Source organism: Homalodisca vitripennis, chromosome 4, assembly GCF_021130785.1.
Source record: "Homalodisca vitripennis isolate AUS2020 chromosome 4, UT_GWSS_2.1, whole genome shotgun sequence".
Lineage (NCBI taxonomy): Eukaryota > Metazoa > Arthropoda > Insecta > Hemiptera > Cicadellidae > Homalodisca > Homalodisca vitripennis.
Genome location: NC_060210.1, coordinates 195,671,514 through 195,917,058, shown reverse-complemented (window position 1 = coordinate 195,917,058; position 245,545 = coordinate 195,671,514). Strand labels below are relative to the sequence as shown.

The 245,545-nt window shown below is 36.1% G+C and overlaps 4 protein-coding genes across 4 annotated transcripts; all 4 read right to left on the bottom strand.

Moving 5' to 3' along the window:
• Positions 1-21,589: 21,589 nt before the first annotated feature.
• Positions 21,590-39,371, bottom strand: LOC124360851 (CD9 antigen). The gene is made up of 5 exons (XM_046814801.1): positions 38,961-39,371; positions 30,066-30,260; positions 28,768-28,941; positions 24,357-24,566; positions 21,590-22,059 (listed from the first exon to the last, which is right to left on the bottom strand). Exons 1-5 carry the CDS (start codon positions 39,024-39,026, stop codon positions 21,880-21,882), a joined length of 825 nt encoding a protein of 274 aa, XP_046670757.1. The 5' UTR covers positions 39,027-39,371; the 3' UTR covers positions 21,590-21,879.
• A 4,676-nt stretch (positions 39,372-44,047) lies between these two features.
• Positions 44,048-79,310, bottom strand: LOC124361352 (polycystic kidney disease protein 1-like 2). The gene is made up of 14 exons (XM_046815402.1): positions 79,198-79,310; positions 77,048-77,260; positions 73,670-73,779; positions 70,226-70,337; positions 65,905-66,068; positions 63,007-63,136; positions 61,028-61,211; positions 58,270-58,413; positions 56,368-56,576; positions 52,703-52,794; positions 50,348-50,437; positions 47,818-48,003; positions 45,675-45,904; positions 44,048-44,939 (listed from the first exon to the last, which is right to left on the bottom strand). The coding sequence occupies exons 1-14, from the start codon at positions 79,308-79,310 to the stop codon at positions 44,145-44,147; spliced, it is 2,772 nt and encodes a 923-aa protein (XP_046671358.1). The 3' UTR covers positions 44,048-44,144.
• Positions 79,311-79,652: 342 nt separating this feature from the next.
• Positions 79,653-115,100, bottom strand: LOC124361351 (polycystic kidney disease protein 1-like 2). Its single transcript, XM_046815401.1, has 6 exons — positions 114,855-115,100; positions 113,111-113,260; positions 111,730-111,822; positions 109,353-109,583; positions 100,288-100,428; positions 79,653-79,796 (listed from the first exon to the last, which is right to left on the bottom strand). The coding sequence occupies exons 1-6, from the start codon at positions 115,098-115,100 to the stop codon at positions 79,653-79,655; spliced, it is 1,005 nt and encodes a 334-aa protein (XP_046671357.1).
• Positions 115,031-240,776, bottom strand: LOC124360850. Its single transcript, XM_046814799.1, has 17 exons — positions 240,187-240,776; positions 220,865-221,077; positions 212,353-212,623; positions 202,651-202,814; positions 191,171-191,343; positions 184,573-184,759; positions 181,527-181,917; positions 166,134-166,375; positions 152,797-153,003; positions 142,836-142,957; positions 142,347-142,434; positions 133,680-133,771; positions 127,610-127,827; positions 121,965-122,061; positions 120,813-120,944; positions 119,931-120,039; positions 115,031-115,166 (listed from the first exon to the last, which is right to left on the bottom strand). Exons 1-16 carry the CDS (start codon positions 240,719-240,721, stop codon positions 120,001-120,003), a joined length of 3,171 nt encoding a protein of 1,056 aa, XP_046670755.1. The 5' UTR covers positions 240,722-240,776; the 3' UTR covers positions 115,031-115,166; positions 119,931-120,000.
• Between the last annotated feature and the right edge of the window lie 4,769 nt (positions 240,777-245,545).

Genomic DNA, 245,545 nt, shown 5'->3' with positions numbered 1-245,545 from the left:
CCAAGTTGAATTGTCTCCTGTACTTGGAAATCTCTTGCTCGGAAATGTTTGGATTTCTGAAAGCTGTGTTTATAATTAAAGTTTATCGTTTGTTTTAGTCAAAGAATACTCAGTGAATAATGCTCTTCCATTTAAATTGTATTGTGGAAAGATGTATAGGAGGAAATTTAATGCGAATTAGATTGTTTTAAGATTTACCTCCATTCAAAAATCTATACTGTCCTTTTTTAATTTGTCTTTGGTGATTTGAAAAAATATCACCTTCAGAGCTCAGGGACGTGATTTATTTTATTGACAATCAGCTGATTTTAGTTCAAGGTGATGCTTTCTTTTATAAGACGCACATAATATGGTGTGGGAAATCAGAAAGAATGTTTTACAAAGATGCAGTTTCCTTCAAATGACCACAACTTACCTCAATTATGTTAAGGGACAATTAAGTTTTTGTTTGGTTTTGAGATGACGTCCCATGTGGATTTGTCTGGAATATAATTATGTCATGAAACATCAGGATATATAAATATATCCGTGAGGATATATGGATATATCTCTTAGGGTGCAGGGATTGGGATTTCTCCAAATAACCTCGTACTTATTCATAACCTCAGAGATGGAAGGGGAAGTTTTGGTTCTTATGTCAATGTTACGGGTTACAGCCCACTGGAAACTTTTTAAAACATGACTGGAGCAACAAGGTGAAGTGGCTGGAGAAGGAATAAGGTGCAGAGATTGCCAATTTGGGTGCCGGGAACTAAAAAATTACAATTATTTAAAAAAAGTGATAAAAAACTAACAAAAGTCAAGGTCATGTGAAGAAATAAATGAAAAGAGGTCTCAATAATGTAATTAAAAAAAATCCAAATTCTGAAAATTGCTGTGAGTGCATGTTAAAATCAGTTATGGAGAACCTAGATAGAATATTATGTAGAGATGAAATTTTCTTACAGTCATTTTAACTTAAGTTTCACAGTGATACTAGAATCAATTTTAATTTTCTTAAAATTATTACAAGCCATTTTGAATTATGTCTTTGTTACGCAACATAAATTTGCTTACAACATATTAACCCTCCCAGTGGCAACTATTTTTTCTCTAAGTGGCGGGACTTTTTCTCCTATTTTGTATTGTATCAATATATACATATTTTTTAGGTCAAACAATTATACAAATATGACATATTATATATCAAATTAAACTGCACAAAACACACAATGTAACAATGTTAAAATAATTTACTTACCTTGGTTTAGTTGAAAAGTAGATGAGTTGAAAAACCAAAATATTTTTTTGAAAATTTTAATTTTTATGTTTGGCTTCAATTATGAAATTAAAAAATAGCTAAAATCAACTATTCTTGATAGCAGTTTTGTTCTAAATTTAATTTTAATTTGAAAAACACACAGTTTAAATTAACTAAAAAAAAAATACACTAACACTAATTACATAAAAACTATTATGTAAACCTCATCGCTTCCGGATGAGAAGTCCTCTAGGCTAACGTCGTAGGGGAAATTATCAGCTTCTAAATCACTAACACTTACATCACTTAATTCTTCATCTGCTACAAGTTCCCTAATATCACTAGAACGTAAAGCACTATCCATTTTAATTGTTAGAAACAACAGAACGCGAACAGAACCAAACAAACAACGCTGTTGGCGGACTACGGCCACTGTCAACAAGCCGCGAGTGTTCTATCAACACGACTCGCCAAAGGCGTTTAAAATCGACATACAGTAAACAAAACGTATAGCCAGTACAATATAATACTATATGAAATTAAAGTTTGGAATCTGTTCTTTCTATCCATACCACTTCAGTGTGGATACGTCACGGAATGTTTTTATAAACCGCTTAACAAAAAAGGCTTACATAAATAGACGCTGCAGCGTCTTTCACCACTCGGAGGGTTAATGAAATAAAACTGAATTTTAATACCAATGCATTCTGTGGTACAATAAATATTGACATAAATCTTACTCAGGAATTTATATTACATTTTAATTAAATACAATAAACTGTAAGACGTTACCGGCAACGAAGTTAGTTATAGTTTTGCATGATTATAACCAAACCCAGCACAGAGATGTTTAACCAAATGCACAAACCTGACACTTGATGGGGTAAATACAATTAATTAGACCTGCACAAGTTTCTTACTGATGCTGATTTTATTGTTTCTAGTATGTTTTCCAGGGAATTAGTTGAGGGACGGTTTAAACAAGCTTTCCAAAATCACTCATCTGTTTCAAAAATTGGAAAGTTTAAATCACAGACTATTCCCACACTTGTATAAATTAGCAAGCATTATAAGGACCCATTTATTTAGAATGATTATATTTATTGTAATGATTATATTTTATTTTTAATAAATACACCTAGTCTATAGGGCAAAAATAAAGTGAACCTCTTCCCCCTTAAATTAAGAGGAGTGAGAGAATCTTACTTTATTTATAATCTGTATATATTAGTACACTGTGCCAAATAATATGTAAATATATTTTTTCATTTATCTTAGTTTTAATATTTCAAAATAAAATTTCTTATAAAAATACCTGTTTAATTTTCTAATAAAAATATTAATATTCAAAGAAATTTCTTAATAAAATTGTCTAAATTTTAAAATTCAAATGTATACATTGTCTAGGAGTTATTATTATTCACAACAAGTAGTGAATTAATAAAAGAATTATTTTTAAGTTTTCGTTTAACACAGTATGTTTTTATTTCTTTGTTACACTACTCAAGTATGTTTTACCAAAAGGAACCCTTTCTTAACTGGTAACAATATAATATTTAAATTTAAGTAGTATTTTTTATATTTGTAAATAATATAAATATAACAGTATATGATACAATTGCAAAGTGAATGAATTTAGTTTCTAGTAAACAATTGATGAAAGTCCTATTTCCAAAAGTTCCCAAAACTAATCATGAGGTAATTAATATTTGAATATACAGTAAACTTCTGTTAATTCATCACAGTTTGGACTTAGGGAATGCCGAATTATCAAATACGCTGGATTATTAGATATATATCGGAGAAATAATAAATAAACAAGCAGTCACAGTGAAATAGGTCTTATTATTCAAATATAACCTCCAGATAGTCTTCGTTATATGTAGATCTATAAGAACTAATTTACAGTGCGTAGTCTACAACAATTGGGCGTAACACGGTCAAGGTCAAAGGCACGTTCATGTCGGTTCATTACAGCCCCGTTACCGTACTGCCACTGCCAGACACTCGTCTATCTTAGAAGGCAGGGGTGGGAAGTCAGTAGTTTAGTCATATTCTAGTTATCAGGCTTACATAACCAGTTTCATAACTAATATCTTGTTTCTAGTTAACACTGAGTCCAAAATGTTGTTTACACAATTACATTTTTGATATTTCTTTCGCCCTCCTTGTTGTTCAATCAACAAATTTTAAGCCAAAACTGCCAATAGTACGCATCTGTCTGACACGTCCGAACTTTGCCGTGATTGGTTGCAGACTGACCAACCAATGACCAATATGACCAACAGTGGTGATCAATACAGTTTTTTGTCATGGGCTGCCAGTTTTTGATAATTTGATGCTGTCCTCTTTGTTGCCTCTCTCTTCATTGATTTCTTCTTTAATATTTTCAGTGCAGCCAGTGTTTTTAAAGTACATATAAATGAACTCTCTGAAAAAAACTTCTGCTTTGAAGCTAAAATTGTAGAGGGAACATTTTTTCTACACGTAAGATAGCTATGGTGGGAAGGGTTGATTCAACGGGAATATTGAGTTTAGTTCTCCCTATATCACCCTCCGCTTAGTGCAGCAGTCGAAATCTGATACTGGCACAGATTGAATCCTGGAATCTGCAGTCCAAATCTGTCTGGATAAAAGGTTGGTGATTATGGAGAGAAGGTTGGTGATTATGATGTTCAAAACTAACTCCTTTAAATCATTTTGCAATGAGAGACACCTAGGCTACTAAGGAGCTATGTTTGGTTACCCAGCAGCTATCCAATGTAATCTAGTTGAAGAGGTTTCTCATGGTCTCAATTGTGCACCTGATCAAATAAGTTTTGAGGTACTTCGCTACCGACTTTTTTTTGGATCCCTTCAGACGGACATGACTCCAGATTTCAGGAGCCGAAGTCTGTGACAGCGTTAAATTTTAGATGCTGCACTAAGAGGATGTGAACTGGAACTAAACTCAACATTCACATTGAATCAGCCTTTCCCACCGTAGTTTCGTTATGTGCAAATTACATAATAAAGAATTTATTAGGTATTGTCCTCCGTTTCAAGGCAACAATATTGTTTTATTATGATGCATACTGCTCGTTGGAATAAATACAAATAAATATTGCTTATTTAAATATGTTTAATAAAAAAATCTAATTCCTCAATTTATTACAAATTTAAAAGTTGTCCTGAACAGACGACAAATTATTACTTTTTTCGTCGCTAGGTAAACTGATTTACATTGTATAGCAGTAACTGTTTATATATCAAGAAGGTGTTTATGTCTTTTTAGAAGGTTTACAATTTCGTTGTTTGTTTGCGTTAGGTGCTGGAAACAAATATTTTACCTTTTCCTTTTAACTGCATAACTGTTACTCTGACCAGTTTTAATGTCATTACAAACAAAATAAGGATGTACTAAAGGAAACAGGATTTTTCCGGACATTTGCCATTGTTTAGTGATACACAAAATCAGTAACACTATGTTTCGAGATCTGCAATCTCATCTCTTCTTCAGGTAAATAACTAACCCAACATATAATTACAAACTAGGTTTACAAAGGTTAAGCTAGTTTGTAATTATGTGTTAGGTGAGTTATTTACCTGAAGAAGAGATCAGATTGTAGATCTCGAAATGTAGTGTTACTGATCTTGTATAACTCTCAATAATGGCAAATGTTCGGAAAATCCTGTTTCCTTTACATTCCTTCCATTGTCAAAAACAAACTTCAAACAAAGAAAGGATGTAATGCTGGATGGCATGATATGGCACTGAACATGTCTGTAGTATATTCTTACATTTGTCTTCATTTTGTTATGCGTAATCTTGGAACGCAGTCAGTTGTACAAATTAAACATATTTTTTTTGGAAAAATTTAATCTGAAATAATCTACATCTGATAAGATTTCTGACTTATGCCATATTTTTCATACGTTCAGCTATTACAATAAATTTTATGTCGGTTCCATAAATTTTAGATAAAGTAATTTGATAAGTTTCGTTCTGGGACCTTTTGGACTTGCAGTTTGTATATTGAGAAAGTTATGATTGTTCGATTTTTAATATAACCTGCCAATGTTATTTGTTGTGTATATGTTAAAGTTGTTTATTATTTAAAATATACAGAAACGAAAATAGGGTATTAAGGCATTATTTTATTGTTATGATTAGTTAAATGTTAATTATTTAATATGTATTAGTATAGTAATTTTTATTTTGTTATTTCACCTCAGTTTTTAATCATCTCTTTATAGAACCGGCAATATGTTACTTGGTTTTGCCTTATTACAGTCAACTCACACAAACTTCAGCAGCAGTTAATCCTAATTACAGAGTTGTCACAGATAACCAATTCAAACTGAAAAACTATTGTTACTTAGTGTTACCTCATTACAGTCAACTCACACGAAACTTCAGCAGCAGTTAATCCTAATTACAGAGTTGTCACAGATAACCAAATCAAACTGAAAAACTATTGTTACTTAGTGTTACCTCATTACAGTCAACTCACACAAACCTTCAGCAGCAGTTAATCCTAATTACAGAGTTGTCACAGATAACCAATTCAAACTGAAAAAACGATTGTTACTTAGTGTTACCTCATTACAGTCAACTCACACAAACTTCAGCAGCAGTTAATCCTAATTACAGAGTTGTCACAGATAACCAAATCAAACTGAAAAACGATTGTTACTTAGTGTTACCTCATTACAGTCAACTCACACAAACTTCAGCAGCAGTTAATCCTAATTACAGAGTTGTCACAGATAACCAATTCAAACTGAAAAACTATTGTTACTTAGTGTTACCTCATTACAGTCAACTCACACAAACTTCAGCAGCAGTTAATCCTAATTACAGAGTTGTCACAGATAACCAAATCAAACTGAAAAACTATTGTTACTTAGTGTTACCTCATTACAGTCAACTCACACAAACTTCAGCAGCAGTTAATCCTAATTACAGAGTTGTCACAGATAACCAAATCAAACTGAAACACGATTGTTACTTAGTGTTACCTCATTACAGTCAACTCACACAAACTTCAGCAGCAGTTAATCCTAATTACAGAGTTGTCACAGATAACCAATTCAAACTGAAAAACGATTGTTACTTAGTGTTACCTCATTACAGTCAACTCACACAAACTTCAGCAGCAGTTAATCCTAATTACAGAGTTGTCACAGATAACCAATTCAAACTGAAACACGATTGTTACTTAGTGTTACCTCATTACAGTCAACTCACACAAACTTCAGCAGCAGTTAATCCTAATTACAGAGTTGTCACAGATAACCAATTCAAACTGAAACACGATTGTTACTTAGTGTTACCTCATTACAGTCAACTCACACAAACTTCAGCAGCAGTTAATCCTAATTACAGAGTTGTCACAGATAACCAATTCAAACTGAAACACGATTGTTACTTAGTGTTACCTCATTACAGTCAACTCACACAAACTTCAGCAGCAGTTAATCCTAATTACAGAGTTGTCACAGATAACCAATTCAAACTGAAAAACGATTGTTACTTAGTGTTACCTCATTACAGTCAACTCACACAAACTTCAGCAGCAGTTAATCCTAATTACAGAGTTGTCACAGATAACCAAATCAAACTGAAACACGATTGTTACTTAGTGTTACCTCATTACAGTCAACTCACACAAACTTCAGCAGCAGTTAATCCTAATTACAGAGTTGTCACAGATAACCAAATCAAACTGAAACACGATTGTTACTTAGTGTTACCTCATTACAGTCAACTCACACAAACTTCAGCAGCAGTTAATCCTAATTACAGAGTTGTCACAGATAACCAATTCAAACTGAAACACGATTGTTACTTAGTGTTACCTCATTACAGTCAACTCACACAAACTTCAGCAGCAGTTAATCCTAATTACAGAGTTGTCACAGATAACCAAATCAAACTGAAAAACGATTGTTACTTAGTGTTACCTCATTACAGTCAACTCACACAAACTTCAGCAGCAGTTAATCCTAATTACAGAGTTGTCACAGATAACCAAATCAAACTGAAACACGATTGTTACTTAGTGTTACCTCATTACAGTCAACTCACACAAACTTCAGCAGCAGTTAATCCTAATTACAGAGTTGTCACAGATAACCAAATCAAACTGAAAAACGATTGTTACTTAGTGTTACCTCATTACAGTCAACTCACACAAACTTCAGCAGCAGTTAATCCTAATTACAGAGTTGTCACAGATAACCAAATCAAACTGAAACACGATTGTTACTTAGTGTTACCTCATTACAGTCAACTCACACAAACTTCAGCAGCAGTTAATCCTAATTACAGAGTTGTCACAGATAACCAATTCAAACTGAAAAACGATTGTTACTTAGTGTTACCTCATTACAGTCAACTCACACAAACTTCAGCAGCAGTTAATCCTAATTACAGAGTTGTCACAGATAACCAAATCAAACTGAAACACGATTGTTACTTAGTGTTACCTCATTACAGTCAACTCACACAAACTTCAGCAGCAGTTAATCCTAATTACAGAGTTGTCACAGATAACCAAATCAAACTGAAACACGATTGTTACTTAGTGTTACCTCATTACAGTCAACTCACACAAACTTCAGCAGCAGTTAATCCTAATTACAGAGTTGTCACAGATAACCAATTCAAACTGAAACACGATTGTTACTTAGTGTTACCTCATTACAGTCAACTCACACAAACTTCAGCAGCAGTTAATCCTAATTACAGAGTTGTCACAGATAACCAAATCAAACTGAAACACGATTGTTACTTAGTGTTACCTCATTACAGTCAACTCACACAAACTTCAGCAGCAGTTAATCCTAATTACAGAGTTGTCACAGATAACCAAATCAAACTGAAACACGATTGTTACTTAGTGTTACCTCATTACAGTCAACTCACACAAACTTCAGCAGCAGTTAATCCTAATTACAGAGTTGTCACAGATAACCAATTCAAACTGAAACACGATTGTTACTTAGTGTTACCTCATTACAGTCAACTCACACAAACTTCAGCAGCAGTTAATCCTAATTACAGAGTTGTCACAGATAACCAAATTCAAACTGAAACACGATTGTTACTTAGTGTTACCTCATTACAGTCAACTCACACAAACTTCAGCAGCAGTTAATCCTAATTACAGAGTTGTCACAGATAACCAATTCAAACTGAAACACGATTGTTACTTAGTGTTACCTCATTACAGTCAACTCACACAAACTTCAGCAGCAGTTAATCCTAATTACAGAGTTGTCACAGATAACCAATTCAAACTGAAACACGATTGTTACTTAGTGTTACCTCATTACAGTCAACTCACACAAACTTCAGCAGCAGTTTAATCCTAATTACAGAGTTGTCACAGATAACCAATTCAAACTGAAACACGATTGTTACTTAGTGTTACCTCATTACAGTCAACTCACACAAACTTCAGCAGCAGTTAATCCTAATTACAGAGTTGTCACAGATAACCAAATCAAACTGAAACACGATTGTTACTTAGTGTTACCTCATTACAGTCAACTCACACAAACTTCAGCAGCAGTTAATCCTAATTACAGAGTTGTCACAGATAACCAATTCAAACTGAAACACGATTGTTACTTAGTGTTACCTCATTACAGTCAACTCACACAAACTTCAGCAGCAGTTAATCCTAATTACAGAGTTGTCACAGATAACCAAATCAAACTGAAACACGATTGTTACTTAGTGTTACCTCATTACAGTCAACTCACACAAACTTCAGCAGCAGTTAATCCTAATTACAGAGTTGTCACAGATAACCAAATCAAACTGAAACACGATTGTTACTTAGTGTTACCTCATTACAGTCAACTCACACAAACTTCAGCAGCAGTTAATCCTAATTACAGAGTTGTCACAGATAACCAATTCAAACTGAAACACGATTGTTACTTAGTGTTACCTCATTACAGTCAACTCACACAAACTTCAGCAGCAGTTAATCCTAATTACAGAGTTGTCACAGATAACCAAATCAAACTGAAACACGATTGTTACTTAGTGTTACCTCATTACAGTCAACTCACACAAACTTCAGCAGCAGTTAATCCTAATTACAGAGTTGTCACAGATAACCAATTCAAACTGAAACACGATTGTTACTTAGTGTTACCTCATTACAGTCAACTCACACAAACTTCAGCAGCAGTTAATCCTAATTACAGAGTTGTCACAGATAACCAATTCAAACTGAAACACGATTGTTACTTAGTGTTACCTCATTACAGTCAACTCACACAAACTTCAGCAGCAGTACATAATTACAGAGTTGTCACAGATAACCAATTCAAACTGAAACACGATTGTTACTTAGTGTTACCTCATTACAGTCAACTCACACAAACTTCAGCAGCAGTTAATCCTAATTACAGAGTTGTCACAGATAACCAATTCAAACTGAAACACGATTGTTACTTAGTGTTACCTCATTACAGTCAACTCACACAAACTTCAGCAGCAGTTAATCCTAATTACAGAGTTGTCACAGATAACCAATTCAAACTGAAACACGATTGTTACTTAGTGTTACCTCATTACAGTCAACTCACACAAACTTCAGCAGCAGTTAATCCTAATTACAGAGTTGTCACAGATAACCAAATTCAAACTGAAACACGATTGTTACTTAGTGTTACCTCATTACAGTCAACTCACACAAACTACTTACACTATGAACATTACATAAAACAAACTCTACAGCAAAGTAAGGTACTACAAGAATAACGGTTAATTTATTGTCTTGTTTTAACAGTTAATTTTTTACGACTAGATAATTTCTCACTCATTAAGAACACTCTTAAGTGTTTCAATTAAGGTTTGCACTGAATTCCGTCACTAGCTTTTAATTCAATTTCAGTTATTGATTTTCTTAATTATTTTTCTTCTTTGCAACCACTTTATCAGAATTTCAGAGTAAAATCTTATATATATAAAAATCTTGAGTCACGATGTATGTTGCCAATAAACTCCAAAACGACTGAACCAATTTCAATCAAATTTCACATGTATCCGTAATTTAGTCTAACTTAGAAGATAGGATAGTTATTATCTGAATTATTCGCTTATGTCGTGAATATAAACGAATAAAATGAAGAAAAGTTTTCAAAGCGCCTGCACATTATAACCTGCAATTACGAGATAGATACGTATATTAAACAGTGAAACACTATTTGAAGGCGCTAAGTTATGATGTATAATTGTCTAAACTTAATTTTTGGTTGAACTTAAAGGTTGAGTGGTAGACCACTTTGTAATAAAATACATTATGCATGTACAATACATTTTTGACATATTTTCTTGATCGTGACATCAAGGTAAAATCTACATCGGGGTTGGAAATATAATATAGTTTTTGATACGTATTAAAAACTAGAACGTATTACTTATAGATTGTGAAGTGTTCTGTGAGTCACGAATATGCCAAGTTGTCCATGTCATATAAGGAATATAGTTGAAGATGCCCTTAATATCAATAATCTTGTATCAAAGCCTGACTTTGTTGTTACATTCAGTGCCTACTTGTAATTGGGTGCCCTGTTTTTCATTCATTTGTGCAAATATATAAATAGAATTTCTACAGTTGTTTCTTTGAACATTTTCATAAACATTCGTGGCACTAGAACTGATGTTTTTTTTAATTGATTTTTTACGTCGTTTATTATCATTTTAAAGTTTTTTTCACTTATTGCATTTTTTGTTTAGATTATGACAGTAGGAATGATACTATAGTACCAAACAGATTATGTTCTATTAAGTTCACTTTAATTGATTTTTAGTACAACAATGAGCGTAACCATTCTTATTTCATTAAAACAATAATTACAAGAGTATTGAAACCATCATTAAGCTAGTTTAATGAAGCTAAGTCTCACACCTGTTCTGTCGTTAAGTTTACTTTATGTAATTTAAAATTCGTTGGTTTGTCGTTTTGAATGTTTTAACTTAAACTTTCTAATGTATGAAGATCGTTCTTGTATTAAAGCTTGTTTTAAGCAACACCCTAATGTTTGAATATTAAAATGTTATATTTACATTTGTTCTCAAATATTTGCTGTGATCATTGAATGACAAAAGAAGTAAGTCATGGGCAATGCAGTGTGTAAGTACTTTGATACTGTGTCGTAGCACTACACTGACCTCTTTCCGTTAGAAATTAAGCTTCATCCACTCATCATCGAACTGTAATTATCATCTGCGGGGGGGGGGGGGGGGAGGAAAGGGTCCTCACAAACTGCACGGGATGTTTTGAGGGAAATTTGAAATTGGAATACCTGTTTTAAGATATTTGAAGTTGTTGAGCTGTAAAAAAAAAACAGTTCATATAGTTGTAATTTATAAGTTATTATAGATTTTCAAGTATGTAAACTAAAATATTTATTTTTGACTACCCAAAACCTCCCGGCAAAAAAACTAAAATTGAAATTAGTTCATCTTGCAAATTCTGTCTATTCAGACCCATATGGTATAGTTTTAACCAAGTTTTTTTAGTACAAGTCATTCAGTTTGTATTTTAATATGTTTTGTACATAGTTTTAAAGATATTGTTCAACTTGTTAGTTTTATTCTTTAAAAAAACATTGAACTTTTTTATATATTTGTGATTAATTGTATTATGCCTTATTTCCAGTCTCGTGTAAATACAGAGCATAAATGACAAACCTGTGTTCTGTTCAAATTGTGCGGAACTGTACATTGTTATAAACTGTATGGTACGTAAGCTATCGTCTTGTGTTTTTATTTGTATTCACTGTCCATTTTAATGTAATTCTTTTTATGAATTGTATTATTTTATTATTATAAAATGTGCTTAATTAATCAACAACTTATGCATTAGCCTTGCCACTTAGGACAGACTATAATCTGTCATAATTAGCTAAAACATGAAACATGAACATATTGTGAAAATGTAATGTCCGTTAATCTTTCTGAATTCTGATAATTCCTTATAGTTTTTCATTAGTTCTTTTAAATACAATGGAAGGAAAGTAGAAGTAAATCAGAGATTTAGAAAAACTTGTAGCTCTTGACACATTTGTACATTTGACCCGTCTAATTTTCAAGTTAATACAGTGTTATGTAAGGTAATTTTTAACATATTTTTACTTGGATCAATAAAACAATCATTACTTGATTTTGACAAATTCTATATAAATATAATTGTGAACAACATAATGTAATAAGTACTGTAATGCCATTAGTAATGTAGTTTCAGAGCATTACATTACTTAAATCAAAATCAATAAAATGTATAAATTTAGGGAAACACGAATTGAAAATTATTCAAACACATCACTTAAATAAATTACATTTTATTCAAATCCAGTCAATATATGCTGGTGACCTTTAGTTAAATTGATAGATTGCGTTCCAAGCCACTGGCAGTGTATGGCAAACCTATTAATTAATTTTGTTGAGAAAATAAGTTTATGTTAAGTAATAAATTATGGTTAGGTAAATATGCCATGTTCGTGGGCGTAGTGAGGAAGGATGTAATGGTATACAAGGGGATATTGTACACTTCCACCTCTAGCCCTGGAAAAATGGTAATAAAATCTGGGAAAATGGTAAAAAACTAAAGTTTGTTTAATTAAAACTTGTTGTTTAATGAACATTACGAATATGGTTTATTTAGTACACAAACTGCAGTCTCCTCTGTGGCTGTTGTCCAAATTTTTCTATTGCTATATGGATAAAAGTCTGAATTTTCCTTTACCCTCTTCCTAGGAATGGTAAGCGTACAAAGTCCTCTGAGTAGTAAGGAAATACTACGGGGGCTATCCATAAAATAGATTCCGTTTTGATTTAAACAAAAAAAAGTACAAGAAAAAATTTGTACTATAAATTTGAAAGCGACACTAAAATGCTATTTTTCAACTTAGCTACCATACAAATGTACACACTTATCATAGCGGTGAACTAGTTTTGAAATTCCAGTGTTATAAAATTCTGCCGCCGGAGACTTCGACCAGGTAGTCACACCCTCCTGCAGTTCCACGTCATCATCAAAGCGCTGCGTCGTAAGCCAGGTCTTCATTGCTGAAAACAAGTGGTACTTGCTGGGTACAAGGCCCTTACTGTAAGGCGGATGTGGAAACACCTCCCACTTAAAAGAACTTCTTGAGTCCGATTTGCCGTGTGTGTTCGGGTGTTGTCGTGCAAAAAAAAAATTTGTGGTAACATAACTTCTGCGTGACAATTTTGTGTGAAAAACTCCTTGAAATTTAAGGAAAACTAAGTGAGAGTTCTGTTATTGCCAATCGGCTGTCTTTTTTAATCATCGGAAAGAAACGGTTTTCTCCGCACTTAGACCTGAAAGGACCTTTGCACCTCCCTTTCTTTTTGCCCTCAGAATCTGAGACTTTTACAAAGGCCAAATTTGAGGGCTTCTGTTCTCTTATGTGTTCAGGGCTGAGAATATATGCCCCTAGGAATCTTTTCCTAATTGTAGATATGGCAGGACAACTTAGCTATATGTTTTCTACTGATTCTTCTGCTTCTGCGCAAAGACTTCATTCATCAGTCTGACTAAGGTGTTTTCTTAGGAGGCCATGTCCTGTCAACATACCTACTATCATTCTTGTATCCTACTTACTTTGATCTAGGAGAGATAACCATCCTTTAGCATACGGAGAGATACGAGTAAACCATATTTAATTGACTTAATCCTCAGGCCCTACTCCAGTTAAATAATCTAATCCTATTTTCCCAATCTTTTACAAGAGCTTTGCTGTAGGAGAAAGCTACTCCACAGCCTACCTAGGGCTCTGGCCCTACCAAAAGGGACTCTGTTCCTATTTTGGCGAAGATATCTGCTTTTTCATTACCATGAATTGCAATAGCCCGGTATTCAACCGAGCCTTACTCTGTTTTTCATCACCAGTTCTACCAGAGCATTCTTGCATTCCTAAACTGTTTTTGAGTCAAACGAACGGGTATCTAGTGCCTTTAGTGCAGCCTGGCTGTCGGAGAGTATTAGGTATTCAGCTCCTTTAGGCCTCATTTGTATTGAGTTTTGGTGCACGATTCTATTGCCATGACTTCCGCTTGGAAAACCGTAGCACCCAGCGGCACAGCTAGGTTAACTCCCGATCCATATATTCCGAATCTTGCCCTATAGTTAGGGTGTAAACCGTCTGTGTAGAACTTCTGGACTCCTTTAGTAGGGTAGGCCTCTTTTTTTACTTCATTTTCCCCCCATCTTTATAAAGACTATGATATTTTAAAGGAGTATTTCTTAATCATTCCTTCTGATACTTTGTTTAACATTTCACCTCAGGAAATTCCTAGGTTATTTTCATATGGCCTTCTGAGGAGGTAGACAATCACCTTTGTGCCCAGAAGTTTCATAGTGCTTAAAGTACCTGTCTTCCATCACCAGTTCTACCAGAGCATGTTCTGTTCCAGGAAAAAAGTCACATTTAAAATGCTGTTGTAAAACAACAAGAAGCGACAGTAACCTCTCACTAGCAAGGCTATATAGCCACTGAACAGAGAAATGCCGTGACACCAAAATGGCCACGATAGTCCTGCCCCTAGCTGCTACAGAGCGAAACGTAAACTACTTTCTGGATAGCCGTCATACATTTTAAGCACTAGAATATCATTTTCTGATGTTCTTTTCCAACATCTTACACGGGCATGCCTCTTCTAACAAACACCCCCATTTTCCTGGAGGTGCAAAATTTCTATTTGCCCCCCTCCCCCGTAAATCTTCTGGTGGTATCCATTTATATATCCAGTGTAACTGTAAAAGACCTAATTCAGGAAAAGAAATTTTATTCGTCCGAAAATGAAAATGAATAAATGGTACATGTTACTTATTACATATTTATATATACAAGATAACACTTTTGAAACGGGCCACCATTGTCATCTTGGATACATTAAATCTGATAGTACATTTCAGATGGGGAACCTTTCCTTATTTTTAAAGATATTTAAAAATATATATTTCAAACTTTTAACAATTGTTGCCTTTTTCCAATATAGCAGTCTTTGTTTGTTTTTATGAAACACTGCATTCTGTAATTATTTTGGATAGAGAAAGTAATTTTAAGACTAAAAAAATAGATTTACTTCCATAAAAGTATTGACCATCTCGATAACTAAGCGACTTCTATTAGCAACATGTTTTGTTACATTTCCCCCCGAGGCACTCCTGTGTTACCGTTATTGTAATTTGTGCTGTAGTTATTGACAATTATCCTGCCTGCCTTTGTAAAAATGAATGTTATAACAAACAATGCATACCATTTGTAGCGTCTAAAGACCTTGTATAGTTTTGTGGTAGTTTATATTTTTGTATTGCTCAAGGCCTATTCTAATTGCCCATACCAGACAATACTAGTGTAGTCACCACTGTAAGGTAGTAGTTATTGTTTTGGTGGAAGTTCTTTGTAATGCGAGAGATTATTAAAGGCTGTGAGTAAAGCTGTGTATTATTATTTTCCACGTGTTTCCAACTCATCGTACCAATTAGTTGTTCATTTATTGTGCGTTAATTGTTTACCCAATTTAATGTTTATTTTATTGAAGCCTATTGTATAACTGTTTCCGACACATAAATTGTACTTTTCTTTCTATGTTTGAATGAATATTAAAATGACAGACTTTTATTATAGTCGATGGAATAATTATAGTTCATATTTTTAAATTTTATCTAAAAAATAGTATTAGAAGATTATTAACTGGAGTATTAACATCTGTTAAAGCTGAATCTGATTCACGAGTACTTTATTCATGAGAGAGGCTTATTATTTTCTTATCAGTGATAAGACTGATATAAATGCTCCATCCTTGTCTTACTTTATTCCTTTTAACACCGATATCCTACTGAACAGACTTCACAATTTTTGCCAAAACCGCCGTAGTTCTTAAAGTGTACACACGCATTTCTTTACTTCACTGATTGCACATTGTAACAAAAGTATAAAAATTTAGGAGTTTAGCTAAATCAAAATAAGGACTCTGGTTTATCGTTGTTCAACAGTTTGTGGTCAAGTTGAATGACAAGAGACAGTCAATGTTTGTTCATTCTTTGGTGGTGTGCATATAAACATTGTATTTTTACATGTTATATTTATTCCTTCTAATGAATGTTTAGTTTTGCGATGATACCTTACTAAACATCAGATTTCAAGTAGTATTCACATCAATGATGACGATCTCGGTGACAAATTATGTCTTGCAAATTGTTTTCTGTATTTTTAACTCTAATGGCTAGCTAATAATTAAAAACAATAAGATATTACATAAAACATTTGGAATTTCAAATTTCTTCTATATATTTATGAAACAATAGTATTATTAAAAGTCAGGGCTATTTTTTCATCCATATATCTTACAATAATTTGGGAGATTAAGATTAGAAAATAACATCATTATAATGACAAGCTGCACACCCAGTGGATATGTACTTCACTATTTAAGAATGTAAATATAAAGGAATCTCCTACAGACTACATCATTGTTTACAATCTACCTGAAAGTTAAAGCAAAGTAATCCCTAACAGGATCATGGTCAACAACTTTATTTGTCTTTGATTTGACATATACACATGTTGACAAAGAAACCACTTAAAAAGTTTGAAATTGGTAACCAGGCTCCTAATGTAAATAGACCTCTCAAAAACGTTTTTGTCTGACTATTTTAAGAGACTTGCTAAAAACTTTTAATACGTAAAATGTTGATGATTCCTTAGCCTCTATTAGTCTCTCCCATGACAGAACTTTACATGAAAGGAAGACTATAAATAAAATAAGAGAAATATTTGCTGGAAGATTCGGATTTCCAGAGTCTAGAATATATTACTGCAGAAAACAACTATAGGATTCTCTAATACTCAAAAGAATTCGTGAGATTGAGAATATTGTCCAGATCTCATCAATCTAATCACCTAACTCGTTCCTGTTGCTTTGTGCAGTCTTGATCTCTTCCATCATCAGTCTTCAACCAAACAAGCCTACCATGGTGTAATCTCTCTTCATCATACGGATGACCTTGAAATTTTAACTGAAGTTTCATTTCTATTTAGGCTACACTGATTTCGATGACGGTGTGTACCATTCCATGGGATTTGGGTGAACGTTGGAAAAATATCTTTACATTTGTCTTATGGCAACGAAGAAATAGCAGATTAAATTTGTACACAAACAGTAGAATCACAAGATTTTAGCATGTGACTTAACTATTCCAACACAGTAACATCTTTTAATGACTGGGTGTGTTGAATTTTATTCTCTAAACTCTGCTATGAAACTCAACCAAATGAAGAAGAACGTGATTGTATTGTTTTCCAACATGTTTCATAAATTTATTTTCGTCTGTCTGCATAATATCTCAAAAACGAACTGACAATCAAAAAATAAAATTTACATTATCATTACTGTCTTATTATTCGTATTACTGTACTCACTTATTTAGTGAAAAATTTATTTATTTTATTATTTATTACATTTATTTTTATGGAAATTTAAAACTATTTTCTTCATAATATTTTGAATGTAATATAAAAAGATATTGTTTAAAAATAAATATCTAGTTAAACTATACCAAAACGCTTCGAAAGCAAAATACTTAAGGTATCTTTCATACAACTTTTTGTCATGCCTACCATAAAAATGCACTTACATTTTTTGTAAATATGAAACTTTTATTGTAGTCTCCAAAGAATACATATAAAGTGGCTAGAGAAAATTCAAGCAGGAGCTTTAATCCACACAAAACACAAACTGGCTAGTATATTTTATTATTTTTTCAATACAAACAATGTAAATGAAGAACACTTAAAACTTAATTGTTTATTATTTGGCTTGAACTTATACCAAAAAGTATACTTAAATAATACAATGCAATTAAATTATGTAGACTTAAAAATAAAGCTAAAGATCATTTAAGTTAAAATTTCTATACAAACAGTGAAAATCAAACCTACTACAAAACACATTTTTTTAAACCGATGTACACAAAATTACTTCACAGAACACATCTGCACGAATGACGGATGACATAAATAATTGATAATGTTTCAACCATGAAATGACATATAATATAACAATTATGGACCAAAAATAAAAATCATTTAGTTTGCAAAATATTTGATTTTCTTGTTTGTATTTCATAATACAAGTACATTATTATACATAATAATTCGTTTTAATTACAAAACTTGGTCTTTACAGTGTTGCAGTATAGTAAAAAATTGTATAAGAAATTCAACGAGGATAAAATTATGTAATACAATATATATTGTACAGGTTGATTATCTACTGCAATGTTACAAGAGTTTTGGAGAATATATTAATTTTTTTTAAATACTTATCCTGACACAGTTTACAAAGGTGAACGAGGGAATAAGCTCCTGGAAGTTTGAAGGGCAGATGTAAGTGCCTTGAAGTTGGACATCAATTGCCACTCAACTCTAACCTATGTTTAGTCCATTGCTTTGATAAACAAACTTCATCGAACATTTCCAGTAAAAGTCCCATTTTAATAAAATCCCAACAACTGCTTGGGTACAAGGAACATAACTTATATACTTAACTCACGAAAATTCAGTCAGTCCAGAGATAGAAAAGACGAGTCCGAAGTACAAAGTCCATTCACAAAAATTACACTAAGTTAATTACCCTTCGGTTTAGAGTTCCCGTTTTTCTTGTGCTGTTCGGTCTTTTGAAGTTTGTCTGCAATTTTTTTCATGTGTCTTGCCAATAAAAATAGCCAAGTGATTATTGAAACAGAGCAGGCTTGGCATATCGGGCAATTTGCCTATAAATTTAGATTCTCCAAAACTCATTCAGAAAGTGACTTTTATTTTGGTCCTTAGTTTACGGGGTAAAATACATTCATGAAAATAGTAACATTTTTACAGAAAATCAGATCCAAACTTTAGAGCATTTGAATTCATGTCGCTAAGTGTGCGTTATACTATAAAAATCTATGTAATATTACACAACAATATAACTTACTTTGATTCGTCAAATCAGTCTATAAAGTAGAAAATGAACACATTTTTGTGACAAAACATAACGTCCAATATGTTTGTGGCAATTCACACAGTAAAACTCATTGGCTGATTGATTAAACCTTATAAAAAGAGGATAGTTGAAAAACACGTGTGCATTTATAATAAAATCTGTCTTATCCTGTTTCAGGTAAAGCCTTGAACCCATTACTAAATAATGTATAAGGATACCCACAATATAAAAATTGTACAGAGTCCATCCTGTACGGTGGTTTCTTGATTATGGCATTATCATTATGTACACAGAAATGCTGAAAGAGATTCTACCACATATACCTTGATTTGGTTAAGTACAAAACTGAGAAAATATCTTAAAAATTACAGAGTAAATTGACATGGAAATCGTCGATTCGGCATCTCACCAATATCAACACAACGATATATACAATTAAGCTTTTGTCATGATGTTAAAGTCCTCAATACATTGTACAAAAACTAAACAGGCTTTTCCCTCTGAGGATCTCCTGTGGCTGAGGGTCTTAAATCGATTACATTCATTGTTAAAATCAATTACATTCTTTGCTAAAATTCATTATTTTCTGGTAAAGTTGTAGACCTTAAAATACTAAACTCTAATACACATTTGAATTAATAGAGCGGATTTCCCTCATTGACTCCAAGTGTTGGTCATTGTAAAAGTGCTCAACGAATAATTAGTTTACTAATAAATAGTAAAATCAATAACTAAATAATTTTGAATACTGCAATGGTAGTTCTGACCAACTTCCAACATTCGAATATACATAAGAAATCATTACATGACATAACGTATGAAACTTTAACATATTTTGTGCTGTATACAACGTACAGTAAACTTTTATATAGTTTCTTAAATTAAGGCTATGTTGAGAATATTTCACCCTGGCTTTTTTATGTAAGAATATTAAATAGGGATCTAGTATTGGTGACTAGTAACTAGTACAGGTTAGAGCTCAAACAAATAGCCATACAAAAATAATGTCTAGACTGAAAAGTCTGGATATTATGACTTTAGTATCGTATTACTAAACAATAATAAAAAATAAAATTATGTAAGCAAGAACTATCATTGCAGTTACATTAATAATTTTAAATTAAATACAAATAGCAAAAAGGTTTAAAATAGTAGTGGTTTTAAACTTTTCTCAATCAGTGTGTTCGTTAAATTAGTTAATAAATACTCTCTACTAATTTAATAAGTCTAAATCCTTACATTTAGTGTATTTGGAATAAATTTAAAAATTTGTCATGTGAAAATCAATTAAATTTTAGGCAGTAAACATTCTTACGATTACATTAAGTCTAAATGAGTTTTGGTTTTTTGTATTGTGCCGATCTCTGAGTGAATTTATTTTATCTGCACGAATACAATTTTAAATATTCTATTACTTAAAAATTTAACTTATGATCCGCCAAGAGAAAGTATCACTTTCACCATGATTTGAATTTTAAAAATATTTACACACAGAGTTCCGAGACACTCGAGATAAATAGTACAGCTAATTTTATCTGAGTATTATTAAGTATGTTCTACAAAGTAAAACACACTGTGACGATTTAATGAAACTTAAAATAGTTTCAATTCAGTTTTAAATATTTTTAAAAAACAGCGCTTATGAATAAAAAAGAACACTCCATGAGTTTTTATAACTTAAGGATGATATATAAGAAAGATTGAGATTCAATGGCTTAAGAAATTTTTAACGCTTGTGAGATTATCAAATTAAAAAAAACGTGAACAAAGTAAGATGGAAGATGTAGCCTATAGTATTACTATTATACACAAACAGTTGATTGAAATTATAAGAATAATACGATAAATAATTAAAGCAAATTTTATACATATTTAAAGCAACATCATAAAAGCTTTACTCATTTATCTTTCTGTGTAAATATTATTTTGGATGGCAATACAAGAACACAAACTTATTTGTACTTATAAAACTAAGTAGTGATATTGTGAATTAACAGGTTAGCTTTTTGAAACAAATACTAACATTAATAGTAACAAATTAAATGTGTATTAAGTCAACTGCCACAATAGTGGACCAAAATAAGCGTTGGTTAACAAATTAGAAAATTAATTCCTTACGGACGATTGGATTAGTAGGGGTGATGCGCCTGTTCTATGCTTTGTATCTGTCCCTCTGTTGGATGGCACAGCACAGGACTAGAGAGAAGGACAACCCCAGACACTGAGCAATGGCCACAGCCACACCGATACCTACAACTGTGCTCATGTAGTCCCGCAAGGTGTTCTGTAGCTTATCTGTGCAACCCTGTAACAATACATACAGCTGAGTATCTGTCCCTCTGTTGGATGGCACAGCACAGGACTAGAGAGAAGGACAACCCCAGACACTGAGCAATGGCCACAGCCACACCGATACCTACAACTGTGCTCATGTAGTCCCGCAAGGTGTTCTGTAGCTTATCTGTGCAACCCTGTAACAATACATACAGCTGAGTATCTGTCCCTCTGTTGGATGGCACAGCACAGGACTAGAGAGAAGGACAACCCCAGACACTGAGCAATGGCCACAGCCACACCGATACCTACAACTGTGCTCATGTAGTCCCGCAAGGTGTTCTGTAGCTTATCTGTGCAACCCTGTAACAATACATACAGCTGAGTATCTGTCCCTCTGTTGGATGGCACAGCACAGGACTAGAGAGAAGGACAACCCCAGACACTGAGCAATGGCCACAGCCACACCGATACCTACAACTGTGCTCATGTAGTCCCGCAAGGTGTTCTGTAGCTTATCTGTGCAACCCTGTAACAATACATACAGCTGAGTATCTGTCCCTCTGTTGGATGGCACAGCACAGGACTAGAGAGAAGGACAACCTCTAGCATAGGTCTAGTGCTATGCCTAGGATTTGGACTGTCTGGTAACTAGCATTGGAACTAGGTCTAGCACTATGGCTAGGAAGGGCACTGTCCTGCACTAGCATTATGACTAGGTCTAGTACTATGGCTAGGAATAGCACTGTCCTGCACTAGCATTATGACTAGGTCTAGTACTATGCCTAGGATTTGGACTGTCTGGTAACTAGCATTATGACTAGGTCTAGCACTATGGCTAGAAATAGCACTGTCCTGCACTAGCATTATGACTAGGTCTAGTACTATGCCTAGGATTTGGACTGTCTGGTAACTAGCATTATGACTAGGTCTAGCACTATGGCTAGAAATAGCACTGTCCTGCACTAGCATTATGACTAGGTCTAGTACTATGGCTAGGAATAGCACTGTCCTGCACTAGCATTATGACTAGGTCTAGTACTATGCCTAGGATTTGGACTGTCTGGTAACTAGCATTATGACTAGGTCTAGCACTATGGCTAGAAATAGCACTGTCCTGCACTAGCATTATGACTAGGTCTAGCACTATGGCTAGAAATAGCACTGTCCTGCACTAGCATTATGACTAGGTCTAGTACTATGCCTAGGATTTGGACTGTCTGGTAACTAGCATTATGACTAGGTCTAGCACTATGGCTAGAAATAGCACTGTCCTGCACTAGCATTATGACTAGGTCTAGTACTATGCCTAGGATTTGGACTGTCTGGTAACTAGCATTATGACTAGGTCTAGCACTATGGCTAGAAATAGCACTGTCCTGCACTAGCATTATGACTAGGTCTAGTACTATGCCTAGGATTTGGACTGTCTGGTAACTAGCATTATGACTAGGTCTAGCACTATGGCTAGAAATAGCACTGTCCTGCACTAGCATTATGACTAGGTCTAGTACTATGCCTAGGATTTGGACTGTCTGGTAACTAGCATTATGACTAGGTCTAGCACTATGGCTAGAAATAGCACTGTCCTGCACTAGCATTATGACTAGGTCTAGTACTATGCCTAGGATTTGGACTGTCTGGTAACTAGCATTATGACTAGGTCTAGCACTATGGCTAGAAATAGCACTGTCCTGCACTAGCATTATGACTAGGTCTAGTACTATGCCTAGGATTTGGACTGTCTGGTAACTAGCATTATGACTAGGTCTAGCACTATGGCTAGAAATAGCACTGTCCTGCACTAGCATTATGACTAGGTCTAGCACTATGCCTAGGATTTGGACTGTCTGGTAACTAGCATTATGACTAGGTCTAGCACTATGGCTAGAAATAGCACTGTCCTGCACTAGCATTATGACTAGGTCTAGTACTATGCCTAGGATTTGGACTGTCTGGTAACTAGCATTATGACTAGGTCTAGCACTATGGCTAGAAATAGCACTGTCCTGCACTAGCATTATGACTAGGTCTAGTACTATGCCTAGGATTTGGACTGTCTGGTAACTAGCATTATGACTAGGTCTAGCACTATGGCTAGAAATAGCACTGTCCTGCACTAGCATTATGACTAGGTCTAGTACTATGCCTAGGATTTGGACTGTCTGGTAACTAGCATTATGACTAGGTCTAGCACTATGGCTAGAAATAGCACTGTCCTGCACTAGCATTATGACTAGGTCTAGCACTATGGCTAGAAATAGCACTGTCCTGCACTAGCATTATGACTAGGTCTAGTACTTTGCCTAGGAATAGGACTGTCTGGCACTAGCATTGTGACTAGGTCTAGCACTATGGCTAGAAATAGCACTGTCCTGCACTAGCATTATGACTAGGTCTAGTACTTTGCCTAGGAATAGGACTGTCTGGCACTAGCATTGTGACTAGGTCTAGCACTATGGCTAGAAATAGCACTGTCCTGCACTAGCATTATGACTAGGTCTAGTACTATGACTAGAAATAGGACTGTGGCTAGGTTAACACTGTGACTAGGACTTAACTAGATTTAGCACTAATACTAGGACTTATGATTTATTAGCACCATATAACATTATAATGTTTTAAAGCTTATAAAGACATAAGAACAGGAAGTACCACAGTTTAATTAAAAACTACTAAAACACTAGTGAATTAGCTAAAAACTAGTGCTCTGACGCTATCAATAGCATTATTAAATGCTCTACCACTAGCTTTAAGACTAGGAATAGGGCTAAACCTGTACATGGGTAGTGTTATGAGACTTAAGGAATTGACTACAACACTTACCTCTGAGTATATGTCCTTGCTCTCTGGCATGCCAATACCCGTCTTGAGATTCTGACACTCCTCACTGCCCTCAGGCAGAGTGCAGCAGCTGGCAGGCAATTTGTGCAGGATTAGCGGAGAGGTCACTGCCAGGTTGATACCTTGCTGATCGGCGTTGTTGAACTTGCTAGTGGCCCAGTCAGAGGGACCGTTGGCTCCACAACAGCCGAGCTGAAGCGAGCGTAACCACACATCAGGCCTACATATTCTATACACTTGGCTAGTACTTTTAAGTTACAGATACATATTCATTCACAATTTAATCTATGAGGGTAGCTTTTTAAAAACTATACACAACTTGTATTGGTAGTTCAACTTTTTCTATCACTGTTTAATTTTAAAAGCTTAAAAACTTGTATTGGTCTCCCTGGGAAATTTAACTATGATCTGTTGTTAGAGAACATCAGCCTTAACCCCCTCTTAAAGTTTAATGAAGGTTTATAATTGATTTTGTAATTATAAATGCATAAAACTGTTTTAGCCTGTCTTCACATTCAATCAGGGATCTAAGGGGTCAACTCAACTCAATTCATTCATTGTCAAAAAACATAAAATGTATGGTCAATCATCAAAATACATGTATATACGATGTGGTATATAAAAGTAATAAATCAATACAGAGTTACTCATGAAACCTAAGATAAGGTAAACTAATTATGGAGGTCTACATTTTTCTCTTTTCTAGGTATTCTTGAACTGTAGTATTCTTTTAAAATAAGGAACTTTTTAAGTTTATTCAGGAATTCCCTGTCATCAGCAACACTTTTCAAGTAAAGAGGCAAAGAGTTAAAAATACAAATGCAGGCATAAAAGCTCTGTTTTTCAAATAATTTTGTTTTGTGGCGAGGTAAGATAATTATCTCTAATCCTTAAATGGTAATTATCATTAACATTGTTGGGACAGAAAAATTTTTGTGGATACTTTTTATAAAAGAAAAGTTGACATTGAAAAATGTACATAGGCTGGAAGTTCAGAATATTGTTTTGGCGAAAGACGTTTTTACAGGACTGCGCACGACTTAATTTGAAAATGATCCTTATAGCTCTTTTTTGTTGGCGGAAGTTGTATTACATTTTTCTACTCTCAGTTCCTCATATAGGCAATCCAAAGTTAAGATAAGGATAAAAACGTCCACAATAGGTGAGTAAAAGAATTTTTTCACTAGCAAAACAAGACAGTCTGTTCATTAAAAACAAGCAGCTGCTTTTTTTTTTAACTTTGTCAATATGATCAAAAAAGTTTAACCCTTTTAGGACGAGCGGACTATTAATAGTCCGCACTAGTTTTGCCGAAGAAGACTATGCGGGCTTTCAATAGTCCGCACTAGTTTTACCGAAGGAGACGAGTGGACTTTTATGTGCCCGCCGGTTTACGTTTGCATAATACTCACGTAATATCGAAAATACGATGAACAAAATTAGTTTTCCTTGTAGAGGCACATCCTATGACAAGAAATGGAGTATTTCGGAACTTATCTTGGCCAAACAATACAACATATGTCTATTTTTAGAACAGCCGCACGTGAGCACCTATTGTAGTGCTAGTCAGCGGAGAGCGCCAAAAATGTAAGTTTTTTTGTTGTAAAACAATTATTTCTCAACCAATGTTAATAAAATTATATTTAAACTGAAAACTATGTAAGAAACATAGTAATATTAGTTCACACAGTAAAAATATTTTTTTATCATAGTAAACTTATGCCAAACTAAAAAAATAAAAATTTTAAAATTTTATTTAATTTTTAATTTTTCTGGTTATAGTAAATAGTAATAAATGCTACCATATTGTAGATAATTTAAGGTACTTTGGGATTATACCGACCACACCAGTATGAAGAACACAAAAATAGAAATTTATAGAAACAAACATGATAGAACGAAAAAACAACTCTTTAATTACAAAATTACAAACTTACAAGCATTTCCAGGTATTGTGATCGGTACTGATGTCGCTGTTATCTTATCTTTCTCGAGAATCCTGATTACGGCAGGCCGCGCGGCATCACATGATTTGCACGGTACATAATTGCCTTTCCATTACAATTCAATTTATATTTCTGATCAGCCCCTCTAGAATTTGATATTTTACTGATAGGTACTATCTTGAGGGATGTTTTTCTTCCGTTGACATCAGCGCGGGGCAGCACCGAAGGCCGGAGGCACTCGCATTTTGGGTGGTGGAGTGTAATCAAGAATAAAAACAAGTTTTGAGTGTTTTTTTCAATAAACAGTTTAGTTTTAGTTTGGAAATGTTTGTTTTTGTTGAATTTTTGTGTTTGGAAAAATGTAGAGGTAAAACACGGAAGTACAACAAAGCGACGCACAGCTGAACGGGCGTCGAGACTCTGCAATCACGTTATCTACTAGACCGCTCGACTTTGACCTCTGTCTGAGGATGGGGAGGGGTTTGCGATAAGACAATTCCTGTTTTATATTGACGAAATATTCTTCTACGCTAATCTAGTAATCAGTAGAAGCAAAATGTCAAATAACGATTCATGTCTGGGTGTGGTCGGTATAATCCCAAAGTACCTAATTTAATTATGTACATGTAGATAAAAAATGGTCTAAGCACAATTTATAATAATAGACTTATTATATATTTATCAAACTACTACATTTTGCCCAATTTCACCGTCGTCTTCTTCGGTATGTCCACTATGAAATATGGTTGGTCACTTCAAAAAATGCGTACCTAAAAAATACCCAAAATTTTTGTCGTCCTAAAAGGGTTAATTTAGGATCAAGTAAAATTCCCAGATAATTCATGTTTTGGAAAGGAAGGATTTCAGCATCACCTACAACAATATTTGAACTTATAACAGAGTTCCTTAAACCAAAATCCAGAAGATTTGTTTTAGTACTATTTGCAGACAAAAAATTCTCACTTAGCCACTGCAACAAAGAGCTACCTTTGATAAAAGTCTGGACCTCGAGCTGGGCTCGATTGCTATTAGATATGACGAGGGAAGTATAATACGCAAACAAAAATAAGTTGGAGTTTTAAATGAAGGAGGGTCTGCTCCTCAGATCAAGTTCTCTTTGACTTTATTTTAACTCATGTATCAACTTGTATTATTTAAGAGTTAGCTTATTAATTTATTTGTATAAATCATTCACAGGAAAATAAGTCTTTGATGCAAACTTATAAAATTAAAAAAAATCTATTCTGCTGCTTTATATTCTATTTTAAATAGGGCCTACAATATAATTTCGCTTATCCGAATCTCATATGTAAAGTTATCTCTTGGTAATCTGAATTTAGGAAGAATAAACTATTTTTGTTGAATTTCACATTAAGGATAGTGCGTAGAATATAATAACATATTAGCAATGTTATTATAATTGCTACGAGAGCTTTATAATTGTAAATTTGTAAGGTGAAAACAACAGTATTGATGTGATGACCAATATAGAAATTGTATCATTATTAGATACTTTGGGATTATACCGACCACACCAGTATGAAGAACACAAAAATATAAATTTATAAAAACAAACATGATGGAACGAAAAAAACAACTCTTTAATTACAAACTTACAAGCATTTCCAGGTATTGTGATCGGTATTGTTGTCGCTGTTATCTTATCTATCTCGAGAATCCCAATTACGGCAGGCCGCGCGGCATCACATGATTATTTAAGTTTTTTGCACGGTACATAATTGCCTTTCCATTACAATTCAATTTATATTTCTGATCAGCCCCTCTAGAATTTGATATTTTACTGATAGGTACTATCTCGAGGGATGTTTTTCTTTCGTTGACATCAGCGCGGCGCTGCCGAAGCCCGCGCTGATGGCCGGAGGCACTCGCATTTTGGGTGGCAGAGTGTGATCAAGAATAAAAACAAGTTTTGAGTGTTTTTTCAATAAAGAGTTTAGTTTTTGTTTGGTAATGATTGTTTTTGTTGAATTTTTGTGTTTGGAGAAATGTAGGGGTAAAACACGGAAGTACAACAAAGCGACGCACCAGCTGAACGGGCGGCGAGACTCTGCAATCACGTTATCTACTAGACCGCTCGACTTTGACCTCTGTCTGAGGATGGGGAGGGGTTTACGATAAGACAATTCCTGTATTATATTGACGAAATATTGTTCTACGCTAATCTAGTAATCAGTAAAAGCTAAATGTCAAATTACGATTCATGTCTGGGTGTGGTCGGTATACTCCCAAAGTACCCATTATTATGTATTTCATATTATATATAATTAATCTCTGTAAAAAATTTGCTTTTTTACTGTTATATTTATAACAAATTAATTCCTTATTATCTGTAATCTTTTGTCTTATTACTGAGTAAAAAGCTTAAGTAGAAATTAAATTGTAATTCAGTTTTCTAGAACATTGAGTTACATTTAAGGTGGACTTACTCCCTGTTGTATCGCATCGAATGTCTGAGTCCTACTGTCAACAACACTGTACTCTTTCTGAACTGTATTCTTGACACTCTCCTGTACCAGCTGTTCCAGCTGTTCACTGTTACTGTAGGCCCAGGCTCCAGCTGATATTTCAGCCACCAAAATTATCAGCAGCAGGCAGAAAAACTATAACAAAGATTTGTAAAAATTACTGACAATAGAAATAAATGTGAATTAAAGCCAAATTGAATTGAAACTAAATTAACACTTAGAGTGCTAATCCCGTAATTTTACGGAACAGCGAAACTTCCGAAGAATGCTAATCCCGTAGTTTTACGTGGTTGTCATTTCAATTGGTATTATATTACATTGTCCGTATTTAAACGGGTTTTGCCTACTCTACAATGTTATTTGGGTTTTTAGTAACACAATTCACCGCTAGAAAGCGTAAGATGACAAAGCAACTTCGGTCGCTTTGTTTACGTGCCGCTGACGTAAAGTTCGTTGCAGCCGGCAGTCGATGGCGCAATCATGGCTTCTCGCAGCTTGAACGACGTTGCGATCAGTGATGTATAGTTTTATTGTTGTTGATAGTATTTTTTACGATTCTGACATTGATCTTGATTTCATGGAAGAAGATGAGACACATATTTCAGGTAAGAATAAGTCTATTTATCACATAAACATCAGTCTAAAAGTTTGGTTATGTTATTGTTTTTGTGAATCAAACTATAATTCGTATTATAATAAATTAACTTTACTCAACTAATATTCTATTCATATGAATAAAATGAAAATATATTCATATTTTACACAGTATATTATTATGTTACAGATGCTGAAAACGGTACTGACGGCGAAAGTAATGCAGACGCATCAATATGTTGGCATAGTTTTTTTTGTCAAAAAAACTACAAAATATAAAAACATGATTTGTATTATTCAAAGGATAGTTTATATTTGTAAATGGTCATTGTAAATAATTGTATATATGCTTAGTTTAGTTTGTTAGATAAAAAAACTGTCTCAAAAAATATATGTTTTTCAAAAACATTTTTTATTTGTAGTTTTTTAAAATAACACCAACAATCTCACGTTAAAAGAAAGACGAAAGTAAGCTGAATTAAGGCATGTAAGTATTTTTCTTATACCTTAAATACTTTTTTTTAATAAATTTTTGAAAACCACCAAAAACGCCCAGCATTCTACAGAGTTACATGTTATTTAGGGCCAGCACTCAAAGTGTTAATATAATGCGTTTTCATTGTCACTCTAGTGAACTATGTGCAAATAAAACAGTGATAACTCACTAGAACCAGCATGCACTGAGACTCCTTGATGGCGCCGCAACAGCCCAAGAATCCCACAATGAACATGAGTGTACCAACAACCAGGAAGAGATAGACGCCAGTGTAGTAGCTCGACTCATCCTGTGCCATGCTCATATAAAAAGTTGGATCCGTCAACATCCATATTGAAAGAACTATTATTGTCAGACCAGTTATCTGTAACAAAAACAAAACGTAACTAATTATAATTTAGATTTGTTTTCAATACCAAAGTTCAACAATAAGTATGTTGATGAAAAAATGTGCAAGAAGTGTCAAAATCTACAAAGACACTTGCAAAATGAACTATTGTTAAAAAACACATTTGAGCAAATGTATTTAATCATATTAGTGGTAAAAATGAAATGAAATACAAGTCACACACTGTAGCCAGTTTTAAAGGTAAGAATATTTACTGATATCCACAAGTACATTTGTTATTTTGTGTCACAAGCTGTCCGACACGTTTATCCTTCAAAGTAGTAAAAACTACTTATATTTCATACTGTTTTGTTTGTTACATATTTTATAAATACACATAGCCTAGATATTGTTTTATTCACCATTACATTTTAACTATACTCTAATTTGAAATACCCATAACGTAATTTGGTTTGACATTCTTGTTTTGACAGTTTATAGATATCTTGAATACAATGATTTGATCATGTAGGTAGTCGCTTGTTATACTGTAGCCTAGAACATTTCTCCTCTACCCCTTACTTGTAATCTGCTAGTTTCAGTTGACCTTGAACGTTTGGAATCAACATACAGACATTCAATTGTTTCCCGTCTATGTTTGTCAGTGTTTTTTTGTAGTTTTTGGCTGTTCTAACAGCTCGGATAAGAAGAAACAAGTCAGTGGTGTTACTTTTCATAAGTATGTTTTATTTTCCTATTCGTTATAAACAATGGTTCCATACATATCCAGAATGGTATATCCAGAATGTAAAGTGCGGAGGGAGGTGGGGAGGGGTGTATATCACTGTATACTAGTTTAATCACAGTTGTCATGTTTTTAGTTTATATAGTCGGTTTTCTATTATTACCAAGCTCAGTTATATTTAACTAACGTTTACTAATTAACTAAAAATAATACATAGAGAAGCATATGTATTATTTGACAAATTAAAACTCTTGCTATGAAACTATCTCATAATCTAATTAAATTTCAAAAACAGTTGATAATATATTATGTAGAATCTTGGAGCATTGGAAAAACGGTTTATTGTAGTATCACTAATATAAAGGAATACAACATTTTCCTATATAATTTTTTATTTTGTGCAAGGCCTTTCTGAATCAAAAATTCCATCATCAGGCACTTCACAAATAGGATACTTCTTTGTGGCAGGCCTAAACGGAGAACAGCTGCATGACTTAGTTAAGTAATGTATACATGTATCAGTAAGGTCAACAGATAAGGAGCCAACTGATAAGGAGCTCAAGCGTACCTTATCTGATACCCGTATCGGCAATGAGATCTCGCCCCAGGTTACTGCGGCAATAGAGCTGGCAGTAAACAAAGCCATCTCATCCCAGCGACTTGTTGCTGACATCTCGGCTAGAGTTTCCGAGATCGTCATCGCTAACCTGACAACTGCGCTGACCGCTGCTAACAATCGCATCGACCAACTGATATCCGAGGTGAGCAGATTGAAGATTGAAGCGCTACAGAGGCAGCGAGCGTTAGATGATCTTGCTCAGTACCAGCGGCGTAACAGCCTCCGGCTCTTCGGTGTACTTGAGTCTCCGGGGGAAGATACGGACGCTTTGGCTCTGGATGTCTTCAGTGAGAAGCTGGGGGTCAAAATTGAACTTCAGAACATTTGCCGTTCCCATAGGGTTGGCCGTGTACAACACTTAGGCGCCGAAGCAGAAAAGAAACTGCGTCCCATCTTAGTAAAATCCACCAACTACAGACAGCGGAGGGAGGTGTACTCGAACAAGAAAAAACTCAAAGGAACAAGAATAACAATACGGGAGGACCTCACTGCTGCCAGGATGGAGACGCTCAAGAGGGCCACTGAAAAATTTGGGCCTAGGAGTGTCTGGACTCTTGATGGCAGGGTTTTCTGGGTTGACAGGGATGGACAAAAGAGAGTTGCCACGTCTGTGGACGATATTCCTTCAGCTTAGAAGCTCCATACAAAAAACTAACATATATTTTATATTTGATTTAAATTTTATTGTTTGTTTCATTTATTTTTTTATTTCTTTTAAGATTGATGAGTTTCAATTATATACTATCTTGTTTCGGATGTATAAATTATTAATTACTGACGTATAAACTTGAGTTGCTATTTATATGAGTAGATTTAAATTTTTAACAATGCGTTTATAATTTAATGTAATATTTTTGTCATCCGACACAGATAAACCAATTTCAACAAACATGAACTCAGGCATGTGGTATTGATGAAAATTTTAATTTTTCTTATTATTTTTTATTTATTTTATTTCTTTAAATTATATAACAAGTCATAGCTAGTACTAATTTTACCGTTTATTTATACTTACATTATATTTCTAAATTTATTTTTACTACTTACTTGTATCGCATTGATTTAAATTGCAATTACTTACTGATCTAATTGATCTAATTTATATAATGTTCTGAACCCCTGGAAATTTTAAATATAATTTTCTTTCTTCTACACTAAAGAGCTTAGAGCTTAAAGTGCTATAGATCATCATTGTTATGATTGTTAGTTATAAAAAATTGTTTGTTTTTTCTTATGTATATATCTATTTCTAGAATCTGTTTTTTATTATATGTTGTATGAATGTAAGTGTGAGTGTGTGCATGTACAGGAGCTCCTGCCGGTTCAGCTTGTGTGCGGTTGCCTGGTCGGCCGTGTCCCGCCGATGCTATCTGCGGATCCATTTTAGCAGGTTCGTGCAGTGACGATCGCGGTCCTGGGCCACTCTCTTCCCTTCCTTTAAACGTGATCTCCACTGCTCAACTCCTGTCCTCAACATTGTCTCCTTATCACAAACTCTTTAAAGCTGCTCATATTAACGCTCAATCTCTGCCTGGACATATAGACGAAATCAGAGAAATTTTTCGGCCTCAAACATTTGACATTATTGGCGTATCAGAATCATGGTTTAAGCGGAGTGTTTTGTCAAGTGAGGTGGCTCTCTCTGGCTATGTGCTGCTAAGAAATGACAGAATTCTAAAGATTGGTGGCGGTGTTGCGGTTTATGTCAGAGAGGGTCTGAGGTGTAGGCTTTTGTCCGCATCTCCCTCTGAATACTCGGCCAGGCCTGAGTTCATGTTTGTTGAAATTGGTTTATCTGTATCGGATGTCCTATTGATCGGTGTGTGCTATCGGCCTCCCAGAATAGGTCATCTGATAGACTTTGAAAATGCTCTCTTACACCACCTGCCTGGCTACAGTCGAGTCTTGATCATGGGCGACTTTAACACAAACTTACTAAAAAAGACAGATTATAATACTAGGCAACTGATAACAATGTTCGACTCTACTGCCACTAGCCCCGACACATCACACTGCCGAGTCAGACACCCTTCTGGACCTTCTAGTTGTTACTGACCCCTCTGACGTGACGCATCTAGGGCAGCTTCCAATTCCAGCAGTTTCATGTCACGATCTTGTGTACTGTGTTATCAAGGTCAAAGTTCCAAAGCCAAAAGTAAAATTTATTAAATACAGAGATTTTAAAAGTATGGACGAAGCCTCTTTTATGTATGATGTTTATTCGTCCCCATGGCAGAATCTACAGATATTGCAATCTGTCGATGACATGGTTGAAGCTTTTAACACCACCATTCTGGGGCTATACAATAAACATGCACCAGTTGTTACCAAATGCATAACAAAGCGGCGCACAGTGCCTTGGATCACGTGTGAAATTCTTAGCTTGATGGCTCAACGTGATTCCCTGTATAAGAGAGCTCGTCGAGCTAGTGACCCCGTTTTAATAGTTCAATATCGACAAATTAGAAATAGAGTTAAACAACTTCTACGAAATTCCAGATTGAGATACACGCGTAAACTGTTTGAAAAGAAACAGTCATCTAGCGATTTGTGGCGCAATGTTAGGAAACTTGGTTTGGGCAAAGACCGCGCTTCTCCTCCGATCCAATTACCCTTAAATGATCTTAATGACTATTTTGTTTCATGTTGTCAGACTGTCAATACAAACCAAGTTACGGATTATGCTAAAGAACTTCTAAATATGCCTATCAATCGGCACGAATATGACAAATTTACTTTCAAACCTGTAATACAATCAGATGTTTTGAAAGCCATTCGCCGTATTGGCAGTAATGCTAAAGGGTCTGACGGCATAAAAATTCAATTAATAAAAAACATTCTTTTTGCAACCCTCCCAGTAATCACATACATTTTCAACATGTCACTGAGACAGGGTATTTTCCCTTCACTTTGGAAGTCTGCTATTGTCCGCCCATTGAACAAGACCTCAGTTCCAACATCTTGCCAAGAATTCAGACCAATTAGTATTCTGCCTGCTCTATCCAAGGGCCTTGAAAAAATTGTGCACTGCCAGATTACTGATTATTTAACACGAAATAACGTTCTAAATCATTTACAATCCGGATTTCGAACAGGACATAGTACTGAAACTGCTTTACTGAAAGTCACTGACGATATACGATTCGTAATGGACCAAAAACTAAGCACAATACTGACACTCTTTGATTTTTCAAAGGCTTTTGATTGTGTAAACTACAGACTACTATTGGCTAAATTGAGAATAATTGGTTTTTCAGAAAATGTCCTGCAATGGCTGAGGTCTTATCTGTCTGGCAGAAGGCAGTGTGTACAAGTAGGTGACATAACATCCGACTGGCTGAGTGTTGAGTGTGGTGTTCCTCAGGGTTCCATACTTGGTCCTCTCTTGTTTGTGTTATACGTTAATGACTTGAGCACGGTACTGGTACACTGCAAGTCCCACATGTATGCCGATGACCTCCAGATATATCTCCATGTTAACATACACCAAATCGATGATGGCATTACCATGATCAACTCTGACATAAAAAATGTACTGGACTGGACTAGTAAACACGGACTTAAACTAAACCACGACAAAACTAAACCAATTGTGATATCTCATTACCGCTCTCGATCTTTGATCGATTTTACATCTATACGTAACGTTACTGTGAATGGAACTGTACTACCTTATTACGATAAAGTTAGGAACTTAGGGCTGACAATAAACTGTACTCTTAGCTGGACTGATGCAGTGACAGAGACCTGTAAGAAAGTTTTTGCATCAATGCATTCACTGAAAAAACTGCAGAGGTTTTTGCCACTTCACATAAAACTGTTGTTGGTTAAAGTACTCATACTGCCTCACTTTTCGTACTGTAACAGTGTGATGAACGACATGACTGTGGCTTTGGGTGAAAAACTCCAGAGAACCCAAAATTATTGTATGAGATATGCATTTGATCTCAGGAGAGATGAGCATATAACACCCTATTATATTAATTCAAAGATTTTGAAGTTGAATGACCTCAGATCAATAAAAATCTTAACATTGGTCCATTCAATTTTAAATTCTGGCTTTCCAAATTATTTCTTAAACGATTTCCAATTTGTCTCTCAAAGTGGTGTGGATAGAACTCGCTCTGGTTCGTCTGTGCTTCGCATGCCGTTGCACAGAACTGCTGTATATGACAAGTCTTTTGTAGTAACGGCATGTCGTCTGTGGAATTCCCTTCCTCGTAGTATAACATCCTTGGAGAGTCGTCCTCGGTTCGTGGCGTCGCTGAGAGAGCACTATCTGGGGCGGATGGTTGGGGCGGGGTCGGCATAGGTCTCTTCGCTGCGGTTGCACTGGCATGAGTAGAGTGTGAGATGTGTGAGTGGTTTGAGTTGTGTTTCTTATATTCATTATATACAAGTACATGTTATTATCTTGCGTGTGAGTATGTGATTATAAATATGTTTATATACCTTTTTATCGTTATACATTTTTTATTCTTAAATAAAGTTGTACTTTTTGTTCATATTTAAAATGTTTACAATACAATATTTAGTTTTATTATTATTTAGAAATAAAAATATTTTGTTCTAGTTTGTATATGAGGTTAAATGTAAGAAAGGGCCATGAGGCCCTAATTTCGCCTCAAATAAAGAAATATTTCATTTCATCTTTTACATGAATCTGGCATAACTGTGGACCGTTTAACTTGCGATGGTACATCAACAAACACTGTTGCAGCTAACAAATTAGGATGCAAAATTATACCAGAAAACATGATGTCTGCTTAGTACACAGTACCTGTGGTGGCAAATTGTATGAACCAATGTTTCTTGAGAGAAAATCATTAAAAATCAACTGCTGCTTCTGGAGGGTGTACTGTCACCCAAGTACTTCTAAAATCAAGTTTAAGTGGAATTTCAGCAGGTTAGGAATTGTCAGGCTGTACTGTGCAATGGACAGGCTATACCAGAGGTTCAGTAGGCTGCACCCCACAAGTTGATTAGGTTGAGCTGGTTGCAACATGAGTTGATCTGGCGATGACAGGGGTTGATCAGGTAGGCTTATTGGTTGATGAAGCAAAAGGGAAGCAGCCGTAAAATCCTCATAAAAACAAGGATCTTGAACACCAGAGGTTGGTGAAATAACACAACAACTAGCACATGTGTAGGCACTGGTAGGCACACACGTGTTAGTGGTCTGGGATTGTATTTATCCTTTCCACCTTTGTCTGGTTTTTTTCCTTCCTAAATGCTAAAGAAAAATAACCTGAATTATCATCAGAAGAAGTAGAATTCGGTTAATAGTCATCTCCACTGTCGGAGGAGAAAATCATACGTTTTCAATATCAGAATGAATATTACTCTTTTCAGATATATGTCTGCACAACACTTGGTTCAGGTCTATTTTCCAAGTGAGTAGGATCAGGCATGATTCATTCATTAGGCAATAAGTCAGATAAAACTTCATACATATCTACCAAACTACAGTAACATTGTCGGGTAGGGTACGATAAGCGGACCCGGTATTTTTATATCGAAGAATGTAATCATCGATACCTAATATTCGCATCTCAAATCCTAGACTATCAATCGATATAAAAGTATAGTCCTCAATAACAATCATATGGGTTAAATTTAAATATGAATGTAACAACTTTAACTGTGAAAGGAGCAAATATGGTCGTCTTCAGTTTTCATAATTTTGGTTGTAATAATTTGTTTGATCACTGTAAATATACAGTGATCAAACAAATTATTACAACCAAAATTATGAAAACTGAAGACGACCATATTTGCTCCTTTCACAGTTAAAGTTGTTTTTTTCCCACAAATTTCACATAATGGGTTTTTCAGTAAGAGTCCAAAATGTTGAAGCTACTAAAACATGTCTTATCATCTTTCAAAGCAATGTCGTGTAGTTTCCTAAAATTGACTGCCATTTTTAATAATAAATGTTACTTATATGTAAAATTGAAATGCTACCGTATGTGTATTATTTAAAGTGTTTACAGTTGTTGATATAGGTTTTATACGTTAATTGTTCAAAATAATTAATCAGTATCGATTGATTATATTGATGGTTGTGATTAAGTTAAGTAATATCGTTTGCCAATTTCGATATAAAAAACCGGGTCTGCTTATCGTACCCTACCCACATTGTCTTCTGATTGCATTACTCAGTACATTCTTAATGTCACTACTGTTCAAATTAATACTCATTGTGAAATGTATAATAACTCAACAATAAAAATATTTAGCCTATGTGAATGTGGACTTACCTACCAGGTTCACAAAAATCCCATCAATTCATTAAAACGTAACATACATAAACTTCTATGTTTTATTTTGCTACTTAATTTAAACACTACTCAAACGTTTATCTATAAAAAGTAAATAATAAAGTCTAAGATATTGAAATAAATACCAAACAATACACTGGTATTGACAAAGCCGTAATAACAACCAAAAAATTAACATGGCAAGCAGACAATGCATTGTTCTTCTCTACTAGAGATGGCAATTGTACCAATAGAACAAAATAAAATACTAGTTCATTGTCTTCAGCGACGATAGGGCCTACTGTTCCTTAGAGCATTTCTTCAAGTTCCTTGTTTTGATATGATTTTCACTACTTACAGATGATAACATAAAAAAAATAGGCTAATAAGATTTTATTAAGCTATTTATGATGCATCAAGCATTTTTGGATTAAACTAAAACAACCATTTTAAACAACTCATTGTACAAACATTTACTTGTTTAATAGCTTATGAAATAATGTTTCTGAAAGCCAAAAATACACTCTTTTCAATAACGATACTCATGATCACGTAGAACGCAAACTCTCAGCAGTATATTTTGACAAACATACAGTAATTTTTGTGTGTTCGAATTTTGAGGATAAACCGTAATCAGAAATGTGAGCGTTGTTTTAATGTTTTCTAATGATAAATATAACGTAACTATAAAATGTTTTACAGTATATTATAAAACCTTAGATCTTTATCTTTAAATTTACGTATGGTTTCGTCCAAACAAAATAAAAATAGACGTGTTGTGAGAGATCATAGGTATTAACTTACACTGTAGTTAATGCGTCAAAAATAGCTTAGTGCCATTTGAAAATGTAGTTACTACTACATTAATAATTGCTTAAAGCCATTTGCAGGGTTAAAAGTGCTTTCCATTCGAAAAATCCACAAAACATGCAAGAGCATTTACATATACTAAACTTTATATTCAAAACATTCTACAGTAGCCTATAATCAGAGAATTAACTGTCAGGTGTAAAGAACAGAGGAAGAAATATAGTATATAGATACTATGCTAAAGTTATGCAGTAAAATTTAATAGAGAATGCCTAGTCCACTAAAAACTACAATAAACTCACCCAAAACACTAAATTGACGAAGAATACAAGGTATTTAAGTATTCCATAGCAACCTGTAAGCCCCATGTCTAGTTTGATTTGTGAATTATACAGTAAATAATTTCAAAATTTATGTCCTATAATTTACTTCTGACAGAACACAAAGTTGTTTATGCCTCAAAATCTATTAAATAAAAAACAAAAGGTTTATCTAGGCTATACTTATTATGAATACAAATTTCAAACTTTCACTACACAAACATTTTAAAAGTTACCAACAAATGTAAGTTTTATCAGAACCCACAACAACAGACAAAAAATTTATGACTAATCGTACGAAAAATAGACGAGATGAGTTAATGGTCTATAATCACAACTTCAACTTAACCAATCCAGTCTAATACAAATTTTTATCATCGCCTTATAAGGTAATACAACATGAATGTTTTTTTTTCTGTCTCAAAGCTAGATTTGTGAATCACTATTTAGGTTCTGGCAGCCTTGTAGGCGTTAAGCTTTCAACGAGGAGGTTCCTGATTTAAATTCTACAAAATCGTCCTAACATTTATAATTATGAAAAAATAAACCTACGAAAACTATGCACACATTTTTGGTCGCTAGTATATTCGTCATTACAAGAGATATTTACTAATAAGTTTAGGAGTTTAACAGACTTTACATCTTTTTTCCTGGTGTATATTATATACGGTAGGGAAAATATTGTAATGGTTCAAAATAGATCAAATTTAGTTTCAGAGGAAGTATACTTTTATGAACTTCAAATAGGGAAAATATTGTAATAATTCAAAATAGACCAAATTTAGTTTCAGAGGAAGTATACTTTTATGAACTTCAAATTTACTTGTTTTTACAAAAAAAGTCCTTTTGATGATCGCACGATCGCTTTTAAGCATTGATCTTGACCATAAAGTAAAAATAGTTGAAACTCTATGCTAAAAGTAAGTGCCGCGCCTTATTTCGTTGTGGTACCTAACAAGAAATTGGTGGTCCCAGCTGTTTTCGTCATATATTACATTACGTAATTAACAGGTTTACTGCCATGAGTATCATATTGGTATTCACTCCAACTTGTTGCGGTGCCATGAGAACAAATTGGTACTTAATTAGTTGGAAATTACAGCTGATTATTGACTGATGTGTTTAATGAATACTGTAAACTATAACCTTGAAATAACGTTTATGCTATTAAGAAAGGGTAATTTCCACTGATAAGTATCTTAGCAAGGGGGATTTGGTATTGAAACGTAATAAAGTTGGCAACTGTTAAAGAGAATCAGCACAAAAGTCAGCAATTTGTCCTCCTCCGTAGACTAATGGATATAGTCACGGCTCCTAACTGAGAGATCACGGGTTCAAGTCCCAGGGAGACACGATCAGGCATAGACACGATTGATGGTGTACTTTGCGAATAAATACCAGTGCAATAATATAAGTATCAGTGTACATCGAAGCCAGCAGAGCTTAAAGCTGAGGCTTACAAGAGAAGTAAAAAAGTCAACAAACTTGATGTGTGCTGGCATTTGTACTCTTCATTTGCAATAGTTTTTTTTTCTAGTAAATATGGAAGACGAAAATGATGAATATACACTTATGTTATTAGATGAAAGATTTAGAAGTTGTAAACTGATGAATTAGGTGATAGCAGTGACAATTTGGTTGAGATGTTTGATGATAATTCGGATTCTGACCCAGATTTTTTTGTGAGTGAATGAACATGACAGTGCTAGTGATGGCGATATTGAAAGCAGGCACCCCGGTCCAAGCACTCTAGAAAAAGCGTAAGATATTTTCAAGTACACACAAAAAAAAACATTTATCTCATACGAAATTTATACGTTCATAACTAACAAGAAACAAGACAAAACACTTAATATATGATTTTCAAAATACATCAGATAATCAATCATGGAAGCCTGTGGACTCAACTTTTAATGTTTATCCCTACAATCCAAAAAATGAGGTTGTAGAAATCAATCCAGATATTATTTATTCTATGTATAACTGTTCATCTATTGATTTTTCAACTATTTTTGGACGAGAAAGTGTTGTCTTCACTAGTAACAGAAACAAATCGATATGCCCGACAATGTTTGAAAATAGCTTTTAGTCCTCATTCCAGATTGGCAAAGTGGACAGATACTACAGTGGAGGGAATGAAAAACTGTATACGCATCTTGATAATAATGGGTATGTAACAATTACCTAGCGTAGCCTATTACTGGCGACTGTTTACGATGATTCGGTAAATAAACACCTTGGAGTAATCCTCAAACAAGAACTTCGTTGGGATACTCACATCGGTTACCTCTGCCAATGACTCAGCTCCTCCTCGATGGAGTTCGCCTTAAGAAGAACAGTGTTGCAACAGTCGATACGACACAGTCAACATACCATGAACTCGTTGAATCCTATCTCAGGTACAGGATAATCTTCTATAGAAACTATTCAAGGGAAAACACTCAGCGAGTTTTTGTTCTTCAAAAACGTGCTGTAAAATTTCTTGGGGGCCTTCAACAGCAAAATAGTTGTGGAGCCGTTTTCAAATTCTCCATCTTCCCATTAGTTGCCATTTTTATCTGTGAGGTCGTTGCTTTTTTTTAACTCACGTAAACTAGCCAAAATTTCAAACATACATCAACACAACACCAGAAACCGTGCTAATTTCAATTTCCCTGTACACAGAACCTCCAGATTTTCTAAGAAGTCATCGTATGCTGAAGCCAGACTTTTAATCTTCTTCCAGTGGACATCAAATGCGCCAACCCGAGGACACTCAAGAGAAGGCTTCAGAAGTGGCTGCTTGAAGATCTTGTGTACAGCATCGAGGATATCGAAGCCTGCTATGAAAGAGGGTCAACGCTTAGAAGACATTACACCTAAAACTTGACATTTTTCATTATAACAGTTTTACACTTTGACACCATTTCTAAGCTTAATGCTTATGTAATAAAGCTTAATTCCTCTCTCTTCTGTATCAATGCTCAGTCATAAACAAGGAAAGATCGAAATTCCATAAGTTGTGTTATTGTCCATTTATATCATATTGGGGATGTTTCTCTCTATTTTTTTTAACAAGTTTATAGATAGTGGAGGTTTTTTTGTATAGTCAGAGTAGTAAATGTTGACAAAATAATTTGAGGCAACTAATACTACTGTAGGCTAGGTGTTTTTGTTCAGTGAATATGTTTTATATGAGTCTATCTGTTAACAGCTGTCGTCTTAGACATAACGGCATGACAGCAGATTCAGTTTGTAATGCATATATCGGCGTGGATGTGAAGGCACCTGATGAAATCCTCATTGCCCGATTTGGTATAAAGTTAAATTTTTGGAGTTCACTGGAAGCTAGGTTTCTATATTTAAAACTGCAGTAGTCTAATTTTACCTTAGCAGCTTTTTATATATTAGTAAAGAAAAGTCTGGGTGTGCGGCATATCTTCCACATGTAAAAGATTTGATCAAGCTCAAATCTTTTGCGCACTGTTTATATGTATTATTTGTGTGAGGTTTAAAGTAGAATTTATAAACAAATAATACCCAGTTCCCGCAAGTTGTCCACAATGAGAACGGGTATGTTGTTACTATGTAAGAGTGTAATCCAATTGTTATTATTCCTTTTTTCTGAATATTATTGAGATGTTGCTTTTGTTGGCATTAAACTGTAGGCCGATTCTCATAAAATTGTTTGCTAGTTAGTCAGGGTGTCTCGAATGATATCATAGAGTATGTAATTATTCTTATTTTATAAGTAGATTACAATGTCATCTGCATACTGTAAGCATTTCACGTTAAGTAATTGTATATTTTTAGACAATTAATATATTAATATAATTATATCATTAGTAATTTTTTTCAGAGAACAAACGATTTTGAATTGATTTGATTTGAAAATTTGGTTCTTAATTAGTGTGTATGTCTGCCAAATATATACATACATAAAACAGTAAAAGGCTCAGTACGCACCCTTGTGGTAGGCCTCTATATGTTTGTCTTGTAAAGTTTGCTTTTGGAGTGAACAATTTTAATTGCCTATCACCGTGCCATATCTGATAATATATCACAAATTTTACAGGGATACCAGCTCTGATAATTTCTTCCAACAGCGTTAGAATATAAATTTTATCGTAATCATGATGTCGTAAGCGTATCCAATGATGTTAGTACAACATTTTCTTTGAATAACTTTTAATTTTTCCCCCACAGATTATAACTTTCTTCGGAAGGAGTGATTAGACGTCTTTCAGTGAAATTGAGATCAAAGTGAGGCATGCCTGTTGGAGAACATGAGCTAATGTGCTTCATCCAGTAGGACTGAACTCTGGGGTGAATACATTCTAAAGAGCATCTCTGATCTCAGGGATGATTACAATATTGTCTAAAAGAATTCCATACGGAACACTAATCACTCTGTGGTTAAAGCTCATAAAGCTGGAAGTCACTGTTTTCTACACGACTTGAAACATAATGTACCTTCTCACTTATTTTTGTGAAGCTACAGTGAGTTATTGTACGTTTAATAAAAAAGCAATAATATCAGTTATTCTATGCAGTAGCTTACAAGCTTGTGTTTCTTTTAGGTATAATTATTATGAATAGAAATATTTTTGAAAGTTTTCAATGTGTATCGGCAAGTGTATTTATAAATGTTTCTATTGCAAGTTTGTTTGGACCAAGGATTAACAAGTAATGGTGTATTTCGTACTGAAATGCCAACCACTACACTTGCTTGTGGCATAAGAACGATTATTGTTACCCCAGCAATGAGACCTTCATCCAATACGGTATCGATTGATGACATAGACTGTATTCGCTATTACTTCTAAATGTATTATTTCTTGCTATAAAAACATACTGGCAAGTTTTATTTCTTGCCAATCTCCGCGCACATACCTTCTACCTCATATTGAACATTGCAATAAACATATTCACTACCGCGTCTGTTCAGTAATTAAAATGACATATTATAATAAAACGTATTTTCACCTCGTAGAGGATTTGAACATTACTTAATTAACATAACGTAGAGATTATATTGATTAGATAGTATATGTGCTAACTCATTATTCAGTAAGAAACCCCCGATATAGTGAATTAGGTTTTCATTTATTACATGAAGTAAACAAACATTTTTTTTATAATAAGAAAAACACAAAAAAACAATACGAATGTAGCAAAAAGTGTAACTCAAACGGTTATGGGTTTATTCATAGCACGCCGTGTAGATTTTTCGTTGCGCCTCTTCTTTCTTCTGCACATGCGTTTGAATTCCTCAAAGAGAAACGTGATGTAATTAAAGTAGTCCATCGGGTCCAGCCTGTGATTCTTGGCAAGTTTGTAGTAGTAAACGAAAAGTACAAAGCAAAAAACTTCTAAACCGAGAACCAGAACAAAAAGTATCCAGAGAAATATTTCAGCCCTTGTCGAAGAGAATGGTTTGTGGATGGCGCTGTAGCTTTGAGGATGAATTATCAGAGATTTATAGTCTGAAAAAATAGTTGTACTTATGGTGTACCCAATCATTCTCCAAAAGACGAAAAACATACACAGGAACACAAGAATCAAAATAGTAATCCAGCGTTTGGAGAGAATGGCTGTAAAGTAAAAGGAAACAAACATACGGCCGAAGTGCCAATTTACAAAAAGACGAAAAATTAGCAAACAAAATAAGACACATAGAAGGTTTTTTGTCAAAAAGAAATAACCGATAACCTCTTTGAAGTGAAAAAATGTGTCGGTTCCTTTTCGCTGGAATTCTTCCACGTAATATGACGATTCCTTTAAGTGGATAATGTAAGCAGTAATGCTTAGTATGCCTACAATAATGACAACTGTCTCGTAAATGTTCAGAAAGGAAGAAAAGAAATTCAGAAGCCCGTTCCGGTTGATTTTGTATAAAATTCGTATCAATAACATTATATTGAAGATAATGTAGGCGGTGTTCCACAAACTGATTTCCTCCCTGATGTGAACTGAGTCCGCCTGAAAAAAAGAACACACAATATGTAACTTTAAGGTACAACAAATGTAGCTGTACGCACTAATCTTAATTCCCTTATATAGTCTAGAAATTTAGACTTCTTATTCCTATCAATTCTATGATATTATACCTGTACACAGAGTTTACCCTGATAAGAAATATAGAGGCCATACTTGAAAGATACTTTAAAATTCAGATCAAATCAATTTATTGTTTGGTTACTTATGTATTTTAAATAGTAATAGTAAAAATACTATAACAACTTTTACCACATATGGCCGACGAATATTAAATGCAACGAGAATATAATTTGAATACTGCTATAAGGTTAACCTTAACCTGTAACAGATCAGTTTGGTAATATGGACACAATAGTATTCACAAATACTCACACCTAAAGTGTCGTACTCTATATAATCTGAATTAAAGGGTGTAATCTCTGTACCTGGCTATAATACATTTCTAATACCTCAACTTAATTTTCAAAACGCATTAATTGATTTTTGACTCATCAAACGGATCGTAGTATAGTATCGTACTATAGTCTTACATTATAGTATATTTAATTTTGCTTTGTTCGAAACAAATGGCTATTGATGGATAAACATTTTATTTTAATATATGAATCACTGTAAAGATATATTATGTTTTTACATGGGAGTTATGGAAGTTTCATTTTCAAATTTCGATCACAATTCTTTTATTTTTACCCAATGGAGGAGATTATGTACACTTACATTTTGAACATACAGGAAAACCCCATTCGGCAAGTGCTCTACTATAAGCGTAATTTGAGTAAACAAGTGATTGTTGACATTGTATAAAGTGAATTCCACAAAAGCAACCCTGGTGTGTGGATCCAGCCAATTCCAGGTGTTTAAATCTTGCAGGATTCTCTCAGTATTCTCTCTGTTTGTACCGAGATCGGCGATATAACCACTGGCAGAGTAAACGTTGCCCGTCTTCCCTGAAACGTACGTTACCATTACAATATGAGTACGGTAGTTATTCATACACCGTGTTTAACATAATGTACTGCATCATGTGTTGCACTAATGCACTGTACTTAAAATACAATAGTTACTAATACAACAGAAATTTGTATTAAGTTGTTTAGAATAGAATTAATTTATTCACCAAACATACATGCATTTCACCCCGCTAAGTTAGAACTTGTCAGCGGGGTCTAATAATACTAGTTTTTTATATGCTAGTGGAAAAATAAATGAAATTATTACTACACAACATAAGTGGTAGAAAAGTACAATCTATGCAGTCTACAAGTGGCTCAAGTGGGCAAATCCATGACAAAGATCAAAAAGTGGCCACTTATGTGTACATCTTAACTGCTGTCACCATTAAAACTATTCTAACACAACCTGCAAACCATAGCGGTGCTACATTGCAGTTCTAAATAATTGTTATAGCTTACATTAATTATAATTATAATGATTTGATATAAGAACCATGTGAGGGTATACCGTACGCAGTGTGCACGGAAGGGGATGGGTTCCTAACGTCCTCACCCTCTCCTGTCTCTCTCACACATGTAAAATCTTCCTGTAAGGACTTACACGAATTTCAGACAGCTGTTATAAAGTTGATTGCCACGTTTTTAGTTTGAACATAACACCAACGTGTATCCTTTCTACTATGTATTACTTGTACAACCCAAATTTAGAGGATCTCTACTTCTGAGAATTAAACCGATTATTTTGATTTCTGTCCGGTGCATCTGTGCGAATGCCTAAGAAATCTACGCCTCAAGCCCCCTAACTGGATGAGGAGTTAAATAGCACCCAGTATATAAATATTTATGCTAAGTGATGACACTTTCTCGTCAACAAATGCACCTTAGTCTAAAACATACAGTGGCACGATCGAATGGCGGACTGACTGAAGGAAGGCGAGGAACATAAATTCTATTCCAACATTAAATGTTTGATCACGTTGATTTACATTAACAGTCGTCATTCGTGAGGTCTGAACCAAACTCTTTAAAATACAAGTTCAAATGTTTTTAACAAGGAGGAATTTGTTATTCGAAATTAAATTCTTGATTGAGCTCAACTCATGATGAGCAAAACTCGATGTTTGTTGGAGCAACTAGTGGACATGTTCCCGTTTCATTTGTGAGTCGCTAAATTTATGAACTCCGAACAATAACAAATATTGTATTTTTTTATGTAAAACCGCCAAAAGAAGATTAAGCCAGGTCTGTTTTAACGATATTATAGTATTTTACTAAATATTTATTTATACTTTGAAAGCATTTTGTATGTATGCGTATCTCTGATGGCAAGAAAAATAAAACGTAGCCTTCAAGTTAATGTGGTACAGTTTAGGGTCCGGTTAAAAAATCTGAATCGCATTCATTAGCTGGCTGCTCAAAATTTCAATGTAGAGGTGGAAAGGCAAGACACACTTACACACTTTGTTCTCTACACAAATTCCGGAAATATCACTTTAATTAGGATATGCGTTATGAAACGTTTGCGATTCTAAACACTAGACCTTAGTATAATTTTTGGATATCTGGTATGTCCCCAGATGAAATACCAGTGTCCTAACTGGTCCTATTTCATGAGCCTAAAAGTGACAAAGTTGCAGAACCATCTCCACGTTTTCAGAGCAGTAAATGAAAAAGTCAATTAAGTGACTGATTAGGAGATTTTCTGCCCACTTGATTCAATCGCGACTGTAGAAGCAGAGTACACCCTCAGTTTTAGGTTTTAAACCCTGCAGATTGTGGTGAGTTGTTAAGAGCCTGTTAGCCATCATCGTATGGTTCTCCTCACCGCGACGGCATGTAAAGAACTCTTGAAACCAAGGGCCTAGTTATTCGGAAGTGTTTGGAAACATGTAAATAACTATACTTACCAGGCAATGAGAACACAGACGAGTTCGAGTCAGATGTGTACCTCCAGTAGGTGAAGTAGCGCTGAAGGTCTTGGAAGGTCGCTTGGCGCCAACGAATACCGTAGTCATCATTGTCTGAGTTCAATATGCTCCAAGGAAGTGTACAATACGGCACCATTGGTTTCATCAATTCATTTACCTCACACTCTGGAATATGGTAGGATAGTTAGAACAGACTGTCTCAAGGTGTATAATAAGATGCTTCTTGGCTGAGCGCCAGCGAAGCCTGTCACTTGTGGGGCTGGAAGCTCTGTCTGCCTGTCTCTATATCTGTCTGTCCAAAACTAATTTGACTTACAGACTTGGAATTTTGCATGACACTTCATTTGTATATTAGCAACACTGTGTCCACGTCATTCCCACGGGATCTGGCTGGTCGTAATCCAATATTTGTAATTAGTAATTTCTTTCGGACTATGCATCCATAGAGCTACTTCAAAATTCAATATAAATACTTTCTTTACAAAAGGTAATGTAAGTCTAACATTAGGTCTAAATAGGAATGAGTCGGTGAGAGACGAGTTTCCTCGCTTGGGAATAACGTCTGTAAAGCTTTTATACTAAAATTGTTCCAATGTGTGTTTTAAAAAACCTTTATTGCTGATGCAATCATCATTATTTTGATTAAATTATTGTAACTGCACTCTAGAAAGATTTTCTGAATAGTTGCCCATCTTTGTCGATTACGATCACAATCACACACATCAACGAGTTCACAGAAAATCAATCAAAATATTTTGAATACTTATGTAAAAAGTAAGTGAAAAGTTTCTCATAAAATTTGTCCTAAGACACTTAGTTTTATTTTCACAATATGTGTGTATGTGTATCACAGGACGTTTAAGAACGAGCTTTGCATCCTACCAAACCCTGAGTGTACACTAAAGGAATACAACTCCTGCAGAAGAACTCAAGCTTCTCTTGTATTATAAAGTGATAGTAGTGATTCGACCTACACATTAGGATTAGGAACAACACAAAACATACTAGGGCTCGAATAACTAAAAACTAAGCTTTCGAATAACAAAAATGATCTCGTTTGTCTTCAGTTTATAAGAAGTCTGTATTTCCGCAATATACGAGTATGTGTAACTTTTCTAGTATTTATGATTACTAAAATATAATTAAAAGTAGCATTGACATTTTTCACTTCTTCTTACTGATGAGAAACCAACCCTTACCATTTCAAAAATACATATAAAAATGATTTATAAAAATTTGCAATGTTTGTATTAGTTATTTCTATGATTTATTTTAAAGGTGATGTATTATTTACATCACTGTCAGTAGTCGGGTTCATGCACACTAAAATTATTTAAGAAATATATTAAGTAATTCTTGTGTGAACACACTTAAAAATGTATAAAAACTATTTATAAAGTGAAACATTCATATTTTCATTCCATATCTTGCCCTTCTTCATCTGTTTTGCTCTGTCAAACATTTGCGAGTGTTATCTTGCCTTCTTCTATCTATATATATAAAAAAAATGAATGTTTGTATGTTTGTCCTTTATGGAATCGTGAACTATTGGACCGATCATGATGAAAATTTGTACGTATATGTATTTTTCCACGGAGAAGGTTTATAAGCTATGCCCATCCCTTTCCCGATTCAGGATTCCGCCCCACTGGTTACAGAAATACCCATAAGAAATGCATTGCAGCAAACATATGTTAACGTCTTTTCAAATTTTTAATCAGCTGTTCTTTGTAAACATATATTACACTTATAGTTTTAAAGCATAGAGTAAGCTTAAGAGAAACGACAAATTTTGTTTAAACTGTTTTTGCAATCACTGTTAAACATAGACTTTACTATCCAGATAATACAATTCAAATTTGACGTAAAAATTCACCTTTAACTGCAATATTTATTTAATATAAACCATGCTCATGCTTGATCAGAAGAGTAATGCAGATATCATAATTACTATCTTACGTTGGCTACAAATATAAAGAATGTTATAAAATCAACCTTAGTTGTTTTTTTTGACAGAAGTATGGTTCTCAAAACTCCGTGTGTACATATTCTCTCGATCGAGACAACAAAGCAAGCTCAATCGTGGCATCGGAGATATAACTAATTTAATCTAAAATTTATTATAGTAAAAAAAAAAAATTTACTAAGTAATATAAGGACTTCGGTTCTTAAGATTTGCGTGCGAAGCCGTGGGTAACAGCTAGATAGAGGCAGGAATATGGTACATACCTTCATAATACGCCCAAGAGGCTCACGATGGAACGACTATCAATTATCTCAGCAATGTTTAGAATGTGATAGAAAAAGAATAAGTGAATATAGTGTACTGTTTTCAACGGGAAATTGCGTGCGAAGCCGCGGGCAACTTTTGCAAAAAATTATTGAAATGCGCAGCAAAGCGCGCCGGGCCCGCTAGTTACTTTATAAAATAAAGATACTTTTTTATTATTATTACATTTTATCGTTTTCTTCTCACAAATAGTAAACTAAAAATAATTATAATAATTACCTGGCTTAACGCGTAATTGACGTATACGAGGGATTCCTATCAACCTCGATATAAAGTCGCTGCTCCAGTCTTTCCTTGCATACATTTTATCTAAAAGAGTTAAATATTTAAAAAATAATAACAATAAATTTTTATTAAGCATAAAATTACACATATTTGATACTAACATTATTGGTATATATCAACCAATAAACATCAGAAAGGTCATAGCAGATGTTAACTTTATACATGTCACCTTATGGGCGCTACTTAATTTTGAACTATACGTATTAAAATTAACTTATTAATGACAAACCTAACTGCATTATTATATTCTAAAGGCAACATGGCGTACTTTTACATAAGCGGTATACTCTTTTTAGTAGAAATAAAAGAAGAATTAAATAATCTTGCCTTTGAACGTATGCTTGAAGTTAATTTCTATTTCTTCTAACTATAAGCTAGGGGTTAGTAAAAGGACACCTAAAATAAGTAGGCCTATTGGAAATTTTATGACCCAGCATCCTATGTTAATATCTTGATATTTTGTAAACTGTTTATGATTAACATTTTAATGCTATATTGTCTGACGGGTTATGCCAGATGGGAGTACTATCTCAAAAGTTTAAAAAGGGCCGAACAAATATAATTAATAACAAATTTGATGTTATCTAATAACAAAATATTTCAGATTTTTATATCTTAATTCTCACAATACTTATGAGTAATCACTGTTTTATATAGGGGAAAAGAAAAGAAATGTTTTTGTCACTTCTATAGTTTGGGGGATACACCCGGAAGTATAAAATATAAATTAACACATTAGTAAAACAGAATTAAAAATAAACAAGAACCAATAAACCCCAAATATTAACGTTATTTGTTTTTTTTATTTTGCCAGGGCAAACCAAATATATAAAAATGGTTACAATACTGAAAGAGAATCAGAATCAGAATCAGAATCAGAAATAATTTATTTCGTTAATAACAAAAAGTTGCACGAAATAAGTCATAGATAAAATAGTAGATAAATATAATAATAATAATAATAAAATAAAATCAACAATCAAATAGTCAACATAGGTTATTTCACATTTTTGTGCAATCTGACAGGAATTCTTGAACAGAATACGGACATTTTTCAAGCAAAATAGTTTTAACGTTTTTTAGAAAACTTTGTGAGCTGGTTATGTTTTTCAGGTGCCGAGGCAGCGCGTTATAGAGCCGTAGAGCTGAATAGTGCATGCCCCTTTCAAAAATTGTTAATCTATGGATCGGGTAGACCATATTACCCCTGTACTGATGATTAAAAGTGTTCCCTGCAGAGAGAATGTGCTATACGAATTATACAACAAATAATTGTCCAAATCTTTATTGGTCGACGTTTTGCTGTATAAGACAAGATATAGGTCTAAGTTTATTCGTGAACATTGATGTGTTGTTTGTTCTCTTGGAACAAGAAGCTTAGAAAATTGCACCTAGTCGTGTAAGGACCTTTGCGCTGCTTATGGAGTGACAGGATATTCTGGATGGTTAAGGTTAGAGTAGGAGCCACCTTCTGTCGAGATTCATGAGGAAGAATTTAGGACACTAATCTCAAGTCATGTCCCCTCGGAAGAAGGGAAAGCTAGCTCTGAACCAGCCTCTCCAGTCGAAGCAGGCAGGGGGTGGCACACCCTTACGTTTAGGCCAGCAAAAACCTTTGACTCTTAGGGAACGAACCCTACCAACTCCAACAGTCTCCCGCAGTAGACTAGACCTATCGAATTGCCCATGAGCCTCGGAATCTCGACATTTGCGGTTAGTGATGTTCCGCTCCTGGACATCCATAAGGATTTAAGTGACACATCGGTTTCGGCAGTGGCAGGTTCAACTGGAAGGTATAAACCAGCCAGAAGCGAACTCTCTGGGGAACAGTGATGGGTTAGAAGTTTGGGTTGTTAGGTAAGGACTACCATTTGCAAAATGCTGAGTACTTCCATTACAAAATAAACAATTGAAAACCCAAAGTAGTCCAATGAACATGTAGCTTTTGATTTTATCAGTAACAAAAATAGGGAAGAATATTTTTATAGAGCATGTGTGCATTTTGTATTGTAAATAGTAATAGCAAATGATTTTAATACGAATACATGTTATTTTGGCTAAGAGGGTACATCAACCCAAGCAATTCATTTTGGGATAACCTTGAACATGAAGCGGTTTCACATGATTGCTGTCCGATTTTTATAGTACTATTTTAGGTTTTATTTTTGATGCAAAGTACGTAGAGTATTCTTATATGTAGTTTTAGTTCTTACATCACCTATGCTATTAAAGTAATTTATTGAATTAAACTGAACCGTTAGTTGACAAGCAAATATTGGGTGGACTTACCTTTAAATGTTAGAATAGGCATTTCGATTAAGTTATACCATCTGAAGGTGTAGAGCGAAGCTATAAATGTTGTTTCCATAAACGCATTGAAGCTGGAAAAGGTTCAAAATGTTACATTTTCCTACATAACGATTTACAAATCTGTTACTAACGTTTCCAGTTAAATAACTGTATACCATGTTTAGCATTTTGGAAACAGTACGATATGCATAATGTTATGGATAGCAGTGATGTAGACTAGTGGTACAACATACACAAATAATAATCGGAGTACAGCAGAAATCAATTTAAGTACTAATTGTTTGAAAGTTAATCACACCCTAACAAATAAAGCAACAATAACTAGAGTATTATATCCCAATTAAAATTAAACCTGTCTATGTCTGCCTTTTAGACATAACAGGCACATTATTTACTAACAATAACTTCCAGTTTTATGTCGACAACAAGGAAAAGATTAGGCTACAGGTTTTTGAAACTTTTCAACCACACTGAAACTTCCGAAACTCGTAGCTCGGAAACTTATGTTCCGAAGTTCAAATGTTTATACAAGATACTTTTTTGTAATAAAAAATGTAGAATTATATGAAAATAAGTTGATATTAAATCATCATATAAATTTTTGACGTGACAACGTCTTAAAATTAGGTTGCGGCTCGGAGTCACTCATGAAAAAGTGTAACGCCCGGTAACGTTACGATGCCCGTCCAGTGGGGTCCGCCGCACGGGATCCGCACGGGATAAAGCAGATAACTGTGGGTCCGCCGCACGGGATAAAGCAGATAACTATGTTTATTCGTGAAAATGTGGAGTGCTTAGATTCGTCATTTACAACAACTACAACAATAAAGGTAAATAATTGTACACTGATATTTCATTATCGTAAACTATGATTGATTGATTAATTGTTAGATTGACACAAAAGTTGAGAAACTGAGTTTATAGGTTATGTCATACTATTGACAAATGTTGATAGTGTTAAGTAAATTATTAGTTTAAATCACTCTGCAATCAATCGTAATTCAGTCGATTGAGAAGAAACAGCGCGTACTGCTAGTCAAACATTTAAAATAACAAATTATAACCTCTAACCTGTCATAACAGTGCGACCAAACAAACGAACTAAACCGACCAATCACCACGCGCGGAGTTAGAATTTAACTGTGTTTAGCAAGAATTTCAAATTCCAATTTTAGTAAATGTTTTATTCAACTTTACCATTTACAATAACAAATTTTAATTAATTTCAAATTATGTACAATGTTTTAGTAAACAAAATATATTTCTATAGTTAAAATTTGTGCAATTCTTATTTTCATTCAATTCCTTGTTCCTATTGTGCAATTTAATAATATTCATATCAATAAATATTCTACCGAGAAAAAGACGTTGTCACGTAAAATCTTCGCCCGTAAAACCGACTTTACAGGCAACCATAATTTTTTTATTCTTGACGTGTAATTTTGTAAATCAATATTTTAATCGTACAATTTTTAATACTGATTTCATTGACCAGATTTTTTTAACACGTTCGGCGACTGCTTGTCTGAAGTCGCAAACAACCACTGCTGGGACAAAACTGCCCTTAAGCCAAAGATAAGGGAGTCTTCCTGTTACAAACTCGAGATGTAAGATTCTAAATAACTGTCACTTTAGTACCCTGTTAGAACATTGTACAGCGATATCATCTTTGATTTCTGACTGGTTCTGCACCAATAACCCGTTCGTAAACTTTTCTGAAACGAACAATGTGGAATTTTATTCCCAAACCTTCCAAAATATTCCTAATATTTATACATTTGGTGGCAATCCAATAAGTAGCAATTGTTCTGTAAGTTTCTTAGGGGTCCATCTTGATTTTGACATGAAATGGATACCCATATAAACACATTATCGAAGTAGCTAAATTCAGCTACCTTAACCCTGGTGTGCCTTTCTATATTTGCCTCCGAACAAGTTCTTAAACCGGGTTACTTAGGCTTGTTTGAGTAAAAGTTGAGGTACGGAATAATATTTTGAGGAAGAGTTCACTCTTCAAAAGAGAGCGTTGAGGGTCGTCTGGGGAATGAGACCAGATGAGAGGTGTGGAGAGCGTTTCTGATCCAGCGAGATCCTAACCATGCCCCCTCTCATTTTTCATTCGACAGTTTGTTTTTCAAAATAAAAATATTTTTCCACATTTAAATCATGATCATAACACACAGTACAGAAATTAAACAATTTCTGACCGTTTCAGACTCAACATTTTCAAAAACTCAATTTTTTATTCAATTCAATTCTTTAATCACACATTTGATTTGTACAATTTTACAAAAAAATATACAAATATTGTGTTTTGTCAAGTAATATAATGGAGTAATGTATAATCAATGAAAGACAAGCAAGAACGTTATACCTTAACTTTCTAAGCAAAAATTGAAAGGAAGTCAAAAATTAAACTCGAGGAACTCCTTAAGAGAATAAAACACTGAACTCTTTAGGAGGTTTCTCAGCGATCTCATAAACCCGGAAAGGGAATATGAGATGTTAGTTTTGAGTTTCTGCTCTTATTTGTTCCGGTAACTTATTGAATAGCCGAATACCAAAGTAAATCGGACTCTTCTCGAACTTGGCCGTTCTGTGCTGTGGAAAGCATAGTTTAGTTTTATTTCTTGTATTGAAATCATGGAAGTCTTTTGTTTTAGGAATTTCATCAAAATTGTTATAAGTAAGAATGAGAACTTCGTATATATATATATATACATATATATATATATATATATATATATATATATATATATATATATATATATATTTTCGGTCCTAAACTCTACAGTTTACTTCCAAATGTAATCAAAATTCAAACAAATGTAAACCGGGCTTACTTGACCGGGAAGGCTTTCTACAGTCTCCACGAGGCTCTTGTAATACCCATGTCTTGATTAGACCGATTGTTTTTGTAGTAGGAATAATTTTTAAATTGTTACAAGAATTTATTGTGTTTTACCTTTAGATTGTATGCTCTATAGTATAAACAGTTATGTTTTATCACTTTTTTATAATTACTTTTGATACTGATGTTTTGCTTTGCACAGAAAATCTTTGTGATCTATTGTGTGATTAAATTATTCTTATTCTTATTCTCAATACAGTGAGACAGTTTTCCTTTACAAAAACTCCAACTACCTTATTGCAAAGCTTAATACATATTAGCTGTGATTGTACGAGTTACACAAGAGATAACTCATCCAATGTTAAAAGTTGAGACAAGGCCGAATGAGCGCCTGGACTGCCATCTGTGGAGTGAGGGGCTCAAGCAGCTCAGGTTACGTGGCGCAGCCCTAGCGTCGACTCTAGGAACTAACTGAAATATCTCCCGGACATCAGCACACCTCTTCCGTATGACTTACAAAAATACTTCAGTTAAAACATTTTGAACGAAATGACATCTGTCAACCAATGCTCTTGTAGAATCTGATTGGAATATGCAATATAATTGAGTTGAAAGTTGGTTTTTAGCAATTGGTGCGGCAAATTCATACTTACGTTTCTCACCTATGCGCTGACAGTACGTTTAAAACCAAACCCAAAATAGCTTTAACGTTACCAACGTATATATTTCATTAAGCTTACAATATTAAGTATATGAGAAAGTTGAAATAAGAACAATCCTAAAGTATACTTACTCCGTCCGATTAACAACTTTGGTTAACATGAAGTTTTCAGGATCCAAATGAGATTGAAGGACATTGATGGCGTGGTTATTCGGGACAAAATGAGACCCACTCCACATGTTGCTCATGACTAAGCACAGCACCAGGATAAACAACAGCACCACGATCAAGTCAATGAGAGATTTCCATTTCGACCGTCTGATTTGTTTTTCTCTCCACACCTAGATGGAAAAACACCGGGGTCAACATGGAACCAGAAATTTATTTTAAAATGAAAGATAATTTAGCTAATAAAAATGTTGTACTATGTTAATGCAAATTATTGAGTGTAGGAATATGTCAATATGTTAAGAAATTAGTTTGTTTCTTGCATTAATTCAACATTATTCACATAGACCTAGTCAACGAATCATTCCAGCAGGAAAGTCAATAAGCGGGAAACCAACTGAAGGAGGCTCATCATGGTACTCGCTATAATATATTAGGATTACCCGACCATGGAGATTGCGGAAGAGGTGATTTAAAGCTCCACGTTTTGGGGTTTTGTCTATATCTCGGCAGGGGTTGGTCCTACATAAAATACACGTATATAACATTAAAGTTGGTAAAATATTCTACATATTTTGTTCTTGCCGTTAGAGTCCGGGTATCATACCGTTAAAGACAAGCTATCTTAAATTTGTAATTTTAGAAAATTTCGATAAAATCCTTATGACAACACATTTTATCCAGATTCTGTCTCAGGTGCCTCACGTGTTAATTCTGCAGAAAATTTATCAAAAGTGGTGTTTAGTGAATTATATTTACTTCAACTTCTCCAGTATCGAAATAGGGTGGTTGTAGAGGAAGGTAGAAAAGACACAACAACCAGTTGGAATGCCCAGGAAATTCAGAACAAGGTTCCTCTTGCCTAAAATGTCTACGACGATAAACGAACGCAGCATTGTTACCTCTTCAAATGACGGCAAATTTACTGCAGATCTGATTGAGGGAGAAGAAATCATGGACTTACAAAAGTGGTGGCCAACATTATTAAAAAAGATCACTGCTTCAGAGGAGACTCGATCCCAAAAAAGAGGTCAAAGGAACTATTTCACTGTATCTAAATACCATGGGTTCATTTTTAAGTAGGGGAAAATTTATTGTTTCTGAGTTTATTTGAGGGCCCGAAAATAAAAGCTTCTGCTTACTTAATGAACTAAACTTAAACAAAAGTTTTCCAACCTTACCAGCCTATACTGATTCAAAAAGAGCAACAAATTATGCAAAACTAAGAGGCTTAAAGAAGGTCAATGAATAACATGAACTTTTTCATAATGAATTTCTGCAATAGCCTCTAACACAGTTATTGCTGATTGGAGTCAATTCTACAGATATAACGGAAATTATTTTTTTATTGTCCAAAAGTTTAGAATTAATGACAAGAGCCATTTAGTAATAAGCGATTAATATATCAAAGTATTTCGAAATAAACACTCATAAATAACTCCAATACCATAAACAAAGACAGATGTCTGAGGTGTATTGACAACAGTTAAAGGGGTTATAAACAAACTAGTTCCAAAACTAACCACCAGAGAGAAGCACTAAACACAACTGGTTTCTAGTGTACACCCTAGTGTCCAATTGTTGGTTTCTTGAAAAATAAATACTGCTATAACTATGGATAAAATTTGGATTTTTCATATACAGTATAATGAAGTAATGCTTCAAAATATTTTGATAATGAGGTCTGTTGAGGTGTTTTAAACGAACAAAAGAATTCAGTTCCACTGTCGAAATTGTCATACGCTTAGAAAGGAAATGAAAGTCCTCTTAGCTAAACGGCGCCAAAGAATAAATGTAGGGAAACCTGACCTACAACTTTGGAACGTATAATTAACTTATAATTTACATTCTTAAGATTAATATTACCAATTTCTCCTGGTCTGACATTGGATAATACATTTTATGTGTTCTTCTTGCAACCAATTCATTTAAATATTCTCGGTTCCCATATAGCTCTAATCTCATTGCATCTTTGACCTTAAGTTGAAAGTAACCGGCATCAAATATTCTCTGAAAATAAAAACTTTTATTTAGTATTGCTACAGAACACTGACATAAAAAGATTGTGTGTATATTATTAAAAGTGGTTATTAAACTTACTTTAAAAAGATGTATTTACAACCTCCGACACACTCAATACTGCAACCATTTCTATTCTGTATTCAACATGAATTTCGTGGTTGGTGAGTTAGGAGGGGAATGGGCAACCTATACTCTATTCAGATATTCGTTGTTCCTGAGACCCATCGAAAAATCAAACGCTCTTGTACTCGCTTTCATATCCCTTAATCGCTGCCTTTTCAGTTATACATTATTTTATGAACACTTACTTAATTCAGTTAATTTTATTTCATTTATAAATTTAATTACAAGACAAAAAGAAACTAGATGAATTAAAATGTTAGTATTGCAAATAATTATTTTTAAATACATTTCTATACCTTTATGATATAAAACTAGATACAAAAAACCAATAACAATAGTTATTCACACATACCACTATAATCTTTAATTTGTACGCGATTTAGAATCTTTGAGGTTTTCCAAAGAATATAGTATTCCGCAACCCCTTATCCAATAACTATAATTTTTTCCCAGAAACAATTTTATGTTAGAATGGTGAGTTTTATCTAAATAATCTCTCACTAGCACTCCTGGATAGCCACTGAACAGAGAAACGCCTTCCCTGACACCAAAATGACCGCGATAGCGGCTACAGAGCAAACAAGCGTGACAATACGTCTCGTGACGCGAAACGAGTTTTTTCCCCCTTGTAAAACATAAATACATAGCCCACCAAAAGAAAGTAGTCACTACAATAAACCAAATATTTTGTGCCTATAAAATAGTAAAGTTAACGTTTAAACTTATATGGTTATATTAAAACAAGAATCGAACACGTTAACCTGCTGGTGCATTTATGCCAGGTTTAAATTATTTTTCTCTTTATTTTGTTATAGAGACGACAATACATTAACAAACGAGAAAATATATTGTATACGCCATACTCCTAGTTGATGACATAAAACAGCCAGAAAGTTAATTTTGAAGGCCTGCAGTATCAATATGTGTGTAGTTTTAAGGACCCATTTATGGGAACTGCTCGAGACCCCCCAAGTTCGTGCCAGATGCCAATGAAATTTCGGATGACGAGATTATCGTGCCCATAAAACATATTGAGAGGAAATAAACCCTGGGACCAGCAAATAAAAAGAAAAGATAATGATGTAGTGGCAGTAGGATCGTCAAAAGTAGGAAAAATAACTGGTGCTAGGAATCGAGACTTGCCTGTTATTTCTACAGAGCAAAAAAAAACTGATACTACCAAAATTTTCAAGCCAGATACAGACACGCTTTTTGGAAAGGATGAGTTTCTGTGGCATTGTAGATATGAAGATATGGTTAGGAAAACACCATGTATCACACATGCACGCATTACACACACGCACACACGCATCCTCACCTTAAGCAAGCACATAGGCAAGAAAAATAAACCTATACATAACCTAAAATTACAAAAATAAACACGCTACGTAAAATTTAAGTATAGGTAGTAACAAAGGTATATCAAAACACGGAGGTGTTCTAGGATTAACACTTACTTTCTCTATCAGAAGAAACACTTTAAAGTTTTTATTAATAGTTTTAAATAAAAGAGAACATAAGTTTGAGTACCTATAGTTCAGAATTAGAAATTGTTTTCCTTAATGTACTAATAGGAAGATGTAAGAAGCTAGGGAATTTAAGGAGAATTCGTTTGTTTTATATGAAATATATATCATAACAAAACTCGTATATGGCTAATTAAACGCTTAAATTAATTAAATATAAACTTATTTCATTTGTTATATTTTATGTTCCTACACGTTTTGGAGAGATTTCCTCTCCAAACCTCAAATGAAAACTTAGTTTCCGAGGGAGAGGGAGAAACTAATGTTTTGGTTCAATTGGAATTTGCCATTTATAAATTATACAAATAAGTCCAGTTCTTTAGATAATTTAAATAATTATTAAGTCGAGTGGGCCTGATTTCTTTACATTAAAATAGAACAAGCAATTAATTAAGAATGTGCATACAGCCTTTCAGACATATTTATAGCTTATTAGTGTTCTTAAGATTGCTGAAGTTATTGCAAATCAATTGTAAGGGGACAACAAATTATTAACAAAAGAAGTAAGTGTAGTAATAAAATGTACAACAAACTTAATGTTGGAACTAACTAAAAAGTGGAAATGTTAACTACTGTAGTTTAAAACTAATTACTAATTAAAACGCAATTGAATTTGATTTGGCCAATTGATATATCTCTTCAACATCAAAAGGAATACCCAACCTAACTTGAAACATTTTGTGTTCATTCGTTTAACATTAATTATTAAAATTTATTGGATTTAAGTTCGTCCTGATAATATTAACTGTTATGCTTTATTAACATAAGGTCTGGTCTACTTGACAGTTGGATCCGATCATGCCAGTACCTGCTTGATTGAAGGGTTATTTTTAAACAATTTTATTGAATTACCTCCTGGACTGACAGCTGAGGTTACCTGAATCCTACCAGTAAGTCTGCTACTTATTTAATACAAACAACGTAAAACGTTATCTTCTCATTTCAACACTCACTTCAAAGGCCATGGACAGAATAACCGCTAGGATTATGATTTTAATAGGCGTAAATACGAATATGTCTTGGCCCATAGTCATGGTTAGGCTACTTAGCCATTTTAGACTCTGTACTTCTCCATACTTCAGGCTGTACAGCATCACTAAGTAAGCACTGACAACGATAATGATTGTGGATACTACCCTGGAACAGAAGACACACGGGCAGTCACAAATTTTGAAACTAGATATGATAGTTAAGCAGTGACCACCACATAAATTACCAAAACATTAAATATCTATATTGTATTAATCATCTTGAAACCATAATATGATAATTAAAAGTGACCACCACATAAATGACCAAAACATTAAATATCTGTATTATATTAATCGGATTGAAACCATATATGATACTTTGTTTTAAGGTTATTTTTGACGATGGAAGGATTGTGAAGGAAGCAGGATTTTTCCGGACATTTGCCATCGTTCAGTGAAACATTTGCCATTGTTTCACTGAACGATAGCAAATGTCCGGAAAAATCCTGTTTCCTTCATATATGATAGTTAAAAGTGACCACCACATAAATGACTAAAACATTGAATATCTGTATTGTATTAATCACATTGAAACCATATATGATAGTTAAAAGTGACCACCACATAAATTACCAAAACATTAAATATCTGTATTGTATTAATCACATTGAAACCATATATGATAGTTAAAAGTGACCACCACATAAATGACTAAAACATTAAATATCTGTATTGTATTAATCACATTGAAACCAGATATGATAGTTAAAAATGACCACCTTATAAAAATATAACACATTAAATATTTTGATATATTAATCATCTCGAAATCAGATACGTCAGTGAAAAGTGACCACCTCATAAAAATGCAATACATTTATTGTCTGTATTATATTAATCATCTTGAAACTAGATAAGATAGTTAAGAAGTGACCCCCTCATATAAATAGAACACATTAAAATAATATATTAGTATATGGTATTGTATAATAAATTAAAATGTTCATTGACATGAACGTGTATGTGAATTATATAAAGGCCATGAAAAAGTTCCCGTAATGATAATAATTTAAAAGATGATAAATAAACTGTTGACGTTGAGACTATTTAAATATAAGCCACCTCAAAGTGTGTGAGTAATATTTGGGGATGAAAAGCTAGGTCGAAAAAACAAACAATGAGAAATGTTCATGGATTTACTTAACGAGTTAGTATGTTTGGAATATCATTGAATCTTTAGAAATCAGATGTACGATTTCGTTATTTGCTACCACTATTAGCTAGTTGTAGACTGCATAAATAGCGTTATTTTTACTTTGAAAAATGTAAATCGCGGTCTTTTTAAATCGTACTAATAGGTCGAAAGCAACTTTTATTATTGCACTTTTAGTTAGCTCCAGTTCACCCTCCTTTCATTGCAGCGTCTGGTATCTGACACTGTCTCAGACCTGACTCCTGGAATCTGGAGTCATGTTCGTGTAAAGAGATCCAAAGAAAGTTGACGACGAAGAAGCACAAAACGAAACATTTACATCGTCTCGACATCACTATAAATAGGTGAAGTGATAGTCTCATCGGGTACACAATTCAGTGTACTTTGACGTTGAAACTATGTTTCATTTTGTGCTTCTTCGTCGTCAACTTTCTTTGGATCTTTTCCGACGAACACGACTCCAGATTCCAGGAGGCAAGTCTAAGCCAGTGTCAGATACCAGACGCTGCAATGAAAGGAAGGTAAACCGGAGCTAAACTCAAAGTTCAACTGAATCAACCCAACCTACCCTAGCAACTTTTATATATCGAAATAGAACTCGAAAGTTTTTAGAAATAGTTTACATTTTTTAGCGATGTATGGTTATTAAATAAAAAACAACAGGGTTGCTACGCTTTAAGATTATTTGCACCATTCCGCAATTAAATATGATGCATCATTAAATCATAGTTGAATATGATGAACAAACCAGGCGATGATCATCCATGTCCTCTTGACGTGATACTGCAAAGAACTGGATAGTAGTTGCACCGGCCTCAGCCTCTTTGGAGCCGCCATCTTCTTTAAGACGAAGATAAAGAAATCGTAGCTGGACATGTCTGCAAACACACAAGCCATATGAGTAGTACCTTGCTCGTGTCTAGACAACTTCAATGTCCTGAGAATTCACCACTACTAGCAATGACTACTGCAGTACGAGAAGCGCAGGTCGGGCCTTATGCCGCGGTAGACTCTTCTAGTTCCCTTTGCAACCGCAGAGCAGCGCTGTGAGTACGAAATTGCTCCGTGACAGTGAGAGTGACCAAGCGTAATGGGAGGGAGTGAGATAGAAACAGTAAGAACGTAGCCAGGAAAAAAATTTGGGGGGGATCCAGACAACGAATAAGGACCCATTTTGTTCCTTAGAAAATTCTTGACCTGTTTATTTGTTGGGAAAGGTCTCTCGGCAGTATATGTCAGTAATAATTAATTATTTAAATAATAATAATCGTTAATGTATAGGGGGGTGGGGTCCGGACCCCTTAGACACCCTCGCTGGCTACGACCTTGAGATACAGCAGGGTAGAGGTGATTGGGTTTGGGGGGAGGTGTAGGCATAGTGTAGCATTCATTGCTACTAGTATCAGTAACTATAACTACAATAGTAGTCAACTCAACTCCACTATACCACGTATTAGTTATTATTGACCAATCGGGTGACAAGGGCAACGACTATATTGCATGAAGTGCCGGGTTTGTAACATTGAGTTTTTTTCCCATAAGAACAACGTTACACGTCATGGAGTTTTATGCCCTTGCTTTTAGGCGTAGAACAGAGGGTGATGTCTCATTTCAAAGATGTAATTAATGCACATCTAGATTGTTTCGAGTTTTTCTATATTTTTACGAGTTATTCAGATTTAAATATTCAAAAGGCATATACTAAAAAATACCCACTAAAAAGCGTTTGGATGCGTATTATTAATTAATAATCTTTAAAATATGAGAAATCCCACAACACTACGATACAAAATAAGGGAATAAATACGAGGTTTAACACAAGAAAGTAGGCAGGAAAAGATGTTTGGGGGTTCAGACAACTGATATTTTCCCGTAGTGTACATAGAGTAAAGCCTCATTTTGTTTCTTAAAAAGCTCTTGACTCGTTTCTTTGTTGAGAACGATCTTTCAGCAGTACACGTCAGTAATAATGAATGATTTAAAGAATAATAATTGTTTACTAAAAAAGTAATTGAAAAAAATTTAAAATTAGTTTATCATTATTATTATGGGGGGGGAAAACTCACGGTTACTTTACTACAGCTGTCTCTTAAGGCGTCAAGTCTCTTATGGCTATTTTTTCATCAAGATATAGGTCTATTACTTGATTCCTAATAGTAAAAGACCATATTGCAAAATTCATAAATATAAAATTCATAAAGAACATATTTTAAAAAGAGAAATAATTTTCTCGGCTGAAATTTAATTTTTACTGGTAGTAAAATTTGCAACTACTGCAACGTTTCCAAAAATGCATTTACTCTTTAAATAGAGAAATTTAAATATTAGTACTGCACAGAAAGGTGTACACATCACACTAAAGCCTTTTAAACTGGTGGAATCCCCTAATAAAGGGGAGTCTTGCTATTGTAAATATTCTATAATGAAAAGTATGTTAAACCAGTATTGACCTCAAAATGAAATATTTTCTATTATTGCATATTTAAGTATATTTCTTTTACTGTATTGGATACTTCAGGCTGTATACCGTCAAAATGTAAGTATAACAAAAAAAACAACTGTATACGCCAACTTGACACAGAAGAAGATTAGGCATTTAGGCTACAATCTTGAAGCCAGATACAGTATTAAAAAATACCACCATATTAAAACATGAAATATTTGTAACATATAATCATTTTGCAGTTGGCACGAAGTAGATGTCCACAAAGTATTTAAACAATTTTCTGAAGACAATTAACTTATGAGAAACATATATGTTTTGTCGCATGAGAAATTAAACATTAAAATTATCATAAAAATTAAAAAATATATAGAATAGATATTTTCATGATCAGTACAAGAACCTTGTGAACCTGAGCATTATCACATTACCAATCGTAATCATCAACTGATCATTTCAATAGGTAATTATTTCAGCAAAATTCCCCACTAAACACACAAATTCTGACGTGTATAAAAGCGAATGATCTGATAATTTGTTTGCAACTTACAACATTATTTTTGTTTGTTTAAAGTTTGCTGTTGACGATTGAAGGTTGGACGGGATAAAAGGATTTTGGACATTTGCCATCATTATGATTACAGAACGTAGGTCTATAACACAACGTTTTGAGGATTGGAATCTATCCTCTTCATCAGGTGGGGAAGTCATTAGTACAGAAAGAAATGGAGAACAAAAAGAAGGGAAAGGAAAGGGTTCAAACATACCCAAAAGCTGCTTGGAGTCCAGTCCGGGCGTTGTCACTGCACAGGATGTAAGTCCCGAGCACGAGAAACACAATCACACATCACACCGGCATTAATAAAAGTGGGATACTGGCTAGTCTGGGTAATTATTCCATTGGCTTCAAGCCGTGAAACACTTTATAAAATAATTTATACCAAAACGTTTACGGAAACCTTTACGTTTGCAGCAAAAACAATTCGCTAAGTCTGGCATACGCGTTTCCGGAAAAAAATATATGTAAGCAATTTGATTAATATGGTTGGTGCCAATTCTGCATTAATATTTAGTCAAGGATACTCAAGTTTTATTCAGACATCATTCCGGAGAAAATATCAAGACATCCGGAAGTTATTTAATCCTGTGTCACCCAGCTGTTGCCGGACCCACTACTGAAAAGAACTTTTCGAAAAAACTGACCTTTTCGACGCCTCATAGGTTTTTCACAATACGATTGCATATTCGTCAAGTCGACATGTGTCAACAGGCTGGATTGCCAATACTCAGCAGGGTCACTTATCGATCTTCTGGTAGGAGTCTGAAGAGTTGTCTTGGACTTTGGGATTTCCTGCCTGTAACTCAATCTGAAACAACAGTAAATATTAAGGTGTATTTAAACTTTGGATTTGTTGCCGCTACAGGTTGTTTGGGCGGTGCTACTATGACTATCACAAGTAATTACATTGTATTAAAAAAAACTCAAATAGAAATAGCCACGTAACTGAACAATAGTTTTATCTTTTCTGTTCTGGAAAGTGCGATCGTCTGTCCCATCAAGGACAATGGGTAAACTAGGAGTTACTAATAGTTATACTGTGCAACATAAAACACATAGATGTTTTCAACTGTAGTGCTCCGCCATGTCTTTAATTTTTAATTTTTAGTTTAGTTCAATAACTCCTTGTCATTAATTGTAACTTCGTTTCCTTCTAAATATAGAGATAATTTATGAGTTTTTCTCGTATGTTGTTATTGATTGCTAATGTGGTTCATACTGTATGGTTGGTGTCATTTCTTATTCTATTTTTATTGGTTGTTTCCATTGTATTGTACCATTATACAGGTTGTTTCCATTGCATTGTACCATTATACACGTTGTTTCCATTGCATTGTACCATTATAAAGGTTGTTTCCATTGTATTGTACCATTATACAGGTTGTTTCCATTGCATTGTACCATTATACAGGTTGTTTCCATTGCATTGTACCATTATTTTTATTTATTTATTTTCAATTTTACATGACAGCTACAGGACATGATATAGCACAAACAAAGTACAAAACCTTCAATTATTCCCAAAACAGCTATCCTAACTAAAATTAATGTACTCTTAATATGAACTTTACATAACAAACTAAACTAAACTAAACTGCTGGCAGTTACACAAATTAGTATTAAAATTTCTTTACACAACATAAATAAATGAACTCTATACAATTTAAAAAAATAACAACTTGCTTCATTGTACACACACTTCTACAATGAACAATAAATTAAATCAAAATAAAAGGTTGCTGCATATCTTTAAAATATTTTCCAAATTATCATTAAAAATATCTATGTTTCATTGGTTTAAATTAAGAAACCGTAGAGTCTTGTACAAAGGAAAGTTATAATGAGAAACTGTTCAACATGTATAACAACTGTTATACAGGTTGTTTCCATTGCATTGTACCATTATACAGGTTGTTTCCATTGCATTGTACCATTATACAGGTTGTTTCCATTGCATTGTACCATTATACAGGTTGTTTCCATTGCATTGTACCATTATACAGGTTGTTTCCATTGCATTGTACCATTATACAGGTTGTTTCCATTGTATTGTACCATTATACAGGTTGTTTCCATTGCATTGTACCATTATACAGATTGTTTCCATTGTATTGTACCATTATACAGCTTGTTTCCATTGCATTGTACCATTATACAGGTTGTTTCCATTGCATTGTACCATTATACAGGTTGTTTCCATTGCATTGTACCATTATACAGGTTGTTTCCATTGCATTGTACCATTATACAGGTTGTTTACATTGCATTGTACCATTATACAGGTTGTTTACATTGCATTGTACCATTATACAGGTTGTTTCCATTGCATTGTACCATTATACAGGTTGTTTCCATTGCATTGTACCATTATACAGGTTGTTTCCATTGTATTGTACCATTATACAGGTTGTTTACATTGCATTGTGTACCATTATACACATTGTTTCCATTGCATTGTACCATTATACAGGTTGTTTCCATTGCATTGTACCATTATACAGGTTGTTTCCATTGCATTGTACCATTATACAGGTTGTTTCCATTGCATTGTACCATTATACAGGTTGTTTCCATTGTATTGTACCATTATACAGGTTGTTTACATTGCATTGTACCATTATACAGATTGTTTCCATTGTATTGTACCATTATACAGCTTGTTTCCATTTGCATTGTACCATTATATAGCTTTTTTCCATTGCATTGTACCATTATATAGGTTGTTTGTTTCCATTGCATTGTACCATTATATAGGTTTTTTCCATTGCATTGTACCATTATATAGGGTGTTTGTTTCCATTGCATTGTACCATTATACAGGTTGTTTCCATTGCATTGTACCATTATATAGGTTGTTTGTTTCCATTGCATTGTACCATTATATAGGGTGTTTGTTTCCATTGCATTGTACCATTATACAGGTTTTTTCCATTGCATTGTACCATTATATAGGTTGTTTGTTTCCATTGCATTGTACCATTATACAGGTTGTTTCCATTGTATTGTACCATTATAAAGGTTGTTTCCTTTGCATTGTGCCATTATACTTGTTGTTTCTAAAGCATTGATTTATTTATTTCAAATCGCAACCAATTCCGTAGTTATTATTTATTTATTAAGGTTGATTTGTTACTGTTTAAACGTCACTTTGATACAGGATCTGTTTATAGTATTGTTATACTGCTTTGTACGCATTATTATTTGTTATTGTTTAATGTTTCATAGAGATTTATTTGTTATCATCTGTATTGAGTTTAAAATTTGTATTTGTTTGATTTTATTGCCTACTGTACACATTGATGGTAATATTTGTTATGCAATTTGTTCTATAAAATAGTTTCTTTACATGGTCTTTATTGTTCAAGTAGTGATTGTTATAAGATTAGTTATTGTTAGTAATCTTATAAATCTTGAGCCAAACAAAAATTTAATTATATTAAACTGTTTCTCTGTAAATAAAGAATAAAGAACGTATATTTAACATATTTCTAAAGATTTGCCGCTATTTCTGTTGGGTATGGGTTTATAATTGATACTTGCTGATTATTACTCCTACCGTGATGTACAGTATATTCATCTTAGAATCTCTAGGCATATTTTTCTGATATAAAGTTGGCCAACATGAATTTTCCTATTCAGGCACACTATTCATTTCCAGTGGTTCGAAATAACTGTTAGTAATAATTGGGGGAGTAGACTACCTGTCCAAATAGAGGGAAAGTCTGCGGAGCTTTTTACATTCGGGGCTACGTTAGATGTGTTTTGCTTAAATTTATCTTTCTGCTTAGAGGTAACACTGGACTGCAACGATATAGTTTTCATTTTCCTCGGACATTCTAGTGCGAACTAAGCACTTTATTAAATATTTTCGAGATTTTGAGAAAATATCATTATTATTAACACATTTTGGGGTGTCTGAACATTCACAATGAGCTTTTCCACCAACGTTTCCACTAAGTTTTGTTGATGTTAACAAGATGATTAGTGTAGGATAAACAGTGGTAGGATAAACTTTTAGGATGTAACGTTAAGCTGACAACAATACAAGGATTGTACATTGTTGCCAACAAAAACAATTTTCTTAAAGTCAGTGGAAGTAGGACTTGAGCTATCTTTTAAAAGCTTCGTAATACAACAGACTTCCAATGGCTCTTGGCGTGTTTTACAGAATCAAAAGGTTCGATATGTTTAGCACATACAACGCCTGGAAATTGTAATACATTTGGGGGTACGAAGGTAGCATAGCCTGCTAGGTAGTTGGCGTTTACTATACCTCATTTGCTGTGCCATTGTTCTTGGAAAAATTGATATGTTTCTACTTTTGTCAATAATATGCCCGATTGAGCTTTCATGTTCAAAGTAATTTTACCACTGCTGGAAAGATTTATTTTTGACCTAGCACTGCCGTTACTAACAATCATCTCAAAGGAACCAGGAAGGTGTTCTCAGTGGATGATGTGTCAACTTAAGATCAGGAGAAAAATTATATTCACCCTATTGTTCTATATCTTATGGATGGTCGAAAAATAATTGTCTCTGTTTCAACGAACTGATATATTTTTACTTCTGAGCTACCCATTGTACTGGAACGGGCTTACTTACAATGTTAGAAAAAGTCCTAATTATATAAATATCTATGTTTACCATTAAACATAAAAATCTGTCTACACGAAAATTATACAAAGATATTCAGAAAAAATTGAAAGGTACGCGAACAGTTTTCTTATGACTATACGCCGTAGCAGACAAACTCAATTAACTAAGATATTTCTTTACAAAAACAAATTAATCGTGAACAAAGCTCAGTAAAATGCTAAAACGCGATTACAAGCAATAATCTTAAAAGTATTAAAAATTATAGGTAGGTATAATCAAACTAACATATTAATCATTATCATACGTCATCATACGTGTAACAGTTATAAACTAGTTGATATGTGTTATTTGGCAAACATAATCACTTACTTGAATAAAATGAGGACCAAAGCTGCAAAAATAGCAGAGATTATAAAACTCTCCAAGCTAATAAATACTTCTCTCATTCCAATATCAAACGACGGATCATCAACCCCCTCTGCTGTAAAAACAAAAAAAAATCGCCGATCAAAAATAATAAAAACTTATTTTGCAAGTTCGTAGTATTCATTGTATTCTTCACATTCCAGACGCTGGCAGTCACAATTCATGCTCTCGTATCTTATGATACACTTGGGAAGATATAATATATGATGATGAATGTATAAATAGGAACAACAGTGGTCCCACAACTGAACCCTGAGGTATGCCCTTGCTAGTTTTTTCGACACTCTGAACACGGTTTGTCAGATAGAATTCAATTTTATAATTGAATTCGGACAATTGAATGAAATTATAAATAGTTATTATCAAACTAATATATTAATTTTATCATTCATAATACATATAAAAAGTAATACTAATTTTTATGTTTAGTTTCACAAACGTAATCAATAACTTGAATAAAATGAGGAATATAGCGGCAAATATAGCTGAGATTATAAAACTCTTCAGGATAATAAATAATTCTCTCATTCCGAGATTAAACGTCGGCCATAACCCCTACTACTGTTGTATCATAATTTTGTTTTAGTGATAAATTGTTTCTGTCATTTCCTAAGTCGCGAGGTTCGTGATAAACACTGGAAACATTTTTAAAACTGTAACATCTAGTCTTTAGAAATAATTGTTTAGCTACACATAATCATATCGGTTAAAAAATACTTCTTTGTGAGATAGAATTGTTAAAACCTAAAATCACTAAAAACTAAAGTGTTTTGAAATTTTAAAATGATTTCGGTGAAATCAAATAATTGGCGTATAGAGACATTATAAGAGATATGACAATTTTTAAACTTATCAGATTTTTCAAACGTTTTTTATTTGCACAAAATAATCATTGTACAAGATTTTGGGTTTGCGGGCTCTAAAGGACAAAACAAGCTCACCAGGAGTTTTGCACGAAAATAATACTGTCGCCTTCATTGACTTTGTTCCATAGTATAAGAATATTTTAAATAATATTGCAAGAAAAAACGTAATAAAATAAAATAAACCAACTATAAAATACGAGTCTCTTTAGATAATTTGAGTCCATATCTTCTTTTAAACACAACAAATGAACACAAAAATATTCGGCAACAACCATGCTTTTGCCATGGTTTACATAGTTACATGGACACATATGAGGCGCGAGACTATTAACAGGTACTTATGAACACTCTTTCCTATGCTATGCTCTTTCTTTTCCTATGGGGAGTTCTTCGTGGCACAGTCGATTGTTCTGACCTACTCTGTCGCATTGATCTACGTGCTTCAAGACTGACCCGCTCATGCAACCTGATTTTTGGTCGGTCGCACCCCACCAACTACATCATGCACGGTCCTCTTCCACGTTTACATCGACTGGGCAACCAGCTGTGTCGCCAGTTCGACTTCTTTGAGGACAGCCAATCTGCGATCAGAGGATTCTTCCAGAGTCAGGTTCCCCGGTGAATGTTTGTTTTCTGTTATTGTTTTATTATTGTTATTGTTCTTTTATTATATACTAGCAAAATTTTGTATTCATATCAGTGTTAATTGTTGCTAATTTGTTATTTATCGTTATTGTATTCACATAAGCATTTATTCTTGTTAATTATTTGTTATATCGTTGTTGTTTTTGATATTATTATTGTTGTTTTCATTAATATTATTATTATTATTATTGTTGTTTTTTTTCAATATTGCTATTATATTGTTGTTGAATTCTCATTAGCATTTATTCTTGTTAATTGTTTGCTATATCGTTGTTGTTTTTGATATTATTGTTGTTTTCTTTAATATTATTATTATTGTTGTTTTTTTTCAATATTACTATTACTATTATATTGTTATTGATATTGTCTTGTCGATGCGTGGACTCTCTGTTTTTGATCATGTACTGAGATGGTGTATTGTGGCAGATCTGAATGTGGCAAGGACTGGTATTCAGGTCAACATAGTTTTGTGTTCTGCTGCCATAATATTGTAGTAGTTTCAAACGTGATGTTGTCTTAGATTATGATAACTTTTTTTGTGTCAGCCTTAGTTTTGTACTTCTCTGTAAAATGGAGTTTTCCGTATATAAATAAATAAATAAACACTTAATACACTTACCAGGATCGTTTGTTCAACAAATAACATTATGTTTGCTAGCACAGCTGTCATAGTGCAAACAATTTAGTATGGTTTACCTGATTGAATGCACATACATTGATCATATGAATACTTAATACACTTACCAGGATCGTTTGTACAACAAATAACATTATGTTTGCTAGCACAGCTGTCATAGTGCAAACAATTTAGTATGGTTTACATGATTGAATGCACATACATTGATCATATGAATACTTAATACACTTACCAGGATCGTTTGTTCAACAAATAACATTATGTTTGCTAGCACAGCTGTCATAGTGCAAACAATTTAGTATGGTTTACCTGATTGAATGCACATACATTGATCATATGAATACTTAATACACTTACCAGGATCGTTTGTTCAACAAATAACATTATGTTTGCTAGCACAGCTGTCATAGTGCAAACAATTTAGTATGGTTTACCTGATTGAATGCACATACATTGATCATATGAATACTTAATACACTTACCAGGATCGTTTGTACAACAAATAACATTATGTTTGCTAGCACAGCTGTCATAGTGCAAACAATTTAGTATGGTTTACATGATTGAATGCACATACATTGATCATATGAATACTTAATACACTTACCAGGATCGTTTGTACAACAAATAACATTATGTTTGCTAGCACAGCTGTCATAGTGCAAACAATTTAGTATGGTTTACCTGATTGAATGCACATACATTGATCGTATGAATACTTAATACACTTACCAGGATCGTCGGTACAACAAATAATATTATGTTTGCTAGCACAGCTGTCATAGTGCAAACAATTTAGTATGGTTTACCTGATTGAATGCACATACATTGATCATATGAATACTTAATACACTTACCAGGATCGTCGGTACAACAAATAATATTATGTTTGCTTGCATAGCTGTCATAGTGCAAACACTTTAGTATGGTTTACCTGATTGAATGCACATACATTGATCATATGAATACTTAATACACTTACCAGGATCGTCGGTACAACAAATAATATTATGTTTGCTTGCATAGCTGTCATAGTGCAAACACTTTAGTATGGTTTACCTGATTGAATGCACATACATATATTGACCATATGAATGCTTAATACACTTACCAGGATCGTTGGTACAACAAATAATATTATGTTTGCTAGCACAGCTGTCATAGTGCAAACACTTTTGCTTTGGTTTACCTGATTGCATGTACATATTATATTGAGCATAGGTATTCTTAAACACTTACCATGAGTGGTGGAAAACTCGAAGAACATTATGTTTGCTAGCATAGCTGTCATTATGCAAACCATCAACACGGTTACGCGTTCTTTTCTGGTTACAAGACTACGAGGGTGTCTGAAAAATTAATATATACATTTTATAATAATGGAAGTTAAAAATATACCACAATTAAAGACTGTAAAAAACCATTAATACGTAGAATAGAGTTTACTTTATTACTCTATTTAACATGAAAATAATGTAACAAATGGATCTTTTGTTATCAGGGCACTTTGCTGCAGTGGGGAGAATATACTTTTGTAATATATATTTGTATGTACATTTCAAATATAGTACATACAACACACACACACACACACACACACACACACACACACACACACACACACACACACACACACACACACACACACACACACACACACACATATATATATAAATATATATATATATATATAGTATATATTGCATTTTAATTAAACTATCATATTTTTAGTCGGGGTTTTGTAACATATTTAACAATCCGCAGTTGAACTATATAACATTTGAAGCGTCAAAGTCGTAAATGGCGCTATAATCAAATCATTGTAACTTTACCCGCTGAAATTGATTCTGTACCCATTGATCCAGCTAACATTTGAAACCTCGGAGTTGCTTACAGTAATAAATGAAATAGCTTTACACGGTTTTGATTTTCATTTATTAGTGACAGTGAAATCCCAGTTTTGATATCGAAAACGATGTCTCAGTCAAGTCTCTTATTGCCGTTGATAATAATACAATTATTCTTTTTTTGAAGGTTATTTTTGACGATGGAAGAAGGGTTGTGAAAAAAGACAAAAAGACCATTAAACGTAAGGATCAAAGAACACAAAGAAAACACGAGAAAAGGTCTCACAGAAAAGTCAAAAATTGCACACCATTGTTGGTCCGAAGACCATCATATGAATTGGGATGAAGCCAACATAATACATCGGGAACCACATTTCTTCAAAAGGAAATTAATTGAGGCAACATACATTAAATTGGCAGACCAACCAATCAGTCAACCATGAGTTGAGGTTAGGCCGCTTTGGTTGCCAATTCTAAAAAATGAACTAAAGAGAAAACCAAAAGTATCAAACGGACCAGATATTTGTAATAAACCAATGTGGAGTCACAATATGGTTTTAAGAAGTTCATCTCGCATGAACCAATAATAACGAAAGGGCCCATTCCTGCCCCCCTTCCTTTTTATTTCCGCCATCTTGTTTTGGTCTGCCGTGACGATTACCATTGGCTAGCGCCCTCTGGTCAGTCGTAGGTGGTCAGTAGACGAATGAAGACGTATTTTGACCTGCATTCCGTAGTTCAGTTTTAATGATTAGTGTTTTGTATAGTTTTTTATTAAGTGCACGGTTATAGAGTTAGTGAAGTTGAGAAACAACATGGTGGTTGTGATTCCTGACCTAGGCGTGCCACAACGCTTTGGTGAGATTTGTTTATTTTAACCTAGTTTGTAATTATGTATTACGTTAGTTCTTTACCTGAAGAAGAGATCAGATTGCAGATCTCGAAACGTAGTGTTACTGATTTCTTGTTTCACTGAACGATAGCAAATGTCCGGAAAAATCCTGTTTCCTTCAATACAATTATGTGGCAAAAGTCATATAAATCTTATATTCGTTCACAATACCACATTCGGAAATACAATCGTTACATTCACCCATACCACTGACTCGCCAATTCTCTCCACCACCAACGCCAGTTATAATAATGTCTAAATGTCTAAAACCTTATTGATGACGTGATTAGTACTACAGTATAGATATATTTATAGTAGGCCTTAGTATTGACGCATACCAGGCAATTGTGATTGTTTATGGAATAAAAGGATATTATTACTAGAGCAAATGTAACTTTGGTGGGGGGCGTGTGACTTGTTTTACAATAAATTCTTAGCCCTACAATCCATATATTATTATTTTGACTATATTTTAAAATTCAGCTCATAAAAAATTAATTAATACGTTTTCAATATCTATTAAACTTTTAGTTTTACTTATAATAAAGTAAAACCAGTTATATCAGTATACAAACAAGTTAAAAAAGACCACACAACGCTTTTGAAGTATTTTTTCATCTATGGAATCGTCGAAAAAGATACTAGTTTTGTACATAAAAATCAGAGAGATTTTTTACTCATTTCACTCATTGCAGAGTTATTACATAAAAGTTGAAATCAAAATGTATTAGATACAAATCAAGTAATGTTAAGTCATATACATATAAAGTCAATTAATTCACCACAGATTACTACAGAAACAATGATCTGTATACAGTTTAAGGAGATCATAGCTCGTGAATATGCACTATATAAACCCCAATTCATACAAAACACTCAACATAGACTAAAACACGAATAAGTCAAATAGTATTGAAACAAATCCAGTGTGGCACCAAACAATTCCAGTGTGGCACAAAACAATTCCAGTGTGGCACAAAACAATTCCAGTGTGGCACCAAACAATTCCAGTGTGGCACCAAACAATACCAGTGTGGCACCAAACAATTCCAGTGTGGCACCAAACAATTCCAGTGTGGCACCAAACAATTCCAGTGTGGCACAAAACAATTCCAGTGTGGCACCAAACAATTCCAGTGTGGCACCAAACAATTCCAGTGTGGCACCAAAACAATTCCAGTGTGGCACCAAAACAATTCCAGTGTGGCACCAAACAATTCCAGTGTGGCACCAAACAATTCCAGTGTGGCCCAAAACAATTCCAGTGTGGCACAAAACAATTCCAGTGTGGCACAAAACAATTCCAGTGTGGCACCAAACAATTCAAGTGTGGCACCAAACAATTCCAGTGTGACACCAAATTCCAGTGTGGCACCAAACAATTCCAGTGTGGCACCAAACAATTCCATATAATTCAAGCTAGAGTTAGAGCTAGCGCAGGTATACATTCTGTGTGTGACTGTATCACTTTTTAAGAGTACCATCGACTATCGACTGTATCGACTATCACCTTTTTTATTGGATAAGACCTTCACACAAGCCCGCGATAACGGGCAGAATAAGGCTTAAAAAGGGTCAGCTTCCTCCTTATAAAAAATAAAAAACAGAATAGAACGAGTGTACTCTTCAGTGTACGGTGAGGATGGAACTGAACTCGCGGGTTCAAGTGAAGTGGATATGCCGATGAAGGTCCAGAATCAGGTTTGGATCCAACTGATAACGGACAGTACTCTAGTACAATCAAGGATGTTTCATCAAAACCTCCCCAAATTCCCCCAATACATGGAGTAGTCTAAAGTTAATACCGACGGAACTCCACTTTGGATAACTATAAGTATGAGAATGTATAGGTTATACTGCTTACAAACATCCATTTACCTTGAGACGACGCTCATCCACAGATGGTTCTCTCGAAAACTGGACATAGAATTGTCTAAAAATAACCTTTTGACACTCAGTATTTCATCGACTGTCGCTGGGCGCATAACTGCTTCTGGGAACTCGTCTGCTTCCAGAGCGAGCCACTGCTCCACCAGGAATATGTACTGCATATTATCGAATAAATCATAGATTATCACCTTGGAGCAAAACCTGAAACAATTGGATAATTTAAGACTTAATAAAACAATTATATTTTTTATTTTATATGTGTAGTTGAGCACACACCTTGCATAAGTTATCACAGATCGCCTAATTATATAAGTTAATATTTTTGTCTTGAACAATTTAATGTTGAAATGGAAATGATAAAGAGTCATCAAACCCGAGCCATCCTGAAATCCTATCTATCAGGAAGCAAAGGCAAAGGTCTTTTAGGGCAAAGTGTAATAAATAGTTTCCTCGGCTTCTTGTTATAGGTGAAAAACAATCTGAAATATTCTCTCTCTCTCTCCATACAAAAACAGAAAAAAGAAATTATTTTGGTATTGAATAAACATATAAAGCAAATAGTAAAATATATAACTGAACTGTACGTAGGGTATATTTAAGTGATAAGATTATATATATATATATATATATATATATATATATATATATATATATATAATGATAGATTATAATCTATATATAGATATATATATATATATATATATTATATATATAATATATATATATATATATATAGGATATATGATTTTGTTTTATTACACATAATAAAATAGAATAAGGTAATAGATATAAAAACATGTAATTTGTTAAATTAGGCTACTGCTTAAATATTTTATAACATATGAATATTTGTTACCTGTCATGGTGGTGGAGTGGACCATTGGTCTAAACCATGGCAATATAAATAAAGAAAGTATCAAAGTCTCTCTCTCTCTCTCTCTCTCTCTCTCTCTCTCTCTCTCTCTCTCTCTCTCTCTCTCTTGCTGGCAGGAGTGACACCGATTGACGTGCAAATAAAACGAAGAGGAGGTGAAGAGGTGGGAGGATAAGGAAGAAGGAAGGGGCGCTTCCTACATGCCGGACATCAGAAGGAGACTGCAACAGAAGTGGGAGATGGACCATTACCTGACACAGTTCGTCACTGGTCACGGGAATTTCAAGGCGAACCTCAAGAGATTTAACCTGGTGGAGGAGGAGAGGTGTGAGTGCGGAGAGCTGGAGACCGCAAACCATGTGCTCATGGAGTGTGAACGGTTTGAGGAGGAAAGAAGAGACCTCAGGCAGGTGATGACATCGAAGCATCTACAATGGAGAAGAGCCAACTTTGACTTCGATTAAGAGACTATTAAAGAGCTCAGAACTGCAACAAGAAGGATTGGAATAAAAAAAGAGGGAAACGAGTTTAAAAGCTTAAGCAGAGTTTTAAAGTATCCCGATGATTCTCATCGCACAGGGGCGGTGAGATGAGGGGAGACGTGCTGTTAGGTAGGCTAGACACAAGCAAGAGTGTCGAGAAGAGGATTAACTGGCCGAAGCCCGAAGAGAAGAAAGAAGAGGAGAAGGCAAGAGGCCTGGCAAATAAGTCAAAGACTTGTGTCAGGGGTAGAAGTGGGAGCGAGGGGCTTCGGCCCTAGCACGCCTTTCTCTCTCTCTCTCTCTCTAATAAACAGAGCAGCTTACCAGTCAGCGCTTCTTCCAGTATTGTCGTGCCAAAGTTGAATGGATCTGATACTTCCCTAGGATACAAGATAGCAGATCAAGAACCAGTCGTCATTATCTCTCCCTCCCTCCCTCCCCCACTCCCCTCTATCTCTAATGAACAGAACAGCTTACCAGTCAGCGCTTCTTCCAGTATTGTCGTGCCGAAGTTGAATGGATCTGATACTTCCCAGGGATACAAGCTAGCAGATCAAGAACCAGTCGTCGTTATATCTCCCTCCCTCCATCCCCCACTCCCCTCTATCTCTAATAAACAGAACAGCTTACCAGTCAGCGCTTCTTCCAGTATTGTCGTGCGAAAGTTGAATGGATCTGATAGTTCCCAGAGATACAGGATACAGATAAAGAACCAGTCGTCGTTATCTCTCTCTCCCTCCCTCACCCACTCCCCTCTATCTCTAATAAACAGAACAGCTTACCAGTCAGCGCTTCTTCCAGTATTGTCGTGCCAAAGTTGAATGGATCTGATAGTTCCCAGAGATACAGGATAGCAGATCAAGAACCAGTCGTCGTTATCTCTCTCTCCCTCCATCCCCCACTCCCCTCTATCTCTAATAAACAGAACAGCTTACCAGTCAGCGCTTCTTCCAGTATTGTCGTGCAAAGTTGAATGAATCTGATAGTTCCCAGAGATACAGGATAGCAGATCAAGAACCAGTCGTCGTTATCTCTCTGTCCCTCCATCCCCCACTCCCCTCTATCTCTAATAAACAGAACAGCTTACCAGTCAGCGCTTCTTCCAGTATTGTCGTGCCAAATTTGAATGGAATCTGATAGTTCCCAGAGATACAGGATAGCAAATCAAGAACCAGTCGTCGTTATCTCTCTCTCCCTCCCTCCCCCACTCCCCTCTATCTCTAATAAACAGAACAGCTTACCAGTCAGCGCTTCTTCCAGTATTGTCGTGCCAAAGTTGAATGGATCTGATAGTTCCCAGAGATACAGGATAGCAAATTAAGAACCAGTCGTCGTTATCTCTTTTCAAAACTTTCCGCAGTGGACTCTTTAAAATGTGTGCCTGCGCAACGAAATCAGTGAACCACAAACATTAAATATAGAGTTATCTAAATTAACACTATTGCGTGATACAAATTTGATTACAGCTAACAGTTGAAATTCCAGCTCCTTGTGCTGTTGCATTGATAATGTGAGAATGTACAGTTATACCTCCACAGTCACATATTTCATACTCCCTAAACATAATGTTACGTATATGGTAACACATTTTCAAACGTTTTTGTTCAATCAATATTTTGTGTAAATTATAGCTATATTAGTAATACCATGTAATAATATGTTGGTAAATATAACATAAATTAATACATACTGAATTATTTTTTGGATGATTACAGATAAAAGAGCTTTAGAAATACTTCAATTGTCGTTAAAGAGATCAAATTAATAACGACATTTTACACGATTTTACTTCAAATCAATGTTGGCCAAAACAGTATATATGAAGTTTTTCGGAAAGTAATAAAACTGTATACACTTTTCTTCTCAATTAGCAACAGATGATTTCAATGATCTTATCCTTCATACCATTAAAAATAGCTTTGAACTATCTTTATGGGAAGATAAGATAATATACAGGTACATATTATTGTCATTGAATGTGCAAAAACTTGAAATTGGTAAACGTTAAAGCAAAAAAGAGAATAATATGGATTGTATACCATTATAAATTGAGGAGCATTTTACAAAAGGCATTATTCACGTAATTATCTTTTTTTATAACATCCAATCTCATAGCGTGTCTGTTTATATGGTCTAACCAGATTTAACAAAAATGCAACATTTAATTTGCTACAGTTATTATAAATCATACAGTTTTTCCAAAATTCAGCATTTTTTGAAAATTTAATCAGCAAAATTTAATATCTACAGGCCTGAAACAAAATAACTGGATACTAATAAATAATGAATGGATTTGTTTTATTTTTCACAGTCTACAAGATGTAGAATGCTGTATCACAGTCAGTGGTATATAATACAAACAACAATGATGACTATGAATGATCTCAAAATATTACAAGCCAAGGTCCTCGATCCAAAACAACCCGGAGTAAATGCTGAAAATTACAAAATTCGAACTGTCCCTGTTGAATGACATCGATATGGTACTCATGGTACGAAAAGAGGATTCTTGGTAGTACTGTATTTCACAGCGTTATCACCGTATGCAAAGACAAACAACCTCTACATGAAGGACTAAGACAAATCAAAGCCAGACCGTTATCTCTTGTACTGGGATGCAAACAGCCTATATGTGTGGGTGATGTCTAAAACAACACCATACGGAAACTGTCAGTGGAGTAACTCAGACATCGATGTAATGCGAGTTCACCCACAGTATATATATATATATATATATATATATATATATATACATTTATATATATATATATATATATATATATATATATATATATATATATATACAGAGTGAGTTTTATGTCCTGGTACACCTGGATATAATTTAAACGGCCCGAGATATCTATGTGAAACCTTGACCCTACCTATTATAACATATTTTTTAATTTTTCAAGTTGTTGAAGATTTCCCCCCCTTTTCTTAAGGGGGCTAAAGGGGAGCAACTAAACATTTTCAAATACAAACCCCTATCGTGTGACCCCTCATTTTAAAGGGAATAAAAACATAAATCCAATAATCCAAACTAGAGGTCTCTACGTTTATTTTAACAGATTTTATGACAAATTTACAATAATACAATCAGTAACTGTCTTGTCCTGTTTATCGTAACATGAGTCAACACTAAAGCAAATTCTAAAAACAGTTACCTGTTTTAATTTAGCAGGTGTTCAAACTGTTCACCTTCGGCTGTTTGACAGTGTGCTAGACGTGTGTAAAAACTTGAGACATGATAGGGGTTTGTATTTGATAATGTTTAGTTGCCCCCCTTTACTCAATTGTAAATTTGTCATAAAATCTGTTAAAATAAACGTAGAGACCTCTAGTTTGCATTATTAGATTTTTTTATTCCCTTTAAAATGAGGGGTCATATGATAGGGGTTTGTATTTGAAAATGTTTAGTTGCCCCCCTTTACCCCCTTTAGAAAAGGGGGCAAAATTTTCAACAACTTGAAAAATTAAACAAATATGTTATAATATGTAGGGTCAAGGTTTCACATAGATATCTCGGGCCGTTTAAATTATATCCAGGTGTGCCAGGACATAAAACTCACTCTGTATATAATTATATATTAGAATTTGATTTCGAATACCCTGAAGAACTACACGACTTTCACTCTGGTCTACCTCTCGCTCCAAAACGTAGACTCCCACCAAAATCAAACGAAGCTTCTGGCAACTCTCTACCTCTCTAGAGAGGTATGTTATGCACTTACGAAATTTAACACTGTATTTGAGTCTGGTTATGAAACTGAAACACGTAGTATAGAGCAGTGGCGGTTTTTCCATTTGAGCACATGAGCACGTGAGCCCCCTAGGGTAAAAATATAATTTAAAATACTTTCTTATTGAATCCACAACATAAATAACATTCAGTTAATACGGAGTAAATCGAATTATTAACAACAATTGACGCGTTAAAACGCGAAGCGAATCGAGCAGAGACGCGCGGACAGTTCATGTGCAGTGAGCTGCCTGGCATCTAAGCGGGGATAGGCGAGGGGCATGCGGGGGGAAGCGGTGGGAGGAGGGTCTCATATAACAGCGTGGGTGCAAGAGCCAGTAGTGCGACGGCTAGTCGCAGCTGATGTATATATAATTCTCGTTTCGTTGCGTCTCCACTGTGTGAATGCCGTAATGGACCGCTGTTTGTGAATATTGTGTCTCTTTTGTGTTGTTTTTTGTTACAGGATTTGTATGTGAGTGTTTTGTAATATTTTATTATTCATTTGATTATTATGGCAGTGACAGTAACTGAACTTAAAGAACTTAGGTTTTCTAACTTATCTCTCGAAAGAAAGGTTGAAATTAAAGTAAGTGGAAAACCGACCCCCCAACTTAACATTGTTCACATACCAAAGGTAAGAATAGAGACTTTAAGAGGGAAATCAATCAAAAACGTATATACCAGAACCCCCGTGGATTGTGGATGTGAACAAAGCAATAGATTTTATTGCTTCCCTGTTTACTTTTTTCGAAGCAAACTGGTGAATCTAAACTGGGTAAAATATGGGGTTGCTGATCTTTCCCAATTGCAATCAAAAATCAGAAAACATGGAATGTTCTCAGTCACACTTAAACTCAGTTTTGGGAATTTAATATTTTGGGCAAGTTTAGACATTCGGACAGCAGCTAGACTGTGCTTACAGGGAAAATATTAAAAAGCACAACAAACAGGTTACTAAAAATCGTTATGTGCTTTCCAAACTAATTGATTGTATTAATTTTTGTGGGGCGTTTGAGTTAGCCACTCAGAAGCCATCGTGAGCAAGATGATTCCTTCAAATCCTGGCGTTTTTAGGGGGACTAGTAAAATTTCTCAGCAGAATTTGATTGTTCATTTGAAAGAACATTCTGGACAATGCAACAGTGGTTTAAAGGTACATCTAAAAGTATCCCCCCCAAAACGAATTGCTTGATTGCATGTTTGCCAGGACAACATAAAACAAGAGATAAAAACTACTAGGTTTTTATCGTTGATCGCTGATGAAATTCTACTTGACATTTCATCAACATTTCAATTAGTCATAGTTTTCCGCTATGTCTTGCCTGATGGCCAACCTGTTAGAACGATTTTGGCAGTTTGTTCAACCCACTGGTCACGATGCTGACTCAATAAGATTAGATGTATTAAGAGTGCAATACAAAGTGTTGTAGACGATCCAAGCAAACTTATATCACAAAGCTATGATGGCGCGATAGTGTAATGAAGGTGGACATCATGCAGGGGTACAGACTCTTGTTAAGCAAATCTATCCCCACGCATTTTATGTTCATTGCTATGCGCACCAACTGTATTTGGTAGTTGGACAGGCTACAAGCCGAAAAACAACAAGTGAGAATTTTTTTTTTCAAATTTGAGTGATTTGACCAACTTCTTTAGCAATTCTTCCACAAAGAGTTGCAGTTTTTTAGACACAATAGTTGGCAGAAGAATCCTCGTGCTTTCCGCAACTAGATGGAACTTCAAGAGCCGTACAGTCAACACTGTGTATGAATACAGGAGAAGATTTAATTGCTTGCATGGAGGAAATAGAGGCCTCATTACATCAAGCAATCACTATCACCAAAAGCAGGGGCAATCAGACGTATGTTAGAGGATCCCAATTTTTATATTTTGGCTCGCAGTGTTCCATAAAAATCATGCCCCATGTTGACATTTTTGTATAATCAACTACAGCTTACATTACTCCGATGCTGTGTGCGAACAAAGAAAAATGTCGAAACATTTATTGAAATGTATCGAAAAAGAAAGGCAAAAACATGGATAGTGTCAAAATTGATGTTGATCAACTACCTATGCCTGTGAAAAGAGAGCCCGACGTGATGAAAATATTCATGTGACGAGGACAATTGCCGCAAAAGAGGTGTGTGATGTTATTTCCAATCAAATAAAAAGAGAGATACTCTTTTTTTGACACACCATTCAGCGGTTTCTCTGTTTGATTCAAAAAAGTTCACGCACTATGAGAAAAACGTTTCCCATTCAACTTTTGGAAGAAACAGTGCAGGTGTATTCATTTTTAGACAAAGAAACGATTGAAAACAGAACTTTCAGTTGATCTACAAAACGAAAAAGATTTTCAAGTCATGAACGGGACTGTGCCGTTGCTACAGTTCGTTATTGAGAATGGCTTACAGACTTCATTTTCAGAAACTCACAAACTTTTGACCATTGTTTCTACCATCCCTATGACTAGACTGCGGGGGCGGAACTCGGAACGGTACTTTTCGACCTTAAAACGCATCAAGACATTTTTGAGAAGTACCATGGGGCAAGAAAGACTAACAGCATTGGCTATGTTGTCTGTGGAAAAGGGTATGATCAGGAGTATACCTAACTTTAATGAGCGTGTAATCGATGTTTTTGCTAGGCAAAAAGAAAGAAGGATGGACTTCAACTTTAAAAACTGTACATGAACTAATCATCTTACAAAGAGTGTTTTTGGAACAAAAACTGTGTATAAAATGCTGAACTATGATTTCATGAAACATTTAGTTAAATTTTCAATTAGCCTATTTAAACCTATTTTCAAAGTTACTTATAACCTTACATTTTTTCTTTGTATCAATAAAAATAAGATTGTATTCACATTATCTTTCTTTTATTTCCATGTTCATAAACATTTTGTTAGCCAATAAATCAGTTATATTTGCTAATTACTTTCTGGGCTATAAGCAATTATTAAAATGCAAGTAGTCAAATATCGTTGCAAATTTTAAGGAGTTTCTTTTTACGAATTAATTCATTCCACAGCACGGAAATAACTCACAGTCTTGTACACCTTTTTACAAACAAATCAATTTGGTGCTATAAAGAGCCTAAAAAGGAATGAAATATTTTTGTTTACTATTATATTGAGGACGATAACTATAACTATGTTGGCGACGTAAGACAATTATCTAATCCTACTGTTATTTTCTTGTGTGCACCCCCGTGACCACTTATCAGGAGCCGCCACTGGTATAGAGACCTTAGTTTCAGTCAAAACAAATGGTTGCAACCTTACACCTGAACCCCATAGAACGTACAAAGGCGAAAATAATTTTGAGAAAGACTTTTCAACTAATGAACAACCCATTTTTCGGGAAATAAGAGTTAGAGGAAATGAGAAAAGTGTGGACATCCGTTTGTGTACGAATTCTAAACTAGTGAAAAGTTGAGTTGCCAAACCGAACTTTAAAACTCGAAGCATATTAACAGAAAGCCTTGCTGTACATTTCAGCAAGAAAAAGATTTTATTCAATAAACCGATTTAAGTATGTATGAGTATTCTAAACAAGCCAAAGACGTTGATGTACGAGTTTCACTAAAATGTGATGAAAGAGAAGTATGGATCCAATATACAATGGTTTTTCACCGATATGGTATGCCCAAAGTAAACAAAAGGATTCTGGGTATAATGAAAGATGAACTTAATAGTAGAACCATGTGTGTTGGAGATTTGCGATCAAAGATGTATGTAAGCAATACAGAAGACAACTACTTCATAAAGGATCTAAGAGCGTGTAAAAAGCTGTTGTTGAAAATAAAATTACGTTTAATAACAATAAAAACTGTTTAGTAACACCGAGCACTTCAAAACGATGAAAGATGAATAAATTATGAATACTATTCAGAGTCAAGAACACGATCTCTGCAGTGAAGAACTCAACAAGTGGTACTTTCATCAATGGACGACAAGCGATTCTCATTCTTACTTCACCAGCTGCTCGCACTCAGTCTTTTCTTTTTATAAAATATTAGCTGTTTCCCACGTTTTTCGTAAGTTTTGTCCGTATATGAGCTCTTCTGGATCAAGTGAATTATAATATTTCCAACGCTGATGTAGAGTTTGGCTTGTTGCCAACGAAGTCAAGAAAGTCTGTCAAAAGTGTATGTTTATAGCCATTGTACACGTACAGTACATTAAAGACAAATATAAAAAGTTAGCGCTTTCAAGTAATGTTTGGCTATTTAATATACGTAGCTCTCTTATAATTGCAGTCTATAATGAGCAGGTGCTTTGATAACTTTTATACTTTGCAGCGCCAACTGGTGGCGAGTTACAGCAATGGGCATAGCATATAAACTTTCTCCGTGGAAAAATACATATACATACAAATTTTGATAATGATCGGTCAAATAGTTTCTAATTCTATAAAGGACATACATGCAAACATTCATTTATATATATATATATATATATATATATATATATATATATATAATATATATATATATATATATATATATATATATATATATATATATATTATATATATATATATATATATATATATATATAGATTATAGTGCTTTCTCGCTGTTACACCAAAAACAGCTCGTAACCTGAGGTAACACTGCAGGCAATCTTTATTTCTTCCTTTAGACTATAGATAGAACGGTCTAACTGTTACTCCACTAACTAAACGCCACACATATCGGTCAGTCATTAATTCTTGTAATTGTACTATTGAGCAATGTCATTGTTACACCAAAATCTACTTGCTACTAGAAGCAACCTTGCATTCAGCATAAAGTTCTTATAAGAAGACAGAACTGTCTCACTGTAACACCACCAAATACTTGCTACTAGAAGCAACTTTGCAGTCAGTATAAGGTTCTTATAAGAAGACTGAACTGTCTCACTGTAACACTACCAAATACTTGCTACTAGAAGCAACCCTGCATTCAGTATAAGGTTCTTATAAGAAGACTGAACTGTCTCACTGTAACACCACCAAATACTTGCTACTAGAAGCAACCTTGCATTCAGTATAAGGTTCTTATAAGAAGACTGAACTGTCTCACTGTAACACTACCAAATACTTGCTACTAGAAGCAACCTTGCATTCAGTATAAGGTTCTTATAAGAAGACTGAACTGTCTCACTGTAACACTACCAAATACTTGCTACTAGAAGCAACCTTGCATTCAGTATAAGGTTCTTATAAGAAGACTGAACTGTCTCACTGTAACACTACCAAATACTTGCTACTAGAAGCAACCTTGCATTCAGTATAAGGTTCTTATAAGAAGACTGAACTGTCTTACTGTAACACTACCAAATACTTGCTACTAGAAGCAACCTTGCATTCAGTATAAGGTTCTTATAAGAAGACTGAACTGTCTCACTGTAACACTACCAAATACTTGCTACTAGAAGCAACCTTGCATTCAGTATAAGGTTCTTATAAGAAGACTGAACTGTCTCACTGTAACACTACCAAATACTTGCTACTAGAAGCAACCTTGCATTCAGTATAAGGTTCTTATAAGAAGACTGAACTGTCTCACTGTAACACTACCAAATACTTGCTACTAGAAGCAACCTTGCATTCAGTATAAGGTTCTTATAAGAAGACTGAACTGTCTCACTGTAACACTACCAAATACTTGCTACTAGAAGCAACCTTGCATTCAGTATAAGGTTCTTATAAGAAGACTGAACTGTCTCACTGTAACACTACCAAATACTTGCTACTAGAAGCAACCTTGCATTCAGTATAAGGTTCTTATAAGAAGACTGAACTGTCTCACTGTAACACTACCAAATACTTGCTACTAGAAGCAACCTTGCAGTCAGTATAAGGTTCTTATAAGAAGACTGAACTGTCTCACTGTAACACTACCAAATACTTGCTACTAGAAGCAACCTTGCATTCAGTATAAGGTTCTTATAAGAAGACTGAACTGTCTCACTGTAACACTACCAAATACTTGCTACTAGAAGCAACCTTGCATTCAGTATAAGGTTCTTATAAGAAGACTGAACTGTCTCACTGTAACACTACCAAATACTTGCTACTAGAAGCAACCTTGCATTCAGTATAAGGTTCTTATAAGAAGACTGAACTGTCTCACTGTAACACTACCAAATACTTGCTACTAGAAGCAACCTTGCAGTCAGTATAATGTTCTTATAAGAAGACTGAACTGTCTCACTGTAACACTACCAAATACTTGCTACTAGAAGCAACCTTGCATTCAGTATAAGGTTCTTATAAGAAGACTGAACTGTCTCACTGTAACACTACCAAATACTTGCTACTAGAAGCAACCTTGCAGTCAGTATAAGGTTCTTATAAGAAGACTGAACTGTCTCACTGTAACACTACCAAATACTTGCTACTAGAAGCAACCTTGCATTCAGTATAAGGTTCTTATAAGAAGACTGAACTGTCTCACTGTAACACTACCAAATACTTGCTACTAGAAGCAACCTTGCATTCAGTATAAGGTTCTTATAAGAAGACTGAACTGTCTCACTGTAACACTACCAAATACTTGCTACTAGAAGCAACCTTGCATTCAGTATAAGGTTCTTATAAGAAGACTGAACTGTCTCACTGTAACACTACCAAATACTTGCTACTAGAAGCAACCTTGCAGTCAGTATAAGGTTCTTATAAGAAGACTGAACTGTCTCACTGTAACACTACCAAATACTTGCTACTAGAAGCAACCTTGCATTCAGTATAAGGTTCTTATAAGAAGACTGAACTGTCTCACTGTAACACTACCAAATACTTGCTACTAGAAGCAACCTTGCATTCAGTATAAGGTTCTTATAAGAAGACTGAACTGTCTCACTGTAACACTACCAAATACTTGCTACTAGAAGCAACCTTGCAGTTCAGTATAAGGTTCTTATAAGAAGACTGAACTGTCTCACTGTAACACTACCAAATACTTGCTACTAGAAGCAACCTTGCATTCAGTATAAGGTTCTTATAAGAAGACTGAACTGTCTCACTGTAACACTACCAAATACTTGCTACTAGAAGCAACCTTGCATTCAGTATAAGGTTCTTATAAGAAGACTGAACTGTCTCACTGTAACACTACCAAATACTTGCTACTAGAAGCAACCTTGCAGTCAGTATAAGGTTCTTATAAGAAGACTGAACTGTCTCACTGTAACACTACCAAATACTTGCTACTAGAAGCAACCTTGCATTCAGTATAAGGTTCTTATAAGAAGACTGAACTGTCTCACTGTAACACTACCAAATACTTGCTACTAGAAGCAACCTTGCATTCAGTATAAGGTTCTTATAAGAAGACTGAACTGTCTCACTGTAACACTACCAAATACTTGCTACTAGAAGCAACCTTGCATTCAGTATAAGGTTCTTATAAGAAGACTGAACTGTCTCACTGTAACACTACCAAATACTTGCTACTAGAAGCAACCTTGCAGTCAGTATAAGGTTCTTATAAGAAGACTGAACTGTCTCACTGTAACACTACCAAATACTTGCTACTAGAAGCAACCTTGCATTCAGTATAAGGTTCTTATAAGAAGACTGAACTGTCTTACTGTAACACTACCAAATACTTGCTACTAGAAGCAACCTTGCATTCAGTATAAGGTTCTTATAAGAAGACTGAACTGTCTCACTGTAACACTACCAAATACTTGCTACTAGAAGCAACCTTGCATTCAGTATAAGGTTCTTATAAGAAGACTGAACTGTCTCACTGTAACACTACCAAATACTTGCTACTAGAAGCAACCTTGCATTCAGTATAAGGTTCTTATAAGAAGACTGAACTGTCTCACTGTAACACCACCAAATACTTGCTACTAGAAGCAACCTTGCATTCAGTATAAGGTTCTTATAAGAAGACTGAACTGTCTCACTGTAACACTACCAAATACTTGCTACTAGAAGCAACCTTGCATTCAGTATAAGGTTCTTATAAGAAGACTGAACTGTCTCACTGTAACACTACCAAATACTTGCTACTAGAAGCAACCTTGCATTCAGTATAAGGTTCTTATAAGAAGACTGAACTGTCTCACTGTAACACTACCAAATACTTGCTACTAGAAGCAACCTTGCATTCAGTATAAGGTTCTTATAAGAAGACTGAACTGTCTCACTGTAACACTACCAAATACTTGCTACTAGAAGCAACCTTGCATTCAGTATAAGGTTCTTATAAGAAGACTGAACTGTCTCACTGTAACACTACCAAATACTTGCTACTAGAAGCAACCTTGCATTCAGTATAAGGTTCTTATAAGAAGACTGAACTGTCTCACTGTAACACTACCAAATACTTGCTACTAGAAGCAACCTTGCATTCAGTATAAGGTTCTTATAAGAAGACTGAACTGTCTCACTGTAACACTACCAAATACTTGCTACTAGAAGCAACCTTGCATTCAGTATAAGGTTCTTATAAGAAGACTGAACTGTCTCACTGTAACACTACCAAATACTTGCTACTAGAAGCAACCTTGCAGTCAGTATAAGGTTCTTATAAGAAGACTGAACTGTCTCACTGTAACACTACCAAATACTTGCTACTAGAAGCAACCTTGCATTCAGTATAAGGTTCTTATAAGAAGACTGAACTGTCTCACTGTAACACTACCACCAATACTTGCTACTAGAAGCAACCTTGCATTCAGTATAAGGTTCTTATAAGAAGACTGAACTGTCTCACTGTAACACTACCAAATACTTGCTACTAGAAGCAACCTTGCAGTCAGTATAAGGTTCTTATAAGAAGACTGAACTGTCTCACTGTAACACTACCAAATACTTGCTACTAGAAGCAACCTTGCATTCAGTATAAGGTTCTTATAAGAAGACTGAACTGTCTCACTGTAACACTACCAAATACTTGCTACTAGAAGCAACCTTGCATTCAGTATAAGGTTCTTATAAGAAGACTGAACTGTCTCACTGTAACACTACCAAATACTTGCTACTAGAAGCAACCTTGCATTCAGTATAAGGTTCTTATAAGAAGACTGAACTGTCTCACTGTAACACTACCAAATACTTGCTACTAGAAGCAACCTTGCATTCAGTATAATGTTCTTATAAGAAGACTGAACTGTCTCACTGTAACACTACCAAATACTTGCTACTAGAAGCAACCTTGCATTCAGTATAAGGTTCTTATAAGAAGACTGAACTGTCTCACTGTAACACTACCAAATACTTGCTACTAGAAGCAACCTTGCAGTCAGTATAAGGTTCTTATAAGAAGACTGAACTGTCTCACTGTAACACTACCAAATACTTGCTACTAGAAGCAACCTTGCATTCAGTATAAGGTTCTTATAAGAAGACTGAACTGTCTCACTGTAACACTACCAAATACTTGCTACTAGAAGCAACCTTGCATTCAGTATAAGGTTCTTATAAGAAGACTGAACTGTCTCACTGTAAACACTACCAAATACTTGCTACTAGAAGCAACCTTGCATTCAGTATAAGGTTCTTATAAGAAGACTGAACTGTCTCACTGTAACACTACCAAATACTTGCTACTAGAAGCAACCTTGCATTCAGTATAAGGTTCTTATAAGAAGACTGAACTGTCTCACTGTAACACTACCAAATACTTGCTACTAGAAGCAACCTTGCATTCAGTATAAGGTTCTTATAAGAAGACTGAACTGTCTCACTGTAACACTACCAAATACTTGCTACTAGAAGCAACCTTGCATTCAGTATAAGGTTCTTATAAGAAGACTGAACTGTCTCACTGTAACACTACCAAATACTTGCTACTAGAAGCAACCTTGCATTCAGTATAAGGTTCTTATAAGAAGACTGAACTGTCTCACTGTAACACCACCAAATACTTGCTACTAGAAGCAACCTTGCAGTCAGTATAAGGTTCTTATAAGAAGACTGAACTGTCTCACTGTAACACTACCAAATACTTGCTACTAGAAGCAACCTTGCATTCAGTATAAGGTTCTTATAAGAAGACTGAACTGTCTTACTGTAACACTACCAAATACTTGCTACTAGAAGCAACCTTGCATTCAGTATAAGGTTCTTATAAGAAGACTGAACTGTCTCACTGTAACACTACCAAATACTTGATACTAGAAGCAACCTTGCATTCAGTATAAGGTTCTTATAAGAAGACTGAACTGTCTCACTGTAACACTACCAAATACTTGCTACTAGAAGCAACCTTGCAGTTCAGTATAAGGTTCTTATAAGAAGACTGAACTGTCTCACTGTAACACTACCAAATACTTGCTACTAGAAGCAACCTTGCATTCAGTATAAGGTTCTTATAAGAAGACTGAACTGTCTCACTGTAACACTACCAAATACTTGCTACTAGAAGCAACCTTGCATTCAGTATAAGGTTCTTATAAGAAGACTGAACTGTCTCACTGTAACACTACCAAATACTTGCTACTAGAAGCAACCTTGCATTCAGTATAAGGTTCTTATAAGAAGACTGAACTGTCTCACTGTAACACTACCAAATACTTGCTACTAGAAGCAACCTTGCATTCAGTATAAGGTTCTTATAAGAAGACTGAACTGTCTCACTGTAACACTACCAAATACTTGCTACTAGAAGCAACCTTGCATTCAGTATAAGGTTCTTATAAGAAGACTGAACTGTCTCACTGTAACACTACCAAATACTTGCTACTAGAAGCAACCTTGCATTCAGTATAAGGTTCTTATAAGAAGACTGAACTGTCTCACTGTAACACTACCAAATACTTGCTACTAGAAGCAACCTTGCATTCAGTATAAGGTTCTTATAAGAAGACTGAACTGTCTCACTGTAACACTACCAAATACTTGCTACTAGAAGCAACCTTGCATTCAGTATAAGGTTCTTATAAGAAGACTGAACTGTCTCACTGTAACACTACCAAATACTTGCTACTAGAAGCAACCTTGCAGTCAGTATAAGGTTCTTATAAGAAGACTGAACTGTCTCACTGTAACACTACCAAATACTTGCTACTAGAAGCAACCTTGCATTCAGTATAAGGTTCTTATAAGAAGACTGAACTGTCTCACTGTAACACTACCAAATACTTGCTACTAGAAGCAACCTTGCATTCAGTATAAGGTTCTTATAAGAAGACTGAACTGTCTCACTGTAACACTACCAAATACTTGCTACTAGAAGCAACCTTGCATTCAGTATAAGGTTCTTATAAGAAGACTGAACTGTCTCACTGTAACACTACCAAATACTTGCTACTAGAAGCAACCTTGCATTCAGTATAAGGTTCTTATAAGAAGACTGAACTGTCTCACTGTAACACTACCAAATACTTGCTACTAGAAGCAACCTTGCATTCAGTATAAGGTTCTTATAAGAAGACTGAACTGTCTCACTGTAACACTACCAAATACTTGCTACTAGAAGCAACCTTGCATTCAGTATAAGTTCTTATAAGAAGACTGAACTGTCTCACTGTAACACTACCAAATACTTGCTACTAGAAGCAACCTTGCATTCAGTATAAGGTTCTTATAAGAAGACTGAACTGTCTCACTGTAACACTACCAAATACTTGCTACTAGAAGCAACCTTGCATTCAGTATAAGGTTCTTATAAGAAGACTGAACTGTCTCACTGTAACACTACCAAATACTTGCTACTAGAAGCAACCTTGCAGTCAGTATAAGGTTCTTATAAGAAGACTGAACTGTCTCACTGTAACACTACCAAATACTTGCTACTAGAAGCAACCTTGCAGTCAGTATAAGGTTCTTATAAGAAGACTGAACTGTCTCACTGTAACACTACCAAATACTTGCTACTAGAAGCAACCTTGCATTCAGTATAAGGTTCTTATAAGAAGACTGAACTGTCTCACTGTAACACTACCAAATACTTGCTACTAGAAGCAACCTTGCATTCAGTATAAGGTTCTTATAAGAAGACTGAACTGTCTCACTGTAACACTACCAAATACTTGCTACTAGAAGCAACCTTGCATTCAGTATAAGGTTCTTATAAGAAGACTGAACTGTCTCACTGTAACACTACCAAATACTTGCTACTAGAAGCAACCTTGCAGTCAGTATAAGGTTCTTATAAGAAGACTGAACTGTCTCACTGTAACACTACCAAATACTTGCTACTAGAAGCAACCTTGCATTCAGTATAAGGTTCTTATAAGAAGACTGAACTGTCTCACTGTAACACTACCAAATACTTGCTACTAGAAGCAACCTTGCATTCAGTATAAGGTTCTTATAAGAAGACTGAACTGTCTCACTGTAACACTACCAAATACTTGATACTAGAAGCAACCTTGCATTCAGTATAAGGTTCTTATAAGAAGACTGAACTGTCTCACTGTAACACTACCAAATACTTGCTACTAGAAGCAACCTTGCAGTCAGTATAAGGTTCTTATAAGAAGACTGAACTGTCTCACTGTAACACTACCAAATACTTGCTACTAGAAGCAACCTTGCATTCAGTATAAGGTTCTTATAAGAAGACTGAACTGTCTCACTGTAACACTACCAAATACTTGCTACTAGAAGCAACCTTGCATTCAGTATAAGGTTCTTATAAGAAGACTGAACTGTCTCACTGTAACACTACCAAATACTTGCTACTAGAAGCAACCTTGCATTCAGTATAAGGTTCTTATAAGAAGACTGAACTGTCTCACTGTAACACTACCAAATACTTGCTACTAGAAGCAACCTTGCATTCAGTATAAGGTTCTTATAAGAAGACTGAACTGTCTCACTGTAACACTACCAAATACTTGCTACTAGAAGCAACCTTGCATTCAGTATAAGGTTCTTATAAGAAGACTGAACTGACTGTAACTAACTGAACACACACTATAATATTCAGTATAAGGTTCTTATAAGAAGACTGAACTGTCTCACTGTAACACTACCAACTACTTGCTACTAGAAGCAACCTTGCATTCAGTATAAAGTTCTTATAAGAAGACTGAACTGTCTCACTGTAACACCACCAAATACTTGCTACTAGAAGCAACCTTGCATTCAGTATAAGGTTCTTATAAGAAGACTGAACTGTCTCACTGTAACACCACCAAATACTTGCTACTAGAAGCAACCTTGCAGTCAGTATAAGGTTCTTATAAGAAGACTGAACTGTCTCACTGTAACACTACCAAATACTTGCTACTAGAAGCAACCTTGCATTCAGTATAAGGTTCTTATAAGAAGACTGAACTGTCTCACTGTAACACTACCAAATACTTGCTACTAGAAGCAACCTTGCATTCAGTATAAGGTTCTTATAAGAAGACTGAACTGTCTCACTGTAACACTACCAAATACTTGCTACTAGAAGCAACCTTGCATTCAGTATAAGGTTCTTATAAGAAGACTGAACTGTCTCACTGTAACACTACCAAATACTTGCTACTAGAAGCAACCTTGCAGTCAGTATAAGGTTCTTATAAGAAGACTGAACTGTCTCACTGTAACACTACCAAATACTTGCTACTAGAAGCAACCTTGCATTCAGTATAAGGTTCTTATAAGAAGACTGAACTGTCTCACTGTAACACTACCAAATACTTGCTACTAGAAGCAACCTTGCATTCAGTATAAGGTTCTTATAAGAAGACTGAACTGTCTCACTGTAACACTACCAAATACTTGCTACTAGAAGCAACCTTGCATTCAGTATAAGGTTCTTATAAGAAGACTGAACTGTCTCACTGTAACACCACCAAATACTTGCTACTAGAAGCAACCTTGCATTCAGTATAAGGTTCTTATAAGAAGACTGAACTGTCTCACTGTAACACTACCAAATACTTGCTACTAGAAGCAACCTTGCAGTCAGTATAAGGTTCTTATAAGAAGACTGAACTGTCTCACTGTAACACTACCAAATACTTGCTACTAGAAGCAACCTTGCATTCAGTATAAGGTTCTTATAAGAAGACTGAACTGTCTCACTGTAACACTACCAAATACTTGATACTAGAAGCAACCTTGCATTCAGTATAAGGTTCTTATAAGAAGACTGAACTGTCTCACTGTAACACTACCAAATACTTGCTACTAGAAGCAACCTTGCAGTCAGTATAAGGTTCTTATAAGAAGACTGAACTGTCTCACTGTAAACACTACCAAATACTTGCTACTAGAAGCAACCTTGCATTCAGTATAAGGTTCTTATAAGAAGACTGAACTGTCTCACTGTAACACTACCAAATACTTGCTACTAGAAGCAACCTTGCATTCAGTATAAGGTTCTTATAAGAAGACTGAACTGTCTCACTGTAACACTACCAAAATACTTGCTACTAGAAGCAACCTTGCATTCAGTATAAGGTTCTTATAAGAAGACTGAACTGTCTCACTGTAACACTACCAAATACTTGCTACTAGAAGCAACCTTGCATTCAGTATAAGGTTCTTATAAGAAGACTGAACTGTCTCACTGTAACATACACTACTTGCTACTAGAAGCAACCTTGCATTCAGTATAAGGTTCTTATAAGAAGACTGAACTGTCTCACTGTAACACTACCAAATACTTGCTACTAGAAGCAACCTTGCATTCAGTATAAGGTTCTTATAAGAAGACTGAACTGTCTCACTGTAACACTACCAAATACTTGCTACTAGAAGCAACCTTGCATTCAGTATAAGGTTCTTATAAGAAGACTGAACTGTCTCACTGTAACACTACCAAATACTTGCTACTAGAAGCAACCTTGCATTCAGTATAAGGTTCTTATAAGAAGACTGAACTGTCTCACTGTAACACTACCAAATACTTGCTACTAGAAGCAACCTTGCAGTTCAGTATAAGGTTCTTATAAGAAGACTGAACTGTCTCACTGTAACACTACCAAATACTTGCTACTAGAAGCAACCTTGCATTCAGTATAAGGTTCTTATAAGAAGACTGAACTGTCTCACTGTAACACTACCAAATACTTGCTACTAGAAGCAACCTTGCATTCAGTATAAGGTTCTTATAAGAAGACTGAACTGTCTCACTGTAACACTACCAAATACTTGCTACTAGAAGCAACCTTGCAGTCAGTATAAGGTTCTTATAAGAAGACTGAACTGTCTCACTGTAACACTACCAAATACTTGCTACTAGAAGCAACCTTGCATTCAGTATAAGGTTCTTATAAGAAGACTGAACTGTCTCACTGTAACACTACCAAATACTTGCTACTAGAAGCAACCTTGCATTCAGTATAAGGTTCTTATAAGAAGACTGAACTGTCTCACTGTAACACTACCAAATACTTGCTACTAGAAGCAACCTTGCATTCAGTATAAGGTTCTTATAAGAAGACTGAACTGTCTCACTGTAACACCACCAAATACTTGCTACTAGAAGCAACCTTGCAGTCAGTATAAGGTTCTTATAAGAAGACTGAACTGTCTCACTGTAACACTACCAAATACTTGCTACTAGAAGCAACCTTGCATTCAGTATAAGGTTCTTATAAGAAGACTGAACTGTCTCACTGTAACACTACCAAATACTTGCTACTAGAAGCAACCTTGCATTCAGTATAAGGTTCTTATAAGAAGACTGAACTGTCTCACTGTAACACTACCAAATACTTGCTACTAGAAGCAACCTTGCATTCAGTATAAGGTTCTTATAAGAAGACTGAACTGTCTCACTGTAACACTACCAAATACTTGCTACTAGAAGCAACCTTGCATTCAGTATAAGGTTCTTATAAGAAGACTGAACTGTCTCACTGTAACACTACCAAATACTTGCTACTAGAAGCAACCTTGCATTCAGTATAAGGTTCTTATAAGAAGACTGAACTGTCTCACTGTAACACTACCAAATACTTGCTACTAGAAGCAACCTTGCATTCAGTATAAGGTTCTTATAAGAAGACTGAACTGTCCTCACTGTAACACTACCAAATACTTGCTACTAGAAGCAACCTTGCAGTCAGTATAAGGTTCTTATAAGAAGACTGAACTGTCTCACTGTAACACTACCAAATACTTGCTACTAGAAGCAACCTTGACTGTCAGCCTTTGGTTATTGTAACCAGACTATACTGCTGCATAACTGTTACTCTAACTGTTCGCCACTTAGTAGTAAACCTTGCTGTCAGCCTTTGGTTATTGTAACCAGACTATACAGCTGCCTCACTGTTACTCTAACTGTTCGCCACTAGTAGTAACCTTGCTGTCAGCCTTTGGTTATTGTAACCAGACTATACTGCTGCCTCACTGTTACTCTAACTGTTCGCCACTCGTCGTAACCTTGCTGTCAGCCTTTGGTTATTGTAACCAGACTATACTGCTGCATAACCGTTACTCTAACTGTTCGCCACTCGTCGTAACCTTGCTGTCAGCCTTTGGTTATTGTAACCAGACTATACTGCTGCATACTGTTACTCTAACTGTTCGCCACTCGTCGTAACCTTGCTGTCAGCCTTTGGTTATTGTAACCAGACTATACTGCTGCATAACTGTTACTCTAACTGTTCGCCACTCGTAGTAACCTTGCTGTCAGCCTTTGGTTATTGTAACCAGACTATACAGCTGCCTCACTGTTACTCTAACTGTTCGCCACTCGTAGTAACCTTGCTGTCAGCCTTTGGTTATTGTAAACCAGACTATACAGCTGCCTCACTGTTACTCTAACTGTTCGCCACTCGTAGTAACCTTGCTGTCAGCCTTTGGTTATTGTAACCAGACTATACAGCTGCATAACTGTTACTCTAACTGTTCGCCACTCGTAGTAACCTTGCTGTCAGCCTTTGGTTATTGTAACCAGACTATACAGCTGCCTCACTGTTACTCTAACTGTTCGCCACTCGTAGTAACCTTGCTGTCAGCCTTTGGTTATTGTAACCAGACTATACAGCTGCCTCACTGTTACTCTAACTGTTCGCCACTAGTAGTAACCTTGCTGTCAGCCTTTGGTTATTGTAACCAGACTATACAGCTGCCTCACTGTTACTCTAACTGTTCGCCACTCGTAGTAACCTTGCTGTCAGCCTTTGGTTATTGTAACCAGACTATACAGCTGCCTCACTGTTACTCTAACTGTTCGCCACTCGTAGTAACCTTGCTGTCAGCCTTTGGTTATTGTAACCAGACTATACTGCTGCATAACTGTTACTCTAACTGTTCGCCACTCGTCGTAACCTTGCTGTCAGCCTTTGGTTATTGTAACCAGACTATACTGCTGCATCACTGTTACTCTAACTGTTCGCCACTCGTCGTAACCTTGCTGTCAGCCTTTGGTTATTGTAACCAGACTATACAGCTGCCTCACTGTTACTCTAACTGTTCGCCACTCGTAGTAACCTTGCTGTCAGCCTTTGGTTATTGTAACCAGACTATACTGCTGCATAACTGTTACTCTAACTGTTCGCCACTCGTCGTAACCTTGCTGTCAGCCTTTGGTTATTGTAACCAGACTATACAGCTGCCTCACTGTTACTCTAACTGTTCGCCACTCGTAGTAACCTTGCTGTCAGCCTTTGGTTATTGTAACCAGACTATACTGCTGCATAACTGTTACTCTAACTGTTCGCCACTCGTAGTAACCTTGCTGTCAGCCTTTGGTTATTGTAACCAGACTATACAGCTGCCTCACTGTTACTCTAACTGTTCGCCACTCGTCGTAACCTTGCTGTCAGCCTTTGGTTATTGTAACCAGACTATACTGCTGCATAACTGTTACTCTAACTGTTCGCCACTCGTCGTAACCTTGCTGTCAGCCTTTGGTTATTGTAACCAGACTATACAGATGCCTCACTGTTACTCTAACTGTTCGCCACTAGTAGTAACCTTGCTGTCAGCCTTTGGTTATTGTAACCAGACTATACAGCTGCCTCGCTGTTACTCTAACTGTTCGTTACTCGTCGTAACCTTGCTGTCAGCCTGTCTGAATATTTGAAGAACATTTGGTATAAATATTATATTTTAATTAATCATTATTGGAAAAGAATGTTCTAGTATATTTTGTATTGGCTCTCGTACTATTCATTAAGAGCATATGAATGATAAGGATTTGGTAATTTACAGATTATGAACATCCAAATAATTTATGATTATGGTGTACTCTACAGAGCATTAATCGTACCGCTATCGTAAATTCTGGATCTTACCCGACTTGAGTAGAGAGCACCAAACAAACGTATCCCTACATTGGCTGACGTCCCGGCACTCATGCGGGCACCTGTATGAACAGCCACTAGATATCCATGGGACTCTCCTGGAAAGTTGTCGTCCAACACAATGACGTCTCTCTGGAACAATGAATGTTCAATCACCATAATTTACTAAGCAGTATATTTACACGTTCCGAAGTTACTTGTTCCTATAAAGCCTTTACATATTTCGCACATTACACAATGTCATACAGTGAAAGTACAAGACATTCTGAATCTACTAGACCTTTTTATCTAAAACTACCTAAAATATAGTTTTAATTAATAGTGTAATCATACCGTATGCTTCTGAACCTAGACAAAACACATGTGGCACACTTAGGTTTCCGTTTTAAATTTTTATTTTCGAAGACTTACCCCTTTCGGAAGGGATATTCTGTGGTGGAAACAAATAAAATACATTTTTTAATTTTATTTATTTCCTACTTGAACAAGGTGTAAATAATTTGAGCTTTTATAAGTTTAGTTAAATGTTATAGAATTCACTTGTGTTTATAGAAAAACAACCGAGCTTAGGTGATATTTTGTGGGGAACTCACACAATACATGAAATTACGTTGAACTATAACATTTGGGTTACAAATTAATCTTAATCCGTGCAAGGATAATGTGAGGGAGATCGAACAATTGATTTTATAAAAATGAGTTTGAATTCCAGTTACTAATTCGCTGACTGGAAATTGTCGTCTTAACTGCCTGGGTAATTTCCATACAGAAGGGTGAATTTCCATTGAACATCCATCCGTACAGGTATGTAATTAACGGTCAGCATCTTTCAATGCCGGGCAAGAAACTACTGGCGAGGATGATCGTGGGCGGCCTCGTACTCCCGGGTTCTGCCGGTGCAAGACTTGAGACGCGTTCTCCACCACCACTCCTAGTGACTGCCCCAGCAGTGGCCGTCTCTCCCCCCATCTTGCCGACGTCTGCTGCTACTCACAAGGAATTCTGTTTTTGCCCCTCGGCGGTCATCTGGTCTCCAGCTACTCACGTACGCGGAGGTGGTCAGAGTACCTTCTACACCGGGAGGTCCGGGACAGCCTGCGCCTCCACAAACACAACTGCATGATCCAAACATTTCACACCAAACTGTTTTTTTTAGGGACTCCACTTGCCAACAACAGACTAAATTGACAGACACCTCTCCATCAAAACAAACAACCACTTCAAAATTTCTTAATCAAAACAATTCAGTCCCGACTGCTTCACCAAAACGCCCAATCAGCGAGAAACAAACTGGAGGAACTGCAACTCATTTGTGAGGACGAAAAAACAGATATCCTCGTTGTGACCGAAAACGTTTTCACCGACAGAAACATTGCCCTCTGCAAAATTCCAAATTTCACTTTGGCCAACGCATTCTGTAGACAACTCTCCAAAGGAGGGGTGTCGCCATTTTTATGAAGGAAAATTTTAAGTTCAACCTTTTTTCCAGTCAAGGAAACCGTGGAAAAAGATTTTGAAGCAGTTGGAGTCAAAATTTACACAAAAAAGTCAAAATTAATCGTCGTTGGCGTTTATAGGTCTCCCAACGGGAACGAAGATGTTTTCATGTCAAAATTTGAAGCATTGCTGACAGAATTGACTACCCAGCAACTGAACTTCGTTCTGATGGGTGATTTTAACATCGATGCGATGAACCAAACTCATCCGTTCCGACTAAACGCTTTGTCGATATGCTACAATGCTTTGGCTTGGAGTTGCTGGTCAAAACTCCAACGAGAGTGACGCCAACAACACAATCTGCTATCGACAATGTAATTTCAAATCTCCTCCCAAATGTCCGAAGTGTCCGTGATCCAACACAGCAATCGCGGATCATTATGGCCAAGAGGCTATAATTACAGGACAACAAATTCGAGAGGGAGCCCAAAATTAACAAAACAATAAGAGACATAAGGCCTAGCAACATTACTCTCCTAAACGCCTCTCTTTTTAAAGAACAATGGCATTTTCTAAATTCAAGCCAAACTGTAGAACAGCAGTTCCAGGCATTCAATAATTGCCTAAATTTCCATCTAAATCTTTGCTGTCCTACAAAAACAATTAAAATATGTCAAAAAAAGACAAGAAATACTTGGATCACGAAAGGAATATTGGTTTCAAGAGATAAACTAAAATTCCTTTCCGAAATTTATAGATCAGATTCAAATGAAAATTTCAAAATTTATTACCGAAACTACAAAAGAATTTACCGAAAAGTGATCCAAGCCGCGAAATCATATGATGTCTCAAAAAAAATTCTTTCTTCTAGAAATGTTTTCTAAAAACTGTTTGGGACATTATTAACAATAAAAATAAAGCTCACAAACAGATCAAAATTAAAATTGGAGATACCTTGGTGCAGGATGAAGCTGAGATCGCCCACGAGTTTTAATAGATTTTTTGCGTCTGTTGCTTGTGGGCGAGGTCCTCGACCGTCAGAGCCCCAGGTTACTCACACGCGAAGACGTAGTCCAGTAGAATCAATGATACTGGCACCTGTACTTGAGGAAGAGTTGGAAAAAATTATTCCAGCAGCTCCCGGCCAAAAAATCAACCGATCTAAATTTATTGTCCATGTGGATTTTGAAAAAATGTGCCCAAGCATATTGTGAGCCCTCTGACTCAATTGGTAAATCTGTCCTTTTCAAACAGGAGTTTTCCCCTCCCTCCTGAAAAATGCTAAAGTACACCCCCATTTTCAAAAAAGATGACCCATGCTCCCTTAACAATTATCGGCCTGTCTCTATTTGCCAACTGTGAGCAAGATTTTCGAAAAACTATTTTTGACAAGAATGCTTTGTTTTCTTAGCAAACACAACCAGCTCTCTGAAGACCAATTTGGCTTCAGAACGGGAAAATCGACGGTAGACGCTGTGGTGAGTCTGGTCGAAATGGTTGTTGAGGGGTTAGAGTGTCGGAAACCCACCATAAGTGTGTTTCTCGACTTATCCAAAGCATTCGACTGTGTTGACCATAATACACTTCTTGACAAACTTGAATCTCATGGCATTCGAGGTGTGCCCCTGCTATGGATTAAATACATTTCTAAGTCGTAGAACACAGACTGTCCAAATTACAAATCACCTTTCAAGTCAATTGGATTTGAGATATGGGAGTTCCCCAAGGCTCCATCCTCAGTCCAATCCTTTTTCTGGTCTATGTCAATGACATCGAGTCATCACTTCTGTACGGGAATCTCGTGCAGTATGCTGATGACACGACTCTCTGTTTTAACGAAAAATCAAAAGAAGTTTTTGGAACAAAAAGCTTTTGTTGACCTTAACAACTGCGTTCAACACTTTCATAGCCTCAACCTGACAACAAATTCCACAAAATCTAATTTTCTGAATTTCGCCCTGCGGTCAATGGACGTTGGGTGTGGACCTTCCGTCATGCTGGGAGACTCCACATTAGAAGAAGTTTACTCCTCCAAATTCCTTGGTATATACCTTGATCGAGGTTTGACATGGAATGTTCCACATTGATTCAGTTTGTTCAAAATTAGCATCTGGCGTTTTATGTTTTAAGATCTTTAGCCAAATACTGCCCAAGTCAGGTGTTGAATGGCGGCGTATTACGGCCTGATTTACCCCACACCTTTCCTACGGAGTGATTTTGTGGGAGCTTGTTCAAACAATCAAATTTTGAGAGTTTTCAGGCTTCAAAAGAAAGCGATCAGAACAATCGCCAACATGAACTTCAGAGAGTCGTGCAGACCTGCTTTCAAAAAATTGCAGCTGTTGACTCTGCCATGTCTCTATATCTTGGAGGCAGTTTTATTCTGTAAGTCAAAATGTGGCCCTGACTAGGGGCCGTGACGTGCATGAATATGAAACGAGAGGCAGAGACAACTACCGTTCTGGGCGACACAGAACGGTGGTTTATGAACACCTGCCCTCGCAGGCAGGTGTCCGTTTCATCAACAGTTTGCCTGATTCCATGAAAAAACGTACAAACGCCCAAGGCGTTAAAAACTCGTCTGAAGCGCTTTTTAGCATCTAAAGCATTCTATAGCGTCGACGAGTTTTTTGAAATTATAGTTGGGAGACCTCCAATTTAGAAGACTGACACTGGCGTTGGCGGTGGAGAAAATTGGCGAGTAAGTGGTATGGATGAATGTAACGATTGTATGTCTGAATGTGGTATTGTGAACGAATGTAAAAATTTTAGATTTATTCGGTATGACCTTTGCCACATAATTGTATTATTATCAACGGCAATAAAAGACTTGACTTTGACTTGAAAAAAAAAAAATGTTCATTGTTCACCTACCCGGTTACCTGAATCCTAAGGGTGACGTTAAAGGGCTGCCTGTACTTAATTATGTTCGGTCCTGATGTCGCCACTCCAACTATAACATATACAGGGTGTAACTGAAATACACAGAAAAACCTCAGGAGGTTGTTCCTGTGGTCAAAAACAAACCAAAAAGTTCCTGTAAATGTATTTCCTAAAATGCATAGTTTTCCGTCTGTCCAATTGTTGTTTTTTGACGTGATAACGTCTTAAATTAGGTTGCGGCTCGGAGTCACTCATGAAAAAGTGTAACGCCCGGTAACGTTACGATGCCCGTCCAGTGGGTCCGCCGCACGGGATAAAGCAGATAACTATGTTTATTCGTGAAAATGTGGAGTGCTTAGATTCGTCATTTACAACAACTACAACAATAAAGGTAAATAATTGTACACTGATATTTCATTATCGTAAACTATGATTGATTGATTAATTGTTAGATTGACACAAAAGTTGAGAAACTGAGTTTATAGGTTATGTCATACTATTGACAAATGTTGATAGTGTTAAGTAAATTATTAGTTTAAATCACTCTGCAATCAATCGTAATTCAGTCGATTGAGAAGAAACAGCGCGTATTGCTAGTCAAACATTTAAAATAACAAATTATAACCTCTAACCTGTCATAACAGTGCGACCAAACAAACGAACTAAACCGACCAATCACCACGCGCGGAGTTAGAATTTAACTGTGTTTAGCAAGAATTTCAAATTCCAATTTTAGTAAATGTTTTATTCAACTTTACCATTTACAATAACAAATTTTAATTAATTTCAAATTATGTACAATGTTTTAGTAAACAAAATATATTTCTATAGTTAAAATTTGTGCAATTCTTATTTTCATTCAATTCCTTGTTCCTATTGTGCAATTTAATAATATTCATATCAATAAATATTCTACCGAGAAAAAGACGTTGTCACGTAAAATCTTCGCCCGTAAAACCGACTTTACAGGCAACCATAATTTTTTACATTAAAATTTGTCTATAAACAACGATTAAAGGTAGAAAGTTAAAAAAAACTTGCAAATATGATATGTTACTAGGTTAAGAAAAATGCCACAACTTGTTTTATCTCTTCAGCGATTTCAATAAGGGAGATAACGTTTGTTTTAGAATAAAATTTATAACATGCGAGTATTTTGATTTAAGTATATTTTGTATACAAGAAGTAGTTAAACAAAATTCATCATCAAAGATTTTGACATGCCGCCATTTTGAATTTTGTTGACAAAGAAATTTATTTAAAAAAATGACAGTCTTTACTAGATTAGCATGACGTCTTTAACTTTGTATTTGTACCTTTAATGGTTGTTTAAAAAACTTTAATGTAAAAAAACAAGCGGGAAATTATGCATTTTAGGACATACATTTATAGGAACTTTTTAGTTTGTTTTGATCCCAGGAACAACCTCCTAAAGTCTGTCAGTGTATTTCAGTTACACTCTGTATAGAACTCTCAACAAAATATCTTGGCTATTATGAACAACACTACATGTCCGACTTTTTGAAGTTTTGATGCCACAAACGCAATGTAGAAGACTTCTTACATACTGACAGGTTTTGGATTCACACACACACACACACACACACACACACACACACACACACACACACACACACACACACACACACACACACACACACACACACACACACACACACACACACACACACACACACACACACACACACACACACACACACACACACACACACACACACACACTACACACACACACACACACACACACACACACACACACACACACACACACACACACACACACACACACACACACACACACACACACACACACACACACACACACACACACACACATCACACACACACACACACACACACACACACACAACACACACACACACACACACACACACACACACACACACACATTATTTTATAACGATATATAATAATTGTTATAATAATGCTTGTTTTTTTGAAAAAACTTAATAGTAAGAGTAGAAAAAAGAAAGGAGTGGATTTCAGATCGCCTTATTTCTTTAATAAACAGAAAGAATAAATTGTTTTGTTATGTACAATAACGATAGAAGTAATTTGGTTTTTAAGGTCAGAGTATAAGAGGTATGCAAAAAATGGTAACAAAGCAAATTAAAAAGGAAAAGTTAAATTATTTCTCTTCATTAATAGATCAGTGTCAAGGAGATTCAAAAAAAGTACTGGAATGTTATTAAAAAAATTATTAAAAGAAAGAAAAATTCCTTAGACAGTATAAAAATTAATGATAGTTTGGTAAATGGTGGTAGATAATGAAAAAATTGTTGCTGACGCATTTAATTCATATTTTACAACTATTATTTCATCTCTGATGCATGACGCTTTTGGATGTGACATGTTTAAAGAGAACAATGATTAATATTTTTGAGGACCTGTTTTGTTAAATTTCGAATGTACATATGATGAATTATTAAAAGCCATTGAACAAATAAAAAATAAGGCCTAGTTTGTGGCGTTGATGGAATCGGCATTGGTACAATAAAGCAAAATGTAAATCTCTTTGCGCCATTACTCCACAGTATATTTGTCAAGTCCTTTGGATCAGGGAATAGTTCCTATAGAGTTTAAAACTGCATCAGTTGTGCCGATTTATAAGACAGGTGATCAATCACTTTTTTCCTCGTACCGCCCTGTATCTGTTATAAAGCACTGTGGCGAAGATTTTTGAGGAGTATAATTAAAAAGCAGTTACTAAATTATTTCCACAATAGATCTTTGTTCTCCAGTAATCAATTTGGGTTTTTGCCGGGTAGAGGTACGGATTTAGCAATAGAAAAGCACGTCAATAGTATAGTGGCATCTACAGACAAAAGTATGTATACATTAGCTGTTTATCTGGACTTCCAGAGAGCATTTGATGTATTAGACATAGACATTTTAATATATAAATTTAGAAAACATGGCATTGGAGGTGCAGCACTGGCATGGTTGGATTCATTTTGCAGGGTAGAAGGCAGGTTGTGAAAATAAATAAATGTTATAGTGATGTGTTGGAGCTACGGTTACGGAACAGCTCAAGGAGGGGTATTAGGACCAATTATTTTTTTGATTTACATTAATGATCTTTTGAATATTGACCTTCACTCATCTGTGTTTGCCTATGCGGACGACACAGCACTTGTATGCTCTGCCTATAATAGGCAATCACTGCAATATAAAATAAACAGTGATCTAGGAAAAATATCTCAATGGCTAATTAGCAATAAATTATTGATAAATAACCAGTAAATCAAAGTGTATAATGTTTTTTGACTACTGTGAAACTAAGGAAAATCTTTCAAATGTTTTCAAACTGTTTTGCCACGTGCATCATTGTATTTACGGTTGTTCTTGTTCTTGTATTGAGGTAGTTGAGTTTTGTAAGATATCTGGGGATTTACATTGATCAATTTTTAAAATGGAGACAGCATGTGAATATTTTATCAAAAAGATTGAGAAAAATAACTTATGCACTAATATCATTTAAAAGGATACTTAAAGGAAGATCAATTAAAGCAGATTTATATTTCTTGGTTTGAGAGTGTATTGAGATATGGAATTGTACATTTTTGGAGGTACCCTACCCAACCATTTTAAAGCCAGTTGTAATGAGAATCAAAGGCACGCCTTACGAATTATCTATAATATCAAACATAATGATAGATTAAGCTATATATTCGCTGAGAAAAATATTTTGACATTTGAACAGTTATATAAATATTCAGTGGTTATGTACATTCAGAAATATTTACAAAACTTTGAGTTTAAAAACAGCAAAATAGATTTACTAGGTCAGGTCAGTTTATGTCAATATCAGTTCCGTTTTTAGTCAAAGAAGTTAGCAGGCATCAATTTTATAGCATGGATCCAGAAGCCAATTATAACAAGTTTATAATATTTTGTGGGAATGATATTCTTTTTGAGAAAAAAACATAAAGTAAAAATGAAATTGTTAGAAATTTGTTCATATGTAATGTTTATTTATACACACAAATTAACTTATTATTATCATGTTGTATTGTTGCTGTTTTGCTGTTATATTGTTTTTAATTTATATTGTTATTGTTATGAATTTATATTATTATTATTGTTATGAATTTATATAGTTATTGTTATGAAGTTATATTGTTATTGTTAATAATTTATATTGTTATTGTTAATAATTTTATATTGTTATTGTTATGAACTTATATAGTTATTTATGTTAAGTTAAATGTTATTGTTGTATTTTTTCTTATAACTATTACTTTGTTGTTATTTGCTTTGTTTATGGTTCAGGTGGTATATTGAAAAAGAAAATATTTAAATGATAAATTATCTATGTTTATGATTATAAAAAATAGGGTATGAAATATTTAGTGACTATAGACTGCTGCCAAGATACAATTAGCATAAAATTAAATAAGAATGGCCAACTGTATTCCCGCACGCGCCGTACGTGGTGCATTGGGAAATGATTGATGTAAACTGTGTTCTGTATTGTATTGAATAAAGGATTTTTGAACTTGAACTTGAACTTGAACACACACACACACACACACACACACACACACACACACACACACACACACACACACACACACACACATTATTTAGTTTTGGTTCTCGCAACGCACCTTGCAGGGTGCATTGGGACAATGAATTGTGACCTTACATTATAATGAATAAAGAGTTTGTGAACTGTGAACACAACTACTTACGAAGAGCTTGTCTTTCCTGTCCTTGTAGGCTGCCCAGAGCAGAGCCAAAAGGAAAAGCAGCAAGATTATCAGAACGAAAGCGACGACCCAAGGGTTGTCGAAGACAGTAAGAAACAGGTGTGCGTCTGAGAAGGGGTTGATGTCATTAGGAGGAACAGCAATGGCGCCCGCGAAGAAGGACATATGAGTACATAGACAGTGCATACGTGACTCCGTGGTTTGATTTCCAATCTAAAAATAAAAAAAATACGCCCTGATTATGGCTATATTGTTTATGACATGTTAAATGTTATATTATAGTATATTGTATTATGGTATATGATATTATGGTATATGGTATTATGGTGTATGGTATATGGTATTATGGTATATGGTATTATGGTATATGGTATTATGGTATATGGTATTATGGTATATGGTATTATGGTATATGGTATTATGGTATATGGTATTATGGTATATGGTATTATGGTATTATGGTATTATGGTATATGGTATTATGGTATATGGTATTATGGTATATGGTATTATGGTATATGGTATTATGGTATATGGTATTATGGTATATTAATTGGTTCTAAGTTTCACACACCGGGTGTCCCAAGCAGGGTGACCAGATGCGAATTCATAAAAGGAGGACTTTTGGGGCGAAAAAGAAGGACAGTATTTATTATTCTTACAAACCTTACTGAAAAAATTATTAGTACATTATTAAAAACACGACCATTATAAATAACAGTTAGACTGTATTCCTTGTAACGAAAATTAAAAAAAAAACTCAAATTAGATTTGTTTTGACTTATAAATTGAAAAATAAAATAAATTTATATTATAAAGTGAATATTGATGGATAAAATTATTAATTAAGACTATTATTTTGTATGTGGCATAAAATTGATTTAATTATTGTTAGAATTGTCCTCTTTAAAAATTATAACTGATTTGAACTCAAATTTTTAGAATCATATTAAAAAGTTTTGTGATATAATTGGAATTAATTTATTGCATTTATTAATTACGTTATTAGTAAGCTATAGTAACGTACATATATAAGAAATTACCACTATAACAGAAAAATAAATAACGTATTATAACAAAATTGACCTATCATTCATAACACATAAATAGGTAAAATCAAAGGGTAGTAGCGCCAGTGCAGCTGAGCGGACAGAAACAACAGTGAGTCAGTGACACTATAGACAACACTCAACATACAACTGAATCTAACAGCAGTTCACATGTCATGGCATTACGTGTGCGCTGCTATAATTTGTCAAGGTATATCTTCGGGAGTTCGGAAATTAGAAGAACTTTTTAACGTGATGCTACTTTTTTCAAACATTTAAGTGTTCACCAAAAAGCCGGACCTTTACTTGATTTTCAAAAGCCGGGAGGACAGGACAAACATTAAAAAGGAGGACATGTCCTCCTAAACCCGGACCCACCCGGGTCACCCTGGTCCTAAGTCCCATCACCCTACTAACTTTGGAACTGTTGGGCATTTTCAAATTCCCTTTGGCATGTTAAAAAACTTTTAGTAGCAGAGGTAGAAAATGTTACATGCTGAGAAGCCCCACATTACATTTGGGCTTAATACGAGAGAAGTACTAGAGTTGTTTTGGCAAAAATTCAAGGTCTTAAAAAAGTATACAGTATTATTTATTCTAAGACCGTAATTATTTTGATGAGATAAAAATTATAAAATGAAAGTAGATTTTTGGGAACACTCTAGTGACATAAACAGATTTTAAAAGTACAAGATTGTCTGTAATGAAAATTCACCTTAAATAATAATTTATCCAAACATATTTGTACGGTTTAACTTGTCAACGAATTGTGAAGGCCTTTATCATTTTTCATCTATGTGTTTGGCTTAATACTACAGACCATATTGGCAGTCTGATTACGTATCAATTCCTTATTAATTTTTTACCGATTTCTTTATTTGATTAGACTATTCTGATGAATCAATAATGATTATTATGATTCTACATTATTTAATTTCACATTACAATATAAAAATATATTGGCAACTTTTCGAACTGGAAAGGGAAAACATTTTAAATTGTATATATTTTGGTCTTCAATATCTTCGCGTTAATTCGATGGTCTATCTCATCACGGAATATAATCCATCTTACCTCCACATGTCTCTGATGGTGAGTTTGTATTTGGAACAGTTCACAATATAACACAACTAGATACATCTCATAACGTATTATCTTATTCTGTGAAACAATGGTTGTACATCAGTTCGTTTGCGTCATATTTTATACATAAAAAAACGTACATGTGGGCCAGGGTGATTAATGCACACGTATATTTCAATTTATTTTCACTAAAGCTTACATTTGTTAAAATATATCGCATATATTACCAAGCAATAGTGGTTACTCCATTGTTTCTCCCAAACTTGACACAACATGTAGTAAATCTCAAAACTGTAGCTCATCGATGTATTCACAGGAACCTATAAAAGAGATTGTCACATTAAATATATTAATATGTAAGTAAAGACAGGACAGAGTTCCTCGTCACAGCTTTTTTTGTTCTATTAGTACAAGAAGCTTATAAACTGTATTTAGTCCTATAAGAACCTTAGCGCTGCTTCCGGAGTGACAGGAAATTCGGGATGGGTAAGGTTAGGGGATAGGGGCCGCCTCCTATCGAGATCCATGAGGAAGAATTAGGGCACAAAGTCATGTCCCCCCGAAAGAAGGGGAGGCCAGCTCTGAACCAGCCTCTCCAGTCAAAGCAGGCAGGAGGTGGCACACCCTTGTTGAGGCTAGTAAGAACCTCTGAGGTTAGGGAACGACCCCCACCAAACTCAAAAGTCATCCCCCGCAGTAGAGTAGACCTATCGAATTGCCCTTGCACTCCAGAATCTCGACATTTGCGGTTAGTGATGTGCCGCTCCTGGACGTCTATAACGTTGCCCAGATTTGAGTGACACATCGGTTTTTGCTGTGCCCAGTGCAGGTTTAACTGGAAGGTATAAACCAACCAGTGATTCCCGCTGGGTATCTCGTCACAGTCACCGGTACCATTAATAAAAACGGTAGTAACAAGAAGAAATCTTCCACCGTTGTAACAATAACAACATTGCCAGAAATACGACGTTTCGAGAACTGATACCTGCTCTCTTCTTCAGTTGGAACATTTTAAAACTTTTAGGCTACACAATCAGAAAATATAACTAAACAGATATATATATATATATATATATATAATGTATAATTTTAATCCGTACATAATAATATATATATATATATATATATATATATATATATATATATATATATATATATATTCCATGACAAATTAATTAAATATCATTATATGAGAACAAAAATCAAAGTTTGCAACAAAAACTAATGTCAAAATATACATATACATATATATATATATATATATATATATATATATATATATATATATATATATATATATATATATAAAACCAAACATCCAAGGAAGCTGTGTTGTTATCAAGGTATTTAATAGCAAACTATCATATGAAAATGATCTAAAATCTATTCATGATCTTTATTAATAATCCATCTTAAAAATGACACACGTTATTTAACCGTCACTAGCAACCAGTAATATTTTTGTTGCTAGTGATTAAATTAGTATTGCAAGATATTAAGTTGTTGTTATTACAATATTTATATGCCAATAGACAGATGAGACATTTAGAAATGTTATAAATACACTTTCCGTACATAATAATATAATGAGAGAAACAATAGGATTACCTCACTTGCAGGAAGGATCGCCATGTAATAATAATTTTCCGTTTCTAAAACATTATATGGAATTTCAAGAACTGGATTTTCCTTGGACAACTTTTGAGGGCGTTCGACCACACTGTCATAGTCAGGGCGTTTACCTTGTTCGATGACAACCTGAAATATATAAATACGCACAAATACATATACATACAATATATATTTTTTACAATATATTACATGAACAGTATAAACTGCTAAAAAACAAATCAGTTTTAAAAGTTAGAGAAAATTCCACTTTCGAGTTATATTTAAATGCCAATTGAGGTAAATGACTGGTCCATAGATAACTTCCATAGTTTATATATATTTTTACATATAATAATAATAATATATTTATTTTCTCAATCAAGAATTACATAACAATTACAATAGTACAAACTTAACTTAAATCTGAATGCCAAGTCTGACCAGTACAATGCAGCCGAATATACTAATGTGACAATGATATAAAAACACAAAAAACAACAAAGAGAAAACAAGGGTGAATCTCTAAGGCCAAGCCTGTGTGCAGGAGCAATTTAAATAAAAAAAATTGAAATAGGCTTAAACAGTAACAATTAAACAATTTTATTATGTAAAACAAAATACAAATAAGAACACATTGCAAGCAAGGCATAAATAGTTCAAACCATGTTTGTTTATTAATCAGTCATTCAAAAAATCTTCTACACTGTCCTTAGAAAATAAGAAACTTCTAATTAGTTTAAAAAAAATATGAACACTTTTACAGCATCTGATTTTCAAAGGAATTTTATTGAATAGATAAGGTGCTACGTAATTATAACACTTTTGAAAAACTGTACTTATTGGTCAAGGTAGGCTACATTAACGTATTCGGCATTTCTTAGTTTACGTTCATATTCATTACTGTAACTGCAACCCTGAATTCGTAAGGAAAACACGTTTAATATCTTGTAGACGTACACGTGTCTGAGCGCAAGAATCTTATACCAATATGTGGACATCTTGTTGATGGATATTCCAGTTTTCTAAAACTGGAAGTCTTTTTTGGGTGAAATTAGGTATGCACATTTTGAGTTTCTTAATAAGAAAGGGGTAATTTAGTAGTGAAACTATATGAAACTTTAGTTTGAATATTAAACATTTCATTCATAACTTAGCACGGAGATCAGTTGCCAAAGTGGGTGTTCAACAAGCACCGTCAGCACTGACGGAGAGCTGAGGGGGGAACTGAGGGGAATGTAAAAGCAAAGCGGATGCTCAAGAACCATCAAGGAACTGCTGCAATAACAGCAGATGCCCTTAGAATGAACGGGGATCCGTAAGATGACTGGTTTTATTACAAGACATTGCATATTCCGAAGCCACCTGAACGGAACAGGTGTTCCGATTCAGGAAACCCTCTGCAGGAAATGTGTCGAGGCATATAAAACAGCTGAGCATGTCATATCGGAATGCCCGGCATTACAGAGCAAACGCTCAAGATCCCTAGGGTTTCTGAGTCATACTGAAGAGGGGTTGCAAGAGGCAAGTATTGTTCAGAAGACCTCATGGTGTTGTAAAGGCCTGGGATTTGATAAAGCTTAACCCTGGAAGAGGGTTCACATTAAGCCGGATACCTGAGAGGCAATTCTCTGTTAAAAAAATAAACAAAAACACTTCATGTATTAAATTCTTGAAGCTCTTGTCTTATTGGAAATTATATATTAATTTAAACAAACTCTCCAATAATATAAATTATTTTTACCCTTAAGGCGCTGTCATCGTCGAACTTGAAGGTAATGTAGAGCCTACTCAGTGGAGGAGTGATTATGCGGTGCACAACCAAATTCAAATCGCGATCAATAAAATCCATATTTGGATCCACTTGTGTAACTTTCTCGCTCACTACACCTTTTTCCAACTTTGTTACATTCATGTATATATCTATCGGCTTATGTAAGACTGGCACAGCATGGTACACGTGACCCAACACCTTCTGGGCTAACTCCATGAACACAATATCGGTATTTATATAACTTCTAGCCCACCAGAAAAGATTTTGCTTCAAAGTGGCATACTGTAACAGGAAACAGTTTCGTAATAAATACATTAAAACAATACTTAATAAAATAATTTTAGTACTAATCTATCATCCCCACGAATAATATGAATAATGACAATAATAATGGAAGCATTCCAAAGGAAATCACCATCCATTCTCTCTCTCTCTCTCTCTCTCTCTCTCTCTCTCTTCTCTCTCTCTCTCTCTCTCTCTCTCTCTCTCTCTCTCTCTCTCTCCTTCTCTCTCTCTCTCTTTCTCTCTCTCTCTCTCATAGAGATTTTAATATAGTATTCTACCATTACAACCAACATACCATTTACCTACATCTGATACCTTATTGGACTTATTGATTTGTAATGACGTGAACAAAGTAAATGTGTACGGGCAAATATCTATAGCTGGTATATCTTATCATGATTTAATATACATAGAGCTATGTCTTAGAGTTAAAAATAGTACTAATAGGGTCATGAAAGTTATTAGAGATTTCAAAAATGCAGATGTAAATAGATTAAGGCAAGAATGTCAAACTTTATCGTGGGATGATGTTTACTCAGTAGACAATATAAATAAACAGGTAGATATATTTGTTCATAAATTAAATAATTTATTTAAAAAACATGTACCAGAAAGAAATATCTCAACAAAAAGGACTCCCTGCCCTTGGATAAATACACAAATAAAATCAATGATGAAAAACAGGGATAAGTTGTACAGTCAATATATAAGGACGAAAGAACCTATAACTTGGGAAAATTACAGAGTTTTAAGAAATCAAGTAAAACGTACATTAAGAGACTCGAAAAACCGTCATTTTGACTTTATTGCAACCAGATAAGCATTGCAAAGATATTTGAAATGTAATTAATAGTCAAGGAGTTGGTAAAAATGCTAATGTTATGTCAGATGTAGTTGTACAACTGAATGAGTTTAATAGTTATTTCTGTGGTGTTAGCCATAGTATAAATGAAGAGTTGATTGATTATTATAAAAGTCAAAGAGGTGTCTTTAGTGGTACCACTGGTGGCGATGGTATTGATGATATGTTTATTTTTTCTGTAATACGTAGAGAAGAAATTCCTAAAATGATGTTAGATATATCGTCTAATGCTGTTGGTAATGATGAAATACATATTAGATTTTTAAAATTGGTTTGTAAAGAAATCAGTGATGTGTTGTGTCATATTTTATTACTATTCTTTATATAATTCTGTTTATCCATGTCAGTGGAAAAGTGCTCTTATTATACCATTAGCAAAGATAAAAACTCCTTCAGAATGTAAAGACTATAGGCCTATAAACATATTAAGTGTATTAGATAAGATATTAGATAAAATAGTTTGTAACCAAATTTGTAATTATGTTACTAGGAATAATATTTTAGATAAATATCAGTCTGGTTATCGATCCTTTTACAGTACGCAAACCGCACTGGTTAAAATAACAGACAATATCAGACATGCTATTGATAACAGAGAGATAACACTATTAATGCTTCTTGATTTTAGTCGTGCCTTTGACTCTGTGAATCGTAATTTATTATTGTCTGATCTGGAATCTTATAATTTTATTTCCGCTGTGGTTGATTGGTTTCGGGATTACTTGACCAATAGACTTCAGCGGATCAAAACAAATAATGGAAATTTATCAGAATGGAAGAATAACTCTGTAGGTGTTCCACAGGGATCCACACTTTCTGCTTTGCTTTTTTCTTTATACATTAATAAGATTGGTAGTTCTGTTATATTTTGTAAATATATGATGTATGCAGATGATATTCAGTTACTTTTAAACAGTAGGCCTATTATTCAATATGTAAATGATGCTGTTAACTGTATGAATGCGGATTTGGGTACATTACATACATGGTGTAAAGATCATGGATTACAGCTTAATATAACAAAGTGTAAGCCGATATTGTTTGGATCCTTAAGGTTGCTACCTCACATTGATGTTAAAAGTTTGAAACCTTTGATGGTAAACAATGTACATTTAAATTTAGAGAGCTCAATTGTAAATTTTGGTTTAAGAATGTCTAATGACTTATCATAGCGTATACAAGTAAATTATATTGTTCGGAGGGTATTCCAGTGTTTGTATAAATTTAGAAAATTGAGCTTTAATCCTCCAATTTATATTAAGAAGCTTCTAGTAGCAACACTAATACTACCTATTTTTGATTATGCAAATATAGCTTATTGTGACATAAATAATGAGTTAACTGATAAGTTACAGAAAGCGCAAAATGCATGCATAAGATGTATCTATAATTTAAGGTGGGATCAACATGTAACACCATATTATAAAGACCTTGGTTTATTGAAAATTAAGGAGCGGATGGAATTGAATATAATGCAATTGGCAGTTAAAGTACTTAAAAATGAACAACCAGTGTATTTGTTTGAAAGATACAAAAGAATGACTGATGTACATGTTAGAAATACTCGTTTTTCAGGAATAACTTTACAAATTCCGATTCATAGAACTGTTATCTACAGTAAGTCCTTCTTAGTGACATCTATTAGATTATTGAATGTACTAGAAAGAGAACTGCGGGAAAGTGATAGGGAAAGCAATGCAACTTTGTTAAGAAAATACAAAATGAAACTTTTAGAAAGATATGTTTTAAAGTTTACATAATACATCAATACTGTGTACATTATTCTTTCTTGTGTAAGGTTAATTTTCCCTATACGTATAGGAATTTAGAATTGAGACCATACAAAAAAGAAAAAGAAAAAGAAATTATGTTTGTATTGAATAAACATATAAAGCAAATAGTAAAATCTAGAACTGAACTGTAAGTAGGGTATATTTAAGTGATAAGATTATATATATAATCTATATCTATATATAGATTATAATCTATCCTATCATCATAGGATATATGATTTTGTTTTATTACACATAATAAAATAGAATAAGGTAATAGATATAAAAAAATTTAATTTGTAAAATCAGACTACTGCTCAAACATTGTATTACATATGAATATGTGTTGCCTGTCATGGTGGTGGAGTGGACCATTGGTCTAAACAATGGCAAGCTAAATAAAGAAAGTATCAAAGTCTCTCCCTCTCTCTCTCTCTCTCTCTCTCTCTCTCTCTCTCTCTCTCTCTCTCTCTCTCTCTCCTCTCTCCTCTCTCTCTCTCTCTCTCTCTCTCTCTCTCTCTCTCTCTCTCTCTCTCTCTCTCTCTCCTCTCTCTCTCTCATCTCTCTCTCTCTCTCTCCCCCCTCTCTCTCACACTCTTATATATATATACAGGGTGTCAATTAAGTCTGGAACCTCTTTTTTAACTTTTAAACCACAATATAAAAAAATACCAAAGTTCACACGTGCTTACTGGTGATAGTAACGCACACATCTGCCCAATTACCGACCGGATAATCCCTTTGGGAGACGGTCCACAAGGAGTCAGACAAAATTCTTAAATAGCAGCATAGGTCAAATTTGGTATCAAATTAAAGGTCTTACTTAGCAGAGTACAATGCCGTAAACCGGACTTCAAAAGGTAGATTTATTCAGTAGTTATAGCTATTTGAATTTTAAAAAAATTGAACAATGTAAATTATTAAGTATTACAAGTAAACACCAATTTTTAAGTACCTGTGATCAAAGTAAGTGATCAAAATGTTCCCCTCCCATCGTCTGGCAATGTCCTAGGCGGTTGTAAAATGTATCCACTGCATTTTGAAGGTAGACACGAGGAATATCTTGAGCTTCTTGAACTATAAGATTTCTTAGGTGCGCCAAATCTCGAGGCTTAGTACGATAAACTTCATCTTTAAGGTATCCCCAAAGAAAAAAATTCAGCAAAGATAAATTAGGGGAACGAGCAGGCCACTCTACTGCACCATGTCTTCCAATCCATCTGTGAAGGAATATTGTATCCAAGTATTCTCTAACAAGGAGAGCAAAGTGTGGTGGCGCGCCATCTTGTTGGAAATAAATTCTTTGAAATTGTCGACCAAGAGCAGCTTGTAGTGCAGGAATTATCTCATTTTGGAGCATTGCTAGATACGAGTCACTATTTAAATTACCATTGATAAATAATAGGCCCATAATTTGATTTCCTATAATACCTGCCCAAACGTTAAGTTTCTGTGGATGCTGTGTATGACTCAATCTGCCACTTTCACATTCTAACAGTAGTTGTGTTATTGGTAATAATTATTGATTCCTGGCTTCGATTACTACATTGTCAGATGATGGGAGGGGAACATTTTGATCACTTACTTTGATCACAGGTACTTAAAAATTGGTGTTTACTTGTAATACTTAATAATTTACATTGTTCAATTGTTTTAAAATTCAAATAGCTATAACTACTGAATGAATCCGTCTTTTGAAGTCCGGTTTGCGGCATTGTACTCTGCTAAGTAAGCCCTTTAATTTGATACCAATTTTGACCTATGCTGCTATTTAAGAATTTTGTCTGACTCCTTGTGGACCGTCCCCCAAAGGGATTATCCGGTCGGTAATTGGGCAGATTTGTGCGTTACTATCACCAGTAAGCACGTGTGAACTTTGGTATTTCTTTCTATTGTGGTTCAAAAATTAAAAAAGAGGTTCCAGACTTAATTGACACCCTGTATATATACATGTAGTTGAAGTAAAAATGTTGTTCAATCTAGCAATATTTCGGTGTCGGCATACACTTTGAGTGATCTTGTGTGCTCCCACCAAGCATTAGTGCAGCATGCCTGGAGCGTATGGTGTTGTTCATTTCTCAATGACAGTAACGCTAATTATTTGATCGGGTAAAATGTTTAGCTTACGTGCAGTGTTAAATCGAGACCCATCCGGAAAGAATTTGCCAATTTTTTATCCATTTGAACACGCATGTCTTCATCCTTTCTTGTCACTTAAAACGTCTGCTTGATCAATCTGAAACATATGCACAAGCTTATGTACGGATAATTTAATTTTTAATGCAATTTTTCTTGGTCTTCACTTGCAGTTTTTTTAGTTAGATGGTCTGCTGCAGTTGATCAAACTTATACAACATCACTGGTTCATTAATATTACTAACTGTTAGTGTTCTACACGTTAGGTACCTACGGTTAGGAGGGTTGCATCAATGGACCTAGAAGAGTTAAACCGAGTTAGAGAATTTATATATAAAAAACAAATGAATTCAAAGAAAATGTGAAATAAAAAATTTTGAATTAAGAAAAAATAAAATAAAATTTTAAAATAATGAAACAAATAGAGTTTAAATGTTTTGGGTGATGAAAGATTAAATAAATGAATGAAAAATATACTTAATGGTTATTGAAAAACTATAGTTAAAGATAAAGATTTTGTAAAACTTTGAGAATGAAAATTTTTTGTTAGTTAAAACTGTTATTGAATGTAACAAATATTTTCACTATTCGATGCAAAATTTTTATTCAAAACAAAATTTTATTTGTAACATATTTTACATTTTAGCAAATTTTAAGGTGACTTATTTGCGATTTCAATAGATTTTACATTAATAGTTTAAAAGTTTTTCTGTGTGCGTTTTGTAGATCTGTTTATGGGATTTTAGACAAAAAGTTTCATTGATTTTCTATTGTTCTCGAAAGTCAGCAAGGACTGTCGTATTGTAATCCACTTTACCTCTGAAAATTACTATGCCTCTAGAGTTTTTACATAAAATTCGTAAAAATACTCACAGCTGCCCACACATGTGAAAGTTTTTCATGTGACGGAAATTCAGTCCTTGTGTCTCCAGCAGTCTGGAAATGGCTTACCACTCTTACTGAAATTTGTATTACCTCAGCTAGACACGCTGATGCTCTTTTCAGCTGTAAAAGTGATAAAACACAAATACCATTAAGTCTTTACCACAGCTTTTAATAGATGTAGGGACTGAAATAAAAATTGTTAAGTACCTAATTAAAATTTGAGTTTTAGCGCTTATTGGAAAAATAATTGGTTCTAATTTGTGCAATATTTTTATACTATGTGTATCCATATGTATACTCATTATTCCTTAAATAGGCCAGTGGACGCTTTTTAAACTTAGCAAATTGGTGTTTTAATGTACCGAATTTAAGGGGATCAAGATAATGTGACTTTGAAAACTCAGTTAATATTGAATACTACATAAAAAACGTTTGTTGTTGTCGTATTTATGATTTAACATTTATATATATATATATATATATATATATATATATATATATATATATATAACACTTATATATCTATTGATCTGTCTATATATATATATATATATATATATATATATATATATATATATATAGACAGATCAATAGATATAGATCGGCTTTGGTTCAACACAATTTTAATGTAAGGTCATTCATTATTATATAATTGAAACAATAAACAATTTTTGTTCAGAATAAATATTGCTAATAACAAAATTCGGTTAATCAGTTTTCATACTATTTTACAGATGTATAAAATAAACAATGAGAACAAAAAATCATGAAATTGATTTTTATTTTTATAATTTATATAGTATTTAAAAATAATTTACATTGTATGAGGAACATTATATCAATCCTAATAACCTAACTATGTAATATAATGAGTCAATTTAAAAGATTAAATTACAATTGCTACTATAAACTGTACGTAAATTATTAAATTCATACATATATAGAATTTATTAATGTAGAATCTACACTGTAATTTTCAAATCTTGCAGTTGTAATATTAAAATTAAATAAACCCTCAGTACACAAAATTGACAAGCCCTAAATTATATGTTTAGAAATATTCATGAATCAAATTTGTCTAAGTAGTGAAATGAGTTAGATATAGCCTATATTGTACTCATCTTTTTGGACGAAACTTACATTATTCAAAGCTTTATAGTCAACATCTTCTTCTGGGGCAAGCGTTATACTTTCATCACGGGCAAGGACTGCGATGTCAACACAGTCTAAAAAGTTCCTGGAGTCAACACAGTACAGAATGACATCATTAGTATTACGTATAATTTGCCAGTAACGCACAAAGTATCATGTGCTTAAAGAACAATATCAAACTAATTAGTTAAAACTCGTTTAAGTGATAGACGACTACAAAAAGGTACATTTTAAATTTCACCGTCCACCCCAAAGTTTTTCAATTCTCTGTTATATATTTTTTGCAGGAATAATTAATGTTCCATAATAGAAGAGCAGACGTGATTCAGCTGAATTGTAATTCCCACAGCATGCATCTGACTGGTCCCCCATCCGCAAGGGCTCTCTTGTGGCTATGTGCGATATCATTAAAGCCCAAAAACAAACTAATACTAATTGTTTTGTTTCTTTTAAGTAGTGTTGTTACCTCTGTTTGTGCCTACTCAAAGTCAGCTGTGTTTCTGACAGTGGAGAGCCAACTTTCATTGTATAAGCTCAATTTTAAGCTTTTATAGAACAGGTTGAAATATGAAACAACGTTTTTCTCATATTATATTTTTCTTGCTCTTACAATTATACCCGACCGTCAGACACCTAACGAATAGTTATCTCACCAACAGACACATTAATACAGTACAGTACGAGGTCGATGGTATTGATAAAAAAATGCTAAAGTCACAGACAGGTTATCTCACCTTCACATTCATAAATAAATTGTTATCTCACATTCAAACGCATAACGAATAGTTATACCACCAACAGACACATTAATACAGTACAGTACGAGGTCGATGGTATTGATAAAAAATGCTAAAGTCACAGACAGGTTATCTCATCGTCAGACACATAAACAATAGTTATCTCACCTTCAATCGCATAACGAATAGTTATCTCATCGTCAGACACATAAGTAATAGTTATCTCACCTTCAATCGCATAACGAATAGTTATCTCATCGTCAGACACATAAGTAATAGTTATCTCACCTTCAATCTCATAACGAATAGTTATCTCATCGTCAGACACATAAGTAATAGTTATCTCACCTTCAATCGCATAACGAATAGTTATCTCATCGTCAGACACATAAACAATAGTTATCTCACCTTCAATCGCAATAACGAATAGTTATCACATCGTCAGACACATAAACAATAGTTATCTCACCTTCAATCGCATAACGAATAGTTATCTCATCGTCAGACACATAAGTAATAGTTATCTCACCTTCAATCGCATAACGAATAGTTATCTCATCGTCAGACACATAAATAATCGTTATCTCACCTTCAATCGCATAACGAATAGTTATCTCATCGTCAGACACATAAGTAATAGTTATCTCACCTTCAATCGCATAACGAATAGTTATCTCATCGTCAGACACATAAACAATAATTATCTCACCTTCAATCGCATAACGAATAGTTATCTCATCGTCAGACACATAAGTAATAGTTATCTCACCTTCAATCGCATAAGGAATAGTTATCTCATCGTCAGACACATAAGTAATAGTTATCTCACCTTCAATCGCATAACGAATAGTTATCTCATCGTCAGACACATAAACAATAGTTATCTCACCTTCAATCGCATAACGAATAGTTATCTCATCGTCAGACACATAAGTAATAGTTATCTCACCTTCAATCGCATAACGAATAGTTATCTCATCGTCAGACACATAAGTAATAGTTATCTCACCTTCAATCGCATAACGAATAGTTATCTCATCGTCAGACACATAAACAATAGTTATCTCACCTTCAATCGCATAACGAATAGTTATCTCATCGTCAGACACATAAACAATAGTTATCTCACCTTCAATCGCATAACGAATAGTTATCTCATCGTCAATAGTTATCTCACCTTCGCATAACAATAGTAATAGTTCACACTCTCACCTTCAATCGCATAACGAATAGTTTATCTCATCGTCAGACACATAAGTAATAGTTATCTCACCTTCAATCGCATAACGAATAGTTATCTCATCGTCAGACACATAAGTAATAGTTATCTCACCTTCAATCGCATAACGAATAGTTATCTCATCGTCAGACACATAAACAATAGTTATCTCACCTTCAATCGCATAACGAATAGTTATCTCATCGTCAGACACATAAACAATAATTATCTCACCTTCAATCGCATAACGAATAGTTATCTCATCGTCAGACACATAAGTAATAGTTATCTCACCTTCAATCGCATAACGAATAGTTATCTCATCGTCAGACACATAAGTAATAGTTATCTCACCTTCAATCGCATAACGAATAGTTATCTCATCGTCAGACACATAAACAATAGTTATCTCACCTTCAATCGCATAACGAATAGTTATCTCATCGTCAGACACATAAACAATAGTTATCTCACCTTCAATCGCATAACGAATAGTTATCTCATCGTCAGACACATAAGTAATAGTTATCTCACCTTCAATCGCATAACGAATAGTTATCTCATCGTCAGACACATAAGTAATAGTTATCTCACCTTCAATCGCATAACGAATAGTTATCTCATCGTCAGACACATAAACAATAGTTATCTCACCTTCAATCGCATAACGAATAGTTATCTCATCGTCAGACACATAAACAATAGTTATCTCACCTTCAATCGCATAACGAATAGTTATCTCATCGTCAGACACATAAACAATAGTTATCTCACCTTCAATCGCATAACGAATAGTTATCTCATCGTCAGACACATAAGTAATAGTTATCTCACCTTCAATCGCATAACGAATAGTTATCTCATCGTCAGACACATAAACAATAGTTATCTCACCTTCAATCGCATAACGAATAGTTATCTCATCGTCAGACACATAAGTAATAGTTATCTCACCTTCAATCGCATAACGAATAGTTATCTCATCGTCAGACACATAAACAATAGTTATCTCACCTTCAATCGCATAACGAATAGTTATCTCATCGTCAGACACATAAACAATAGTTATCTCACCTTCAATCGCATAACGAATAGTTATCTCATCGTCAGACACATAAACAATAATTATCTCACCTTCAATCGCATAACGAATAGTTATCTCATCGTCAGACACATAAGTAATAGTTATCTCACCTTCAATCGCATAACGAATAGTTATCTCATCGTCAGACACATAAGTAATAGTTATCTCACCTTCAATCGCATAACGAATAGTTATCTCATCGTCAGACACATAAGTAATAGTTATCTCACCTTCAATCGCATAACGAATAGTTATCTCATCGTCAGACACATAAGTAATAGTTATCTCACCTTCAATCGCATAACGAATAGTTATCTCATCGTCAGACACATAAGTAATAGTTATCTCACCTTCAATCGCATAACGAATAGTTATCTCATCGTCAGACACATAAGTAATAGTTATCTCACCTTCAATCGCATAACGAATAGTTATCTCATCGTCAGACACATAAACAATAGTTATCTCACCTTCAATCGCATAACGAATAGTTATCTCATCGTCAGACACATAAACAATAGTTATCTCACCTTCAATCGCATAACGAATAGTTATCTCATCGTCAGACACATAAGTAATAGTTATCTCACCTTCAATCGCATAACGAATAGTTATCTCATCGTCAGACACATAAGTAATAGTTATCTCACCTTCAATCGCATAACGAATAGTTATCTCATCGTCAGACACATAAACAATAGTTATCTCACCTTCAATCGCATAACGAATAGTTATCTCATCGTCAGACACATAAACAATAGTTATCTCACCTTCAATCGCATAACGAATAGTTATCTCATCGTCAGACACATAAACAATAGTTATCTCACCTTCAATCGCATAACGAATAGTTATCTCATCGTCAGACACATAAGTAATAGTTATCTCACCTTCAATCGCATAACGAATAGTTATCTCATCGTCAGACACATAAGTAATAGTTATCTCACCTTCAATCGCATAACGAATAGTTATCTCATCGTCAGACACATAAACAATAGTTATCTCACCTTCAATCGCATAACGAATAGTTATCTCATCGTCAGACACATAAGTAATAGTTATCTCACCTTCAATCGCATAACGAATAGTTATCTCATCGTCAGACACATAAATAATCGTTATCTCACCTTCAATCGCATAACGAATAGTTATCTCATCGTCAGACACATAAGTAATAGTTATCTCACCTTCAATCGCATAACGAATAGTTATCTCATCGTCAGACACATAAACAATAATTATCTCACCTTCAATCGCATAACGAATAGTTATCTCATCGTCAGACACATAAGTAATAGTTATCTCACCTTCAATCGCATAACGAATAGTTATCTCATCGTCAGACACATAAGTAATAGTTATCTCACCTTCAATCGCATAACGAATAGTTATCTCATCGTCAGACACATAAGTAATAGTTATCTCACCTTCAATCGCATAACGAATAGTTATCTCATCTTCAGACACATAAACAATAATTATCTCACCTTCAATCGCATAACGAATAGTTATCTCATCGTCAGACACATAAGTAATAGTTATCTCACCTTCAATCGCATAACGAATAGTTATCTCATCTTCAGACACATAAATAATAGTTATCTCACCTTCAATCGCATAACGAATAGTTATCTCATCCTCAGACACATAAATAATAGTTATCTCACCTTCAATCGCATAACGAATAGTTATCACATCGTCAGACACATAAACAATAGTTATCTCACCTTCAATCGCATAACGAATAGTTATCACATCGTCAGACACATAAACAATCTAGAAAGATAAAGGTCGGTGATTGAGACCGACCATGGGAAACCAATCTATCGATTTCATGATAGGCCAGGTTGTGTGGTCGTACAGTACAAGTTTGCCCCTCGGCTCCTGGCCTTTATTACGTTATGTCGATAGATTGCATATTATCTTCACGATACATCTATATATATATAAATGCGAATGTTTGTTTGTATGTTTCGTTATAACTCTGGAACCAATGCACGAAACATCGTGAAATTTTGTACAGTGATTCTACACGTTCCTGGAAGTAACATAGGCATACTTTTAGAGATGTGGCTGTTTCGCTGTTTGTATGTATGTCCTTTATAGAATCGTAAACTATTTGAACGATCATTATGAAAATTTGTATGTATATTTATTTTTCGACGGAGAAGGTTTATATGCTATGCCTATTGATGTATCTCGCCACCAGGCGGCACTGCAAAAGTTACAAGTTTTTAAAACGCCTGTACACTATAAACTGCGATTACGAGACAGTTAAGTATATTAAATAGCAAAAAACTATTTGAAGGCGCTAAGCTTTGAATTTGTCTTCAAAATACATTTCTGCTTGAACTTAAAGCTTTAGTGTTAGACCACTTTATAATAAAGTACATGTACGTAGACAATGGCTATAAACATAAGTTACACTTTTGACAGATTTTCTTGATCGTGGCAACAATATAAACTCTTCATCGTCGTTGGAAATATAATTCATTTGAACCAGAAGTGCACATACACGGGCAAAGCTTGCGAAAAGCGTGCGAAGCCGCGGGAAACAGCTAGTAGTATTAAATACGTAAAAACAGCTTACTTTGAAAGTTGATGAATTTCAATTGGTTTCAGTTTCGGAGTGTGAGTACTATCGAAAGCTATTGATGCATATTTGTGTGCGATATTTTTCAATATCTGCGCAACATTATAAACAAGCCTGTGGTCCAGTTTGATTATACCCATGTGCGTAACTTCGCGGAGCAGAATCTTCATTGTTGAAAGGGACAGGAACATGTCCGGGGCAGCTATGATAGACACCTGAAAGTAATAAAAGATAGTTTTAATATATTTTAAAAACTTTTGAAACAGTGAACCTTGTAACGATTAATGATGGGAAACGTCTTATTTCTAAAATCATCTATGCGCTTACTTCCTAATCGATATTTAGGATGGGCAACATAGGGGTCAATGACATCCAGTGGCGTAGCTACTTTGGGTGGCACCCGATGCGGAAGTTGGTGGTGTCACCCCATCGAAAGTAAAAAGGAATACATTTTATATGATAAAGGTCATGGATAATTTATTACTTATAATGTTAAAGAAATAGCAAAGCAATAATAACTAAGACATAAAAAGGGTTGTTATACAATTAAAATTTCTTCTTTCTAGTTTTGACAGCTGCAATAACTTCATCTAAATTTATATTTTGTATTGCCTCGTGTTCGATGGCTGATATACCCAGATTTACAAGCCGCGATTTTGTCATTTTTTCCCTCAAATAGTTTTTTTATTAATTATAATTTACTGAAAATCGTCTCACATGAAGCTATAGACACGCAACAACACACTTCACGAAAGAAATGAGAAATGTTGCAACTGAAACGTTAAAGATCGTGAGTATGGGACGGGGAATCCCCCACGATAGTGTCAGGTTCTTTTGCGGGAATCCCTGAATTATACATAGAGCTGCCCTAGTGGAGGTTTCCCTGGAAAAGACATTTTTGTGCTAACGATTTATTTATTTTGTTCGTTTGTATAAAGTTTATTTATTTATCTACGGTAACACCATTAGTACATGTAAAAAACAATAAGATATTCTTATATTCAACAATGAGCCAATAAAAACGATCCACATTATAAATTAATAACAATGCCAAAATAAATTGCTACAACATAACAATAACATATACAATAGACTATATAGAAAATAACAATAATAGCATAGCAACAATAATAAATAGTAACAGTAATTATACGATCAAATATACATCCATCTGCACTTACACATATACTACATAGGAATAATTTATAACAATGAAAGGGAAAAAAAGAATCAAATGTATGCATGTAGAAAAGAGTAGAGGAAAAAATAGAAAGAAATAAATATATACACATATTACAATGAGCCAGGTGTCAATGTCTACATCAAAAGAAAATGTTTTTTCAGGTGCATAACACTATCACTGCAAAAGTCATGCCGGGAGGAGACGAGGTTTCCAAGTCTGTGAAGTCTCGGGATAGTGCTGTGATGTACATAATTGGTTGAGTAGACACGACGGCAGAAAGTGTGAAGGGACCTGGTCTGATGAGGCACTCGGAAGTCGATCCGCCTGAGCAGTTCTGGACAATTCACGTCTCCGTTAATTAGTTTATGGAGAAAAACCACATCTAAAAGTTGTCTACGCTTCACAAGCGAGTTCAAACCCAAGGAAATCCCCAAATCCTCCAATGGCACAGTTCTGCATTCAAATCCACATCTGACTCCAACCACCCGCAAGAAGCGATCCTGGACACTTTGGAGCTGCTGGATATGACCAACCTGATAGGGCGACCAGACGACGCTGCCATATTCAAGCACTGACCTCACCAGAGCAGTAAAGATAAACTTCATAGCTGCAACACTCAGTCCGCTTCTTGAAGTTCTGATCAGAAATCCCAGATTACGAGAGGCTTTAGTGGTGATGGCATCAATGTGGGATTCAGGGCCAAGACTGTGGGAGATTATGATTCCAAGATCTCTAATAGAAGTTTTACGAATGAGAGCAGAGTTATTGAGTATGTAATCAAACAGTATAGGAGCGGAGGAACGGTGAAAGGTGGTGACTGCGCATTTAGCAATGTTCAACTTAAGACTGTTCTGCACACACCAATCATCCAATCCAAGAAGGCAACGTTGAAGTTTTAAGCAATCCTGCAGGGTTGAAACGGATGTGAATATTTTTATGTCATCAGCAAACAATAAACATTTAACATCGATACAGTCAATGATGTCATTGATAAATAAAGTGAATAAAAAGGGACCCAAGTGGGAACCCTGTGGTACGCCAGAGGTAGCAAGAAAAGGTCGGGAGGTGGCACCAGAAAATTTTACAGTCATGGACCGATTTGATAGATATGAACGGAACCACTGAAGAAGGCTGCCCAAAACACCATGAGCCTCCATCTTAGCCAAGAGATGTGGATGACTGACCGTGTCAAAAGCCTTCGAGAAGTCAATATAAACACTGTCGACTTGACTGTGGTTTTGAAAAGAAGATAAAAAAAATGTAGTCCTGATATAGAACGAGATTGGTGACTGTAGACCTACCAGGTGTGAAGCCGTGCTGCTCATGAATAAGAGTACTCCTGAAGGCAAAACTAATGCGATCAAGTACGAGAGACTCAAAAATCTTGCCCAGGGCAGGCTGAATAACAATGGGCCGATAGTTACGAACATTAGTCAGCGTAGATGATTTGTGGATAGGAACCACGTAACTGGACTTCAGGCTATCAGGAAAGATTCCCTGCTCCAGAAGTTTATTGAGAAGCACAGTAAGTTGAGGTGCAAGTAGGGCACTACAATGCTTCAAAACCATCGGTGGTATCTCATCAGGACCGGTTCCCTTGAAAGGGTCAAGAGAAGCAAGTTTACGCTCTACGTCACCCTCAGTGAGAACACAAGAAGAAATATTAATCTCCGAAAGATAATGGTATTGAGGAATGGGACCTGGAGACGAGTTATAAACGGAAGAAAAATGCTCGGCGAAAAGGTTACAGATGCCTTCTGGCGACGACGCCGAGCTGTTATCCAGGTAGTAGGTGTCCGCAGATTCCGTTGAACCCCTGACACTGTCAACGAAACTCCAAAAAGCTCTGATGTTAAGAGGGATCATACCATTAACATAATCGATATAGTTACTGAAACACTGAGAGCTTAACTCTTTGCAAAGATCTCTAAGACGACTAAATTCGATGTAGTCATTAGGGCTGGAAGTAGATTTGAACCTTTTGTGACAAATTTTCTTTCCAATTACTAAGTCCTTCAACTCCGGTGAGAACCAGCAAGGGAATCTTGATTTACCGGTTTTCTTTAAAGGTGTATTCCTTACTACGATTCCATGAATGGTATTGACAAAGTTGTTGAAAGACTCAATGACATCAGGAAAATGGAAGGAAACAGGACCCAATGCATGGTAAAGTTCATTGGAGATCTTCTCAATGTTGCAGCGTCGAAAGTCTCGAATTGAACCCATATGTTTAGACGATATCTTGACTATCGAGATTTCACAGGATAAAGCAGGATGGGCAGATTCCTGTGGTAATATAGAATCGAAAGCGGGAGATACAATTAGTGAATGGTTGGAACTAAAGAGCAAGTCCAGAATAACTCCACGCCCATTCTTGATAGTGTTAACCTGTGACAGCTGAAAAGCGAGTGCCGTGTCAATAAGGCACTTCGAACTCCCACCAACAGCAACAAGATCAGGAGCAGTCCAATTCACATCCGGTAAGTTAAAGTCACCGGCGAAGAGTATAGAATGGGGATTAGAACAAACTGACATCACTTCATCAACAGCATCACAGAATTTACTATAGACTACGGAGTTTTGCTGGGGAGGGATATAAGTTCCTCCAATCAATACAGGATTAAGGGACCCAACACGAAGAAAAACAGATTCAATGTCTACAACAGAGGTAATAATAACATTCACATGCAAGTGTTCCTTGGTAGCAATGAGGACACCACCACCACTAGATTTGAGACTCGTATGAAGTGAACGGTCGCTGCGAAAAACATTGTAATTAGTAAACCCCAATTCCAGATCACTAATGTCTGAGAACAAGTTGGTTTCAGTTAGGATAAGTATGTCATATATACAGGTAGTAACAGCCTTGCGAAGTACATTAAGTTTCGTTCGAAGTCCGTTAACATTTTGGTAATAAACCAAAAGACTGCTACTCCCAACGCTCAGTTTTTTTTGTTATATTGCTTCACTATCTTGGGGATACCATTTACATATTTAATGGTGAGATCAGTCTCACCCTTATCAGTTCTCTCCTTAAGCAAAGATCTCAGTTCAGAGAGATTCGTTCTTTCAGCAGCAGTACGGTCGCGTGAAAAACTCACTTTACTCAGTAGTGGGTCAAGATTGTTCAGAACACTTTTATCAAAGTTCTTAGAAAAAGCAAAGACCACATTAGGCTCGGTAAAAAATGACTTTGAGAGGCCTAGATTTCCCCACGGCAGGTTTACCGATTCGGATAGATTTGAAAGTAGCATCATGGTAAGATGTGCAGAAGCTGCCAACTAACAAGGAAACAAGACGATTATCATGTTCAATTCGGGAAGCAGCTCGACTACCATTAAGTTGAGAGACCGGGTGGGTGTCACCCAAAAAAGGTGACACCCGGTGCGGCCCGCCCCCGTCTCCCCCCCTTTGCTACACCGCTGCACCCACCCACTGCGGCCTAGCCCGGCCCGGCCTTTATGTATAGTCGAAATACACGCAAACAAAATATGAAAAACCGGCCCCGACACAATCAACCGAAGTCGGATACGCTGGGCCGGTCGTAGCAGCCAACGTTCTCATGGGACCTCCATCCACTCCTACAATCGACCTCCGCAGTATAGTAGACCGTCGATTCACCCTTACACTCAAACATTTCGATATTTGCGGTCAGTTACGTGCAGCTCGGTTACCGTGATGTAAGTGACGCATAGCCACCCAGAGTAGGTCACACTGAAAGCTGTCCAGCCAGAAGGAGCCTTTCCTCTGGGTTCACACGTAATGTGAGTCGTATGGGTACTAACGTATAATGTCAATGCTTTACCGACTTATACTATATCTTAAAATTTAATTAAAGAATTTATTTGCCTAACATTTAATACTTTATGTATCCTAAACGTGTGTGTGTCCTTTTTGTACCCCAAAAGCCTATTCGCATTAGCCGATACAAAATATCCATTTCTTATGTCCTACAACTTACAAAATATGCTAAATCGCAGAATTGCCGGCTTGTGTCGAGTTTGACATTTTCATTATTTACTATAAATAACGGTAATAATATATAATAAGAAGAATGAATGGTTATTTGATTTTAATATCAATTACAATACACCGTATGGTAGTTTTTCTAGGCTTTGACACATCACTCTTATACAGTACAGTCATGTTATACAATTTTTAATTAATAACAAACATTTCAGCTTAATGTTATATACAACTCTAACCTTTTTTATTAGCTTTTAACTCCCTCAAAGTTTTCAAACTATTCCGTTCTAGTTTTCAAAATGACATTAATACTGCAGATACCTCGCTCGGTTGTATGGGAGTCTTTACGCTAATCAAACGACTCTGGTGTTATCTGCATTGCCTCTTTAATGGAGTACGGATCGTGGCGAGTCGCCTATGATGATGACCCTCCGACAGCGCTGTGCTGTTAGTCTGTAGTAACTTGTTTATATTATTATTCCCCAATTTCTCTTTCATATTTTATCCTGTATAATCTCATTTTCGCAGGGTTTTTTTTTAACAAACAAAAATAGAGAATAAAATTAAACAGGGTTTTTTTTAACAAACAAAAATAGAGAATAAAATTAAATGAAAGGGTTTTAATTTTAACACAAGATGTCATACTAATGTTGGATATCGTTTAATGGAACGGAAAACTATATTGCGCAGGTTAGAGCTGCCAAAGCAAACAAGACGTTAAAAGGACCAGGACCTGCGATATCGATTGAGCTGGATTTACAAATGGTTGCACTCAACTCAATCAGAATGTGCTGCTTACTTTAACACGTTTGATCATCCCTTTGCGGCAATTACAAGCTTACTGCTTACTGAAGTATTACTTACTAAAGTACGGCTTAATGATGAATTACAGTCACTGCTACGTAATATCTTACTTACCCTTGACATCTGATCGATTAACTGATCTAGAGTATCCTTCTTGTCTTCTTCGCGCAGGATCTCTGAAATGACTGATATCATCCTAGCAGTACCTATAATAAAAACATCATCCTAGCAGTTCCTATAATAAATATCATCCTAACAATACCTATAATAAAAACATCATCCTAACAGTACCTGTTATAAAATATCATCCTAGCAGTACCTACAAAAACATCATCTTAGCAGTACCTGTTATAAAATATCCCCTAAAAGTAACTATAGTAAAATATCATCCTAACAGTACATGTTATAAAATATCATCCTAGCAGTAACTATAATAAAAACATCAACCTAGCAGTGCCTATAGTAATATATCATCCTAGCAGTACCTATAATAAAAACATCAACCTAGCAGTTCCTATAATAAATATCGTCCTAAAAGTACCTATAGTAAAATATCATCCTAACAGTACATGTTATAAAATATCATCCTAGCAGTAACTATAATAAAAACATCAACCTAGCAGTGCCTATAGTAATATATCATCCTAACAGTACCTGTTATAAAATATCATCCTAGCAGTACCTATAATAAAAACATCAACCTAGCAGTGCCTATAGTAAAATATCATCCTAACAGTACATGTTATAAAATATCATCCTAGCAGTAACTATAATAAAAACATCAACCTAGCAGTGCCTATAGTAAAATATCATCCTAACAGTACCTGTTATAAAATATCATCCTAGCAGTACCTATAATAAAAACATCAACCTAGCAGTGCCTATAGTAAAATATCATCCTAACAGTACCTGTTATAAAATATCATCCTAGCAGTACCTATAATAAAAACATCATCCTAGCAGTACCTATAGTAAAAACATCATCCTAGCAGTACCTATAGTAAAAAATATCACCCTAGGTTTTTTATAACCTACTAGCGGGCCCGGCGCGCTTTGCTGCGCATTTCAATAATTTTTTGCAAAAGTTGCCCGCGGCTTCGCACGCAATTTCCCGTTGAAAACAGTACACTATATTCACTTATTCTTTTTCTATCACATTCTAAACATTGCTGAGATAATTGATAGTCGTTCCATCGTGAGCCTCTTGGGCGTATTATGAAGGTATGTACCATATTCCTGCCTCTATCTAGCTGTTACCCACGGCTTCGCACGCAAATCTTAAGAACCGAAGTCCTTATATTACTTAGTAAATTTTTTTTTTACTATAATAAATTTTAGATTAAATTAGTTATATCTCCGATGCCACGATTGAGCTTGCTTTGTTGTCTCGATCAAGAGAATATGTACACACGGAGTTTTGAGAACCATACTTCTGTCAAAAAAAAAACAACTAAGGTTGATTTTATAACATTCTTTATATTTGTAGCCAACGTAAGATAGTAATTATGATATCTGCATTGCTCTTCTGATCAAGCATGAGCATGGTTTATATTAAATAAATATTGCAGTTAAAGGTGAATTTTTACGTCAAATTTGAATTGTATTATCTGGATAGTAAAGTCTATGTTTAACAGTGATTGCAGAAACAGTTTAAACAAAATTTGTCGTTTCTCTTAAGCTTACTCTATGCTTTAAAACTATAAGTGTAATATATGTTTACAAAGAACAGCTGATTAAAAATTTGAAAAGACGTTAACATATGTTTGCTGCAATGCATTTCTTATGGGTATTTCTGTAACCAGTGGGGCGGAATCCTGAATCGGGAAAGGGATGGGCATAGCTTATAAACCTTCTCCGTGGAAAAATACATATACGTACAAATTTTCATCATGATCGGTCCAATAGTTCACGATTCCATAAAGGACAAACACACAAACATTCATTTTTATATATATAGAAGAAGATAATAAAAAATAGATCGTTAGACTTATGTTACAAAGATTGCTAAACTATTCATAATGTAGTTTATCCCAGACACAATTATTGAAAAACTGAAATAAAAATATTAATTTAATCACGGTTTTGTAATTGATGTGTACTTAAAATTTAAATACCTCCAACAACCATTCATCTCCAAGTAAGTAGGTTAAAATCAAGGCTAAGTCCATCAAGAACACCAATTGATTTCTACAGTATTAACAATTGCATATTTTAGAGATTTACTTCCCAACTATTTATGATTCATTAAAACGTTACGTATCATTGAAATCTAATAAATTAATCATAAAATAATGCAATTAAAGAATTGGAACAACAGTTTTTTTTATAACAGTTTTCATTTTAAAATTGGTTTCTTACATGTTAAAGCCATCTGATAGCTCAGATAATTTTAAACTAGTTAAACTGTTATTTTATTTTAAAAGTTGTATTCATAAATTTAATTTTCCTAATTTCTTCAACATTTTTAAGCTTTTGTTCAATTTGGTGCAACTTGAGGCCTTTTCACTAACATACGTTTGACGCTAAAATATCAGAATAAATCATAGGCTTATGTAATACGATGTAAGTTTTAGAACACTTTCACTGCCGTAATTTCTAATATATTCATACTACACTTGGTACAGAGACCGTATTTACACTTGGCATGGATGGGTGAGTTAACTAGTCTTAACCAATGAAAAGTTTCAATATGGCGGTTATTCAATATTTGTACAAAATTTGACTCCACTTATTCCAAATATCGACAAATGTAATAGATTAGTATAAACATTGATACGTTTTCCAAAGTCTTGGTGGACAGACGAGTATTCTCTAGTAGTAGCTCAAAGAACTTTCTACTTTTTTTAAATTTAAAAATGACCTGTCAGCTATTAGTTACCGAAAATTCCTCAACTAAAAGCTGGGATGTGGTACAAAAGGCGAAGCCAGTAGGCTGGGTGAATATTTTAATGCCAGAAGCGAACATAAATCTTCTTCAATTTTTTTGTTTGAAGGTTGTTTTTGACGATGGAAGGATTGTGAAGGAAACAGGATTTTCCCCGAAATTTGCCACCGTTCAGTGAAACAAAAGGTGTGTTACTGATTTCTTGTTTCACTGAACAATTGCAAATGTCTGGAAAAATCCTGTTTCCTTCACTTCTTCAATTGCTTGAAAATTAGTGCAAAAATTTAAATACAATGATGTATGTACCAACAATGAGTTCGAATTAAATGGTAATAAGAATCAAGGGGTTGTTTCTTATTCGTGGAATAATTTTCTTCCAAATGAATATGAAGTAGTTCAATTACACACATTTTAAACTGGTTAACCCTAATTGTGGTTTATGGATGAACTTTACAATTGAGGAACTAGAATTGGCAATTTACTCTAAAAAGAGGGATACTTTCCCAGGTTTAGATGGTATAAACTATAAAATAAGAAGTACTTACCATCGAATGCATTATTATCTTGAAGATATTTAATGATAGATGGAATATCCATGTTGAAAAAAGGTATTGGTCTATTGTAACCTTCTCCTGATAAAAATAAGGTTTCGTGCATGGTTAAAAATTTGAATACTACGATTAAAAATGGGTCAGAGGGGTTAAGAAAAAATGAAGATCATACCGGATACACAATATGGTTTTCGAAGGAAAAGAGGCTGTAATGTTATACGAGAATATTGACATTTTTTATCATAAATGCACACCGAACTATCTCTAAGTGAGTCGATAATGGCCACATCACTATGCATTAGTGGTGCGCATGAAAATGTTTCCATTCCTGTTCTACGTAGAAAGATAGAAGGGTTTGGAATTTCTAATAAATTAGTTAAGTATTATCATCAATGGTTAACCGATAGAGAACGGGCCATAAAAGAGAATATTTCGAGTCCAAGATTGTTTTCAATTTATACTGCATGGATAAATAATTTCATGATAAGTCCAGTCAAGTCATTAAAATACGCGGATGATTTTCCTTTATACTACATTGGCACGGATTGACTGGGTTAAAACTCAAACTAATGCTCAAAATGCTCTTGAGGAAACATTTGAAAATTTATATTTGAAATTTACCAGTGTAAAAGTAAATAATAACCTTTTATATAAACATTAAATGTAGGCCCTGTATATCTTAAAGTGGATGGTAGAGAAATACCTGTAGTCGAACAATACTTGGAAGTCATATAAGATAATAAGTTTAATCTAAGATCTCACATTGAAAACAGATGCAAGATCTGTTAAGTTAAGGATAGTGGCATTATTAAATCATTAGGGAGTAACAGTTTCCATCCTGATTTGGTTTTACGAATGTATAAAGCCCTTATAAAACCTAGACTAAATTTTTGTAGTTTTATCTTGATTAATGCAAGGATTGAAAGATTTTTTTTAATTATATGAGATACAAAATTTAGCTATTAAAATGCAATCAGAGCTATAAAAAGCACGCCTACCATATTTTTACAAGCTGAGTGCAATATATATCCACTTAATATATAAGGAGGTAAATGTTAACAGACAGATTTAAGTATTTAAAAAAGCTTAGGAAAATTTCACCCAACATGGTATACGTTAGTTTATTTGTGGATTTTTTTATTCTCAACGGTAAATCCATTTTACGACGTCATATTTAAGAGATAGAAAATTTACGACCACAACAATATTTTAATACGTTTTAAGGACATAAATTTTCTTTTACATTATCATGTACAACAAAAATAACAATAATATGATACAATAATCCAACAATAATTGGTATCAAGTAAATAAGGAATAATATCAAGAAATAATGTTTAGAACAAAATGTTAACAAGATCAAGAACAAGTCAGCTATAATTCAATTACAGAAGTAAACAGGAAATCGAACAACAAGATCAAAGAGTAATCAACAAGGGTGACCTCTACAACAATAAATATGCGAAAGAACTAACAACAGCTGAGATTACAATAAATTTATACTATAGTTATTATACCAGTAATATGTAAAATTATAATATTAAAAATAGTATATTATGTTATAATATTTTTTAATTTTATTTATTAAAATATTATTATTATATATTTATAATATTATTATAAATTATAATATAATTATTATATTATTTTTTTTTGTAATTATAATAGTGATATGAAAAAGTAACAACAATAACCATGGGTAATATTACCAAATAAAAACTTCAAATGATGTTAACCTCAAATCTAGTTTATTGGCGAAAGAAAAAACTTCCACCGTTTAACCATTCCTTGAACGGAATAGCTAATAATATCCGAATTCTGAGAACAAATTGGATTTTAAAAATTTACAAAGATTTGGATAAACCCTTTGTGGTTACCAATATAAAACTATAAATCGTGTAGACACAACAGGAAAAAATACTAAGAGTACGAATGTTTTTAAACAATCATTCCTAGAAAGTCACATAACATCAAAACAATACATAGAAAACAACAAAAGTTTTATACATATTTACTAATTGATCAAAGACCAAAGAAGTTGTAGGCCTTACCAACTACATACCTGCATTTTTGTATTTTATTGTTTAAGTATTAAAAAAGTATACATTTTTACATAAAAAACTGGTGTTGGTGCTTTTTTATAACATCTTTAAACTGAGAAATTTACGAACAAATCGATATATAAAGTAGGGGAAAGTGCTGTACCTTGGGACAGTCTAGAAAGAATAACTTTTTATACACGCTATCGATGTTCTAGTGGAATAAAATAATTAATCTTTGATTAATTGAATCTTGAAAAAGCTAACGCCTTTAAGCTTTTTAGGGAATCAGTTACAGGCTTTTGTTTAAAATAATAAATAAAAATATATTTATTATTTACGTCTTTATTTATTATTATTTATTGCATATGTCCCAAGGTACAACTCTGTGTATGTTGTACCTTGGGACTGGTAAATAATAATTTTAAAATTGTAAGAATAATTCATTTATTTCTTATAAATCAGCATAGAGCTCAAAATATTATATAAACTGAAACACTAACACTACAGGTTTTTTTACAAATACAATTTTTTTTAGTAAATTAGTATGAACCTTACAATAAAAATATAAAATTCCTCCACATATTAAGTAGAAAAATTATCAATAGGAATGTTTAAAAATGTGAAAAACTTAAGATAGGATCTTAACAGTCATTATCACGCCATGTATATTTCTGCATGTACCACTGAAATCGACAGAGAATTTCACACCACAATTTTGCCCTTGGGGAGATCGCAAATGCGTTGGCTACGGAAGCTTTGACACAAAGTCACTTTCGTCCATTTCATGAACTTTGTCATTCTTCTTAATAAAGGTGTTAGGACCAGTTTTGGTGAATTGATTAACCTCATAAGAAAATTCACCCATTCCAAAAACTTCTACAATGTTAAACTTTGTTGCCCTTTCCCCTGAAAACTTAACTAAAACATAATCTCCACTTTTTATATCAACTTCTTCAAATTCAAATTCCCCTACAGCCTCTTCCTCATCATTTATGATTTCATTTATAAAATCCTCCAAATTTTCATCATCTGCAGAAAGCAAGTTGATTAATTTTATTCATCTTCAGAGCTTGACGATTCTTGTTTTATTTTACTCTTTGTTTTAGTTTTCAATATATTCTTTTGGAAAAGATGCTGTGGCTTTGTTTTACCTTTTTTTAACTTACTTTGGATGATTTCATTTTTTTCGGGAGTGTCTGTAAGAGTTCTTGTTCTACCATGCTGTCTCCTTCGAGAAGTTTTTTTCCTGGCCCCTGCCTTGGAAAAAGGTCGTACCATTTCCGGTGTTAATGTGGTTTTATTCAAACCTGATATCGAAGGACGGGTTAAATCAGTCAATGGTTCAGAAATCTCCTTAGATGAGGTCACAGGAGAATAAACTACTGGTCTTACCTCACCTACACTAGTCACCGGAGATTCGAGGAAATGTAATCATCGCTATTCCATTTTCTTTTGCCAAGTTCAGCGACTCAAATTGAAATGTGAGTTTCATGGTTGTCAAGTACAAGGAGTACAGGATCATTCTTACTTGGTTTGACATTCTTGATGAAGTGACTTAGATATTCTACAAATAAGGATTCAGTAGACCAACCACAAGAGTTTGCTCCTCCAATTGATCCATTTGGAGCACCTATCAACATATGCTGTTTAAAATTTACCCTAGGGAAGACGATCATCGGGGGTACGCTGTTCCCTATAGCATTTACACAGGATATCACTGTTACATTCAAACCCCTTCACCTGATGTTACTGATCCAACTTGTTTACTCCCCTTAGCACAAATTACTTTAGGAGGAACATGAACAGTTGAATACCTGTCTCATCCAGGTTATTTATTTTGGCAGGCGTAAAGCTATGGCGCTCCATAACAAGCTTAATATTATCGAAAAACATTTTGACATTTTCCTTGTTAAAAGCAGTAGCTCCCCCAAGACTAGTGGCCTCGGGTTTTCGCAAGCTAAGTGTAGGATGTCGTTTACGAAAGCCACGAAGCCAGTTTTTCCCTGCACATTCGTTGTTACGCCATTCTTGAGGGAGAATGGTGGTACTGTTTGGTTCCTCAGTAAGGTTATTGGCGTACTGCCAAGCTAAACGCAACGTGTCTTTAGCTGACAAGCCATGGTGCAAAGTTGCTGCCTTTTTTAAATATTCAACAACATGAAGCTCCTAAATAGTTGTAAATACCTTTTTCACAGCATTTTTTGTTGCATCATATTCAAAAGAACCACTTTCTTCTTTTCCTTTGTTCTTTAAGGAATTCTGGTATGGCTTACGGTTGAGTTACTCAAATCATACTTATCAGCCGCTTTATTAACTGCCAGTTTTCCTTCCAAGACATCGTTGACTGCCTGCTCCAAGGCTGTCTTGTCAATCTTCTGACGTTTTGCACCTGACTTGCTTCTATGTAAATAAAAAAAAATAATTACAATTACAACTGGAAGGGAAGTAACTATTTACTCATTATCCACAGACAATTTGTAAATAATTAAATTTTTAATCCAAAATAAGGAATATACTTTTAATATCTTTTAAAATTCATAATAAAATGTAAATGATATTGTAGATAGCTCACACATTTAGGTTAATTATTGCTTTAAATATTGCAGGTAGCTTAAAAACACATTTAATGCCATGGTAAAGTATAAAAGAATAAATACTCATGGCTTTAAGAATATTTTTTGAAAAGTGTACCTCGGGACATCCCAAGGTTCAACACTAGACACAAGAAACAAAACTGAACTACAAACCTGTTATAGGTTATGTTTACTCAAATGTAGCAGTTGCAAAACAAGCATCAGAAATCTTTAGTACCAAATTAACAACAGAAAATAATTAGACTACATAATTGAAACCTTGAAAAATAGCTAATCAAGATTCAAAATATTTACTTACCATAAGCAAGCAAATTCATAAATTCAACTTCAGAAGGAGAACACAGCCAGCAAATAGATTGATATCTTACACTACCTACTCTGGTGGTGAAAGAAAGAACTATGAACTCTTAGATCATTGTTAGGTTAACCGATAACTGCACCAACTCGTTTGTCCCAAGGTACGGCACTTTCCCCTAAATATGTTTAAAGTATGACATTGCTATTTAATAATGTCCCTTTTCGTAAATACGTGCTTAGTGATCTTGCACTGTAGACTGCTCAACCCCTTTTATAGGTTGCAAACGAAGAACTCAATACTCGAGAAATATAAGTACAGATATATGTCGGTAAATATAGCGGTACAGATAATAATTACAATATTTTAACTATTTAGATTGACTAAAAGTGTATTAATTATCATTATCACTTACGATAATGCAAATTTGAAATGTAAGAGCTTGATTCTCCAAGAAGTTCCTTAATGTATTCTGCGCCGTACCCGTCCGAGCGTTCAGTTAGCTATAAAAAGCAAAATCATTACATAGTTTTCGGCTATTTTATTAAACTAGAAGGGGGTGTACGAGCAATGGATTAAAACCATGTGAATCTGAATTGTCAGTTTTTACTTTGTATTGAAATAATACAATTTCAGTTTCAGGCTTGAAACATTTGAAATGAAAATATCCTGGTATTTTAAATTGTTTTATGCTTGGCCTTATATTGTTTAAAGGACAACTAATGTGTAAATAAGAACTAAAACACTTTGTCATACCTCCTTTCTTTATACCAAAAGACTTGTGAGCAGAGAAATATACAATAAAAGATAGGCAGATTGGCATCAACAAGTCTAACAAAATCATCATTAAAATTGCATAGCCCAACCTAGTATACATAGAATGCGTAACTTGTAGAGTACCTACCGATACTTGTAATGTTTTAATAGTTGATAGTCCATTTGAGTTGATAATGTGGATATTTACAGACCCCCTTGTAAGCATGAATGCAGAGTACCTTCCTGATCTGGATGTACCCATCATCCTACCTGTAAACATTACAATAGGCTTTAAAAATTCAGAATTACAATAGTGTTGCTTTGCTGGTATTACCTTGAAGCTGTGCAGTGGTGTGTAAAATATTATTGCAAGTCTGGGTTGTGGCCAAGAACGGAACCATGAAAAACTTTGGAGGATCCAGACTGTTATTTTCCATAGTGGATAGAAAGTAAGGCAAGTGCAGTCAACCGCTCATTCCCCATTTTGTTCCTTTAAAAGTTCTTAACCCGTTTCAATGGTGAGAACGCTCTTTCAGCTGTACATACCAGTAATAGTAAATTATTTAAACAATAATAATAGTTTTTTTTATTGAAAATTTAGGGGGGGAGGTTCGGGCCCCTGAATCATCTTGCTGGGCTACGTCTTTGGTTTTGTCAAATAAACTATTGTTTAATGTACTTGCGCCTGAGAAATATTGTTTGAACTTTGAACTAGCGAAGTGAGTATATAATTTTATTTTATACAATGACACTAATATTAAAATTATTATTATATCTCTTTACATCATTAACAAATAATAAATAGCCAAACTCGCAATGATATGGCTCGCACATATCAATGATATGTCTCGTACATATCAATGATATGTCTCGTACATATCAATGATATGGCTCGTACATATCAATGATATGTCTCGTACATATCAATGATATGTCTCGTACATATCAATGATATGGCTCGTACATATCAATGATATGTCTCGTACATATCAATGATATGGCTCGTACATATCAATGATATGTCTCGTACATATCAATGATATGTCTCGTACATATCAATGATATGTCTCGTACATATCAATGATATGTCTCGTACATATCAATGATATGTCTTGTATATATCAATGATATAATGTCAATGATACGTGATATCATATCAATGATTTTTGGTAATCTACATACAAATATTACAATGTATAACCAGTACTTGGAGCCCCTCATGTGGTTAGTCAATATATTGTTGTACTAGCAGAGGGTCGATACTGACCCCGTGGACAAGTCAATAGTCTACGTTCATAATACAGCCAAGACGTCAAAGTCGTGTAGCATCAAATAAAGTTGAGTGAGGAAACGATGCTATGATAACTACATAAAATAATCAATCCCCGCTGGTTTTCCTGTGACTGCGAATTAAATCTGAAGAACTGTAATCAATGGCCATGTGACCTCTGCTCATTTTGACGACATTCACACCATGTTAATGGAAATTATTTCAGGTCTTTTTTTCTTCATTTTCTTCTACAATAATTTAATCTAGAATATTGTACCAAAACGAAACGCTGCGAGTTTTCAAGTAACAGCGTTGTTAGTGAAAAGCCGTTTTGCTATCACTAATATTTGGGATGTCATAATCTACGTGAGTTAAACCATTTATAAACTGAAGGACTTCCAATCTACGTGAGTTAAACCATTTATAAACTGAAGGACTTCCAATCTACGTGAGTTAAACCATTTATAAACTGAAGGACTTCCAATCTACGTGAGTTAAACCATTTATAAACTGGAGGACTTCCAATCTACGTGAGTTAAAACCATTTATAAACTGAAGGACTTCCAATCTACGTGAGTTAAACCATTTATAAACTGAAGGACTTCCAATCTACGTAAGTTAAACCATTTATAAACTGGAGGACTTCCAATCTACGTGAGTTAAACCATTTATAACCTGAAGGACTTCCAAAAATGATACAAGCATATTTTTGTTTTTGAGCGCAAAAGGTAGAGTTCATCATTTAAGAGAACTTAAAATAACGTATTATACTTCACGTTATAAGCTGCCTTTATTTCCACCTCATTTTTAAGATAGACTCAATAACTCATAAATAAAATGATAAAGAGTATTTGCTTTGTAACTTAAAAAATCAAATTATCTTGAACTTTGTATTGTTACTATCTTGTCAATAGTTTATTTTGTCCATAATTCTCGCTTCATCAAGATCTTAAAAACGATATATGGTTGGATTTATAGTTACATTAACGATTTTCCACATATTCCTCAAAGATCATAAACTCCCCTAGGAAGATTACAAGTCGGTATTGATCAAGAATTATATTTATAAGATTGTGAGTTGTTTTAAAAAGATTAACTTGTTCAAATTCAACCGTTAAGTGATTTTTAACTTCAAATACAAGTTCCAGTAGTGTTAACAAAATTAAAACGAAAACCTAACTATTAAAAATACCTAAAAAAGAACACAGCATCAGATTACAGAAAACCTGGTAGTCCGAGATAAAGAATACATATTGATTACTGATTGATTAGAGTAATTGGTTATTTATTAGCAAGAATCACGATAAAGTTTTGATTCACACTTGCTGTCAAAAAATGGCACCTCACAACTAAAATTGATGATGTAATTATAACTGTATTAGCAATTTCGACGACATGAAGTGGAAACTTTAGATGTTAGTCCTTAAAATATTATCATGCCACCCACACAAATATGTGTAATAACTCTATGTTAGGTCCTAATTACAACTAAAAATGGAATATGTTAAATTTAACAAGCAATGTTAATTATGTATGTTTATTAGGCAATGTATGTACTGGCGCAAACAAACCAGCGATATACAGGCAGTATATGTACATGGCCCAAACAAACAACGATATATTAGGCGATGTACGTACATGGCCAAAACAAACAAGGGATATATTAGGCAATGCATGTACATGGCCCAAACAAACAACGATATATTAGGCGATGTATGTACATGGCCCAAACAAACAACGATATATTAGGCGATGTATGTACATGGCCCAAACAAACAACGATATATTAGGCGATGTATGTACATGGCCCAAACAAACAACGATATATTAGGCGATGTAATGTACATGGCCAAACAAACAACGATATATTAGGCGATGTAAGTACATGGCCAAAACAAACAACGATATATTAGGCGATGTATGTACATGGCCCAAACAAACAACGATATATTAGGCGATGTATGTACATGGCCCAAACAAACAACGATATATTAGGCGATGTATGTACATGGCCCAAACAAACAACGATATATTAGGCGATGTATGTACATGGCCCAAACAAACAACGATATATTAGGCGATGTATGTACATGGCCCAAACAAAACAACGATATATTAGGCGATGTATGTACATGGCCCAAACAAACAACGATATATTAGGCGATGTATGTACATGGCCCAAACAAACAACGATATATTAGGCGATGTATGTACATGGCCAAACAAACAACGATATATTAGGCGATGTATGTACATGGCCAAACAAACAACGATATATTAGGCGATGTATGTACATGGCCAAACAAACAACGATATATTAGGCGATGTATGTACATGGCCAAACAAACAACGATATATTAGGCGATGTATGTACATGGCCAAACAAACAACGATATATTAGGCGATGTATGTACATGGCCAAACAAACAACGATATATTAGGCGATGTATGTACATGGCCCAAACAAACAACGATATATTAGGCGATGTATGTACATGGCCAAACAAACAACGATATATTAGGCGATGTATGTACATGGCCCAAACAAACAACGATATATTAGGCGATGTATGTACATGGCCCAAACAAACAACGATATATTAGGCGATGTATGTACATGGCCCAAACAAACAACGATATATTAGGCGATGTATGTACATGGCCCAAACAAACAAGGGATATATTAGGCGATGCATGTACATGGCCAAAACAAACAACGATATATTAGGCGATGTATGTACATGGCCCAAACAAACAAGGGATATATTAGGCGATGCATGTACATGGCCCAAACAAACAACGGTATATTAGGCGATGTATGTACATGGCCCAAACAAACAACGATATATTAGGCGATGTATGTACATGGCTCAAACAAACAACGATATATTAGGCGATGTATGTACATGGCCAAAACAAACAACGATATATTAGGCGATGTATGTACATGGCCAAAACAAACAACGATATATTAGGCGATGTATGTACATGGCCCAAACAAACAACGATATATTAGGCGATGTATGTACATGGCCCAAACAAACAACGATATATTAGGCGATGTATGTACATGGCCCAAACAAACAACGATATATTAGGCGATGTATGTACATGGCCCAAACAAACAACGATATATTAGGCGATGTATGTACATGGCCCAAACAAACAAGGGATATATTAGGCGATGCATGTACATGGCCAAAACAAACAAGGGATATATTAGGCGATGCATGTACATGGCCAAAACAAACAACGATATATTAGGCGATGTATGTACATGGCCCAAACAAACAACGATATATTAGGCGATGTATGTACATGGCCCAAACAAACAACGATATATTAGGCGATGTATGTACATGGCCCAAACAAACAACGATATATTAGGCGATGTATGTACATGGCTCAAACAAACAACGATATATTAGGCGATGTATGTACATGGCCAAACAAACAACGATATATTAGGCGATGTATGTACATGGCCAAAACAAACAACGATATATTAGGCGATGTATGTACATGGCCCAAACAAACAACGATATATTAGGCGATGTATGTACATGGCCCAAACAAACAACGATATATTAGGCGATGTATGTACATGGCCCAAACAAACAACGATATATTAGGCGATGTATGTACATGGCTCAAACAAACAACGATATATTAGGCGATGCATGTACATGGCCAAACAAACAACGATATATTAGGCGATGCATGTACATGGCCCAAACAAACAACGATATATTAGGCGATGTATGTACATGGCCCAAACAAACAACGATATATTAGGCGATGTATGTACATGGCCAAAACAAACAACGATATATTAGGCGATGTATGTACATGGCCCAAACAAACAACGATATATTAGGCGATGTATGTACATGGCCCAAACAAACAACGATATATTAGGCGATGTATGTACATGGCCCAAACAAACAACGATATATTAGGCGATGTATGTACATGGCCAAACAAACAACGATATATTAGGCGATGTAGTACATGGCGATGCATGGCAAACAAACAACGATATATTAGGCGATGTATGTACATGGCCCAAACAAACAACGATATATTAGGCGATGTATGTACATGGCCCAAACAAACAACGATATATTAGGCGATGTATGTACATGGCCCAAACAAACAACGATATATTAGGCGATGTATGTACATGGCCCAAAACAAACAACGATATATTAGGCGATGTATGTACATGGCCCAAACAAACAACGATATATTAGGCGATGTATGTACATGGCCCAAAACAAACAACGATATATTAGGCGATGTATGTACATGGCCAAACAAACAACGATATATTAGGCGATGTATGTACATGGCCCAAAACAAACAACGATATATTAGGCGATGTATGTACATGGCCCAAACAAACAACGATATATTAGGCGATGTATGTACATGGCCCAAACAAACAACGATATATTAGGCGATGTATGTACATGGCCCAAACAAACAACGATATATTAGGCGATGTATGTACATGGCCCAAAACAAACAACGATATATTAGGCGATGTATGTACATGGCCCAAAACAAACAACGATATATTAGGCGATGTATGTACATGGCCCAAACAAACAACGATATATTAGGCGATGTATGTACATGGCCCAAAACAAACAACGATATATTAGGCGATGTATGTACATGGCCAAACAAACAACGATATATTAGGCGATGTATGTACATGGCCCAAACAAACAACGATATATTAGGCGATGTATGTACATGGCCCAAACAAACAACGATATATTAGGCGATGTATGTACATGGCCCAAACAAACAACGATATATTAGGCGATGTATGTACATGGCCCAAACAAACAACGATATATTAGGCGATATATTATGGCGATGTACATACGATGACGATACGATGTACATGGCCAAAACAAACAACGATATATTAGGCGATGTATGTACATGGCCCAAACAAACAACGATATATTAGGCGATGTACATGGCCCAAACAAATGGCGATGTATGTACATGGCAAACAAACAACGATATATTAGGCGATGTATGTACATGGCCCAAAACAAACAACGATATATTAGGCGATGTATGTACATGGCCCAAAACAAACAACGATATATTAGGCGATGTATGTACATGGCCCAAACAAACAACGATATATTAGGCGATGTATGTACATGGGCCCAAACAAACAACGATATATTAGGCGATTGTGTATGTACATGGCCAAACAAACAAGGGATATATTAGGCGATGCATGTACATGGCCAAAACAAACAACGATATATTAGGCGATGTATGTACATGGCCCAAACAAACAAACGATATATTAGGCGATGTATGTACATGGCCCAAACAAACAACGATATATTAGGCGATGTATGTACATGGCCCAAACAAACAACGATTATATTAGGCGATGTATGTACATGGCCCAAACAAACAACGATATATTAGGCGATGTATGTACATGGCCCAAAAACAAACAACGATATATTAGGCGATGTATGTACATGGCCCAAACAAACAACGGGATATATTAGGCGATGTATGTACATGGCCCAAACAAACAACGATATATTAGGCGATGTATGTACATGGCCAAACAAAACAACAAGGGATATATTAGGCGATGTATGTACATGGCCCAAACAAACAACGATATATTAGGCGATGTATGTACATGGCCCAAACAAACAACGATATATTAGGCGATGTATGTACATGGCCAAAACAAACAAGGGATATATTAGGCGATGCATGTACATGGCCCAAACAAACAACGATATATTAGGCGATGTATGTACATGGCCCAAAACAAACAACGATATATTAGGCGATGTATGTACATGGCCAAAACAAACAACGATATATTAGGCGATGTATGTACATGGCCAAAACAAACAACGATATATTAGGCGATGTATGTACATGGCCCAAACAAACAACGATATATTAGGCGATGTATGTACATGGCCCAAAACAAACAACGATATATTAGGCGATGTATGTACATGGCCCAAACAAACAACGATATATTAGGCGATGTATGTACATGGCCCAAACAAACAACGATATATTAGGCGATGTATGTACATGGCCCAAACAAACAACGATATATTAGGCGATGTACGTACATGGCCAAAACAAACAACGATATATTAGGCGATGTATGTACATGGCCAAAACAAACAACGATATATTAGGCGATGTATGTACATGACCCAAACAAACAACGATATATTAGGCGATGTACGTACATGGCCCAAACAAACAACGATATACAGGCGATGTAAGTACATGGCCCAAACAAACAACGATATATTAGGCGATGTATGTACATGGCCCAAACAAACAACGATATATTAGGCGATGTATGTACATGGCTCAAACAAACAACGATATACTAGGCGATGATGTACATGGCTCAAACAAACAACGGTATATTAGGCGATGCATGTACATGGCCAAAACAAACAACGATACATTAGGCGATGTATGTACATGGCCCAAACAAACAACGATATACTAGGCGATGATGTACATGGCTCAAACAAACAACGATATATTATGCGATGTACGTACATGGCCAAAACAAACAACGATATATTAGGCGATGTAAGTACATGGCCCAAACAAACAACGATATATTAGGCGATGTATGTACATGGCCCAAACAAACAACGATATATTAGGCGATGTATGTACATGGCTCAAACAAACAACGATATACTAGGCGATGATGTACATGGCTCAAACAAACAACGGTATATTAGGCGATGCATGTACATGGCCAAAACAAACAAGGGATATATTAGGCGATGCATGTACATGGCCCAAACAAACAACGATATATTAGGCGATGTATGTACATGGCCCAAACAAACAACGATATATTAGGCGATGTATGTACATGGCCCAACCAAACAAGGGATATATTAGGTGATGCATGTACATGGCCAAAACAAACAACGATATATTAGGCGATGTATGTACATGGCCCAAACAAACAAGGGATATATTAGGTGATGCATGTACATGGCCCAAACAAACAACGATATATTAGGCGATGTATGTACATGGCCCAAACAAACAAGGGATATATTAGGTGATGCATGTACATGGCCAAAACAAACAACGATATATTAGGCGATGTATGTACATGGCCCAACCAAACAAGGGATATATTAGGTGATGCATGTACATGGCCAAAACAAACAACGATATATTAGGCGATGTATGTACATGGCCCAAACAAACAAGGGATATATTAGGCGATGCATGTACATGGCCAAAACAAAAAAGGGATATATTAAGCGATGTATGTACATGGCCCAAACAAACAAGGGATATATTAGGCGATGCATGTACATGGCCAAAACAAAAAAGGGATATATTAGGCGATGCATGTACATGGCCAAAACAAAAAAGGGATATATTAGGCGATGCATGTACATGGCCAAAACAAACAAGGGATATATTAGGCGATGTATGTACATGGCCCAAACAAACAAGGGATATATTAGGCGATGCATGTACATGGCCAAAACAAAAAAGGGATATATTAGGCGATGCATGTACATGGCCAAAACAAACAAGGGATATATTAGGCGATGTATGTACATGGCCCAAACTAACAAGCGATATAATAGGCAATGCATGTACATGGCCCAAACATACAAGTTTTAGCAGGACTATTGTAAATTGAATTACAAAATTACAATTACGAATTTATATATAATTTAAATAGCTTACAGTAATTTCGTAACTTATAGATTTTACTATAAAACTTTATACCATTTTCAAATATTTTGAAAGTAAAATCAGAATATTTTAAATACATATTTTGGGCATTTAAATGAAATATAAATTAAAATAAATTTATTAATTGAAAACTTAGTAGTAAAATTATTTCCTCTGAGTAATAGAACTGAAGTGCTAAAATTAATCAATAGTAGGCCTACTTTTTAAAAACTTATATCCTCTCAATCAACATTCATATTGCATTCATAAACTGCATTCAAGAACAACATTTCTTAAGCTGGGATTAATCTTGAATCGTAAAGAGCTACATTATTAACTGAGTTTAAACAAACACCTTTTTAATAACCTTACCACAGTGCGATCTTAAAATTCATACATATTTTTCAGTCGACCTTATTTTTAGTCATAGAATCATAAGAGATCTCTCATTTGAAATATATAAATAATACGCATCTAAACGTATTTTCAGTTGTTCAAGTATTTTTAGGTTATACAGAAAAAATTCAATCACCAGTACTTCATCGCCTAAATATTTAAAAGTAACTTTTCAAAAAAAAAGACTAAGCGTTTGGGTGCGAATCTAATTATATCTTTTAAATAAGACATCTCCCAAAAAACTTTACTAAAAATTAAGGACCTAAAACTGCATGAAGTTTAATATTGTTCTTGTGGGGAAAATTTAAGGTCATTTCACTACAACTCAGATTTACTTTAAAGATCAACGTAAACTTCTAACGTTGTACGGTTACTTTGGATCTAGAATCAAAGAATAATACTAATCAACTCTTGAAAATGAGATATCTTCCGAAAATCTAAAAACGAGGTCGTAAAATAGTCTGAGGTTTAACATTGTTTTTTGGGGGCTGTCTGTATATGCGGAGAGTAAGAGAGTACAGTACCTTAGTAAGAGTCACATGTAATTATTGATGCAGAGTGAAAAATATTGTTTATTTAAGAGGAACAAAATAATTATTATAAAAATGTATCAATATTTTTGTTAATTTACTGTTATATGTATACATATTTTAAATAGAAAAATAACATACATTATTTTATTAGATCTTACCATCATAATGGATATTTTCCTCTGGTGAGTTGTCAAAAAACTCGTATACAAGGTTTCCTTGAGTATCAATAAACCCCCAGCACTCAATTTTGAACCTAGTTTCGCCTTTAATGCCGCTCGTGGGATTGATTTCGCATTGACCACCTTCCGGGGGCTTGTCCTTCAAATATTGTATTGGATATGAAAATGTTACATGTCCGTCTTCATCTGAAAAATAAAATATTCAGTCCACAGTGGGAAGTAATATGAACTGGGGTTGCAACCCCTAAAATGTCCAAATGTTTTACCCACTTCTCGATGTCTGATGAAATTTGACACACACGTATCTCATGATTTGTATAGAAAAGGAAGATATTTTTCACGCAGATCAACCACCGATAGGGGTTGCAACTACCAGAAGACCTGTATTTATGAGTCAAGAATCAGGAATCTTTATTTCCAAAGTAGATTACATTCATTTCATCACACAAAAAATACATTATAAAAGTAGATAAAAGTACAATGGATAGGATACAATGGATAGGATACAATGGATATACCTATGAGCTAATAGCTGAGTTGAGGTTGCCATCACTAATTAATTAAAGGCAGATGGGCCTGGCAGGTACTCTTTCAGAGTAAAATATACATAATTAGAATAATGAATAAACCATACCAAAAACCATATTTAAAACAAAGGACAGAATTAAGTTGTATTTCATAATTAAATGCAATAAATTACATTAGCACAATAAATAAAAAAAATTCGTTACAAATATATTACACACACACACACGCGCGCGCACACACGCACAGATATACAGATATACATACAGAAAGAAACACTTCTTTATTGACGCGAAATTAGGACCGTATGGTCCTTTCTTACATTTAATCTCTTAAAAAATTAATCTTAATAAAGCAAATTAAGGCTCATTAACTCAAACATACACTTACGGTATTCCATTCACTCTTCCATTCACACTGTCGCGAGTACACTCGCCGCCCGCCACGATCATCCGGTGGTCCAGGTACTGTCGCGAGTACACTCGCCGCCCGCCACGATCATCCGGTGGTCCAGGTATCTTTGTCTCAGCTCCGCCACAAACCGTTCCCGGCTCTCAATTTGTTTGACATGATCTGGTAAGGAGTTCCATAATCTACAGGCGGTAACGGCGAAGGATCGGTTATAGGTTTTGGTTCTGTGTATTGGAATTCTGAGACTTAGTGCACCAGACCGAGTTTCTCTTGCGCCACTCCCCGCCAAAAACTGAAAGTTTTCAGATAAATATTTTGGTGAATCCGTATTAATAATAGAGTGCACCAATGACAAAATTCGAATCGATCTTGAATCAACTAATTTTAGAATTGATGATTGAATAAAATATGGCGTAACATGATCCCTTCGACGTAAATCAAACAGAAAGCGAATGCAGTAACTTTGTGCTTTTTGCAGTTTAGTGCTAAGGGCTACAGTCATTGTTAGGTTTTCATATTTAGTCATATCAATTAATCAAATTTTACGCATTAATATAGTTTTTACTAATAATTAGAATTGTATGTTATTTAGTACTGCTCTTTGCCCACCATTGTCCGATACCATTTTTATTATAAGCCATCTATTTCCACTTATCTTTGTACACACACACACACACACACACACACACACACACACACACACACACACACACACACACACACACCTGCATTCCAAATCTATAGTGGTCCGATCGTCACGTGGTATGAGGTGACTTCTGCCGACCAATCAGGCGTCCAGGACGCGGACAAGAAAAGCTCCCCAAGGCATCTCTCCAGTTCTTCCAAAGACTCCGTTTCGCTAGGTTGTACGTCAACACCAGCTCTAACCAAGTTCGGGCCGTGTCCCTTTGTCTTGTCTCTTGTGAACCGCAAGCCGTTCTATGGCAGTTAACAGTCCCTTCGAGCCGGACATTATTTGGTTAACGAGCCAAAAGTAACTTTGTCGCAACGTTCGTGAGTGAACCGAAAACAGTGTCAAGTGAAGGTGGAATCTTCATGGTGGAATCTTCATCCCTCAGCAAGGACTCCACCAGCGCAACGTTCCTTGGAATCAACCCAGGTCGAACTACAATCAACCGAACTTCATGTGTGTCGAGGTATCAGACAATGGACGGTGCAAGGTAACAGTGTTTCATCATTCTTATTATGGTCCTTCGCAACTAAAGACAATCTTCTTTTCAACCAAGATTTAAAATCCTCAACTAATTCGGACATTTTTGGACAATTTAACAGAAGAAGAAAATCATTTTAACACTTGTATTTTGCTCTAATTGTGTGCCATTTTTTCCTAATATTATGTTTTGTGATCTCATTCGTATTTTTATTTTTCCCAAACGACTAAGAGTTATTCCTTAGAAAATCAATGTATGGGCTCCACCTGCTCAGCTATCGAAGTATGAGTTTTTAAATATTAGACATTTTATTGGTCCTTCGAATAATTGCGGTCCGCCAAGCCGGATCTAACATATCTTTGGGTCCTTATGACCGGATATCACACAGTCATGTCATTGATTACAGAGTTGCAGTAGTCAAAGTAGGGAAACACAAGTGATTTGATCAGCAGAAGTTTAATGTGAAATGGTAGAAGTCCTTGCATTCATTTCAGTGTGTGCACAGCAGCGAACACCCTGTTACAGGTGTACACCACTGCAGCGAACACCCTGTTACAGGTGTACACCACTACAGCGAACACCCTGTTACAGGTGTACACCACTGCAGCGAACACCCTGTTACAGGTGTACACCACTGCAGCGAACACCCTGTTACAGGTGTACACCACTGCAGCGAACACCCTGTTACAGGTGTACACCACTGCAGCGAACACCCTGTTACAGGTGTACACCACTACAGCGAACACCCTGTTACAGGTGTACACCACTGCAGCGAACACCCTGTTACAGGTGTACACCACTGCATCGTTCCATCCAAGTGTGTTGCTTTCATGTAAGGTAAAAGTTTTCCGTCTACAGTTATTGTCGCGTATTTTGTAGGTCAATGGAGTTGGCAAGTCGTTGATGACAGACAATCATGGGTTTTACCGGGATAAGCTTAAGTCCATTTTTAAAGCCCATTGAACAAAGTCGATGTATTTCTTCATTCATCCACTTCCCAGTCTGGTCTATGTCGATAATGTTAAAGTGTGAGTACATTTGTAAGTCATCAGCACAACAGTGAAATTTGCAATGTCGCAATACAGTGTTAATGCCATTTATGTACACAATAAAAAGTAGTGGGCCAAGTAGTGATCCTTGCGGAACTCCGCAGGTCACAGTTCTGAAATCAGACATTGAGTTGTCATTGCACACACACTGATTTCTCTGTCCCTTAGATATGATTTTATCCATGCTAAAGCATTTTCAGAGAAACCTAAATTTTTAAGCTTTTTAAATAGAATATATTTGAAGGCCTTGCTGAAATCGAACAGAACTAGTAAGGTATAAACACCTCGATCCATGGCTAATCGAATGTCGTTAGTTATTTTCAGAAGTGCAATTTCTGTACTATGGTTTTTGCGAAAGCCAGACTGGAAAACATTAATAATATTATTTTTAGACAAGAAATCTTATATTTGGGAATGAACTATTCACTCAAGGTCTTTCGAGACAGCTGGTAAGATACTAATTGGTCGGTAGTCTTAGGGTTCAGATGGAGGTTTCATTTTATTTAGTGGACGAACTAAGGCGGACTTCCATGTATGGGGAAACACCTGTTGTGAGAGATTTATTATAAATTGCTGTAATGACAGGGAGAATAGCAAAAAGAATTTTCTTAACTAATAAGATTGATATGTTGTCCGAACCCGTAGCATTCGTTTGTATACGCCTGATTGCTTTAAGGACATCTTCCTCTAATACTGGATTTAAACGAAACTGGCTGTCTGAGGGAATATTGTGGGTTTGTTGACTAAATTCATCTAAATGGATTTGTACAACTGCGGGGATAGATTTTTGAGTAAAGTGATGAAAAATAATCGTTTAGATCATTAAGTGAAATATTAATAGAGGTAGAAGAGGGTTGCTTACCAAAACCAAGCTTCTTGACATTACTCCATAACGCAGTTGTTGATTGATACATACCATTTATGTATCGAAGACGGGAATTTGTAATTTGTTGTTTGACTTGGTTTCGAAGATGGCGGAACCGTATCATTAAGTTGACATCTCTAGAGCGCCGAGCTCTCCGAAACAAGGCGTCTCTTTCGGCCATTTGACCGAGAATACTCTCGGTAATCCAGGGAACGGGCCGTTTCTTATTAATTCGCTTGGTAACAAGAAGGGGCATGTTAGTCATACTTTAATATAAAGGAATTTAAAGAGTCAACCATCTCATCAACAGTCTCCTTATTTTGCACGGAATGCCATGGGTATGAATAAACATCCGCAAAAAATGCAATTTCATTCGTATTTCTGTATGATCTGTAAGTTATATATTTTTCTTTAGGTTTTGGTACTTTTAATGAAAGGGCACAGAAAATGAAATCATGATGGGAAATTGCCGGAATTGGAAGCTGCCCATGGTATAATGATTCTTCAGGGTCCGAGACTACCATAAGATCTAGCCAGGTGGCGGCTTCGGCAGTGTGGTTCGTGGTGTTCAGTGGTAGTATAGTCAGGTTGTAGGATTGAAACATCCTAGTGAGCTGTATAGTGTTGTGATTGTTAGGTTTCAGAAGATCCGTATTAAAGTCACCCATAATCAAGACACGACCATAGCCCGGGAGAAGGCGCAAGAGAGTATCCTCAAAGTCATCCATATGCCCCACCTTAGGCGGACGGTAACATAATCCTAAGAGAAGTACCTCCGAAACAGACACTTAATTAATTTCTAAAAACATAAATTCCGGTTAGCCGAATATTCCTGCGGTGTAGAGTAGAAAGTGCTTAACCCCAAAATTTTCTTTGACAAATACACACATACACCCACCAATTTTGGACAATCGATAATTTCTGAAAATGAAATAACCCAGAAGTGCTATCTCACCGTCACATATACACACATAAGAACATAAAACACATACATTACTCAAACATATAATATACACACATACAAACATATTACAAATATACATAGGCACAAAAGATAACGATGTAACCATTACACACTCATATAATAGTATTTAACAAAATATCTAATTTATTAGTCGCTCTTCATCAACAATTGTGAAAAGACAGCATTTCAAACTTCGTATGAACGTACCCAATGTTTTCATGTTTTCGAGGAGGACACAGCGAAATGTAATCTGTTATAGAGCTTAGGACCTATGAATGTATAAAAACGTTTTTAAACTTCTAATTTAGGAAAAGGCATAGTTATTCGGTTTAAAATTTGTAACCTAATCGAGTGAACGTTAACATTTCCTAATTTGGGGCCGCCTGTTGAGAAAAATATCGTGAGTAAATAAATAAATAAATAAGGACTTTATTTTTGGAGCGGTTTTCAACAATAATTGCTGGTTTACAAAACGACTCATGTCTTATTATAGTTCTTAAAAAATTAAAATCTTATTTTATAGTTATTAATAAATAAAACATAATATTAGACATACAGTTATATATGGCTATATCACCTTGTATTGTACATTAAATACTTGTATATATTTTATTTGTATGTCGTTTCAGATACACCCTGGCCTGTTACGCTGGAGGACAGTTCATTATATAATTTGGGAGCAAAGTACGCAAATCGCTTTCTTTCAAATTCACGGCGAACGCGAGGCACCTCCAACACTTGATCCTGTCTAGTACTGCGAGATCGGACTTGAGACCTGCTTTTTAGTTTTTCTCTCAGATATCCCGGCCTGCCAGTGGTCAGGATTCTGTAAACCAGGCATGAGGAGCGCAGGGTACAAGTATCAGCTACAGTCAACAAACCCAGCGATCGTCGAGCCTCCGAAACATGGTCAAACCTTCTTAAACCACATACATACCTTACACACATATTTTGGACCCTATGTAATTTTTCTAAATCTCCTTTAGACACAATGTTGCCATAGACAGGGAGGCAATAATCGATCACAGAGAGCACAAGAGCCCGGACAAGGCGAAGCCTGGTCTCTCTAGGAAACATGTGCCTATGCTTGTATAGCATTCTCAGTCGACCAAGTGTTCGCCGACAAACAGCACTTACATGACCAGATAGTGTGAGGCCACTATCAAGCATGAGGCCCAAGAGCTTTGAGGATTCACACTCCTTCAGTCTGACACTGCCAAGCAACACCCCACCCACTGTCTCCGAACTCACATTGGAAGGAATCGACAACACACTACACTTTTCCTTGTTCAGTTTATCCCATGCCTCTCAGACCAATCATGGACAATGCTTAGGTCAGCATTCAAAATGGAAACTGCTGAGTCAGCTCTTCCGGCTTCATATGAAACACACAGTTGAGCATCATCGGCGTATGAATACAAGCGACTATGTTGCAAGTCTGAACCCATAGTGGCGGAAAACAGGGTGAATAGAATGGGCCCAAGGCAACTTCCCTGTGGAACACCAGGGAAGATGAGCAACTCTACTCAAAGATGAGGAGAAATCCATCCCAACTTTAACCTTTTGTCTCCTATTCACCATATAGGAATCAAACCAAGAAACCACCTCTGGTCGAAACCCATAAAAATGCATAACAGCCAACAACATCCTGTGGTCTATTGAGTCGAATGCATGTGAAAAGTCCAGCATTGCAAGAAGAGATGCTTTCTTATCCGCCCTTGCGTGAAGCAACTCGTCACAAATGAGCAAAAGCGCAGTTGCAGTACAACTATGGTCCTTCCTGAACCCAGACTGTAAGGCTGGAAGGATATTCTCCGACTCCAGAAATTGTACCAGTTGTGAAACAACCAGCTTCTCCATTATCTTCGACAGGGCAGGCAATACCGAAATTGGACGCAGCTCGGATACAGATGAAGGTGCTTTGACTTTGGGAAGAGGCAGTACAATTGCCTCCTTCCATGCATCCGGAAAAGTGGAAGTGGCCAATGACTGGTTAGCTAAATGTGTTATGGCATCAATACAATACGGACTTATCATTTTAATCATTTTTATTGATATGCCATCAGCTCCAACTGCCTCTGATGTGATGCTATTCAAAGCCTCCTGCACTTCTATCCTTGTAACACTCCTGAAATAGAAATCACAAGTGAGACTCTCTGATTTGTTTCCTTCATAGAACTGTACGTAATCATCATTTGCCATGATACCTAAGCCCATACTAACGAAATACTTATTGATTTCTTCCAAATCTTTTACAAAGTTGGGTATGGCTGGATCGAATGGATCAGTGACACCACTTGTCCTTATTTTAGTCCAAAAGTCTCTAGAGCTTTTACATTTCTCCATTTCAGTTCTAAAATAATTTTGTTTTGATCGTCTTATTTCATTGTTGAGCATATTTCTAACCTTACAATATGTTTTTTTACAATTTCCTGTAGATAGCATTTTCTTCTTATAATAATCTTTTTCTATAGTTAGTTGAAAGATTTGTTTATTTCTCCATGGAGATTTCTTTCTGGTCACTCTCTTATGTACCCTACTAGAGGTGCATTTTCATTAAAAACTTGAATAATAGCAGAATTAATCAAATCTAGAATGTCATCTACATTGTTCATAGACATAGCATCTTCCCACCTAATACTGGACGTACAATGTATCATCTTGTCAATGTCAAATCGGGAGAAGTCACGATAAGTAACAAATCTAGGAGGCCTTCTTGATTTTTTTGTTTTTATATCGACATATGTCATCTTGTGATCAGATACTCGAACACCTCTTGAGTCATAGATGGTTAAAATATCCACGACGTCACACTGTACGTATTTAACATTGCTACAATAATGTGATCAATGAAAGTTGCACAGGTTTTAGTAACCCTTGTAGCAACTTTAACCAACTGAGTCACCTCAAGGCTCTTAAAAAGTTTATTTGCAAAGCGGGTCTCTGGGGATGATAAATCTAACAAGTTAATATTCAAGTCACCCATTACAACAATATTATCTGCGTACTGGGCCATATCATAAAATACAAAGTGGAGAACGGGCTCTAGACAAGTGTAAGGCATATCTCCTGGTCTGTAGATAATGCAAATACAGAAAGATTCACTTTTACACTTCAATATTCCACAAATATGCTCTGGAAAATTACAATATTCAAATTGAAGTGATTTCAGCGAAAATTGTAGGCAGTTCTTCATATATAGTGCCACTCCACCACCTCTGGAGGCAACTGCATTTCCCTTTCTGTCGCTCCTAAACAATGAATATCCAATCATCGCAAACTCATCAGAAGATTTACTTTCATTCAGCCAAGTTTCCGAAACACCAAAAACATCCAGGTTTAAATCCTCTACCACGGCACGCATTTCTTAGAAGCCCGTGGAAAGAGAGTTGATATTTAGATGTGCTATCCTGATAAACTGATCAAGTTTACATATCCGTTTTTTGACTGCACCACATTCCCATCATCCACAAGTCTCGGCAAGCCAGATTTGTCACTGTCAACCGGAAGTTCAACATTCAATACGGCTTCAACACCGTCAACTACAGTTTCCAGCAACCCAACCTCAACATCATCCACCTCAAGCTCACCCCTCGTTACGGCGTCTACACCGTAAGCCACAGGTTTCAACAAGCAACCTCCGACAACATTAACTGGAAGCACACCACTCGCCACAGCGCTTTCAGCGCTAGACAAAACCCCATCCGAAGCCATTTCACAGGATGTAAGCTGCTCGTAGACATTCAAAAGTGCTGCTCCAAACACAGACACCCCCTTTCTGTTAAGGTGTCTGTCATCCCGAGCAAGATGGTACCTTCGCACCAGCTGATTCCAGTTCAAGAAAACGACACCAAAGTTTCCAGACATCAGCTCCAACTGCTCATTAAATTGTGCTAATGCAGTTCCACCTATGTCAGACCTTGGCAAAATGCTGTCAACTAAAACAACACTGTTCGGAAAACGGATTCGTGTTGTGTATAACAGGTCCGCCATACAGTGCAATGCCTCGCACTTGCCGCATCCCCCATTGTACCCAGCACCACCGTTATATTTTAAAGGCAAGTTATTGGTTCCTACATGAAAATGAATTATTTTAGGTTGGTGCTGCAAGAAACCCATCAACTTATTTTTTACATCTTTGATTTTCGCCCCAGGGTGTACCCTAACAGTAACAGCGATTGAGAGACTGGTGCCTCATATTGCTGCATTGATGACGATGCTGAGCAACTTAGCAAAGTTAAATTGTAACATGAGGGACGGAATGGAGGCACTGCGTGATGACCTGTCCACTGCTGAGGGCCGCTGCACGTCCCTCAATGACAGTTACAAGGTGAAGGATGTTGAGTGCTGCGAGATAGAGGAGCAGAGTGACGCAGAGATCCGCAAACTCAGCACACAGCTGGTTCAGTGCAAGGAGGAGAATGCGAGGTTGCAGCGGAGAGTCGTCAACAGTGAGGTGGGGACACCGACAGGTTGATCCTGGAGAGTCGAGAGAAGATCGCCACGCTGGCAGCGGAACGCCAGGGCCTCCTGACTTCGTTAGAGGTGCTGGCGGCGGAAGTCAAGTGTGTCCGGGTCGAGTTGAGACAAGCAGAGTCGCGGGCGAAGCAACGGCGGACTTCTGTAAATGAAAGCCTCTTGGCGGAACTGACCTTGGCAGATGCGAGCCAAGATGCAGAAGTCAAGACCCCTATGCCGAGAAACTCCCCTCCGACTGTTGTCCATTGCAGCCCCCCTGACACTTCCACACCTTCTGCCACCCCACCCTCAGATGGCAGCACAAAATTTGGACATGAGTTGACGACTCTCCGAGGCAACCTCGCACTGAGCCAGCTCTGCGTCACTCTGCTCCTCCATCTCGCAGCACTTCAACAGAAGAGCTGTCTCTCGTTTGGGGTCACTGTTTGTGAAAGCTATTGCGGCGGCCTTGCAGTCTCTGGAAGTAGAGCCAGCCTCTGTTCCTGGGGGTTCGGGTGAGGTCATGTCTGTTACCAGTCAGTCTCCCGGAGTCGGGAATGGCAACCACGGCCCAGGTGGAAGCTTGGATGGTTCTTGACTGTCGGAGGACTGACTGATTGAAAATTGGAAGGACGGTCACTTCAGAGTCCGCATCTCAACATGAGATCGTTGAACACAGGTTTTGACGCTATGAGCGCTTTGGTGCGTGATTTTGGCTTTGACGTTTTTGGTGTATCTGAGACCTGGCTTCACCCCGATACTCCATCGAATAACTTCTCTGTACCAGGGTACACCATGTTGCGCATGGACCGAAAAGACAGAGTGCAAGGTCTTTCGAGAAACACAGCTGGTGGTGGAGTGGCCCTTTACGTTAAGGACGGTGTTTTGTATTAACAGTGCACACTCACTGAAGATGTGGACCCTGGTATAGAGTATCTCTCGATTTTTTTGAAGGTAAAGGGGCAGAGGATAGGCTTTATGTGTGGTTTATAGGCCTCCTCATGTGAGATACACCTCTTTTTGTTGTTACCTCACCTGTCTTGTTTCGTTCACTCTTTGTTAATCTGGCCATAGAGGTGAATACTGTTATGTATCTAGGTCACACAAATATTGATCTGTTATCAACATCAAGCAACGATGCAAAATATTTACCCCGACTCATGCAAGAGACTAATACAAAGCAAGTAATTAACGAGCCAACCAGAGTGACAGCAACTTCACCAACCTTGTTAGACCACATCATAGTGGACAGGTCGGCTGAGGTCATGAGGACCGGCGTCATTGATGCACCTAGTATTTTTGACCATCATGTTTAAGAAATGCAAAAAGATTCCAAAGATAAAGCTCCTTGGAGAAATGACATTATAATAAAACACACCAAATTAAAGAATAAGTTGCGAAACAAATATTGGAAAACCAGGGACATTGATGATTGGGAAGATTACAAGAGAGCTCGCAATAACCTGAATAAATTGGTATGGAGGACTAAGAAAGCCGTTTTTGCAGAAAAGTTGTCATCCAATAAAAATCCAAAAGAATTTTGGACGTGCCTAAAGAAATGTAATGTTGTTGGAAATAACAAAAATAAAAGTTTCCCACTTCAATTAAATATTGATATAAATAAGTATTTTATTGAAATGGGGTGTGGAAAAGAAGTAAGTGCCGAAAAAATTGCCTTCTTTAAGGAAAACAGGCGAGAGAAATTGGTAAATGATTTCATATTTTCAAGAGTAACAAGTGACAAAGTAAAATCAGCAATGAATGAAATCAAATCAAAAGCAGTCGGGAGTGATGAAATTTCAAGATATATGATCAAGGCTGTGAGTCTGTATGCCATAGAGGCCATTACACATTTCATAAATGAGATTTTTCCTGAAAACTGGAAAATTAGTCTTGTACAAACCCTTTGCCAAAGGTGGCAGCCCCTAAATGTGTCGAACGGTTAAGGCCCATATCGATATTACCCGCAATATCCAAGATTCTCGAGAAAATAGTAACAAGACAAATTGTTAATTGTATGGAAAGAGAAAAGATTTTGCCAAAAACACAATCTGGTTTTAGGAAAAGCCACAGCACATGCACTGCCCTTGTAAACTTATTCAGTGATCTGATCGATGAAAGAGACCAAGGAAGATATAGCTCAGTTGTGATGCTTGACTATTCACAAGCGTTTGATTCAATAAATCATGAACTGCTGGTGGCGAAGATGCATTATTATGGATTTGGCAAAAGTGTAATAGATTGGGTCAAATCATATCTAGATGATAGGAGCCAGATTACAAAGTTGGGAGCTGAAGCATCCGCTGTTTTGTTTAAACGTATAGGTGTACCTCAGGGAAGTTGTCTGGGCCCAATTCTTTTCAACCTGTACACATCAGATTTTCCTTCATGTGTGTAAAACAGTGGAGTACACCTATATGCAGATGACTCACAATTGCACTTGTCATATGCGCCTGGCAACATTGAAGAGGCGTTTCTGAGGATTAACTCTGATCTAGAGAGAATCAGCCAGTGGTCACATGACAATGGCCTCAAATTCAATGTTAGCAAGTGCACTGTGATTCATCTTGCCCCACACAACCTTGTAGAGGCCCTAAGTGACAGGGGTCTGAGAGTCACGATCGGTGGCGAGAGTTTGGCTGTTTGTAAGAGCGTGAAGACTCTCGGCGTAGTGCTGGATGGGGACCTTACGTTCTCCAGCGTGGCATTGGCAGGTTAAGGGGTCTGCAAGGCTGCAATTAATGCAGGCTTTCGTGTTCTCTGTATTTTACTATTGTTAACCTGCTTATGGCAACAGTATCTCGAAGGGAGACCAGGAGCTAATCCAGAAGCTTCAAAATTCCGCAATTAGTTTTGTTTTCAAATTGAAACGCTTTGATCATTTTTGTCCTTATCGAGATGCTGTTGGCCTATTGCCGATGGACGGTGTGCAGGATACAGACCTGTATTTTAATTCACAAGGTTCTGTCTGACGGAGAGCCACAGTACTTAAGCGGGAGGCTCTCATCCCGGGAGGAGGTTTCAAAACACAGAACCCGTCATGTCACGCACTTGCTACACTTTCTAAAAGTGAACCTGGAATTGGGTAAGAGGAGCTTCTCTTACTTCGGCCCAAAATTATACAACGACCTCCCCGAAAACCTCAAACGAGTAAAACTAGATTCGTTTAGAATAAAAGTAAAGGGTTTTTATAAAAATAGTCATGAAGTTTAAGTTAGTTCATTATTTAGTTACTGTTAAGTTTAGCGTGTACTTGTTAAATATTGTTTGTTGCACCTATTTTAAATATTTATAAGGATTGACCTAAGTTATTTTGAAAAACAGTCTTGTACTGAGAAACGCTTGGAAATAAAAGGCATTTTTTATTAATTATTTATTTATTTCTATATGACAAAAAATGGTAATGTAAATTTAAAGTTTTCCTCACGAAGCCTTTTAAGGATTCAAATACTATTTGTCAAGAACGATTATATTATGGAACGCAGAAGTTAACCTGAAAAACTATATTCAACCAGAGGTTATACGAGATTTCTCAGCATCTGGATCACGAGTCCACAGGAAGACGACCAAACAACGAGACGATTGCTCTTTATCGTACTGCAATCGTGTACTGCAGAAATATGAGCTACTTATAACTGTGTAGAAGTTAGGCATACGTCACGTGATTGTTAGATTGCGTAGCGTTAAAAAAAATTACTTTCTTATTATTATCACGCATTACAAAGTAATATAATTTGGAATTTAATTTCGTTGGGTTAGTGAAAAGTAGGAAATTAACTACAATAAGGGCTTTGTTTTACGTAGAGTAAGTTTCGATTTACTGTTTTACTATTTACTACATATTATAAATGTGGTATAATTTTACAACTTACCTACGGCATGAAGAATGTAAGTCTTTCCGTCTTCTAATTTTGTATGGTCAATTGTCAGTTCGTGGCTGTCACGATTGGGTTTCAAGTAAACGTTTGCATCATGACGTGGTCCCCCTTCAACTGACATTTCCCACCTTAACATTTGTTGTGTCGGCTGGCGTTGATTGTCTTGATCAAATTCGTAGACGATGAGTTCTATATCTTTATTTGGTTCTCTAAAGTGGTTGCAGTTAACCAAACAACTGAAAATATACACAACATTTCTTAGATTACTGTCAGTATGGGTTTGTTAGATTTTAATTATAACTCTAAATTAAAACACAACCTAAGGAGGCTGCCAAAAAGGCCTCATTTCACATGCCGCTTGGAGTCAGATATATAAGGTCGAGAATATAAATCTATATATTCTGGCCTGACTATCACTGCCACTGCCACTGCCACTGTACCTCATGCTGACAACCTCGCTGGCGACTCCAGTACACGGTAACCTCGCTCACTTGAACTGGGAACCTGTCATGAGTTGCCAGGATATCGCACCATGTGCAGAGCAATTTGCAAGAACAATTTCCTGTCTTATTAAAGCCTCTTCCAAACCACTGATAAGGCATTCCACCCGCAAAACAAAATTAAAACCATGGATTTCACCCGATTTGATAAAATTAATTCGAATTAGAGACAGAATAAGCAAAAGATTTAAAAAAAATCTTTCAATAACGATCTTTATCAATTTTTCAGCACACTCAGACAAAATTTAAGTACCCTTAAAAAATATAAATATTACAGATCAAAACTTAACAATTCTCAAAATAACCCTAAAATGTTATGGACTGTTATAAATGAACTTGCAGGTAACGTAAAAAAGAAATCCATTTCCAATCCAAAATATTTTTCCAGATACACCTTATATAACTCATAGTATGTGTAAACAAGTAGCCGATAATTTTAACATATTTTTCTCCGCGGTGGGACATAGCCTGTCTAGTGCCATTCATTTAAGTGGGACCCGGTTTTGAGTGATGCGGACTACAGGCTGGATACCGTGTTTACATTACACACTATAACTGAACTCGATGTAATACGACATGTGACTGGACTGCGCGGGGGATCTGCCCCTGGACGTGACGGTGTCTCGGCCACTACGTTAAGAGATAACATCATGTGTTTTCTAAACTTCTTCTGCAATTAATTAATTTAAGTCTTTCTTCTGGGATTTTCCAGATATTTATAAAATTGCAAAAGTAATGCCTTTGCATAAAGGTGAGAGCTTTTTAGATAAAAATAATTTCCGTCCCATTAGCCTTTTGAGTGTACCTATTCTCTAAGATTCTTGAAAGAGTGGTTAAAGAACAACTTATAAACTATCATTCTAATAATCAAATCCTGTGTGACCGTCAGTATGGGTTCAGAGAGGACAGGAACATTTCTGATGTTCTGTTCGATGTCAATAGGCAGATTAATGACGCGATATCCAACAACTTACGTGTTATTGTAATATTTCTTGATTTAAGAAAAGCGTTTGATAGCATCGATAGAAATAAGTCCTAAACAACCCTAATATTCCTAACGATCCTAAAATTGGAGTATATTGGAGTAAATGGTAATGCTCTTTCTTGGTTCACAAGCTACCTGACGGATAGGCGACCGTGTCTATCTATGGGACTGAGAGTGATGTGCTTCCTGTGGACTACGGAGTTGTCCAGGGGAGTACGTTGGGCCCAATTCTGTTTCAGATATACATAAAAAATATTTCTAAATTAAATCTGAACGGCAAACCTGCTTTATTTGCCGATGATAGCCTTATTTTAATTAAGGGCAACGATTGGGTTGATGCTCGTTCAAAAGCACTACCTCATAACCTAGGTCCACCCTTATGGTCCTAAAGAATGGGTTTTATCAAAATGTCCTTTCACTAAACACCTCGAAAACTAAATTTATGCCCATTTCTCTCAGGGAGTCTACAGACTATTCCCTGAACGGACTGGTTGTTCACGGTTGTGGTAGTTATAATAATGAATTTTGCTCTTGTGAAAGTATTGAATATATCTCGTCATATAAATATCTGGGCGTTATCTTTGATAAGTGTTTGAAATGGTCTTGTCATATTGAATATATGAAGAGAAGAACAAGGAAATACATATTTGCATTCAAACAATTAAGGGAAATTTTAAATGAAACGGAAATTAAACTTCCCTATTTTGCCTACACCCAGTCGTTGTTTTCATTTGGAATAATAGCCTGGGGGCGGAGCGTACAAAACACTTCTGCAGCCACTGCAGGTGGTTCAGAACGCAATTTAAAAGGCCGGATACAAAACATGTAGGAGATACCATACTGATACCTTATATAAAGAAACCGCTATTCTGTCAATCCGTAAAATGTTCATAAAACCAATCCTCATCCATATTTATAACAACTTTACAACAATCTTCTTCACATTACTTCACACTTACAACTTCACATTCTCAAAATACTCGATATGCACGGAATATTGGAGTTGTTGCAATGCAAATTAGTAAATCCATATCATCAACTAACTCTTTCTACATATCCCATCTTCTATTTAGAAATCTTTGTCAATATTTTCCTGATCACCACATTTTCGATTCACCATCGGTAATTATGTGTAAAAAACGTTCAAATGAATGGTTGTCTCTTATCAGTATTGACGAGGCTGAATCAATTATTACGGCTAAATACAGACGGGACAACTTCTAACATTGCCCCCCCCCTCTTATATAACCTGTTACTCCACTACCGACAATAATGAATGGTTTTATGGTAGCTCGTAGAGTAATCTATCTATTTACCTTTACTGCTTCAATTTAATCCTCTCAACCAACCACTGTATAGAAGTTAATACTCTATCGTTTCTTCTTGATTCTGGAAATACACCATTCTAGATTTTATACTTATAATTATTCGCTTAGTTGACATTAGTACAATATTTCATGAAGTGTGTGTGTGTGTGTGTGTGTGTGTGTGTGTGTGTGTGTGTGTGTGTGTGTGTGTGTGTGTGTGTGTGTGTGCGCATGTGGATATGTGTGTGATTTGTTTGTTGCGACGAGCGCACCACGTAGTTCGCAAGATTTATATTCTATTAAGACAACAAATTACAATCCGTCCACGATCTCATAGCAGCAAATCGAGCCTACGCACAGACTTTCTACAGGCCCATGTAGGCTTATTTCCTAGGTTACTATTATGTTTTATTAATGAGTTCAACTTCTTAAAATAAATTAACTGATACTACTAACGAATGTACAACTAGTTATATAGGAAATATATTCCTTAATTGTATGTTATAAAATAACTTATATTTACTGCTTAATTTTTACATTGTTACACTTTGTTTATGTTTTAAGGAGTTTGAGATTTATTTTGTACACTATTTCATGCACCGAACTTGGAAATAAATTATGAATCAATTCAATTCAATTCAAATATAGTGGCTAATATCAGTTTGCACATTTAGAGTGGAAATATAAATCTGACTACCTGCTTGTACCAGCTTGCACAATTACCGCATTATACTTGCCACTCAGAATCAGACATTCAGCGTTGGGAATATAAATCTGACTACCAGCTTGTACCAGCTTGCACAATTACCGCGTTATACTTGCCACTCAGAATCAGACATTCAGCGTTGGGAATATAAATCTGACTACCTGCTTGTACCAGCTTGCACAATTACCGCATTATACTTGCCACTCAGAATCAGACATTCAGCGTTGGGAATATAAATCTGACTACCTGCTTGTACCAGCTTGCACAATTACCGCATTATACTCGTACTTGCCACACGGAATCAGACATTCAGCGATGTGAATAAAAATCTGACTACATGCTTGTACCAGCTTGCACAATTACCGCATTATACTTGCCACACGGAATCAGACATTCAGCGTAAGCAATTAAAATCTGACTACCTGCTTGTACCAGGTTTCACAATTACCGCATTATACTTGCCACTCGGAATCAGACATTCAGCGTAAGGAATATAAATCTGACTACCTGCTTGTACCAGCTTGCACAATTACCGCATTATACTTGCCACTCGGAATCAGACATTCAGCGTAAGGAATATAAATCTGACTACCAGCTTGTACCAGCTTGCACAATTACCGCATTATACTCGTACTTGCCACTCGGAATCAGACATTCAGCGTAAGGAATTTAAATCTGACTACCAGCTTGTACCAGCTTGCACAATTACCGCATTATACTTGCCACTCGGAATCAGACATTCAGCGTAAGGAATTAAAATCTGACTACCTGCTTGTACCAGCTTGCACAATTACCGCATTATACTTGCCACTCGGAATCAGACATTCAGCGTAAGGAATTTAAATCTGACTACATGCTTGTATCAGCTTGCACAATTACCGCATTATACTCGTACTTGCCACTCGGAATCAGACATTCAGCGTAAGGAATATAAATCTGACTACCAGCTTGTACCAGCTTGCACAATTACCGCATTATACTTGCCACTCGGAATCAGACATTCAGCGTAAGGAATATAAATCTGACTACCAGCTTGTACCAGCTTGCACAATTACCGCATTATACTTGCCACTCGGAATCAGACATTCAGCGTAAGGAATTTAAATCTGACTACCTGCTTGTACCAGCTTGCACAATTACCGCATTATACTTGCCACTCGGAATCAGACATTCAGCGTAAGGAATTTAAATCTGACTACCTGCTTGTAACCAGCTTGCACAATTACCGCATTATACTTGCCACTCGGAATCAGACATTCAGCGTAAGGAATATAAATCTGACTACCTGCTTGTACCAGCTTGCACAATTACCGCATTATACTCGTACTTGCCACTCGGAATCAGACATTCAGCGTAAGGAATTTAAATCTGACTACCTGCTTGTACCAGCTTGCACAATTACCGCATTATACTTGCCACTCGGAATCAGACATTCAGCGTAAGGAATATAAATCTGACTACCAGCTTGTACCAGCTTGCACAATTACCGCATTATACTTGCACTCGGAATCAGACATTCAGCGTAAGGAATTTAAATCTGACTACCAGCTTGTACCAGCTTGCACAATTACCGCATTATACTTGCCACTCGGAATCAGACATTCAGCGTAAGGAATATAAATCTGACTACCTGCTTGTACCAGCTTGCACAATTACCGCATTATACTTGCCACTCGGAATCAGACATTCAGCGTAAGGAATATAAATCTGACTACCAGCTTGCACAATTACCGCATTATACTTGCCACTCGGAATCAGACATTCAGCGTAATATTAAATCTGACTACCTGCTTGTACCAGCTTGCACAATTACCGCATTATACTTGCCACTCGGAATCAGACATTCAGCGTAAGGAATATAAATCTGACTACCTGCTTGTACCAGCTTGCACAATTACCGCATTATACTCGTACTTGCCACTCGGAATCAGACATTCAGCGTAAGGGAATATAAATCTGACTACCTGCTTGTACCAGCTTGCACAATTACCGCATTATACTTGCCACTCGGAATCAGACATTCAGCGTAAGGAATTTAAATCTGACTACCTGCTTGTACCAGCTTGCACAATTACCGCATTATACTTGCCACTCGGAATCAGACATTCAGCGTAAGGAATATAAATCTGACTACCTGCTTGTACCAGCTTGCACAATTACCGCATTATACTCGTACTTGCCACTCGGAATCAGACATTCAGCGTAAGGAATTTAAATCTGACTACATGCTTGTACCAGCTTGCACAATTACCGCATTATACTTGCCACTCGGAATCAGACATTCAGCGTAAGGAATTTAAATCTGACTACCTGCTTGTACCAGCTTGCACAATTACCGCATTATACTTGCCACTCGGAATCAGACATTCAGCGTAAGGAATTTAAATCTGACTACCTGCTTGTACCAGCTTGCACAATTACCGCATTATACTTGCCACTCGGAATCAGACATTCAGCGTAAGGAATATAAATCTGACTACCTGCTTGTACCAGCTTGCACAATTACCGCATTATACTTGCCACTCGGAATCAGACATTCAGCGTAAGGAATATAAATCTGACTACCTGCTTGTACCAGCTTGCACAATTACCGCATTATACTTGCCACTCGGAATCAGACATTCAGCGTAAGGAATATAAATCTGACTACCTGCTTGTACCAGCTTGCACAATTACCGCATTATACTCGTACTTGCCACTCGGAATCAGACATTCAGCGTAGGGAATATAAATCTGACTACCTGCTTGTACCAGCTTGCACAATTACCGCATTATACTCGTACTTGCCACTCGGAATCAGACATTCAGCGTAAGGAATATAAATCTGACTACCAGCTTGTACCAGCTTGCACAATTACCGCATTATACTCGTACTTGCCACTCGGAATCAGACATTCAGCGTAAGGGAATATAAATCTGACTACCAGCTTGTACCAGCTTGCACAATTACCGCATTATACTCGTACTTGCCACTCGGAATCAGATATTCAGCGTAAGGAATATAAATCTGACTACCTGCTTGTACCAGCTTGCACAATTACCGCATTATACTCGTACTTGCCACTCGGAATCAGACATTCAGCGTAAGGAATATAAATCTGACTACCTGCTTGTACCAGCTTGCACAATTACCGCATTATACTTGCCACTCGGAATCAGACATTCAGCGTAAGGAATTAAATCTGACTACCAGCTTGTACCAGCTTGCACAATTACCGCATTTATACTTGCCACTCGGAATCAGACATTCAGCGTAAGGAATATAAATCTGACTACCAGCTTGTACCAGCTTGCACAATTACCGCATTATACTCGTACTTGCCACTCGGAATCAGATATTCAGCGTAAGGAATATAAATCTGACTACCTGCTTGTACCAGCTTGCACAATTACCGCATTATACTCGTACTTGCCACTCGGAATCAGACATTCAGCGTAGGGAATATAAATCTGACTACCTGCTTGTACCAGCTTGCACAATTACCGCATTATACTCGTACTTGCCACTCGGAATCAGACATTCAGCGTAAGGAATATAAATCTGACTACCTGCTTGTACCAGCTTGCACAATTACCGCATTATACTCGTACTTGCCACTCGGAATCAGACATTCAGCGTTGGGAATATAAATCTGACTACCTGCTTGTACCAGCTTGCACAATTACCGCATTATACTCGTACTTGCCACTCGGAATCAGACATTCAGCGTAAGGAATATAAATCTGACTACCTGCTTGTACCAGCTTGCACAATTACCGCATTATACTCGTACTTGCCACTCGGAATCAGACATTCAGCGTAAGGAATATAAATCTGACTACCTGCTTGTACCAGCTTGCACAATTACCGCATTATACTCGTACTTGCCACTCGGAATCAGACATTCAGCGTAAGGAATATAAATCTGACTACCTGCTTGTACCAGCTTGCACAATTACCGCATTATACTCGTACTTGCCACTCGGAATCAGACATTCAGCGTTGGGAATATAAATCTGACTACCTGCTTGTACCAGCTTGCACAATTACCGCATTATACTCGTACTTGCCACTCGGAATCAGACATTCAGCGTAAGGAATATAAATCTGACTACCTGCTTGTACCAGCTTGCACAATTACCGCATTATACTCGTACTTGCCACTCGGAATCAGACATTCAGCGTAAGGAATATAAATCTGACTACCTGCTTGTACCAGCTTGCACAATTACCGCATTATACTTGCCACTCGGAATCAGACATTCAGCGTAAGGAATTTATAAATCTGACTACCTGCTTGTACCAGCTTGCACAATTACCGCATTATACTTGCCACTCGGAATCAGACATTCGCGTAAGGAATTTAAATCTGACTACATGCTTGTACAGCTTGCACAATTACCGCATTATACTTGCCACTCGGAATCAGACATTCAGCGTAAGGAATATAAATCTGACTACCTGCTTGTACCAGCTTGCACAATTACCGCATTATACTTGCTTGCCACTCGGAATCAGACATTCAGCGTAGGGAATATAAATCTGACTACCTGCTTGTACCAGCTTGCACAATTACCGCATTATACTTGCCACTCGGAATCAGACATTCAGCGTAAGGAATATAAATCTGACTACCTGCTTGTACCAGCTTGCACAATTACCGCATTATACTTGCCACACGGAATCAGACATTCAGCGTAAGGAATATAAATCTGACTACCTGCTTGTACCAGCTTGCACAATTACCGCATTATACTTGCCACACGGAATCAGACATTCAGCGTAAGGAATATAAATCTGACTACCTGCTTGTACCAGCTTGCACAATTACCGCATTATACTTACTTGCCACTCGGAATCAGACATTCAGCGTAAGGAATATAAATCTGACTACCTGCTTGTACCAGCTTGCACAATTACCGCATTATACTCTTACTTGCCACTCGGAATCAGACATTCAGCGTAAGGAATATAAATCTGACTACCTGCTTGTACCAGCTTGCACAATTACCGCATTATACTTGCCACTCGGAATCAGACATTCAGCGTAAGGAATATAAATCTGACTACCTGCTTGTACCAGCTTGCACAATTACCGCATTATACTCGTACTTGCCACTCGGAATCAGACATTCAGCGTAAGGAATATAAATCTGACTACCTGCTTGTACCAGCTTGCACAATTACCGCATTATACTCGTACTTGCCACTCGGAATCAGACATTCAGCGTAAGGAATATAAATCTGACTACCTGCTTGTACCAGCTTGCACAATTACCGCATTATACTCGTACTTGCCACTCGGAATCAGACATTCAGCGTAAGGAATATAAATCTGACTACCTGCTTGTACCAGCTTGCACAATTACCGCATTATACTTACTTGCCACTCGGAATCAGACATTCAGCGTAAGGAATATAAATCTGACTACCTGCTTGTACCAGCTTGCACAATTACCGCATTATACTTGCCACTCGGAATCAGACATTCAGCGTAAGGAATATAAATCTGACTACCTGCTTGTACCAGCTTGCACAATTTCCACATCTTACTTGCCACACGGAATCAGACATTCAGCGTATGTGAATATAAATCTGACTACCTGCTTGTACCAGCTTGCACAATTTTCACATCTTACTTGCCACACGGAATCAGACATTCAGCGTTGTGAATATAAATCTGACTACCTGCTTGTACCAGCTTGCACAATTACCACATCTTACTTGCCACACGGAATCAGACATTCAGCGTTGTGAATATAAATCTGACTACCTGCTTGTACCAGCTTGCACAATTACCACATCTTACTTGCCACACGGAATCAGACATTCAGCGATGTGAATAATTTAAATCTGACTACCTGCTTGTACCAGCTTGCACAATTGCCGCATCTTACTTGCCACACGGAATCAGACATTCGCCGATGAGAATATAAATCTGACCTCCTGCTTGTACCAGCTTGCACATTTGTCACATCTTACTTGCCACACGGAATCAGACATTCGCCGATGTGAATATAAATCTGACTTCCTGCTTGTACCAGCTTGCACATTTGCCACATCTTATTTTGCCACACGGAATCAGACATTTGCCGATGTGAATATAATTCTGACTTTATGCTTGTACCAGCTTGCACAATTACCGCATTATACATCGTACTTGCCACACGGAATCAGACATTCGCCGTTGTGAATATAAATCTGACTTCATGCTTGTACCAGCTTGCACAATTTCCACATCGTACTTGCCACACGGAATCAGACATTCGCCGATGCGAATATAAATCTGACTTCATGCTTGTACCAGCTTGCACAATTCCCACATCTCGTACTTGCCATACGGAATCAGACATTCGCCGATGTGAATATAAATCTGACTTCCTGCTTGTACCAGCTTGCACAATTTCCACAGCGTACTTGCCACACGGAATCAGACATTCGCCGATGCGAATATAAATCTGACTTCATGCTTGTACCAGCTTGCACAATTTCCACATCGTACTTGCCACACGGAATCAGACATTCGGCATTGTGAATATAAATCTGACTTCCTGCTTGTACCAGCTTGCACAATTTTCACATCTTACTTGCCACACGGAATCAGACATTCAGCATTGTGAATATAAATCTGACTTCCTGCTTGTACCAGCTTGCACAATTTTCACATCTTACTTGCCACACGGAATCACACATTTGCCGATGTGAATTTAATTCTGTCCCTCTGCTTGTACTAGCTTGCACATTTGCCACATCTTACTTGCCACACGGAATCAGACATTCGCCGATGTGAATATAAATCTGACTTCCTGCTTGTACCAGCTTGCACAATTACCACATCTTACTTGCCACACGGAATCAGACATTCGCCGATGTGAATATAAATCTGACTTCCTGCTTGTACCAGCTTGCACAATTGCCACATCTTACTTGCCACACGGAATCAGACATTCGCCGATGTGAATATAAATCTGACTTCATGCTTGTACCAGCTTGCACAATTTCCACATCGTACTTGCCACACGGAATCAGACATTCGCCGATGTGAATATAAATCTGACTTCATGCTTGTACCAGCTTGCACAATTACCACATCTTACTTGCCACACGGAATCAGACATTCAGCGATGTGAATATAAATCTGACTTCCTGCTTGTACCAGCTTGCACAATTACCACATCTTACTTGCCACACGGAATCAGACATTCGCCGATGTGAATATAAATCTGACTTCATGCTTGTACCAGCTTGCACAATTTCCACATCGTACTTGCCACACGGAATCAGACATTCGCCGATGCGAATATAATCTGACTTCATGCTTGTACCAGCTTGCACAATTACCACATCGTACTTGCCACACGGAATCAGACATTCGCCGTTGTGAATATAATTCTGACTTCATGCTTGTACCAGCTTGCACAATTTTCACATCTTACTTGCCACACGGAATCAGACATTCGGCATTGTGAATATAAATCTGACTTCCTGCTTGTACCAGCTTGCACAATTTTCACATCTTACTTGCCACACGGAATCAGACATTCGGCATTGTGAATATAAATCTGACTTCCTGCTTGTACCAGCTTGCACAATTTCCACATCTTACTTGCCCCACGGAATCAGACATTCACCGATGTGAATATAAATCTGACTTCCTGCTTGTACCAGCTTGCACAATTTTCACATCTTACTTGCCACACGTAATCACACATTTGCCGATGTGAATTTAATTCTGACTTCCTGCTTGTACTAGCTTGCACATTTGCCAAATCTTACTTGCCACACGGAATCAGACATTCGCCGATGTGAATATAAATCTGACTTCCTGCTTGTACCAGCTTGCACATTTGCCACATCTTATTTGCCACACGGAATCAGACATTCGCCGATGTGAATATAAATCTGACTTCCTGCTTGTACCAGCTTGCACAATTGCCACATCTTACTTGCCACACGGAATCAGACATTCGCCGATGTGAATATAAATCTGACTTCCTGCTTGTACCAGCTTGCACAATTGCCACATCTTACTTGCCACACGGAATCAGACATTCGCCGTTGTGAATATAATTCTGACTTCATGCTTGTACCAGCTTGCACAATTCCCACATCTTACTTGCCACACGGAATCAGACATTCGCCGATGTGAATATAATTCTGACTTCATGCTTGTACCAGCTTGCACAATTCCCACATCTTACTTGCCACACGGAATCAGACATTCAGCGATGTGAATATAAATCTGACTTCCTGCTTGTACCAGCTTGCACAATTTCCACATCTTACTTGCCACACGGAATCAGACATTCGCCGATGTGAATATAAATTCTGACTTCATGCTTGTACCAGCTTGCACAATTCCCACATCTTACTTGCCACACGGAATCAGACATTCGCCGATGTGAATATAAATCTGACTACCTGCTTGTACCAGCTTGCACAATTACCACATCTTACTTGCCACACGGAATCAGACATTCGGCGATGTGAATATAAATCTGACTACCTGCTTGTACCAGCTTGCACAATTACCACATCTTACTTGCCACACGGAATCAGACATTCAGCGATGTGAATATAAATCTGACTACCTGCTTGTACCAGCTTGCACAATTACCACATCTTACTTGCCACACGGAATCAGACATTCAGCGATGTGAATATAAATCTGACTACCTGCTTGTACCAGCTTGCACAATTTTCACATCTTACTTGCCACACGGAATCACACATTCGGCATTGTGAATATAAATCTGACTTCCTGCTTGTACCAGCTTGCACAATTCCACATCTTACTTGCCACACGGAATCAGACATTCAGCCGATGTGAATATAAATCTGACTACCTGCTTGTACCAGCTTGCACAATTACCACATCTTACTTGCCACACGGAATCAGACATTCGCCGCGTGAATATAAATCTGACTACCTGCTTGTACCAGCTTGCACAATTACCACATCTTACTTGCCACACGGAATCAGACATTCGGCGATGTGAATATAAATCTGACTACCTGCTTGTACCAGCTTGCACAATTCCCACATCTTACTTGCCACACGGAATCAGACATTCAGCGATGTGAATATAAATCTGACTACCTGCTTGTACCAGCTTGCACAATTCCCACATCTTACTTGCCACACGGAATCAGACATTCAGCGATGTGAATATAAATCTGACTACCTGCTTGTACCAGCTTGCACAATTCCCACATCTTACTTGCCACACGGAATCAGACATTCGGCGATGTGAATATAAATCTGACTACCTGCTTGTACCAGCTTGCACAATTACCACATCTTACTTGCCACACGGAATCAGACATTCGGCGATGTGAATATAAATCTGACTACCTGCTTGTACCAGCTTGCACAATTCCCACATCTTACTTGCCACACGGAATCAGACATTCAGCGATGTGAATATAAATCTGACTACCTGCTTGTACCAGCTTGCACAATTCCCACATCTTACTTGCCACACGGAATCAGACATTCAGCGATGTGAATATAAATCTGACTACCTGCTTGTACCAGCTTGCACAATTCCCACATCTTACTTGCCACACGGAATCAGACATTCGGCGATGTGAATATAAATCTGACTACCTGCTTGTACCAGCTTGCACAATTCCCACATCTTACTTGCCACACGGAATCAGACATTCAGCCGATGTGAATATAAATCTGACTACCTGCTTGTACCAGCTTGCACAATTCCCACATCTTACTTGCCACACGGAATCAGACATTTGGCGATGTGAATATAAATCTGACTTCCTGCTTGTACCAGCTTGCACAATTCCCACATCTTACTTGCCACACGGAATCAGACATTTGGCGATGTGAATATAAATCTGACTTCATGCTTGTACCAGCTTGCACAATTCCCACATCTTACTTGCCACACGGAATCACACATTTGGCGATGTGAATATAAATCTGACTACCTGCTTGTACCAGCTTGCACAATTTCCACATCTTACTTGCCACACGGAATCAGACATTTGGCGATGTGAATATAAATCTGACTACCTGCTTGTACCAGCTTGCACAATTTCCCACATCTTACTTGCCACACGGAATCACACATTTGGCGATGTGAATATAAATCTGACTACCTGCTTGTACCAGCTTGCACAATTCCCACATCTTACTTGCCACACGGAATCACACATTTGGCGATGTGAATATAAATCTGAGTACCTGCTTGTACCAGCTTGCACAATTCCCACATCTTACTTGCCACACGGAATCACACATTTGGCGATGTGAATATAAATCTGAGTACCTGCTTGTACCAGCTTGCACAATTCCCACATCTTACTTGCCACACGGAATCACACATTTGGCGATGTGAATATAAATCTGACTACCTGCTTGTACCAGCTTGCACAATTCCCACATCTTACTTGCCACACGGAATCACACATTTGGCGATGTGAATATAAATCTGACTTCATGCTTGTACCAGCTTGCACAATTCCCACATCTTACTTGCCACACGGAATCACACATTTGGCGATGTGAATATAAATCTGAGTACCTGCTTGTACCAGCTTGCACAATTCCCACATCTTACTTGCCACACGGAATCACACATTTGGCGATGTGAATATAAATCTGAGTACCTGCTTGTACCAGCTTGCACAATTCCCACATCTTACTTGCCACACGGAATCACACATTTGGCGATGTGAATATAAATCTGAGTACCTGCTTGTACCAGCTTGCACAATTCCCACATCTTACTTGCCACACGGAATCACACATTTGGCGAAGTGAATATAAATCTGAGTACCTGCTTGTACCAGCTTGCACAATTCCCACATCTTACTTGCCACACGGAATCACACATTTGGCGATGTGAATATAAATCTGAGTACCTGCTTGTACCAGCTTGCACAATTCCCACATCTTACTTGCCACACGGAATCACACATTTGGCGATGTGAATATAAATCTGAGTACCTGCTTGTACCAGCTTGCACAATTCCCACATCTTACTTGCCACACGGAATCACACATTTGGCGATGTGAATATAAATCTGAGTACCTGCTTGTACCAGCTTGCACAATTCCCACATCTTACTTGCCACACGGAATCACACATTTGGCGATGTGAATATAAATCTGAGTACCTGCTTGTACCAGCTTGCACAATTCCCACATCTTACTTGCCACACGGAATCACACATTTGGCGATGTGAATATAAATCTGAGTACCTGCTTGTACCAGCTTGCACAATTCCCACATCTTACTTGCCACACGGAATCACACATTTGGCGATGTGAATATAAATCTGAGTACCTGCTTGTACCTGCTTTAATGTTACTTCTTGTAAAAGGCCTTTAGTTTGGTAAACTGATTGTTAAATTTGATTAATACTGCATCGTGTAAATCGTTTCTTACTTTATCTGCAAGCATTAATCATATCCCTTTCTTGGATCTAACTTACTCTTTGATTGCATCTCATACCTTAGCTTGTTGAGCTTTTTTAATTCCCTTTATTAAGCCTTATCTCTTTGGCTATGCTGGTTTGTGTTTGGGTCATTTTGGCTATTATTCCTATCATGATTGGCCCTCCCCGGGATTTGAACACGGGATCTCTTAGTTAGAGAGCCGTGACTATATCCACTAGTTTACGGAGGAGGACTTTTCTTTTATTTTGTTTAACTATACGAAAAATAGTTAAATAAGTCATCTGATTGTGCTAGTGCATGGTTCATATTTTTAAGTGTAATAAAACGCGGCTTATGGAGAACGATAAGAATTTAATTTCGAATTTCATTCATACATCTAAATTTTTATTTCACCTATGCCCGTATTCCCAAAAAGACGTTTTTTATGATTATTAAAAAAAGTAATTTTTATTACTAATGTTTATTATCATATTTACATACGTACTCCATGCCTATAGGTTTCCACCGTTTTGGTGGTGGTGTTGGTGCATCTGTTGTCGTGGTTGTAGTAGTTGTCGTGGTTGTTGGAGTTGTGGTTGTTGGAGTTGTCGTGGTTGTTGTAGTTGTGCTTTCAGGTTCAGTAGCTGCAGTTGGGAGGCCTGCGCCAGTTGGTTGCTCGGGAGTTCCTGTTACTTTAACAGTTGTGGTAGTCGCTTCTGTAGTAGTTGTCGTGGTTGTTGTAGTTGTCGTGGTTGTTGTAGTGGTCGTTGTTGTTATGGGGTCTTCGACAGTAATTTCAATCCAGTCGGTCTGTTTCATTCGCCCATTATCGAACTCCACTTCGAACAAATATTTTCCTGGATCCAAGGTTTCACCATATATGCGAAAGGTGCGTTCTGGAAAAATAAAATAGAATTAAGTATTAATAGTGATTGAAAACATCCTGTTGTTATGAGTTTTGTATTATGAATACTATACGGAATTCACCCTTTGAATCCTGAGATCCTGAGATCAGCAATGTATGCTTCAAGCTAACTGCTACTGAACTGCACTAGTAATAACGAGATCACGTGACTTGCATGGAGGCGATCGTACGCAACATCGTCCATTGTAATGTTATATTTATTGATCAGTCTTATTTCAATTAAATCAAGTTTTATTTGGTTTCAGATACAACATCTAACAACTACTTTAAGTGGAGATCTAAGTTTATATCTTTGACTATAACCGTGAGTTAGTCAAAATACTTGTAACCCAAGAATTGAAAACTTTATACTGTGAACCTTACGAGTTTGCGTCCTAACTCACCCGTCGCTCTTCAACTGTTTATTTACTTGGATTACATCCGGCCTGCATATTAGTGTCCATAGTATTTCTCTCTTAAATACATTTTTATTTGTTAATAGTTTAAAGATTATAGGTTTTAATTCTTAATCAATTAACTTTAAAATTCGTAGCTGTCAGTTTGTTGTTATTAATTTACCTTAAAGCGTGAAATGATTCAATTGTTATATTGTTGTTCAATTTTAAAGCTTATTTATCTATTTTTTATTTATTTTACTAATATTGTTTACTCTTACTTGAATTATTTTTTGTAAAGATTTTTCAGCATTTGGTGGGATCAGAGTTTTTAGGGAAAGGGAGAAAAACACATCTATGCACACAGGTCGCCAGACTCTCCCACAAAAGACGTGAACTACCCACTAAAAGCCTCACCTATCCTGCAAGATCCTAACCGGAAACCATTTGTCACATTACTTCCGGTTGGATCTTATTTTAACCTAAGCCCTGAGGCTCACGCCGATCTGACCTTCGAAGAACTAAGGTCTAGACCGCGTGACGATGTCCGCGGAGGATAGTCCCACAAAAGACGTGAACTACCCACTAAAAGCCTCACCTATCCTGCAAGATCCTAACCGGAAACCATTTGTCACATTACTTCCGGTTGGATCTTATTTTAACCTAAGCCCTGAGGCTCACGCCGATCTGACCTTCGAAGAACTAAGGTCTAGACCGCGTGACGATGTCCGCGGAGGATAGTCCCACAAAAGACGTGAACTACCCACTAAAAGCCTCACCTATCCTGCAAGATCCTAACCGGAAACCATTTGTCACATTACTTCCGGTTGGATCTTATTTTAACCTAAGCCCTGAGGCTCACGCCGATCTGACCTTCGAAGAACTAAGGTCTAGACCGCGTGACGATGTCCGCGGAGGATAGCCCCACAAAAGACGTGAACTACCCACTAAAAGCCCCACCTATCCTGCAAGATCCTAACCGGAAACCATTTGTCCCATTACTTCCGGTTGGATCTTATTTTAACCTAAGCCCTGAGGCTCACGCCGATCTGACCTTCGAAGAACTAAGGTCTAGACCGCGTGACGATGTCCGCGGAGGATAGCCCCACAAAAGACGTGAACTACCCACTAAAAGCCTCACCTATCCTGCAAGATCCTAACCGGAAACCATTTGTCACATTACTTCCGGTTGGATCTTATTTTAACCTAAGCCCTGAGGCTCACGCCGATCTGACCTTCGAAGAACTAAGGTCTAGACCGCGTGACGATGTCCGCGGAGGATAGCCCCACTAAAGACGTGAACTACCCACTAAAAGCCTCACCTATCCTGCAAGATCCTAACCGGAAACCATTTGTCACATTACTTCCGGTTGGATCTTATTTTAACCTAAGCCCTGAGGCTCACGCCGATCTGACCTTCGAAGAACTAAGGACTAGACCGCGTGACGATGTCCGCGGAGGATAGTCCCACAAAAGACGTGAACTACCCACTAAAAGCCTCACCTATCCTGCAAGATCCTAACCGGAAACCATTTGTCACATTACTTCCGGTTGGATCTTATTTTAACCTAAGCCCTGAGGCTCACGCCGATCTGACCTTCGAAGAACTAAGGTCTAGACCGCGTGACGATGTCCGCGGAGGATAGTCCCACAAAAGACGTGAACTACCCACTAAAAGCCTCACCTATCCTGCAAGATCCTAACCGGAAACCATTTGTCACATTAATTCCGGTTGGATCTTATTTTAACCTAAGCCCTGAGGCTCACGCCGATCTGACCTTCGAAGAACTAAGGTCTAGACTGCGTGACGATGTCCGCGGAGGATGTCCTGGAAGAAGTGTAACACACAGGCCTACAGTTCCTGATCCTCCAATATCTCTTGAAAACCCAAGTCTACCGATAAAGCACCAACAGTGCTTTCCCACCACGACCAGCGGAGGAAAATGTGTTCGTCCTGGAAGACCCAGGCAATATAAGCAGTGCGGTGATGCAGTGGGGTTTCCCATACAAAATAAATAAGGCCGGAGGTACTCATGTCTACTCTGGATATTTGAGTGCGTTAGTAGTCCACCTCACAGTGTCACCGTTCCACCCAAGGGTGGACCTGCAGGATGAGCCTTGCAGACCATCGTCCCCGGAATTCATTTTCCCACACCTTCTGCCATTTCTGATAGGTGAATATTTGGTCTTCCGATCGTATATCCGGGTTCGAGTCCCGGTGGAGCAAGTATATAAAGATATCGAATCGTTACCTTTGACCGATTTCGATGCACAGGGTTTGTAAGAAGGATCTTCTACTAAGCATTTCCAAGTGTACGTCCCACCGGTATCACCGCCTTTCGTCTCGATCACCTTATCTTCATCATAGCGCTTTGAAATATTTTTCGCCCCATTTATTGCAAATTTTGCTGAGGGTGGTGTAAAGAACTTCGAGTAGCACTGAAACAGAAAAATTCAAACAATATAAAGTTGAAGTAAAAACCATAATCTTTTCAAATTATAAAATTAAGAAAGCTTTTGATTATTTACTGCATTTTAAAATTCCATTACACAGGCTTAAGCATGTGCGTAATGGCGAGTGACCGCACATTTTAAAGAAATTTGAAAATCACATACACAAATAAAAACATACGATATATTAAATTTACCAGTAGAGTAAACTGCAAAAGTTTTTTATAAATAAATTATCTAAGGAAGCGATGGGACAGGTAGTATACCGGTAACTAACTAATAATTTTCCAAATTTGAGTAGAGTCACTACTTAAATGTCGTATTTTTCTTTCACATAAATTATATTTTCTGTTTTGATATCATGTTTTATAGTTTTTCAAAAGGAATAAAAATAATGTTTAAACCTTGATCATAAGGACATAACATATTTAAACATTTTGTAAAATATACACAGCTGCTAAAGTGAGGTTTCTACGTGTTCTTGTATTATTTATTATGACTCTCAACTTAAAAACAAAACATTAAACATATTTTTATAAACTTAACAACAAAACATCAAACTTATCGTAGCGTCTGGATGTATAAATCCACAGTACTTCACACAATTTAATATTTTCCAACATCACATCGGACTTGTGGATAATTTTCTGTGTACTTGAGATAAAAGGCATATTGCATACGTCGGCCACTACACGTCTGATGAAGAAGTGATTGTGCACAATATATAGCAATGTTCTGAGAATTTGTATACGAAGTCCTCAAATAATTTTCATAATAAACATGACTCCACAATTGTGAGTTATTTTTGTAAATCCAATTTGATTTGCGAACCATATCTTTTATAAGATCATAAATTCTTTGTATAAAATTTGTTATTGACATTGGAAGGTTTGAAAGGATATTGGATATTTTGCCGTCGTCATATGTTACAATAAAGTACATCGCAACTTTTCGAGGATTGGAATCCATCCTCTTCGTCAGAAGAAAGTTAGTACATAAAACTACAACGTGTGGCAATGGACTGCTATTAATAAAAATAAAAAGTAAGAAAGAGAAAGAATATAAATTATACATACCCAAAAACTGCTTAGAGTCTAGACAGATAAAATGGACACATGCGTTGTCACTGCACAGGATGCAAACCACGAGCACGTGAAGTCAAGATTATTAAAAGACGTCACACCAGCGTGGGCAAAAGTGGGACACTAACAAGAAAATCAGTGTCGGCACTTCCTGCGGCATCGTGCCTAGTATTCTGACACAACGAGACAGGAAGGCGATAATCGGGAGGGGAAAGGTATGGCAGCGTACATTACACCTCCAGCCCTACGTTTTGCTCCTAGACATATTGTCATAGTGTGTGTTCACGAAATTTGTTGGACGAGGTTTGTTTCATTTTCAAATCTTTTTAGGGTTTCTAGTTAGTTATGTTTCAATATCAGCATCCAAGGTGGCCAAAACGTAACGGAAGGTCGACTTAGTGATTGCTCTGCTAATTTTATGTACTACACGAAAGTCTCAATAAGTTTGCAATGAAAGAAATTCTCCCCGCGGTGTATAATGTTGGTCCGTCCTATTCCATGTGATAATTTTCAAATCAGCCATGTTTAAACAATTTTATGCTTTTACACTAGTCCCTTTTTCGTATTCCCTTTACGTTTTTTAATTCTCACCTCATTTGCAGGTCTGACAGGGTCAGGGGCGGAATATGTGCTCTGGTCAGTGATTCTTTTTCTTTTACCGTTATGGAAAAGCAGGTTATCTCTCACCTGAACTCAGAACTTAATTTTGAATCCGTTACCATTCACATAGTTGAATTAAACACCACTATCATCACCATTTACAGATCCCCCAGGGCGATTGTTTATTGTTTTTAAAATGTTTTGAGGAATCGCTTAGAATCCTACATAAACCTGATATAAGGATATTTGTCTGTGGGGATTTCAATATTCATTTTGATAGGCAATATGATAGTCAGTTTTTACTATTTTCAGACATTTTTCAAAGTTTTTCAATTATAGCTCAGATTTCATCAGTGACCCGCCCATCACCAACAGGAGTTTCATGCATCGATGATATTTTAACTAACATCGAGTCTGACCATGTGACATGTGACAGCTAAGGTAGTCCCTTCCTGTTTGTCCGATCACGAAGCACAGCTTGTTACAGCCGTAATTCAGCCAATTACATCCAAGGGGTGTAACTCTGCCCCTTACCGAGTTTTCTCTATGTTCTTTATGAACTTTTAGATTCAGTTGATTGGGATAATATTTCCTTATACGAGGACATAAATGACCAATACTCGTTATTCCTGTTAACTAACATCCTGCTTTAACCAGGCCCTTCCTTTAGTCACATCGGAGCGTAAAAAAGTAAAAGGCCTGGTTGGTTGACAGGAGAAGTTCTCTTGGCCAGAGAACGTCTCAAGGACCTGTACGTGTACATTCTGCAGCGTGACTTTCCTTCTGAACAGCATAGTATATTGTATAAGGTCAATAAAAGAAACTACAAGTTACTAATTTAATCTCTGAAAACATCTCAGATCGCAAGCCGTCTGAATAAGAGTAAGAAGTTGCCAAAACTGTATGGAACATAGTGTCTGGGAAATCAAACAGCTAGGAAAAGACATATTCATGAGCTACAAGATAATGGAGCTGCAGTCTCTGACCCACGTCAAATCGCTGAAATGTTTTACAATATTTGTATGAGTGCCCCACTAGCTGCAACCATAAACGGAACAAATAGTTGCACTAACAGCTCTTCTAAAATACACCACTGTCCATCAAGTTTCTTCATAGCGCCAACAACTCTTCTTGAAATGTGCAATAATATTTCACCTTTGAAAACCAGTTCAACACCTGACGTTTTTGGAATGAGTCCTCCAGTAATTAGACGGGTTCTTCACCCTTAAGCTCTCCTTTAACTCAATTGTTCAACAACTCAGTTCTTCCGAGGAGGTTTCCGTCGGATATGAAGCTCTCTAAGGTCATTCCGGTTTTCAAGAAAGGCAGTAGGTCTTCGCCTCAACAGTATCGTCCCATATCAATTTTACCAACCATCAGTAAAGTCTTTGAACGTCTGATTCATGTTAGACTAACAGACTTTCTAATCAGAAATTCCATTCTGAGTGACACTCAATTTGGATTTGCTCCTTCTAAATTCACCATCGATGCTATTGCCCAATTTTCCAAATATGTCCACTCATCTTAACAATCAGAATCACATAGCTGGTGTTTTTCGCGCCCTCACGAGAGCGTTCGATACAGTTAACCATGTGAAACTCCTTAATAAGCTTGAACTCTACGGCATCAGAGGTTGTCTCCTGCTGTGGTTCAGGTCCTACCTTTCACATCGTTACCAGAGTGTTCAGGTTACCAACTCCTTTGGTACGGCACAGTCAGATGTCGTTGAGGTCTCGATGGATGTTTCTCAAGGTTCTATCTTGGGACCTCTTCTCTTTGCCTTGTATGTAAACGACTTAAGCTTTTATGTCCCCCAAGCTCGCGTCACTCAATATGCTGATGACACCACGGTCATTGTTCGGGTACACTCTTAAATAGCGTTAAATCTTCAATTAAACTCTACAATCGAAAAAATGAACTCTTGGTTCATTCGCAACAATTTATTTCTCAAAGTTGACAAAACATCCATTCTTCACTTTCGATCTCTAAGGGTTTCGTTGCTTTAGACGAGGTTGACATCATTGAGGTTGTTTTAGTATGTTTCTTGGACGTTTATCTGGATGCTGGTTTTTCTTGGCGTCAGCATGTAGAAGCCCTCTGCTCTAAGCTTAACTCTGTATTGTTTTCCTTAAGGTGTCTTTCTTTCCAATTTCCTGAAAAGTAGTGCCCTGAAAATGGTATTTGATGGTTACTTTTCCTCTGTGATGTCATATGGCATAGTGTAATGGGGAACTGCTTCATCTTCTCTGTTACAAAGAGTATTCAAATTACAAAAGAGGGCTATTCGTTTGGTGTTTGGGTTGAGGGGCCTGGAGAGCTGTAGGCAAGTGATTCACCAAAAACGTATACTAACCCTCCCCTCCATTTTTTTTATTCCATTTCAATTTACACTTTTAAACACATTACCGATTTTCCTACCCACAATCATATATATCCCACCAGAAATAAAAATAGTTTAACTGTACCCCACCATAGTAATAGTATGTTCCGTAAATCAATAGAATATTTAGGACCTACAATTTATAATGGATTGCCAGATTATTTAAAAGCCAGCACTTCGCTTCCATCTTTCAAAAACAAGCTAAAAGACTTTCTTGTAAAAAACTGTTTTACTCACTCTCTGAATTTTTGTGCCCCACCCAACCGTACAAGTAAAAATATCAGTAGGTATTACTGTTGTTCAATATATTTCTTAATTTGTAGTTTTACCAGATGTAACAATAACTTTAAGAAGAATATTTTTAGTATTTAGTTATTTATACATATTGACCATTCTCGATACATGTTAATGTCAATGAGAAATAAATGATTTTCATTTGATTTGATTCACATTTAATGCTCTTTTGTTTTATTTATTTATTCCAAATTAAAAGAACATTTTGTACTGCAAACACAGTTTTTTGAGTTCTGTGTGCCATTTTTTGGTGTTTGGGTCCGAGAATTGGTCTAGGACTGTTTTTGTTCTAAGAGCGGTTGTAATATTATATTTTCTGCCTACTCTTCTATATTGACATGTGTATGTAAATGTTTTTAGTTTTTATTTTTCGACTCGTGAGTTTTTCTATTGTTTCTTTTGTACCTATTTATGACAGACTGAGTGTATCTATTTTTAAAAGATTCGATTCAACGTTTTTGTTTCATTCTTTTAATCTACCTTTGTCTGAGCACAAGGTCTTTATTCTGACAAAAAATAGTATGCGGTTCCTTCTTTGACAGATTCTTGATGGTTAAATTAAAAATATATTGGCCCGTATGTATTTCCTTATGATAAACTGTTGTCATAAGGACGTCCCTATATTTTACTACACACAAAAAGGAAATTTACTCCTGCCTTCTATTTCCATAGGGAGGCGAATAGGAGGAGAAATGATGTGTATGTAGGTCAGAAATGCATTACGTTTAGGGTCTCCATGAGGGAAGACGACGAAATTATCATCCCAGTACATCCACCAGATCTGAATTGAACTGAGTTGAAGCCAGGGCTTTTTGCCAAGATCTTCCACATGAGCATATTGACTATGTTTGCGCCAAAGTCTTTTCAGGAATATTTGTCTAAAATCTTTAGCCAAATACTGCACGATTCAGGTACTGATTAAGGCGTACTGCGGCTTGATTTACACCCATCTAGCCTACGGAGAGGTCCTTTGGAGAGCTTGCGCAAACACTCAGTTTCAAAGAGCATTCAGACTCCAAAAAAAACGATTCGAATAATCGTCAAAATCGAATTTAGAGAGTCGTGCAGGGAAGCTCTTCAAGAAATTGCAACTCTTCACATTGCATTTTGGAATAAACATTGTTTAGTATAAGTAAATGCGCCTTAACCAGAGTCTGAGACATACACATGTATGACACACAAGGTAGAGCAAACGGTCGAACCGGGGGAGACAGAAAGGTGGTTTATGAAGGTAAGCGGAATCCCTGTTTGTACTCCAAGCAGTTTTGGAGTATATAATTTCTTTTATTTCTCTTTTTCTCTCTATTTCTAAAGGCAGTCCATCACCGCACGATGTTTTTTTATGTACTAACTTTCTGCTCACCTGACGAAGAGGTTAGAGTCATTCCTCTAAATTTGGGTTATAACGTTTTATGACATATAACGATGGAAAATGTCCAAGTTCTACTATCGTTTAGACCATTATTGTTGAATACAATTTTAGGAAAGCATTTTCAATTATTTTGACTATAATTGGCAGGATTTAAATTTAGAAGCATTCGGACAGTGATGACGTCTTATTATTACAATCAATAACGAATACATCTTTCTTGGGCCCGGAGGACCAAAATAATTCGTGGCCCCTAAAAAACATGTTTTTGAGTCTTGTGAAAATTTTTGTACCACAAGCTGAAGAAAAGGGTGGAATTCGTAATTCTCATAAAGGACATTTTTATTTGATGTTAAGCATTTGGAAATGGTTTGTTCTTATGATAAGCACAATAAAATAAAAAAAAAACAATAAAATAAAATATATAGTATAATAAAACAGAAAGATAAAAAAATATTTAGCCTTGAGGCCCCTTTGGATCTGAGAACTGTAAGTTTGGACCTTTTGGCTTACAACCTCTGGACCTCTATGACCTCTGTGACCTTTCTTCCACACCGATTACAATATTTTTTCTGCATCAGTCACTGTGCATGAAACAAATTCGCTTAACAAAACATATTGTCAAAACAGTTTGTTGTAGAGTAAGTACAAAGCATTATGAAATACACACTTACGTATCCATAGCCTTTGGCGGGAGTGTTTTTAAATTTTACCGTGCCTACCATGATCATATATAAATTATCTGGGATAGTATTTGCTGGTACAAGACATTTCATTTCTGATGCACACCCGGTGTAGACACTGTGTTTAAAATTAATAGCCTCATGAATGAAAGGCAGGTCGGAAACTAGAACAAGAAAATTACATCACATATACATGTATGTATCATAACATCTCTTGAACGTAAGGATCTAACTCTACTGTTACATTCGGGTATGTACAAATGTCATAAATACTTCATGCTGATAAAGAGGGTGAACCAATACACCCAAGTGCAATCATTGAGGCAAAACTGTGATAAGTATGAATACTCTTGTGTTCGTGTGTATGTGACTGAACTCCTCCTAAGCTACTGGACCGATTTTGATGAAAGTTTTTGTGTTTTCAGTGGAATTAGAGAATGGTTTAGATTCACAATTTGGTCCACTGGAAAATGTTTTATTAATTAATTAATTTTTAATTTCTAAGTAGTTGTTGATTTTAGAATGTTTTACCTTCGATTCGGCAGACTGCGTTGCGACACGTAATACAAAGCGAACTGATACTTGATTAGTGCAGATTGCATAGACGAAGTTTGTACATAAGGTAATCGAATTTGGTTAGATCGAAGGTAAATTAAAAAAGCCGAAAGAAGACGCTTTATGATAGAAATTGGGTTTCATTGATACATTTTCTTGATCGGAGCACAAAGCAAACTTCACAATAATACTGGAAATATCTTAGACAGAAAATTAATTTTAACACACGAATTTGATTCTTTATAACCAAATTAGTTTATTGACATTCATCTATATAAAGTAATTGTACTGAATAACTTATAATCACCTAGCAAAAACCACGAAAGACAGATGCAGGAAATATGGTTCATACCTTCATAATACGCCTAAGAGCCTCACGAAGGAACGACTACCAGTTATCTCAGGAATGTTTAGAATGTGATATAAAAAGAATACGTGATATAGTGTACTGTTTTTCAACAGGAAAATTCGTGCGAAGACGCGGACAACTGCTAGTTTTAATATATTTCTTGAATTAGGGTGAAATTAGAATTAATTAAACACAGTTAACTTTGATTACGTGCAATTCTATTGGCGTATGAGGAGATAAGAACGGCGTACAAAACTAAAGTAGAACCATTAAAATAAAAACGTATTAAAAATCAATTATCAAGGCAGCTCTGAGCAAAGGCACCCTGCTTTATTTAACCTGCCCTGGTTTAGACTAACAGGCCAGGCAGAAAGATTATACTGAATATTATAAAACATTCAGGCCCGGCGACAGGGGGGGGGCAAGGGGGGCAAATGCATAGGGGCCCGGTGGCCACAGGGAGGCCCGGCCGACTAAAATATGTATTTTTATTTTTTTTTATCATTGCCTAAATCCCCATTACCATAGGCCCAGGGCCATGTGCGGTGAAAAATATTCAGGAAATAACATGCAATGTTAATTTAAACTACTTTCTTTGCTCCGATTTAAAACCAATAAAATTGTAAACACTGAGGTGGCGCGAACCGTTGTGGTTGTGGCTGTCAGACCGTCGGGGCCCCGGGGTCCCGCTCATCGCCCAGACGCCGAAGGCAGTGACTTCTTCTCCACCCCCTCCCCCTCCCGGGCCCCTCCCCTCCTTGCTCACTACAAGTTGCAACCTGAGCGTCGGGATGACAGTTGATACCGACCACGATAATAATAAACTAATGTTTCTTTCAATCTTGCATTTCTATGCTGGTTGCTGGTGGTAATGGTTTTATTAAGTTATCGTGATTGGTTGTTTTCGTTTACACTTCTAGTTTTAGTTTTGTTGTCGTGCTTAATTAGGTTTGTTGTTGTTGTTGTTGTTGTAAGGAGATTGAGATTGATTTTAACCGTGAATTAAAGAAACATACAGGTGAGTTTTAGTACAATATTTTTATCATTTAATTTTAGAAAATAAGTTCCAAATTTCCGAAAAAATTAAAAAAACTGAATAAATTTGTACCATGGATCCCACATTTGATTGCGGGCCCTGTTACCAGATCAGGCTCAGGGCCCGCTCCTTCTGTTCACTCTTGTCATGCTGTAGGGCATAATTAAAACATGAGATTTTTTAATTTTAATGTAACGCAGATTTTTATTTTAACTGATGATTATAATATAAACATAATAAAATAAAAAATTGTAAATATATAAAATTAGGGACAGAGCCGGGGGCCCCCAGGGGGCCCAGGCCTGGGGACCAGGGTCCCACTCCGGTCCACCAGCACAACCCATGTGGACATGGACCATGATTTTTACCCTCATTATAAATTTGAATTATACAGTAATCATTTCATAAAATATAAATTAGGCTACAGTTAAACTCCCGATTATCCAAGGGCTGGTTAACCTTTAATAAGACGATCAACAAGGTTCCATAACAGCAAAAAATACAAATAAACTTAATTATTACTGGGCTGCTGCAAAATTTGAGACGTTGTAATATCGTCTTATAAAACGTACACTCCTATGTAATAAGACGTGAAATTATAAATGTTACTGACGTTACTGTGTATCTAAATCTAAACTAAAACACATATGAGGAGTAGGATGGTTAAAAATTAAAAAAAACAACACATAAATTCGGTTTAGCTACTGCTACTGAACGTCGTTTTTAAAAGTTTCAATTAATCAAGAGTTTTATCCTATTAAACTCAGAGAGAAACGACGGCTCATCGCTCACTACTTTATGTGGTTGTTCACATGGCTTGTATGCAGTATGCAACTGTTAGCACGCCATAGAAAATATTATTCAATGACGACCATAGTTTGGTATTGTTTTTCGTGGTTGGCTCGTTGGGCTGATATAATTGGTTGTTATGACAACCAACTGTGAGGCGACGCATCGCATCACTAGTTGCGCAGTTTACGAGAGGGAATGGGGAGTGAGGACAGGATTTAAACCATGAGAGAGAAACAGGAAGTAAACCCCCAATATGTTGGCAAGACAGGTAAACATAGTAGATCTCGGCTGGGTGAACGTCTTAAAAAACTTGACCTTGGAAATCTGAAGTGAGAGCGCAGCAAGCGATACAGTATCCGAAAATAGCTCAATGACTTCGATCACATCCCCTCACGTGTCCTGTGATTGCACCTGTCGGTTTTTGATTAGTTTAAGCCCAGTTTGAGATACATTACTACTACTTTAAATACGCAGTGTAGCGTTTGATAATTTACATTCCGTATTAATTTTAGCAACTGCTCGGTTTAGGCCCTAGTAATCAATACTAATTTTTAATTGTCTAATAGTGTTATAGTGATCAATTTGATACATTTTTAAAATTTGTATTTTGCATATTTAGGTTCTAAAACATTCTATTTCAAATATTATTTTATGATCATGCCAACATCAATTTATATTCTTGACTAATCCAAGATATTTTTTTTAGGTCCATTCACAGTATTTATTTTTTATCATCATTTCGCATAAAAAACACCGTGTTATATCTCAAAATGGACACTTACAAACATAAATCTGGTGCTCAAAAACGTAAAGAAAGGCAAAAGAAAATTGAAAGTTCAAATAAAGGATCCAGGACATTATTTGACGTTGGAATCAAAGTAGACGTAGCTACAACTAGTTCTAAACAGCGGCCCTAACGACCCTGGCGCCCGCCAGGGAGAAAACTTTGCGAAGTTTCTCACAGTTTTTCATGAACACCCTAATACTGAAGACAGCGAAGATCTTGAAAGCTGTATAGGCCTAATGCTGATGAAGGAGAAACAATGGTAAGATAGTCTTTTACCTCAGAACCTGATCCTAAAGATGATATGGGTTTTTGGAAGATCACAATCGTGACATTCTAAATGCTAATGTAGATTCGGGGTTAGGAAACATAATATTACCAGTTGCAGATTTGGGAGCTTCTGAAAAACAAGGTTGGTGGTGACTGACAAGTGTGATTGAGACTTTAGTGAAAATGGGTCCATCTTTGATGCCTGTCAGATCTGCCAAGTGATGGAAAAAGAGCGTTTCCAAAAAAATAAAAAATAAACGGTTCTTTTTTTCAAAAAGGCCGAAAAAAAAAAAACCCGGGGAAAAAAGGAGAGCGTCAGAAGAGATTGGCTTGTATGGAGTGAGACTGCTGAGTCCTTATTTTGTTTTCCATGTAGACTTTTCAATAATAATAGTGGGGGTGAAAAACACGATTCAAATAAGTCAGTTTTGTTAAGTAACGATGGAATGGAAAAAAAGGAATAAATGGATGGCGGGAAAGCTTTACAACAAGCTTACCTTTGCATGAAAACCAGCGCTTCCCACAAAAATTGCTACATCCATGGAGAGAGTTAGAAAGGAGGTCTAAAGTGATGGATCAGACATACATTCTCAACTCGACTCAGAAACTGGGCTTCAAGAACCAAATATTGGAGCGGATATATTTCAAAGATTGCTCTTCACGTGGTCATGTTCCTTGGAGAGCGAGGATTAGCTCTCAGAGGGACCTCCTATGAAAAAATTGGGGATCCCAACAATGGAAACTTTCTGGGTCTGATAGAGCTGTTAGCGGAAATATGACCCTTTACTAAGAGAACATATTGCAAAAGTAAAAAAAGGCCCAAGAAGAGGGAAAAACGTCGTTCAAGCTCATTATCTGTCTAAAGACTCTCAAAATGAATTCATTCAAGTTTGTGGGGAAAGAGTTCGACGAGAAGGTATTGGGAAGAAAGGAAGAAATCAAAATATTATGCTATTATTGCTGACTCTAACACCACGATGCCTCACATACTGAAGCAAACAACAACGTTGATCTTGAGATATCTCCTTTCTTAGATTGTGAATCAGAATTTAAAATTTGCGAACGATTTTTAAATTTTTGTTGACTGTAACAAAAAAACTGGAATGGATGTGGCTAAGTTGATTATTACGAGCTCAACAAACACTCAATTCCGTTGAAGGAATGCAGAGGCCAGGGGTCACGACAATGGATCCAATATGGCTGGAAATATACAAAGGTGCCCAAGCCATCATAATGGAGACCAACAATTTGGCTTTTTATAATAACTGTGCCGCACATAGCCTCAACCTGTGTGGGGTTAATGCTGAGCTGAAATGCTGCGAGGAAGCTACAACATTTTTTGGCATGCTGCAAAAGACGTATAACTTCTTTTCTAGAAGCCCCTCAAAGATGGGTGGAGTACTTAGAAAACAGAATAGGCTCTTCTCTGCACAGTATTTTCTCAAACGAGATGGTCAGACCCGAGTAGATAGTGTGCGCCCTTTCGTAAAGCACTTTGCCTCTCATCATCAATGCCCTCAAAGATTGTAAAGAACTGAATCTATCTGCAGAATGCAAGACAGATCTGAAAGGGCTATTGAAATATCTACAATCCGTTCGAATGTATCATGATGTCGACCAGACAGTATGGCTAAAGGTGCTTGTTGCAATAGACAACAAAAATAGAGTATTACAAGCCCGATCAACAACTCTAGACGTTGAAACAAAAAAATCTGAATGATTTAATAGAGGAACTAAAAAGTACTGAGAGACAGATGGAGCAATCTCTACACTGAGGCCACAGCTTAGTGGCAGGCAACATGGCTGAGAGTGTAGATTGCGAAACTGATTTTAAGGAAAAAAGATTAAGAAAAGAAAGATTTTTCATGACGAAACAAGGGACGGCACGGAACATCAATTAAAAAACGAAGAGGAATCGTTTTTAAGATTGATTCTTCTTCAAGATCTTAGACTCAGTCTTAGGGGTACTGTTCTCAGACGATTCGAGTTTGCTGGAAAAATCAGCAACCTTTTCCAATGTCTTTGGAAATATATTGAGGAAGACGACAGTTTTTATTGAGGCAGACAATGTTTGAGTCTGTGTCAAACATACAAAGAGGATATTGAGATGGAAAAAATTTTATAAATGAATTTAAACATTTGAAATCGATTCATCGCACTATAACTTGGGGGAACAAACTCTTCAAACCATTAAGTCTAATAAACGCTCTAAGGAAGAACAAACGTAGATAGTTTATTCCAATATCACTACAGCGATCCCGGTTGTTCTGTTGCATACTGTATCTGTCAGCCAAGGGAGAGGAGCTATCAGTTTGATGAAAGAATTAAAAGTGCAAATCGTTCTACGATTGACGCAAGACCGCATGAATGACCTGAGTATTCTAGCCATGGAGTCAGATTTGCACGTAGTTTGAAATATGTTCGACATTGATAGAAGACCTTTGCTGGGAAGCGAGCCCGACGGAGTTGTGTTTTTTAGTCATGTTTAATGTTTTAGTGGAGTAACATAGCCCAATGTTTTTCTTTATTAATTTTCAATTTATGTTTTGTACAATGTTCATTAGTGTTTTGTTCATTTAAATTTTTTTTAGTTTTGTTCGTTAAGTGATTGTTCAATGATATTTAGTTTTTGTTTTCATTAGGTTTTTCCAGGAACCTATCATTAAGTTTTGTTTTCTATTTCTAAAAAGGAGAGCGACACGGAGTTGAACTTTAAATTTTAATGATTTTATTCTTTGTTAATTATGTTTTGTCCATTTAGTTCATTAAGTGTTATTTTTTAAGGATGGTGTTTTTGATTTTAATTAAGTTCAGCAGTGAGTTTTGTTTTGTATTGATTTAATACGTAAAAAAATAATCACTACAAAATTATAAACCTCAATTCTTTCCATTGAGGTTTAGCAACATTTTATTTATATAACTTAAATTGAAGTAAATACAGGAAAAATCACGGATTTGGCATAATTTTGAAGAAGTGAATCATTTAACAAATAAGTAAATCAAGTAATGGAGTAGTAAGTTTTGGAATAAAATAATGTTGCTAATGTTAATATAACCAATATGGGAATTTTGTTCTAAACGTTGGGGGGGGTGAATTTTAATGTAATTAGGTTGGTTGCCTGTTGAATCTTTGGGGGGGGGACCCCCGGTCCTTCATGATTGCATAGGGGCCCGAGAATCCTGTCGCCGGGCCTGAAAACATTACACTTGCGAGTTTTGTCTTACTCTAGTTATTAAATACAAACATACACTGTACATACACTAAAGCCTAAATATATTTCATATTTCCAGTGCCAAAACCCCTTATCATATATTATACAATACATTATGTTTAATGTTATTATAATGATTGAAAATTACAAATCAGTACAGCTGTCATTCTTTACCACTAATTATATGAGGGCTGTTTTTTAAGTAAGGGCCGTTTTATTTTTTTAAATAAACGACAATTATTTTTTTCAAAATACATTTATTTTCAGAATCTACATACTTTTTTTTATTTTTCAACATAGTTGCCTTGTTTGTTAAGGCACTTATCATGTCTTAAAACTAAGTTTTGAAATCCCTCTTCAAAGAAATTTGCCGCCTGCTCTGACAACCAGGAGTTCACGGCTGTCTTGACTTCTTCGTCGTCATTGTAGCGCTTCCCGCCAAGATGATTTTTCAAGTACCGAAAAAGGTGGAAATCGCTCGGAGCAAGGTCGGGGCTGTACGGCGGATGATTCAAAACTTCCCAGCCAAAGAGTCAATCATTTCCTGAGCAGCGGTGTGAGGCCTTGCATTGTCGTGGAGGAGCAGAATTCCCTTTGTCAGCATGCCGCGTCTTTTGTTCTGAATGGTGCGTCGGAGACTGGCCAGCGTTGCTCAGTAGGCTTCTGAGTTAATCGTCATTCCTCGCGGCATAAAGTCCACTAGCAAAACACCGCGCCTGTCCCAGAACACAGTTGCCATAACTTTGCGCCGCGACAGTGTTTGCTTGGCTTTGACTTTGACTGGAGATGTTGTGTGCCGCCTTTCCATGGCCTGTTGCTTTGATTCAGGAGTGATATGGGACACCCATGTTTCATCTCCTGTGACAATTCGACTCAACATGTCGTCTTCTCAGTGAGGAGTTTGGGTACCCATCTTGAGCAAAATTTTTTTAAGTTTAGGTTTTCTGACACAATTTTGTACAGTACTGACCTGGATACTTGAGGAAATTCCATAGAGAGAGTGGTTATTGTGAACCGTCGGTCCTCATGAATTTTTGCGTCAGCTGCAGTAATGCGTCAACCCGTGATCACAGATGGCCGGCCTGAGCGATCTTCATTGTGGACATTTTCGCGGCCATCTTTAAATTCTCGGACCCATTTCCGGACTTTACCTTCACTCATTGCCTTGGCACCATAGTACACCTCACAAAGCTGACGGTGAATGTCAGCAGCCGACATGTTTCTTGCAGTCAAAAATCGTATTACTGACCGAATCTCACACGCGGCGGGTGATTCGATAATCTTAAACATTTTAAAGATCCACAGTAATGCATACAGGTTAGCTACAGAGCTGCAACTGACATGAAATTGTTCGCTAGGAATGCCGGGAGGCGGGGCGCACGCTCGTTACGGCAGGAACGCGAACTACTACCTTGTACGGGAGAACGGCCCTTACTTAAACAGCCCTAGTACTCACTTACAACCAAAAACACATCATAGAGAACAAATTATTTTACGTTAAACTATTACACAAATATTTATTCTCTATATCAAAAATTATGATTTGGCTGTAATTATATTCAGCTGACATTTGTATAAATAGTAACAATCAACCATTAATAATGAACATGCAATTTATGTCACTAAAAAGGATTTTGTGTACGTGACAGTCCTGTGAATTGGAGACTGAAACGACTCGTCGCTAAATCTGGTTGCTCTGAAATGGAGATTTACAACATTACGTTGCAGCATTCAAATTAAAATTCAAGTTTTTTTTCTATTTTAAAATCTTAAAAGCTAAATTTAAAAACTAAATTTCCTTCTTTCTTGCACTTTTAGTAATTTCATTCGTTTATAGTTCGGTGTTACATACTTATCGTATTTTAAGTTATAAATATAACGTGTGCAATCATTCTGGGCTTTTTACGATTGATTTGTTAGTGCATTATTTACATCAAAATAAGCTGCAATACCGCAATCAATTATAGGACACAATAAAGCAGAAACAAGTTTCTTTCTTACATTTAAATAGAGTTTAAAACGTAGGCATCTAAATTTTGATAGATCGTTTTAGTGACATAATTAACTTTATTAAACCAAGACAATGTATTACTAAGCTTTATATCTAAGTTAACAACATCTCTTTCAAGTTTAAGAGCATGTTTACCAATTTTTATCGGAGCTATATATTATCTTGCAAAATATTGTTTGGCGGTCTAGCAGATCCAATTAATATAAGTTTACGTTTGGTTATATTTATGTTCAAGCTATCTCTACACTAAAAGTACACAGTCATAAGATCAATATTGAGTAGGTTCGTAATTGTATTATTCAATTTATCTACATCACAATAAATATATAACTGCACATTAACCACGTATACCATAGTATTAATTAACAATATATTATCACTTATTCTATTTATATTTAAAGTAAACAAAAGGGCTGACAAAATAGAGCCTTGTGGAACACCAACAGAATTAATTCTCCAATCAGAGGTTGCTGCACCTTGTGTTTTTACTATTTCCATTCTATCAGACAAATAGGATTCAAATATTCGATGAATACATAGCCAAAATTGCAATATTTCAAAATGGACATTAGCAATAAATGGTTGACACAGTCGAAAGCATAACTGAAATCCTATAACATACGCACAGTTAGACTTCTATTGTCAAAAGATCTTCTAACATCATCGATAACTGTAATTAGTTTGTGTACTGTGACAACTTCTGTAACTTGACTGGCACTTAAACGTTATTTCTATTAACAAATTCATTAGTTAATATATAGTATATTAGTAGTAATCAGTAGTAGTTAATTCATAGTATATATATATATATATATATATATATATATTTATGATTAGATTGTACAGGATTAGCTATTTTAAGCTAAGGCAATATGTTGATTTGTTGTATATTCCTTAGGATAAACACTATTACTAATGAAGTAATTACAAATTACAAATGTGATATAGGCTAGCATATGCTCTATTTCCTTGAAAATCATCTTAAGAAATTTAACTTGAACCCCATTTGGATCAATTGCATTTGAAGAGATTGTGTTCAAAGCAAAATAAATCTGTTCCTCTGAAAATACCCAAAAACAAAACATTTTTTCGCGAAATAAGTAAATCTCTCATAGTACTTAATGAGGTTCAAGTCAACGTTATTTTAAACTCCACATAAATAATCATTCAAATTATGAAGATTAATTCGAGTGGTTTCAATTACGATATCAGTTTGTTTACCAACACTTTGATTTATAATACATTTTTTTATTTGTACCATCAAAAGAAATCAATCTCTCATTCATCAAATTTAAAAAAAAATAGTATCCAGCCAAGGACATGCATGTCTATTTTTATGTATTCTTCTTTCCAGAACATCCTTATTAAATGCAGTACTCTTAAAATTAAATTAAATTATTTTTACCTCATCATCAATAGATCTTTATTCATGCAAATCATTCCATTGCACATTAGCTAGCACATTCGGCTTTAAGCTTTTCAATATTAATATTATATTAATATTCATATTTTGTACAACTATGACTTAACTTTTAGATCTATTTACACATACACCATGTCATGGTAAGATACCCCGAACCACTTTGTCCATGTCATTACAAATAACTATGTCAAACCATGTTTTAGAATGCGGTAAGTGTTTAGTGGGTTGCAAAGTAAAATAGTGAGATTTAAATTATCCACTATGCTTGGTAACTGATTTGCCATAAAATGGTCTACTAGTACTTAGATCTATATAAAAATCACCTAGAACTAAATTATTCTGGCAATTAGGAACTAAATTTGCAATCACAAATAATTCAGCTAATTTCCCCGCATGTTGGGATGATAATATTAATTTCTATTTCAACAATTTATTCATATACCGTGCGTTCCAATTATCCACACTTAAGGGATCTTACCATGAAACCATGGGAGACAGAGAGAGGAAGAGGGAGAGAGAGGGAGGGAGGGAAGAGAGAGAGAGGAGAGAGAGAGAGAGAGAGAGAGAGAGAGAGAGAGAGAGAGAGATTTTAATCTGTGTTTACCATTTCTTTGCCACTCATGCAATCCTACACACACCGTAGCCACGATGAGAAGGGTTGATTTAATATTAATTTTACCATCCTCTTAATGCAGCGTCTGGGATCTGATGCTGTTAGTCGACTTCTAGAATCTAGAAAATGTTTTATTTGTTAACGATAAATACTGACCAGAAATAAGCAATCTCTTTATTGCACGTTATGTAATGAAACCATGGTGTCGAATTCAAGACCTAAAGAGTAGATGAGGTACTTCACGGATGGGTAAATTAAATATATTTACTCATTTTTTTTATATGTGATTAACATCCAAGAGAATAATTGCTACCTAATAAATTAATTATTTTATTTAAATAGTCAAATACTATATCACTTCTGTCAATTTTTACAATTTTACATGGTGAATTATTATCACTGTTCAATACATTTCAAAGTACTTACATTTTAAAATGTAGTATGTAACAACAGGGATATAGTTTTCATTATTCGTACCGATCGGGGCTCCATGTGCAACTTGGTGGCAAATACTTGCGTATTCGAATGACGTTGATATCTCGTTAATTTTGGATGCGTCTAAAACAGCTGCACGTTTGTATGAAGTCGCGCTAAAACAACGTAATAAGGCGATATAAGTTTACTGGCGTACTAAGGAAACAAATATAATATTTCTAAAGTTCTAAATGACATAAGTATTTCTAATTTTAACATTATTGACACAAGTTAGATGTCATTAACTGAAGTTTCCCAAGTTAAGCATTCTTCAAAGACTTAAATAATTGTTCAATTCTATACATATGGATGGTTATATGTCTTTCTACTAGATAATAACACATTCCTTCAGTTTCTGTCGGAAGAAATCTAGATTTCACATGAAATGTCGAAACTGAAGATGCATTGTAGTTTAGATGTTTGATTCGCACAACACTGATGATACTACACATTAACTCTTAATGTTGCATGTGAGTGTAACATTTTCAGAACATTTAGAAAGTTCGTGATCTTTAAACCTTACAAGGAATCAATTGATTCATTTATGAATTGGTTATCAATTGGTTCCAATTATTCCAAAACTGTGTTTGAAAAGACATTCACTTATAACGGTTCAATTGAATACCTCGATAAACTTTAAATAAGCACCATCTTGAAACCATAAAAGATACTGAAAAATAAGTAAGAATAAATATTGCTTTGAATAACTTGAAATTTTAAGAAATGGTATACATTTTTATTAACCTTGTTAAATACTCCAGATAAAAATTTTACTCAAATACGAATGATCGCCATCTTGAGAAGTGTTTATGTTTAAGGCTGGGTAAAGAACTTATTCCATTCAAGGTATTTACAGTTTATGTACCAATTTTGCTCTGAATCTATTAATAACTACGGTAATCATCGTATTCACAATCATTCCCACAATGTTGCATATTATTTAAAACCTTGTAAAAGCGTTGGAACAAACATTTATGTAAATGACTTGAGAACTATAAAACAATTTTATTTAGCGCTATAACCCTACTATAATACTACATTGCATACTAAGTTATATATACCGGGTGTCCCACGAAGAGAATTAAACGTTTGATTTCATATTACTTGTCCATTTATGTACCGAACATTATTAAACTCTACACAATTCATTAAATAGGTTTTAAAAAATATTCTGAGGAAATTTCAGCTCTCTAGCAATTGTTGAAACAACATGGTGGCATTTTGAAAACCTATACTTTAGAAACAGCAAAAAACAGTATTTCTGGTTTTGTAAAATTATTTATTGTCATATTGTAGAGCAATAAAGCATTTCAATCAGAAAATTAGAATATAGCCTATTAAAAAAACCTACAATTACAGTCCACAATTATTCGAACTGTCATCCATCCACAGCGACACACTGATAACAGCACTTAACAAATGAATCGTAAGCTCTTACAAAGAAATTCTGCAATATTAGGAGAAGTTCCTCTTCAATTGATTGTTTTAATTCCTCGTCATTATTGAAGTTACGAGTTTAAACTTGTTCATTTAAGTAACCTCATAGACAGATATCACATACAGTTAAATCTGGGGATCGGGGTGGCCAATCTAAAAAATCACTTCCACGACCAATCCAACGGTCATGAAGGTTGTTGTTTAGTTTAGTATCGCTTGACAGGATTTGCGAAATGAGGAGGAGCGCCAAATGGAAGATTGCTTGATCCATTTCTGGAACCGTAAAATAAGACAAGACTTGTTCATTTAAAACTTGTTCATACATTATTCCCAGTCATTTTACTGTCTGAAATGTCGTTAGATACCACCCCATTACAACTGACAGCTGCCCAAACAGTAATTGCTTTTGATTTGAGTAGAGTCTGTTCAAGAATGTGTGGATTACCGGTGTTGTAACAATGGCAATTATGCCTATGTACAGCATCATTGCGGTAGGAAGTGCACTCGTCTGAAAAACCAATTTGAGTATGCAAATGGATCTAGATCATGAAACTCAATGATACGCCAACAAAATTCTACTCTTCTGTCCGGATAATCTTCAAAAAGATTATAAACTAGGTTAATTTTGTAAAATGTTTTTTTATTTTTCTTAATTATTCTCTGTACTGAAAACTTTGGAACACCAGTATTAAGTTCAACCTTCCTTAATGATTTCGGTTTACGCAGTAGTTATGCCAGTCCGGGTATAACAAACTAGTCTCGGTTGATCTGCCTGGAATCGCAAGACACAAATTTTATTTGATTGAGGGCCCCCAATCCTACGGTGTGAGGCGACTCGTGCCTAAGGGATGCATTGCGCAGGGGTTGTGCGTCGTTAACGAAGCCTTTGGGGGTTGGGCGTCCCCCCAAGCGGAAATAGCCTTACCTGGTCATGCAGGGCTCTAGCTGGTCGGACTTTTTATTTCCTCGGTACTCGTGGGACCTTTTATGGATTCTAATAAACACAAAAAAACGAATCAAGGCCGTAAACCAACTTTTGTACAAAGAAGAGGTACAGGGGTAAGAGAAGAGGTCTTAGATATAACTCTGGCTAGCAACTATATTGCAACTAAAGTTTTAAACTGGAATGTGCTAGATGAAGCATCTGCTTCAGATCATAGGTATATCTCCTTTGACATGAGGTCGTACAAAATAAATGAGACCTATAGAAACCCAAAGAAAACAGATTGGGTAGCTTTCAATGCAGAGTTAAAAAGCAATCTAGTAAGGGAAAATGGGTATCAGGGGCAGGGGGTCGAGGAAATGGCGAACTCTTTGCAAAACGCCATGAAAGAATCGTACCACAAAGCCTGCCCCGTGATAGAAAAAAAGTCAAGGAAAAAAGCATGTTGGTGGAACCAGGGGCTGGAAACCTTGAGGAAAAACCTTCGCAGAGCATATAATACATGCAAACGTGCAGGGAACTGGGATAGGTACTCTGCTGCCCTAACAGAGTACAATAAAGAGGTGAGAAGAGCTAAGAGAAACTCGTGGAGAGTATTGATAAGGTACCTGACTGTGCAAAACTCCAAAAAGCCCTAGCTCGAAGCCCCATAAATGTGGTGGGTACTATACTTAGGGAAGATGGGACTCACACCAAGGATCCTGAGGAGACTCTTCAGTGTTTACTGAATACACACTTCCCAGGACCTTTTCAAACCATAGAAACAGTTGTTAGTGAATAGCGGCGAGAACCTAGAGATAACTCGTCTAAGGAGGACTGGAACTGTGCAAAGACTGTTATAAACTACTTAGGGATAAAACGGGCCCTGGAGTCTTTTAAGCCGTTCAAATCACCGGGTATCGATGGCATTTTCCCTGCTTTACTGCAGGAAAGTGGGGACTTGGTGATACATCTGCTTCTACGACTGTTTAGAACTAGTCTAGCGACACGAGTCATACCCTCATCCTGGAGGACCTCTAGTGTTATACTTATCCCGAAGCCAGGTAAACCCTCCTATGAGGTTGCAAAGGCTTATAGACCAATAAGGTTAACTTCCTTCTTTGTCTAGACCATGGAGAAGGTTCTGGATAGGCATTTAAGGGACACAGTCCTCATCAACCGTCCCTTACATCCAAATCAACATGCCTATCAGAAAGGTAAATCTTGTGAAACAGCCCTACACTGTCTGGTTGGCAAGATTGAGCAAGCTATTGAACAAAAGGAAATAGCTTTAACAGTATTCCTGGATATAGAAGGAGCTTTTGATAATACGAGTACTCACTCTATAGTGTCTAAGCTTACATTCAGGGGTACGGAGAAAACTGTTGTTAGATGGATAAATAACATGCTTAAGAGCAGAAGAGCACAGACATCTCTGTGACACACCCATTCAAGTCAACATTGTTGAAAGGAAGGAATGGTCAAAAGGTGAGCCTGACTACATGAAGAAGCCTCTAACCTGGTACACGGACGGGTCAAAGACTCTGAAGGGTACTGGGGCAGGGGTCTGGGGAGCCAGACCTAGGGTTAACTTAAGCTTTAGCCTAAGTAAACTGGCAACTGTCTTTCAGGCTGAAGTTACAGCCCTTGCAGAATGTGCAAGAGTTAATGTGGAAAGGGGCTACAAAGGCAAAACCATCTACATTAACTCGGACAGCAGGGCTGCTCTGCAGGCCTTGGCCAACCATGACTGTAATTCGAAGACAGTCTGGGAATGCCATAAGGTCATGAAATTGCTGGCGAAAACCAATAAAGTTATTCTAACTTGGGTGCCTGGACATAGAGGAATCACAGGTAATGAAGGGGCAGACAGCTGCGCTAACTTTGGAGCCACCTGTCCTCTTGCCGGTCTTGAACCAACGTGTGGGGTCTCATATAACGTAGCACGTAGATCAGTTACCAAGTGGATGGTTAACAAACACCTACAACATTGGAGAAATACTGAGGGGAATGTACAAGCAAAACGGATGCTCTAGGGACCATCAAGGAACATTGCAGCAGATGCCCTTAGAATGAGTAGAACGGAGATCCGAAAGGTGACTGGTTTTATTACAGGTCATTGGATATTCCGAAGTCACCTGAACAGAATAGGTACTCCAGTTCAGGAAACACTGTGCAGGAAAAGTTGCGAGGCTGACGAAACAGCCAAGCACGTCATATTTCAATGTCCGGCATTACAGAGCAAACGCTCAAGATCCCTAGGTGTTCTTATGCATACGGAAGAGGGGTTGGAACAGGAAAGCATTGTTCAGAAGATCTCATGGTTTTGTAAAGGCCTGGGATTTGATAGAGCTTAAACCTGGGAGAGGGTGCACAATAAGCCGGATGGCTGAGAGGCAACTACCAGGCCTAGGAAACCTGGCCCTCTGTTACAAAAAAAATGTGTCTGACGAGCCTTACCTCTCTGATCATGCTCACATTTGCTTTAAAATCGGTGCTGCAAAAAGTTCAGTATAGGAATCCGAGAAACACAAACTGGGTATCATACAAGGAAAATCTCAGGGCACAGTTAGAATCTGATTCCACTAATGGAAAAACGGATTCACAACGCGGTGCAGCTTGACAAATCTGCCGACGGTCTTACATCTGCGATTGTAGGCTCCTTTGATCTCAGCTGTCCGGTTATTAATAGGAATAGATCCAAATTAGCCTGGTGGAGCTCTGAACTGGCCTAGTTGAGGAAGAGCGTCAGGGCTTTATTCGGGAGAGCCAAAACTTGGGATACTTGAGATACATACCACGAGGCTCTTGCAGTGTACAACCGAAAGGGTCATACGGCTAAGAGGCTAGCCTGGAAGAAGCTCTGCTTCGATATCGATAGTGTTCAGGGTTGTGCAAGGCTACAGAAGCTACTAGCAAAAATCCCATCTCGCCGCTTGGTAGTTTCAAGGACGATCAAGGTGTTTACATTACTGAACCGGAAAGAGTTCTAAAAGTTATGATGGAAACACATTTTCCGGACTGTACGAGTGTTGTTCATGAGAGTGATCAACCACTCGACAGTGAGGGGAGACATACAGGGCGCGCCACTCATTTGCAGTGGAGACCGGTTTGCTTGCAGCGGGGGCTGGATATTCTCCTTCCCCAGCTGTGCAGACTGTTCAGAGCCTCCGTGGCCCTCAGGTACATTCCACTATCTTGGAGAGTGTCCAGAGCAGTGTTCATACCGAAGCAGGGGAGAGCTAGCATGGATCGTCCGAAGTCTTTCAGGCCGATATGCCTGTACTCCTTTCTTCTTAAAACCATGGAGAAAATGGTTGCCAGGTTTGTTTGGGAGGGAGCTCTTTTGGAGGGACCTCTATATCCTAACCAGCATGCCTAAACTCCAGGAAGGTCATGCGACTCGGCTCTGCATCAATTGGTATGCAGGATTGAGAAGACGCTGGCAGCAAAAGAGATAGCTATAGGTGTCTTCCTAGATAACGAAGGAGCCTTTGACAACACAGCCACTCAGGCGATTATCAATGGGGTCTCAAGACGTGGTGTTGATGGTCAGGTGGATAAGGGCCTTGCTCACGGACAGGGTGGTTATTACAACCCTCATGAGAGCAAGTGTTAGTGCGAAGACTATGAGGGGCTGTCCGCAGTGCGGCGTCCTTTCTCCTCTCCTGTGAAACCTGGTTGTGTACGACCTGATAAATTCTTTGAATAGTAGCGGTGTTTTTGCACAGGGGTACGCAGATGACATTGTGATTCTTGTGAGTGGCAAGTTCAACACAATAATCACGGAACTGACCAATGCTGCTCTGAACATGGTGGGAAATTGGTGTGATGAGGTTGGCCTCACTGTTAACCCCACCAAGGCTGCTGTGGTTGCCTTTATCAGGAGGCGACAGATGGAGGGCATTGGTCCAAGAGCATACACAGTCTGCATGTATGGACGAGGCTTTATATATGGAAGAGCCACTAAATAATTTATTCCACAAAAGTACTAACCGTTATTGAAATTGTTTACTCCATTCACCCAAAGGAAGAATTTAAATATATTAGACAAAGTTAAGGATGGTTTGTTGCCCCCATTTGCTGTATTACGAACATGAATTAGTCCTTATTAAAAAAAATATTTACCACTAATATTTTCAGAACAGTGGTTACAATTTGATAGTGGAAAATGCTTTATCTGTGACTGTTCCTGAGTTTCTTTATAAGCTTCGTAAAGTCTTTTAGATTTGTTGTCGGTGCAACATCCGTAACATTATTCAATAACCCATCGTGCTTAAAGTGAAAAACAGGTAATTAATGCTAAAATGGATATTTCTCAAACTGAGGTTTACTAGGGCTTATGACTATAATATAGTATATATAGTTATGATATAGTATAATATAGTTTTTATAGTAATGGTGCTACTATAAAATGAAAATGAAATGTTTAAATAAAAATTATTATTAAAATGTGTCTTCAAACTTTAGTATAAGTAACAATATAAACTTGAAGTGAATAGGAAAGTTATTTCTTGAATCCAAGCGTTGTTTATAAACGCGTTTAGCTCAACTAGCTTTGAGTACGATTTAAAGTATCCATTACCATGCGATGTTATTTTCGGGGCAAGCGAAAATATTCGCAACTTGAAAGAGGTTCAGTAAGTACATCATTATTGTACGTATCAATTTTTTTTTTTATTATTGTAAAACTTTAACAATTTAATAGTCGTAAATTGTAAGGTATATTCACAAAAAAGTGTAAAGTAAATCGTAAAGTTCGTAAATTAACGTATATTACAGTCCCAGTTGTTCGGGCGTCACTTTGCGATGTTATTTTCGGGGGAAGCGAAAATATTCGCAACTTGCCAGATAGCCAGTCGAGCTGGGTTAGAAATTTCCAGGGTTCAAGAATTTCATACAACTATTATTTATTGTTAGGAGTCGAATCAAAGGGCCCTGCGGAAGAAATTGATACTTCCAAAATAATGTTGGGCTTACTTCATCACGTCAACTCCAATAACATTTTGAAGAAGTAAAAAATAAAAATAAACTTGCTCAGAAAAATAAAAATTTCTTGTTTTAGGAAAGTTATTGTTTAAGCGAGTTCGATTTTCGAAAACAAACTGTAATCCTAGTATTATCAAAATTACACCAGTATACTGTATTGTTTATTAATACGTCGGTCAGTGAGTAATTACAAGTAAGCTGAGTAGTCTCCACTGATATTGTAAGAGCCCGGGATTGGAATAATTAATCGGTTAAATAATGATGGTTAGTAGAAGCAAAATACAAAATCAAAGCAAAATATAAATAGCAATGGCAAACAAAAGCAATATTCAAATAACACCAATAGCAAATATACAATCTTATAAATTAAAGATTAGCCATGCAGTAATATCACAGTGCAACTACTATATACATAAAGCAAGCACTAACCATTAACAAAAAATATTTCTACGAGATGCAAAAGCTAGATGAATTTATAATATAAAAATAGACTAAGCTGTATCTATTCTATAGGCAAGTGTATAGCTCCAAAATAAAATATCAAGTTTAGTTTCTCAGGCATATAATTTTGGAAAATAAAAACAAAATAATCACTTATAACACACCATGCAGAATTACCCTACCATATGCAAGCTAAGATAAAGGTAAATGATTTAAACCCTGCAATAAGGCTACTAAACTAAATTACTATAAATATCAGGGCTCTATGAATATCAAAGGAAAATTGAACACTCACCCTATCTGCACAGTTCACCAGAAAAATAAACTAAAATATCGTTAAATAAATATTTTGAAGGAGGTTATCGGGGTGAGGGTGTCAGGACGTTCGCAAAAAAAAAAGAAAGGGTTGCGAGTCCCGAAATAGATAAAGGAGAAAAATAAAGATAATCACTTACAAAAATATAAACAATTTAGTAAAATGAAACTTAGATTGAATTTCAATAAGAAAGAAAAATATTTTCGAGTAGATTAGAGATTCACCAAGAACTGTGAGAATAATCAGACAACAGAATGATATCCGAGAAAACTTTATACCTAATATAAAAATTTAAATCGATTGAACATAAAATTTAGTTTATGAGGACGGGGTCGGTGGGAAGGAAGTATTTATAAAAGGAAGTCGTGGGTATAGGATGCCAGTACTATCGCCGGAAAGAAAGCAGTGGTAAGGCGAGTCCCGACTGTTATAATTTTTCCCGGGTAGGAGATAATTGGTAGAAAAGTTCGTAAAGGAAACTCGGGATGAGGTGTCAGATCGATCGCCAGGAAAAAAATGCGAGATCTGAAAATTTTAAAAATGAAAATTTTAAGACAGTATTTAAAATTTAGTCGAAATGACAAAAAAAATCTGAGTAATTGGAATTCAAAATATAAGTTAAATTGAAGAAAAGAATAACTTTAGTAGGCCTAATTCAAGTTGAAAAAGTAATTAAAGTTTGAGTAAATTGAGAAAGTCAAATATATTCTATTTAAATTTATTGGTACCCTTAAATATCAAATAAATTATTAAGAGTATATTTAAAATCAAACAATTATCCTATCAAAATAAATCTATAACCATCAAACATTAATAATATATTTCAGATCGATTAATTTTCATAAATGATAAATAAAATTTTAAATCTGTTTCACATAAAAATTTGGAAGAATTGTTGATGGCGGAGATAAACACTTTAGTAAGGAACAGGGTCGTTGTTCTTTACCTGGTGCTGGATATCGGCGGCGTCGAGTCGCGATGTACAGTCAGTCGTTCAGCGAGCGGGGTCGGGGGAAGGGGTCGAAGTCGTCGTGGTGAGCAGCGGTCGTCGGCGGTGTCGTGGTTACTGACTGTCTCTCTGTGTGTCTTCAATCGGCCGTCGTTATATAGGTTCGCGCGATCGCGGGGGTGGGGGAAGCCTTCTCCTCTCGCCGTGATCGGAGGGGAAGCGGCGATATCCGTGCGGGCACGGACCTACCAGATAGTGTCTGACCCATCGTCAGTAAAATAATTATCTCGCTCCTTTTAATTATAATTATAAAACTCAAGTCGTTATTCGTAATGTTAAAAAAATATCTGTTCTAATTTTACAATTTTACTAATGAATATTTTAAATTTCATTTTGTATGTTAAAAAAGTAATATGCTACAACCATTACGTGCATTAGCGGGTAATTATAATCTAGCATTAGAACACAATGTTCAATTGTGAATTACTAATTGCAATTGATTCAGGACCTAATAAAATAGTCTGATTGGACTGACAATGGAAATATATATGCTTAAAATTATACAAAAAGTTAGTTCTTATTATGTGGATAATTACTTACCATATGATGTCAGAAATTTGGAACATATAAATATTAAATCCTCGGTCTATTGGATCAGTGAACATATTATGTACGAAATTTCTAACAAATACCATTCTTCTTTCTTGATACACAGGTGTTGTGAAGCCCTCGTTATACGCCTCTATTGATACATGACTTTGAAATCCAATTCTAGTCTGATTGTCAACTTGTAAGTTAGGTATCATATAATAGTGCCTTTGTATAAATTCCGTACCATGCAGTAAATTTCCGGTGTAAAAATGTTTGCAACCTGATAAAAAAATGTTAGTTGTTACACGAGTAGAAATTGTTACGGAACAGTTACAAGTTATCTTAAAATGTATTATAGATTATACTAAACTAATTTGCATTTACAAACAGGCCAAGAAATGTTTCTGCTGCAAAATCAAAAAATCCTTTTCTAGCCTCGTTGTAAGAAATGATGCATAGTACAGGGAAAACATCCAATTTTTATATTCTCAATTTCCAGTTACCTCCATAACACACAGATATTCTGTTGGGTCATTGAAGAACTGGCAAGATACTTTAGTGGTACTCCTGGCCAGTACGGCTATTTAAGTTTGAAGTATACAGGGTGTTCAAGAGTACAGTTAAAAATTAATTTCTTTATTGAAGCCGTGTTTAAGAAGTCGATCTCACAGTTATGGTTTTGACGTTCCACAAAATTTTTTTTAAATCATTTTCAAAAATGCAACCTTTATACAGGAAGTTATCGAGCATATGGTACGTTTAGAGACAATGTTGGAGCTGGATCTCAAGTGACTTCTAAGTCAGATTTGTGGAATTCGACAGCAGCAAGTTTTTTAAATCAGAAGGCAGTCTTTTGTCACTGCTTGGAGTCGGAGTAGGTGATCCCGTGACGGCCTCAGCATAAGTGATGTGTTGGTGCGTCGGAGATCGCCGGCCCGAGACGGCTGATTGCTCGGGGGCAGCAGTTGTATTCGTGGAGACTGGCGTGTCGACTGATGTAGGACATTCCTGGGCTCTCAAGGATGTTAATTCCAGGGTAACGAGACTCTGTACTATTGCCCCTGCTAGCTGCCGTTTGCCCCGCGTACATAAATGCTGACCGTGCCTCGTGAAATACCTTCGACTTATGCCATCAAAATTCAGCACCTGGATTCTGTAACGTGCAGCCAATTCCTTGATAAAGGCGTTCACGAGCGCGGTATCTCCGTGGATGGGGTGGTTCGAATCCAGGTCGTGGCGGTGCGGCAGGGTAGCAAGGATCAGTTTCCGGCTGGGCGGTTTGGCTGCGATGTAGGTCTCCAAATGGCGATAAATGTTAAGCTGTTCACCGACAGCCATGTCATTGGTGCCGGCGATCAATACCTCGCAGCTAGGTCCGGACTCACACGATGCTTGGCCAGAGCCGATGACGTTGAGCAGTCAGGCGCCGAGCATGCAGACTCCTCTAACTGAAGTTGCAGAGCTGATCCGTTCCCCCACTAGTCCCGCGATGTATCTAGTGTGGCTATCACCTCTGATGGTTACGTTTTTGAAGATAGTGTGGCGTGGCTCAGGAGGTTTCCGGCAAGACTTAAGAGCATGAGTTGCTTGTGGTGCTTTAATTTTTTATTTAATATTTACATGTGGCTTAGGATTAGACGGTTTTTTATTTTCAGAAGTTAATATGTTAAATTTATTTTGTGTGGAAATGGGGTGTGTGTTTTTTTATTTTGCACTTTAGTCCAAGTCTGTGAGCGTTTGGAATCCGCACACTCACAGGTTCTCAGCTGCTGTTTCAAACACTGGTTCTCGGCTTCTAACACTTCAATTGAAATTTGTAGCCTGCTCAGAAGTTCGGCGTTTTCGGTGCATTTTTGCCCGAGCACTTTGTAGACTGCCCCAAAATAACATGTTGCAAATTAGAGTTGCTACAACTGGGTGCTGAAAACTCCTGTTGGTCAAGAAGCGGTTCACACTGTACACCACAGTCTACTGTCGCGGAAACGCGCGCGGTCTGGTTGATACGCGACGAGGAGTTTACCGTGAAAATTTGATCCGTAAACTGAAGCAGCCGGGAATCTGAACCAATGGTATGGTCCAGGAGCATCTGGTATTCGTGTTTCAAGCGCTCGATCTCATTTTTAAGACGAGAGATATCATCAGCTTTGTCTCCAGGCACTGTTGGATCGCGTATGGCAGATGGAGTAGCAGCAAGTGCAGAGTCGGCAAAGGGAGTGGAGCACACAGGACGTGTGGCGGGCGGAACACCGGCCGGGGTAGCTGCAGCAGGTGGTGTGGCGGGTGCAGGCGACGCGGCGGGAGTAGACAGCGCGGTGGACCCAGGAGCCGTAAAAGACGAGTTCGCTGAACGGAAATTCAATAGTGGCGATGAGAGAAGACGCATGGTAACTGGATGTTGTCCGCTGTGTTTCTGGTTGGACATAGACACTCTCGTCGTATTTGCATCAGATGCACCACAATTTTTACCTAGACAGCGCCAGGACACCTCACCAGTTTTTAGAGTTCTGCTTTGTCTGTATTTATAATTATTGAAAACTATACATGGTCAACCAGTCTTCGTTTGTTCTATCGTAAAATACATATTGGACACAAATAAATCATTTAATAGTTAAAATATATTTTAAAAATAAAGATATGCAATAAATAAAATTTGTAGAATATTAAAAAAGGTTAAAATTTTATTTCCAATAATATACGGTAACTTTGATAATAATTAAGTTGTATGGCAAAAATATAATGCCTGATGCGGGAATCGATCTCGTGATCTCCAGTCCAGGAATACAAGACGGAACCTTCTCTGCTATCAGAGTACAAGTAAAGGGCGATAATTGTAGAAGACTGATAGGACGCGGCGCTCCGTAGTTGCGTCAACGTGGTCTTGTGTTACGTGCCAGTCTAGCCTTGTTAACTGGTTGGTTAGTATTGACGTTGGCAGTTACTCACAAGAGACTGAAGTTTGTCAATTTCACTTTCGAACTATTTTTTACTGTATAATATAATTGTTTAAGACGAATATGTTTCTAAAATGTCATTGTCACATATAAATTAAATTTAACTACGGAGCGTCATAGGAAGCGTGTGCAAGATGTAGGTCAGTCCTACCAACCCCCCAAACCACACATGTAGGAACAACAAAGTCAAAACCGATCTTCTTTAGAAAAACAATCTATACTAAAAGAATTGGGCTGCTAATTGATATGCGCAGTTTTTAACTGTAATAGTATCATATAATATGTAATCAAGAAGTAAAACAAACTTATGTAGAGATAACTAAAATGCGACTGTAATGTCATTGCATTATCCACTACATGCGCCGTGAGTACGGTGGTTGGGCCGCTTGTCTGCCTCCGTATTTCCCCTACATCAAGTGTCCCCCTCCAAGGTTATTATTTAATACATTTAAACCAATAGGAGGTTGTGGTGCTATGCAACACCAGAAAGTAGAGAATGGCTCATAGCGCCACATAATTGGCCCGAGTGCTCACAGCGCCAACACAACCGAATAAATAATCGTATCCAGGTTCACAGCGCCACAGCGCAATAGCGCCACAGATTTGGTCGAGTGCTCACAGCGCCAACACAACCGAATAAATAATCGGATCCACGCTCACAGCGCCACAAATTTGTTGTGGCGCTATGAGCTGTGGCGCTATGAGGCCGCACCGCACCGTGCGGCGCGGCGCGACGGCCGCGGCTTGGTGGGCCGGGGTACAGTACCGACGTTATCGCTAGATAACTCAAGAGTCGAGCAGCATGGAGAGGCTGTTCCATGAATGAGTTGTCAACTGAGCCATCCTGTCGTACTTCCACCCCCCCCCCTGTCAGACCACTGGTTGCGTTCAAAAGTCACCTTTGATTTGGTCCGCTCTGTTAAAATGAGACTTCCATGCCATTTAATTTGGTACCTTTATGAAAACTAGGTTTATTAAGCATTTATAGTATTTATAGATTATAGAAAGGTAAATTTCAATAGTAAACTGTGTAAAGGTCATGAATGAGAGCATTGTTATTGGACGGGTTTTTAAGCAAATAGTCATAACTATGACTTATTTCTTAGTACTTTATATATTATCGAATGAATCTAATTTATTCCAATAGAGATGTCAATTTAATAATGCAATGAGCCCAGACAAATTTATTTTCAGAGGATATAAAGTAGCGTATTTTAACAGAGCGTATCGGGCGAACATGTTTATTTTGCCACACATCTATATTTGACAACATAATTAAAATCAAAGAACCCTGATGAGCTTACTTTCAGAGGGCAAAAAGTACAACATTCAAATAGAGCGTATTCAACTAACGTTTTATTTGGCTGCATTCAGTGATCTACGTCAACATAAATAGCATTCTTATTACCATATTTTCTAAAATTTCCCATGGATTCCTATTTATTCTAGTAGATTTTAAAGTTGCATGGTAAAAAATAGCCACACCAATATTATCCAACTAACGTTTATTTGGCTACTTTTAGCGATGTTTTACAACACTAATATTGCCTTTCCTAAGTATTTCTTTAACTTTTACTGTAGTATACTGTTTATTTTAGTAGGTTTTACACTACTAAATAACTATAAAAGTACTTTGGGAGTGCTCAAAGTGGCTAAATTGAGTCCAAAAATTCGTTTGCAAACTATCCACGTACCATTTAAAAGACGAATTTTTGAAAACCCAGCCTTATTGCACATCTACATCATAAGTACGACCACCATGCCAAATTTCAGGATTCTGGGTCTTGTCGTTGTTGAGATAGAGCGATGAGTGAGTGGATCAGTCAGTGGTATTTGGATTTTATAGGTATCTATAGATAATGAAGAGTTACAGATTTTTTTAAATTCCAAATTATAGAAGTTTTTCAAATGCAAATGAAAATCAGAGGGCAGGAGGTTTAGCAATTTTTGTAAAGTTCGATGTTGAAATTGTTAATGTGAACCGATAAACTTTAAAACAGCAGATCTAATGATATTAGAATTTAAGTTTAACTCACAGAGGTTTTGTTTGTTTGCAATTTACAGGCTGCATAGCTTCAGCAAGGACGATATTCTAGTTGAGATTAATGAGTATTTTGTTCGTAATAATAATTTTAAAACGAAAAAGAACGCTCTTTTCATCGGAGACGCTAACTTAAACTTGCTTGAAAATAGTATGATAATTGACAATTCCTCAAACGGATTCGATTGTTTATTGAAAAAACCAACTAGAGTAACATCAGAATCAGTTTCATGCATCGATCACGTGTTTGCTAGATTAGCAAACAAAGTCAAGACTCAAGTCGATGTAAAGGTAATAGACGCGAATATTACAGATCACAGGACGAGTGTTGTGTGTGTGCGGGTGGTCAGGGGCGGGGGAGGGTGGACGGACAGACATCAGCTGATTCTGCCGGCCCCTCCCCTGCATAGGTTACGACGGGCTTCTTGCACGACTTGATCAGGTTAAATGGATAGAAGTCTACGACGATAAAAACCCGTCAACTGCGTTTGATACTTTTCATAATACCATCCAAACAATAATTTCTGAGAGTAAATTTGAACAATCAAGCAAAACACGCGGCGTTTTTAAAATTAAACCTTGGATGAGTGATTGTATTTGTAAAAAAATAAAAATAAACTCTATAAACTCGTTAAGCATCACCCAAACAATGGAAAATTAAAATTGCGTTACAAAAATTACAGGAATAAACTACAATTAGAAATCAGAAATTTAAAAAATTCTTATTACGAAAATACTTTTTATCAATGTAACGGAGATTCGAGGACTACGTGGAAGGTTATAAATGAAATAACAGGACAAACGTCAAAACGACCTCCCAAACAGTCTTTGAATATTAATGGTAACGAAATCTGCGATATTAAACAAATTTAGAATGAGTTTAATTCATTTTATGTCTATTGTAGATAAGCTAGACATAACAAATTAAAACCTGATAACTTTGACTTTTTTTGCTATAAGAGATTTTTTAAATTATATAATTCAAGCAATTCCGTGTTTTTAGCTCCAGTAGTGGTAGATGATAGTTATAAGAGATTTGAAAAATAACACCTCGCCTGGAATTGATAACATTAGCTCATCTCTAATTAAATTGATGTATCCAAAAATAGTGAACGTCTTACTGTACTTAATTAACTTAAGTTTTGAAAAGGGCATATTTCCGGATATTTTAATAACTGCTGTGGTAATTTCTTTGCATAAGAGTGGACCGAATAATGACTGCAACAATTTCAGACCGATATCTTTACTCTCAACTTTTGCAAAGATTTTTGAAAAAAATATGAAAAAAAGGTTAGTTAAATTTCTTGAGCAAACCCATTTCTTTAGTAAAAATCAGTTCGGTTTCAGAGAGGGCTTGAGTACTGAAACTGCGTTAAAAAACTTTATGGATGACGTACTTGATGCGATAAATTGAGGACGCAAAGTTAGTGGATTATTTTTGGACATAAAGAAAGCTTTTGACACTGTAGATCATGACATTCTTTTAAATAAATTATACTTTTGCTGTATCAGAGGAAACGTTCTTTCCTGGTTTTCAAGTTACATAATAGGAGAAAATGTGTAAAAATTAGCAATACTTTCAGTGACTTTGGTATAATAAAAAGTGGAGTACCCCAAGGGTCAGTATTAGGTGCAATATTGTTTATAGTATATATCAATGATCTCTGTAATTCAAATTTATATGGTAAAATAACATTATTTGCTGACGATACAGCATTAACTTACATAAAAGATGACTGGAATGATATAGAAGAAGCAATGAGTATAGATTTAAAAGCCCTTCAATCGTGGTTCTCAAAGAACAATATGTTATTAAGTCCGGAAAAACAAAGTACTTAAATTTTAGCCCGAAAAAAGATCCACAAAATTTTACCAATCAAATTTTATATAATTATGTGAGTTGTTTGTATACAAAGAGTTTCCTGAGTGTGTAATTGTGTCTCAGGCTGACAATTTGAAATATCTGGGAATCTTGCTGGATAGGGAAATAAACTGGAAACAACACATAGACATGGTAAAGAAAAATTTAATGGTATTTTAAGAACCTTTTATTTTCTACAAAATATGTGTACAGAGGAAGTTATGAGAATGTTATATTTTTCATTAGTAAACAGTAGATTAGAATATGGAATATTTTGCTGGGGTGGAACTTATGAAACAAATTTAAAGCCTCTTCTAATGCAACAAAAGAAATTCATTCGGTTAGTTAAAAGAAAATGTAGATACGAGCCATCTCATCCATTATTTATAAGTTTAAACATTTTTCCAATTACATATTTGTTTGTGTATAAGGTTTTAAAAATAGTCATGTCACTAGTGGTAATTTGCCTGTATTAATTAATATCTAAAAAATAAATTAAGGCACAAAGACAAAATAGTAGTTCCAAAACCTAATTTAACTATTTTTAGAAAAAGCTATTGTTTTTTAGGACCTAAAATGTTTAATACAATACCAAAAGATATATGTGATTAAAAAAATATACATATTTTTTCAAAACTATTGAAGTTATGGCTATTAAGTAAACAAAATATAAATTGTCTTCTGCATACCATTAGTTATCACGTTTTATTCGGATTAGAGTTGCACATAAGTACAAATTTAGAAGTAACATAGATATTTGATAAACGGGAGTTTTTTAATCAAAATTAATTGTCAACATTCTATCTGAGCTATCACGAATTTAATTTAGTATGAAGGAACCTCTGCACAGGCTTTGCCTTTAGAGGCTCTGTATATTCAAAAAAGTATGTTTCACTAAAATATTTGTTAGTATGATCATATAACTGAAGTGTTTCCTTTTTTTACTTTTAGTTTATTTTGATGTAAGTTGTAACTTGTTTAAAAATATTTACGTAACACTTTTATGAATAAATATATTCTTATTCTATTCTTATTCTTATAGTTAAGACCGACTCTATAATCATCATTGGCAACGGTAGACTTTCATGTCAAGACAAGAAAAATAAGTCGACTAGTTTTCACGAGTAGTCTAGTCAGATTTGAATATAGTCAAATAGTCACTAGTCGGTTGTAAAAAGTAGTCAATCGTCCCATCCCTTGTATCTTATTCCTTACAATAGAACTTGAATTGTTTATATACGTGATAGACTACTAATCAACCATCACATTAAGTACCACACTTTTACTTGTTTATATTGACTGGTATTTTCTTAAGATTATCTTTATTATTTAAATATCTAGAGTCAGGTTAAGCACATCCTCTCTTCTACCGAGTAAACGGTTTATTTTGACAGAGGATTTGCTAATCCGTGTCAAGTTTTATTACTAATCTTACGCATAACAGTCGACAGATTTTCAAATTGTTTCAAAATAAGCAATTAATCTTTTCATTACATTCCACATTTGTCGGTCACTCGGAGTGCTCAGTTTTATACTACAATAATGAATTATAGCTACTCATTATGCGCAGGTGTTAAGCAACATTCCAACTATCGTATTAAGTAACTAAATATAAATAAACATTTTTATCCAAGCTGAAATAAAAACTCGTAAAATTAAGTACTTTACCTTCCTTACAGCCACACTGATCCGGTTCCGATGAGCAAAAAGGAATTTTATTTCGTTCATCCAGCATAATTTCATAACCATGTTTGGTTAAAAGCTCGTATTTAACTTTCTCGCCGTCGAAAAGAGACGTTACGATAGCTGGGTAATATCTGTAATACCCAACAGAAGTTGGAATCCACAACTGTATTCCACTTGCTAGCTTATTTTCTTGTCCTGTAATTCAATGAATTAAATCGTATTTAACTTAATAGAACTTATATTTAAATTATATTTGAACTTAAAAAATATTTTGCACTTAAAGGATTAAGTTAAAGTATAGGGCTTTAGACGTTTAAGACGTAAAATCTCAGTAAATAAAATTAAAATCCTCCAGGAGGGCCCAGTTTCTAAAACTCTTATATAAACTGCCAGCTGTTTCCCGCGGCTTCGCACGCTTTTCGTAAGCTTTGCCCGTATATAAGCACCTGTTGTTCAAGTGAATGCCGATGTAGAGTTCCTCTGGTTACCACGATCACAAGAGAAGACGTGTTTTTATGATTTAGATAGCGGGCTATATTATTTATTCTGTTTCTAAGTACAAAACTTTTGTGAAAATTGAGAAAATAAACCAATTTGTATTTATTCTTTTGACTAGAATTGTTTGATGCTGGTGCTGTCTATAAGACAGCTTAAATGTCAAGACTTGTTTACAACATATTGCTGTCTAAAGACAGATTGAATGTCAGGATTTATGTACAGGATATTGCTGTCTATGACAGGTTAAATGTGAAGATTTATGTTCAGGTTATTGCTGTATATAAGACAAGTTAAATGCCAAGATATGTGTATAGGATATTACGGTCTAAAGACGGGCTAATTGTCAGGATTTATGTACAGGATATTGCTGTCTATAAGACAGGTTAAATGTCAAGATATTGCTGTATACAAGACAGGTTAAATGTCAAGATTTATGTTCAGGATATTGCTGTATGTAAGACAGGTTTACTGTCAAGATTTATGAACCTGATATTGCTGTCTAAAGACAGGTTAAATGTCAGGATTTATGTACAGGATATTGCTGTATATAAGACAGGTTAAATGCCCAGATATATGTATAGGATATTACTGTCTAAAGGCAGGTTAAATGTCAAGATTTATGTTCAGGATATTGCTGTATGAAGACAGGTTTAATGTCAACATTTATGTTCAGGATATTGGTGTACACAATATCCTGGACATAAGTCCTGACATTTAACTTGTCTTTAGACAGCAATTACCTGTACATAAATCCTGACATCTGTCTTATAAACAGTAATATCCTGTACATAAATCTGGACATTTAACATGTCTTATAAATAGCAATATCGTGTACATAAATCTTGACATTTAACCTGTCTTATAGACACCAATATCCTGAACATAAATCTTGACATTTAACCTGTCTTATAGACAGAAATATCCTGTACATAAATCCTGTCAACTAGCCTGTCTTTATACAGTAATAACCTATACATATATCTTGACATTTAACCTGTCTTATCTACAGCAATATCCTGAACATAAATCTTGACATTAAAAGCTGTCTTATAGACAGCAATATCCTGTACATGAATCTTTATATTTAACCTGTCTTATATACAGCAATATCCTGAACATAAATCTTGACATTTAACCTGTCTTTATATACAGTAATATCCTATACATATATCTGGACATTTAACCTGTCTTATCTACAGCAATATCCTGAACATAAATCTTGACATTAAAAGCTGTCTTATAGACAGCAATATCCTGTACATGAATCTTTATATTTAACCTGTCTTATATACAGCAATATCCTGAACATAAATCTTGACATTTAACCTGTCTTTAGACAGTAATATCCTATACATATATCTGGACATTTAACCTGTCTTATCTACAGCAATATACTGAACATAAATCTTGACATTAAAACCTGTCTTATAGACAGCAATATCCTGTACATGAATCTTTATATTTAACCTGTTTTATAGACAGCAATATCCTGAACATAAATCTTGACATTTAACCCGTCTTATAGACAGAAATATCCTGTACATAAATCCTGTCAATTAGCCTGTCTTTAGAAAGTAATATCCTATACATATATCTTGACATTAAACCTGTCTTATATACTGCAATATCCTGAACATAAATGTTGATATTTAAACCTGTCTTATATACAGCAATATCCTGAACATAAATGTTGATATTTAAACCTGTCTTATATACAGCAATATCCTGAACATAAATGTTGACATTAAACCTGTCTTATATACAGCAATATCCTGTACATAAATCTTGATATTTAACCTGTCTTATATACAGCAATATCCTGAACATAAATGTTGACATTAAACCTGTCTTATATACAGAAATATCCTGAACATAAATCTTGACACTAAATCCTGTCTTATAGACAGCAATATCCTATACATAAATCTTGATATTTAACCTGTCTTATATACAGCAATATCCTGAACATAAATCTTGACATTAAACCCTGTCTTATAGACAGCAATACCTGTACATAAATCTTGATATTTAACTTGTCTTATATACAACAATATCCTAAACATAAATCTTGACATTAAAACCTGTCTTATAGACACCAATATCCGGTGCATAAATCTTGACATTTAACCTGTCTTATATACAACAATATCCTAAACATAAATCTTGACATTAAAACCTGTCTTATAGACACCAATATCCGGTGCATAAATCTTGACATTTAACCTGTCTTGTATACAGCAATATCTTGACATTTAACGTGTCTTATAGACAGCAATATCCTGTACATAAATCTTGACATTAATACCTGTCGTATAGACAGCAATATCCTGAACATAAATGTTGACATTTAACCCGTCTTATATACAGAAATATCCTGTACATAAATCTTGTCAATTAGCCTGTCTTTAGACAGTAATATCCTATACATATATCTTGACATTAAACCTGTCTTATATACAGCAATATCCTGAACATAAATGTTGACATTAAAACCTGTCTTATATACTGCAATATCCTGAACATAAATCTTGACACTAAATCCTGTCTTATAGACAGCAATATACTGTACATAAATTTTGATATTTAACTTTTCTTATATACAGCAATATCCTGAACATAAATCTTGACATTAAAACCTGTCTTATAGACACCAATATCCGGTACATAAATCTTGACATTTAACCTGACTTGTATACAGCAATATCTTGACATTTAAACTGTCTTATAGACAGCAATATCCTGTACATAAATCCTGACAATTAGCCCGTCTTTACACATATAGGATATTACTGTCTAAAGACGGGCTAATTGTCAGGATTTATGGACAGGATATTGCTGTCTATAAGACAGGTTAAATGTCAGGATTTATGTACAGGATATTACTATCTAAAGAAGGGTTAAATTTCAGGATTAACGTACAGGATATTGCTGTATATAAGACAGGTTATATGTCAAGATATATGTATAGGATAATACTGTCTAAATAGGGGCTAATTGTCACAATTTAGTACAGGATATTGCTGTCTACAAGACAGGTTAAATGTCAATATTTATGTACCTGATATTGCTGTCTAAAGACAAATTCCATTTCAGGATTTATGTACGGAACATTGCTGTCTATAAGACAAGTTAAATGTCAAGATTTATGTAAAGGATATTGCTGTCTATAAGAGCGGTTACATTTCAAATTGTATATATGAGATAACACTTTAACTGACATAGATTAACAGTCAATCTGTAAGTATGCAATAGAACTGTGGCTGAAACAGGTTAACATATTAATAACACATAACGTAGTTATGATAAGAAGGGTTTATTCAATTGAATTTTGAGTTTAACTGCGGTTAACCTTCATTTTATTGCAGGGTCTTTTATCTGATACTGTCTCTGACGTAACTGCTGGATTGTGGAGTCATGTTTGTCTGAAGAGATCCAAAGAAAGTCGACGACGAAGAAGACCAAAACGAAACTTTTATATCGCTTCGACATCAGAGATACCTACAAAAAGGTGAGGTGGTAGTCTCATAGTCTCATGAGGTACTCAGATGAGCTTTTTCGTCGTCGACTTCCTTTGGATCTCTTCAGACGACTCAAGATTCCAGGAGTCATCTGAGACAGCGTCAGATACCATACGCTGCTATAAAAGGAAGGTGAACTGGAGCTAAACTCAAAATCCAATTGTATCAGTCCTTCCTACCACAGCTACGTTATCTAACTACTTTATTAACATAACTGTGTAAAGTCTAAATACATTGTTAACATAACCATTGATACTATCCCAACTACATCATTACCGTAATGAGCTTGGATATCCACATCATTGGCAGTCCCATGAGATATAATCGATGTAACAAATACCCTATAAAATATTCATAAGAATAATCGTATTAGTAGTTTGTTTTTGGGCTTTAATGATATCGCACATAGCCACAAGAGAGGCCTTTTGGACGGGGGACCAGTCAGATGCATGCTGTGGGAATCAGTGACGAGTCAGAGTTCAAACGGAGCGGACGTATCGCAGTGCGGATCTCTTATCTGTGTTCCCGTGTATCGTGTATCGTAAGTGGCCACCGTTACTTATCCTCGTATCCCGTGCTATTGTATACTGTCAGTGTCAATCTGAGACTTTTCTTATATATTTCTTAAATATGTCTAACTGCCAAGTGTTCTTGTCTAGTTTCAAAAAAAAGTCAAACAAAATTAACGTGCAGTGACTGTGCAAAAGTATTTCACGCAAAATGTGTTAAAATGGTCCAAGCGGATTTGGCTTATTTGGAGGAGCAAAACGCCGTTTGGAGGTGCGATCCGTGCGGCCAAGCGCGGCGGAAGAGTGTGAGACTGGAAACTAGTGCGCAAGAAGGTACGATAACGCTAGAGGACATTATGAAGGCGCGGAATGAAATAAGAGATGAGCAAAGGAAAAATGTAAGTGATTTTAATGAGTCTTACGGTTTACTGCATAGTAAACTTGAAGAAAACATTGAAACTTTGCAGATCGAGATTGGAAAAATTGAAACATTTGTAAAAGTGATTGATGAACTAAAATTGGAAAATAAAGTTTTAAAAGAAAAGGTATTTAATCTGGAAAAAAGGTAAACGACTTAGAACAGTATTGGCGGAGGAATTGTGTTGAGCTGCAAGGTATTCCTGAAGCTAATAATGAATCGGTGGTGCAAATTGTGAAAGACGTCGGGAAGGCCTTAAATGTAAACATTGCTGATGACATGATAGACGTGTGTCATCGCGTCGGCAGTAAGGACAATCCATCTCGACCACGCGGCATTATTGTTAAATTCGTTCGTCGTACCGATAAAGAACTTTTAATAAATAAAAGACGATAGAAAAGGCAATAGTTTTCTACAAGGCATATTGGACTAGCAGTTGATAAACCGATATTTGTGAACGAGTCTCTATCTCCAGCTAGAAGACGACTCCTTGGACAGGCTCGAGAGGTGAAGAAGACACGCAATATTAAATATCTGTGGCTTCGAGGCGGCAACATCCTCATGCGTGTCAGCGACGCCTCGCCGGCGATCAAGATCAAATCTGCAGCCGACTTAGAAAAACTGTAAACTGTTCTGACAACAAAAGTGTTTTTTATCTTCGGAAAATGGCTGGTATAATTAAGCTACATTTTGAGTAGGTATCTTTTATTTTGTAATTTTAGCAAATTAAAACATTCAGATGGTATAAATAATTTATTGTTGCTTCAAACGATTTTCATAAGAATTTAGTAGGTGATAATTGTATATATGTGTTTTTGTAAGTTATTGGAAATTTGTAATACGGAAGGAAATAGTTGTTATATAATACATCAAAATATTCGTAGCTTGCGAAAAAATCTTGATCGTTTTGAAGCTGAGCTGAGCGTAAGGTAGGAGTATCCAGAAATAATAATTTTAAGTGAAATTTGGATTAGTAAGGATGAAGCTATGTTTTATAGGCTACCTAATTATGACTTGATTGTATGTACAAATGAAATATATATCGTTCTGGGGGAGTATAGCGGTTTATAAAAAGAATTCTGTAATTATTACATACAGTGAACAGTTAAAATTAAAATCAGCTGATATTTTAATGCTACAAGTTTGTTTTTCAGGCCACGATTTTATTTTATTTACTGTTTATCGTTTACATAGTTGTACAATTCAATATTTTATTAATGAATTTAATACATGTTTAATCAAAAATGACAAATCTTTAAAAGACTGTATTGTGATGGGTGATATAAATATTGATTTATTAAAGACAGATGATAATGATGTGGACAACTATAAATTAATGATGGCTGGTTATGGGTTTGAAGCGCTTGTAACTCAACCGACAAGAGTAACTGCTACGACACGATCGTGTATCGATCATGTCTACTTGAGGATGTCATGTAGAGACAAGCGACCGTGTGCGGTGGAGGCGGCTGTGGTGGAGGCCGATGTAACCGACCACTACATGACGTCGCGTCGTTGCGGGTACGGTCGGCCGGGCGCCCCGCAGCCGAGCCCGCCGCTGCTACTTGTACTGTTATACAGTAAGTTACGATAAGCTGGACGATATGTTGGCTAATATGGACTGGATTGACATCTATAGGCAGAATAACGCTTCTGTGGCGCTTGATTTATTTGAAATTAAAATACAATCTCGCATTGAACAATGTAAAGTAGTTTATAAATTAAATAATAGAAATCGCAAATTAAAGCCTTGGATGAATGATTACATTTGTAATCAAATAAGAAAAAGAAATTGGTTATATAAAAAAATAAAACATAGGTCGTTAAATGATAGATTTAGGTTATATTATAATTCTTTTAGGAACAGCTTGAGGCAAAAAATTGAGTTAGCTAAATCAAACTATTATAGAAAGAAACTGGAAAACAATATTGGTAACCATAAAGCTACTTGGAATACCATTAAGAATATGACTGGTCAGAACATAAAGAATGATATATTTTGTTAAAAAATTAATAATACAATGATTTCAGACCCAGAAATAGCTGCTGACGATTTAATGATTTCTTTCGGTCGGTAGCTGATCACATAATAGAGGATAACTCATTGCCGAATGGTTTGGAGGACTGCCAATACAAAAATAATTTTATCCTAGTTCAAGAGATAGGACAAAAATTAGGTAGGATAACAACATTAGGTCCAATATTGTTAGGGCCGGTGTGTTGTGGTGACATTGTGAGAATAGTTAAGTCTCTGAAAAATGGAAAATCGCCTGGGATTGATGGTTTGAACTCTTTTTTAATTAAGCATATCTGCTCAAGGATAGCTGAAGTTTTTACGTTCATTATCAACTTAAGTTTTAGCACGGGAATTTTCCCTGATAGTCTTAAAAAGACTGTTGTAATAGTATACCAATTTATAAGGGTAATTCGCCCAACATTTGTTCAGATTTCCGCCCGATCTCATTGATTTCAACATTTTCCAAAATAATAGAAATAGTAATGAAAGAAAAACTTATTAGCTTTTTAAATAGGGTAGATATTTTTAGCAATAATCAGTATGGGTTTAGAGTGGGAATGAATACAGAACGGGCTCTTTTAGACTTTGTTAGCAAATTAAATGAAGGTATTAATAGTTGTAAGTGTGTGAGTGGACTTTTCCTAGATATACAGAAGGCATTGATACAGTCAACCATGCCATTTTATCAGAGAAATTATATAACTGTGGAGTTCGTGGGGTAGCTCATGCCTGGTTCTCCAGCTATTTACGAAACAGAAGGCAATGTGTTAAAATCAAGGGTGTTTTAATTAAAATGGGTGTAGTCAGGCACGGAGTCCCCCAGGGATCTTGGGAGCAACTTTGTTTCTTACATATATCAATGATCTTTGTAATTCTTCATTAAATGGCCAAATCACCACATTTGCGGTTGACACGGCCCTCTGCTATTTAAGTGAGACGTGGGAAGAATCAGAAAGAAAACTTTTTACTGACCTGGAAACTTTAAAATGGTGGTTTTACAAGAATAAATTAGTTTGCAACACACAAAACACTAACTGCATTAATTTTAATTTAAGGGGATTCATTGAATTTAATAATAAAATTATATATATAAATGTTTAGATTCTTTAAATACGATTAATACCTGTGTAAATTGTTCAGAAATTACAACCAGAGAAGTAAAATATTTAAATGTAATTCTAGATAGCGAATTGAGCTAGAAAACGCATATAATTAAACTAAAATGAAAACTCATAACAGGAATTAGACATTTTTATCACTTGCGAGACGTATGACCAATCCAAACTCTGCGTTGTTTATATTTTGCATTAGTAAATAGTAGATTAGAATACGCTATAATTTCTTGGGGTGGAACGTATAGATCTACAATAAAACCTGTGGAAAACATTCAAAAATGGTATGTTAAATTAATTCTAAAGAGAAGATTAAGAGAACCATCTCATCCATGTTTTGTTAGTATGAATATTTTTCCGTTACGTTGTATTTATATATTTAAGGTTTTAAAAGCTTTTTATTTAATTAGTGGAAATTTACCATCAAATTTTAATTTTTTTAGACAAGGTCTTAGAAATGCTAACAATTTTAGAGTTCCTAAACCTAATGTACGAATTCCTAAACCTCGTAACTTTTTATACAAAAACATTTAACTATACAGGACCAAGACTTTTTAATAGGTTGCCGCAAAATATAAAAAATATTTCAAAATTAAATAAATTCCTTAAAAGTGTTGAAACCTGGCTTTTAAGTATGGACAGAAGCAACTTTGAGTATCTGTTAACTACTATTCAATAAGTAATTTGTTTTTCTCTTCTAGTGTGTGTTACTGTGGTACGTAAATATGATAGTGTACAAAGTTTCTTTAAAATAGGCGTGCTTCAGTGTATAAAATAAAACCTTTATTATTTGTTATTTTGGTTTGGTGGTTTGTGGAAATGTTTAAACATATATTTTCTTTTAAATAAGTATATTATGTTTATTTTTAAATTCACGAAGGGTTTAAGTTTCGTTATTTTGTTTGCTAAGCCATAAAGAGTGTAACAATAAATTAATTTATGGGATTAGAAGATATAGATAGTTATAGTGTCTGAAACCGCAAATAACTCTTTATCTAAATAAACTTATCTGATGGAATCCCTCATCAGGCTTTGCCTTTGGGACCCTATTTTCCTAATAAAATTGTATTTGATTTGTCATAATAGAATTTTATATTATGTTAGTATACATATGTAATACGCATATGATTTTGTTTTGCTACTTATATTTGTGTTCTTTTATGAAATAAATAATTTATTCATTACGAATTCGGCTGAATCACGTATACCCTTCTATTATGTAACATTAATTATTCCTGCAAAACATATATAACAGAGAATTGAACAACTTTAGGGTGGACGGAGTACATAAGAATGACTGTTTGTAGTCTTCCATCACTTCAGGATAGAAAAGGAAATAAGAAAATCCACTTCCTTAACTAAAGGATATAGAATTCCAGATCTGCAATCTGATGTCTTCTTCGGGTATATACCTAATCTGACACATAATTACATTGCTGTCACATACATACAGATTGACATTTAACAACAGATATAGCGCTGTTACATATACAGGGTGTCAATTAAGTATGGAACCTCTTTTTTAGTTTTTGAACCATAATAGAAAACAATACCAAAGTTCACATGTGCTTACTGGTGATAGTAACGCACATATCTGCCCAATTACCGACCAAATAATCCCTTTGGGGGACGGTCCACAAGGAGTCAGACAAAATTCTTAAATAGCAGCATAGGTCAAGTTTGGTATCAAATTAAAGGTCTTGCTTAGCAGAGTACAATGCCGCAAACCGGACTTCAAAAGGTGGATTCATTCAGTAGTTATAGCTATTTGAATTTTAAAACAATTGAACAATGTAGTTATTAAGTATTACAAGTAAACACCAATTTTTAAGTACCTGTGATCAAAGTAAGTGTTCAAAATGGTCCCCTACCATCATCTGACAATGTAGTAATCGTAGCCAGGAATCAATAATTATTACCAATAACACAACTAGTGTTAGAATGTGAAAGTGGCAGATTGAGTCATACACAGCATCCACAGAAACTTAAGGTTTGGGCAGGTATTATAGGAAATCAAATTATGGGCCCATTATTTATCAATGGTAATTTAAATAGTGACTCGTACCTAGCAATGCTCCAAAATGAGATAATTCCTGCACTACAAGCTGCTCTTGGTCGACAATTTCAAATAATTTATTTCTAACAAGATGGCACGCCACCACACACTTTGCTCTTCTTGTTAGAGAATACTTGGATACAATATTCCTTCACAGATGGATTGGAAGACGTGGTGCAGTAGAGTGGCCTGCTCGTTCCCCTGATTTATCTCCGCTGGATTTTTTTCTTTGGAGATACCTCAAAGATAAAGTTTATCGTACTAAGCCTCGAGATTTGGCGCACCTAAGAAATCTCATAGTCCAAGAAGCTCAAGATATTCCTCGTGACTATCTTCCAAATGCAGTGGATGGCTTTTACAACCGCCTAGGACATTGCCAGACGATGGTAGGGGACCATTTTGAACACTTACTTTGATCACAGGTACTTAAAAATTGGTGTTTACTTGAAATACTTAATAACTACATTGTTCAATTGTTTTAAAATTCAAATAGCTATAACTACTGAATGAATCCACCTTTTGAAGTCCGGTTTGCGGCATTGTACTCTGCTAAGTAAGACCTTTAATTTGATACCAAACTTGACCTATGCTGCTATTTAAGAATTTTGTCTGACTCCTTGTGGACCGTCCCCCAAAGGGATTATTTGGTCGGTAATTGGGCAGATATGTGCGTTACTATCACCAGTAAGCACATGTGAACTTTGGTATTTTTTTCTATTATGGTTCAAAAACTAAAAAAGAGGTTCCATACTTAATTGACACCCTGTATACAGGTTGACAGTTATCCTGTGTCAGAGATAGCGCTGTCACATACATACAGGTTGACAGTTATCCTGTGTCAGAGATAGCGCTGTCACATACATACAGGTTGACAGTTATCCTGTGTCAGAGATAGCGCTGTCACATACATACAGGTTGACAGTTATCCTGTGTCAGAGATAGCGCTGTCACATACATACAGGTTGACAGTTATCCTGTGTCAGAGATAGCGCTGTCACATACATACAGGATGACAGTTATCCTGTGTCAGAGATATCGCTGTCACATACATACAGGTTGACAGTTATCCTGTGTCAGAGATAGCGCTGTCACATACATACAGGTTGACAGTTATCCTGTGTCAGAGATAGCGCTGTCACATACATACAGTTTGACATTTAACATGTGTCAGAGATATCGCTGTCACATACATACAGGTTGACATTTAACATGTGTCAGAGATAGCGCTGTCACATACATACAGGTTGACATTTATCCTGTGTCAGAGATAGCGCTGTCACATACATACAGGTTGACACTTATCCTGTGTCAGAGATAGCGCTGTCACATACATACAGGTTGACACTTATCCTGTGTCAGAGATAGCGCTGTCACATACATACAGGATGACATTTAACATGTGTCAGAGATAGCGCTGTCACATACATACAGGATGACATTTATCCTGTGTCAGAGATAGCGCTGTCACATACATACAGGTTGACATTTATCCTGTGTCAGAGATAGCGCTGTCACATACATACATACAGGACATTTAACATGTGTCAGAGATAGCGCTGTCACATACATACAGGATGACATTTATCCTGTGTCAGAGATAGCGCTGTCACATACATACAGGTTGACATTTATCCTGTGTCAGAGATAGCGCTGTCACATACATACAGGTTGACAGTTAACATGTGTCAGAGATAGCGCTGTCACATACATACAGGATGACATTTATCCTGTGTCAGAGATAGCGCTGTCACATACATACAGGTTGACATTTATCCTGTGTCAGAGATAGCGCTGTCACATACATACAGGTTGACATTTAACATGTGTCAGAGATAGCGCTGTCACATACATACAGGTTGACATTTATCCTGTGTCAGAGATAGCGCTGTCACATACATACAGGTTGACACTTATCCTGTGTCAGAGATAGCGCTGTCACATACATACAGGTTGACACTTATCCTGTGTCAGAGATAGCGCTGTCACATACATACAGGTTGACATTTATCCTGTGTCAGAGATAGCGCTGTCACATACATACAGGATGACATTTAACATGTGTCAGAGATAGCGCTGTCACATACATACAGGTTGACATTTATCCTGTGTCAGAGATAGCGCTGTCACATACATACAGGATGACATTTAACATGTGTCAGAGATAGCGCTGTCACATACATACAGGATGACATTTAACATGTGTCAGAGATAGCGCTCACATACATACAGGATGACATTTATCCTGTGTCAGAGATAGCGCTGTCACATACATACAGGTTGACATTTATCCTGTGTCAGAGATAGCGCTGTCACATACATACAGGTTGACAGTTAACATGTGTCAGAGATAGCGCTGTTACATACATACAGTTTGACATTTAACATGTGTCAGGGATAGCGCTGTTACATACATACAGGTAGACACTTATCCTGTGTCAGAGATAGCGCTGTCACATACATACAGGATGACATTTATCCTGTGTCAGAGATAGCGCTGTCACATACATACAGGTTGACATTTATCCTGTGTCAGAGATAGCGCTGTCACATACATACAGGTTGACAGTTATCCTGTGTCAGAGATAGCGCTGTCACATACATACAGGTTGACACTTATCCTGTGTCAGAGATAGCGCTGTCACATACATACAGGTTGACAGTTATCCTGTGTCAGAGATAGCGCTGTCACATACATACAGGTTGACATTTATCCTGTGTCAGAGATAGCGCTGTCACATACATACAGGTTGACAGTTATCCTGTGTCAGAGATAGCGCTGTCACATACATACAGGTTGACAGTTATCCTGTGTCAGAGATAGTGCTGTCACATACATACAGTTTGACATTTAACATGTGTCAGAGATATCGCTGTCACATACATACAGGTTGACATTTAACATGTGTCAGAGATATCGCTGTTACATACATACAGGTTGACATTTAACATGTGTCAGAGATAGCGCTGTTACATACATACAGTTTGATATTTAACATGTGTCAGAGATAGCGCTGTCACATACATACAGGATGACACTTATCCTGTGTCAGAGATAGCGCTGTCACATACATACAGGTTGACATTTATCCTGTGTCAGAGATAGCGCTGTCACATACATACAGGTTGGCACTTATCCTGTATCAGAGATAGCGCTGTCACATACATACAGGTTGACATTTATCCTGTGTCAGAGATAGCGCTGTCACATACATACAGGATGACATTTATCCTGTGTCAGAGATAGCGCTGTCACATACATACAGGATGACATTTATCCTGTGTCAGAGATAGCGCTGTCACATACATACAGGTTGACATTTATCCTGTGTCAGAGATAGCGCTGTCACATACATATAGGTTGACATTTAACATGTGTCAGAGATAGCGCTGTTACATACATACAGTTTGACATTTAACATGTGTCAGAGATAGCGCTGTCACATACATACAGGTTGACATTTATCCTGTGTCAGAGATAGCGCTGTCACATACATACAGGTTGACATTTAACATGTGTCAGAGATAGCGCTGTTACATACATACAGGTTGACATTTATCCTGTGTCAGAGATAGCGCTGTCACATACATACAGGTTGACATTTATCCTGTGTCAGAGATAGCGCTGTCACATACATACAGGTTGACATTTATCCTGTGTCAGAGATAGCGCTGTCACATACATATAGGTTGACATTTAACATGTGTCAGAGATAGCGCTGTTACATACATACAGTTTGACATTTAACCTGTGTCAGAGATAGCGCTGTCACATACATACAGGTTGACACTTATCCTGTGTCAGAGATAGCGCTGTCACATACATACAGGATGACATTTATCCTGTGTCAGAGATAGCGCTGTCACATACATACAGGATGACATTTATCCTGTGTCAGAGATAGCGCTGTCACATACATACAGGATGACATTTATCCTGTGTCAGAGATAGCGCTGTCACATACATACAGGTTGACACTTATCCTGTGTCAGAGATAGCGCTGTCACATACATACAGGATGACACTTATCCTGTGTCAGAGATAGCGCTGTCACATACATACAGGTTGACACTTATCCTGTGTCAGAGATAGCGCTGTCACATACATACAGGTTGACACTTATCCTGTGTCAGAGATAGCGCTGTCACATACATACAGGTTGACAGTTATCCTGTGTCCGAGATAGCGCTGTCACAGTTATCCTGTGTCAGAGATAGCGCTGTCACATACATACAGGTTGACACTTATCCTGTGTCAGAGATAGCGCTGTCACATACATACAGGTTGACACTTATCCTGTGTCAGAGATAGCGCTGTCACATACATACAGGTTGACACTTATCCTGTGTCAGAGATAGCGCTGTCACATACATACAGGTTGACACTTATCCTGTGTCAGAGATAGCGCTGTCACATACATACAGGTTGACACTTATCCTGTGTCAGAGATAGCGCTGTCACATACATACAGGTTGACACTTATCCTGTGTCAGAGATAGCGCTGTCACATACATACAGGTTGACACTTATCCTGTGTCAGAGATAGCGCTGTCACATACATACAGGTATCCTGTGTCATCATTGACAGTTATCCTGTGTCCGGTTGACAGTTATCCTGTGTCAGAGATAGCGCTGTCACATACATACAGGTTGATTATCCTGTGTCAGAGATAGCGCTGTCACAGCTTATCCTGAGAGATAGCGCTGTCACATACATACAGGTTGACAGTTATCCTGTGTCCGAGATAGCGCTGTCACATACATACAGGTTGACAGTTATCCTGTGTCAGAGATCGCTGTCACATACATACAGGTTGACAGTTATCCTGTGTCCGAGATAGCGCTGTCACATACATACAGGTTGATTATCCTGTGTCAGAGATAGCGCTGTCACATACATACAGGTTGACAGTTATCCTGTGTCAGAGATAGCGCTGTCACATACATACAGGTTGACAGTTATCCTGTGTCAGAGATAGCGCTGTCACATACATACAGGTTGACATTTATCCTGTGTCAGAGATAGCGCTGTCACATACATACAGGTTGACAGTTATCCTGTGTCAGAGATAGCGCTGTCACATACATACAGGTTGACAGTTTATCCTGTGTCAGAGATAGCGCTGTCACATACATACAGGTTGACATTTATCCTGTGTCAGAGATAGCGCTGTCACATACATACAGGTTGACATTATCCTGTGTCCGAGAGATAGCGCTGTCACATACATACAGGTTGACAGTTTATCCTGTGTCAGAGATAGCGCTGTCACATACATACAGGTTGACATTTATCCTGTGTCAGAGATAGCGCTGTCACATACATACAGGTTGACAGTTATCCTGTGTCAGAGATAGCGCTGTCACATACATACAGGTTGACATTATCCTGTGTCAGAGATAGCGCTGTCACATACATACAGGTTGACAGTTTATCCTGTGTCAGAGATAGCGCTGTCACATACATACAGGTTGACATTATCCTGTGTCAGAGATAGCGCTGTCACATACATACAGGTTGACATTTATCCTGTGTCAGAGATAGCGCTGTCACATACATACAGGTTGACAGTTATCCTGTGTCAGAGATAGCGCTGTCACATACATACAGGTTGACATTTATCCTGTGTCAGAGATAGCGCTGTCACATACATACAGGTTGACATTTAACATGTGTCAGAGATAGCGCTGTTACATACATACAGGTTGACATTTATCCTGTGTCAGAGATAGCGCTGTCACATACATACAGGTTGACAGTTATCCTGTGTCAGAGATAGCGCTGTCACATACATACATACAGGTTGACAGTTATCCTGTGTCAGAGATAGCGCTGTCACATACATACAGGTTGACATTTAACCTGTGTCAGAGATAGCGCTGTCACATACATACAGGTTGACACTTATCCTGTGTCAGAGATAGCGCTGTCACATACATACAGGATGACACTTATCCTGTGTCAGAGATAGCGCTGTCACATACATACAGGTTGACATTTATCCTGTGTCAGAGATAGCGCTGTCACATACATACAGGTTGACACTTATCCTGTGTCAGAGATAGCGCTGTCACATACATACAGGTTGACACTTATCCTGTGTCAGAGATAGCGCTGTCACATACATACAGGTTGACACTTATCCTGTGTCAGAGATAGCGCTGTCACATACATACAGGTTGACATTTATCCTGTGTCAGAGATAGCGCTGTCACATACATACAGGTTGACATTTATCCTGTGTCAGAGATAGCGCTGTCACATACATACAGGTTGACATTTATCCTGTGTCAGAGATAGCGCTGTCACATACATACAGGTTGACACTTATCCTGTGTCAGAGATAGCGCTGTCACATACATACAGGTTGACACTTATCCTGTGTCAGAGATAGCGCTGTCACATACATACAGGTTGACATTATCCTGTGTCAGAGATAGCGCTGTCACATACATACAGGTTGACACTTATCCTGTGTCAGAGATAGCGCTGTCACATACATACAGTTTGACATTTAACATGTGTCAGAGATAGCGCTGTCACATACATACAGGTTGACAGTTATCCTGTGTCAGAGATAGCGCTGTCACATACATACAGTTTGACATTTAACATGTGTCAGAGATAGCGCTGTCACATACATACAGGTTGACATTTAACATGTGTCAGAGATAGCGCTGTTACATACATACAGGTTGACATTTAACATGTGTCAGAGATAGCGCTGTTACATACATACAGTTTGACATTTAACATGTGTCAGAGATAGCGCTGTCACATACATACAGGTTGACATTTATCCTGTGTCAGAGATAGCGCTGTCACATACATACAGGTTGACATTTATCCTGTGTCAGAGATAGCGCTGTCACATACATACAGGTTGACATTATCCTGTGTCAGAGATAGCGCTGTCACATACATACAGGTTGACACTTATCCTGTGTCAGAGATAGCGCTGTCACATACATACAGGTTGACACTTATCCTGTGTCAGAGATAGCGCTGTCACATACATACAGGTTGACATTTATCCTGTGTCAGAGATAGCGCTGTCACATACATACAGGTTGACATTTATCCTGTGTCAGAGATAGCGCTGTCACATACATACAGGTTGACATTTATCCTGTGTCAGAGATAGCGCTGTCACATACATACAGGTTGACATTTATCCTGTGTCAGAGATAGCGCTGTCACATACATACAGGTTGACACTTATCCTGTGTCAGAGATAGCGCTGTCACATACATACAGGTTGACACTTTATCCTGTGTCAGAGATAGCGCTGTCACATACATACAGGTTGACACTTATCCTGTGTCAGAGATAGCGCTGTCACATACATACAGGTTGACATTTATCCTGTGTCAGAGATAGCGCTGTCACATACATACAGGTTGACACTTATCCTGTGTCAGAGATAGCGCTGTCACATACATACAGGTTGACATTTATCCTGTGTCAGAGATAGCGCTGTCACATACATACAGGTTGACACTTATCCTGTGTCAGAGATAGCGCTGTCACATACATACAGGATGACATTTATCCTGTGTCAGAGATAGCGCTGTCACATACATACAGGTTGACACTTATCCTGTGTCAGAGATAGCGCTGTCACATACATACAGGATGACATTTATCCTGTGTCAGAGATAGCGCTGTCACATACATACAGGATGACACTTATCCTGTGTCAGAGATAGCGCTGTCACATACATACAGGTTGACATTTATCCTGTGTCAGAGATAGCGCTGTCACATACATACAGGTTGACTTATCCTGTGTCAGAGATAGCGCTGTCACATACATACAGGTTGACAGTTATCCTGTGTCAGAGATAGCGCTGTCACATACATACAGGTTGACACTTATCCTGTGTCAGAGATAGCGCTGTCACATACATACAGGTTGACATTTATCCTGTGTCAGAGATAGCGCTGTCACATACATACAGGTTGACATTTATCCTGTGTCAGAGATAGCGCTGTCACATACATACAGGTTGACAGTTATCCTGTGTCAGAGATAGCGCTGTCACATACATACAGGTTGACAGTTATCCTGTGTCAGAGATAGCGCTGTCACATACATACAGGTTGACAGTTATCCTGTGTCAGAGATAGCGCTGTCACATACATACAGGTTGATACTTATCCTGTGTCAGAGATAGCGCTGTCACATACATACAGGTTGACAGTTATCCTGTGTCAGAGATAGCGCTGTCACATACATACAGGTTGACAGTTATCCTGTGTCAGAGATAGCGCTGTCACATACATACAGGTTGACAGTTATCCTGTGTCAGAGATAGCGCTGTCACATACATACAGGTTGACAGTTATCCTGTGTCCGAGATAGCGCTGTCACATACATACAGGTTGACAGTTATCCTGTGTCAGAGATAGCGCTGTCACATACATACAGGTTGACAGTTATCCTGTGTCCGAGATAGCGCTGTCACATACATACAGGTTGACAGTTATCCTGTGTCAGAGATAGTGCTGTCACATACATACAGGTTGACAGTTATCCTGTGTCCGAGATAGCGCTGTCACATACATACAGGTTGACAGTTATCCTGTGTCAGAGATAGTGCTGTCACATACATACAGGTTGACAGTTATCCTGTGTCCGAGATAGCGCTGTCACATACATACAGGTTGACACTTATCCTGTGTCAGAGATAGCGCTGTCACATACATACAGGTTGACAGTTATCCTGTGTCAGAGATAGCGCTGTCACATACATACAGGTTGACAGTTATCCTGTGTCCGAGATAGCGCTGTCACATATATACAGGTTGACAGTTATCCTGTGTCAGAGATAGCGCTGTCACATACATACAGGTTGACAGTTATCCTGTGTCCGAGATAGCGCTGTCACATACATACAGGATGACATTTATTCTGTGTCAGAGATATCGCTGTCACATACATACAGGTTGACATTTATTCTGTGTCAGAGATAGCGCTGTCACATACATACAGGTTGACATTTAACATGTGTCAGAGATATCGCTGTCACATACATACAGGTTGACAGTTATCCTGTGTCATAGATATTGTATATTCACAGTTATTGTCATACTATTTGTCAATATATAACATAATTAGTTGTAAACACTAGATAACACTTCAGAATGTAATTGAGTACAAATACCGTGCCTTACCTGAAGGTATCGCATGTTCACAGTTATTGCCGTAATATTTGGAAGTATCACATTGGCATACGTATGAGTAGTAGACCAGCATGCACTTGCCACCGTTCTGGCACGGAGATGTTCCATTGACCGTGCAGTAGTCAATTTTTACGCAAGCTTTGCCATACGCACTTGGTGCTAACTTATCAAAGTGCCATATGTTGTAAAAAACGCAAGTATTCCTTTCAGTTAGGTGATCTCTACTTCCTTTATCACTATAGTCTATTTGACCGCAATATGCACACTCATATGGACAAAATACACAACCAGGTTGTGTGATACTCTCAGGTTTATATTGACAAAATTTGAAACAGCGCACTTTAGTGTCGTGAAAGTAATCAGATGCTGCCCACTGATTATCCGGTTTTTTATAAAATTCAATCCTAGTAATAAACTTTCCACCGTCATAGGCGTGTTTCTCTTCTGAGTAATAAAAGCTCCTATATTCTGAAAGTACAATCTTCTGTCCCAAAAACACCACAAATAACTGAAGATAATAATTCATCTTTACAAAAACAAATATAATCAAACCGTATCACCTCATTTTACTGACAAATAAACTGTTATTGACACGGGCAATACTAAAAACAAACCAATGTACATCAGCTGATTAATATTCTAAAATCATTATTTACCTCCTATGTTATTCAGTATGTTAAGTACAACAAAAACAATAAATTCGTTAAAGCCACCTTACATTTAATACTAGGATATATCCTCCCTCATAAGGAGGGGGGAGTTCCTATTATTATTAAACCCGTGTTAGATGGAGCAAATGATTTATAGGGTCACATGTTTAAAACCAATAGGTCAAGTAAAGAGTTTGAAGCGGCGTAGGAGATGGACTTACCTACTCCTGAGACAAGGATAGTATCTTCCCAGGGGTGACACCGTCTCCTGGAACTCATGATGGGTGGGGATGATCCAATCCAGGTTAGACGGAATGGAATTGCACCATACATGATACGCTTTTGATACCGGTTATGTCACAACCAAGTCTTGAGAATTGGGTGCCCCCCAAGCGTAAATAGCCTTTCCTTGTCACTCGGGGTTCTCACCACAAGAACTACTTTATCGGTACTCTGCGAATTTATGGAGTTCTATGCATAGAACTAAAATTACTAGTCCGTAGTGTTATTGCAAAGGGTGTAAAATATTTAATAGTTTTTACTTTTCTAGAGTCTGACATGTAAATATACGGACTTTGAAAGTTTTGGAGTGGAATATAAATGGCGATTGTAGGCATAGGTTTCAAGGACCTGTCAAATCCTGATCATGTGTATTATGACGATCCGAATGAATTGTGTGAGAAATTAAAGGTTTAAATTCGGATGAGGCTGGTAATATTGGGCATAACAGTGAGATTATTAACATTGCAGGAGAGTTGAGGGAACTAAAACTCATAAATAGCGGGGATAATTCTAGATACAAAGCGCTGATATGAAAGTTAAGACGTGTCCTCGTAAGGGTCAAAATGAGCGTGGACAAGTTTAGCCACATAAACATAAATATAAATATAGAATAGGTAAGTAGCTGCAGCAGTGGCGTAGCGAAGGGGGGTTCCAGGGGCCCGGACCCCCCCCCGAAATTTTAATACATATTAAAAAATAAAGCATGGAGCAGGATAAAAAAGGAGCGTTATCATTACTCTTGTCTACAAACATTAAATTGATTGATTTAATTGATTTAAGTGACCGTCGTTAAAAATATAATTGTCCTTTAGTTTAAATCATAAAGTATCAAACGATACTTTTGGGCTCGGCCTTTCGGATAGTGTAGTGTAATCACGGTATTTCTATAGGGCGCGGTCACGTGACGTCGCAAAGTAACCTGAACCGTAACACAGTGAACAGTTTAAATTAGCGACCACTTCGTTCAAATTCGTCTTGAGGACGTAAAATGACTGTTTAGAATTAAGTTACGACGTTGATTTTAGGTTTCATTAAACTGTAGACAAATATATAAATATCGAAAAAAATATAAAAAATCACTTTCGGTCGGAAAATACACTTGAAAAACTCTACTGATTAGTACTTCAACTAATTTGGACTTCAGTGATTGAGGTAAATGTGGCGTTTTCGACTGAGTTAGGACGACGATTTTTGTTTTCATTAAACTTTACAATGTACCTATATAATTATCGAGAATAAAATCACTTCCGGTCGGTAAATACCGAAAAAAAGCTCTCTACAGATTCAAGTTTTGACGATTTTGGATTTCACTGGTTGAGTGGTTGAGGTAAAGTGGTACTTATAATTATGTTAGGACATTGATTTTAGGTATTAATTCAACGCCGACTAATAAATATATAATTATCGAGAAAAAACAAAAATAATCACTTCCGATCAGAATATACTAAGAAAAATTAAATAATACCTCAGTCAGTGAAATCCAAAGTAGTCGGAACTTCTTATCAGTAGAGTTTTTACGGTGTATTATCCGACCGGAAGTGATTTTTTTCAATTTTTCTTTGATGATTACAGTAGAGTTTTTCCGGTGCATTTTCCGACCGTTAGTTTGATCTGTAGCTTGAGTGAAGCTCTGTTTTGTTCTTTTTCTTTCTCATTGAGGTAAGGTTTCCGACCGTTAGTTTGATCTGTACCCAAGCAACGCTCGAAAATTGCCCTCCTTTTCTAAAGGGTTTTCGGACGTCAGTGGCCCAATGTCCCCGAAGGGGTATTTCATTTTCTCCACAGAATATAGTTGTATCAATTATACGCTTGAGCGAAGCTCTGTTTTGTTATTTTTCTTTCTTATCCAGTGAATCCAACATCACTTTGGTGCCTTCTATTCGGCCAGAATTGAACTTCGTAAAGTTTCTGTAGCTATACAAGAAAATTTGTGGTACTAGAGTTGTTGTGAGAGTTGAATTTGCCTATTACATCTTTCCACTTTCTATAAAGCGTAGTTACTAAAGCTCCATATTTTTGGTATTTACCTTTTACCAGTGAACTCATTGGCAAATAACACACAAAACGTCCCCCGGATCCCCCGGTTTCGGACCCCCCCCCCCCCGAACGAAATTTCTGGCTACGCTACTGAGCTGCAGTGTAAACGAAACAGAGCGAGCGAGACATGATCCACACATTTCATGAAACGGACACGAAGAGCGTTCGTTATAGGTCTCTTACACTACTAATCGTTGACTCAACGATCATTTCTAAGTAAACGACAAATGAGACAGGTCGTTGAGGCAACGACCCTATTTTTATATTTAAGATTTTATACGAAGGTTCGTTGATAGTACGACCCACTAAATTGAATTAAACGGGTCGATTATCCAACTGGGTTCGTGGCTCAAAAGTGAGATCATAAAGTATAAAAATGCACTTTTCAAAAATTTTATACTGGATAAATTTACAAAAAACTTTATTTACCATTTGACTCAAGATTACATTACGACTTGCAGTCCTGGGATGGAACATAAATCATTGATAGGCTAAATGTCTTTCCAAAATTATGTCTTACCAGTAATTAAAAAAGTAGAACAGCCTCTTCTCCGTTATACCACCACATTTACACAAATACATTTTTTCCATCACGCTTGCTTTAATATTTAGTTCTGAGATATTGTATTTGTAGTGGAAATAGAGAAAACTGTATGCTGAATGATATATTATTTGTAACACAAGAAGTTTTGAAAGAAATTCATTAAACACCCAAAGTAAATAGGTTATTTTTCATAATTATTTTCTGTATCAACTCCTACTTCAACTAAAGAATATTAAACATGTCAAAAGTTGTTGTAAGGTAACAATTGCTTGGATTTTTTTCTCAGAAGATGTAGAGTATCTTAACACTATTTCAGTATAATTTAGTAATTTCATGCAATAGTTTTCTATAATTTTAGAAGATTATGGATTTATCTTTTATCTTAGCTTAAACTGAATTTACCGTGTCGGTTAAACCTTCATGTTACAATTGGCGAATTGTTAGTTTTTGCTGTAATGCTAGACTCAAGTATTTATCTTGTTCGTAATTTATGTCATTTTCTTTTATAAAACTCGTATTTCCTCTTACATGCTACTCGATATTGGTCGGTTTTATTAAATGTCTTAATTTTTTGTATTTATATTAATTGTAAAACGCAGTGGAATGACAGATAGGAACATCTCTGGACTGAAGGAAGGAAGGAATCGTTGATCGAGGACGCATATCTTACTGGGCGAAATATAAAAGAGAGGTCTCCTAAACCATAACAAACAATAAAATATGTCTACCATGTCTAAAGTACTGCGATATCTCAACTCTCTCGGACACGGTCTACAAACGGTGGGCGATCACGTTACATCTCGTAACAGTGTTATACACCTTATTGCATGTGTGGTATTGTTAATATATTTCTAATGGTAGCTATTGTATAAAAAACTGTGCATACTGCGCTTTAGTCCACCTCTTTGTTCCAGGACATACATTAAGTGGCTTTCATAGAGCGTTTCCGTAACAAATTTTACAATGTTCCTTGGTGTCCTTTGGGTAAGTAATGGACATATCAAGAAACCTTCTCCATCTCTGGATTCTAAATTGATTTCATTCTTCAGCAAACGCGTGATTACATTTCCTCTCCAATCAGACGCCACAGCCGGTAACAAATCATACGGTTCTCAGTAATCCTTAATATTTAATTGGGATTTTAACACCTGGAAAAAGAAATAATACGCTAAAATTTGATTTATTCGTTTTTAGTAAGTGGTTTACAAAAACATTAACGCTTATTAAAAGTTAGGTGAGTAAGTCCTATAAATGGGACAAGATATAAGAAAGAAGAATGTTTACCAATGCTATTGATTGCAAATTACTTACAGAGAGACCTGGAAATTAGAGAATTCTTCGAGCGAAGCTAATACTCTGGCTACTTAGGAAATACTTTCAGATAAAATAATTTCCTACCGTACTTCCTATTCTTTACAATAATTATTAATAAGAACAGTCCTTTTCAAGTTTGATGACATAGCTTTGCAATATACAGATTCTTATTGGGTAAATATTCTAGATTATGTTAAAAGTTCGCAAATATTGATTCAAAGCACTTTACTTTAGATGTTATTATAACATTTCATTCAAGCACTCTTAGTGAGCAAAATGATTTGTAATTGTTCCGATATTTAACAAGTAAGCCATATAAAGTACCTTGGCATAGGCTAGTTATCGATGAAAATTTGTCTTGGAAACAACATGCACACTTGATACACTCCCAAACTCGAATAAATGTGAGAACTTTTAATTATTAAGTGGTATATTAATCGAAATTGTGATTTTTTTTCCGTTTACCGAAAGTTTTGGAAAGTGGACAAGACTCATTTAGGAACTGACCAACTCTTATAATAAT

What these genes read in the sequence shown, in the direction of transcription:
- LOC124360851 (XM_046814801.1), bottom strand. Translation starts at nt 39,026, where the DNA reads ATGGGGCTTACAGGTTGCTATGGAATACTTAAATACCTTGTATTCTTC. An exon ending in TCGTCAATTTAGTGTTTTGG is followed by an intron (nt 30,261 to 38,960) that starts GTGAGTTTATTG and finishes TTTTTGTTACAG; the next exon opens with ATAACTGGTCTGACAATAAT. An exon ending in TCGATGCGATACAACAGGGA is followed by an intron (nt 24,567 to 28,767) that starts GTAAGTCCACCT and finishes CGCTCGCTTCAG; the next exon opens with CTCGGCTGTTGTGGAGCCAA.
- LOC124361352 (XM_046815402.1), bottom strand. Translation starts at nt 79,310, where the DNA reads ATGGAGGGAGAGAGAGATAACGACGACTGGTTCTTGATCTGCTATCCT. An exon ending in TTCTGTCCATGGCCTTTGAA is followed by an intron (nt 58,414 to 61,027) that starts GTGAGTGTTGAA and finishes TTTTATTTTCAG; the next exon opens with AGAATATTTGATGCCGGTTA. An exon ending in AAAGTTGTTAATCGGACGGA is followed by an intron (nt 52,795 to 56,367) that starts GTAAGTATACTT and finishes AACCTTTTCCAG; the next exon opens with CTTCAATGCGTTTATGGAAA.
- LOC124361351 (XM_046815401.1), bottom strand. Translation starts at nt 115,100, where the DNA reads ATGGAGTTAGCCCAGAAGGTGTTGGGTCACGTGTACCATGCTGTGCCA. An exon ending in ACGATGACAGCGCCTTAAGG is followed by an intron (nt 113,261 to 114,854) that starts GTAAAAATAATT and finishes TATATATTTCAG; the next exon opens with GTTGTCATCGAACAAGGTAA. An exon ending in ACAGGAAAGACAAGCTCTTC is followed by an intron (nt 100,429 to 109,352) that starts GTAAGTAGTTGT and finishes TCATTGTTCCAG; the next exon opens with AGAGACGTCATTGTGTTGGA.
- LOC124360850 (XM_046814799.1), bottom strand. Translation starts at nt 240,721, where the DNA reads ATGAATTATTATCTTCAGTTATTTGTGGTGTTTTTGGGACAGAAGATT. An exon ending in CCGCCAAAGGCTATGGATAC is followed by an intron (nt 184,760 to 191,170) that starts GTAAGTGTGTAT and finishes TTTCTGTTTCAG; the next exon opens with TGCTACTCGAAGTTCTTTAC. An exon ending in GGAAAATATCCATTATGATG is followed by an intron (nt 142,958 to 152,796) that starts GTAAGATCTAAT and finishes TAATGTTTACAG; the next exon opens with GTAGGATGATGGGTACATCC.